Raw genomic sequence first — 243,793 nt, 5'->3', positions numbered from 1 at the left:
TGCCCATCCCTTACAAACGTACCTCTCTATTTAAGCACCAATGAGGGGATTATTCATTCAGCCCCTGAAGTTAAATTTTGTTCATAAAAATAATAATGTTATAATAAAAAATATGAACATGACTGGATTTTTAGTGTGCATGTATCTAGAGTATGCTCATCCAACAATGATAAGTGTTTTCTGTTTGATCCTGAACTTATAATGGACAACTCCTTCTGCTGTCATGTGGATGGCGGAGGCAAAGGTGAAGTACTTCTACAGGATGGTTGGTGACTGTGCGGGAATGGGTATTGTGGGGAACCCCATTCCCCATTCCTTGCAAGGGGTCTAAGGTTGTGTTACGCACTGCCTCCTGCAAGCACTATGCATTTCAAAGTCCACAAACATAGAGAGTCTGCGACTAGGTGTTAGGAAGTACACAGAGTTGCCAATCAGCTCACCTAAATTGAGCTCAAGTGCAAAACCTAATTTGTGCACAAAGACCGAGAAACTGAGCGATAGATGTAAAACACAAGTATGTCATGATTATATTGAAGTTTATATTTAAACAGTTGATACCGAATGAACACATACAAAATTCATTTGTGGGAATAAAATAAAGTAGTTGCAGGCTATCTGAAAGCATGTTCAATATACTTTACACAGAAGAGCATTTGTGTTACTACAAAGGACCCTGAAAGATAATATAAAGGCGAATCAGGTATTGAACCTGTTCACAATTAGGCAATATCATAATAATAATCCTTATGTACTCTTTTTAGTTGAGACTTGCTTTAACCAGACTGCTTACATCCAAGACACATTTTACCAGTGGGATCCTCCAGTTAACTGTAAGGCACAATAGTCTCGACCACAATCAAAGGAAATTAGAGAATGATGACTTTGTGATCATGAGATTCTTCCTACTAAAAGAAGAAAGAACATTGGTTACAGGGCAAGCAGTTATGCCGTGAAGAGCAAGAGGGCTGCGGCCTGATTTCGAGTTGGGCGGAACGGTATTCCTGAGTGCGACACCGCTCCACCTGATCCTGAAAAATCAACCCAGTAAAAATCCCTTCAGTCTGACCTCCTTCTATGGCGGGGGTGGAGGAATGCAATTTTCCCACCATGAAAATTCTTTACTCTCCTTTCCTCATGACCCAGCTCTCTCCACCCTGCCTCACACCAACCACCCTGGCACATATTTACCAGCTGCTCATAGCCAGTTGTAAATGTGTGTTTTCAATTTCTCTGAATATGAAATATCATCGAGAATTGTTCCCATTGAATCTTAGTTTGCTCCGTTATTTCATGTTCCAAGGGGTTTAACTTGTAAATGCATGGTACTGGTGGGTTGTTACCACAAGGTACTAGCCATTAAGATTGCAAAGTGTGCTCCCTACCAGTAGCGTGCAACTCATCATCTGGACCTATCAATAAGTTCGAGTGTAATGCCACAATGATTGTGCAAGACCTTGCATGGAGTAAGGAATTCTGAAATATCATTGGATAACTTCAGTGATTATGAATGTGGAAGAAAAACATGGCAATAATACACAATTTACTAAAGGCACCTTTGATAAAATATTGAAGAATCTTTAAGCTCAAGTGAAAGTGTAGATCATAAACGTGAAAACTCTAAAAAGAGGCCATATTGTACAGAATACTTAAAGTTTCGTAGACATGCAGTTGTTAGTATCTTAATAGAACAGTAATTCAGAATATTGCCCTAGAACGTGATTTTCTTCGTATGGTGTTCTTGGGAAATTGCACCCAACTTACAAGCACCAATGGAAAGCAACAAGCAGAAGGAAAGGGTAATTGGTTTTAATGTTTTACTCCTATGGGGTAACAGAGTTTACTTGTCTCAATCCTCTTCACAGGTGTGTTCTTTACGTCTTGCTGAAAGTTTGTGTCTGTTCTAACTCTGCTCTTTTTCTTGCCTCTATTATGCTCATTTGGTCTTCTCAGAGGTCCCTTTCGACCTACTTTGCTCTTCATCCTATTGCCCTAAGAAGGTGCATGTCTTCCTATGTTGTGTATTTGTGGCGTCACTAGTGCTATTCTTTCAAAAAACTGTTGTTGCTGATCTTATAAATTGCCTTGTGGCCTGTCACTCTTACTTCCTGTATGGATCTGATCTTGGGGGCAGTGGAGAACATGTTCTGTATAAGAGCCCACTTCACCAGCAGCAGATATGACCCTACCTCTTTTGTCCATTGACCTTTGTGTACACACAAATATCTCTAAATGTTTTCTGCTTATCTTCTTGTTAATAGTATAGGGGACAGTTTTCACCTCCTGAGAGATGCCCATGGATCCAAAGTAGGTACAGGAAGGTCAGATCCATGCTAGATTTTCAGAATAGCCACATGAGATAAAGTTACATACAGTGAATCTAAATGGAAACACATTACATAGTAAACACATGTCTTCAAAACCTAAAGGGATATAGTCATACCAAACCTATGCTGAAAACCCCTGTTGTTGATGATGTTTTGCACTGCTTCATATTAGCCATAGATGTGTACAAACTCAGGATCACTGTTTGATTGGTATCCTCATGAAACTCAGTGGACTGTCGAAGCAAGAGAGGGTTTCGGTGACAAAAACTGAATTGTTTATCATTCTTGGAGAAATCCTTGGCTTGGAAAAACAGGCAACTGACTGTTTTCTTCCTCTCAAAGGTATTGTAAAGTTCCTTCACATTGCCAGTAGATACCAGAACCTAGAAAGCGTCAGGTGGAAATAAAGCAAACCTACAAACAGGAATGTTATCAACATCAATGGGAGGGAAAGGATGGAGTCAAGAACAAGCCAGAAATACTAGGAGTAAAAGCACGCAGGGCGAGGGATAGTGCCATAAACCTGGAAGAAAATACCCAGAGAAGACTTAGGGCCTGATTACGATCTCGGTGGATGGGTTACTCTGTCACAACGGTGAGGGATATCCAGACCAACAAAATCTAAATCCAATAGGATATAATGGGATTTAGATTTTGGCGGACGCGATATCCGTCACCGTTGTGATGATGTTACCTGTCCACCGAGACCGTAATGAGGCCTTTAGACAGGTAGTACCTTACCAAGAACCAGGCAGAAATACCATGGTTAGGACATTCAGAGGAATAGAAAGCAAATATATGAGTAAAAAACTGAGCAAGAATCATTTTAATGGAAGGAGTGTGATAGACAGGGTAAGGCATGCATGGAAATCTTTAAGAGGTCACCAACAGAAGATGTAAACAGTAAAGACCCATGCAAGATTACTAGAGAGATGACCAATGTAATTGGAAGTAAGTCTGGAAATCAGATTGACTAGTCCCTGCTATGATGGAGAGTGTTCAGGAGGTTTTATTTTATAATGAAGTGTTTTAATAGGATCAAATGCTCAGACCATGGTCGCTATGAGGGCTGAATGGAATGGCTACCCTTAATGATGTTGACAGACCAAGTGCTGTGCTTATGTACAGTATTCCACACTATTCCAAGACTTTGCCTCTGACAGAGTGTGACAGTATAGCAAGTGGCACTGTATAGTTTTGTCCATTACTGCACCTCTGTGTATTTAAACATCTATCATTCTAAATGTGTGATGGTGTTACAGTATGCATCTTTGGGCTAGGCTGCCATGAGAGCACATAATGCTCTTCTCTTATAGACTTTTGGTGTTCGGCATCTTGTTGTTTCTTCTTAGTTGGGACATTTGGAAGCGGTGTCTTTGTTAGGTCTCTTTGGAGGATTTGAGGTGTGCTTCAGTCCTTTGTTGCCTTGTCTTTAGAGATTTTTGGGAGAGATGTACTGGTTAGTTCTTCTTGTTTGGAAATATAGAGTGTCCTGGAGTCCTTCTTTGCTTCTTGTAAGAAATTTAGTGGGGGCTTTTCTTCAGTCTTGTTGGCGAATTTGGGGAATGTATGAGTGATTTTTTACTTCTCATTGGAGGATTTGTGGAATGCTGGGGTATTCGTCCTTTGTCAGTGAAGTTCATAACAGTTGCTAGAGTTATCTAACCTTTCTCATTGGCAGTGCGCAGAAAGTTTGGATGCGGTGAGCCCTATGTTACCTCTGTGACTATTTTGAATCTAACCAATTTTTCCATTTGTTTGAAGATTATTGGGATCATCTGTAGACTTTTGTTCCTTCTTACAGGACGTTTAGTGTCCTGAACCATGTATGCATTTATTCATTCATTCTCTTTGTGGGATCTAGCATGAGAGGAGACATCTGGTATATCCTCTAGTGACTTTGGAATGTACTGAAGTCATTTTTGTCTTGTTGTCATTCGAGGATATGGATATGGGAGGAATGGAGAATTCTTTAATTTCTCTGTTACTTTACCCTGGATATTTTGGAGTTTGTGATAGTATTTTGATCCTTTACATTGTATATTTTGAGGTATACAGAAGTTCTTTAAGACACCCGTTTCTAGTTTGTGCAGTGTGCTGGAGTCCTTTCCTTTATCCCTCTGGAGAGTCTGGGGTGTGCAGGAGTTCTTTAAACGCCCCTCTATGGAGGTATTGCTGCCTGATTCCTTTGTTTCTTTTCATTTATGTTTTTGATTACGTTGATGTAAGGTGTGCTTTAGTTCTTCTGTTCTCTAGACTGAAAATGTAATGGTGTACTGGAGTCCATCTTTATTTACCTAGAACGTGTTTGAGTGTACTGGAGCTTTTTATTTCCATTATTTTGAAGGGTTAGGCTGTAGCATCACTACTTTGCTGTGAGCTTTTAGGCTTTTATGTAGATGATTGGTTTCGGTCAGTGGTTTTGAGGCATTCTCCAGTTTCTCTCAACACGTCTTTCAGCTGTACAGGGGTCTTCTGTCCCTTCCTCCTGGAGTTATTGGTGTGGGCTGGAATCCAATTGTTCTTTCAGTGAAGCTATTAGGGTGTAATGGACTCATTAATTTCTTCATTTGGGTGACACCCAGAGTCTTTTGATCCTTTTAACAGAGTGGTTTAGGATATGCTGGATTCTTTCCTTATATTTGTGCAGGTTCTTTGGTGTTCTAAAGTCATTTGGTCCTTCTCTTTGGAGGATTGCAGACCTGGAGTCTTTCATTCTTTCTTGCTGGAGTGTGTAGCGTGTGCCAATATACTACAGCTCTTCCCATTGAACTTTTTGAGAGTATAGATTTTCTTCCTTATACGATGTTATACAGAGAGCTGAAGTCCCTTGGTTCCTTTGTCCTTGGACGTTTGATGGTGATTTGTAGTCATGTCTTACCTCTTTTTGTATTTTTAACCAGTGATGAGTCTTTTACTCTATCTCATAAAGTCCTTGGAGTGTGCATGAGTCTATTGTCCTTTTATCTTGTAGGTAGTGGAGTATACTGAAGCCCATCCATCAGTATTTCATTGGAAAGGTCTTGGGATAAGTTGGTGTCAGCTCTGTGTTCTTTTTCTTGAGGTATGAGGTGTTTTTAGCTTTCCTTCCAGCGTCTTTGGAGGCACTGTGTGTGCTATAGTTTCTTGGGCATTCACACTAGTGGCTCTGAAGTGCACTGGAGAGCCTTCTTTCTTGAACTTTTGGGTGTACAAGAGTCATTGCTTACTTCTTTTTGAAGACTGAAGTGTGATGAAGTAATCTGTCCCTTCCTGATTTATCTATTAGTCTCTACTAGAGGCCTAGTGCTTCTTCACTGGAGCTTCTGGGGATGTTCTGGAGACCTTTACTTTACTTTGGGGGGTTCTAGAGTTAGCTAAAGTATTGTGTACTTTTCATTCAGGATGCAATTGGACATGTTCCTTCATTTATGGAGGTTTTGCGGTTTGCTAGAGTCTGGTACGTCTCTTTCTCTTTTTGACCAATATGGGGAATTATTGGATTTGGGACTGGAGTTCTTCTTTTGTTCTTGATGGCAACTTTGTGGTTTCCAGTGTCCTTGGTTCTTCTCTTTGAAGGTTTTGGAGAGTGAAAACTTCCTTCCTGACTACACTTTGGAGCTTTTGGATTTTGCTGAAGTTGTGTAGTCCTTCTCATTAGTGTTGGCATATATTTAAGTCCTTCCTTGATTCTAAGCGGATGCTTTGGATTTTGTGGAAGTTGTGTAGTCCTTCTCATTAGGGTTGGCATATAGTTAAGTCCTTCCTTGATTCTAAGCGGATGCTTGGTGGTGCTAGAGTGCAATAGCCTTTTCTCTAGAAGCTTTAGGTGCCCTATAGTCCTTTGCGCCTTCTTTTTGGTGTTTTAGGGTGTGCTGTAGTCCTTGCCTTCTTCACTTTGCAAGTTGTAAGGTATGTCCATCATTCCTTATTTCTTACGATGTTGGGGTGTGCTGGAATCCTTGTTTTATTCTTACTGAAGTTACTTCTTCATATTGGATGTTTTGAGGAGTGCAGATTCATGCACACCTCTCTTGCTGTTTTAGAGCTTGGCAATGTTTTCCTTTCTCACTTTGGAGTTTTAGGGTTGGCCAAATCTTCAATTGTAGCTTTCAACTGAAAGGAGACATACAGTAAATGCTTTTATTCAACAAAGACTTCCTTCATTCCATCCTGGACTTTTGACACAATAACATCTAAAACATCATACACAATCATCTACTTGGCACCATGGAGCACACACAAGATCACAGAGGTGAACCTCTACTGTATAGTAATTTGTAAAAGTGAGTTGTAGGCAAGCCAATGAAATGAATGAAGCTACAACAGGAAAGCTACAAAAGCTGATCTGACGTATTGGTATAAGAGACCTATTGTAATGTGGAGAGTCACAATTGAAATTTCCATCTATTAAATGCTTCAGAGCTTTGGTTACTGTCTGTTTAATCTTTCAAGCTTGCTTGGATGTGAATAATACCTGTTATAGCATCTACTAATGAAGATGTCTTAGCAACTGTAACTGGCATAAACATATAAGGTGCTCTGAAAAATGAACCCTAAAGAATTATCCTAAAGAATTAAAAAACATCCATGAATTCCTCTCCTCAACCATCTAATGCTACCGTCCTTTGCCTGACTCTAACTAGCATGCTTCATTCCTGGGTCACATTCTGCACCCATCTATCTGGCTCCTGATATAATGTCTGATTCTCCACCTGGTACTGGTTCTCATGCCCCATTCCCTCACATTATCCTGGTTATCAGGCTCCCATTCATTTGCCTTACACTAGTGTCATGCCCCAATTTCAAAACATTCCATATTTCATGCTCAGGATCCAGACTATTAATACATTTGGGGCAGCAGACAGAAGCTGCAGCCATAGATAGGGATGTAGGACTCTGAAAGAAGAACTCCACCACTACAAAACACCAAGTATCAATTCCTCTGCCATATCACTAATCACATGCAGTACTCACTCATGCCCCTGACTAACCCTATTCTGCCTTCCTTCGATTGCCTTTTTCTAGGTCTCATTCCTGCACTCATTTGTCCGATCCCTGTTATCAAGTCTAAATCTTCACTTGAAACTGTATCTCCTGCCCTCGTTCCGCCACCTGATCCTGAATATCAAGCTCTCATTGCTATTGCTCATCCTGGATCTCATGCTCCAATTCCTCAGTCTTATTCTTAATCTTCACCCCTATTTCTCTATATCGTCCCAGATAACATCCTAAGATCACTGTTCTGTCCTGGACGTCTTACTCCCATGTGTCCACTATATCCACGATTGCACTTCCTCAATTAAATGAAACAGCTTTGCATATTCTCCTAAAACCTATTTCTCAATGAGCAGACACCCTTTCCAGATAGTATATCATAAAGAAGCTGAGGATATTGGACAAACAGTGAAGGGTATAAAAATCAATATAATTCATTCCTTTCTCTGCTAGTGTTTGTAATAGCAATGTCTCTGCCTAGGCCTTCGGGCACAGCTCATACCTCACCCCTCTGCAAAATCTTAAGCCCACCAGCACGCCACACAGCATCCTGTCATCATTTACCTCGTTTCTGGTGACACATCCAACAATTCTCCCTGAGGTGGTCACAAAGGCCCTCTGTAGACTGAGCAACTCAAAGAGGTTGTGCGCCTGGGAGAAAACAAGAGAAAGACATGCTTGTGAAGTACACAATACCTGTCAATAAGTAGTGCAATGAGAAGCTGCATGCAGCCATTTTGAAACAATAGCTGCTCTTTCTATCTTGAATGCAATTGGGAATAGAAGCCTCCAAACATGAGAAAACCAGGGACAAACCTACAACTGCTTATAGTGCTTCTCCTCAATCTAGAAATGACGCACCACTCACACCCCTTCTCAAAAAAATGCACCTTCTATCAATGATGCAGGAAAAGGTGAGTGACCCCGTAATTTATTTTCTTCCTGAAGCGGCCAATACAATGTAACTTTGTTATACAAGGCAGCAGAAAGAAAGACTGGGCTAACATTATTCTGCCTGAATTTTGTTGTTTAGGGATGTCACTAAAATATTGTTTCTTCTTCCTTTTACTTTTTTCAGTTTTACGATCTTTGGTCTAAAAATGCAGGGTTTAGAAGCATGTTTTAGGTCGTATTTAATTATTTTATTTTATAAACTGTAGAGAATCAGGAAATATCAGAATCATATTTGATATTTTGGCTACGTTTGATTCTTTAACTGGTAGGTAAAATAGCTGGTTTCGTAAGAATCTTTCCGAATATGTAGCATCACATTTACCCACAGACAGAGAATGGGTAAAACCCTTTGATACATCAGCCCCTTTTCTAGTGAGTCAGTATTGATAGTATGTGAATTGACAAACACCCCAGGCTTTAAACATTCAATGCATGGTGTAGATATTATCTATGTGGTGAACGTTTACAGAGTTTTTGCTTAGTGATGATGCCAAAGGCAAGAAATGTGATGATCTTTGGTTGCATATTGAGAGTGATGTGAAAAAAGGACACTCTACAGTATTCTTAGATTTTTAGTGGAAAACATAATTTAAAAAACTAGAGTCGGAAATCACCCTTGTCTACCAAGCATTCAGTGTAATTGGTGTAGATGTGAAACATCTCCATGAGAGTAAGTTGGGTGACACCTTTAGAGACTTTGTCACAGTAACATGTTCCATGTTGGAATTCTTGCCACTTGCTAACCAAAGAAATGCTGAGGAGCAATTCAGGAAATTTTATTTTACAGTGCATCAGAAATGGCTTACAATTATGCATAGAAATGTCCCTTCACCAACCATGGCATTTGAAGTCAATGAAGCCTCACTGAGGTGCTCGGCACAAGTTCTAGAGCCCTACCGTAAAGGGGGATTTTCTCCAGACTTTGAAAGGTACCACTTTGTTTTTGACTGCTTCAATATCTAAGGGCACATGTGCCCAGTTGAACACATATGTTGCACAACCTGTCCTAAAGAATCGCAATCTTCAGGTGCACCAGTATCGGCAGCTATGTCAATGGCCAGAGTTAGCAAATTGTGTACTGGCTGTTTTGGAGTTGCCGGTCTCAAGTGCCAATGTTGAGAGGGCCTTTTCACATATAAACGTTTACATGGGAAGGAAAGAGTGAGCATGCATGACCAAAGACTCACTAAAGTAGTATTGTATGGTGTACTCTAGTAAGTTTGATTTGTAAAAATATATTTGGACCTCATATACCCTGTACACACACTGTCTATACACATGCACAATCAGTGCAGAAAGCAAGCAATAATAAAAGCAAAACATTCCATAAACACCAGAAAAATACTGTTTCTGTTATTTTTAATGGCACGAAAATGTGTAACCAATGATAACCACAATTTTTTTAAGGTATTGAAAACATTGAAAAAACCCCACCAGAATTTACTAAAAATAGAAACTAAAAATAGGAAAGCCTTTCTGAGGCACTGTCTGCGATGTGCATCGATCACAAACATTTTTGCCTACAGCGATCAAGCTCTCTTCATCATTTCCCTTACCCATTTAAAATTCGGATTTTACACTAATTATATGGAGGCAATTTCCCTTTTATATAACTGCGTTTAGTTTATATCACGTTTTGACCAGTGTTACGTCCTCTGTGCTTACAAGACACTATTCACATATTCATGATGTTCATTTTGAGAGAACCACAAAAAAAAAAACACTTTTAAATGTATCCTTAATATTTATCTAGTTTGGAGCAACGCTTCTATTCTACTACCTGAACAGGGTTTATTTGGGCCACTGTCACATACGTTTCCTAAATATGTCTTTGAAGGATCTCTCACGCTCCTCTGTATTTTAATCCTATCTAGTTTTTGGCACATGGTAATGCTTAAACATGCGCAACTATTCCTGAAACTTCCTTGTTTGAAAACATGGCGTAAGATGTTTTTTAACTCCAAATTTATAAATGAATGTTAAAAAACACAGTTCTGAATGATTATTTTTGAGGGCCATCAAATCTCCACACAACTCTTGTAAAATGGCCTTTTAAGTCCTATTTAGTCTGATCAATATAATTGGCCTTAACAAATCAAACTACTTGAGCCAACCTTACTGAAAAAATCCTTTGGGCAATTTCCTCAAATACCCCTGAAAATTGTTTGCATATACAGAGGTGGATTATATTGCTCCAGTACAATTCAAAATGCACCAGCGTCACAACTAATCCTTAACAAGTACCTTGGGAGAAGAACGCGAATGACCATCCCAACCCCCACCCCCATATCAAATTATCTGTAAATATGGCCCTTTCTTGATAAATGTTACCCATCCAAGAGTCTCCATTTGCATGACATTTAGAAAGGTTCCTCTGTAGAATTATCGTAATACCTTATGTAATTTGATCATTATACTGGCCTTGTGTGCTTTAAAATACACCTTTTTGTCAAACGGGTGATTTGGAGGAATCCACAAGCTGCGACTTTCCCCTTGGAGAGGCATTTAATTAATGGCCAATTTTGACCAACTTTACCGGATCAATGGAGTAAACATGTTACCAACAATTCGGCCCTGGTACTACCCAGACTGCTAAGTTAACCATGATTTGCAGTGATGATACTCTTTTACGGGGCCCTGGAGTATTTCTTCCCACTCTGACAGTGTCCTACTGAAACATCCAGGGACAATATGCATTGACTCTCTGCGCAGGGTACCAATGCTAGACTGTGCAACGGGATCTTCAAGTCTGGAATAAGATGTCACGGTACAGCAGTATGAAGCTTGTGTTGCTCTTGCTACTAATACCAAACCCCATGCATGCACCCCCACGCTATCCTGTACATTGTGTGGGCTCCTACAACACGCTTCCACAGCTACCTGATGCAATGACGTCCAGGGCGACAGCTGCAGAGTGACCGGCTCAATGGTGCAATCATCTCCGAGGTTCCCTTCCAACAGGGTCTACCAGAGACAAAAAGAAAGCGTCAGCAGTGCAGCACTCTACAGACCTAGAATACTGATTGTTATGATATGCAGATTTCAGTGATGAATCTAATGCATTAACAGCAGCGCTCCATCTAACGCATGAATGACAGGTTCAGTGTTGCACCAAATGTGTAAATAACAGGTTCAGCGTTGCACCTAATGCATGAATGACAGGTTCAGCGTTGCACCTAACGCATGAATGACAGGTTCAGCGTTGCACCTAACACATGAATGACAGGTTCAGCATTGCACCTAACGCATGAATGACAGTTTCAGCGTTGCACCTAACGCATGAATGACAGGTTCAGCGCTGCACTGAATGTGTAAATAACAGGTTCAGCGTTGCACCTAACGCATGAATGACAGTTTCAGCGTTGCACCTACGCATGAATGACAGGTTCAGCGTTGCACCTAACGGATGAATGACAGTTTCAGCGTTGCACCTAACGCATGAATGACAGGTTCAGCGCTGCACCGAATATGTAAATAACAGGTTCAGCGTTGCATCTAATTCATGAATAACAGGTTCAGTGCTGTACATAATGAGTGAATGACAGGTTCAGCGTTGCATCTAATGCACAGATGGCAATTTCAGCGTTAAACCTAATGCGTGAATGACTGTTTCCCAGTTGCACCTAATGCATGATTGACAGGTTTAGCGTTGCAACGAAAGCATGAATGACAGGTTCCGCATTGCACCGAAAGCCTGAATGACAGTTTCAGTGTTGCACCAAATGTGTAAATAACAGGTTCAGCGTTGCATCTAATTCATAAATACCAGGTTCAGTGTTGCACATAATGAGTGAATGACGGGTTCATTGTTGCACCTTATGCACAAATGTCAATTTCAGCGTTGCACCTATTGCATGAATGACTGTTTCAGAGTTGCACATAATGCATGATAGACAGGTTTAGCGTTGCAATAAAAACATGGATTAAAGGTTGAATGACAGTTTCAGCGTTTGCCTAACGCATGAATGACAGGTCCAGCATTGCACCTAATGCATGAATGGCAGTTTCAGCGTTGCACCTAATGTGTGAATGACAGGTTCAGCGTTGATCCAAAAGCACGAATGACAGGTTCAGCGCTGCACCAATTAACGAATGACAGGTTCAGCATTGCCCCTAATGCTGGAATGAAATCTGTGTAGCACCAACAATGATCACGTGCTGATGATGCACTGTTATTCAACTCTAAATGAGAGCTGGGGTTGTCTGACTAGTTTTGGAGATCGGCTATTTCAGCTGCATCCTGATTTCGGAAAGGTGCATGTCTAAGGTGAGTGCATCACTGAGAATAACCTGCCCTAGATTCCATTCTTGTCTTCTGACCCAATTCCACTGAAGACAGTATCAGGCCACCTGTTCCTGTGTGAATCCTGAAACCTTGCTGGGTTTTTTCTCTGCATCCTCTGGCCCGCTTGCCATTTGAACACCTGTCTTCTCCTGGGAGCATTACTAAGCATTCTTCCTTCCATGATCTACCTATAAAATGATCTTACCTACCATCTAGAATGAAGGTATCTTTCATGTCCATCAAATGCAAAGAATCTCCCCAGAAAATGGCAAAGGGCTTCATTTGCCCCGCCCCCGACCCCCCACAAGAGATCCTTCTACTGGTACCTGAACCTACCTTAGTTCCATCTTCCGGGAGGTGCCGTTGGGCTTCATGGGTATGCAGGAAGTTGACCAGCTCTGACCTTGTCACTGTCCCCACTAAAATACGTGACTCTGAATGAGAAGAAACAGGGACATCAACGGTGGTGTAAAAAAGAAAAGAGAGGAAATCAAAGATTGTGACAGGAATGTTATGAAAAGTTGGTGATGATGTGACAGTCTTATTCTATGTACTAACCAGTGATTGAAGAATTCCCCACACTTAATCCTAGCAACTTCACTTTGGAAAACCCACCTCCTTTGACAGTATGTTCTATCACAACTTACTGCAAATATTCCCAGAGTCCCTCATTCAGGATGGGTCAAGCATTCACCCCTCTCTAAGAGCCTGGGGCTTCCTTTCAGAAACACTCTTCTCAAGAGTGAATATGGCCTCCCCATTTTCGGTACTGGAGCTGTTTTTCCCTCCTGTTGGGAGCACAGATAGAATCTCTAAGGTGGATCTGTGAATGAGTGGTTTCAGTCCCTAAGCTCTTGTGGGAGTCATTGCTGTTGTCATCTGATCCTCCCAGATGACTCATCCCTGAAAAATGGTCATTGGAGTCACCCCTTCAGTCTTACTGCTCTCCGAGGCAGCTTCAGCTATCTACAGGAAGTCAGTCATTGACACCTATTCTGGGATGTGTAATGAAGTCTTGGGGTGGTGCTACTAACCTAGGTGGCTTTAAACCAGCTTGCACTTAGGCAGACACATTTTTCAAGGCTGTTTTCCGACTTTGAGTATCAAAAGTTTACTTTCACCAATAAATTAGTTTTACTATAAAGTGAAAAAAAACTTTGCATTATTTCTCCCACATCTTTCCAGACTGCGTTGGAGAATTGGCAATGGTCTCTGGCCGCCAAAAGATGATTGTGTCTCATTTCGCACAGGGACATCAGATGAGTAATTCAAAATAATGGTTGATATTTTTGCCATCTTAACTTTCATGAAAAAGGCCAATGAGGACCCAGTGGAGTGTCTTGTAAATAGAATGATAATTGAATGTTGGAAAATAAAGAAAGTTATGCCAGACAGGAGGAATGGCACTGCAATGTTTGACTTTGAGAACATAGTTAGCACCTTGAAATAAATGTGCACACCCATTTCTAAACACAATGTATTTGCTTGTGATGGCATTTTTTGAGGTTGTGATCAGATGGCATGGTGCTGATGCTAAAGTGTTCCAACTGAGGAGCTGGTACTCAGATGTTTGCAGGACCGGTTTCAAGATCCATAAGTATAAGAAATCTGGTTTATCGGGTAGAGATTCCTACGGACTACAGATTACGTGGAATTGGGATTGCAAGACAGATCATGGATGTTAATGCATGAAGGTGGTTTTGCCTGACAATCTATCAATTCAGAGATATCATGAAGATTGCACTGGATAAGTGTGGTTGAGGGTCAAGACAGGAAAGTTTACATTCATTCAGGATTGCAGAGCTTCAGAGGCAGTGGTTATGCTCAATTAAGTGATGCTCATCCACTAATTTGAACACTATGTTCTTGTACAAAAGTGCTCTGGAGCACTGACAGAGTGCAGCCGAGCAGAGAACGCAAATCCATAGGCGAGAACTTTTTCACAGTTTAAGGCCTTTTACCCAAGGGTTGTCTGTGAGTGAAAGATGAACATGAGATGTTATGCCTATAGTTTGTTAAACAGCATAAATCAATCAACAAGATGTTTCTCTCGTTGCTATAAGAGCACAGTGAGTGAGTAATCCACTCATGTGGAATTCATAATCTATGATCATCTTAATCCTTTGACTTCATTTACTTCTTTAAACTTATAAACAAATTCTTCAAGAACGAATAAAGACTATGATGAGACATCTCCTTGAATGATTTGTGCAGTTTAATCAGACATAGTGCCCAGGCTGTGTGCACAAAAAGTGAGAGCAACGTAAATGTTATCCAGTGATGAAATAAGTATGTGCAATGTGAGGGATTCCCTTGGTTTCAATGCCTATGGTCTGCAGAAATAAAGAGTAGGGTGCCTATGGTGGATAAAAATGTATCGCTGGTGCAGAGGGCTTTAGTTTGCATTAAACACAAAAAAAGGCATGCCAGTCGCGAATGGATGGTTATGGTTGTACAAATACAGAAATTAAGTGAAGACGGCAAGGGTCATGAGTTACCTCCTGTTTCATACCAGGTGACTAGATACAGAATGAGATCATGCTTGGGTTGACTAGTCTATGGCTGATGGGCATGACTGGTTGGATTATGAAGGTATGGACTGGGAATGAGAAGCCAAGAGGTTGCGTCATGGATACCCAGAAACAGTGTGTAGCTAAAAAAAGTCATCTGCCAGCACTGTACCATTGGAGCAGAGATGCTGCAGGTCTGTTCCTTCATGGCTTTTTAGGTGGTACTTGTAAGCAAGCACACATTTTAGTTGGTAGCATCGTTAAGGCAGAAAGAGAAAGCCCCAGATCCTGAAAACTTTGAGGGTGAGGACATTCCCCTGTATATAATCCCTAATTCATATCTTGTGGCCTCTGCCCCAAATGCATATCCCTGTGGACACTCCCTGTGCAACATAATAATAGTGAACATGAACCTTTTGCCTTAGTCTTGAACATTTCATAATGTGTGATCTTTTGGGTCAGCATCCCAGTTTCGCCTCATGAGGTTGAATCTACTGTATCCTACCACTGGTTAGATCAATTTACCTTAATTCTGCTAGTGGTGAGACAAGCTTTCCCATATGCTGCCTACAGTGAGATTAGCTCTCTTGTTGTACATACACAGGGAGGTAAACGCACCAGTAACCTGTTTATTAATGCCCCTGTATCCTGCAACAAGAAGGAAGAAATCCTGTACACCCGCAGAAGTTTTAAGGCATGGGCAAAGTGGGCAATTGCCCAGGGCCCCAATCTTCCAAAAGGGCCCTGGGAAAGTGAACTTGTTCTTTTTTTTTACTTCTGTCTATTTCTTTATCTCAACCTTTACTGTTTAATTTACTATTGTTTGGCTTCATTTGACCTAAATCGGCAGAAAGTAAGGAATATCATTCAAAGTTGTTCCAAACAGAGCTAAAGAAACTTCTGGTCCCCTCATCACAGAATTCCCCCAACCTTTCCCTGCACAGCGCCTGATGAAGCCCTGGAACCTCCATGGAGAGGAGTGAAATTGCCTGTGTCCTGCACATAGAGGTATAAACTGACCTGCATCCTCCACCACAGGAAACTCCTGGTCTTCAGATGAGGTGAATATCTTAAGGGCTTCTTCAAATGTTGCATTCTTGACAAGAAAGGTGACATCTTTGCTCATAAACTGCTCCGTGGTGACACTGTAAGAGCTACAGATGAAAATCAAATTCGGTGTCAGGAGAAGGAATATTTTAAAAACACTGATTCTGACCCAGCTCCCTTACACTCTGTCATATTTCACATCCAGACTCACAGCTTCTACGCCCTCACCCACGCACCTCACACATTCACCCACAGTGCCCTGATAAGGGAGAGCAGCCGAAGATGTTTCCCAGGCCCTACACTTTTCAGGGCCCCAGGCTGCAATGCCAAAATGTACTTGTATACCATAAAAGTAGGGCTTGTCTGCTGTCATAGGGACACTATGAGGCAACTAATATCACCACTAGGTGGCGCCAGATGCCCGAGCTTCCACCAAATTGTTCCACTTTACATTGTTTTACTTTGAAATAGGTGGTCATGCTGCTGGAAAATCAGAGAGGGGCCCCACTTGAAATCTGCGACGGCACCCCACAAAAGCTTTTGAAAGGTGCACACCTCAGGGGAGACATGTGTCAGAGTTAGTCACCATACATGTTCCTACTTTGCTTGCGGACATATTTAAATGTGGTACACCTTATCTGGCCTCTGTAAGTGTGAGTTTGTTTGTGTATGTACATGTGTGCCAGTAACTTGATACTCGCTTTAAAGAATGAACGTGCACCTATGCTCATGTGTTCAATATTCAAAGCAGATTAGAATCTAATATCTCTTTGGGAGTTCACATATAGTATTGCTTAGAGAGTTAGAAAAAGCTATTCAGCCAATATAGTGCCGATTAACGTGTATAAATTATGGGGCAGATTTATCAAGAATTCACGCAACACAGCAAGCCACCTCGCTGCGCTGCGCTGAGCTGAGCTGTGCTGTGCTGAGCTGAGCTGTGCTGCGTGGAAGGGCAGGAATGCGCCATATTTTATATTTTGCGGCACATTCCTGCTCCTTTCCTTGCGCTGGCGCACTCTTGGCTCCCTAGCGCAGAATGCAGCACATATAGACAGAGGAAAAAACGAAGAGAAATAATAACATTTCTCCTTGTTATGCATAGCATTTTGAAGCATTTCCAGGTCTACCACTAATGGTAAATCTGGGAATGTGTCAGAATCCAGAGGTGGCTGCATGGGAACACCCACACTCCACCCATGGAACGCCTCCCTCGGGCAGAGTAACGCAACACAGCGTTAACATACTCCCTGTGTTGGGAAATCAATCACTTACCTAAGCGCAGGGTAAGTGGTTTTATTTATGTATTTATTTTATTTGGCCTATTCTGTCATCTATCACTTTTCCTGCCGTCCTGCCTCACCGCCTCACCACATGTACCTGCACCGGCCGCAACTAGTCAGAACGGAAGTAAGTGTGGCACATTATATGACTCTTAACACTTGATAGTTATCCCAGACCTTTCTCTTCAATGTCTTTCCCCACCAACTGTCCCTCGCGGCTTTTAGGATGGGAAGTGGTGTTATGTTACTTCCCCCCCCCTCGTTTATATCATTTGACTGCAGGAAGGAACCTACTACATGGCAATCAAGCAGACAGTCTCAGATCTGGGATCCATTCAATCCAAAGTTAAAAGAGCTATAATGAACCTGCATATATGTATAAATATCCCCCACAGGGCAGAGTTATCCCGCCCCATGTCTTATCCTTTATAGTGCTCCAGCAGAAACTCAGGCTGGATCAACTCACTCTAGAAGAGCGTACTATCCGACAATGCTGGCTGCGTAGCCAGAAACGGGCGGGAATCCCCGTCCCATACGCGCCGGAGATCCCTCTGGGCATGTCTACCGCCATTCCGCATGGCGGGGATTGGTCTGCACTAGCGGGCTGGGAAGAGTGCGGAGTCCACGTGATAGGAGACTTATATAGGGATGGTGCTTTGTTGCCATTCCAAGAGCTGCAGAGTGCCTTTGATTTGCCAAGGGGAGACTTTTTGCTGCATGCCGCTCTAGTATCTGGAATCCAGAAACAGTGGAGGATGGGCCTGATGGAACCCCCCACGTCAATGGGCTGCCAGTATGTCACGATGGCTGCTGGCACCTTCAAGGCTGTCACCTGCTTATACAGGAGATTGGCACTGGAGGGACTACCGCCCCTGGATAGATTAAAGGGGCACTGGGAAGGGGACCTCTGCCTGTCGATACCTGAGACGACCTGGTCGCAGCTAGTGCGGAGGGCCTGGAAGGGCACGCGCAATGCCAGGTTTCAATTGGTTCAATATTTCACGCTCCACAGGGCTTACCTGACGCCGGTCAAAATCCAACAAGTTTTTGGGGGAACTCATTCAACGTGTCCCCGATGTAATGCGGAGGGTGCTGATTTTGGTCATATGTTTTGGTCCTGCGCGGGGCTGGGTACATATTGGACCGATGTCGTGGCATGTCTGAACAGGGTAACAGAGCGGCAGATTGAAGTAGGAATGGGGACTTGCCTTTTAAGAGAGTAAAGTTTTATTTTTGTTACGGTACTCTTACGAGGACCACAAATAAAATATACATTTATACATTCCGTATTAATACATTTTCAATGAGATTTTCAAAAACTTAAAAATTCTGTAACAAACGAATTCATTAGGGGGGCTTTTACATAGTGATAAAAAGTCTTGTGAGCTAGTGATCCTGCAGGACCGGTAGATGGGCATAAGACATGTTGACCTTGCATTTACAATTTCTGCATTAGGGCATATAAAAAATAAGTGTTCCAAATTTTGGTTGCCTCCTTGACAAAGGGTACAAAGGGCAGAGCTGTCAGGCCTCCAAGAGGAAGTGAAGGTTTGTACAGGAAGTGTTCCAAGGCGCAACATCATGATTGCACGCCTTGCGCCATGTTGAAGAGTATACTCTAGGTAAGGCTGACGTTGTTTGTATTCCTGCGAGGCTACATAAAATTTATATGACGATAGACTATTACAATGAAAGTGATCAATCTCGTAGCTCAATTTGGGAGTGAAGTTTTTTAGAAAAAGTTTGAGTTGAGCTGGTGACCACGTAGACAAAATTTCCACATTGACTTTTGCAAGCTGTAGAGCCTCTCGCATATTTTTAATAAAGGTAGTATGAGTAGAGCTACTCTCGAATGTTTCTACTTTTAGCAATCTTCTTAAAGTACCTTCTTTTGAAAGAAGAAGATTATGGGCCCACCTTATGATGCTCGCTATAGCTGTAGCATATGCGCTCGTGATGGTGCATTCCAGTCTCAATGCCTGTACTGGGGTAGATGTTGAAATCTTCAGTAGTTTTTTCAATATTCTTCCTTCTGTTAAATCCATATATGACCATTGATTTAGAGGAATATATTCCGATGCATAGGACAGGACCGGTGTGATTTTAGCTCGATAGACTTGAATCAGTGCAGAGAAATGTCTATGTCCAGTGGCCGAATATAAGCGTGACAAGGCCCCAGCATGCAGATCACTTTTTCTTTTCAGGTGGTTGATTTGATTGATGTTACTCATGTTTTGTGAGAAAATTCTACCCAGATATGTATACTCCTTTACTTGTTCTAGTTTCTCACCTCCCAGCTTCCATTCGTACCGTACCCTTTTCTTCTGCTTTGAAAAGGCAACCACTTTTGTTTTGTTCGTATTTGGAATTAGGTAATTTTTCCTTGAGTACTTATATAAAATATCTAAAAGATTTTGTAATCCGAAAGGTGTTAGGTCAAACATGACTATGTCGTCTGCATACAGCAGGGAATGGATATATTCAGTGGCTATCTTAGGAGGAGTACATATCCCTTGCTGCAGTTGGGAAGGTAGGTCACTTAAATACAGTGAGAATAAAATTGGAGCCAAGAGGCACCCTTGTTTCAGGCCATTTGATGTTCGTATTACCTTCGATAGGCCCTTGTCACTTCCCATTTGGACGCGGCACCAGGTGTCACTGTGTAGATTCACTATCAGGTGTAATAGCTGCTCCGGGATCCCCATTATTCTCAATTTTAACCACAGGGTCGGTCTATCCACTCGATCGAAGGCTGTCGAGTAATCAATGAACGCTGCGTAAATAGTTTGTTTTTTCCCTGTTGCGTACTTATCTAAAATAGTTTGGAAGATTGCTACATTGTCAGTTACAGAATGGTGTGGGCGAAATCCGGACTGAAATTTAGGAATTAGACCTAATGAGAAAGCCCAATTTTTCAGCCTATCCAGGATTTCTGCTGCAAAAATCTTCCCAGCAGCGTCCATGAGGGCAATTTGCCTATAATTTCCCGGTGTGTTTCTTTTTCCTTTTTTGAAGATCGGGATTATGATACTTCCTTTCCAGGAATTTGGCATTTGACCACTGTCAAATACATAGTTAAATAGCGGCGAGAGCACCGTTCCCCACTCTTTATGGTCAATTTGGTAGACCTTGACAGGTATCTGATCAGGGCCAGATGCACCAGTGCTCCTTGCCTTCCTAATATTCATAGAGACTGACACTGCCGACGTTTTATTGATCTTAATATCTTTAGTTTCCACGTTTTCTCCTCCCACTTCTTCATTTTTAATATATTGATTCTGTTTGTATAGCTCGTGTAGGTATATGTCCCAGTTTTCTTCTGATACAGGTGTAGCCTCCAGCTTTTTTTTGGATCCTGTCATTGTTGCGATCAGTGACCAATATTTACGCTGGTTATTATGTTTAACTGCTAGCTGAATTTCAGTCCAATTAAAGTCCTGCTTCAGTTTTTTTCCTTTAGTTTTTTGTCGTCGTATTTGATTCTTTAATCTATTGATTTCCTTTTTGTTTACTGACGAGAATTCCAGATACTGGGCACGTATCAGTCTATTGATTTGTTTTACGACTGGTTGATTCCAGTTTTTATTCTTGTTTTTCCATTTTCTTTTTGCTGGTCTGTGGTATTCTAGCTTACTTTGCAGAGCTTGTTTGAGATTATTCGTTAGATGTTCAAAGTTCTTTACAGGGTCATCTGAATATATGTTGGTCAATATATTGGTTTCAGTAATTAGTTGGCGCAGATATTCCAGATTTTCTGTCCCCCAGTAAATGCGACGCCTAGTTGTGTTTACTTCCGTTTTTTCTGTAAGAAATAATGGCAGGTTATAAAAAGAGGACGGTGCAATCCAGTGGGTTGAAAGGTTTAAAAAAGCGTGATCACTTTCTGCTGTGAATATTATCGAAAGTTGACTCATTTGTTCTTTTCCTTCTGTTCCGCATATAAAGTAATCAATAGTTGAAGGAGATCCATTTCCTTGCCGTGTGTATGTTGCTGGTATATCACCATTGATGTTACCATTTAATATAATCCCATTAATGCCAGAGAGAAAAGCTAGTAGTGCGCGTCCCCTCTTATCCGATTTAGTTCCTTTTGGGAATTCAGGGAGTGATGGTTCCAGAGATTCCTCTTTGAGGAGACGAGCCCATTTCTTTATCTCGCAGTTAGAAATTTTAGCATTCAAGTCCCCCATTATGAGGTATGGCAAGTGAGATTGATCATCAATTATATGGGTGATAATTTCCATTAGGCGGTCAAACAGCAAATCATTATTATTACTGCTGGGAGGTGCGTAAATATTGAAGAGTAATATTTTTTCTAGTTTGGCTGAAGCATGGGTTCTAAGGGATACTTTTAAACATTGTAGATAGTCTGTGTTTGTGTTAATTATTTCCTGTGACCAAGAGTGATCTTCTTTTAATAATATTGCCAGACCACCCTTGGCGTGTCCCCTTCTTGATCTTTTTGCCAATGTTTCGTATACATAGTATCCTCTTTGAGTAAAGGTATTGATTAACCATGTTTCCTGGAGGGCGATGATATCAGGGGAATTTTTTATTGCATGTTTCATTTTTATATCAGTTTTCCCTGCCAGGTTCCAGGACAATAGCGTCAGACCTTTGCTAAACTTCGCGTTGTTGTGAATTTACCATTTTTTTGCTGTTTAAGGTTTCTGATAGCCATGCCCATGATTTTATTGAGTTCTCATTGTTACTAAAGGTGGAATTCCGAGACCAGACTGACCTCTCTCCTTGAATTACTTGTATTTTAAGTAGATCTTTCCTCATAGTACTTGATGCTAGGTCTCCCCGATTAGAACTGTTGTTTTCTTTTCTTCTGTGGGTTTGACCTAATATACCATTATTTGAGTTGTTGGTTTTAAAATCTTCCACCGAGATTACATCATAGCCATTTTTGTGAAGAATTTCCTTCTCTCTGATTATTATTCCAGGCAAAACCGGTGAATAAAAGGATACCTGTACTAGTTTGTTATTTTCTTTTATTGGAAACAGAACTAAGTCAATTTCATTGCTGGTCAGAGATTTCAAGGATGGAATTTCATGTAATAGATTAATGATTTTACCGCGATTAAACGGCTCCTTATCTGAAGGAAATAGCTCTTCAATAGTTATGTGTTTGGATGGATTTATTTCCCATGATTGGAAATTATTGTCATATGATTCTTTTATGACCATGTTATTTTGCGATGTAGGTCTATTTTCTATCGGAGGACAAAATTCATCTGCTTCAGGATTTAAGGGTTTTTCTACTGATGTTTTTTGAATTACTGGAGTGTTCACCAGATTTACAGGATTAAATTTTTGGAATTTGAGCCTATTCCCTTTTTTCCTCTGTATTCTCCTCATAGGTTGTCTCTTCTTCTTCCCCCTTACTTTTTCCCTAGTATTACTTTTTTCAGACTGTTCTCTTTGGTTGAAATCCTGTTCAGCAGTAACTCCTGTTAGCTCAGTTTTATTTTTTCCGATAATCTGATCGCGATTGTTATCGGATACTTTATTCGAAAAAATCGGATAGTGTTTGGTATTGTTCTCAGCTTTGATTTCCAGTTCTTCTTTGAACAGTTTTTTAAGTGAATATGTGATAGGTGATTTTTCTTTGTTTTTTGATCCGTTAGTTTTATTGTTGATTATTAGTACGTCGTTCGTTTGTGTGCTTGCTTCCTGTTGTTTTGGGGCGGCACTTCCATTTTTATGAAATTCATCTGTTTGTTGTGATTCGACTTCTCCAGTTTGTTTTGATGAGACTTTAGTTAGATCTTTTTTCTTTTTTTCTTCAACCAGGAATTTAAGTATTCCTATTTGTACGTCTAAAGTATCATCTGAGTTAGCTAAAATGTGTCCAAGATGTGTTAGTACTGAATCCAGAATTTCTTGCAGTGAGAAGAGTGCTTTTGATATGGGAGAGACAGTATTTCCAGAGTTTAGGTTTATAAAATTTGGGTTTATAAAATTAGGGTCTGATAGATTGGTCAGATTAGAAAAAAGGTTAGGTGATTTTTCTGGCGAACTGGTTTGGGGATGTCTTTGACTTAGCAATATTTCTTTATTTTCTTCTTCAGTCTTTGAGTTCTGATTTGCGGATACGTTGAAAAATAAGTCATTGTCCTGATTTTTTATAGGTGTTATAGTTGTTATTTGAGACACAACCAGACGAGATTTTTGACATTCTTCCGAAGGAGAGTAATTTGCCAAATTACTCTCTATTGTTATTTGACCTTGTTTGTTGGATTTCTGGTCAGAAAAATGTAACGGATCAGGTTCAACCAACTTATTTTGATCATCATTAGAATTTGGGGAAAAAAACTTTTTCTTGGAGAGGGTAGAGAAGTATTCACTTATAGCAGGAGTGCTTGATATTTGTCCTGGTTTTAGTGACTTGTCTACAGAATTTCTTACAGCTGCGTCCGTCCCCATTCGCCTCATGTAGATTGTCCGTGAGCGTAGTTTTTTTAGCGCCCTCATACTTGGGGACAGAAATCTATTTTATAGATGTAATGTATAGTATTAATTATATGCTGTGGCTTGTCTTAATCACACTATCTCAGTTGATCAGTTAAGGAATGAGGGTTTTTTACACGTATGAATCAAAAGTTTAGTTGAAGAGTTTCCTCTTATAGTGAGCGTTAGTGGGGTGGCCCGTCCCGTCCTCGGTCGTCCCCGGACGGCCACAGACGGCCCGCCCTTTTGCCCGGGCTTATCCCCGCGCTTAGTCCCGCGCGCGTCCCGCGTCGCGGGATGCGAGATGTTATCTATATACGTTTCGTTGGGGGCGTGTCCGTGGGCGGTTCGCCTGGGGGAAGAGGAACCAGGTGGTCTCCGCTAAGGATTCTGGTCCTCGCAGTCCCCCAGGCTAGGTGCTCTCGCTGTTTGCACCCTGGCCTCAACCCCTCTGACTCCAGCTGGGAGCGACAGGCAGAGCGTGCCGAGTGCAGCTCACGCTCACACCAGCGAGTCAGGGGGAGGCAGCGCCACGACACAGTGAGGAATCAGCGTCAGCTTCAGACAGCCAGCACAGGCTGCAGACGGTAGAACGAGTTCTCTTACTCAGCTGAAGTAGAAACAGTAGATCAGCAACAGTGTTTAGCTCCTGTGAGTGGCGCCCGCGAAGCGGGTGTCACGAATATTTAACCAGGTCGTTGGGGGCGTGTCCGTGGGCGGTTCGCCTGGGGGAAGAGGAACCAGGTGGTCTCCGCTAAGGATTCTGGTCCTCGCAGTCCCCCAGGCTAGGTGCTCTCGCTGTTTGCACCCTGGCCTCAACCCCTCTGACTCCAGCTGGGAGCGACAGGCAGAGCGTGCCGAGTGCAGCTCACGCTCACACCAGCGAGTCAGGGGGAGGCAGCGCCACGACACAGTGAGGAATCAGCGTCAGCTTCAGACAGCCAGCACAGGCTGCAGACGGTAGAACGAGTTCTCTTGCTCAGCTGAAGTAGAAACAGTAGATCAGCAACAGTGTTTAGCTCCTGTGAGTGGCGCCCGCGAAGCGGGTGTCACGAATATTTAACCAGGTCGTTGGGGGCGTGTCCGTGGGCGGTTCGCCTGGGGGAAGAGGAACCAGGTGGTCTCCGCTAAGGATTCTGGTCCTCGCAGTCCCCCAGGCTAGGTGCTCTCGCTGTTTGCACCCTGGCCTCAACCCCTCTGACTCCAGCTGGGAGCGACAGGCAGAGCGTGCCGAGTGCAGCTCACGCTCACACCAGCGAGTCAGGGGGAGGCAGCGCCACGACACAGTGAGGAATCAGCGTCAGCTTCAGACAGCCAGCACAGGCTGCAGACGGTAGAACGAGTTCTCTTACTCAGCTGAAGTAGAAACAGTAGATCAGCAACAGTGTTTAGCTCCTGTGAGTGGCGCCCGCGAAGCGGGTGTCACGAATATTTAACCAGGTCGTTGGGGGCGTGTCCGTGGGCGGTTCGCCTGGGGGAAGAGGAACCAGGTGGTCTCCGCTAAGGATTCTGGTCCTCGCAGTCCCCCAGGCTAGGTGCTCTCGCTGTTTGCACCCTGGCCTCAACCCCTCTGACTCCAGCTGGGAGCGACAGGCAGAGCGTGCCGAGTGCAGCTCACGCTCACACCAGCGAGTCAGGGGGAGGCAGCACCACGACACAGTGAGGAATCAGCGTCAGCTTCAGACAGCCAGCACAGGCTGCAGACGGTAGAACGAGTTCTCTTACTCAGCTGAAGTAGAAACAGTAGATCAGCAACAGTGTTTAGCTCCTGTGAGTGGCGCCTTTAGCTCCTGTGAGTGGTGCCTTTTACTTTGGTTCCCGCACACGCCCGCCACAAAAATCACAAGTACGTTTTTCGACCTGGGGCTGATTATGGCAAAAAGGGAGCTCACCATGCACTGGAAGTCCAGAGTGGGACCCAGTTTTCTGAGATGGTGAGAGAGCTTCCAACAGTGCGCGAGCAGTGAAGGGACGCTCAGACTACAATTAGCCAGACGCACCCCCAATGACAAGGCGCTAGATGCGGCCAGGGCGTGGGGCGCGTTGGTAGTAGAACTTCAGTCAACAGCAGAGGCAGATGTAGGGGATGGGGGGGGATGCGCCAACGAATCAGGAACTGGCGACTGGGGTGGGGAGCACCGGGGAACACACGGGAGATGGGGCCAACTAGAGCGTAGAACCTCACCGCATGTGATGGTTACTGCACAGTGGGCTGAGGGGAGAGACGACCCTGACACAGAGATATGGAGACCTTTAGTTGGGATCACTGGACCCCTGATTGGATGTAGATGAGTATAGCCTCGGGAAGGAGTTGGGTACCGGAGCACAAGGGGTTTATGCCATTTCATAGGGGGAGTAGAGGAACGCACACTGACAAGGGGGGGCGGGGGCAGAGGGGGAGGTGGGAGGGGGAGTTAGGTAGGACCACGGGATATTGAGTACTGTTGATTTGCATTCTGAAGATAGACCCATTGCAATGATGATCTAACTGCACTGTATGATTATACGATGCCTGAAGAAAAGTTAATAAAAATCTGTTTAAAAAAAAAATGTATAAATATCCTGGCTCAAAAAAATGTCAACTGATAATGCTGGCAAAGCTGAAAATGATGGAATGACTAAATATACTGTATTTTACATCCATGTTAATGCAATTGGAAGAGATGATGACTCAAAGAAAGCCAGTCCTTATAACCAGACAACAATCAAAAGATTGCAAAGAGAGTGACAATGAAAAAATCAATGGTATGCTCTGGGCGGTGCAGAGTAGAGTGGAGTGGTGTAGCATAGATTAGAGTGGCTTTAAGTATAGTGTCTCCCCCTAAGGGCATGTGTGTGCGCAACATATGTGCACAGATTAATTTCAGGGGTGCAACAGGGTGTCCTTTGAACACCCCTGCACCCTTGAAATTGCATTCTCAATTTGCGATTCGCTAATTGCGAATCGCAAATTGAGAATGTCTTCCCATTCATTCCTATGGGCCTCTAGGCCCATCGGAATGAATGGGGAGGTATTCCTTAATTGTGACTCGCAATTAAGGAATATTAAGAAATCACATTTTTTTTAGCGATTTCTTCATGCATAGCATTTTGCTATTCCTTATTAGCGAATCCTTATTTTTCGCTAATAAGGAATCGCAAAATGGATGCTTGATGCATCTGGGGGTAAGTTACTATTAGACTCCTGTATGGTCCTAATTGAAGATATTTTGAAAGCCCAGATATGAATTTCTTCATAGCCCCTTCCACTAATATCCATTGGAATGAAAGGTTCTGTACACAAATGTGCACATTTAAGTGCATACTAACTAGTGTCAGAGAGTCCTTTACTGCGGCTGTGTGTATGAGTAAGTGGACGAGTGTGCTCTGGTTTGCTTCGATTTGTAAGCTGTATCTGGGAGTGTGTTGTGCTGTTGCTGAACTGTGCTTGAATATAAGTAGTTTGCACGCATACATGAATAGTGTGCTGTGACTATGGGATTAGAGTGTGAGTGTCAGTTCTCTGGTTCTGGGTGAATAGCTGGAAAACACGTGCACTGATGACGTTTGTGCAAGCATGTGTAAGGTCAGCTGCTTGGTGACTCACCCTATGTGTCTGCTGCGGATCCGAGGTAGGTAGGGCAGTTTCTTCACGATAATGGTGCCATCATAGAAGGAAGGCTGAAACTTCTGGGATATGGCATTGGCGACCAACACCGCCAAGAGAACGGGCAAGATATGGGCAATTTGTCCTGTTGCCTCGAAAGCCAGAAGTGCCGTTGATAGGGTGTGGGTGACAGCACCGGAAAAAGCAGCCGCTCCTGAAAGAAATAAGAACAAGCATTTACAATGCAACGGTTTCGCCTTTGTAAAAGTTAGAGCTATTGGCATTGTAAATGACAAATTTTGTATTTATGTGTTGGTTTTGAAAACAGATAAATAAATGGCATTTACAATGCCAATAGCTTAATCTCTCAAAAATGCGAGACCTATTGCATTTGCACACACACACAGAGCACAAACACACACACAGAGCCACACACACACACACAGATAGAGCCACACAGACAGAGCCACATACACACACAGAGCCACCCACAGAGTCATTCACATAGACCCACCCACACACACAGAGCCACCTACACAGAGCCACCCTCACACACACATCCACCTACACAGAGCCACCCTCACATGGAACTGCACCAATCGGTCATCATCACTCAGGTGACCTCGCAATTGGATTACTGCAATTCTCTATACCTCATCATTAATGCCTCCTGCCTTAATCAGCTTCAAATAGCCCAGATTGCTGCAGCCCGATTGGCCCTTAACACTTCTCGGTCAGGGATGGGATTTGTTCCCTTCACTGGCTCACCATAATAACAAGGTATAAAGCGCTATAAGAAAGCACGTTGCTGATCTTACTAATATGTGCTGAGAGAGCTCCACGCACAATGTGGAAGAGTTTGCTTCACCCCTCGGGGACCAGGTGTCCGAGTTATTGTCTCGTGTGTGCTCCACACTCAGCTGGGGGAATCTGACACACTCCTGCTGGACACCCTCATACGCGAGTGAGGTCTGACACCACAGAGAGGAGGGCGGGGCACTGACCTGGCGGAAGTGTGGGTGGCACAATGTGCATGGGCATGCTTCGGGTTCAAGGTGCTGCATGCAACACTTTATTTTATTTACATGCATAGATATAGCACAATGTGGCATTCACCGTGTTAGTAAGTAGGGGTGGGACACAGGTCTGACTCTCCCTTATAAATTAACCTCGGGTGTAAATTGACGCTGCATTGACTCCTATGCCCCTCCCTCTGTGACCCCTCTTCACAGCTGACACCTCTTGAAGGTTCTCTGAAGCGCGGATTTCACACACCAGTGAATTCTGATTGCAGGGAGGACGGGGGTGCTTTGGTGATGCCCACAGCTGCAGCCCTGTGGCTGTTTTTTCAGTTTTGTGTAACTCGAACTCGCACCGAAGGTCTTGGAGGTTTTACATGAAGCACCAGTTACATTACACAAGGACACAACAGACCCCCCCCCCCCGCCACCCCCCCCCCAGGCTACCTCGAGGAGCAGAGTGCTTGTGGGGTGGGGGGCCGAGGCAAGAGGACAAAGGTGAAGTGTGAAGGTGAGAGAAGGGGGGGCACCTGTGAGATAGTGGTGCACCGTCACCGGGGAGTGGAGGCGAATGCACGGGTGTGGAGGGGTTTGAAGAAAGTAAGGAGGGAGAGGTCTGAGGGAGAAGCATTTAAGGAAGGAAAAGTTGGGGGTAAGAAAACAAATATGGAAACAAGAGGAATGCGGGGCAAAGGAATTGGGGTGGGGTCAGGCCTAAGCTGATAGATCGTGGAAAGAAGTTTCGGAGGTCAGAAAAAGGCAGGATACGAGAGGAGTAAAATAGCGTAAGAAAGGAGGGAGAAACAGGGGAGACCAGAAGATACACAATAATGTGTGGTGGAGGGACAGGAGACATGCATGGGAGGGTGAAGGAAAGAAGAAAGGGGAGGGGTTACGAAGGAGGCTGGGGTTCGCCTTCCTGTGCCTCTGTGCGGCCGCAGCCCTGACTGGGAGCCCAACAGCGCCTTGAAGACCGAGTTGAGGAGATTGAGGAGTTAATCAAAACCATTAATGACACCCAAACCACAAGTGATGCGAAGATATTGTTGGACAAAATAGAAAAAGAGATCGCATCATTTAAAGATTACTCGCTCAACATTAAAACAACACAATTTGAAAAGGATTCCAAATCCTTTAGACTTGAACAAGTGTACCCATTTCTCAGGGAAGATTTTTACACCTCTGGCGAATCTAGAGGAGCTTTAAATACATTTCAAGGGAGATCCAGAAACAAATTTATTACATTCTCTGACACTACTTCCTCCGACTCTTCTTCTGACTCTAGACAACCTAATTCTAAAACACGAGGTGCAGGTAGGGGATCAACTCCTTTTTTAGCCAGGGGCGGCCAAACGCGGCCGCGCTTCAAGCAACCATGGCAAATGCGCACCCGCAACAAGAACTACAACAATTAGACTCATCTACCATAGTGAATCTCTCTGACAAATTATTGAATAAGAATGAAGAAATGCTTCTTGGCTTGGGCCTGAAATTTGTCCCAACTAAGAGGACTGATTTTACAAAATTAAAACTTGAGGCACTTGATTTTTGTCGCAAATTGAGGCTGAAGGCCCATTTCGCTGGTACTGAAATGACGTCCCCACAGGAAACAACTGGACTAAGGGTCAAATCCAGGTTTACCCCAATGACAAACATTCCTAAACAAATCATTGCTTTTGAACAAGCAGTTCTGTCCTCCCTTACTAAGCTTCAGAAAAAGAGCGGCTTTGTCAAAAATAACCTCGGCAAAGACACCCAAAAGGCAATTACTGACCTCAAATTGGACACATCCATCATTATAAAACAGGCGGACAAGGGGGGTGCGGTGGTCTTATGGCCCCGACCCATGTATCTCACCGAAGGACAACAGCATGTAAACAATAAGGATTGGTACAGACCATCTAAAGAGGATCCTGTCCTTATGATCCAGGGCAAAATAGCACAAATCACCCAAAGAGCCTTAGCTGAAGGCTTCTTAGGACCAAAAGAGCATGAATATCTAAACAAAAAATCACCTAGAACGCCAATTCTCTACTTCTTACCCAAGATCCACAAGAACGATCAGACACCCCCGGGCAGACCCATTGTGTCCGGTTGCGATTCAGTGCTTGAACCGATATCTAAATACATTGATTTTTTCTTAAAACCATGTATAGAACAAGTCAAATCGCACCTGAGAGACACGACTGATTTCATTAACCACATTGAAGGACACTCATTTGATGAGACAACGCAATTGATGGTGACACTAGATGTCGCTTCTCTTTACACACAAATACCTCAGGATGAGGCTTTAGAGGTTATTGAACTATACCTAGAAAAACGCGAAAGACCCCACCGGGTTCCAACCGCATTTATTGTGGAATTGGCTGAATTGACTCTTCGGAGTAACTATTTCAGATTTGAGAGTGATTTTTACATACAAATCAAAGGGACAGCCATGGGCTGTCCTTATGCGCCGGAGCTGGCGGTGCTCTACATGTCCCAATACGAGGAACGCTTCATTTATAAGGACAACCCCTTTTCACATCACATGATTCACTGGTTGAGATACATAGATGATGTCTGGGTCCTGTGGCAGGGGAGCCAGACGAACTTGATCAATTCCACGCATGGTTGAATTCACGACACCAAGACATTAAGTTTACGATGAACTCGAGTTCCAAAGAAATGACTTTCCTGGACGTCCTAGTAGGTACCAGCACATCTGGACTGACGGCCTCTTTGCACAAAAAACCTACCGACAGGAATACAATCCTGCATTACAATAGCTCACACCCACAAAGCCTTAAGGATAATTTACCTTATGGGCAACTGCTGCGCATAAGACGCAACTGTACCAATCTACAGGATTTTGAATCCCACGCAACAAGATTCTGTAATTAGATGGCTGTCAGAGGATACCCCAAGAAATTACTAAAGCATGCCAAGAACAGGGCGAAGTTCACCCCGAGGGAGACACTCCTTCAGGTAAAAGAAAAAAAGCAATTAGATCAATTGGTTTGTGTGACCACCTTCGGGCAACACACGAACCAGTTCAAAAACATCATCCGAAACAATTGGCACTTGCTGGAAACAATGGAGCACCCTTTGCCCAAACCGATCTTTGCAATGAGAAAGAACCCAAATATTGGTCAGCATCTCATCAAAGCAGACACCCATATTCCTCCGCCCAAAAGTGACCTCATATCACAGTGGAACCTCAGACCAATCACTGGGCACCACAAATGTGGTAACTGTGTTTCATGTTCTTCTACAATTGAAGGGGACACCTTCATTAATCATGGCATCAAATGGACACATGATGCATTCACCAACTGTAAAACAAAAAATATCATTTATGCAGTGGTCTGTCCTTGTGACAAGGTCTATATTGGCAAGACAAATCAAGCCATTAATGCACGCATTACACAACACCGATCTCGGATAAAAAAACGAGTAATGACCGCACCCATGGTTGAACACTTTGTAAATAACCAGCACACAGAAAACGATTTCAAATGGACACCACTTGTCTGGCTGGACTCTAAACGCTACCCCAATGTAGAAACTATGCTTTTGCGTAAGGAGGCATACCTCATACTGCGATTCGATAGTGTGAACAAGGGCCTAAACACGCTTAGTGAAATTAATCGAGCTTGACTCCACACTTGGACTCCATTTCCCACAATGCAGTAGCACTCTTAACTCATCCCATTGGCTGTTAGCATACACATGCTTTTATCACCACCAGTACCGGCAGCGCCCTGGACAACTAAAGCCTGTAGGTGCCGGTAGAAGCAAGGATGCAGTCTAGCAGAGCCCTCCGTGGCGTTGTTTGGTAAGCGATAGATCCCTTCTTCACCTGCCATTGAGTGTCAGTTTTTATCTTTCCACTGCGTGATTCAGCGCACAGTTGCTAGCCTCCTCTCCTTCTTATTTTTTAGAACGGACAGCGTTCCATTGTTAACACCGGTCCGATCCCTCCACCCGTGTTCAACTTTTAAAAGTAAGTGTTCCCATCGGAGCGGTGATGCTCTAGTGCCTGTTCTTTTATCGTTTTGGCACAACTTCTTAAAATATCGTCATTTCTGTCCCCAGATCAAATAATTGAAAAATAATCCTGCCACCGCTGCCTTGACTTAATGTTGTAAAGACTCAAGGTAAAATCATTTTTCCTTCATGTTATTTCCTTCAGCGTGCAGTGGGTCACTTTCAAATCAGTGACAGCAGTCATTTTTCTTGTTACAGCCCAGACCCGCCTGACCCAAAGAGCCAAAGCGCTATTCCCAAAATTGAAGCCACACAGGCCACTACCTTCAAGGTATGCCGCACCATAATGCGGTTCATTTTGCACTTGAACACAATGGCGTTTGTTTGCAGTTTACTAAAACAAACTCTTTATTCTTTTTGGAAAACAGTTCCCATGGACTCGTTCCCCGCCCTGATGAAAATCCTGTAAACCACTGGCAGGATTGGAAACGCGTCGGCATTTGACTTTAGGCATTTTGACATTTGAACTCATACATTTGTCTTCACACCAATGGCTTTTGATAGTCACATATTCAAAATGGGCTTACTGTGATTTTTTACACGAACGAATTCACTTCATGAGTTAGGGGTTGTTGTATTTGAAAGATTCACCCTTGCTCTCACATGTTGCTGTATTTATGATTTTCAAACTGTGATCGTTTACCTGTTTCTTGAAAAGTTTCTTTTTGATTCATTAATGTCCATGTATGTACGATTTAGCGCAATGTTTTTGCTTTATAATTGTTCACTGTAGATACTTACACATTGTTCGATTGATCTCCATATGGCTAGAAAGGAAGTCGATGGTTCTCTCTTTGTCTGCTCCTAAAATAAGTGAATTTTGTAACTTATGTATTGATTCAATGACAAAAGTTTTGTCGAGATAAACTAATAAATTTATGGTTTATCTCTAATCATTCAGTGTTTGCATTATTGCATTGTTTGGAGGCATAGGCAAATTTTTGGTTTCCTCTAGTTTAGGCCCTGCCTACCCTCCCTCCCATCGGGCCAAGCCACCACTTTGGGTTATTGAAGACCGAGTGGCATTTCCTTTGCTGCTGGACACGGAGGGGCGGAGGGGCGGAGGCGGGGGGGGGGGTGCTGGAGCCTTAGCGAGGGGGAGGAGCCTCAGCAGGAGCCTCAGCGAGGGGGGCAGGAGCCTCAGCGAGGGGGGCAGAGCCGGTGGTAAGAGGAGCGCAGATGCGCGCTCACAGTTTACTGAGCCCTTATTTACTTTAAAATAGAGCGACACGTATAGCTCCTGGAGGTCTGAGTACACCTCACAAATAAAGATCTGTGAGGTGAATTTTAAATGCAGCCCCACCAACAATCGAACGTTGCAAGACTCCTTAATGTTGATACACAGTTTGGTATGTATTATGTTACTGTAAATAACTACATGTAATTTAAAATCTAACAAATTCAAGTGCAGGGTAGAGTGCCATACTCATACAGAGATTGTCCAAGTAAATAAGTTCTTTTCGGAGGTATGTCTGGAAGTGTCTACCCTTAAATATAGGAAGCAATGGGGGGCTTATCCCATTTATTATTTTGTAGCAGGAGGTTATCGTTCTATGATGGGCTGCGCTGCAGTTATGAGTGTTTTGTAGCGCTCCATGCAAACCAAAGTGTCTGTGGGCGCTTTATCGTTGTGACTCAATGATGCTCCTACTGACATCAGAGGAGTGAAAAGCTTCCTCGATCCTGCAGATTCCCGGGGACTCCAAAGCCCTGTGGTGTCCCAAAGGCCTCGATGACAGTGTCTGGAAATGGGACGAGTGGGCACACTTGCATGGAGCGTTTCGGGCACTGGGGGGAGGGGGAAGGGGGCAGCACGGTCATCAAAGCCATCCCTGCCTCAGACCCGTTAGTTAATAAAACTGGGCATTGCAAAAGGTCCCTGTCGGGTCCTGTATTCATCACATCCTTGACTTTACTGGTCAATAACACGGATCAATTTCTGAACAAGTCATGTGAAAAAGATTAGGGTAATCCAAGGCAGACATTTAGTTTCTGTTTATATTTCACATGTTTTAATTAATCTTGTACCAAAATACCAGTTGGTGGTATGCTATAGAGGTCACATAAGTACCCCACACCCTTATTTTCATAGGCCACGCCCCTTTTAGAGGTACCTTCATCCGGTTTTGCACCCCAGTTAAACTCATGTTAAACAGCGTAGAGCCCCACTGACAAGTGCTGTGCTCGTTTTAGACGTAAAGAGCCCCCGCTGAGCGGTACTGGGGCCGCTCCCTGTTCCGTACAGGATAGTACTGCTGGCCACAAAAAGCGCCGGGCGCAGGACGGCTACACCCACCCCCACCTGCCCCCCCTCTCCTGCTCCCTGAGCAGAGGTCCGGCATGTTCAGCAGCTCTGGGGTCCTCGGAGGCTGCGGGCAGGGACGGGGTCCCCTCGGAGGGCACTGCCCCGCGCCCCAGTGGTGCACCCGGCGGGGGCTGTTGCTGCATGGGTGGTAGATCCATCGTCCCAGCGGCGGCGGAGAGGCTCTCCTGGGAGCGCGCTGGCATGGCTTCGGACACAGCACCGCTGCACAGGTGGTGACTGCGCTGTGCGGGGGGGGAGTGTGAGACGACAGCAACAAAATACGCAAAGACGGAAAACAAACAAGGAGACGACATGAGACGGAGACACGTAGAAAGTGAAAAAAAATTATAACAAAATGCTGCTTACCTGATCTCAAGTAGAAAGTACATCCTGGCAACTTAAATCTAGCAGCCTACTCCTGCAAAGACACTTTCAAAAAGACCAAAACATGCCGGGGAAAAAAAAAACACCCGCCCGCCGCCGCAATGACATTCTAAAAGGGGCGGGATGAGTAAAAATCGCCGGAACGCCCACGAATCTGCTCGGGCAATGGCTGACAGATCTCTCTTCCAATGGCTAGCCTCCATTTATGGAGCTAGCCAATGGAAGAGAGAGGCGGGACAAAGCCCCGTACTGTTCTAACATAAGATTTCACCTGCGCGAACACTGCTGCGCAGTGCTACACCAGGCGAAACCTAAAAACTGAGCTCCTCAGACAGGGCTGTGTGCGTAATATTCAAGACGGGGTGAACCAACCAGATACTAATGATGACGCCTGCACAGAGAGAAAATGATTACCACAGGCCCGGGGGTAAAAAGGACCGAATCATTTAGTGGCAAATAAAGGCCACTGAGCTTAGAGGAAAATAATTACCACTGATCAAAAGGATGAATAAAAATCAATGCCCCTTGTTCAATATAATGACCTCTGTGCTCTGTCAAAAAAAGGCATTTAACCTTAAGGTTAAATTATTACTACTGTATTAAAGAACAAAACAATTACCGCTACATCTAAAGCTAAGAAAATGAGTAGAGTGGCGTAAAGTATAGTAGCATAGAGTGGAATGATGTAGAGGTGAGTAAAGTAGAGTGATAGAGGGGAGTTGCCTATAGTGGAGTGGCATAGAGTGCAGTGGCATGGAGTAGAGTGGAGTGGAGTGGCACAGAGTGGAGTTGAGTTGCACAGAGTGGCGTGGAGTAGAGTAGCGTAAAGTATAGCAGCATAGAGTGGAATGGTGTAGAGGTGAGTAGAGTGATAGAGTACAGTGGCATAGAGCCGAGTCACGTGGAGTGGCGTAAATGCATTTGAAAACGAATGGAGAAACCAGCACAAGAACTGGAAACAGAGGAAGTGTCCTGAAATGCGTACGTATACGGTGATAATTATTATAAAAATAATTTTAAAAAGATGTATGTAAAAAGTGAAGCAGTGAAAGAAAAAGTTCCCGACTTATTAAGATGAATTAATCTGTGCTTTGTTCATACTCCACACAAAGAAAAGGAAGTGAATCCTGTCGCGTGCTGGCCAATTAGGATGCAAAAACAACAGTTGATGGACAGAATGCAGAACAATGTCATACATTCACCTCAGTTCAGATTTCTGGGCCTAAATCCATCGTTTTTTTGCACTCCACGCCACCCCAGTTCAGACATGGCCATATGCAAATCAGTCTTGACCCTGTGCCTCATGGGAACAGTCCAGCCCGAACTGCCAAGCCATGTCTTCCCTGGACCGGAATCAAGCATCCTAGGACCGGTTTCTGGCTATCAGCCGTCATCAGTCAGGATAACTTGACTCCAGTGTTGTGGAGAGCACCAATTAGGAGGCAGCAAAGAAGAGTGACAATGATGCAAATGAATGATAAGCAATTGGGGGTCCCCAAGCCCTTCATAGTAAAAAATACCCCTCGCAGTCGACAGTGCATGCGCTGTCTGCAGGCAAGACCTAAAAATGACACCTGCAGCCAGAAGCACAAATGATGACCACTTAACCTAACTCAGTGCAAGTGAAAAAACTATTATCACCACTTTGCACCTCTGTACCATGGATAACTGCATCCAGAGTTTTACATGATCAGGAGAAAATAATGATCTTGATACCAAGACACGTGATGACCACAGTGAACAAAGGACAAATAGCACCTCACTACAGGCCAAATAAAGACCACTACACTCCTGAGGTGAGGTTAGGGCAAATCATGTTACGCCCACATAGGGAAGCGGGAGGACATTATAGGACTGCTAGTGCACCCTCCCTACATCATAGTCCATCAACAAAAGGTACTGTGGTCATGCCTGAAGAGCTAGTGAGTTCTTTATATCATAGGCTACTGACGCTTGTTTTAAACGTGTTCTTTATTTTCATCGAAAATGATGCTACTCCTCACCCAGACTACATTGCATGCTTCATCACACACCTGTAACCAGTTTCTACGTGGGCTCTCTGTATGAGGTCTTTGTGCTTGCTTTGATGTGTGAGAATCTCAAATCTCTTGCTAATGTTAAGTGGAAGATACTATCAAGCTAGGCTATAGTAACTTAGAAGGGGTCAATAAAGAAACTAAAATTGTGCAGTGGATAGCAAAATTACTAATACTGCCTTCATAACAAAAGATTGAAAAATTGCCTTTGTGCTTTTAAGAACCTTGTTGCTCCAATGTTATTGTCATTGTTGGGACAGAAGAGCCCTCTGCATGGTAATGGACGTGACGTGACCCCTTGCCATGAGAGCCCAGCTGTACTGTGTCTGGATCCCTACTGCTGATTTTTGCTATCACTGGCAAACATGGATCATGCGTGTGCACTATGACATAGGCCTGTTGCACAGATTGTGATCTTTGTTGGACTGGCAGGGGCGCCTTAACTGCTACCCTCAGTGTGGTGATAGTCTGCTGCCTTTACCAATAATTAAGCATCACAAGCGTGGTGGCAGCAGCATACTGTGTAGTGATCAGTAGCAGTGAACCGGTCCTCTTTAACCTGGGTAACTGGAGTGAGGCCTACAGGCTCACTCGCCTTTTTAAAAGTTCCACTGCTGTGTGCTTAACTCACCCTTGGCCTACATCAGTTAGATGTAGAGTGCTGTGCAGTGCACGCATGGTGAGTGTGTGTACTTGGTGTGTGTATACTAGAGGGAATACATTACATGCTGTGCAGTCTGTGTACAATGAAAGCATGTGCTGGATGGATGTGTGCTTGCGGCAAGTACAATACCTGAAGAGTGAAGAGTTATGCAGCGCAAGCATCGTGAATGTATTCTGGCCGGTGACTTCAACTTTCACATGGACGATGCTCTGGACCCAGACGTGATTAAATTATCTGATATCACGATTCCCTTGGGCTTAGCCCCCTTTCTTTTTGAACCAACGCATGACAAAGGCCATACTTTGGATCAGGTCTTTTCTTCCTCCCTCATAGAGGTGACGGCACTTATACCGGTGCTTTGGACCGACCACCGTTTGGTTCATTTTTATATACTGGGCAATAAGAAACCCCTGAGCAGTGCCCCCAGGCAGTTAGGATCAGCGTCAAGGGCATTGCATCGGGTGACTCCAGAATTGCTGTCACAGGCACTGTGTGAACATCCATGCCCTCTCACGGGGGTTTTGGATAGGGACCTAGAGTCCTTGCAGGCTTGGTTTGTGGACAGGTTAAATGATTTGGCCCCTTTGAGGGCCCCCCGTTCATTACCTAAACGGGTTTCTGCTCCGTGGTTCACTGGTGCGCTGCTTGCTACTCGCAGGCAGTGCAAGGTGGCGGAAAGGGCCTGGCGAGCTCAGTACAATCCAGCTGCCAGACTTGAATACAGAACCATGGTCAAAGCCTACCACCGAGATATTCTCCTTGAGAAGAAAAGCTATTTTGCTAGGAGGATTGAGGATGCCTCGAACTCCGGCAAAGAGATCTTCACGATCGTCAGGGAATATATTACCCCGCGGTCGAATGCGGCCCAGACTGTTCCCACACAGAAGTGGGCATTGGATCTTGCATGCTTCTTCACTGCAAAGATTAAGCTGATACAGGATTCCTTTCCATCGCGGCCAGCTGGCGCCCTTCTTTGTTCTGAGGCTGGTCCAGTTCCATCGGTCCCCTCAGGGCAAGTCTTGTCAGACTTTCCGCCTATTTCACCTGCTTCGTCCTTGACACTTTTGGCCAATCTTAAATCTGGATCACCGCTCGATCCTTGCCCGGCCAAATTTTTGGCGAAGATGGCGGTGGTGGTAAATCCGCTGGTCAACCCTCTTCTGAATCTTTCTTTGAGTCAAGGCGAGGTCCCTTTGGCTTGGAAGCAAGCCATGGTCATTCCTCTTATTAAGAAGCCCGGTCTGGTCCCTGAGGTCTTGGCCAACTACAGGCCTATTTCTCTTCTTCCTGCTTTGGCTAAGACCCTGGAGAAGCACGTGCACAACGTGCTTTCTAATTTTTGGGAATTAAACGACCTGCTTCATTCCACTCAATCGGGCTTTCGCCCCAATCTAAGCACGGAGACGGCGCTGCTGGAGGTGTCTGAGGCCATCAAGGAGACACTAGACTCCGGTGGGAGGGCTATGTTGATCATGCTCGCTCTGTCGGCGGCCTTCGACACCGTCCCCCATGAGGGTTTGCTCATCAGACTTCATGAGATCGGTCTGAGGGGGACGGTGCTCAGCTGGTTTACATCTTTCTTGGCTGACCGCTGACAGACGGTCTGGACCCCCTCTGGCTCTGCTGAGATGCCGCCATTGGGAGTCGGAGTACCGCAGGGCTCTGTATTGAGCCCGACTCTTTTTAACATCTTTATGACCCATCTGGCGGCTCTGGCTGAGTCTTTCGGGGCCCAGATCGTATCCTACACGGATGACACCCAGTTGCTCTTTACCTGCCGGAAAGGAAAGGATTTTGATGGAGAGAGTATCCGCGAGTGCCTTGGGGCTGTTTTCAAATGGCTCCAACTGAACAGCCTCAAGTGCAACTCAGATAAATCGGAGGTACTCTTCTTCGGTTGTCAATCCGATCCGGACTGGCAGGTATGGTGGTCTGCTGATATGTCCCCTCCGAAGCAGTCGTCTCAGTTAGCCAAGAATTTGGGGGTTAAAATTGATAATGGTCTCACCTTAAGATCTCAGATCCTAGCCCTCACTGGCACCTGCTTTGGTCTTCTCCGTATGCTTCGGATGTTTTTTCCTTTGCTTTCGGAGGACCACAGGAGGATTATGGTGCAGGCCCTGATCGGTTCAAGACTGGACTACTCAAACATCTTGTATCTGGGCCTGCCCGAATATCTCCTGCAACGGATGCAGGTGGTCCAGAATGCGGCGGCACGCGCCATTTTTGGTCTGCACAGGCGAGTCAATGTTTCTTGTCTGTTGCAGTCGCTTCATTGGCTGCCTATCCGACAGCGGATAGCTTTTAAAGCTCTAACCCTTGCTCATAAGGCCTTCTATTCCACAGGGGCCAAATATCTGCAGAAGAGGCTTGTTCCTTATCGTCCCTCTCGATCTCTGAGATCAGAGTCGAAGTTTCTTGCCATTGTCCCTCGTGTGAGGAGGGCTCGTATGGGAGGCCGCTCTTTCATGCTCCGGGCCCCTCAGCTCTGGAACTCTTTGCCCCTGACGTTACGTAGCACCCCAAATCTGTTGTCCTTTAGGAAGGGCCTGAAAACTTGGCTTTTCTCTTTTTAGATTCTTATGTTCTCCAAACCCTGTCTTTTTACTCTGTTGTGTTTGTCTTTTTAAGATGTCAATAAAGCGCCGGGACACTCTTCTGAGTAGCCGTGCGCTATAAAAGTCACAAAATAACATAACATAACAATGTGCGTGTTTTCAAGCAGCACGCACACCATGGCACAATACAGAAAGAATGCAGTATAGAGCAGTGGGCACAGAGTGATGGCATTTACTGAATGTATGTGCCCCTGGGGTAGCACAATACATGGAGGAGACACAACTGAACCATGTGTGTGCTGAGTATGTATACTGACTGCAAGTGTGCCTGCAAAGGCACAGTGTATGGAGAACCCCAGGCTCATTTTTGGGAAGCCCAGGTCTGCCTGGTGAAAACACGAGGAGAAGAGGAATCTCCCCCAGACAGTTTTGTGCATTGCTGCATTGCTGTGAGCTGAGTGAGACACACTGGAGGAAGGGAGAGAAAGACCCACTGTGCACTTCAAAGGGGTGCTCTTTGATTCAGTGATAGATCACAAGGAGAATTTCTGAATACATCTCAGGAAGGAGATGGGGCTGATTAGGGAATCATAAAGAGTAGAGCTTGGAGCCCCGAATTAAACTTTTGATGCACATACCACTGTGGCTGACATCCAGATGTGAACTCTAGTCACATCAATGGCCTGTGTTGTGGACATATTACTAGGACTGGAGGCCAAGGTTTGATAGTTTTCCTGCTGGATGAGGACACACCACCCAGGGTAACCAAGACCCCCTGCTCTGTAGCCTAGAGCATCAGTGCCTGCCTGCTTATCAAGACCAGTGTGCCCTGTGAGGAAGAAGAGAGCATTGGAGGGAGTGAGATCCAGTAGGGAGCTCAGCCGGGTGGACTCCCGGTGTGAGGTGTGCTGCGACAGCTGCTGTAACGATCAGGTAATAGCCTGTGTGCAGATTCCAGTTGACTACCCCATATGCCAGGAGGGGGCCACCGGGAAGATCGCCATGAGTGGAGTGCCATGCAGAACAAGTAAAACCATGTGGAACTTCTGCCAGGGACCACTTATACCAGGAGTGTCCGCTTTGAAAGCTGTTGCTGGATCAAAACGGCCAAAGCCTTTGCAGAGTCCAGCTGTGGCCCCCTTATGCCAGGAGGGGCCACCGTGGTACAGACTACTTTGAGGTGTTGGCTGGCGCCTTGGCCAGTGGAGTTACAGCAACCGCATATTCTCAGAGAGGCTACTGATAAATAAATTGGTTGCGAGGATCGGCCCGTCGCCGGAGAAATCTGAGCTGTGACCCATGGGTCACCATGAAGTATTGAGGATTGAGGTGGAACTGCCCCCCATGAAACTGAGGAAGGCACTGGTATCTCAGCCGGAAGCACAGGAATCCATTTCCCTCCCCATGCAGGAAGTGCAAGACTTTCCGTGCAGGAGGAGCACCAAAGCACCTCCGATTGCTGCTGGAGCCGACTGCATATGCTCAGGAGAGAGCTGCGTGCAGCTGACTCCCTGCACTGGACCAGAGCAGTGTCTGTGTCCATGATCGGGGCACTCGCTGGGACAGTCCAACAGTAAATCTGTTTAGGGGCCTATTGGGCATCGGGGAAACTCGCTGGTGAGGGTGCTGAGGTACTAAGACACTTTTTACAAAGAGTCAGAGTGGACTCTTGAGTTAAGGCAAACTAGTGAGCATTCCCTGAATGTGGCCACCAGTGAATAGGGAATAACCCCTACCATGTTACAAAGCGCGAATGGGCGATGTATTTGTAAGTGAAATGCTAGAGCACCGACTCTAAATAGAAACGTGTTGTTGTTTATATATTTTATAATATTGCTTTGAATGCATAGAGTTAGAAATAAAATACTTCATTTTGATATAAAAATAAGTATATCATCGGACATTGAATTTATTGACATTGCTGTGTGCTCTTTGAGTTATGAGTCATGTTTACTCATCCAAGAGGAAGGCTTGTACTGTTCAGCCATAGCTACCACTGAGAGCCAGAAGGGGTACTTGGACCGATTGCTCATGATCCATATTAGGTCGGGCCCTGGGACATCATGAGTAAAAGGCCTCTTCTCCCTTGGATGGGTCCAGTAACCCCTGCGTGCCCCTTGGCCCACTGAAAGGGGTTCTGACAATCATCAACCAGACCCTCCAGCTTATCGCGATTTGCAAAAAAATTGCGAAATCGGCCGATCTGTTTAAATGCCGCGATATTTGGGCAAAAGCCCGCGAAATTTGCCGTTTCCGCCTTAAAATCCAGCCCATTTTCAATTCCCCAGTTGTAGGGCGAGCTAAAAGGTGTGAGAGCGCGACCCTTTGTGAAACGCCCTCTGTCATTCATCCGCCATCCTGTGGTGAGGTGATCTGCGGGCGCCCCGTTGACTGACTGTTGCTGAAACGCATTTGATGTGTCGGTGTTGGGGGTAACACCCTCATTCGGGTACTAATCTGTCCACCTCTTCACCAATACAGACGAACAATCACTGGAGTAAACACTTCTGTGTACTCCGCACCGGGCTAAAATGCAGAGCGAGAGACAGCAGGAACCGAGCAAGACAAAGGGCGGCTGCAAACACGACGAAGGACAGGGTAGCCGTTCAAAGAGACGATGCTATCTACCCCACCAGCGAAAAAGGAAACGATAAAATATCCAGCACCATTTATTATTACATCTCAATAAGGGGTGGTGGAGGGATATAAATGATGCAGCAGGTGCAGTGGCGCCGGGACCCCAGGTTGTGGAATGCCCACTGAAGATCAAATATGGCGCCCTTGCTTTTACAACTCACTCGGGGGTTAGCGGCCTATTTTCCTTTGTTTGTATTAGGGCCCATTGCAATCTAATTTCGCCACAGATCGCAGTTTAGTCATACTACAATGCATTACGTCCTTACATTTATTTAGGTTTGTCATGCTGTGCTCGAGCAGAAGCGAATTCCAATGCGAAGAGGAACCGAAATCCATGGCTAGGGGGCTGTCTGTTAATAGTAATCGTTTTCATTCAATGTCTTTTCAGTCATTCCGACATCTATGGGGTGTGTTATTTACAGCATGTAGCTCTGTGATGCTCACCTTCTGTGTTCAGCGGCCATCCACTTTAGGACAAGCATTTACAATGCAATGGTCTCGGCATCATTAAAGGTATGCAACACCCACCCCCATATAAAAGAAATACACTTCTATGACGAATGAATAACTCAAACAGTAAGATATCTGTGTTTGGTGTTGCGAAAAACCCAAAATAAAATGCCGCTAAATGCCGCTAAATTTCCATTTTTGTGCCGCTAAATTTTCATTTTTGTGCCGCTAAATTTGCCAATCCATGCCGCTATATCCTGGGGGGTCTGATCAACAACCTGTTTCTGCACACTTTAGACTCCACATTACTTAAGATTTTCATCAGTCACTTAAGATCTGAGATACATTCCTTATTAGAATTAGAGGTAGAAGAAGGCACATCGAGGGATAGAGTCTGAGACAGCAAAAAACAGAGGTGAGAAAGACAGTGAGCTGGAGATGAAGAAGACAGATGTGGAAGAGAGATGATGGTGAGGTAGAGTGAAGAGTCGAAAGATGAGACATATGTTAAGTAGGAAGATGTGAGGTAGATAGAGAAATACATTAGAAAAAAGAGATTAGTTAGAGGAAGAGGTGAGGCAGAGAGGTACTCTAGTAATATCTGAATCTGTTTTGTATGCACACACCTTAATTATGACAGGACTGTGGACTGTTTCTATCACTTTACTAGGGACCCTAAGAAAGTGGGAGCCCAGGGCATTGGCCACTTCGTCAATTCCTTAAAACGCCTCTGTGTGCTGGATAACAGGGACACCCTAGAGTACCATGCCATCAGCAGAATTTCAGAGAGACTTGTCAACCGCTGCATCAGCATCAACACTGAATATTCAGCAGCTCTATTAACACCCTGTCTCCCCTCAGCCTTTTCAGGTTCTCAAAAGTTTAATGCTGCCCCCAGAGTTGTAGTAACTTACCCGCCAGTGCATACCCTCCAGGGATGATAGGGTTTACTATGCCATCCATCTTAATTCCAGTGGGAAAGATAAATGCCACAACTTCACCGACTAATCGGCCAATGGCAGCACCTGAAAGGAAGAAAGTTCTGAGTGAGCAACATGTGAGGAACTCAGAGATATCTCCATCCACATTGTACAACTATTCCCAATGCACCCTGGGCATTCACAGGCACTCTGGTGGGTGGTGTGCCCTACCTGGGACATGTCATATCATCATGTGAGGATCTTGTGGAGCTTCAATAGCTAGGAGTAAAAGAGACACTAGGAACCAGAAACTCTGGTAAATGCCAGAAGACTTCAATATTAACTGATAGGCCAATGGTCTAAAAGACTCAAGACCGCCTTAAGGAGCAAAATGGATGATGAGTGACCTGGCTCATGCAACATGCATTTACAAGACCTGAAGTACATGCCACAAACCAAACACTCATACATTAATCCCTCAAAGAGCAACAAGGAAAATAAAAAGGTCACAAATAAACATTTTGGCCTTGAACGCCAGGAACAAATGGTAAAATAGGCACTTATATGAGGTCTAGGAGAAACTAGAAACCTGAACAAAATTTACCTGAGTTCCAGGATTAAGCAGGAATGATGATACAATTACAAAGAATGTGAGGAATATTTAAGGGGCCCTCTATCAAGGTTGATAACAATGACCTACATTTACATCACATCTACTACATTGTTAAGGTAAATACAGAGCTACCATTAGTACCATCACATCTACTTACCTAGACCTACCTTGTGATATAGTGGTTCAGGTGAAATAGTGGATTCAATATTATTGGTATGCCATATAACACGTGATATATTTGGGCACATCTTGTAGACACACAAGGGTATGCAAATACTCTACTAATAACAGGTCTATATTGACTCTAGGTTGCTGGTACATCTGGTTTCCAGTCTAGGATTTTATGAATGTATGAGTTTAGGACATCCTAAGACTTGTCTCCATTGTTTTGTTCAATTAAATCTATTGGACTATCACACCTGAAAACATGGATTTGAAAGAGGAAAGTCCAGGATTGGGAAAGTTGTGTGCTTATGACAGGAAGTCACATGTTAGCCTTACCCAATAAGTACACGGCAAAGGTTCAGAAGGTACCAGAAACAAGCACAACCACAGCAGAAACTGACTGCTACCGCAGAAAGCACAGCGATCAACGATTGCCAAACTATGAGTAGTAGCATGGTGCTGCCGTATTGAAGCCAGCAATCCTTTTTCTCTGAGACTTACATAGCACCAATTACCAGTATTTCTGGGCAGATGGGGAAACATGATGTAGAAGTCCTAGATCTTGCATCCTTGCAGGCACAGATATTAAAGGAGATAGATTATACTTAATTACAGGTTTAGGAACTAATTTACAGCATTGAAGAAGAAACAAGATGAGTAACCATGCATGTGAAATTGTGAGTATTCAATAGAGCGTGTGGCAGTGGGAGGCTTACGGAAACAAAGTCGTACTGCAGAAAGACAAGGTGCATTTATTTCTATTTATTGAACAGAAATAACTTGCATAGCTGAATATTCATATATGAGAAGCTTATGTATACCAATCCAAAGCTGTAATACTGTGCCTAGAGTGGTTAAAGGCTTTTATAATTTTACAGCTCGGGGTATGGCACTGTGCTAATCCTATGCTTAAAGACTTTGATTCAAAAATGGCAAAAGGCTTTGTCCCTTTCTATCTCGGTGTGAATGGCACTGTGCTAATCCTATGCCTAAAAACTTTGATAGAAAAGCAGACATTTGTGGTGAGAGTGTCAGAGTCTCACAGGTGTTGTAGGGTTCTCCATACATGAGCTGCTCTCCACCTAAACTTGGGAACTACCCAGAGTTCTCTGCTCTTTTTTGCATAATTTGTGTGGTACTCTATGCCTTAAAGGGTATTGTTTTGACTTATACTGTGTTCTCCCCCTTGTGCCAGACAAAGCCAAACCTCTCTAAAGAGCTACAAGGATAGCAAAACACATGTCAGGGGAGGTTTTTATTCATTCCAGGTTGGCTTGGATGGTTTTTACCAATCCAAAGTTGTAATACTGTGTCTGAGGTGGTGAAAGTCTTTTTTCATTTTTGCCGTAGAAATTGCAAAATACTTTGTCTCTTTCTATCCAGCGTGGATGGCACTGTGCTAATTCTATGCTTAAAAACGTTAATAGAAATGAGACATTTGAGGTGAACAAATTACGAGTGTCGCTGGTGTTGTTGGGTGCTCTATAAAGGAGCTACCCTCCACCGAAACCTGGGAACTACTCAGAGTACTCTGCTCCTTTTTTGCATATATATATATATATATATATATATATATATATATATATATATATATATTCACTGAAAAAACCATAGGTTATAGACCATATATAGTTAGGAATTAGCATTTACAAAACCTTGAAAATTCACTGAAAAAACCATAGGTTATAGACCATATATAGTTAGGAATTAGCATTTAAAAAACCTTATTTTACTCACACAAAACCATTGAAATTCCATATATAGTTAGTTGCACTAACTATATATCGCGCACCCGCAATCCACTGCTGATCATGTCACATATTACATCATTCATGACATGGTCAGTGACATCACTGATGACATCACTGATGACATCTCAAATGACATCACTGATGAGATCACTGATGACATCTCATTTGACATCAATGACCACATCACTGATGATATCATTCATGTGACAATACAATGCCTCTCCTCACATTTTAAAATAACCTCTGTTTCACCCAGTGTTAAATACAGAGTATAATTTTTGAAACCATTGACACACCAATACTAGTTACTACATACGTACTCACTGATTCCTACGTCTACACACACATTCACTCATTCACCCATACAATCATTCATACATACAATCACTCATCTTTACAACACTATCATATGCACTCATACACCTATACAGACACTCACACTCTGCCACTCATCCATGGAGTTACTCACACACCTAGTCAGTCCTGTAAAGAATCAATCACACTTCCATTTTCTTGTCTATACAGTTAAACATAGAGCACCTTACATTTTCAAACATATACTAACACATACTTACTTTCTTATACAATCATTGATACAAGTACACATTGATCTGCACAGAGTCACACACCTCCCAGCCAGCCACACACACACTCAGTCTCCCATACAAATACTTGGACAATCAATCAATAACCCATATAGTTAATCATATAGCTACTGATCAACACATGCAGCAGTTTACAGAACAACAGACATAATGATGCACAAATTAAGACAGTTTAGTCACTAACCCATGCACTCAGTGAGACACATTTAATCACTCACTCATACATTCAGTCATGCACCTACTAAATCCTTCGTCCAGACACTTATACATCTACTCATTCTTCAATATGTAAAACATATTTAAACTTTACAGAAACACACAGTCACTGGATGATGTCATCAGTGATCTCATCAGTGATGTCATTTGAGATGTCATCAGTGATGTCATCAGTGATGTCACTGACCATGTCATGAATGATGTAATAGGTGACATGATCAGCAGTGGATTGCGGGTGCGCGATATATAGTTAGTGCAACTAACTATATATGGAATTTCAATGGTTTTGTGTGAGTAAAATAAGGTTTTTTAAATGCTAATTCCTAACTATATATGGTCTATAACCTATGGTTTTTTCAGTGAATTTTCAAGGTTTTGTAAATGCTAATTCCTAACTATATATGGTCTATAACCTATGGTTTTTTCAGTGAATTTCAATGGTTTTTTAATAGCAAATATCATAAGCTGTCGAATGTCAAGTACGTGGTAAGTGAAAACATTTTCGTGTTTATGCACACTGATCTGCTTTGAATGGTGCCCCCCCCCCTCATTTCTATTAGGAGTACTCTCTCTTTGCACATAGTGAAGGGTAGTTAACGCAGGCCTTTGCCCCCGTTGTAATACGTCGTGCCTGCTTCTCTCTCCATTTGATTGATTGTTATCCAAGTATTTACTGTTTTAGAATTGGTTCTCTTTGGTTCATTCTCTATTTACAAACAAACACAGAGTCGCAATACTCTGTTTAGTCTTCGCAGATAACTGTAGTGTAGTTCCTATCTTCCCAATAGGCTCTGCGCATTGGAATAATACCTACAGCAGTAAAGGCCTAGGCCAGACGTTAACTAGGTCTACTACTGTCGATACTAGACTTAAGTTTTGGGTTTGCCAGCGTAGCTCAGAGTTCGCTAGAAACTTTCTCGAATGTTCAGGAAAGAATTAACTCCCCTGATTAGACAAGAAGGGATTTAGTTTCTGACAACCATAGAACATGACAACTTTGCTCTCCCCCAAGAGTGTATCTCCAGAGTCGTGTGAGCACAAGGCAATTATTTTACTCAGTCAGTACGTGCATTCTTAGTCTCATCAGATTGTAGAGAAAAGGAAGAGACGGGCGTGTTCAATAAAAAGGTGTTATTTATTGATCAGTCTCTTTTCTCGTACAAGAGAAATGGATCGATATTATTGCAATACTTATAGTTAAGTAAAGTGCATACATTAAAAGCAATAGTATAAAATAATACTGTAAAAACATTGATATGGTTTCTGAGCCATATGATGTTTAAAATGATTAAAATATATTTACATACACATATACATTTGACTAAACGTACTCAACTGGTGTTTCTAAATACGCCTACCCCGTGTACCTGACCTAAGTCTAATGCGTGGGCGGGAATAGAAAGTTACAGTTTAAGTTAAGTTTGTTTTTGCCAAGTGAATAACTAAAGAATTCTCTGTGAGGGGTTATTCAGTTCTGTACCTGGAAGTTAGGATGAATGAGGAATGGTATCTCTTTCTCTGCTCTCGATATTCCAGGCTGCCTGCGAGGGCTGCCCGTAAGCGCCGGTGCTGGGTCTCTCGGCAGGAGATAGCAGCGCGTCTCTCAGCGCGTCAGGAAGGCGGGGCTGCTGCCAGCGGGGTCTGCTCTGCTTCTGGGCTTCGGCAAGTATGGCTGCTCCGTCTCGTCACCACGCGTGTGTTTGCATAGGGCAAGATCGGCAATATTTATACCTTAAAGGTGCCGAGATTGACGTAAGGATGGACATAGATACGTCAATAAAGATGTCATACGACTTGCTCGTTAGCACATTCTTTTACTGAAGTTCTCTGTGAAATCAAAACAATGGCCGCACGGATTTTCCAGGTTGTCATAGGTTTGATTTGTTATGAGAACGTCGTATGCCTTATCAGGGGCTGGAGGAATGTCGCTTGTCTAATTAGATCTCAAGCGTTATGACCTAATCAGATAACACGTTCCTGTGCCGTAGTGTGACTGCGTCAGATAACGGTATCTGCATCATGGGGGCTTTTCTTGCCTCATGGGCTGACTGTTAGTTAACTTGATAGTTAGTTTTAACCAGAATAGGGCCAGGTATAGGGGGATCGATTCAGAACCTATAGGAATACATGACACCCACTCCACGCTAACTATGGTCATATTTACTAATCTATGCATAGTATAACATAGTACAACATACTATAGAGTATAGTGTATACCTCACCACCCCAAAATACATAAATGCATTTTGAAATTTTCAAATATACTGAAAAATTGCAGTCATATATATTGTATGCACTTAAGCTATGAATTAAACGCTAAAGTAAACACGCATTTGTAGACATTATTGCTTATTTGGTATATGAGAAATACACATGAAATGGCTCTTAATATGGCTATACAGAAAGAAAGTTCGAGACCATTTCATCACATAATAAAATATTTGTGAACATACCAGCGGGCAACTAAAGTTTATAAAGTATCTAAAAATAGAAATCTTAGTTCTCTAGGAATAGTTTCTTACTTTAAGCAGAAGATAAGTGTCCCGAAAATTTAGTAAAAAATAATTTGGGGCTGCTAAAAAATTGTTGTCCGTGAACTGGTGGGAAAAATTGTTCATGTGACTTTATTTTTAAAGTTGAAGGCCGAATTCAGGGAACGCCGTGTGTGAGCTTGCTCAAAAGTCTCTATTTCTGTTCTGGAGAGAACATCATATCATTAAGGCTTTCGAAAAAACTGTCAACAGCTTCATGGGAAAGTTCCACTAAGTCGGAAATAGGTGTAACCATGCATTCGTGCGCATGATTGCCTCCATTGACATTCTGATTCGCATTGCTGACAGAAGGTCGTACCTGATCGATGCTGCTTTTATCTTGAACTTCACTACTCTTCAATCGTAGTGGTGAAGATTCCACGAATGCCGTCATCAGGATTGGTAGCCTTTGAGGGCAGCACAAAGCGTGAACCTTGGTAGGAACCAACAATGTATCTGCATCCACTGGCGCATCCGATTGTAGCGTCAGACAGGTGTCTAACACGCATTCTTCTCCGCATAGCAGACACCTCAATACAGGTAAAACACATCTTTGCCACATTGGTCGAAATGATAGAAACCAAGTCATGTTCAGGTCTCTAAGCCGGGAGAGTCCCAGGATTTTTGATATCCGGTCCCGGTATCCAATGGCTAGGATTGTTTCTTCCATTGTCGCGAGAGTTTGATCTGTGACATGGGTTGCCATAACGAAAAATAAGGACTAAGAATAGGATTCCTGCAATTAGTCCCAGGATCAGGGGAAGTCCGCCAAAAATCGAATGGACGAAATCTGGAAAAATACCCAGTATGGCTTTGAATGGTGTTAATGCCATCGAAAATACTGTCTTAAATACCTTTGAGACCCCAGTGGTATCAGAAATATTTAAGATTTCGCTCAGGATTTCCGCGAAATGTACGGGGGAATTAGTCGATAATAATGTATGTATCTCTGCAGTCGTCCTTGCGACTTGTAGATCATACGTTTCTTTTGATGACGTGAGCCTTGTAGGCGTCTGAAGAAGCACTGTTTTCATTCTGCTTAAAGTATCTATTCGAATAGAAGTAATTTTCAAACTGGGCCATGCCCTTGCCTCCCTGTCTGGAAAGGAGCTGGGGAACAAAGAACGTCCACAGCACTTGACCTTCGCAGTCGTAGTGACTAGATAAGGAGTCCCGGGCATAAGACTACAACATTTGCGGTCTACAATAAGAATGTAACTCCCATTATAGAGTCTTTGAAAGAATGGTTCTATTTTAGTTGCAGGTGCGCCTTGCTGGTGACATGAAAGGTTGTATGAATTCCCTTCACAGGCTCCATGCAAACTAATTCCGTGACACAGAAGCGTGCCGCTTAGTGACATGGCACAATTGTTGCCACTAAGAAACACTTTCTGTCCGTTATTACTGACACATGCATGTGAATAGGGCAGGTTCCAAGTTGTTTTAAGGTACCCCTTCCCCAATTTCTCGTACATGCCAGCCTGTATATATTTTTGGCAGTATTGAAACCTGAAGGTTGAGATTGGAATATTTATGATTCCGTGGATTATCCATTCACTGACAGGTCGTTCTGACATTGTCATTGGTAATCTTTCTAGTTTTTCAATGCTCAAGATTGTATAATCAGCACCCTTTTGTGCCATACCGATTTGTCTATCAGTAAGGTTAAAGATTTGGAATAGTGACGTTGTGTTGATTAAACGCCAAGGCACATAGCCTGAACGCAGATTTTGTAACGTCCAGCCAAGCTGTACAATAGAACGCAATTGTGACTGACCATGTTGTAATAACAGTAAGTCTTGCGATAATATATCGATTGCTGAAGACACAATGCTGTCCAATGAAAAAATTCTGGAGGACAGAGTCATTAACCCATTGTCCACTACAGAAAGTGATTTTTCCAAATTAATACGGTCAATTTCCCGTATTCTTTCTGCTGTTTCAATTTGATTAACCTTCCAGGCCTCATTGTATGCTGCATATACAGAGGCTGCTATGAAACGCTTTTGACGCTGTTTGCGTGGTCCCATTATGAAATCACGCAAGTCAGCACCATCAGTAAGTAAAGTTAGGTGTTGCTTAATTTCAGGCAGTGTGGAAGTTTGTAGCCACTGAAGGCATAATTTGCCCACACTGTAGGTTGTTATTATCCCTGGGTGATGTCTTTGGGGATATCTAGGGTCTGGCCTGGTCATTTTGAACCCCTGTGTTTTATTCAGGAATCTGTCTTGACAGTTATTTGTATCTGTGGGCCAGATTAACCATTGTTTCCAATCAGGATGTGTTCTGTTTTGGTTTAATATATGGTTTACGTCTATCTCTTCATCCGTATCAGAGCTATTGCTAAACATTGTTGGCTTTGGAATAGACGGTTTATTTAAATCTTTGATTTTGGCTAGGCCAAGACAGGTGGTTTGTTGAACAGTGTCATTTAAAAATATCATTTGTTCTGGGATCATGCAAGCTCTAAACAAAGCTTCTAAACCCTGTACTTGCCATTCTTTTGTACCCCAAACACTTTTCAAATCAACATTTTTGTCCCAATAATCAAATCCAAAAGTATTCATTTCTTCGAAGAATGAATCTGAATATATCAACTTTGTGTTGGTTATCATGGTTTTCATCCCTGTCTTGTTTGACAATTTAAAATAGAATGTTTCAGCATTACTTGTGTTAAAACCTGAAAAATATGAATATTTGTCGTAAACGGTTCTTGAGCTCCCTTTTGGAGGTGTTGCACAATGTTCCCATTGATTATAATTTAAAACATTTCTAGGTTGTGCAGATTTATGTAAAAAATGGTTACCATAGTGGTTATAGCAATACATACTATCATAATTTGTAGAACCTTGCAAATAATCATGTTTTGTAAATTTAGCAGACATTACTAAGTCAGACATCATGTTATTAATGCTTTCGAAGTCCCAATCATCAGCAAATGAGTTTGGTTTTGCAAAGTCACTCAAGGAGATCTTGATTTGGTGTGGATATTTCAGGATCTCGACCGGACCATAAATTTCATAGTCAGTGTTGTCCCAGGCTACCCCACCAGGTATAGGATTGGCTGTGAAGTTGGCTGAAGAAAGTTCTCTTTTCTCGACGTGTGAAGATGTGTGTGGTTTGAGGACCAAGTTGATGTTCTGACTTGCTGTGTCCATTTTAGCATATTTTCCCTCAATGAAGCGTCCCAAAGTTAATACCATGATGAGCCAAAGTATGAGGATAAATGCACCAAAACCCACCCAAAATTCAATCCATGGAGAAATCAGATATGTTTCTTTCAGTTGGTTCAAAAGTTCCTTAGCTTTGTCTTTAAAGGATTTTGATGATGGCTGTGTCTTTGATTCACTGAGGCTTTCAGAGGAATCATCGAAGTTGATGAAGTAGCCGGATGCAGTTCTGTCAATTGTTCCAATTGCTTCAGGATTTTTGTTTCTTGAATTGTCACCTGGTACTTCATTATAGATTGGTGTGTCTCTGCTAAATGTTTTTATTTGGGTTTTCAGAGGTCTGAGTTCTATTGCATTGTTGCATAGTCCTTGTTGTTCTTCTGTAGGCGTTTCGAATGTGATGAGCCTCTTTGTTAGGACCTCTGTACTGGTAGCAAACCTTGGTGTTCTGCTACTTATTGGGAGTCCACTTGGCCTACTGTTTGTTATCGGCCACATGTTGTGGTTTTACCAGGTCGATGGATACAACTCGGTTCTCCTTTTTACCAGCAAGTGGCGGTAGTACAACTGATCTTGTCCCGTTGACAGACAAGACAGGAACTGCTTTTCTGTAAGAAGGCCCAAATTCCTTCTTTACCGCGATCTTCTCCCTGACTAGATCCCCGACTTTTGGAATCCAGACAGGTCTTGCTGGGACAGGTGGTGATTCTTCAGTGGTTGTTGGCTGTTGTTTCAACTGTATGTTGCTCAGGTCTTTTCTTGTTTTGTTTAAGTCCTGCAAAATAGCCAAACGGTCTTTGACATCAAAGCTTTTTTCTTTAACCACTGAAGTCTGACTGTCGAGGTCAGAGATAATCATTCTAGTTCCAAATAATAATTCGTACGGACTGAATCCCTTCAGAGAATTTCTTGGCAAGTTATTTAGACTACGTTGGACACTTATTAGATGTTTGACCCACCCAGCTCCCGAACCTAATATCCTTTCCATTATAGATTGCTTTCTGCCTTGGTTTTTTCTTTACACCATCCCGTACCCTCAGGAAGGAAGTGAGAAGATTCCCGCTGGGCTGTGCTCATTTGGCCATGTTTCCCCCCCGGCCGGAGGGCTTGAGTGAAAACAATGGTCGAACGTAGCATGCTCTTAGCGTATATGCCATTTAGACTCGCAAATCTTTGTATAACAGTCCGGACGTCAGCCGAGTGCTGAGGATCGACATTATAAGTGGAAACTAGCCTGTATATGTTAATCGCAAGCCCTGCTTTTTATTGGGCATATTATCTGCCTTGATACGACGAGGTATTAAACTGTTTCTCTCCCCACTGCGATCTCTGTTGCAGTTTGGGCAGTTTTTTACAAACATGGTGTGATGCAGGCTCATGCCTGGCCACCAGTACCGTGATTGTAATTCTTCCAGAGAATCTTTCAGTTTGAGGTGTCCAAGACCCTCACACATGTGTGCGTCTGCGATTAACAAGCTTCTCCTGTCCATGTTTGGAATCACTCTATCCCCCACTCCAGGGATTCGAGCAAAAGGGACGGAGTTTGCATCGATTATGTATGTATAATTGAGTGGATAGTTGATCGGTAACGCTGAGCAGTCGCCTTTTGATGACGTTTTTACTGCCAGCACTGTTTCACCGTCAATGTTTTTTAATGTACGCTTTTTTCGAACTACGGGAGCCGATTTAGTGGCTGCCGCTGTGGCTGTTTCAGCCAATGAATTCCCTACAACGTGAACGCCATCACGCTGATGACTCAGTGAGTGTGTCACGTGAGTCCTTGGTAGTTCTTTTTGTAAAAGATCTATTTGTTCCCAGAGCAATTTCTGCTTTATTGGTGCATCTGTGTCATCTTTGTAACCGTTCTGAATCCATGTCTGCAAATCCTTGTTATATGATTTGACGCAGTAATATGAATCTGACACTATAAGTGTCGGGAATTCGCGATCCGCATTATCTAGCGCCATTTTCAATGCTATTATTTCAGTTTGTTGTTCTGAATTAGTTTCAACTGAGTTTGTTTTTGTTAATAGAGGTCTTAGTTTACCTCCGCGCCACACTTCTTTTGTAATCTCACATGTGGGGTTGTATGCTTGTTCTCCCCAAACGGAGGGTTGAGCATGTCCGTCTGTATAGATTACACAGGCGTAATGTCGTAGAGGCAGAATGTCGATTGGCAGAGGATACGTCTTTTCATATTTTAGATTTTTTAATTCTTCTAGTTATTTAGAAAATTGTCAACCAGGCTATACTTGATAATTCATATCCTACGTATAAGACCGTTAAATGGGCTATTCTGGATTTTTTTAAGTTGAATTTGTAACCCTCTGCTGCGAACCCAAGTATTATGGTGTTCACTCTTTTCAAGTGAGTATCCAAGTCATCGTCTGTTAAGTAAATGTCATCGACATAAGATAATGCTTCATCATCATATAGCTGTAGTAATTCTGTTACTCTCGCTGAGAATACCCCCGGGCTGTTCTTGTACCCCTGGGCTAACCGACAGAATTGTTTTTGAGTGCCATTTACTGAGAATGCAGTTAAATATCTGCTCTCTGGTGCTATGTTTTGACAAAAGAATCCATTGGAGATGTCCAAGGTTGTTTTGTATTTTTTGCGCACTATGTTATTCATTAGTGCAGTACTGTGTGAGTTTTGCACTGCAAAGGTTTTGCAACATGTGTTAAGGTGTTGGTAATCCAAAGCTAGACTATATGAATTGTCTGGTTTGGAGACCGGAAACAAAGGATTGTTCATTTGTGAGGTGCAAGTTTCAATCACCCCCTGGTATTCTAGCTGATCTAGTATTTCATTTACCTGTTTTTTAGCTTCTTGCTTAATTGGGTACTGCCTTTGTGCAGTAGGTTGTGATTTTAACTGGATTTTGTGAGGAGGAGAATCCTCATCCCATCCTACATGATTTTTATATAAAGCAGGTGCTAAGGCCACTGCCCACTTTCTAGCAAGTTGTGGTATATAAATAAATAATACCGGATCTATTTTTGTCTAGGCATAGCAATAACAGATAGCTCAATAAATAAGAGTCAAGATTCGAGGTAGTAGGAGTTTTTGCAGGTTTATTACAGCATAAAGGACAGAAGCGGGACAACCTGCATAGGAATAGGATGGCAGGGCCCAGCAGCTGCCGGGGCTGGATCTGGGATGAGCGCGCTAACATTTAATAACAATACACGATCATATATACTAAAACAGTTGCATTACAATACATACGATAGGCGGAGCAGTGGGTGTGGTCAATAGCAGTCGCGAAAGATAAGGGTGAAAGTAGGTGTAACAGAGGCGTATACATAGACATGTGATGCAAACGTAACAGAATATGTCATGAATGGGGCGGAAACATGGAGGGGGCTACCTAAGGAGCCGGGACCTCTGACCTAATGGTGCGCGCAAGCTGGCAATGACGTGTTACTAGGAGAAGCTGGGGGCTTCGAACTCTGTGCTAGGAGCAGAGACTGAAGTCTGGAGAGTCAGGGCGACATGTACCTAAGCAGTATCTAGTATCTGATGTTTAGAGAACATGTTGATAGAATCCAAAAGTTATCGGGGTAAAGGCTAACAGACTCTAAGAATGGTGCATGCATTATTCTACATGTAGTGCGTGATGAAGAATATTAAATGAGCATTAATACAGTATTTCTCTTACGTGGAGACGTAAAGGCTAGACAATGACGGAAACTATTGATGCGATTCAGTAGCTTTAGGAATGCAGAGAAGGAGGGCTGAACTGATAACTGGAATCATAACATACTCTTGGCAGACTCAGAGGCAGAGCCAGGCTGAGCCGGGCACTGTGAGGCAGGAAGTAAGTGAAGGGTCGAGGATACAGGTGGGGGCTGTATCGCTCCTCAGCGAGGCTTCAGGAGTCAGGAGCTGAATCTGGTGTCCGGGCCCTTTTGAGGCCTAGAAACGGGGACTTTACAATGGAATAACGTGCACACTGAGAAACGTGGCAACGTAACTTTACATAGGCCTGATATTCGTAGTATTCACGAGAACTGGAAACTGACATACTAGAGGTGGACACAACTGTAATTGCGTCTTTAATCGAACATAGGGAATACATATGCATATTAATCATGCGCACATAACATATGATGGAGGACGCGTAGGGACACAGAACATGGCAAAATTTACTTTTCCACATTCCCTCCTTGTCACTACGTTTCCATCAGGAAACATCAATATTCATGATACCATCTATCATTTCATACAGTATCATTTGCTCGTCTCGAATTTTCTGGGAACGTGTTTTAGAACGGGGCTTGGGACTAGGAATACAAGAGGTAGCACAAATGCCGCAAATCGCAGGGCCACATTGTATACAGAGGCAGCAGCTGAATATGATCGCTACTGCAATACCTAGAAAGGACAAGACTTTCCATCCCCAAGCGGAAATTATATTCCAGAACCAACCGGACCATGTCCAGGTGCCTGGATCTTGGTGTAACAGATGGGCAATTTTATGGAGTCTGGTTATAGCTGAATAAACAGACGGCGCGTTATTTGGAATGAAAATGCAGCAACTAGATCCGATGACTCTACAGGCCCCGCCCCTATCGGCCAATATGACGTCAAGGACGAGACGATTCTGTAAAACGACAAATCTCATAGCAGATTGCTCTTCGGTTAAGTTACCTAGAGCAGAGGCAGTCTCATTGACTACAGCTTCAAGGGTTCTGGTTAACCTACGAATTAGCTTACTATTCTGGATAGGTCCTATAAAGAAGAAGAAACCTCTATTGAAATCTGTATACTGTTCTAGAGCAGTTTCAGTATAGTCGACAATGGGGGACTCCCTTCTATGCCTAATGTGTACTAGATGTGTGTTTCTATGATAATCAGATGGGGCTAGGAAAACAGGGGGCAGTAGGAAGGCAATGTAACAGGTTCCCTCCCAATCGAGGGGCAGACGAACATATGCGGTCTGACCACAAATAAAATAAGAATGACGTGAAGCTTTGAAAATAGATTTCCCACTGTCACTATATTTGACAATAGTAGTACAATCACTATGTCCTACATGTACGGAACCATTATTTCTAACACATAATTCGCCTTTGACTGGTAGTACTGAAATAGCAGGTAAGTCTGGAGTGGAATCAGACTGAACATTCAGGACCATGAAATTCGAAGAATAATTACCTAAGTTGTAAACTTCGTTTTCTAGATCTAACCCTGTTCTGTGGGGAAGACCTTGCTTGTCTGGGAAACATGTACTGTTAAGAAAAGACATATCTGTTGAGGATGACGTTAACGTGGACCATGCTCCACACGAACCATTATGTGAAAATGGATAAGGAAAAAGTGGCAGAACTCCCTTCGGGGTCTGGAAAGGGGGGAGTCGACCACACACCCAACAATTAGTGGCATTGCTGGTCTGGTGTGAATAATGTAACATGCGGATGAAAGAATTGTTACGCATAGCGAGGCGGTAAGAGAGTTCATGAGGAGGCAGATCACTAAACGTGTGCTCTACTGTAGCATTAGAGGACTTATTTACATGAGAAACTGGAAAATACAGATAAAATGCATAACTGGTGCAGGAAATCATAACACTGAGAAATAATATGAAACATAGAAAAACGATACATCGGATTGAGTTTTGACTAACTCTCTCACTATGGGGGTCTATTTTATACATGTCAGAAACCGGTCTAACCGTTTCACCTAGGGGAGGACTTAGACAATCAAACTGGCTGACTTATTTTACTAGACCTTAACTTGAGTTTATACTCCTGTTGCGGAGTTTTCTCTAACAGGGAGGGTGCAGTATCATTGTCTTTTGCGGGACAGTCCTTAAGAATAGTACTTTGGCAGTCTTTTAAATGTTCGGAAATGTTCTTTGAGACTGGTGCCAGTCCATAAAAATTTTTAATATGCGAAAGATGCACCCAGCCTTTGCGTCCCTCCAACTTCACGGCTGTACGGGTGGCCAGGAGGACCTGTCGGGGCTCCTTCCAGCGAGGCTCCAGCGGACTTGAGCGATCGAAATTTCGCACTAGGACCATGGATCCGGGAACGATTTCATGCGGTGCCACCTCGGTATTGTCTGGAAATGCGGCGGCAACCTGTGAACGACAAGAGTTGAGGGCAGACATCAAGGAAGCTAGGTAATCTGTCAGCATATTACTTGAAACATCGGTAATACTTCGGGGTCTAGGAGTACCCCACATGTTAGGGGGGCGGCCGAAAACGACCTCATACGGGGACAGACCTGATCTGGAATGTGCGACCATGCGCATATAGAACAGGGCGACTGGCAGAGCTACTAGCCAGTCCACACCTTTCTCTTGACAAACTTTTGCAATTCGGATTTTCAGGGTCTGATTATGTCTCTCTACGAGACCGGCTGCTTCAGGATGGCGTACACAATGGAACTTCCACTGGTACCCTAACAAAAGGGACACATGCTTCATGAGTTCAGATGAGAATGGCTGGCCGTTATCAGAATACACGACTCTAGGGAGTCCATAACGGGGGAAGAACTCACGAACCAACTGCTTGGCAGTGGTCGCGGCTGTGTAGTCTGGAACTGGATATGCCTCCGTCCACCTGGACAAAGCGCATACAACTACAAGGACATACTTGAAACCTCAACATCGCTCCATCTGAATGTAATCCATCTGGAGGACTTCAAAAGGGTGGTCAGGGGGCTGGAATCCACCTTGTTCCACCGGGACACTTTTACCTGGATTAAACTGACAACATATCATACAGGTACGGACTTTCTGCTTGGCTGCAGCTCGTAAATGCTTGTTGAACCAAATATTCTGGATACTGTCTAACATGGCTTTTTCTCCTAAATGTGCTGGACTATGTGCGGTATTGATAATGACTTGAACCATAGAGTCGGGGAGAAACCATGTGGTTCTACCCTTTGTCAACCATCCTTGATCTGTCTGTACCCCTCCTTGTTCGGACCATTTCTTGATTTCATCGGGAGTAGCATGTAACTGGATATCTATGACATCTTGAGTAGGGTCCTTAACTGTCATACATGTAGTCAGATCTGGAGTGTGCGTCTGTGTCGGATTAACTGAAATGTCTGGAGTCTGAGCTGTAAGCTTGGCTGTGCGATCTGCTAGATCATTACCTTGGGAAATAGTGTCAGTAACTTTCGTATGTGCTTTGCACTTCATGATAGCAATGGATGTCGGTAAGTGTATGGCATCTAACAGAGCTTGAATAAGGAGACCATGCTGAATCTTGGTTCCATGAGAAGTCATGAAACCTCTCTCTTGCCAGAGCACTCCGAAGTCGTGTACAACTCCAAATGCGTAACGTGAATCTGTGTAAACATTAACTTTCAGGTTCTTGGCGTGTATGCAGGCTTGAGTCAGAGCAACTAGCTCTGCTGCTTGAGCAGACAGGGTGTCAATACGGTGTGTCTCTATAACGTCGGTGTCGGTAGTCACTGCATACGCGGCGACTAGTTCTCCTGTACTTGTTCTCATACATGAACCATCCACATAAAGTGTCAGGTCGGGATCTGGTAATGGAATATCTGTCAGATCTTGTCTTGGCTTTGTCATGATGTTAACTACTTCCACACAGTCGTGTGTGGCAGAATTCGAAGTAACTGATGGTAACAATGTAGCAGGTGTAAAAGGCTTACTGTAGTTCGGTGTTGCTAGAACTGGAGCTTGACATAAGGCTTTCTTTAACTCATTGAAACTAAGTGTATGTTCAGATGTCCAAGGGAGGACAGTCGACACGGCTGCCTCCTGTGTCGTTAACTGTATCAGTGGCTTGGCTAGAAATGCATACTGAGGAATCCATTGTCTGCAGTAAGAAGTGAGGCCAATAAAAGCACGTACCTCCTTCTGGGTCTTGGGCTGAGGAAGACTCGCTATTAACTGGATACGGTCTGGTGTCAACTGCCTACCCCTCTTGGACAGTAAGTGTCCTAAGTAGACCACTTGCTGGACACAGAATTGAAGCTTAGAAGGGGACACCTTGTGTCCCATCTCGGCTAGAAAATACAAGACTGTAAGGGAAGCTCGCTCGCAAGCACGTTCAGAACGGGCTGTGATCAGTAGATCATCGACATACTGGAGCAGGGCAGTGTCAGTTGGCATGTGAATGTTATCTAGTTGTCTCTTGAGTGCTTGACTATAAATACTAGGACTTTCTGTGAAACCTTGAGGAGCGCGTGTGAACATATAGCTCCTTCCATTTAAACAAAAACCGAAAAGAAACTGGCTGTCTGGATGAATGGGGACACTGAAAAACGCGTTCTTGAGGTCTATGACTGAAAAAAATGAGGCTTCGGAATCAATGGCTGTCAACAGGGAAGAGATATCTGGGACAACTGGATACTGGGGAATAATACATTTATTAAGCTCTCGGAGATCAATCACTAATCGATATACTGGGGGTGCATTTGGATCAGTACGTTTCATAACTGGAATGATCGGAGAATTACATACATTGGAGTCAGTTTCTACAACTACTCCTTGAGCCATGAGCTCGTCAATAATTTTGGATAAGGCTGCTACAGCCTCTGGTGGCAATCTGTACTGTCTTATTCGTGGCAGGACTACACCTGGCTTGAGAGTCACACGATGGGGTGTGATTTGCATAAAGCCAACATCAGTTGGACCTTGCGCCCATAGATGCTGTGGAACATTAGACAATCGGGGATCAAAATCTCGTAATACATAGTGACCCTTGAAGTCACGTAGGAACAATCGTATTCCCTCTGGGGAACAGCATATAACTGCACCTAACTCTTTCAGTGTTTTAATGCCTAACAGATTTTCTGGACATGACTTAGTAAGTAACAGATCAGTAGTGCGGGACAATGGACCTACTTCTAGAGTAACTGGCTTTGATATTTCATTTACAATAGGTTTTCCTGAAAATCCAAGGGAAACATTTCTTGAGCCTGAGAGCGGAGCCCCTGGAACTTCGGCGTGACTGATAGTGGTCCTACTTGCCCCTGTATCAATCAGAAACTTTCTGTCTTTCCCTAATACTTGACTATGAACATAGGGACCTTCTTGATCTACAGGTATCTCGATGAGAGGCAAGCCTACCTCCCTCTCTAGGCTGTTTCATGAATACGGCTGATACTCTGGATACTCAGACTGTGCATACTGGTACATCTGCTGTGTAACATGCTGTGTTGCAGCGATAGGCTGCGGTGCTGTAACTGTCTGTGGTGCATTCTGTGACTGAGGAGTCTGTGTAACTTGCTCTTGTCTAGGCGGACGTGGTCTTTCTTTAGTCTTACCGGTAGCTATGTTGTGTTTCAGAACTGCACACTCGTTTATAAAATGACCTGGCTGTTTACAATAATTGCAGTTTCCTTTAACGGGAGCTGCAGGATGACTGGCTTGATTTGTACCCCTCTTCTGACTGTCTTGAGGAACAGATTGTGCAACTAGTACTTTCATTTTCGTGTCTTTCATACGTTTCCTTTCATGTTCTTGTTCTTCTCTGATTCTATTCTGGTGATATTGAAGCATCTGTAACATCTGGGACGGGGTATTAGCTTGCCAGGTACTTTCGACATTCAAAACTCGATTCTTAACTTGTGGACTTGAATTCTCGACTAATTTAGTAACAAAAAGATGAGGGTATGACTCGCTACTTGTCTTGAGGCCACTGTTTATGGTAAAACATTTCTCAAATCTGGAATAATAATCACTAGTGTCTTCGTCTTGTTTCTGTTTACAGGCTGAGATTGCATCCCAGTCTTCCTTTTTAGTTGTCAATAACCTAGGCAAAACTTGTATTAATAATTCTGGTAATTCTTTACATTTATCTCCCAGACCGGTACCTGGTACTCGTGCCTTGTCTTCAGCTTCTAGGACTGTCCAATCGATCTTTTTCTCTCCCACCTCCCATTCTTTTTCCTTGAGTTTCTCATATACCCCTGCGGGCAACAGGACTTTTAACATTTTAATGATATCTGGATACGTGTATTCTCCCATACGGAGCATGTCTTTTAATTCTCGGTGGAACCCTGCTGGATCTTTATCATGACAGGGAATTAACTTTTTCATCTCTAAGAGTTCCATCTTTGTGATAGGGGTGTAAACAAACACTCGTTGCATTTCACCACCCTCTGTCTTAACTGGATGTACTTCTCGTAACGGATTCTGTCTGTCTATGTAAAAGGGTTTACTTTCTGGGGGTGAGACATGAACAAAATGCGGGTTCAGAAACGTTCTGTATTTGTGGCGCTGTTCTAGAATGACACTAATTAAATCGGTACCTAAACCTTTCCATTTATACTGGAGTAACTCGTTCAGGACATCGTGTAACGGACCTGGATCAGAATGTTGACCCTCATACAATGTAATGAGGTGCTGGATCATATACATACCCACCAGTCGTTGCTCGGCTGGGGGCAATTTCAGGAACATTTGTGCCACTATTTCGTCTGGAAAAGTGGTAGAATCAGTAATCCATCGGACTGCTGATCGGACTAGTTCTTGTTCATGCATGGTACTTAACTCACTATAACCGATTCGTGATTTCAGAATGTGATCGGTAACTTGAAATACTTGTTCCAGAGAACCTTGTTCTGGTGCTGGATGATGAAAAATTGACTTGTGTTCTAGGCGCAAATGGCGATCTGGAAATCTAGATTTTCCTACATACGCTATTCTGTCGGGATTCTCGTCCTCTACCTCTTCTGTAGAAGAGTCATTTTCTTTCTCGCTTACTTGTGCTTCTTTACGTTGTTCGTGTATCCTTATTATTTCCTTACGGATCTTCTTGTACATACTCTCTATACTACTGATGGTCTTATGCTTACCCTCGGCTATATTATCACTCCACCTTGTCAGGACTTTAATTTCGGCTCGATCTTTGGTCGGATAATCTTGTTCCCTTATTAGACAATTAATCAGAAACTTTAATATCATGAGCTGGACTTCAACTTTTCTTTGGCACATGACGTCACTAATACTTTCTGGATCATTCCCTGTACGGATGAAACGATATATTCTGTCTAGATCCTCTTTCATATCTGGTAGGGTGACTAGATACTCGGTCACCTTTCTCACGCGTAATGAATATAATACCATATTATCCTCGCCTGGGACTGGATCATAGCCACATTCGGTAAGGGCTTTTCTTATTTCTGCAACAGACTGATATCTGGGCGTACGCTGTGACGCTTGTGCATGTAATTCGGCTAACGTTAAACGCTTGTGTGGCGGCGGGGTTTGAGGAGGACCTCCCCCTGCGGCCCCTAAACTAGAGTCGTCTACTGATGCTCTTCGTCCTGGCAGAGTGGGAAATGGAAATGTAGGCTGGACTTGTATGGCGGGCTGGACCGGGGGTACCGTAACAGGTACTCCGGTGTCTGGAGGAGCGGGAAGTGCCTGGTTTACAGGGACTGGCGGAGTAGGATTTGCATATTCTGGGACTGTGTCGTCCAAATAGGAGGAAATGAAAATATCAGCTGCGGTCGGTTTGTGACGTAGCTTGGTCGGAACTAATGGTGGCGGAAAGTTACTGGATGCCTCCGGGGTCGCTTTTGGCAAACCCTCGGCAAGAAGAGGATACATACCCTTAATGAGGGCGTTCCTCTGTCTGTCTGTCTGTTCGGTTTTGACTCGTTCACCTATCTCGATTAATTCCCTTTCTTGGGCTCGTTCCAAGGATTCTCTACTTAGTTCTGACTTTCTGATTTCTTTTTCGGTTCTTTTATGAGATTCTTTGCGCCATAACTCGATGGCATCTTTCTGTGACTGTCTGGCTTTCTTTTTCCATAATGCTTCTTCTACTCGCATGATGCACTCGGCATCCCATGTACCCGATACGGGCCATCTATACTTTTCTTCTAACTGTTTGGTATACTCTACCCATAAATCTAGATACAATATGGCGCTTATGCCATGCTTCTGATACATGAAATGACCTGGACTGTCCCTAGGCGGGACAGGAACTGCTGCTTCTAGCAGACCTTTTCTGGTTTTTAACTGACGCAGTTTTGAAAAGAGTGGCATGACTGAACTATAATCTGGACACAATACAATACACAATAAACACGAGAATCACTTCGCACTCATACCACGACATTAAAATACATGAAGAACATTATGAATAACAGTTCGAACAGAATACTACCTGGAATACGGAAAACAGAATACATGAATTTTCTCGAGAACAGAACTGACTTAGAACAGAAACTAGATGCACTGCTGAAACAGTACGAAACTTACCGGTCTCATACAGAGACACGTCAGGACCCGCATCCACCGAAGTGGACACTTCGTTTGTGGGCCTGTGTACCACCAACCCACGGACCAGAGTCAATTAGATTGACCCTGTCTAGATACTACCCCAGCAACGGTACTCACCGGGCAGCAAGAACGGAAGGCCTCAAACTGGACTGGACTGCTTCGACGCCGGACGGACGAACTTCGGACTTCTGTTACGGGTGGGGCCTCCGGATACCTCGGACCTTGGACTCTCGGCTTGGGCTCTGGTCGGGACTCGCCGCGTTTCCTCCACCGTCTCGTCTGGATGCTGGACCACCTCCTCCGTCTCCTCCGTGGGCCTGAGGGATACTTGAAGCAGAAATATCTGCCGGTGCGCAGAAGAGTTCCGTCACGACTGCAGAGGGTCAGGGGGTCGGCGTGGCTTCACCGACGCGTGGGGAAAGGGCAAGTCCCTGTTCGGGCGCCATTATGTGGTATATAAATAAATAATACCGGATCTATTTTTGTCTAGGCATAGCAATAACAGATAGCTCAATAAATAAGAGTCAAGATTCGAGGTAGTAGGAGTTTTTGCAGGTTTATTACAGCATAAAGGACAGAAGCGGGACAACCTGCATAGGAATAGGATGGCAGGGCCCAGCAGCTGCCGGGGCTGGATCTGGGATGAGCGCGCTAACATTTAATAACAATACACGATCATATATACTAAAACAGTTGCATTACAATACATACGATAGGCGGAGCAGTGGGTGTGGTCAATAGCAGTCGCGAAAGATAAGGGTGAAAGTAGGTGTAACAGAGGCGTATACATAGAAATGTGATGCAAACGTAACAGAATATGTCATGAATGGGGCGGAAACATGGAGGGGGCTACCTAAGGAGCCGGGACCTCTGACCTAATGGTGCGCGCAAGCTGGCAATGACGTGTTACTAGGAGAAGCTGGGGGCTTCGAACTCTGTGCTAGGAGCAGAGACTGAAGTCTGGAGAGTCAGGGCGACATGTACCTAAGCAGTATCTAGTATCTGATGTTTAGAGAACATGTTGATAGAATCCAAAAGTTATCGGGGTAAAGGCTAACAGACTCTAAGAATGGTGCATGCATTATTCTACATGTAGTGCGTGATGAAGAATATTCAATGAGCATTAATACAGTATTTCTCTTACGTGGAGACGTAAAGGCTAGACAATGACGGAAACTATTGATGCGATTCAGTAGCTTTAGGAATGCAGAGAAGGAGGGCTGAACTGATAACTGGAATCATAACATACTCTTGGCAGACTCAGAGGCAGAGCCAGGCTGAGCCGGGCACTGTGAGGCAGGAAGTAAGTGAAGGGTCGAGGATACAGGTGGGGGCTGTATCGCTCCTCAGCGAGGCTTCAGGAGTCAGGAGCTGAATCTGGTGTCCGGGCCCTTTTGAGGCCTAGAAACGAGGACTTTACAATGGAATAACGTGCACACTGAGAAACGTGGCAACGTAACTTTACATAGGCCTGATATTCGTAGTATTCACGAGAACTGGAAACTGACATACTAGAGGTGGACACAACTGTAATTGCGTCTTTAATCGAACATAGGGAATACATATGCATATTAATCATGCGCACATAACATATGATGGAGGACGCGTAGGGACACAGAACATGGCAAAATTTACTTTTCCACAAAGTGTGTATTTTTTATGAATCGGGATTTGATTCGAGAAGGCAGGCATAATTACTTCTTCGCCATGAGGGCACTCCCTGACAAACTCTGGTGGCCAGTCTTTTTCAGCTAGAAGGATGTCATAACCCTTGGAGAGGTTATCCCAAAATAGTCCCCTTATTTTCCTAGTCTTATCTCCCTCTATACGTAATGTTATCTCGTATATCTTGTGGGGTTTGCTAACTCTGGTGTCTGCAGTTTCCACTTGAAGATATTCATTCGTGTCCACTGTCTCCAGATGATTCATAAGGACTTTGCGAGCTATGCACACTTCTGCTGCGCTGTCTAGCATTGTCTGAGCCCACTCTCCGTTTTTCAGTTGTGTCCTCAGTATTCTCGGCATTGTTAACTACCTTGATACTGGCTACCTTCTTTTTTGGAAATTGTAATTTCTTTTTTTGTTGAGCAGGTTCCTTGTCTTTGGACTTGGCGTGCTCTTCTCTTTGTTCTGATCGTCCTCTTCTTTCCGATTTCTGCGAGGAATTCTGAAAAGATTGAGAGGGACGTGTATCAATGTCTTGATATCTATCAGGTTTTTTTAATATTATCCCTATTTCTAAGGTTATATCTTTTCCCAGAGGGGTCACTCTGGGGTGACCTGTGTCTCTGGTTCGGAGATTTCTCCCTTCGCCTAGGAGACCTTCCTCGGGACTGGAATTTCTTTTCTTTTGGATTGGATTGTTTGTTTCCATCCCAGTTCTTTTTTGGTGAATTATTATTAAAAAATATTTTTTCTGGACTTTCAGTCAGTTGCGGTTTTACTGGTATTCCACCTAAACTATCTCTACCTAGTTCTTCATAGGATTTTTCTATGATTCTGGCAATTTCAGCTGGTTGGTCTGCTATGTCTGTCTCTTTTAACCTCTGGCGGATCGCCACGTTTGCTGCTTCACCTTTTATATTGGCTAATAATATAGCCGAGACCTGCTTGAAGTCTTTCAGTAATTTCATACCAAGAGTTAAAGCTGGTTCTGGACCATATTCATCTTGAATTTGTTTTAGCACATCTGGTATTACCGAAATGGATGGAACACCGTGCGTTTTTGTGTAGATTGAAGCAAAGACTGTACCCCAAGTGTCACAGTCCTCTATGTGTGGTGCGATTCCCATTGGGAGACATATAGTCAGAATCCTGTGTTTTTCTAGCGGGGTGGTGTCAGGAAACACCGCCTCTATTTGGGTGATTTTCTGTGCCAACCAGAATGGTATTTGTTCTCGTTTAGCCGGAACTTTACCTAGGCAGGATTGGATGTTCTGTGGCGTGATTTTATTTGTGTTCCCCTGGTGAGGGGTCAGCTGTGGAAGTTTAATCGCTGGCTGAATTGTTGAAGTCCGTATTACATACTGGACTAATTGTCTATGAATTTTTAGTAATTGTTTTAGCTGTATTAACAGCTCTCCTGTAGACATTCCTTCGATGTCTGGGTGTGGTGTGTATCCGGCTAAGACCGGCCACGTTGCTCCTGGTCTACCTAAAGGACCGAGCCTGGTGATGTGATTGTTATGTATTAGGGCGCCATCAAATAAGAGCAAATGCTCTTGGAATTTGAGTGGTACTTCCACCTCCTCGAAAGGAGTGTAAATGTCGGGTGGAACCTCTATTTTGTAATAGTGGAAGTACTTTGTTACAGCATTTGCTGCTGGAAAATGTATCCATGTATAGTATACCTCTGTCTGCCGATATTCGTGTGCCTCAATTACGAATATGACTGTGCCACCTCTAGGTGTCAGTCCATTTTCTATAAGTTTTAAGGTTATAGATTTCCTTTTGGTGACCGGGATGAGTATTATATCCCCGTCCGCATCTAGTGCTGCAGTATCAGCTGCTGCTATTTCAGCTGCTAATCTAACTGCCTCTCTTTCATCCTCATTGTCAGACATTTTACTGTCAATAAGGTTATTTTGTTTGTTTGCAGATCAGGTTTCTTATGGAACAAAGATTAGATGCACAATATTTTGGAACAGTGTATCCTTCAACGTTGACTAAACCAAGACCTTACATAGGAGTTCCCTCCTGCGAGGTTTTGGAGGATATTACCTTTCACCCACTCCAGACGTCTTTGGAGTATTTGGGAAAAGGGGTCTGAGTGAGAAAGCACGACTGAGTTACTCTAAATGTCTTACGTTAGTTTTATCGCCCTTTCCAAACGCGTTGGGCGCCATGTAGTGTAGTTCCTATCTTCCCAATAGGCTCTGCGCATTGGAATAATACCTACAGCAGTAAAGGCCTAGGCCAGACGTTAACTAGGTCTACTACTGTCGATACTAGACTTAAGTTTTGGGTTTGCCAGCGTAGCTCAGAGTTCGCTAGAAACTTTCTCGAATGTTCAGGAAAGAATTAACTCCCCTGATTAGACAAGAAGGGATTTAGTTTCTGACAACCATAGAACATGACAACTTTGCTCTCCCCTAATCAAGAGTGTATCTCCAGAGTCGTGTGAGCACAAGGCAATTATTTTACTCAGTCAGTACGTGCATTCTTAGTCTCATCAGATTGTAGAGAAAAGGAAGAGACGGGCGTGTTCAATAAAAAGGTGTTATTTATTGATCAGTCTCTTTTCTCGTACAAGAGAAATGGATCGATATTATTGCAATACTTATAGTTAAGTAAAGTGCATACATTAAAAGCAATAGTATAAAATAATACTGTAAAAACATTGATATGGTTTCTGAGCCATATGATGTTTAAAATTATTAAAATATATTTACATACACATATACATTTGACTAAACGTACTCAACTGGTGTTTCTAAATACGCCTACCCCGTGTACCTGACCTAAGTCTAATGCGTGGGCGGGAATAGAAAGTTACAGTTTAAGTTAAGTTTGTTTTTGCCAAGTGAATAACTAAAGAATTCTCTGTGAGGGGTTATTCAGTTCTGTACCTGGAAGTTAGGATGAATGAGGAATGGTATCTCTTTCTCTGCTCTCGATATTCCAGGCTGCCTGCGAGGGCTGCCCGAAAGCGCCGGTGCTGGGTCTCTCGGCAGGAGATAGCAGCGCGTCTCTCAGCGCGTCAGGAAGGCGGGGCTGCTGCCAGCGGGGTCTGCTCTGCTTCTGGGCTTCGGCAAGTATGGCTGCTCCGTCTCGTCACCACGCGTGTGTTTGCATAGGGCAAGATCGGCAATATTTATACCTTAAAGGTGCCGAGATTGACGTAAGGATGGACATAGATACGTCAATAAAGATGTCATACGACTTGCTCGTTAGCACATTCTTTTACTGAAGTTCTCTGTGAAATCAAAACAATGGCCGCACGGATTTTCCAGGTTGTCATAGGTTTGATTTGTTATGAGAACGTCGTATGCCTTATCAGGGGCTGGAGGAATGTCGCTTGTCTAATTAGATCTCAAGCGTTATGACCTAATCAGATAACACGTTCCTGTGCCGTAGTGTGACTGCGTCAGATAACGGTATCTGCATCATGGGGGCTTTTCTTGCCTCATGGGCTGACTGTTAGTTAACTTGATAGTTAGTTTTAACCAGAATAGGGCCAGGAATAGGGGGATCGATTCAGAACCTATAGGAATACATGACATAACGAAAAATCGTGTAAAAAAAAAAGAAAAGGAATCGAGCAAAATCAGTAGGCCACTAATGGGATCTCTTTTTGACCTCGCTAAAATAGAAACATTAGGAACAACCCCTCATGACAAATACAAAACTAGTGAGATGAACTGAACTCCACACAATGATGGCTGCAAAACAGCTTGGCTCCGCCACCCACCCCGCCCAAAATAACGATAAAGAGCGGCTGCCATGATTGGTTGCGGAATGGCCACGACGGAGCTACGAAATGGTGCTGCTCTCATGCTAACCCCAGCTTCAGTCTGAATATCCAGAAACACTGTAGACTACCAATTCGATCAGTTCCGGTAGCGCCCCAATGTAACCCGGTAGAGAAGAACTAGCCCTCCCCTCTTTGACTGATGGTTCTTGTTGCCTGTCCCTTCTGTTGTCATTTAACAGAACTATTTAGCCTGCTGAAAGGGGTTGTGTTCCAACCGCTGGTTGGTGGAGACATTTTGACTATATTCTGGACCTGCATTGTCGCGTAATGCGTCATATGACGCGCCGCGTTAGCGCATCCGGAAGTCATCCGGGGCGTGCAGCGCGTAACGTAAGCATAACAAGTCATGTGACTTGTTAATAAAACTTTTCATTGGTTCATTTTACTTTTCTTATTCTAATGATGAAAGGCTTGGTCATATGACCTAAAAATTACGCTTTTTATTACTTCCGAACATTATTTTTTCTTAAATATATGTTATAATGTTCCAGGCTAATGTACTTTCCCGGAAAATTTACAACTGTCCTGCAAGTAAAATATATTCTTTTTTCGAGAAAAAGAGCGTTTCTTCGTTCCATGACGGAGCCGTTGAGCAAAAGAGGGTCGACCTGCTGTCTTAGTCGCCGATACGCCTGAATATGAGATTCTTATCGATCACTTTATGTTGCAGGAGTAGAAAACACAACAGCCCTTGACCATTTATCTTTACTGCGTTCCTTCGAATTATACCTTTTACCCTTCATGTAATTGGTCTGCTTTATTTCACTTGCCTTTTACTGATTCTAAAACAGTGACTATTATTAAAAACTTTACCAATGTATATACTACTACCATGTTTTCTTTTAAAAACCTTTATTGTGAAAATTTCATTATACAAATACGAGCCTATAACCACGTGGGCCGGCCACGGAGCAAACTGTAATCGTATATGATGAGTAGACATTTACACTGTAGAGGAACGTAACGGGCGGGCCATTAGGTTGCAAGAACTAAGGTGTCTAAGAGTTACGGAATCGGTGGACGTACATTTTATAATTAAAATACGACAGGGCCAGTTACAATAAAATTATCTAGATATACATTTGCGGGCAAGTACCATGGGTGACGTTAATTCGAACTTTCAATAGTACAGTAATCAATAACACATCAGAACTTAATATCAATAGGGATGTCGAAATATTCAATCAATTCTCGTCCCCGCCCGCCATGTGCTTCAAAACTGCATACGTATCTCGTGATTTCAAGGTTCTGCAACCAGTACACAACAAGGAGTTACGAGTCCCATTTATTCCGGCGCCATTTTGGGCGAGGACGGGCAGGTCCAGGATATAGTCAAAATGTCTCTACCAACCATCGACTATGATGATGTTCATATGCTGTATTTATTAGAGTAACACTCATCTGTCCACATGAAATTAATTTGCCACAATCTAAACATGTCATTTTAATCTTTCCAAAGTTCTTCTAAATATTTGGGACCGTTTCCCTTGCCTCTGATGCTGTCAGTGCCACTTCTTTGATGAATGTACTAGCAGGTCAGGGGTTCTCCTCCAAATCTCTCTTTTATGCAGCACTATAATTAATTGGTGCCACCTCTCCATATGACGATGCATGGTATAGTTACCATAACTATATTTTTTTTCGGTTCCTCTGGAGAGTTCATCGTGGCAGATGAAGCGTGTAACGTACCGGGCATTTACCTTTTTTTGCATGTACAGGAAAGGAAAAAAAAAATCGAGCGTCCGAGTTCTAAGGTGTCCCAGGGCCATTTTAGTGGACCAGGCCCAAATCCAAAGAACAGGCCGCCATTTTGAGAGTCCTGTTGCAGCCGCCTGTCGCTGTAGCATCAAGAGCAGCCGAAACTCAGCTGAATGGCAACTGAAACGGTAAAGGGGCGCCCCACTACAGCAGACGAGCCTCCACCTAGGAAGGCCCGTTTACTCCGCCTCCCCCCCCCCCTTCGGGCACCCCACGCCGTTATTCGGAGCAGTATTGTAGGATGGCCACACCAGTGCGGCAACTTGCTAGACATCACCTCGGTGGTAACCGAATCTCAACGCCTTGTGGTGTCTTCTATTCAGAAAACATTGTTATGCTGCCTTCGACCTATTCGCCGCAAGTGCGCACACAACTCAACTGCATAGCTTGCTAGACACCACCTCGGTGCCATCCGGATCTTGGAATCTCAGCGCCTTTTGGTGTCTTCTCTTCAGAAAATATTGTTGCGCTGCCTTTGGCCCCATTCGCACATCGGTCCGCTACTGACGCCATCTCACAGGCTAATGGGGCGCCCCACGCCGACTTTCAGCATTGTAGGATGACCACACCAGTACAGCAACTTGCTAGACATCACCTCGGTGCCATCCGGATCTCGGCGCCCCACTGCAGATGAAGTGCCTCTCAACTATGAAACCACCACGGTGACATCCGGATCTTGGCGCGTTGTGCTGCCTTCGGCCTATTCGCACATCGGTCCGCTACTGACGCCATCTCACAGGCTAATGGGGCACCCCACGCCGACTTTCAGCATTGTAGGATGACCACACCAGTACAGCAACTTGCTAGACATCACCTCGGTGCCATCCGGATCTTGGCATCTCAACGCCTAGTGGTATCTTCCATACAGAAAATATTGTTGCGCTGCCTTTGACCCCATTCGCACATCGGTCCGCAACTTAGACATCACCTCGGTGCCATCCGGATCTTGGCATCTCAGCGCCTTGTGGTGTCAGTCAGAAAATATTGTTGCGCTGCCTTTGGCCCCATTCGCACATCGGTCCGCAACTGACACCATCTCAGAGGCCAACAGGGCGCCCCACGCCGACTTTTACCATTGTAGGATGGCCACACCAGTACAGTAACTTGCTAGACATCACCTCGGTGCCATCCGGATCTTGGCATCTCAGCGCCTTGTGGTGTCAGTCAGAAAATATTGTTGCGCTGCCTTTGGCCCCATTCGCACATCAGTCCGCTACTGACACCATCTCACAGGCCAACAGGGCGCCCCACGCCGACTTTTACCATTGTAGGATGGCCACACCAGTGCCACAACTTGCTAGACACCCCCTCGGTGCCATCCGGATCTTGGCATCTCAGCGCCTTGTGGTGTCTTCTATTCCGAAAATATTGTTGCGCTGCCTTTGGCCCCATTCGCACATCGGTCCGCTACTGCCGCCATCTCACAGGCCAACGGGGCGCCCCACGCCGACTTTCAACATTGTAGGATGGCCACACCAGTGCGGCAACTTACTAGACACCACCTCGGTGCCATCCGGATCTTGGTGCGTTGTGCTGCTTTCGGCCTATTCGCACATCGGTCCGCTACTGACGCAAACTCACAGGCCAACGGGGCGCCCCACGCCGACTTTCAGCATTGTAGGATGGCCACACCAGTGCTGCAACTTGCTGGACACCACCTCGGTGCCATCCGGATCTTGGCGCGTTGTATTGCCTTCGGCCTATTCGCACATCGGTCCGCTACTGACGCCGCCTCACGTGCCAACGTATTTTCTCCGCATTTTATACCCTATGCCGCATAACAGGTCATGTGACTTGTTTATAAAACTTTTCATTGGTTCATTTTACTTTTGGTTTCCTAATGATGGAAGGCTTGATCATATGACCTAAAAACAACACTTTTCATTGGATGAAAACTTTTTTTTTTCCCAAACGATGAAAGCCCCACCTTGTTTCTGGATGTTTCAGACTGAAGCTGGCTTCAGCATGAGAGCACCACCATCTCGTAGCTCCGTCGTGGTCATTCCGCGAGCAATCATGGCAACCGCTCCCCACCAGAAGCCTACAGGAGTCGGGGGCCCCCAAAACTTTTGATAAATCCTCAAGGCGGAGGGGACGCTTTCGAGAATGGGGTCCAAGACCTAGCAGACAAGCGTCCGATTTCCAAGGTGTCCCAGGGCCATTTCAGTGGACCAGGCCCAAAAGGAAAGAGCCTGCCGCCATTTTGAGAGTCCTGTGACAGCCGCCTATCGCTGCACCGCAAGAGTGGGCGCAACTCAGCTGAATTGCGGCTTTTGACACAGTGGACCAAAAACGGACGGAATGGCAACTGAAACGGTAAAGGGGCGCCCCACTACAACAGATGACACTCCACCTGGAGAGGCCCGTTCACGCCGCCTCCCCTGGGGCGCCCCACGCCGTTATTCGGAGCAGCATTGTAGGATACCAAAACCAGTGCGGCAACTTACTGGACATCACCTTGGTGCCATCGTTCTGCTGCCTTGGAACTATTCGCACAACAGTTTGCTACTGATGACCCACCCCCCGCGACGCCCCACGCCAGAAATCTGGACGTTGTGCTGCGTTGGGACTATTCGCACAGCCGACCGCTACTTCGTTGTTTTTCCCTAAAAATGTTTATATGTTATTACTGTTTTTGTTTTCTTGTATATATTTATAAGTTATTAAAGTTTTATAATCTTACTACTTTGTTGGAGTGCTATATATTTTTAATGTGACACATAATTGTAAAAACTTTGATGTACAAAGAGTCATCCCTGGAATCTTCCGCTTCAGGCTCGGTCCCCTCCCCAATCACAATACAGGATGGTTTTCAGATAATAGGAACGCGTCTGCTGTGACGGATCTCATCGAGTGTGGGCCTTGATCTACTATAACTCCTTTGAAGAGGGATGATTCTTTACAGCTGGGGCCATAAACTACATCTGCAGGGCTAGCTGATACCCTAGGACCGGCCTGGACAATCGGACCCAGAGGAAAAGGAGTGTCAGAGGGTGCGGTAGTGAATAGGGCGAAAGGGAGGTGTCGGGCGGGCACAGGGTGTGATTCTCAGGGAAGAGCAGCGCAGATGGGGGGTGGTTTATTACCCATGCATAAGACAGAGAGCGGGGGTGACCACTGCCTGGGGGAGATGCTTGCGAGGGTGGGGAGTCATGCTAAGGATCGACAGCATGCACAGAGTGGGTCTGGTCAAGGCATCTAAAATGACTGCCGTGCACGACAAAAGTGTGGCATTTGAAAAAAGGCAAGATGGTGCAGACAATGTTTTTCAACACTTCCTGATTTCCTTCGAATCGAACGTTAACAGACGTTGGGGCATATTACCAAAGTTAAGCGATATTTATCCCTAACGATGCTTAGCAACGATTTTTTTACCGCTAAGCATCGTCAGAAATTATCGCAGATAAACCTTGCTATTATCAAGGTTTATCGCAAATACGATACAAAACGACCGCAATGCATTAATATCGCTGAAAACTCAGCGATATTCATGCATTACCGAGCTAATGCTCTTAGCCATGTTATCCACCTCCCATTGGATAACATGCCTTAGAACTGCTCAGGGCAGGTGCTAGCTTTTGGAGATATTCGCGCTTATAAAGTTGATAATAGGAGATAGCGATGTTAGCGACTGTTTCCAGTCGCTAACATCTTGGCATGCCCACTTTGCATGTCATTAGTGATAAATATCACTCACATGCAAAGTGGGGTCCAAGATGGTCGCTATCTCCTACTAGCCGTCGCTAACTGGTGTTAGCAACAGCTAGGTAATACAGATATAATTTTATCTCCGCGAAGCGGAGCGCTGTTACAGATATATATCTTTTTTTGAACGTTAATTTCTCAAAATCCACTGGAGCACATATATTGAGACCTAGCAAAGGCACATCGGACTACCAGTCCCTACAATTTTGCCAAGTTTCGTGCAAATCCATTCAGCCGTTCGATTATTATTATTTTTTTTTTTTGCCTCGCGGGGCCCTTTTAAAACCTCCACATCAAACCTAAGAGGTCAAGGAGGATCTACTATGCCCCCTTATGGTCATTTGCCCCTTCGCTTTGGCCTCCTCTTGTCTCTCGATCCTACCGAGAGACAAGATGGCAGCCGCTACGGACTGTTTGCAATGTTTACAGACGCCGGAGAACCAATCAGCTTCGCAAACCTCCGTTACGCGAAGCGGAGCGCTGTTACAGATATATATCTTTTTTTGAACGTTAATTTCTCAAAATCCACTGGAGCACATATATTGAGACCTAGCAAAGGCACATCGGGCTACCAGTCCCTAATATTTTACCAAGTTTCGTGCAAATCCATTCAGCCGTTCGATTATTATTATTATTTATTTTTTTTGCCCCGCGGGGCCCTTTTTAAACCTCCACATTAAACCTAGGGGGTCAGCGAGGATCTACTATGCCCCCTTATGGTCATTTGCCCCTTCGCTTTGGCCTCCTCTTGTCTCTCAATCCTACCGAGAGACAAGATGGCGGCCGCTACGGACTGTTTGGAATGTTTACAGACGCCGGAGAACCAATCAGCTTCGCTTCACAAAGCTCCGATGCGCGAAAAGTACGCGAACTGGAGCGCTGCCCGGTCCGCTGTTACAGATATATATCTTTTTTTGAACGTTAATTTCTCAAAATCCACTGAAGCACATATATTGAGACCTACAAAAGGCACATCGGGCTACCAGTCCCTACAATTTTGCCAAGTTTCGTGCAAATCCATTCAGCCGTTCGGGCTAAAAGTGAGGCCAACCGCCCTATGGAAAACTCAATGTTAAAAACACGTTTTGGGACCCCCCTTTTTTCTCGGCCCCCCCTTGACGAACCCCCCCAAATTTTCAAGGGCTGCTCAGAAACAAAATGTGCCATTTTCCTGAAAATTTCAGCCAATTCCGTCCACAAACGCCAAAGTTATTAGACATAGAATTTTCAAAAATCCCATAGAGAAAAAATCCCAACTATATATACCTACTGGCGACCGCCAGTAGGTAATATATATATATATATATAGTGAAAGTCTGTGTTTATTTTAGTTCAAAACAGAGCAGAGCTAACTATAACTTGTGCCCCTGCCATGCACTGCTTATGACCTCACATATTACATAACCCACATATTACATAACTCATCACATGTTCTATGACATCACTCATGACATCTTAAATGATCCCTCCCTGAGCCTTCTCAGACCTTAGACTTCTTGGGCCCTTTGGACCCCAGGACCACTACTTGAAATAAAGAATAGGGGCAGCACAGCCCCCTTCCCAGAGCCTTGTTAGTCCCTGGGGACCCCGGTCCCCCAGGACACTACTACAATGAAGGAGGAGAGGGGCCATGTGGCCCCCTTCCTGGGTCTTGTTAGGCCCTGGTTACCCCATCCCCTAGGCTGTTTTTTCAATTAAAGTCCTTTTACAAGCCTACTATTTAGCAGCAGCCCTGTATAGGGTCATAGAGACTAAAACCAACTATACGTGGAAATTGGGATAGCTATGCAGAGTTGTGGATGGGATATGTATGTAATGTATATGTGAATATGAGTGGTATGTATGGGTTTGTTCTCTACCTGTCCTCTACTTATAATTGTGGAAAATAAGTTTGTATTGGAGATCTTTTGTAAACAATAGAAATATGTATTTTTTATAAACATTGAAAATGAACAGAGATAAATGAATAACTACTTAGTAAAAATAAAAAAAGTCTAAATAAATATGTTGTGATATATTATTTATTTATTGGTTAAATAGCCCATGATTGAAATGTATTTTGAAATTGAAAGTAATATCATATAGGTCATGAAGGAGTATTCTTTGTACTGTTTGCCAATGTTTTTAACAACACAAAAAGAAGTTTATATGGATCAGCTGACCTGACCATAACTACCTAGTGCCACCCGCTACAGCATTATATATATCATATAGCGTTTCACATCCACCTTTGTTATATGAAAGAGTTTAGACACTAGATCAGAGAGCATGGTTGCAAGATTAAAGTAGGGGGGGGGGGCTCTACATGGTTCAGAGGAGGATGGGACGAGTGGGAGCCAGGGAAAAAGTGGAGAGGAAGAAAAGAAGTGAGAACTTGAAGTAAAGGTGCAAAAAAAGCAGGCAAAGACAGATAGACATAGATAAGCAGAGAGACAGGCAAATGGAGACACAGATAATGGGTAAAGAAGAAAGAAAGAAAGAGAGAAAGAACGAAAGAAAGAAAGAAAGGAAGGAAGAAAGAAAGAAAGAAAGGAAAGAAAGAAAGAAAGAAAGAAAGAAAGAAAGAAAGAAAGAAAGAAAGAAAGAAAGAAAGAAAGAAAGAAAGAAAGAAAGAAAGAAAGAAAGAAAGAAAGAATGAAAGGAAGGAAGGAAGGAAGAAAGGTGGGAATTGCAGGCAGGGAAATACAAAGACTGAAGCAGAGTAGCAAATGAAGGCTTTGCCATGCTATAACCTCAGCTAACAGTCATAAAGAAGGTGACAACTAATGCTACATCACATCACAGCAATTAGGGAATTCTTTACACGACTATGAATATCCTCAAGCACAGGCGATTTGTTCACACGTTAGGAGCTGAAAGGTGAATTCTCTGAAATTAGTTATGGATGAGTTTTTTCATCTACTGCCTGGTGAGAACTGAAAAGCTTTATATAGCACTGGTGTAAAATAGAGAGTAGAATGGAAAGAGCTCAAAGGAGCAAAAGGCCATGTCTCCTTTCCATTTTCGGCCTGTCCCCTATACATAGGGTGCAACTGTGAGCCCAAGACAACTACATGTGGCACCATGGCTGACAGGAACCGGGCACTGCTTTCCCTATAACGCTATAGCAATGAGGCTGAGCCAAGTGACAGCTGCCCGACACCATGCAGGCATTGTGAAAAGGGAAGCAGCCAACCACTTTACGCATTTTCATTCGTTTTAATAAGTGCACCAAGCGCAAACAATGAAAATGTGCCCTATTACAATGAATGCGCTGCCCCAGGGCAGCCACCAGCTTTGGCTGCCCTGGGGCAGCGCATTCATGTGAAAAAATGGATTGGCTGCCTGCAGCCGCTCCATGTTTTTACAGTGCAGGCGGCACCCCTTGCAATTTTAAAGGGGATTAGAGATCCCCTTGCAGGTGAGTGCAGTCAGTGCCTGTACCCGCCTGCAAGATGATGTCTGGAGGGTTCATAGGACCCCTTTTGCCCCTCCAGAGGGCTGCTCACAGTATACCACCTAGAAGGTGTCACACTGTGAGTGCTCCCCCTGAGAGCTTATTTGCATCTATGCCCGTCTGTGATATGGCTCAGGTGCAGAGGCAAAGTAAAGTCCTCATTAGCATAGGGCACGCTCCTATGCAAATGAGGGTATGCCATCTGAAGGTAGCGCTGGCGCTTTAAGTGCTCCAGCGCTATCAGTATTACTGAAGGGGACGCACAAGCGGCTGTGCCCCCTTCTGTAATACCAAAGTGCCCCAGGGGGCATGCAGTCCAGGCGCAAACGTGTGCCCTTACTGTAACACGACCCCTGATTGCTGTCCCACCTTCTGCCTCACAAACAAAAGATGAGGGGGAACAAGGTGCAGGATAGCTCACGCTATTTGTAGAGCCAAATCTCTATGAAAAAAAAACAATTACATTCCATTAAAAGCTTAGGCTGAAGGAAAGCGAAGGTTATGTGACTACAATGGTGTGGGAGCTAAGTGAGTACTGTCAAGCTCGAGCTATGTTTACGCCTATTCTGTATTGTTTTTTGATGTTGTGACTTAACACCCGCATCCACCTTAAATCCCATTCAAAAGCACATTTTTTATGAATATATGTAAAAGATTATATGATTGTCTTATAAACCAAACTTGTTAAAGTGGCTGTGAGCCCTATTTTATTCAATGATTTGCCCCTATTCCACCCACTATGTCCCAGCACGCCACCCGCTTTAACTATAGCAGCTGCGTTTCTTTCTTTCTTTATTTTAGCAGGGAGGTCCACTTTAAGTATAGCGGGCGTGCTTATTTATTTTTTGTTTACTAGCACCCATGGAGGCCACGCCCCTTTTTTTAAACATGCCGAATTTAACGAAAGGTGCGTGGCTGCTATTAAAAGAAAAGCGCGGAATGGGTCGCTTTTTTACGAAAAAAAGCATTTGCTTGTCTAACTGACAAACAGGTGCTTTTTTGTCAAAGCCCCCATGCCGCGGTTTCACTTTAATGTTTGCCACGCCCCTTTCTTTAGGCGCGGCTTGTGCACAGAAAGGGGGGCGGCCACCATTATTGTGAAAGCGCAGCATGGGGCACTTTGTCACAAAAAATATTTACATTGCAGTAGGTCCCGTATTTGCGAGAGTTTGAGCTATTGGCCTTGTAAATGCCAATAGCTCAAACTCTTGTAAATGCAAGACCTTTTGCATTGCAAATGTTTCTTTTTTTTACTCTTGGCATGCACTCTTAGGGATTGTATGTGTCTGCAGTCCCTCTTCTTCACCCTGTCCTCCTCCTTCTCCCGCTCCCTGTGGTTTCACCCAAACCTCACACTCTCCAATGTCTTTCCCACCCTCCTCCCTCATGTTGCTTGACCCCCACCAACTCTCCTGCGCTGTTTTTCTACATGTTTCACAGCCACACAGGCTGCTGTGCAACATATGGTTAAAAGTTTTTTTTTAAAAGCACTGTGACACCGTCAATAGGAGGGCTTCTTAAAAAAAAATTAAACCATGTTGCAGAGGGTGGGTGAGATTAAGAAAAGATAAGAGCATACCTGGAAACGGCCGACCGTCTGGCCTGCCGCCCCCTTTCCCCATCCTCTTCCTTGTTCCTGTCTTCAGTCTCAGCAGCAGGGAGCACCCTGGCTGCCAGGCTCCCCTAGGCCAATCACAACGCTGCAGCGTTGTGATTGGTCTGAGCGCCGTGGTCCGGCACTCGGACGGGAACAGGGAGCCTGTGCATGTTCCCCACCAAGCTGTGCATTACAGCCCTAGAGGGCCGACCAAACAGTAATGCGCTCTTATGAAGTGCAACCCACTTCTCCCCTGCTCTGGCCAGCCCTGCCCCGCTCCTCATGAAACATGTGGTGTCAGCGCTCTAGCCGCGCTGATGCATGCGTGTGACGTCACACGCATTGGGGACACGGTGCACGCTGGTGCGCATGCGCGATCGGCGGTTCGCGCCAGATGGAGCGATTCAGAGCACGATCGGAGCTGTTAGCCCGGCGCTCTTCTCTGTGTTATGTTTACAATAAACGAACTACCTGCAAACCCCAATCAGCGTTCTGGTGGTCATTAAGGGGGATCCTTGCAACTCTACAGTGGCGACGAGGAGTGGGATCTGTTCCACACAAAAAAAAAGAAAAATCAGCAGAGTGGAGGAGAATAAGGACCCGAGACACACACAACTATTGCCCACCGACAGGAGGTAGGGTGAGGCACAAACCGCCGCAGGACACGAAGAGAAGAGCGTGGCAGAGGCACAGCAACACAGACACCAGCACAGCAGCACAGCAGGGGCTAGCAAGCGTCCCCCACAAAGGCCCTGGCGGAAAGAGGTGACCACGTGGAAAGGGAGAGAAGGGAATCGAGCCACCACACGTCGCAAGCAGTGAGTACCGGAACACCGGGCAGCCCCAGGAATCAGAGTGAGAACAACGGCGCGCCAGGCAGTCCCAGGAATCAGGACGGTGAGCCAGACGGACGAGCCAGAATGAGTAACCAGGCGTCCTCACTCACGGCACCCATCCCATTCCTACCCAGGCCGGGGGAACCCCAGATGAAGTGGGAGGACTGGAGGGAATACTTCAAGAACTACCTAGAAGCCTTAGAGGACGAATCCAGTGATGAGTTCACCCCCGCAAGAAGAAAACGCATAGTACTTCACAACCTGGGCCCAGAAGGTATAAGAGTGTTCACGAACATTGCGACAACGCCCCGACATGCAGCAGATGCGGACGTTTTCAAACAAGCTCTAGAAGACCTAGATGCCCACTACCACCCAGCAGTGTGTGTCTCAATTGATCGGTACAACTTCCAACAGAGGAAGCAAGGAGAAGGAGAGTCCGTTGATGACACGGTGGCAGCCCTGAGAAGGTTAGCGGTCACGTGCAAGTATGGGGCGAATGAAGAAGATTTTATTAAGGACCAGATAGTAATGCACACAACCAACAGGAACGTGCAGGACAAGCTGTGGGCTCATGGCGAGGCGACGCTGAAGGAAGTAATTGCGATGGTGAAGAAGGCCGAACTTTCGAAGCGTTGTGCTGATGCCGCAAAACGGGAGAGTGCGCAAAGCGTCATGGTCAATAAGGTGGACGACGCGGGGCCGTCGGGAAGACACAAGATGGCGCCCGGAGACAGCAGAGAGACCACAAAATGGGCGGGAAGGCCCAGACAAGCAGAGAAATACTTCACACACGCCAAGTCTGCGTGCTATCGGTGTGGGAGCGCGAACCATGCTGCCCAGGACAAACGCTGCCCGGCGTTTCGCGCGAAGTGCACTTTCTGTGGTCTGGTGGGCCACTACGAGAAGGTGTGTCGGAGGAAGGAGAAACGGTCGGTCGTGAAATACATTGCGCAACCACAACACGAAGAAAGAGCTGACGAAGAATCGGACGAAGACGACAAAGTGCTGTGCATCGAAGAACTGGTGCTGGGTATTGACACCAAACGCTCAGACAAACCGCGAGTGGACATGTTGATAGGGGGAGTCAAAATTAGAATCACAATTGACTCGGGATCCCCGTACACAATAGTGCAGAGGTCAGTATGGGAAGAAGAATTCAAACCCAGACTTGGTCCCAAGCTAGAGCCACCGGACATACGGCCTGTGTCATACACGAAAAACCTGATTCCAATGGTGGGTTACTGGAGCCTGAAGTTCGAGTTCAGAGGGAGGACGGCGACGTGCAAGCTGTATGTGGCAGAGAAAGGTCCATCGGTCCTAGGTTGGAGAGACCAGGGAGACATAGCAATCAAACTAGACCCGGGCGGCAAAGAACAAATTCTTCTCACTGACAATGAAAGCTGGCCAGACCTAGAAGGAGTGAGGAGGAAATTTCCCAAGGTCTTTGGAGGAACGGTTGGGAAACTCGAAAAATTCATGCACAAGATCATCCTCAAGGAAAACTCTCAACCGGTGTCCCACAAAGTCTGAAATGTGCACATAGCTGTGAGGGATGCTGTACAACTAGAACTGCACAGACTTGAGGAACAAGGGACCATAGAGCCCATTGACAGCTCGGAGTGGTTGGCCCCCTTGGTCGTCGCCAGGAAACCCAATGGCAAGGTGCGCCTATGTGTGGACCTGCGCAAACTGAACAAATGCTTGGTGGTAGAGAAGTTCCTGCTTCCAAGAATCGAGGAAATGCTGGCCAAAACTAGAGGTGTGAAGTGGTTCTCAACGGTGGACCTCACGTCCGCATACCATCAGATTGACCTGCACCCATCGAGTAGAAAACTCACATCCTTCATCACACCATACGGATGTTACCAGTTTCGCAGGATGCCCTTTGGGCTAGCGTCCGCCGCAGTGGTGTTCCAAAAACTCATGCACCGTCTGTTCAAAGATATCGACGGCATCCAGTACTTTCAGGATGACATCCTCATAATGGGGAAAGATCGCAAAGACCATGATGACAAACTGAACAAAGTACTTGGCGTGCTGCAGGAGAGAGGACTAACTGCAGAATGGGGAGAAGTGCAGATTTGGGATGACAGCTGTCACCTATCTGGGTCACGAGATAAGCGAACATGGGATTACCCCCAAGAAGGAAAATGTGAGGGCAATCTGTGAAGTCAGAGCCCCAGCCACCAAAGACAAAGTGCGGTCATTTCTCGGAATGGCCGAGTATTATAGCAAATTCGTCCAACACTTTGCAACAAAAACGCACAAGTTGAGACAACTGGTAAGAGACAAAACAACGTTCCAGTGGGACGATGAAGCTCAGAAGGAGTTTGAGGAGCTCAAAAAGAACGTCAGCCAAGCAGTGCCCCTGCAAGGGCACGATCCCGCAGGAAGGTCCATTCTCACCACGGACGCCAGCGAGAAAGGTTTGGGTGCGGTCCTGGCACAGGAGAGAGATGACAACACCGTGGAAACACTCAGCTTTGCGTCCAGAGCATTGTCACACACGGAACAAAAGTTCAACGTGATTGAAAAAGAGATGCTAGCTGTCACCTGGGCCATGGGAAAGTTCTGACAGTTCCTGTGGGGAACTAGGTTCCGCGTTCAGACCAACCATAAATGTAAATGTAAATGTCATGGTACTTATAGAGCGCACTGTCACCAGACGGGCACCTTGCGGTGTCGCCTATGCGGTTTCCTGGCACTGATACTCATACCGCTGTGGAACCCCTCCTGGCTTTCCCTGTGAAGTGTCCACTCCTGGGCACCCCCAGGGTGAAGCCAGGCATCCTTAGCGCTGTTGGGGCCGGTGTGGAGGCTAAGCAAGCTATTGCCCAGAGTTGCAGCGTGGGGCCCGTGATTAGAATAGGCACCGAGGCGAGAATTAACAGGTCCGTGGAAATTGAGCCCGAGACCCCGCCGAGGCGGGAATCGAACCCTGGTCCCTGGCCAGAACTCTGCATCAGGGCCTGCCACTCTAACCATTGAGCCACACTCCTCCACACTGCCATAAGCCTTTGGTCAAAGTGCTTACCTCTTGTGGGCACGACACAGCCACCCCGCGGATCGCAAAGATGACTCTGAAGCTCCTAGAATACACATATGATGTGGAGTACATCCCGGGGACACGTAACAAGGTGGCGGACTACCTGAGCAGGGCCTCAGCCATGGAGGATGCTCCCACGCCAGTAGCGGAGAACGAGGAGATAGTAGCGTGATGGAAGATGTGGAGAAGGCTATCAGCTTGCAGGAATGGGAGCAAGCGTACGAAGAAGACGTGAACCTAGCAGAAGTTAAGAGGAATCTTGTAAAAGGGTGGACGGAGAAAACAAGACTGAAGGAAGTACCCCGGAGACTGTATGAAATAAGGGAAGAATTATCCATGAATGATTCGGGTGTCTTCCTATACCGCAACGACAAGGTGGTGCCACCGGAGAAGCTGATCCCTTCCCTGCTGAACCTGCTAGATGAGGGTCACCTGGGCATAGTGAAGACCAAATCACGGGTGAAACAGATGTACTGGTGGCCAGGAATGGATATCCAGATTGAGAGACATGTTAGAGACTGCAGTCAATGCCAGGAGTCAGACAAAGTGCTCAAACCGTTGAGGCCTGCGCTAGGGAAATTTGAGCAGCCCCGCAATCCATGGGAGGACCTGGCGGTGGACATACTAGGGCCCGTACTGGATGGCCATGTAACAGCTAAATACATATGTGCCATTATCGACAAGTACTCCAAATGGCTTGAAGTGCATGTTCAAGAGGAGATGGACTCAGAGGTGGTGATCGGGTTTCTCACCTCGGTGTTCCTAAGGGAAGGAATTCCTAGGACGATATTAACAGACAACGGTCCGCAATTCACATCCGATAAGTGGCACCGATACACCGAGAGGAACGGCATAAAATCCAAGCACACCTCAGTGTATCACCCAGCGAGCAACGGACAGGTGGAGATGTTTAACCGGGTCCTCATGGGGTCAATCCAAGCGGCCATCATGCAAGGCAAAGACTGGGAAGCAGAGATTCAGAAAATGTTGTGGGCATACAGAATCACCCCTACCGCAACAGGATATAGTCCCTTCCAAGTCCTAAGGGGCAGGGACACCCGTTCACGAAAGACAATGTAGTATGGAGGGAGAAGACAATCACCAGTAAATGGTCACCTGCTGTAGTCCAACACAATTTGGAGAAGGCCCAGAAAGTATACACGGAACATTACAATCAGAGAAAAACGGTGAAAGAGTCGGTTCTGGAGAAAGGAGAGTGGGTGAGAGTCAAGCAGGCGGTACTGAGGAAGAAAGGAGAAAGCAAGTACAGCCCACCCCTACAAGTGGAAGAGGTGTACAGCAGAGCAGCACTTCTCAGTGACTGCAAAGTATGGTCCCAGGATCGCATGGCGAAGGTAAACAAAATTGTGCAATGGCCGGAGGAGAAAAACGGCTGCCCTCCAGTCCAGGAACTAGGAGGTGAAGCAGGAGGAAGTGCATCCTATGATGAAAGCCAGGAGGAGGAAGGTGCGTGCAGAGAAAGTAGAGACCTGAGTGAGCCGAGTGTGAGCGAGTCATCAGCCAAGGAAGAAGTGACACCCCGGAAGAATGAACAATGCCAGGAAAGAGTAAAGGAGAGTAGCCCCGCGGCCAAGGGTGTTCAAGAAGCCTCCACTCCGGTAAGGCGCACGCGCGCGGGAAGAGTGATAGTCAGGCCTGCACACCTCAGAGACTTTGAGTGAATGAACAATTGACTTTGGACTTGAACTTTCCTTTGGTGTAAAAGGAGGAGATATGTGGTGTCAGCGCTCTAGCCGCGCTGATGCATGCGTGTGACGTAACACGCATTGGGGACACGGCGCACGCTGGTGCGCATGCGCGATCGGCGGTTCGCACCAGAGGGAGCGATTCAGAGCGCGATCGGAGCTGTTTGCCCGGCGCTCTTCTCTGTGTTATACTTACAATAAACGAACTACCTGCAAACCCCAATCAGCGTTCTGGTGGTCATTAAGGCGGATCCTTGCAACTCTACAAAACAGAGCCACTGACTGCAATAGGAAAAATAAAATGATAATAATGATGCTTTTTTGTCATTTGATTTTTCCGTTTGAGCAGGGGGCGACTCTCCGCTGCCTTAGTGGAGGAGCCGCCACTGACTAGAATGTAAGGAATATCACTCATGAATGAGCTACTGGCAACTGACATTGGGTAAACTATGATCATTAATCACTCGATATTCTGCCCTCCTTGCTGTTTTTTTCACTTGTAGAACTGTAAACAAACCACACACACAGACTGAATTAAACACTATGCATGCCATTTACATCAAGTGCTTAACATTGTCTTATGTGAAAATAATCCGTGCATAACTTACCTCTTCTCCGTGAAGTTTTCTTATTATCATTAGAATATGTGAAAAAGCCAGCACCTCCTTAAGCCAATCGCATAAATCTATCTCATGAAAATCGCATTTCCCATTTTCTTCTTTTACTCCCTCCTAACCCCCCACTCGTTTTTTTTACATGTAGCACAGCAGCCCACGCTGTGACTTTAAGAAAAATGAAAAAAGTGCTATGACACGGTCAATAACGGCACGTCATGGAGCTTTTTTTTAACTTTAAGCCATGTTGCAACATGTAAAAAACATTGACAAAGATCTTGCATAGGGGAAACCTATTGGTTTTGCCAATGCTAGTTTAGGATGAAGCATTAAATCAGTACTGCTCCATTTCATTTGGCCTCTCACCTACCCCTGGGCTTCCTTGCTGGCACAGATTAGCACAGCAGGTATTGTCACAGGCTGCTGAGGATGACACAGTGAGATTTTCCCCCTTCCCCACTGCTCCCTCCATTTGATGAAAGCAAGAACTCTAGGCTTGTTTGTTTTTAATCTCATATTAATCAATTGTTTATTACTTGGTGAAAGAGAGGTGATATGGCCTAACTTTGGATATGGGATAAAGTTCGAGCACCGATGTAGGCTCATTTTCTTGGGATTCTGGACACATCACTTAAAAACAGACCTTTAACATGTTTTAATAGCTACAATGCTGTGATTAAAAGGCAAAGAAAAAATGACTAGTCACAACCCCATAGCAAACAACAGCGAGGGTTTTCCTCATCAACCTTTTACCCCAGTAAACACAACCAATCATAAAATCTCACAGTGGTGTAGAAACGATATATTGAAGAGTGAGCTAACATGGGCAAAAAGGATAAGAGAAACTATCACTAACACTTGTAGAATTATGAGGATCAAACTGTGCCCCCACTTACTTTCCAAATTGAGGTGGGCAAGAGGGAACTCAGGGCCCTGGTGAGTGAAATTTCTCAAGCCCAGGACCAAGACTATCTATTGGGGAAACAATCCGTACACTTTATGATTAACTTGTGGCAAATTTAACGTTATATTCCATATATGGATAGACTACCCTGTCATCAGTTAAGAAGAGAATTTCTAAGGTTAAGAATTGGTGTTAACCCTTGCTATGCAAGCAACGGGGTAAAAAGAGGAATGATCTATAGCAAGGGGAAATGTGTCTGTACCTTGGGTACAACGCGTGATACGCTACATATTTTATTGGATTGTCAGAAGGTTTGGGATATACGGAAAGAAATGTTATGCCCAATTTTTGAAAAGTGTGGGATTAAAAACAGGGTACAAGCAGTAGATCTTCTAACTGAGATTAGCAATTTAGACACAGCTTACGCTATGGGGATGTTCATTCGTAAATTAAAAGAAACTCTTAAATGTGAATAGAACCGAACAGCTTGTTCAGGTGATATAGAGTACGTTATACGGAATGCTGGAAGGATCAATGAATTTGAAATATGTGAATGTTATGAAACTTTTTATTATGAAATGTGATTTTAGGTGTTGCTTTTGTGGGGATTTTAAATATTTAAGGACTATTTAGCCCAAATAAACTTTGTTTTGAGCTGTTAAACACAACCATGCACATGATTATGTCTCCACCAACACATTTGCACAATGTGATAGGATCTCCAACTTTTAAATGGTCTTATATCAGAAATTAGAAATTTTTGTTTTGCAATAAATGTTCTTGAACCTTCCCTGCCCATTCACTTACTAAATAGACCTTACAGGCCAGAACCACCTGAAAATATGTGATATATCAACACGTCCAGCATCACATAGAAGCAAGCGTGCCACAAAAAAGGGGACAGCATACATTGCTTTGCTAGAACAAAAACCTACTGCCTAGACGACCTCTTTCTTTCCAAAACATACACACCTAACGCTAACGTAAACACATTTGATATTTACAACATTACAGCTACCAATCCGAATAATATCCTAGCGGTGGTCATGGAAGAAAACCTAAACTTCAGGTGATCTTTGAAGCCTTCTACTTCTCTCTCGAATTGCATCGCAGGATGGAGTGCTTTCAATCAGAACCAAAGGTTTTGAGAATGTCACATTTATTCCACGAACATTCATCTTTTGCCTTCAACGATTCCAAGCAAAAACTCAGAATAACATGGTACACCATGCCCCAGTGCCACTTCAAACCTGATTGTGTCTCCTGAAGGATGTTTCTCAAAGATGCTTCAAACCACAGACGGGGTCTGCCCCAAAATAGAACCCTTAAGTTTCAGACAGGTGTTGGCTCTTTTAGAGTCTCTGGTTCCCAGCTTTACGCAATCAATGACACATTTGTTGCAATGGTGACGGCAAAAACATTTGTTCTTAGCTTTCTATACCATATATTTGCATTAATTGGCTATCTAGCACTTTCTTTTAATGCCAACCCATCACTAGTTTCATCAGGCTGAATCTAACTAATATATAACCCCAAATTGCACAGGATGTGAACAATAGGTACTCAAGTTCTGTTCATTCGTATTGTTCCCAGGCTCCCACGAAAGGATTTTTACCCAAATGAAATCTCAATTATGCAACATGGCATATAATCTTGGGTAGTTAGTGTAAAAAGCATAAATTAAAATGCCAGAAATTAAATGAGATTAGACCGATATAAACAAAATGTGTGTGTGTGTGGGGGGGGGGATACTGTGCTGTTTGATAATCTGCCTGAAAGTCTTGGGGCCCAATTCACAAAGGAAAACATAGATGTTTGGTCTAAAGTTAGACACAAGTCACGCGCGCACACACAGGGCCTGATTCACAAAGGTACACTTAGACATTTGGTCTCAAATTAGACCACACGTCTAAATTTACGACTTTGTGAATTCACAAAGGGCATTTACGAGTGCTATCTTTATGTCTGTACTCGGGCGGAGTGAGGACATAATGATAGCACTCGTAAATGCCCTTTGTGAATTCCCAAAGTTGTAAACGTAGACGTTTGCTCTACGTTTAGACCAAAAGTCCAAGTGTACCTTTGTGAATCGGGCGTTAAGAGAACATTTGAGTGACCTGACCATGGTGGCTGTAATGGCCAAGAACATGAGGTACTCACCATAGATGAAAACTGGCATGAAGTAGCCGGCTGGCATGGGCATCGTTGTAGCCAATGTGAACATCCAGAACTGACAGAGAAAGAAAGAAAATTAGCTAAATTATATGACTGTTGCAATTAACCAATGGGAATGGGGAGGTTTAGGAGAGGCAATAAGCAATTGCAGGTCGGAGCCATGACCCAGAGTGGCCTTATTTCAAGTGCATTGCATCCTAAGGTACTAGTAATAACGTGTACGAACTATGCTTGGCACCATAGAACATTAGTAGCTAGGGAATGAGTCACCACATCACCTCAGTACCATGAGCCCCATCCCGACTAGCTATTGTGTCTCACCTGCCCTCCTGACTATACCCAAAGGGACAAGTTAATTCACACCCCAGAACACAACACTCCCGACCCTCTCAGGGATCGCAGTAACAGGACACCCCCTTAAGCTCACACACTCGTACTCATCCACAATAAGATATAACGGAGACACAAAAGCAGTTTGAAATATTTTATTTAAACTATTGTGCTCTAGAATGCAGTATTTATGCCACAATTAGAAAACAAATGGCCAACAAAAATACAGTCAGCATAGTCAGTAAACCATATGTTATGAAAAGCCCTGTGATATCATAAGACAGATAAGCAAAACTCTGAATCAGGCCCCAGGCTTATCAGACTCCATGTCTCTGGGTCACATTATCGCATATATGGGAGCGCGGATCTGGAGACGTGAAACTCACTCAACCCCTAATCTTTTTTGCTTTGTGGGCCTTGCTTGCCATTAACAAAGCCCTCTGTGAGCCCTTTTTTTTATTAGCATTTTCCACACAATCGTCTATGTCCTTCTTTTGAGCACTTTAGTTATTTTGCAAAGTATGCTCATAGGAGCAGTGTTTCACTTGAAATATAAGAAGTAAATAAGGGTGAATGACCAAAGCTCTGAAAAACAATAAGACAGAACAGTCCACAACAAATGGGTATGAGGTTTTCAAGCGAACAGAACTACACTAGGCTTAGAAAGAAGAGTGCGCCCAACTGACACCATGATATTGAACTCCAGAATGAGGTGCCATATACCCAGGTCACCCTAAAAGAAAGCATCAGGGATATAGGATATAGACAGGCATTCACCCCTCAAAGTCAGTATCTACCAATCATGTGCAGTCACTTAATTCTAGTCATTTCCTTAAACATAACCTCTAAAACACATCATCTCTAAATCATGTTTCTTCACTTCCTTACTGTCACTTCCATAAACTCACCCTCTCAGCAACATTTACCAATCACAGAGCCTGGGAACATGCCTATATCTCCCCAATTAAAAAAATTAAATCCCACATCTGACCCTGCCAACCTCTCCGCCTATTGCCGTTCCCCATCAAGATTATGGGAAAATGTATCAATACCTAGAGACCAACCACATATTGGACTCCTCGCAGTCAGGTTTTTTGTGCAGTCCACAGCACAGAAACCACGTTTTTGTCAGTCACTGGTGCTCTCTGGACAAACGAAATTCTGCTGCACTTCTATTATTAGATGAGATCTATCCACAGCTGTTTTTTTGAGAGAGAGTTTTATTTAGCGCGAACTAGCTCAGAAGGTACCTGAGCGCTTTACATGAGCACCAGTTGCATTACAGATGGATACAGTCATGTTTTTAGGTCTCGCCTGACGATGCGCATGCGCATCGAGCAAGCGAGAGTATTGGGACTTATCCACTCTTTATCCACACTGCAAGGAATCGTGGCGATTCCTTGCAGTGCCCGTGACTTTTAAGCTCAATGCGCATGCGCATTGAGCTTAAAAGCGCGTGCACGTCCGTCTTTGTTTACCCGCTCCGCCCCCTCCCCTTCCCGCCGTCTCGCATTTCCCCTGCCGCATCAAAGGCTTTCACGGCCGGCCGGCCATGCTTTCAGTTTCACGACCGGCCGGCCGTGTCAATTACATTCCAAAGCCCGCTCTCCCTGCTCCGCCCCCTGCTCCGGCCGAGACGCATTTCTCCTCCCCCCTCCCCTCTCTTCCTTTTTTTTTTTCGTTATGCTTTCTGGCAACAACACACAGTCGAGTAACGCAGGCAGAGAGAGGGACATCCGGGGCTCTGCTCACCACGGAGGTACGTTCAGCATGTTTAACTCGTGTTGTGATGCAGCCTTGAATTTGGCTGAGGACTTGTAGACAGTCTCCTTGCTCATGGTTTGGCTCTTAAACTGTGAATATCGGGTCTGTCCTCCGGAACAGAATGTTTTCCGGAACCTGTAATATCTTCTTTTCATTGGATCTGACATACGAGCAAGTGTTTGCACAGCTTGAGCAGAAATTGTGGTAGGAAATTAAATCTCCGTAATGCCAAGTCATTTGTAACGTGTCGTGTGCCTCCGACGGCCCCTTCCAAGCACTAACAGTGGATCTAAAAGCATCCTGTGTCTGCTGCATTAGCGCAGTTCACAACATTGGACTCCATGCTTGTCTTTTCTTTGACTCACACTTTTTTTTTTGTTGTCTTGGCCAGTGCATGTCTTAACTCTTTCCACCCAATGCGTTGCCTTTCCTGCGATACGATGCTTCCCCCTCACCCCACCCTTTATCCTTTGTCTCATTAACTTCAAATCATCGTTCGTACCGGCAACCTGAAACCAGTCCCCTTCTGAAGAATCCCCTGCCACCATCTCTCTCTCTCTCTCTCTCTCTCTCTCTCTCTCTCTCTCTCTCTCTCTTTCTCTCTCTCTCCCAAAAAAACCATCCCCCTCTAGAATGCTTCTCGGCACTATATCGTGGATAAGATGACAGATACAGTTTAAAGCTTGGGCAAGTTGGGCAACTGCCCCGTCCCCCCACCATGCAAGCTCATCCGCCCTACCCGCCCTGGGAAAAGTGAACTTACTCTCAATGTCGCCTCTATTTCTGCATCTAAACCTCTCTGCTTTCCTCTGCGTACCTCTGACCCAGGCTCCTTTTACATTTCTTAAGGATATCTTGGCGCCTCACTCAAGGCATATTTCAGCTGTTTTTTCAGCGACCACAGTTTCGGAAACTTTATTTGGAACCATACAGGCTTGAATTCGCACAAAAAGGATAATAAAAGTACAAGTTGCACCGCGCAGGGATCTCAAAAGTATGTCTTGCCCAGGGTCCAAAATTCCTTAAGATGCCACCAGGGAGTTTACAAGACTGACCATTCCAACTCCAAGCTAGAGGCATTTTGTGTAAGGAGCTGCGGCTGGCTGGAGACTGCGGGCTTTGCAAAGAGTTAACAGTGTGTATGTTTGCTGAGGTGGGCGTTCAACTCTCTGGTGTCCACAGATGTGACTCCGGGTCCGTGGGAGTAACTATGTGGTGCTTCCAGCGCAGATGTGTCAGGGTAGAAGCACCGCAGCGCTCTTTCTCGTCCCCAAACCCACCTCTCTTTCTTCCACGCCCCCTCACCCTCCTTTGCTCTTTTCTTTCTTCCTCCCTTTGTGCCTTTTCTCTTTCTCTCTTCTATCTTCACTCATTGTTTGTCATCTCACTCCTTTCACCCAATGCACTCCTTTAGATACTCACCTTCTCACTTCCTCTGTCTTCGCGTCTATAACTCTTTCCCCTCTCCTGTCCAACCGCTCTCCATCCCTCCCCCACTAATACAACAGGTTAAAAGTTCGATTGTTTATGATAAGAAAATAACTCGACTTCCTTGCACACATAAACAGTCACTATAGACTAAGTTCACACTCTCTTAGTTCACAGTCTCTTAATTTGAAATTGAGAGCCTTTGCAGCGCTTTGAAACCTGCTAACTATAAAAGTCGGCACTAGATACAGAAATAAACATGGCGAGGACGGGCAGCATCCCAAGCTGTGGGCGAGCCTGCACCTCGCTTACCTGAGGCTTGCAGCAACCAGGAAGGGGAACTGGCGGCGACGAGGCTGCTCTGACTTCTTAAGAAGTGGGTGGGTCACGTGACCGCACTGAGGCAACACTTTTTGGCTAAAGGGAAGCCGTGGTTGCTTCACTTTGGGGTGTCCTTAGGGTACAGCCCCCCAATGTTGCAACCGAGAGTTATACGCTTTAGTGAGTGTTCATTGGTTTATGAGGGCTTGAAGATGAGGCTGCCGATAGCTCTTGAAATGTGGCCAAAATATTACAAATGCATGAATAATGCTCTTCTCCAAGGATGCTTTTAGGCGCTACAATCTGCTTAGGGTGCGTTGTCATGTAGAGGCCAGGCAGAGGAGGTACTAGGTAAATGAGGTAGATTTCTCAATCACTTTATGATTTGCGACCATCAGACACCCATTCTATTGGCCTAAAATGCTTTTGGGGTGACCATGGAGTATTTATCGAACATATGTGCTTCCTGGACACCCTCAACCCCTCACCCTCACTCACCCTCAACCCCTCACCCTCACTCACCCTCACTCACCCTCAACCCCTCACCCTCACTCACCCTCAACCCCTCACCATCACTCACCCTCAACCCCTCACCCTCACTCACCCTCACTCACACTCACCCACCCTCACCCTCACCCTCACTCACCCTCACCCACCCTCAACACCTCATCCTCACTCACCCTCACCCACAACCCCTCACCCTCACTCACCCTCACCCACCCTCACCCTCACCCTCACTCACCCTCAACCCCTCACCCTCACTCACCCTCAACCCCTCACCCTCACTCACCCTCAACCCCTCACCCTCACTCACCCTCACCAACCCTCACCCTCACTCACCCTCAACCCCTCACCCTCACCCACCCTCACCCTCACCCACCCTCACACCCTCAACCCCTCACCCTCACTCACTCACCCTCACTCACCCTCACTCACCCTCACTCACCCTCACTCACCCTCACTCACCCTCAACCCCTCACCCACCCTCACTCACCCTCAACCCCTCACCCTCACTCACCCTCAACCCCTCACTCACCCTCACCCTCACTCACCCTCACCCTCACTCACCCTCACTCAGCGCAACCACAGCATCTTCACTAAATATATTTAATAAACTTTAAGCTATTGGCAATATAAAATAAAATCCATTTTATTTACGTATTAATTATTAATTGTTTTTTTAAGCCATTGATTTTTTTTATATCAATACATATAAGTCACATATAAGTCCCGTTAATACAAAACATGTTGCTTTACAAATGCTAGAGGTGTCACATTTACAAAAATTATAACTATTGGCTTTGTAAAGAAGAAAGCTATTAATTTAGCTATTTAGAAAAAACAACACATAAATAAAAAACACAAAAATAAATAACACCTAAAGCTCAAACTTTACTACTGCGAGACCTATTGCATTTCCAATGCTTGTTTTGTTAGGCACAGGGAACTTAAGTGATTTGCCCAGAATCACAGGATATTGAGCGTCCCTGTCGAGACTAGAACCCAGTTCCCCAGCTTCGAGGTCGACCGCCCTAGCTGTTAGGCCACATCCTCTCCCCTACTTTTGATACGGTCTAGCACGCAGTTCTGATTGAAGGTCTTTCTGACAGCAGCGCTCCCACATAGGCCTTACCCGACCGAGCTACTTCCTAGAGAATAGATCTCAAGAGGTTTTCATCCCCCCTTGTAAATCTAGGTCTGTCATCAATACATGTGGCGTGCCACAGGGATCCTGAGTCCCACTCTCTTTATTATCTATGTGGATCCTCTGGCAAAGGTTAGCAGGTCTATCGGCCTGGAAAATTTGACATATGCTGATGTCACCCACCTTGTGTTATCGATTGGACAAAACCTGGAGCTATGTTTTGTGACTGCCTGAGTGCTGTGGCATCTTGGATGAAGCAGAACTGTCTTCAACTTAGTAGGGCAAAAACTGAAATCTTAATATTTGGCAGAGCTATTTAGATCGGGTCAGAAGACTGGTGGTGCATGGAATTGGGCACTCTGCTCTGCCCAAACAAAGCTTGACAGAATCTCAGTATTCTGCCGCATGACCAGCTTAACGTGGCAAGTCAAGTTACTGCTATTTATGGTACTAGCTTTTGAATGTTTTGCTTGCTTAGAAAGGTCTTCTCCTGGCTCCCACTAAACTGCAGAAAGACCATTATTCAGGCTATGATAATGCTCTTCTGGTTGTGGCAAATTAATCCCTTATGTCACGCCTGCAAGTTGCCTAGGAAACAGCTACCTGTTTGGTCGGCCATCTTTAACCCCTTGGCTGCGGCGGTAATTCCCCCGCAGCGCTAGGGGGGCCGCGCGGCGCTCACATGCTCGTGACGGCTCCGTCACGAGCCTCGGGTGGGCTGTGCTTGTGATGGAGCGGTTCCGTCACGGCCCCGCCCGCTCAATAGAACGCGCCGCGCAGGCGCGCCGAGCGGGCCGTGGCGGAACCGCTCCGTCACCAGCACAGCCCACCCGAGGCTCGTGACGGAGCGGTTCCATCACGAGCATGGGAGGGGTTAATCAAGTACATTGACAGATCACTTTCTGATATTCCTTCACTGGCCTCCTGCCAGGAAAGGCTATAATTTTAAGCTCCTTTGTCACACCCATAGAGCCTTTTCCAGTGAGGGTCCAGTTTGCTTTCAGACAAGAATCAAGTTTTACCAGCCAGTCAGGAAACTTAGATCATCTGACACTGCACTAGCCCCCTGCTGTCGCAGAATAAGTTGCCCTTTTATATATGCTCCTGTCGCAGTTTTACTGTCTTTAAAAAGTTGTTTAAAAACGTAGCTATTTTAGCAATTTGTCGCCTTTTCGATTTTTCTGCTGCCCACCTTTCCTCTGTTTTAGGTTATAGCACTGGGATACTCCTGTTGGAGCAATAGCATAGCTAGCCCATGTGTTTCCCGCGGGAGTCCCTGCTTTTGCCGCCAGTGCAAGACAGAAATATATAAAAGTGGGAAAGAAGAAGGAATAGAAGGACGGAAAAACAGTAACAAAGGGAGAAAGCAGAGATGAAAAATAACCTTTAAGAGTGCGATAAAGGACAGGGAGTATATGATGGTCAATTAGAGGCATGAGGTGAAATCAAGACAATGCAGCCTTGGTGTTTGTCACCCCGACCTTTAATAGCACCAATCGTGGGCTTCTGAGCAAAACATTGGGCCCCTGTACTTGTTCTTTTACAAATTAAGAGGCTGTCTCACAGGCAAAAAACCAAAGATGGTAAAAGGACATAGCAGACTGGGCAGTACCTTCATCACCAGGAAGAATGCGAGTGTGCCGAAGGCCGTGAAGGTCGGGTCCCACCACTCCAGCCACAGGTTCTTTGGGTCCACCGTGTCATGAGCCTCCAGCGACGCATTCTGGGCGAGAACCGCCCAGGTGCGGTTATCAAGGAGGGAGTTCAGGAGCTCCTTCATGGACAGCTGAATAAGAGACGTGAAAACATGTCTCACTTGGGAGATATCTCATTTCTTTGATGAAAACAACCACACAATTCTCTTGAATCATTGTTTCCACTGAAAAGTCCGGTGCAGCACTGTGTGGAAGCTCATGGTTTTGTCCCTTAACTCCACTCTTCCCTTGCATCACCACAACCAAAATGTGTTTCTCTGAACAGATGACTTTCCTACATGCCCCAAGGGGTTGTATGACACTACAACGCGGGCTATTACCACGCGTGCCATTACAACGCTGTTTTTACAACGCAAGTTGTTACAACGACCTGCGCTGTAAGCGCTAGATAGTGGAATAGTTTAATTTTCTATTCCAACTCCAGCCCACGTTACAGTAGGAAAGGTGTTGGAATAGAATATTAAACTATTCCCTATCCAACAGCGCCCTCCAGCGCAAGTCGTCGTAACGACTTGCGTTGTTAAAGCAGCGTAGTAATGGCAGCTTGTGGTAATGCCCGCGTTGTAAAGGCTGCTCACCCCCCAAGGTACTGTCTTACACATTACACACACGTTAAAGAAGGTCAGTGCACATTAACACCCAGACTACATACCATCCAGCCAAGTCAAGTAACATGTAGGGTATCATACCCCATAGTTATGCTCATCTGTGCTTAAATTGTAGTAAAATAAGTTCCAGGGCCATTCTCACGAAGCCACTGCAACTTGTACCACAGTACCAACCCAACTACTAACCATTACACTCATACAAGTGGAACTAATCATACTATTCCATGCCTGCAACATATAAGAATGTCTTGGGCGGTAGGTCTTAGTAATTGTTTATTTATATTGAATTAATAAACAACTGTTGTGCTCATCTCTACATTAGAGAGACAGCACCACCATGTGACAGACTGTCATAAGTGCTGATGTTGACGATTAAGTGCCGGTGCTGAGCATTGGAAACCACCGGCTCAAATTAGGCTCTGATCCTGGTGCTGGTACAAACAGACTACATAACCATCTAGCAGTCCAGAAGACAAAGGTTTTCAGCTTACTCTAACCCAAGCGACGCCCATAAATGCTTCTAAGCTCACTGGGAAGGGATATTACACTACTAGCGGCCTGTAAGTTGGAGCAATGTACCTCCCACGGTACTTCTCTTATCCTGGGACCTCCAGTCAACCTGTACTAAGAGACCTGAGTGGCCTGCAGGGTATGTATGTTTTTATTCTCAACTTACCTTGTACAGCCCTTCTTCGTAGACTGCTCTAAAGATCAGATTGACTGTGCTGAGCTTTGCTCATTTGGAGAACAGAAGCCAATGAAGCCTGAACAGAGTGGGGGTGATGTTATCTTGCCAAAAAGTGAGGAACTCTTGCAGTTGGTTCAAAATCTTATGGGGTACTTTGACAAAGAATGCACTGTAATAATCCAGCCCCTATCCCCATATGGTCCCAGCTGCAGTTACTCTGTCTAATTATGGTAAAAATGACTGAACATTTGAAATAGAAGAATTTGATGACAGTTGTTTTCTCTGGCCCTCCATACTGAATTCTCCAAGTGTTTTCCCCTCCAAATATGGCCGGGAGATAAAGCAACATCAATAGCACTGCTGCTTCTTCGTCCAATAGCATTTACAACCATTCCAGAATGTCCATCAATGCAGTTTTCATACTGCGATGGGACTTGATCACCATATGAAGGTCTCCTACGAGATCATCAGCCACTCGCATGATGGGTGAGATGCTTTAATAACGACCACTCCAGGATTTTGGTGAGGAAAGGGGTTCCTGTTATTGGTCTAGAGATGGGTGGGTCTGCAGGATTCACGGATGTTGTCATCCAGTAGAGTAATCCAGGTGTGTTTCAAGGACCCCAGGAGTCTAGCTCTCCACATTGCGGTGTTATTTACCTCTACAATTACATGGGAGTGCACATGATTCGCTTACTTTATTCATTTTGATGGACTGGGAGCACCTGCTCCTTCACTTCCGTCCAAACTACTTATAATGCATTTGATGACATTAGGTGTTACCTTTGGCAAAGAAAACACTAGCGATACCAACTCAGCAACATCCTTCTGCTCCAAAGGAGCTGATTCCACTGAGAGTTTGGTCTACCCACTACCACAGACCTTGGTCTACCTACAACTACTTTTACTGATAAAATCTACCCACACATCAGATGGAACTTCTCCACAAAATAGTCCTGACCAACCTGAGATGAGGCCTCCCCATGAGGTGCTCCATTCTCAATATTCCATCTGTCTGCAGTTATCTCCCTATGGATAGCGAATAACATGTATGATGGGTTCCAAACTCCAAGACTCAGGTGCCGAAGCATTGTAAGCCCGATTCTCAAAGCCCCTTGCTACCATAAATTCAATGTACATGATTAAAGAGCATCATCTACAAATGCATGATGATATTCATAAAAGAGTAAGTTGCACTTGTAAATCAAGTACAGATGTGTAATAATATCCTGTTTTGGTGTTCTTACACCCACAAGTCATTTTTTTTATTGAGTGTTTACTTTCCCAGAAAGTTTGGGAACACCCACAAACATATGGGTGTGTAGATTTTCACAAACATGATAACTATGTAAATAGTTAAAGATTTACTGTTGTCATAGGCAGGAGTAAATACCTAGGCATGAAGGGAGCAGGCACTGGGTTCGACATGGAATGGAGCAAAGGCGAGTACTAGAGAGGAAGATGCTATATATGACACATTAAACTGAGAGGTAACAAAGAAAGTAAAATGTGGGAGGGTTGCAGAAGATATGGTGATAGGGAAAATGAGTGCAATAACGGAGAAGGACGCACACTTTGTGGTGTGGCTGGTTGGGATATAGGGAACATTGACCATTGAACCTACCCTTGATGCCATGAATCTTCCCAGGCTGTGCGGGAAGGTGATGGAAGACACCAGCAGGGCAATCAAGGCTGAGTACACCGGCTTACTGGAAAAGTAAAATAACATAGAAAGTCAAAGTAATCAAAGACACCAAAATACAGGGGCCGCAATGAGATGATCATAATTTCACTGCAGGCCGGGAAGAAACGGTACTGTCAGCCATGTCTTATATTTCCGTCCTAATCCACCCTTCTTACTCAACCAGCGGGAAGGTAACGGGCCTTAAACAAATACCCCGCCTTCAGCACCCTTGTTTTATGCAAGGTAGTTTGTGATTGGTGCCCCAAGTATTCTGTTTCAAATTGGACACAAAAAGAAATAATAATTTGTTCATGGGCAGTGACTAAATTGCAAATGTAATTTGAAAGTGTATTTCTAGTTTTTATATAGAGACACACCTTCACTTAGTTTGTTTACAGCAATACCACCTCTGGTTAAGGGATGAATTTAGTAATGTGTCAAGACTGTTGTTAGGTATAAATTAGATTTTATATATCGACGACCAGATAAAAATGGAAGCCTTGCAAAGCAGAAACCAAAGGTATTCCTTTAAACTAAGGAGGATCATTTTGGGTATCAAAATCCAGGGAAACATTACATTAATCAATTCAGGGGGAGGGAGTTAAATTCAATAATCAACCAAAAATCACTTCATCAACCACAAGAGGTGCTTTAGTCAGCAAATCATCTAGTTTGAAAAAAAGTCTGTCGCCCATCGGACAGATGTAAGACGCAAGGCATTTGTCTTACAACATTGAAGTAACCTACACACATATGGTGCCGAGGTAACAGTCTTTTTAAAAAAAGTATCTGTAAGAATGAGCTGCCATAACTGTTTGATATGGACACACTTTACAAACTTTATCAACAACAAAGCAGTACTGCACCCTTTGCCATTGATTGGATCACACAGGGTTGTGAGAAGAACAGCAAATCACTGCCATCCTCTGCCATGAATTGGCCAAAATGTGGTCATACCCACAATAAACCACTTTCCTAGTTGGATGTATAAATAAATCAAGAATGAATGTAATACATAACAAACCATAATCATAAAGTAATAGGAAAATTAAATGAGGCATGACCACATGGATCACCGAGGCTACCAGCAAAAATGTCATAAGTTTGTTAAGCAATACCATTTGTAAATAGATAAACATTTGAGTCCTATGTAGAAATAATGATACCAATATACAACTAATAATACCAATAACTAAGCACTTCCTTCAGTCAATTGACAAATCCTTATGGTATTGATAAGAAATAGAATTTGTTTTAAATAACAATTGTCTCTGGGATCAATCATATGATAACCCCATGACCAGCCAACTACACATAAAGATGCCAAACTCCAAAGCGTTGCTCTGGGTGTGGATTCCCAACACACAATATCTGGAATAAAGCTTACTTTTTAGAATGAACTTCCTCAAAATAGATGCTATAAAGCCATACTCTTCGATCACCCAACAAAATGACAATAGTATTTAGGTTTAACTACTGTCCTCCACAGCCACATACAGTGATATCAACCTCTGCATTATAGAGGATCTTCATAGCTCAGAAATGTCCGCACAAAAAAACACATTAAAGCCTCAACGCCAGCAGCATCCCCCTTGAGTATCTTACTCTGTGGCCATGAGCTTGACAGTGAATCGGTTTCGTCTGACGTATCCAAGAAGCCACCGCTGGCAAGAAAGATAGGCACAACTTATCGTGCCACAAATTACCCTGAAAGACAGAATAAAGATGACAACAGATTAAATCGAATTTCTGCTTTATTCACCTTTGCCAACTTTAAAGGGAAGGCAAAGTCATCTTTCCAAACGAAGAAAAGGACAGGACCCATGATTTGTCAACCATTGAGATAAACAGAACAGCAAATTCTTGGTTTTTGGTGACAAGATTTTCTCTGCATTTCAGGTCTCTGGTGTATGGCAAAAGGTGCATTCTGATTTTCGCTGACATTGTAGTGCCTGAAGTGTATCTCTTGAGAAGTTGGACAGGTCAATAACATCTTTTCAACAAAAAGACAAAAGATATTATATTTATCTGTTAGGGAGTTGAGAAGGACCATGTAATGATGTTTTAAGGTGGTGGAAATACCAGTAGTTAAATTTGGTCAACTTAGTCCTTGCCTGTGTATCGACAAAGTCTGCACTTTGTGTTTTCACAAAGGCATTTTGGGGCATGTCAGGTAGTACTTTCATAGTACTTTTTATACACTTTTACATGCCTTTATGAAAAGTTCCCAAAAGAACTAAAATATGAGTAAAATTGGAGTACGTGTATTCTATTAGTACAAATAGAATGAACTGTGCTCTCTTTGTTCTTTTACTAATGGGGAATTGGACGTTTTGGCACCAATTCACAAAGGCTTTTTAGAGTACAAAAAAAAAGAGTACTACTTCCCATACTCATTAATGCTTTTATGGTCGGTCCCTATGTGTCCAAGAGATCCACAGGGCAAAGGTGTGTGCCCTGTTCACTAGTCTTGGGGTTCCACTGTCCCTTTAAGAGGTGGGGGAACCACTTTGTTTAGAATAGTGGAGCCTCAGCTGGCTCTGCTGTTAAAAATGAATAGCTGTAGCTCCATCTACCATGAGGCCAACTGCATCACAGCATTGAAAGACGTGCCCTAACAATGTTAGGCTTTTCAACAATGATTTTCCCTGCTTGGATCAGCCTAAAGAGTTATGGTGTACCTGGACATGGACTATCAGCAATGGACCTCAAGGCATTGCTGCCTGCCGGTATTGCAGTTTCACCAAATGTACCAGCAGGAGCACTTTTAGCAAAATTAGCCCTGGTAAGCTGGTGGGGATCTCAAAAAAATGTTGTGCAGCTGTCGTCGAGCTGGCAGAGGCACCTATCAAATCATGTCCTAAACAAATCCCTAAAAAAGATTAATGGAAAATGAGATTAATTACTGATATGAGTGACAGATCAAAGGAATTATCCAGGAGGAGAGTTGCCCAGAATATTTTGATATCTCTGCCGTCTGAACTGGGATCAATTACTGTGAAAGTGGCAGTGCTCTTGCCAGCATAGCAGGAGAACTTCTGTGAAAAAAAAATTTGATGCCATCTTGTGTCACGAACTCTGGCAGAGCTGCCCAACATCCCACAGAGAGAGACAGAAGAGAAAGGGGATCCAAAAGGAGAAGCTCTGTATAAGGGAACAAGAGAGTTGCAGCTCAGAAAGGACAGGCACTCAACACACAAGGACAAACGTGCAAGACATATATATAACATTAACAATAAGGGAATGTGGGTTAGAGCACCCAGGAGCTCCACACTGTAAGACTGAAGCTCAGTAGGTTCATCATCCACAATTGCTGTTACAGATACTGACTGCAAATACCCACTGTGAGAAGTTGGCCTGATATATGATGCTCACTAGTTCTAGTGATCACCTTGTATCAGTCCAAACAACCCTTATGGTGATTGGTTGTAAGTCAACCTTATAGACCAGCTATCCTAGTGGTAGCATGGACAAAGCAGTCTTAGGCTAAACTCTTTATGGCATGTGAAGCCAGCTGTTTTACCACAATATAACCCCTTGAATACCAGATGAAAGGACACCACACAGGTTGTTATGAAAATAAACAGTATATTTATTAATAACAAACACCTCTGAACTCTTTATGAGGTCAGAGGGCTAAGCACATGACAATCTCTTAGGAAAAATACGATAAGTTGCACAAAATTACAATGGTGCCCTAGGGGCATGACAAACCATATACTAAGTAAGTGGAATGTGAAAGTCGATAGGAAGAATGGAGCTGTCCAGAGGCTGTAGGATCGTTGGGACCACGCTACACTAACTCTAGGTAAGTAATAGGAGGCCCACGGAACGCGTGTGCAGAGTGTGAACTCACACGCGAGATGCGTAACAACGTCTATGGACAGTACAGTTCAAGTAAAAGGTAAGTACGGACAATCCTGACTAGTTAGGACTAAAACGACTGTGGAACTGGACACTAGCACAGTTAAACTACCCTTGAGCACCGAAATGCTCTCGTTACCTCACCCACGGGCTGCGGGTGCATAGGTGTCAAAGTGTGTCGGGTTCTCGCGTTGAAGTCTATGGAGCCTGGAAGAAAAGATGCTGCAGGCGACCAGGAGGAAGATGTCCGGTGCGATCCAAGGGTGGATCGGTGAAGAAGAGGACCTGAAAGCAGAGGGGACAGTGATCAAAGCCACTAGCCAGTGACTGGAGTGGAACCAGGAAGGAACCAGATGTCGTTGTCGCGATCAGGTGAAGAGTGGACGCTTGTCTCTGTAGCCACGTGGACCAGGAGGTGTCTTTGACAACCAGGATGGAGGCACGAGCTGTCCCACGCAGGCTCTCGCTGTCGGCGGTGTTGGATCCGGAATCTGCATCAACAAGCCTTGGCAAAGGCAACACACGCGGTGAGTTGAAAACGGTGTGTGTAGTGGACCAGGAGGGTCCGGGGGGCTCCTCTTTTGGAAGGGAGCAAGGGCCAGTCTGGAGCAACCAGACCAGCAGTGAATATTGTTAAGTTCGTCGTCTAGGAGGCCACTAGCCAGCCGGCAAGTGACCAGACAACGCGTCAAGCAGCAAACAAGCAGAAGGGCCCCACGCAGATCTCGTGGATGCTGGAGGGCTGGTCTTCGGTGCAGGGGCTGCTCGGGGCTGGGGCTTCTCAGTCCCCAAAGCACTTGGTCGAGTTTACCTCGAGAGTCGTGCTGGAAGCGAAGTGCAGGTTCGTTCAAGATGGCCGGTCCTACGTGTCTCGTCGCACCCACGGATCTCAGCTGTGCTGCAGATGTAGGTTGAGGTCGGATAGGTCTGGGAATCCTGGTCTCGTCGGGCTCTGAAGTCTGGATCCTTGAGGGAAGACAACAAAGTGAAGCTGCTGGACGCTTGATGGTGCCTGCTTGTGCAGGGTGGACACTCCTTGCCCACAAGGGAGATTCTTCAGTCTTCTGTGGAGCAGAACGTCGAAGTCCAGAGTTTCTTCTTGTAGAATTGTTCAGGATAATCTAATTTGGAATGGGACCAGCTCCTACCTTCATTCTCCTAAAGGGGGCTGCACTACTGACTAGGTCCCTTCCCTGGGTGGGACCAGGAAGGGGGGTGGCTACACCCCCTATCCTTTGTCCGGTTTCGCGCCAGAGCTGGGGCAGGGATGCCCCTGCAACTGGTTTGAACCGGTGTATGCACAGGACACCTTGTGTGCCCCGGGCATGTCTCATTCCTTTCAGGCCTGTCCTACCCAATACACAAAATCCTGTCTGGGGTGGTGCTAGCACCTCCCAAGGCAGAAAACCCTTTGTCCAAGCCTCCCTCGCTGGAAGGACTCCCAGCAGCAGGAGGTCAGACTTGTGTCTGTGGTGGTGGCATCCATTTTGTGATGCCAAGGCTCGAGTTAACTTTAACCGGGGTTCACAGTTACATACATGTCGTGTCCCTCTAGAAGGGTGGAATGCTACCCCCGTCGCCAGAATTGGCGAGGGGGTAGTATTCCAATTCGTATGACACCTTACTCGACATGTTTTGATAATGTTATACCAGAGTTAGCATTCAACCGCGAGGTCGATAATGCACTTAAGAGTATATGGTATAGCGTTATCATGGAACAGCTATTAGGAATTGGTTCCGCAAGCTGCAGACAGGCTCAGCTCATGCCAGAGCACCATCTCACATAATTCAAAGCACTCTGCCTTCAGGATTGTTAAGGCCTGCCATAGGAGTGACTGATAGGAGTATATGTGTCCATTTTGGGGTTAGATATAGGTATACTATATCTACAGCAAAGGGTGATTACACCACCTTGCCCCAGCTGTCATGCAGCCAGTTGTGTCAGTTTAGGATGGCCAGCCAGGGGTGGCATAATACATGCTTCAGCCCCTGGTAGGCCCTGGGTACACCTATGCCCTGGGTACCTATAGTGCACTGTACAGGGACTGATAAGGTGGCCCAGTACCAATGGGTAAATGCACCTAAGGTACATGGTTGTCAATTTAGAGAGAGAACAGCTAGGCTGTGGGTCTGATTAGCAGGCCCACAGCCAGGGAAAGTCATAAACCAGTGAAGCAAAAAGCAAAAATCTGGGGTGACCATAGGATTGCAGACCCCACTCTCCTACATAACCCCCCCAAACTTAGGGACATTAAACTAACCTTGACCAGGTGAGTCTTCCTATTCTAAGTGGAAATACCTGGAGAGACCATCTGCATTGCCATGGTCAGTCCCTGGTCTGTGCTCCACTGTAAAGTCCATCCCCTGTAGGGAAATGGACCACCTAAGAAGTTTGGGGTTTTCACCCTTTATCTGAATTTAGCCATAAGAGGGGCTTATGGTCGGTCTGAATCTTGAAGTGAGTTCCAAACAAGTAGGGCCTCAACTTCTTCAGGGCCCAAACCACAGAAAAGGCCTCCCTCTCTTTAGCTGACCAACGTTTATCTCTAGGGGTCAGCCTTCTGCTTATAAAAGCAATGGGCTGGTCATGACCATCAATATTCAGTTGAGATAGAACAGCTCCCACACCCAACTCAGATGCATCTGTTTGGACAATGAAGGTTTTGGAGTAGTCAGGACTCTTGGGAATAGGTGCAGTACACATGGCCTGCTTTAGGTCATCAAATGCCTTTTGACAGCTCGCTGTCCACTGAACTTTCTTTGGCATTTTCTTGCTTGTCAGGTCATTAAGAGGGGTCACAATTGACCCATAATTTCTGACAAATTTCCTGTAGTAACCAGACAGGCCCAAGAAAGCTCTGACCTGTGTCTGGGTGGTTGGAGGAGCCCAGTCCTTTATGGCCTGTATCTTGCTCTCCAAGGGTGGAACCTGGCCTCCACCTACAAGGTGGCCCAGATATACAACCTGACTCTGCCCTATCTGGCACTTAGTAGCCTTGATAGTGAGGCCTGCCTTTTGCAGAGCCTCCAAAACTTTCCTCATGTGGATCAGGTGATCCTCCCAGGTGGAGCTAAAGACAGCAATATCATCTAGATATGCTGCACAAAAGTCATCCAACCCAGTGAGAACTTGGTTCACCAACCTTTGAAAAGTGGCAGGTGCATTTTTCAAACCAAAGGGCATCACCACAAACTGGTAATGACCTCCTGGGGTAGAAAATGCTGTTTTGGCCTTGGCATCCTCAGCTAACCTGATTTGCCAATAACCAGCTGTCAGGTCAAATGTACTCAAGAACTTGTCAGAAGCCAATTTGTCTATGAGTTCATCTGCTCTTGGTATTGGATGGGCATCTGTCTTAGTGACAGCATTGAGACCCCTGTAGTCTACACAAAACCTCATCTCTCTCTTACCATCCTGGGTGTGAGGCTTTGGTACTAGAACTACAGGACTAGCCCAAGGGCTCTCTGAGGGTTCAATGACTCCCAATTCCAACATCTTTTGTACTTCTTTCTTTATGCAGTCCCTGACGTGGTCAGGTTGCCTGTAGATTTTACTCTTTATAGGCAGACTGTCACCCCTGTCCACCTCATGGGTGCACCAGTCTGTCTGACTGGGGGTCAGAGAAAACATTTGTCTGAAGGATTGAAGTACCTGTCTACAATCCTCTTGTTGATGCTCAGAGAGGCTGTCAGAAAAGACTACACCATCTACTGACCCATCATCAAGGTTCTGAGTGAGCAGGTCTGGGAGAGGGTCACTCTCTTCCTCCTGCCCCTCATCTGTGGCATTGAGCAAGCTCATGTCCTCCCTGTCAACAAATGCTTTGAGCCTGTTCACATGAAGTACTCTGTGAGGGCTCCTGGGAGTTCCAAGGTTCACCAGGTAGGTGACCTCTCCCTTTTGCTCAATGATGGTATGGGGTCCAGACCATTTGTCTTGGAGAGCTGCTGGGGCCACTGGCTCCAACACCCACACCTTCTGTCCTGGATGATAAACAGTCAGGACAGCCTTTTGGTCATGCCAAGCTTTTTGAAGTTCTTGGCTGGCCTCAAGGTTTTTGGATGCCTTCTCCATGTACTCTGCCATCCTGGAGCGGAGACCAAGTACATAGTCCACTATGTCAAGTTTAGGCTTTTTGAGAGGTAACTCCCATCCTTCCTTCACAAAACACAGGGGTCCTCTTACAGGATGCCCAAATAGAAGCTCAAAAGGGCTGTAACCAACCCCCTTCTGTGGGACCTCTCTGTAAGCAAACAGAAGGGAGGGTAAAAGGATGTCCCATCTTCGCCTAAGCTTGTCTGGTAACCCTTTTATCATCCCTTTGAGGGTCTTGTTGAATCTCTCCACAAGCCCATTGCACTGTGGGTGATAGGGTGTGGTAAACTTGTAGTTTACACCACATTCCTTCCACATTGCAGTCAAGTATCCTGACATGAAGTTTGTACCTCTGTCAGAGACAACCTCCTTAGGAAACCCCACTCTAGTAAAAACTGCAAGTAGGGCCCTGGCCACAACAGGAGCTGTAGTGGTCCTAAGGGGAATAGCTTCTGGGTACCTGGTGGCATGATCCACTATCACCAGTATAAATCTGTGCCCAGATGCTGTTGGGGGGTCCATTGGTCCAACAATGTCAATCCCCACTCTTTCAAAGGGAACCCCCACCACAGGTAGTGGTATAAGGGGGGCCTTTGTTGTGCCACCTGATTTGCCACTGGCTTGGCAGGTGACACATGAGCGACAAAACTCTTTTGTGTCCTCAGACATATGAGGCCAGTGAAAGTGTGGAACAAGCCTGTCCCAAGTCTTGTTCTGGCCTAAGTGACCTGCAAGGGGAATCTCATGGGCCAAGGTAAGAAGGAAACCTCTAAGAGACAAGGGGATGACCAGCCTCCTGGTAGCACCAGGCTTGGGGTCTCTTGCCTCAGAGTATAGGAGTCCATCATCCCAGTACACCTTGTGGAAACCTATGGCATTCCCTGCAGCCTCAGCAGCAGCCTGCTGTCTGAGGGATTCAAGGGAGGAACAGTCTAACTGGGCCTGCCTCAAGTCTGCCCTGGAAGGTCCCCCTGTCCCAAGAAACTCAACCTGTTCAGGCTCAAGCTCTTCTAGGACAGTTCCTTCTGGGGTCTTGGGGTCAGCCTCCTGAGAGAGCTGATCTTCAACCTGAGGCAGGGGGGAAGGCTCAGCCTTACCCCTACTGCTCTTCCTCTTGGGTAGTGTCTGGTCCATTCTTCCAGGATCCAGCACTTGCTCAGCTGGGCATTTCTTGGCCTGTGACCTGGTCACAGCAAGGACATGTGAGGAGAGACCTAGCATTTCTACATGAGTCCTGTACTCCACATCTGACCACAGTGAGGATTCCAAATCATTGCCCAAAAGACAATCTAGTGGGAGGTCTGAACTAACTACAACCCTTTTGAGGCCAGTTACCCCTCCCCAGGAGAAATTAACAACTGCCATACTGTGATTGGTAGTGACATTGCTAGCATCAGTCACTAGGTATTCTGAACCTAGCATGATCTGGTCAGGGTCCACAAATGTTGGTGTCACCATAGTGACACTGGCACATGTGTCCCTGTAGGCCCGAGCCATCTTTCCATTTATTAAAGGCGTTTGCCTGTATTTGCCCAGAGTACTAGGACTTACAGTAGGGGTCATATCCATGTCCCCAGTACAAACAAGAACTGCCTGAGTAGGTATTCTAACTAAGTCAGAACCCACCTCAGTTCCCAGGGTTAACCCAACTATAGCCTTGGGAGGTACACTACCACTACTAACTGTACTAGGGGGTGCAGGTGTCTTAGGGACAGTAGTGGTAGGAGTTTGGCCTTTCTTGGTGCACTCACTAAACCAGTGAGTCTTACTTTTACAGTATTGGCACCATGGTTTCTTAGGACCATCATTCTTCTTCTTCTGGGAAGTTTAGGACCCACCCTCCTTAGGTTGTTGGGGCCCTGTTGAAGACTTCTGGTCATTTTGCTTATTCTCATTATTACCCTTCTGGTCTGCTTTCTTCTGGCCACCACCCTGGTTCTGGTTCTGCTGCTTGACCCTTGTCCTGACCCATCTGTCTGCCTTCTTTCCCAATTCTTGGGGAGAGGTCACATCTGAGTCAATCAAGTGCTGATGCAACAACTGGTTCTGACAAATATTTAAGATTTGCTCTCTCATAATTAGATTATACAATCCTGTGTAATCAGTAACTTTACTTCCCAGTAACCAGCCCTCCAAAGCCTTAGTGTCACAATCAACAAAGTCAGTCCAATCTTGAGCCTGAGTTTTCTGGGTGTCTATGAACATTAACCTGTACTGTTCAGTTGTTAAGCCAAACCCATCAATCAGTGCAGTTTTCAAGACTTGGTAATCATTAGCATCCTCATCTCTAACAGTGAGGAGCTTGTCTCTTCCTTTACCTTCAAAGGAGAGCCACAATATAGCTGTCCACTGACTCTGGGGTACCTGCTGTACGTTGCAGGCTCTCTCCAAAGCAGTTATCCACTTGTGGATATCATCTCCTGTCTTATAGGAGGGCACTATCTTGCTCAGGTTTCTAGTATCAAAACCCCTTTCTCTATCCCTAGGGATATTGCTGCCACCAGTGGGGACTACCCCACTCAACTGTTGCTCTCTAGCAAAGGCAAGCTTTTCTTTGGCAAGGGCAAGTTCTTCCCTTTGGATCCTCAGATTAGCCTCCTTCATCTTTGCTTCATGCTCTCTCCTCTGAGGGGAAGTCATTCTCCTCTGAGCAGATGCATGAGAGTACACAGATCTATTGGAGTCCCTAGAAGGAGATCTATCTCTCCTAACCCCAAAGTTAGGCCTGCTCAGGGTCAGTACTGGGGGTCCCCCAGATCCTTCCCTATGCATGTCTAAGTTGGCCCTGGTTAGTCTGCTGACTACTACAGGACCTTTGTCTGCCTCATCCCCAGAGGGGTCCTCTTCCTCCTCCTCCTCTTCTACATCTTCTGTTTCAGGGAGGTCTGGATCACCACGAGTACCTTCTAAGGCAGGCATGCTCCTATCTGGATTAGAGAGGTCTGTGTCAGCAGCCCTTCTTGCATCATATGTCTCTAAGAGACCTAACAGAAAAGGAGTGGTAGGGTTAGAACCCTGTTTCAATTTCCTGGAGGTACACAATTGTCTCATCTCCTGGAAACTGAGAGCTGCATATCTGGAAATGACCTGTGGAGCGTCACTAACCACTAGGGGAGTCTCTGAAGTCTCTCCATGGGTAGACATGCTTTCTAGTGAGGTGTAAGTGATGCACCTACCTACACTATGGGTTTTCCTACTGATCCCTTGCTAAGAGTTGTAGTCAGGGTGTGCTAGGCCCTTTCTACTACAACAGCTGGTTCAGTAGAACTCAGAGTATTTCTAAGCTTGTTATATGTACCTATAGTACCTTATGTGATCTTTCAAATAAATGATATTTCAAGATTATACGTGATAAAAACAACAGCAAGCTCAAATCCCAACTGCTGCACACCAATGTGAGAAGTTGGCCTGATATATGATGCTCACTAGTTCTAGTGATCACCTTGTATCAGTCCAAACAACCCTTATGGCGATTGGTTGTAAGTCAACCTTATAGGCCAGTTATCCTAGTGGTAGCATGGACAAAGCAGTCTTAGGCTAAACTCTTTATGGCATGTGAAGCCAGCTGTTTTACCACAATATAACCCCTTGAATACCAGATGAAAGGACACCACACAGGTTGTTATGAAAATAAACAGTATATTTATTAATAACAAACACCTCTGAACTCTTTATGAGGTCAGAGGGCTAAGCACATGACAATCTCTTAGGAAAAATAAGATAAGTTGCACAAAATTACAATGGTGCCCTAGGGGCACGACAAACCATATACTAATTAAGTGGAATGTGAAAGTCGATAGGAAGAATGGAGCTGTCCAGAGGCTGTAGGATCGTTGGGACCACGCTACACTAACTCTAGGTAAGTAATAGTGAACTCACACGCGAGATGCGTAACAACGTCTATGGACAGTACAGTTCAAGTAAAAGGTAAGTAAGGACAATCCTGACTAGTTAGGACTAAAATGACTGTGGAACTGGACACTAGGACAGTTAAACTACCCTTGAGCACCGAAATGCTCTCGTTACCTCACCCACGGGCTGTGGGTGCATAGGTGTCAAAGTGTGTCGGGTTCTCGCGTTGAAGTCTATGGAGCCTGGAAGAAAAGATGCTGCAGGCGACCAGGAGGAAGATGTCCGGTGCGATCCAAGGGTGGATCGGTGAAGAAGAAGACCTGAAAGCAGAGGGGACAGTGTTCAAAGTCAGTAGCCAGTGACTGGAGTGGAACCAGGAAGGAACCAGATGTCGTCGTCGCGATCAGGTGAAGAGTGGACGCTTGTCTCTGCAGCCACATGGAGCAGGAGGTGTCTTCGACGACCAGGATGGAGGCACGAGCTGCCCACGCAGGCTCTCGCTGGTGGCGGTGTTGGATCCGGAATTGGCGTCAACAGGCCTTGGCAAAGGCAACCCACGCGGTGAGTTGAAAACGGCGTCTGGAGTGGACCAGGAGGGTCCGGGGTGCTCCTCTTTTGGAAGGGAGCAAGGGCCAGTCTGGAGCAACCAGACCAGCAGTGACGATTGTAAAGTTCGTTGTCTAGGAGGCCACTAGCCAGCCGGCAAGTGAGCAGACAATGTGTCAAGCAGATAACAAGCAGAAGGGCCCCACGCAGATCTCGTGGATGCTGGAGGGCTGGTCTTCGGTGCAGGGGCTGCTCGGGGCTGGGGCTTCTCAGTCCCCAAAGACCTTGGTCGAGTTTACCTCGGGAGTCGTGCTGGAAGCGAAGTGCAGGTTCATTCAAGATGGCCGGTCCCACGTGTCTCGTCGCACCCACAGATCTCAGCTGTGCTGCAGATGTAGGTTGAGGTCAGAGAGGTCTGGGAATCCTGGTCTCGTCGGGCTCTGAAGTCTGGATCCTTGAGGGAAGACAACAAAGTGAAGCTGCTGGACGCTTGATGGTGCCTGCTTGTGCAGGGTGGACACTCCTTGCCCACAAGGGAGATTCTTCAGTCTTCTGTGGAGCAGAACGTCGAAGTCCAGAGTTTCTTCTTGTAGAATTGTTCAGGATAATCTAATTTGGAATGGGACCAGCTCCTACCTTTATTCTCCTAAAGGGGCTGCACTACTGACTAAGTCCCTCCCCTGGGTGGGACCAGGAAGGGGGGTGGCTACACCCCCTATCCTTTGTCCGGTTTCGCGCCAGAGCTGGGGCAGGGATGCCCCAGCAACTGGTTTGAACCGGTGTATGCACAGGACACCTTGTGTGCCCCGAGCATGTCTCATTCCTTTCAGGCCTGTCCTAGCCAATACACAAAATCCTGTCTGGGGTGGTGCTAGCACCTCCCAAGGCAGGAAACTCTTTGTCCAAGCCTCCCTCGCTGGAAGGACTCCCAGCAGCAGGAGGTCAGACTTGTGTCTGTGGTGGTGGCTTCCATTTTGTGATGCCAAGGCTCGAGTTAACTTTAACCTGGGGTTCACAGTTACATACATGTCGTGTCCCTCTAGAAGGGTGGAATGCTACCCCCGTCGCCAGAATTGGCAAGGGGGTAGTATTCCAATTCGTATGACACCTTACTCGACATGTTTTGATAATGTTATACCAGAGTTAGCATTCAACCGCGTGGTCGATAATGCACTTAAGAGTATATGGTATAGCGTAATCATGGAACAGCTATTAGGACTTGGTTCCGCAAGCTGCAGACGGGCTCAGCTCATGCCAGAGCACCATCTCACATAATTCCAAGCACTCTGCCTTCAGGATTGTTAAGGCCTGCCATAGGAGTGACTGATAGGAGTATATGTGTCCATTTTGGGGTTAGATATAGGTATACTATATCTACAGCAAAGGGTGATTACACCACCTTGCCCCAGCTGTCGTGCAGCCAGTTGTGTCAGTTTTGGATGGCCAGCCTGGGGTGGCATAATACAGGCTTCAGCCCCTGGTAGGCCCTGGGTACACCTATGCCCTGGGTACCTATAGTACACTGTACAGGGACTGATAAGGTGGCCCAGTACCAATGGGTAAATGCACCTAAGGTACATGGTTGTCAATTTAGAGAGAGAACAGCTAGGCTGTGGGTCTGATTAGCAGGCCCACGGCCAGGGAAAGTCGTAAACCAGTAAAGCAAAAAGCAAAAATCTGGGGTAACCATAGGATTGCAGACCCCACTCTCCTACACCCACATATAGGATATGCATGCAAAGGCTATGGAGACGATACCTATGGTGCTGTTCTAAAAGTAACTCAAAGACAATAATTACAGTGGACTAAAAATCACCACCTAGGTTGTCAGCTGTACCAACAGATTGTGACGATCAAACAGAAACACACAAAGCAGTAACATCAAAGGTGTAGAACTAAATACACAGCCACAAATGGACAAGGAGCAAGCAAGGAGGAGTACTTACCAGGAAAGAAAGGACAAGAAAGAGCACACTTGGTAGAAAGCAATAACAAACTACATAAGGTAAATGGAAGCTAAGAAAACAGGAAGGTAGCAAACTAGAAACTGGAAAAAAGGGAAAGAAAGCAGGCACAGGGAAAAAGTATATACAGAAAGAGAGATTTAAAGGGTTCACTAAAAGCACTGGCACAAAATTCAAGGGAGCACAGCAGTCACTGCTAGTTCAGGAACAAACCGATAGGTAGAGAACACTTTTCTCTGCTTTATGTTGTGATTTTGGGCCCCATAGGTTCCGGGGGATACGGAGTTGCTTCCCTCTTTCAGTGCAGTGCGTTTTCCTTTTTATGATTTCTCCCATCTTGGATTTGTAATTCAAGTACATGAGATGAACCAACCATTTATTTCTTGAGTAGTAGTACAAATCAGGGGATTTATATCATCAAGAGATGTTCACAACTTGGAATTTACAGCTCCCGGAAATTGGCAGAGTATCTGATTTCATGGTATGTGTCTATCTAAGCAATAAACACCATATGAGATAAACCTTGTCAAGAGATACACAGGACTCTGGATTCATTTTTCAGAAATATAGAACATGGTATTCATTACTATGAAAGATGAAAAGAAAAACGATTGCATAGTTTTGGGAGAAGAACAGTTTTACACTTCTAGACGATGAAAGTTTGAAGGTGTTTATCTTTCTTCTGATGGCTCTGAATCTGAAAAGATCTATAGAGGTGACAATTCAATTCTATGGGCCTGGTGTTGGATTGAAAATCGCCCACTCCATTTCAGTAACAAAAAAAGAATCAGGTTCATCTTACCCAAGAATTACGTAGAAGAACATCTCTGGGAGATCAAAGGGGAAATCTATCTTGAAGCTGGTTTTGAAGAGTGCAGTGATGGTCTCTAAAAGGAAACCAGAAATAATATATTACATAAGAAATCATTTCGACCCCTGGACTAATTTTCCCTGGATCTTAGTAGGTGTGGGTGCCCACCACAGACAGTCACCTGAACAAATTACTCACTGCTTCCATCTATGTTGCTATGCTATATAATTTTTTTATAATACCCAGGTTAACTCTGTCCTGCTATGTTTATAACTTGCCAGGCAGCTATTGTCAGCACGAAGAATAGAAAAGAAAAATAACTCTCAAGATAAAGTAAGTTTTGCAGATTTGACTGAAAATCCAACAACTCGAGCGAATAAACTAGTATTTGAAAAATTATGATTGCCCAGACCATGCAAACAATTGTAATTTGGCATTCTAGTCACAAGACGTGGCACCTGCCTAAAAATGTGTCCAAGATCCAGATGAGAAGTTGGCTCTTGCTGCATGGCCACTTGCAACTGATGATCAAGTGTAAGGGCTCTTTCTGAAGGTTATGTATGACATGAATGATTACATTTATATCAGAAATGTATATTGGAAATGTATGTCAGAAGGGTAGTCCACCATCTTTGTCAAATTGCTAACAGGTATCACCACTTAACAAGGAGAGTCTGGATAGAATTTAAACAGAGGACTTAGGGCCAGATGTAGGTAAGTTCCATTTACTGATTCATTAATAGCGATTATTACCGAATCGCTATTAAGGAATCAGTAAATGCAATGTAGGTAGGAATTGCTCAAATATTAGCGATTCATTAACATTCCTTAATAAAGAATTGGTAATACCGATTCGTTATTAAGGAATACCTAGTCGTTCATTCCTATGGGCCAGGAGGCCCATAGGAATGACTGGGCAGACATTCACTATTAGCGATCCGGTATTACCGAATCGTTAATAGCAGGAGGTATTTTGAACACCCTGTTGCACCCCTGAAATGTGCATGTGTGGACATGTGGCGCACATACAAGCCCTAAGGGCACGGATCTGTGCCACATGGCACATAAAAAAAGCAAAAAAGTGCTTTTTGTAAGGAAATCGCTATTTACCACCAACTTGGAGTTGGTGGTAAAAAGCGATTCCTTAAGGCTGAGTGGCACTGTTTTTAGTGCTACCTACATTGCATTTAAGGAATCAGTATTACCGATTCCTTAAATGCAAGAGCAATAAGGAATCGCTATTAAGGTATCGGTATTTACTGATTCCTTATTTATCTATTCCTTACCTACATCGCACATGGCTAAATACCGGTCGGTCACGCTGAAATGTACCGAATTTCGGCGTTACCGACCGGTATTTAGCCACCTACATCTGGCCCTAAGTATCCAACACAGTGTGTGTAAAATCCTCACATCACTTAGGGCTTGATGTATAAAATAATTTTGCAGTTTCAAATCCGGCGATTCGAAAAACATTTTAAGAGATGTACAACAACACTTTCCGACTCATAAGACGGATTTTGCGGCCCATTACCAATCACAAATAAGAGGGGGGAGAAAGGGGCACCAATTCACTTCCAATAGGCAGTTGTAATTAATTGTATCAATACTTGTATTAATGGATTGTCACAGCAGGTGAGCTCGCAAACAGTTGATCAGATACAAATGCCAAATTTTCCATGGGGAAGCTGTCATTGTGGGAATCCTTAGGGAGAGGAAGGAGTTGTTGAGGGGACCCGTCCCAGCTTCCTGTGAAGAGTTCTCAAAGGGGATGATATTTTTTCATAGGGACATCTATCCTTTTAATAGGCACAGGCTGCTTTAAAAAAAAAATTCCAGTGTGGGAAAGCTGAATGCAAGGATGGTGGTCTGCCGGTCCTTGCAGGCTACCATACCCGCATTTGCAGCCCATCACAGGGGGTCGCAAGTTGTGACATGCCTAATTAGTATTCATTAGAGAGGTTGTTTTGCAACCAGCTGCAAATGAACAATTTGCGTTTCGAGGTATGTCCCAGAGCAGATTGAATACCTATTTGCAAACCAATTGGTGTACAAACTGTACATCTTGGTTTGCGAACTGGGCTTTCTATATCCAGCCCTTAGTAACACAGCCCAACTGGCCAAGCATGAGTATGGTTGTTGAAAAAATATATTTAGAAATTAACATGTTGGGACAGGAAAGTGGTGATGTAATCTTACTGAAGATCCAGTTTTACTCTAGTGGGCGCATTCTCTAGCACTGACATAAGTGCATAAATCTATAGATGTCTCTGAATGAGGGAAAGAACTGAGGTAGAAGCAGTCATATGTCAGGCAAGCCTTTTGGGAGCATTGGCTTGACACTCATTCTCCCTGCACCTGGAATCACCTTGCGCTGAGCGCAGTTTAGAACCTCAAGCTTTCAAGGTACTGTGCAGGTGGACCATTGAAGATGTCCTGGTGGAAGGATGCTGACTTTGTCCATAACCCATCTATTTTATTCTCTTGATGTATCGGAAATTGCATTTTATTTGCAGGGGTGCATTATATTCACACGTGTAGAGGTCACCCGCATATAATTTTTTGTCGTATTAACGTGACGCATGATGTGCTGAGGCCATTTAAAGTGACCTGGAGAATTAACATAGAAAGTGAATGTAAGCAACCGTAAACATTAGCCTGAAGAACCTGTGTTGTGAATCTGACAATTATCCATGTGCTAAATGTGTTTATTAATTGTGTCGTTTTACATAGGAAAATGCATTATTTGAGGTGCCTTATTATCTTCTGCAAATTCGTAAAAGCTCATATGCTGTTTTATTTTATCTTAGCTGAATCTTGTAGGCCTGAAATACAGTTCCCTGCAAACTCTTGCTTTAGAATTAATAGCTGAATTTCATGTGTGCTGTGGAATTTGTTTTTGCTCACTTTTTGTGTTGAAGGTGAAACTCTTGTTCGTTAGAAAAATGTCTTTGTTTTATTAGTGAGGCAAGGAGAGAAGAAGTTGCAATCGTATAGCTTGAGTCGATAAAGGAAGGTCATTGTGCTTTGCACAGGAGAAGGCCTGGGAACCAAGGACAAATTGTTGAAAGAGAAGAACACCATTGTCCCATGGAAAACTACCTTTAGGACTGTACCCAGAGCAGATGGTGTGACCCGCAATGGATCTTGGGAAAGTTACCTACAATAATGTGATGTTGGGATTAGGGAAAGGGCCCACTTCTTCTTTTGCCTTCGGAGAGAGAGCATCATAGCCCAAGCTCGGTCTCAATAGCTTTATGCTATCTGACCCATCAATGGTGGAGAGGCTTCTTAGGAAGACTTCACATGCTGACACCTTTTTATTCCTGAAGATGCTTGCGTCAGGATGTCATTTTAGTTTTAGTGTAGGGATAGATTAATGCTTTATTCTCATCAACCCTCGATGCAGGGAAACTTGGACTCATGCTTCCTTATCCTCTACATTTTATTTCTTGAATAGTTTTATTTATGTTACATCATCTCAATTGGATACACAGATTTGGCTTCATGACAATTCTGATGTACGTTTACACCCTCGTCTTGAGGTATGTTTATGTTCAGTTATTTTTGGCTTAGTAATAAATCAACTAACCTCACGTAGTTGTCTGTGGTCATGTGTCCAAAAGAATTCTTATTTAATTGATTGGCAATAATAAATAATTTTCTCCCCTCTAAGCTTCTACGCTGCTACAAAAAGCTTTGTGATTCTAGAATAGGTCCTGAACTTAAGGTCCCAGCCCGTTCCCTCTGCACTGTCACACAACATCCTCAAGTAGTGTTTCCTATGCTAGAGTGTCCTCTTAATCCTCTCAACACTCCGAGTCCTACCACAGAGCTGCGGGAAGGTAGGGTGGTTGCATTAAGAAGTGCGTACTTTAAATGCTTTTCAGAAATCACTCCACACAGAAATAAACAAGCATTTGCAATGCAATAGGTCTCGCATTAGGAAAGTTTGAGATATTAGTATTGTAAATGACAATTTTTTTATTTATGTTTTGTTTTTGAAAATAGCGAAATGAATAGCTTTGTCATTTACAATGCCAATAGTTATAACTTTCGCCAATGTGACACCTATAGCATTTGTAATGCAATATGTGTTGTATTTACATGTATTGATATTACAAATAACATTGGCTTTTAATTTTTTCCGTAATTAATACTTAAATAAAAGTTATTGTAATTTATGATGGCAATAGCTTAAAGTTTTGTAAATAACTTTTGTGAAGAGAATGTTCAATGTTTTTTATTGTGATGAAAATCCAAGAACAGAAGCGAAATATTAACATCATTTTGTTACATTTGTAATAAAGCTTGAAACATTGAGAGAACATATTTGAACCAGGTGTTGTTGAATGGTTGCACAGATTGAAGCTGTGGTGGCGCTGAGCGATGTTGTGATGACGAACGAGTGATGTTGTGGCGTTCAGTGATGCTGTGTTAGCGCATAGTGATGTTGTGTTGCCCCTGAGTGATGCTGTGGAGGTGCGGAGTGATGCTGTATGCTATGCTATGTTTTGTTTTGCTATCCTATGTTTTGTTCTGTTATGCTATGCTATGCTTTACTATCTTATGATTTGATTTGTTATGCTATGCTGTTTTTTTATGCTATGCTATGTTTTGTTATGCTATGTTTTTCTATGCTATGCTTTTCTATGCTATGCTTTTCTATGCTATGCTATGTTATGCTATGCTGTTTTGTTATGCTATGCTATGTTTTGTTGTGTTTTATTATGCTATGCAATGTTTTGCTATGCTATGTTTTGTTATGCTATGCTTTGTTATGCTATGCTTTGTTATCCTATTCTAAGCTTTGTTTTGTTATGCCATGCTATGTTGTGTTTTGTTATGCTATGCTATGTTGTGTTTTGTTATGCTATGCTACACGTTTTGTTGTGTTTTGTTATGCTATGCTATGCTATGTTTTGCTATGCTTTGCAATGCTATGTTTTGTTATGTATGCTGCTTTGTTGTGTTTTGTTATTTTTTTTGTATTTTGCTATGTTTTGTTATGCAATGTTTTGTTTTGTTATGCTTTGTTTTAGATTATGTTATGCTATGTTTTGTTATGTTATGCTATGTTTTGTTCTGCTATGTTTTGTTGCGTTTTGTTATACTATGCTATGTTTTGTTATACTATGCTTTGTTATGCTATGTTTTTATTATGCTATGCTATGTTTTGTTGTGTTTTGTTATGCTATGCTATGCTGGTGAAGGTGTGTGAGTGTGTGTGAGGGTGAGTGAGGGTGAGTGAGGGTGAGTGGGTGTGAGGGCAAGGGTATGTGAGGGTGAGAGGGTTGTGAGGGTGAGAGGATGTGAGGGTGAGAGGATGTGAGGGTGAGGGTGAGGGTGGGTGAGGGGGTGTGAGGGTGAGGGGGTGTGAATGTGAGAAGGGTGGGAAAGTGTGTGAGGGTGAGGGGGGTGAGTGTGGGTGAGGGGGTGTGAGGGTGGGAGGGTGAGGGTGTGTGAGAGGGGGCAAGAGGGTGAGAGTGGGTGAGAGGGTGTGTGAGGGTGAGAGGGGGTGAGAGGGGGTGAGAGGGTGTGTGAGGGTGAGGGGGTGTGAGGGTGTGTGAGGGCGTGAGGGTGTGTGAGGGTGAGGGGATGTGAGGGTGAGGGGATGTGAGGGTGAGGGGGTGTGAGGGTGAGGGGGTGTGAGGGTGTGTGAGGGAGTGAGTGTGTGTGAGGGAGTGAGGGTGTGAGGGGGCGTGAGGGGGTGTGAGGGTGTGTGAGGGCGTGAGGGTGTGTGAGGGCGTGAGGGTGTGTGAGGGGGTGTGAGGGCGTGAGGGGGTGTGAGGGTGAGAGGGTGAGGGGGTGTGAGGTTGTGTGAGGGTGAGGGGATGTGAGGGTGAGGGGATGTGAGGGTGAGCGGATGTGAGGGTGAGGGGGTGTGAGGGTGAGGGTGTGTGAGGGGGTGTGGGGGTGAGGGGGTGTGGGGGTGAGGGGGTGAGGGGGTGTGGGAGGGTGAGGGGGTGTTAGGGTGAGGGTGAGGGGGTGTGAGGGTGAGGGTGAGGGGGTGTGAGGGTGAGGGGGTGTGAGGGTGAGGGGGTGTGAGGGTGAGGGGGTGTGCTAGGGCAATGTCAGTAGTATTGGGCATGGAAGTCCAACTAGAGCCCAAATGGTTCCTCCTAATAACAGAAGAAAACGAGGATTGGCCACGACATGTGAAGCAGTGGCTGGTGTTCCTTGCCAGCGCTCGCACTCCGCTCGCAGCCCTGCTCGTCCAACAGCACACCTCCCAAGCAGTCCGTGAGGTCAACAGGCAAGCCAACGATGCGGGACCCGCGAAGCGGGTTCCGCGAGAAGTAGGTGCAATTTACAAGAACACGCAACCCAACGTGCTCAAAGGGTCCTCGGCAGAGAGTTTTTTTTATCATTAAGGTATCAGATGTCAAAAAAATCCTTTTTAATTTTTAGGACTGATTACCTATGAGCATGGAGTTTGGAGGACCTTATGTTTTATTGTAGCTTTTGCACTTGACAATTATCTTTTGTAATTGTATTGACTGACCTCGATTAATAGAACAGTGTTTATCTAGGTGAAGCCGAGATGTTTAGAATAAACTAATGCATTGATAGGAGCACATAGCGGAACCTAAATTAGGTTTTTGTCCTCTTATGTTTTGCTTTGTTTTTCTTTACATCTTTGAGCTCCACTTTTATAGGCTATTTAATCTTAATGTTTTTTGGCCAGCTGTTTGTTGTATTGTAATAGAATCTATCCCTGTTCCAGGCCATTTTCAACATGCTCTTAAATTATTTTAGCTGCAATAAGCCTTTGCTAAGTTAAAATGCACTTCACGATGTATAGTCTTAGACTGCTTGCACTTAATTGTTCGGGAGGCTATGTTGCATATGCATATGGGAGCTCCTTTTGCTCTTGCTTTAATTACAACGTTAACGCATTCTGTAGCATTCCCATCGAGCTGCTGAATATATATATATTTATTATTAAGCCGGTATGTGTTTTTACGTTTTACTGTTATGGCCTTTCGGCCGAATAAAGTTGATTGAACTCCTCGACCGTGCATGGCAATACGGCCCTGGATGTTATTAGTCTTGCTGCCGTGGCCACTACAGGAGCCACACAGAACATGTTGGCGGGAGACAGAAAGGTGGGTGAGAGAGAAAGAGGGAAGAGACAAATGTAGAGAAAACAAAGAAAGGGTGGGGTGGAGGAAGACAGGCGTGCAGAAGAGTAGACACTCAACATTTGTGAGCAACTGCCGTGTAAAAGGAGAAATTTGATCTGGGAAGCATTGAACAAAAGTAATCCTAAGCCACAACATGTTTGAATGCCTCTGACATTCATTGGATGTGGTAAATCTCTTAGCTGTGGCCCTTCGATAGGTCCAAAACTAGCAATTCGGAGGGGACAAACCCTTAAAAGGTGCAGTACATAGACAAAAGATGCATATTTCTAATTCATCAACTGCATAATTCCAGTGTTACTACAGAACAAGGATAATTTAGGACAAGCAAGTCCATTGCCTGGGGTCAAGTCGTAATAGCGATCAGACTGTATACACACCAGCAAGCGGCTTAAATGTATTAATTATACAGCTAATGCTCGTGCGAATTAAGGCTATTTTAAGCCTTGCAGCAGCCCACGCCCTTCCCTTTATATATTATTGCAGAGGTGCAGTAGACGTTTGGAAGCAGGATCTACCTCCACTGTGGCAGATTTACAGGGGCAGACCACTGCAGCAGACTCGGAACAGACTGCAGGGCACGCCTGTGCCCATGGGGCCCAGGAAACGATGACGCCTGTGACAGGACTGGTACTGCCCAGAACACAGCATGCAAAGCACCCTTCATCGGAATCCTCTGGCCGAGGCAGACCCAGGCCCCCGATGCAGCTGAAGTAACTTCTCCCCCATGCTGCCACACACAGAGGTAGGCAGAACCAAAAACACAGCACAGGAAAGAACACAGAGGCTGAGACACTGACACGGGAGCAATAGAAACCCCACCCCCTTGACAAACACAACGATTGCTGCCACTCTACCGTCGAGCGGCTGCGGCTGAACTGGGGTGAGTGAGTGAAGGTGTGGATTCAAGCCATCCACATCAAGATCACTTAAGATGTACGACTGAGAGCGCAGGTTCCAGAAAGCACCAGGATTGCGCGGTCAGATCCATCATGTGCGCCTGCAGTCAGCAGAAGACATCTTAATAGGCTATAATTGCAGCTAATGAGAATGATGTATGCGCTCTGCTTTGACCTTGATACACCTGGGAACCTTGAAACACATCTGACGGCCACACTGGCTAACGCGCTGAAGAGTCACGTGAGAAAACTGCTCATTCTATGTCGACCCGAGGGTGAAATGCGTGACACTGTGGGCCATCCATGAAGGACTGATGCGAGTTCTGTAGGTCAGAAGATTTAAAGGCTCAGCAGCCAGATCTGTCCTTGCAATAAGGAGCGCCAAGACAACTGAGGCTGTGATAAAAAACAAAGGGTAATGTTTGCCGATTGAGAGCTAATGAACGCATCAAGATGCACTTTGAATTTCAGTGTAAGGTCGATTCCGACCTGTAAAAACCAGCTCACCAACCTAGTTACGAATGACTTTTGTCCTCGCTGTATGGAACCAGCCAGCCCCGGGGATCCTCCCTGCTCGGCACCCATGCGCACGCGTAACCCCCTCCCGCCTGGCGGCTTACCGTCCCCGGGTGAAATGGTCTCGATCTCCACTCCCATGACGGCAGCTGGGAAAAGAAAAGGGGGTGTCCTCGCGCGGGCTGGCTCTGGCTGGCACCCCGGGCTGGGACGTGCTCGTGATGCCTTGGCGGGGCTTGCTGGGCTTGCTTGTGTGCTTCCCAGAGAGACAGGAGATTGGGAACGCGCGCGCGCGGCCGGCTCCGATCGCTTTCCTGAGCGTGCGCGCGCCAGTCTCTGTCTCCTGGGAAGCAGACTCCACAACTATAGTATCGCGCATGGCGCGATGCATATGGCTTCGCCATATGCATCGCAGGCGCGAGACCTAAAAATTAGAGTGTATAAATAATAAAACACATTGAATAACAAACATAAATAACAAACTCGTTGCTGGGTTGGTGCATTGTGCAAGGAATGTGCTACATTTAAAACAGGAGCCACTTTGATCCTTTTCACTCGACTGATCTATATATCCTTTGGGAAGAACTAATAAGAGAAAAATATTTATGGGCCAAATATAAATAAGTCAGAAATTTACTTTGGTATGTTTACTCCTATGTTGAGAGTTTATTTTCACATTTTTGGAATTCAGAGAGGTTCCAGGAGAACTACTGAGAAATGTAACTTTATTAGTTGCTCGGGTCCACGGACAAAGTATAACAAGATACAGACAACATGGTGTTGCAGCACACTACTTGTTTGAAATATTTTTGTTTAACCACATGTCTGTTTTACCTCTGTCGCCTTCCCTCATCCACCCCACTTACCCATCAATCTTCCTCCTTCGGGTCCATCAAGAGAGACATCATAGATGTTGAGTATTTATAATGCTCCACAGATTATAAACTTACTGAAGTGCTGTTCAAATAAACAAGAACTAACTTTCCCCAACTGTCCCACTAGGTATTCCATAAACTGCTGAGCCTGAGAGCTGTGGCAACCAGGCAATGTCTACTTCTCCCACTTTAAGGCATCTCTGTGTTGTCCTTAAGCCCAACACATTATAGACCAAGAGATCCCAAGTCAAAGAGGTCTTTGTCTCCTTGGGCGTGCAGCCTCCAAGAAGATTTTTGCCAACTAGTGTACCATCAGCAGCTAAACTGGGGTCTACCTATCTGAACTTTTAGACAAGCTATATAAAGAAACATTCCCTCGCCATTATTTTCCGGATTTTATCCAGTCAGTTTAGAAGTGTAGGAGCCTCCACCCTCTTCCAAACCCTAGCAATGATCAACACTGCTGCCAATCAACTGGTGTCTCAATGCCCTGCTAATGCTGTTTATTTCTTACCACTGACTGGTTCCAAGCCCCAAAACAACCATCACCAGTTCTCCCCAGACAGACTATCCCAAAATTCACCGTTACCTGTTAAGGCTTCTTTCCAAAAGAATAATATTTTGGGATATTCTCTCCAAATAAGTACGGCCGTCCCGTTCTCCTCTCATTGTCTCCAACACCATTCATTCTCTTGGATACATTCTTTGCAGTGCATCTGGAGTCATACATTTGATGACATTTTGCTTTATTTTGAATCAATGAGTCATTCCTCCCAATGTCATCCCATAATCTCACCGACACCTGCCCAACACTTTAGGACCGTTAGAGTCCATGCGAAGCACATGATATGTCTATCCCTTTGCACCAGCAAATTAGAATGCCTGGCCTGGCAACAACCATGGAGTCTGCGACCCTTAGGGCCTAAACCATGTTAACCTCAAACTTGATGTGTCCCTGGACTACTATCAGATATCAGGTAAGTTAGCGGACATCCACCTACGAATTTCCCGGTGCAAGATGTCCAATGTGCCGGGCATCTTGAACAAAGAAATGTGCCTGGAGTGGGGTGGTGAGTTTCACTTGTCAGCCAACAGAACACAGCAATTGCTCTCTGGGGAAAAATGGCAAACATACCTTGTTCGCTGTTAAAGACGGCCAGCAGTCGGAAAACTAATGCACCACAGGTGGCGGCAAAAAAGCCTCTCCAGTAATCTTTCACAGCAAAATGAGAGGACATAACTTCCACACTGAACAGGACACCTACAAGGAAGGAGGAGGAGAGTCTGGTTAGTATGTTATGTTGAGCTCCACCCATTGGCTAATGAATTCCAGTTAAATTTCTGTGCAGAGAAGGCAGGGTATGATGCAACATTCATGCTTTTCTATGGAAAAGACATCAGGAGTAGAGTTTGCATCAATTTACTTGAGCCACCATTTTGTGAAGCTTGTACCACCTTGCTTCTGATTGAAGAGGCTGTAGCAATAGTGTTCAAATGTAGTTATACCTCACCCTGCTCGAGATTCTGGTGAGTTATGACAGTCTGGTTTGGGTGTTGGTATCTCATGCCAATCTTTTTCAGATTTTGAAAACTAATTTCAATCTACTTCATGTTATAGTAGAGCATGCAACCTGCTCAATTTTCTGAAACTTCTAGGAGTTGAGGCCATCCTGCTACAGCCCTGGGAGCTTTAGCCGCCTACCGTGGGGTTTGCAAGCTCAGACCACCATGCTCCTCGTATAGTGGTTTATGCTACCCTGCTCTTGGGAGTATATGCCACACTGCTCTAGCGTATGGGAACTAATGCCACAAATCTTTAGGATCTTAGAGCAAAAGCCATTGTTCTAACATTTCCATGTGCTCCTACTGCCTGTTTTAAAGAACACACACAATCAGGCTTCAGGTCGGTACAGTGCAGTGCTTAATTTGTAAAATATTAAGTGCCGGGGCTCTGACCAGGAGGCCACTGCAGCTTGAACCACCCGTCGCCCTTGTCATCTCTGCCAAAACAACTACTAACCATCTCTCTCGCATGTAAATGCAACACTTCACATTATTCCAGGTACCCAAAGCTAAAGGAATGGCAGGGGAGGCAGGTATTAGCAATTTTAATGTATATTGTATTCCTAAACTCCTGTTGTTCTGCTCATCTCTAAATTAGATGAGCAGCACCACATGTGGTGGACTGTTCTAAGTACGGTGTTGACAATTAGGTGCCAGTGCTGAGCCCGGAAACCAATTAAGTATTGGTGCTTAGCACTGGAAAGCCCCGCGTCAAATTAAGCACTGGTAAAGTGCATGCCACCTTGCTCTTCTGTGATGTCTTCTGTTAATTCTGGAATGCATACCAACAGTTCCTCATTGTAAGAGCTCTCACCAATCTTCTTTGGGTGCTCAGATTTTATGCTGCGTTGTACTAAGTTCTTTGAGGTCATGCTGCTTTGTTATTGGGTTGTGGAAGTTCATGCCTAGCTGCGCCTGAACAGGAGAAATCATGTTGCTCTGGTTCTAGGAGCTCATGCCACCCAGCACCTGGGACCATATGTCACCCCTGATTTGAGGGCTTGCAACCTAGGGTGGATATTGGAGTGGATCTACTCCTATATTTGGAACTCATTAACCGCTTCTGAAAGCTCTTGTCTTCCAGCTAATGATTCTACGATTGCAGGCAAACCTGACTCTGGGGGACGAATCTGTATTTTAATACTATCCTGTTTCAGTTTCTGGGACCTTTGACCAGGATGGCCCTGGATTTAGGAAATTATGTTATCCTACTGCAGGGTCTGATAGTTCCTGCCACCATGTCCTAGTTAATGGGAGCTTCCACCATCATACTCATGATGCTTAACTGTCATAGCATCACATCAAATGCACACGTGCTTGTAGGAACCTAGTACAAAAATATACTTTCCTTCCCAACACAACATTGTTGCCAGTTTCAAAGATCTGAATATAAATGAAGGATACTCCCTCCAGTTCAAAAGTTGTGTTATACCTCAACTTCCCCATGTTCCAATGACCCCATCAGCTTTGAATTACCCTTACCACTAATCGGGGCACCAAAGACAGTGGAGACTCCAACTGCTGCAGCCGCCACAAGCATCTCATATTGTTTACTCTTGTTCTGCAATAAAATGAAAACCTCAATTAGGTGACCAACATCCTACAAGATAGTCAGTAGTAGTAAATCAAAGTGAGATGTACTTCTAAGCATATCTATTTTTCTTGTAAATCTGAGTCTTTCACCAGATCCCACTCGAGTCCTTCCTGAATCTCTCACGTACACTCACCCACTTCCACCTGAGATACCACCTCTGATTGCCCCCAACTGAGGGCCCAAGTCTAAGACACTCACTCTTTCCCAACACGCCACCTGAAGTTGGGGTGCCCTGGCATTAGGTACAGGCCCGACAGAGGCTGAGGAGTAATCCAGTGGTGACAGCTGAGCATTTTTTAAATTTCACCCTTTTTTTGCTGTGGGAACCTGCAAAAGGTGTTTCCCCTGGCAAAGGTTCTTAGGCCAGGTGGGGAAGGAGATTGAGCTGAGATGCAGAGGGCATGTCCACCACACAGACGTAAGCGAAGGCAACGAGGGAAGTACCCTCTCACTTTTCCCGGGACACTCTGTAACCACCCTGTCATGCCAGACCAACATCAAATCACCTTGTGATCATGCATCAATGGTACTGCAAATTCCTGGACCTGCGTGGCTCATCGCAAGTATGGGCTTTGGAGTTCTAATGTTGACAGTGGTGGGCCAGTTAAGCAACTTTTCCTAGTCCATTGAGGGTCCTCCAAAGTAATACCATGGTGGAATGAGGAAGTGAGGCTTGCAAGCGCGAAGAAGAGGCCCCCTATGGTTCGGATAAGGTTCCTTAGGGTAGGGAAAAGTCAATTAATGAACAGATTTAAGGCAACCTAGTGGGACCAAGTATGGCCAAGTTGCCCAGGCACATCTCCTGGAGGGTGCTGGGGGTCCTCACAGGGATGCCTTCAGCATTGTTTGGATCAGTGTCTGAGCTGGCACTGCACCCTGTTTTGGGAGCAGAATATGACATTTGGAATTCATCAGGGGCCTCCGGGTCATAGCAGTTGGCCCGGATTAAGAGATGCTGGGGGAGCCAGTTGGTGGTCTATTACTAATCTGTTTATGATAGGGCATGGAAGGGTTATGCATTAGGAATTTCCTAGTCTGGTTTCTCTGTACACAGCAAAATGTTATCAGTACAGTATATATGGAGACTGATTTTTTTACATTGCAAATGTTTTGTTTATCTTGATATGGTCATGTTATGTGTTGTGAATAAGTCTCTTGTGGTCTTGGGTCGGTTATTTTTTGGTATTTGCTCTTGGGGCTCCTACCCGGCTAGAAAAGCCCCTCATATAACCCTACACTCCAGCTCAGCCAGCTAGTAAAAGAGAGCCATAATAATGGTGCAGCACAGATGTTTTAAGGCATGCGCAGAGTGGGCAATTGCCCAGGGCTCCAACCTTACAAGGGGAACCTGGGGAAAGGGAACTTTCTCTCTTATTGACCTCTGCCCATTCTATTTCTGTCTCTTAAACCTCTCTCTGCCTACATCTACCTCTGACTCAATCTTTCTACCCAGTGTTATCTTGTTTTTTAGTGTTCTGGGCAAGAAATATTTCGGGTGAGTGACCCTGTTAAAGGTAAACATCTAATTTAGTGTTGTTTGGCATCATAGGGCATAAATCATGACATGTGTGATAAATCTCAGATTTTCCATACAGTGGCCCCCAAAATATGTCTTGACTGGGGCCCTGAGAGCCCTTAAAATGACACCGACGTGCAGTGGGCCCTTATGTCACTGCATCTGCACTATTCATTATAGTTACTCCCCTATTGGGACCACCAGGTAAATCATGGTGCCACCCATTTAGAAAACAAGTACAAATGTCACCCACATACTGAGAAAAAGTTCCAAGTACATCTGAGACATTTAGATTTTTTGCAGGAACAACCATCTGCTCTGGTGGTTTGTTTCTGGGAAACAAAACAGCAAACCAAGGGCAGCATGAAATGGCAGGATGGCTGTTTGCGGAAACTGCACCTGTCATGCCGGTAGAAGTGATTTCTGCAATGATTTCCTGACATTTTGCGGGGACCCCCTAAATTGGTCTGAGGAGGTGAGCCCGGCTTCAGCCCAGAACCTGGCAGCCATATCATAGGTGTCGAAATAATGCCATAAGTATGAAACCTGAGACACTGAGAATGCGGTCAACTATGCTATACCTGGGGGAGAGTGGTTGTTTTTTTGCAATGTTATTGAGTGAAGTAAAAGTCAAACTCAAATAAAACGGATTTATAAAAAAATATGCTATATGTGCCCGACACATAATTTGCTTCACCATCACCTTGGGGTACCAAACCTTCTCCTTATTCTGCCTTTATCTAATTCTCTGGGCCAGATACCTTGCATCTAAGGTAGCTCTTCTCACTGGACAGTACAGAATAGTACATTAAAAATGTATTCCAATCAGTACTTCATGCTACCAAATTCCCTCATATAGATTCTTAAACCTAAAGTCGTCAACTCCATCTCAATAACTATTGGGAAACATCCTTTACAAGGCAGTCTTCATCATTCAATGCCTTTATCATGCATCCTTTACCACGCAATGTATTTACTAAGCATTGCCTTTACCATACAAGTCTTTACCAAGCATATGCCTTTACCACGCATGCCTTTACAACGAAATGTAAGAATATATATATATATATATATATATATATATATATATATATATATGTGTGTGTGTGTGTGTATGTAAGGGTGGGTAAGGGCATTGGGAGGTAAGGTTGTTTTAGGGTTTTGGGGTGGGTAAGGGTTTTGGGTGGTAAGGGTATATATTACCTACTGCCAGTCGCCAGTAAGTGGTTATAGTTAGGACATAGTTTCTATAGGAAAAGTGATTTTTGACTTGTGTATATCTTTTACGCCATTTGGCAAATCTTCACAAACTTTTCCAACACCAATATGCCGGTGATTCTAGTTGTGCATGGAAAGTTTCGGGGCGATCCTTGAAGTTATAGCTATCTCAAGTAAGTATAGCTTGTGCCCTAAGGTAACTATAACTCATGTCCTCCCCATGCCCTGTTAATTGCCCCACATATTACAACACTCATGCTATCTTCTATGACAACATTTGCAGTGCAATTATTAATGAGAAAACTGTGCATGGAGGGGGCGCAAGTTATAGTTACCTCCTTAGGGCACAAGTACTCGAGATAACTATAGCTGCTGAATTTCTATGGTTTTGTGTGGTTAAAATCTGAGAGTAACTATAACATCTCTGTAACCTTTGGGTTTTTTTCAGAAATAGTTTTTTTTAGAGTTTAGGGGTGGGTGATGGTATTGGGTGGTAAGGGTGATTTTAGGGTTTAGTGTTGGGTAGGGGTATTGGGTGGTAAGGGTATTTTTAGGGTTTAGGGGATGGTCAGGGTCTTGGGAGGTAAGGGTGTTTTTAGGGTTTATGGGTGGGGAAGGGTATTGCGTGGTAAGGGTGTTTTTAGGGTTTAGGGGTGGGTAAAGTGGAGAAGTGTGGCTCACTGGTTAGAAGCGGCAGGCCCTGAAGCAGAGGTCGGCCCGGGACCAGGGTTCAATTCCCGACGCGGCAGGGTCTCGGGTCAATGTCCGCGGACTCGATAATTCTCGCCTAGGTGCTTACGCTAACCATGGGTCCCACTCTGCAACTCTGGGCAATAGCTTGCTTAATCTCCACAACGGCCCGAGCAGCGCCGGGGATGCCTGGCTTCACCTTGGGGGTGCCCTCTCACAGGGAAAGCCAGGACGGGTTCCCCAGCGGTATACAGCGCCAGGACACCACGTAACGAGGTAACAGTGCGCTTTACAAGTATACATACATTACATTACAAAGGTATTGGGAGGTAAGGGTATTTTAGGGTTTTGGGATGGGTACAGATATTAGGTGGTAAGGGTGTTTTTACAGTTTGGGGTAAGTAGGGATATTGGGTGGTAAGGGCATTTTCAGGTTTTAGGGGTGAGTGTGGGGATCGATAAGGGAATATATATATGTATGTGTGTATATAAATATATATACTCATATGCGAACGCTATATATATATATATATATATATATATATATATATATATATATATATATATATATAGTAAATATATGAGTAAGTATATAGAAATAGGGGTTTTACCTACCGGATATATACTTACCTTTTCGTTGTAAAGGCATGCATGATAATGGCAATGCTTGACAAAGGCATTGCGTGGTAAAAGATGCATGGTAAATGCAATGCGTGGTAAAGGCATGTGTAGTAAAGGCAATGCGTGTTAAAGGCATTGTGTGGTATTTATTTATAAAGTTTTATTTAGCGCGAACAGATGTGTGGTAAAGACAATGCATTTGTTGTATTGTCATACATCCCTAACCCATCAAAAGTCCTTAACTTGGTCCATAAACGTTCTCAATCCAAACACCTGGCGTTGGGATTTTTACTGATCCGCTGTAACAAAGGAAAGGCACTCATGCAGTAACCCACGAAAGCATGGCAATGTCCCAAAACTCTTTACCTCATACTCCCCGGTGACGGAAGACCGCATTCTTCCCAGGTAGACAGCTATCATACTGGAGAGATGAGTGAAGGGACCCTGATATAAAAGAAGAAAAGAAAGAGTAATTTGAGCAACACCGATTGTTCTCTACTCCCTCCATTTCAGTCACATGCTCTGGAGACTCTTCACATAGACGAGGTTCATAGAGACGCCATTCCTTTCCTGCTCACTATACTCCCGCTCATCTTCAACCAGTAGGGCTTCCATTGTTGACCTGGAAGGCTGTGTCCGCATGTCCACATGGTGGCAGCGGGACGTGCACCCTTAATCGTTGTGCATGTGAGGACAGTTAAAAGAGGAAAATAAATAAATTAATTGCTGTATGGTTCTTCGTGCATCAGTGTAGCCCTCATGGTATCACTGTCTCGATGAGACAAAGGTATAATGAGGACCACTGAAGATGGAATATCAGAGAAGAACTAATGCTAGGATCTCAGAAAAACATTGTAGGCATATTTTTGAGGATAGAATAACGTGAGACTCAACACTGGGCAAATTAATGGTGTGCCCAAACTCATGTCTATCTCAGGTCCAGGAGAACTAGATCTACATCAAATTTTCAGTATGTCTACATAAAATAAATTTACATTTCATACAAAGAAGCCAAAAGGAAATCACTTATACAGTAGTTATCCTGAAATCTAGCATGTGCCCCTCCAACACCTAGGTAGGTCACTCCTGATTGAGACATAAATACAGTTTCTGTAACTGTATATTTTTGGGGAAGTTATGTATATAGAGATGAAAGAATTAGACATGAGATGCAAACTTGACACAGAATGATATATTCCAGATTTAATCAGGTCTGAAAAGCCCAGCTTGTGTTTATTAACCTCAAACAAGAAAATCTCTGCCAGCTTTCAACCCACATCCATCAATTAAGGAGGTAAAAAACAACCCGCTCAGCAGCTCTCTGTGTGGAGAACAGGCACCCTGCTGGGAGCCGTGGGTGGTTGGTTGGCACCCTGCATCTAAAGATTGGAATGTACGCTCTAGCACTCTAATGTGTAAAAGGGACTGAAGTTGGAACTGTGTTTTTTTTTAATTAAAAGAATATGTAGTCGGATAAAGAGTGCACGAAATATCAGAATAGATTTCATTCAAGGCGTTGACATAATTGTAAATCTGTAGAAGGAATAAAGAGAAATAAATCACAATGTTTCAGCAGTCCTTTAACTACTGTTTTTTGTATACAATATTTAACTTTTTTCTACTCGTCTGTTAACCAACACAAAGCCGAAAACTAAGGTATTCGAGATTTGTTCTTCCTTTAATTTGATAAACCGTTGTTTTCTTTTTTTGTATTTGTATTTGAGAGGTTACACAATTTTGATACGTTCACTTTTATCCTCCTGTGTGAATGCATAGTGAACTATTCCATGATCTATTTGAATAATTTACCACAACTTGCAAGTAAAAGTTCATAAATCTGACGGTAATCAATGGACCCCTGCTGTCATTGAACCGGAAACGTATCAATTTCCCGCTTTCCCTATTTTTGCTCCTTGTTCTAAATAGCCTTTGTGCTGGGCTTGTTTATGGAAAGTAGCTGGCTGCCAGTGGCTGCTCGTGATGGCGATCACCTATTGTGAAAAAGAGGTGTGGGGTAATAGCTATATTTTGAGTTTATCATCTCAGTTTTAAGTACATTTTCAGTAACGCAAGAGACGAGTATTTTTATGATGTTGGCGTAATTGATTGAACAGTTCTTCCCAACTGTACAATTTTGTATGTCAAAATAAGATGGCTGGAAAAACAGTCATTTATATCATGTATTATTTGCAATTGTGTAAAGCTAACATTAATTGCTGTAGCACATTAGTCACTTACTGAGCACCGCTTTGGAGCGGATCAGGCAAGGTCATCACTTGTAGTTTGTTGCTCTTGGGTTGTGTGAGGGCAGTACAATGTGTGTTCGACGTTTAGTTTAGTAGTGGCTTGTGTAGATGAGCCTGAAGGTAAATTGTGAGATCTGTGTAGTGTCTCATCAGCAAAAATGTTTGAGTATGCTAAAGGACCTTTCTATTTTGTTTTCATGATGGGTGGTGGATTGTTCATTCCTTGGTGGAGGAAACTGCTCTCTATCAATGTATCACAATCCAGGTAGGTACCTATGATGTTATATATACACTTGCCAGGCTTTTATGACTGGTTCTATGGTGTACGGTTTTGTGGTGTGTGGCATTGCTGTTGCTTTGGAAGAGCTTTTCCAAACATCTGCCTTTGGTATTGGGTTGTACGCATGAGGCTGTAAGTGTTCGGTGTAGCGTGCACTCTGTGGATAACTGTTGGTGCACTGCTGTGGGATGATTTCGAGTGGCAAGAGTTGTTGGAAATTCGATGTAATCCAGATGATAACATATCATACATATGTTGGGTACGCGACGTAAGGAGCATCTATGATGTGCTGTATGTGGGGGTGGCCATGGGCAATGGTGATGTTTACATCCTAAAATCTAGCTTTCTGTAAGGCAGGCCCGGTGTAAGAGTAACTCTAAGAAGTGTATCCAAATGGCTAGAAGTCCATCTTGTGAGTAATGGAGCACTATTTGCAGATCAAGGTGCAATGCTACAAAATTACAATCATTATTACCTAGCTAGTGAAAGTAAGGCGATCGGCATGAATAGGACACGATTTACAAATGGTATTTCATGAATGTATGATGTTACAATGCATACATTTACAGCACATGCCTTTACAACGCAGTTTTACATCACAACATCCTTTACAACGCACTCCATTACATTGCATGACACTACATCGCATTTTTAGAAACTACCTTTACAACGCATTCCATTACATCACATTATACCTTTACAACTCATACCGTTACAACGCATACCATTACATTGCATTTAAGGTAAGTATTGGATAGTATAGGGGTAAAAATTACTATTTTAACTCCTGGGGGTGAAACAGTAAGTAAGTGTTGGATAGTGTAGGGGTAAAATGTACTATTGTAACTCCAGGGGGTGCAACAGTAGGGTAAGTTTTGGATAGTGTAGGGATACTATGCGTTGTAATGCCTGTGTTGTAGTGACATGCGATGTAGTCTCATGCGATGTAGTGTCATGCATTGTAATGCCTGCATTGTAGTGACATGCGTTGTAAAGGATGTTGCGATGTAATGGTTGCGTTGTAAAGGTTGTTTCCTGTATTTTATAGGTCCTTGTACTGGTGTTTAGTACAGTGCGCTATAGAGCACGTGCAAAGGAAATGTTAACAATCCTTAAGCACATTTACTGCCATTGGCTGCCCTCTCTTTCGCCTTGATGCTTTCTAGACAGGGAACCCAGGCAGCGGGTTCTATTTGCCAGCTTGTAATCAATGGCTGATCTTTGAAGCAAATAAACTACTGACATTTTGGCACAGCTGTACCAAACATTGTGCCAGTTAGCCTTAAAACGAATCAGCACAGATGAAAGGAGGCATTAATGCCACTGCATTCACAGCCTCCCTGCTGGAAAGCTTAAAGTTTGCGAGCAGGCGTAAGATGCTGGTCAGGTGAGCCGCTTCCTGCTGCACGACTCAGGGATGGGAAGGTGGCTGTTCCTTTAACAAAAGATGTGTGCACGGAGGATTCCAGATGTGAATTGGAAACAGGGAATGCATTTCAAGCTGAGATCATTTAGGATAGGGAAAGTAAGTGAAATATGTTGAGTTAATAAAAATGAAGTCTAGGAAAAGGAAAGCTAAAAGAAAAGGGAAAGTTAATAGTGTACAAGAAAAAGGGAAAGCGAATAGGGAATTACGATCCCATAGAAATTAGCAGAAACACAAACCTAGTCAGCATTTAAATTGAAGTTCAACCAATAGCACCAGACCAATGACTAATATGCACCCCCACACACACGTTCCTTCCCCGCTTGTTCCACTCTTGTGGTATCACACAGATTACTTTGAATAACACGTTTACTACTTCCGTCTTGCTCCTGACTTCCAAAAGAAAGTCAGCAATACTCCTAGCTTACTCCTAGAATCCAGCAGTAAGCCAGGAGTATTTCAAGACTAAAGCACACCCATGTATAGCAAAACCTATTCGAATCTGTCCCTTAGTTTTAGAGAGCTTGTAGGATTCTAGCCATAAACTTTATTCTATTTATAGATTCCCTCCTAGCATTGTCATGGGAACGATTGCACTATCCTGCTAAGGGATGGGTGGAAGGAAGAGGGACATCAGGTCAAAGAAACAGAAGAAGTCCCATGGGTGTATGGAGGAAGTAGTTGTGACACTGTGTGGGCTATAAGGGGGAGGAGCTGAGTAGGAGCATCTTCAATGTCCCATATGAATTGCAGCGTCAATGTTTTTGCATGGGGGTGCTGTGGCGGAAAAACACTGGGCAAATGTACACATCACCTCTCCTTGTTTAAACAATTTTTTTTTACAGGGATAAAGAAATAAGCTTAGAGCCCTGTGTTTATCTGTTCAGACATCCCAAAAGGCCCTCTTTAGCAAGACAGGCATGACTTCCAGACCTGTCTACTAGCAACTGCATAATAAATGTACTTTAAAAGAAAATCCTTGTGTGAAATATGAGACTGCACATTTTCTCTAAGGTTCGAGAGTGGAGCACGAGAACTGGTACCATGCAACCTACCTCCACATTCAAGTAAAAGCATCTTGTTCCACATTCAAATGTACTTATTACCACCTTGAAACCTAACAACCTGGGCTCTAATCCCAACTTTGAAATGTGACAACCATCATGTGGTTGTGGTTGTAGTGCTTAATTCAAAGGCTCACTGTTTTTCTAAGGATCCCGCCATTAGGACTGCTGAATGCTAGATTTAGCTAATACCTGGCTCAACCAACGTGATGATAAAGAAGTCCCCTAATTGAATGCCGGTGCAAAACATTTGCAACCAGATGATGTAGCCTTGCTGCTAGAGCGGTCGACTTCGAATCTGGGGAACCGGGTTTGAGTCTCGGCAACAAAGCTCAACAGCCTGTGATTGTGGGCAAATCACTTAATCTCCCTGTGCCTAACAAAAATTCATGTGTCCATCTGTAACGAAACTGGTGCTCATGTAAAGCGCTCGGATACCTGATATCTTCGGGTCAAGTTTGCGCTATACACAACTCTTGAAAAAAAATGACAACACTGCCACAAATTAAGCACTTATTGCTGAATCTCCCTGTTTACGTTCCAGTTGCGAGTTGCTATCTCCCCCCCATGTCAAAATCTGGTTTAATTAAGTGGTTTTCACCCAGCCCCAATATAGGCAATATTTTCTATGCACAGCATCTTAAGCTTGAGATACTCCTGCTGACATGTCTCATGTGCCAGAAATAGGATGAAGTTTGCTTTCCTCTGATGTGGACCTTTGTGTTCAGTGAGGTGACAAAATTCAGCAGTCTGTCAGGCACCATGAGCTAATGAACAATAAAGTGGGGAAGATCAGGGCACGGTCACTGTAACTATGGGGGCCAATCCACGCAGCAGGGTTGACAACATTATGCATCAAAAACGCAAACTTATGTAGCAAATTTCTCACGCTATCTTGTCATTTTAACATCTATTAATGTCCTGGCAAAGTAGCACCACATAAGTACTAGTTTACCACCTGAATACAGCAATCATCAACTGAAAGGTCACCAGTTAGACTTTGGGGTAACTTACAGAAGCATCCAGCCGTGAGGGGAACGGCAGCAGCAGCTCCTGACTGATCGGCGCCGTGAGCGCAACGGCTACAGTCCCGCCTAGAGGACTACACTACCCAGCTGCAACAGGGGAGGTCGCGGCGTGTGACGCTGCAAACGCGCCAGGAGGCGCCATAAGTTGCGTGTGCACCGAGCGCTCCCTGGGGTCACTTACAGAAGCATCCAGCCGTGAGGGGAACGGCAGCAGCAGCTCCTGACTGATCGGCGCCGTGAGGGCAACGGCTACAGTCCCGCCTAGAGGACTACACTACCCAGCGGCAACAGGGGAGGTCGCGGCGTGTGATGCTGCAAACGCGCCAGGAGGTGCCATAAGTTGCGTGTGCACCGAGCGCTCCCTGGGGTCACTTACAGAAGCATCCAGCCGTGAGGGGAATGGCAGCAGCAGCTCCTGACTGATCGGCGCCGTGAGGGCAACGGCTACAGTCCCGCCTAGAGGACTACACTACCCAGCGGCAACAGGGGAGGTCGCGGCGTGTGACGCTGCAAACGCGCCAGGAGGCGCCATAAGTTGCGTGTCCATCTCACGCCCCACGGGACGCGCGTGGGCAGCGCCGGGCTGAGCCCGGGCAGAGGGCGGGCCGTCTGTGGCCGTCCGAGGCAGGGCAGGGCCACCCCGCTAACATCTACCACTTCAAATGGGTAAGAGGAAGAAAAACTTAACTATGGAGGATGGGGGTAAAAATGCCAAAGTACCAAGACATTCTAACTCTATCATGTCATACCTCTCTTCTGCTGTGGGGGCCCTAACCAAGGAGATTGCCAATGCTGAGCAAGAACTGGGCATTGTCCCGACCTCCCCTCGATCTGTTGCATCATCTCAATCTCTGGAGGTAGTCGTGCCAGGCCCTATTAATATATCCAGTCTCCCCCTGGAACCATTTGTCACTATAGTAAATCCTTCCCCTCTGGGTCAAATGAGTAAAGACACTGTCCCTATCTTATCTGCTACACCTCCAAGTGTGTCCCCCCAGCTGGCTCCTCAACCAAATAAACGTAAAAAAGGGAAAAAAGTCAATACGAAGCCACATACTACTGATATTTCGGTCAGTTTGGAGGATAAACTCGAGGAACTTTTTGTGGCTAGGATTGAACCCCTCTTGGTGGGAATTGCCAAAGACATTGTGGACACTCTAAATACGTGCCTGGAAGGCCTTTTAAAGAAATGTTCCCTCATTGACAGACTTGTAAGCTCTTTACCTGCCAATATCGCTCAATCAAACAAAGGTATACCTGAGGTAGCAGGTGGAGTCTTGACACCAGCAGGCAATTCGATCAATATACTCCCCACAAGTAGCACTATGTATAAAGATGCCAGGCCCCTGGTTTTAATACCAGCTCCCCCTCAACAGATGGCCAACGCTCCCATTCTGGGGGTCCAATCATCGGCTTTACCCCAGAAGATCTCACCCCCCCAGAGGAGGGCCACCCCAAGTTCATACAAACTCAACCTTCCTCCAGAGGCGTCTCCTCTGGTAGCTGTGTTCATTGGGGTGGACCCCCTTATGGAAGGGGAGAGGGAATCAACCAGGGATCTTATGGCCAAAGTGAAAATGTGGTGCTCCGAGAACATTGCTGATATGATAATCCATGCAAGGAGGGTGGGTTGGATTGGCAAACAATCGAAAATCACATACGGTGATTGCGTGGTAATTAATTTTTGTAGGGGCAGTGTAGCTGATAGGCTGTTTTGGGACGGTTCGGCGATCTCCTTTAGGGATCGCCTGAGACCTGTTCCCTTAGGTTTCTTTCATCAACCTCCAGCCTACTCTGTACCTATAATTAATTACCAAGCTAGATGGCAGGGCAGGAGGGCAGTAGTGGAACGCAGAAATGCTAATGTTGGCGTAACGACACAATCAACAATAGTCCCAAATGTCCCTCTGATTATCCGCCCACAGAACCCCCAGGATTCAATAGAGGATGGTGGGCTCATCTTGAGTAACCATTATGCCCCCCTGTCCGGCATGGATAATACAGATTGACTACCAAATGCTGAGTTAACATCGACTGTAGGGGGAAGCAACCCAAATGGAGCAGCAGGATGCAAAATCCTTAGCTGGAACGTCTCAGGTATTAGATCTAAAATGAGCGACACTGATTGGGTGAGCTTTATTAGAGAACATAATGTTATTGCCCTACAGGAAACCTGGGACACTTCATGCCAGTTCTGGTTGGACGGTTTTGTAGGGTTCGCTGTAGCTGCAAGTCCAAGTAATGCAGGCAGAGCTAGGGGGGGCCTTTTGACTCTTTTTTCACTTGACCTTAAAGGGTCGCTGCAACAGATTAAACATGACACCCCGAACTGTCTGATTGTAGAAAGGGTAATTAGTCCTTCTAAGAGCACTCTGTTTATTAATTTCTATAACTCCGGTAACAAGGATTGGGGTGGCAACAATATTGCCGCATTGGATTCGATTTTAAATTCAGTCAGTCATAATACTCATACTAATTATGATTATGTGTTAATGGGTGATTTTAATATCCACCCCTGTGATTATGGTTGTGGCTCAATTGATTATATGGAGACAATGGGACAGGAGGGGCCCCACATTGAGCACACTATAGCAGGTGAAGAACTGGAAGAATTTTTGGCCTATTTTAATTTCTTTGAATTAGGGAATAGGGAGGGGGAGTCTAGAATACCTACCTTCAAGGGGACAACGCCTGGAACAATTATTGATTATATCTTTGTGACTCCGACCATTCTCAATCGAACTATCTCTTATTGTATAGTCCCTTCCCCCGTTAGTGATTATAATCCCGTTCTCTTGGTGGTGGCATGGGGGGATTCTATGGGCCCTAGGCCAGGACAGGTCACCCCTGGACCTGCCCTATGCTCAATTGACCAGGGTAGACGGCTGAAGTGGGCAAATGTGGTCCCTGGTGATTTTTATGCTGATATTGGTCCGCAGATAAATGACCAGATCATGATTTGCCACAATCCATCCTCGCAGGGCCATGATATCATGGATGCTTTTCAAACGATCTGTAGTAAAGTTTCTACTAACCTCATGGTCAAATTGAGGAAGGGAGAGACTAAACACTGCCGATGGTTTGATGCTCTGTGTTCAAAAGCCCACAAATCCCTAAAACTGGCTCTTAAAGCAAACCCTAGGGACAGGGCAGTGGTTGCAATACTAAGAAAAGAATACAAAAGAGCCATTAAGAACAGACAGGATAAGATCAAACAGGAGGCCTGGGAGAATCTAATCTCTATCGATATCTTGCGGGACAGCAGGCAATTTTGGACTGTAATCAGCCAGCCTTACTTCTCTGACTCACTCAACTTAGACACGGACTGTGTCATCCCAGATGACAAGTGGTTAGCACATTTTAGTTCAGTTTATGGAGATAATGGTACCATCACCCAACCACTTAACACGACCTTCCCTGAGGCTACTCCCCTGCACTTCAACAGGGCCGAGGTTGAGAAAGCAATCCACGCCACTACTAGGAATAAAGCCCCTGGTCCAGATGGGGTACCGGGTGACTTTTATATACATTCACCAGAACTATGGGCCGGTATCCTAGCAAATGTATTTACAGCTGCAAATAGTTCCCCCCCCCCCACCACATGGGCGACTTCTACAATAGTCCCCATATTTAAAAAGGGGCAAAGGGACGATCCGGGGTGCTACCGGCCTATACCCCTTCTGGATTCTGCAATAAAGATCCTGGGTAGAGTGCTTTTGGCTAGGCTAAGGGATAGTCTGGAAGGCTGTGGTGGTTTGGCTGATATCCAGTACGGATTCAGAGAGAAGAGAGGCACGATTGAGCAGTGCTCTAATTTGCACCTATTGATCTCAAAGTACACGGTGGCCAAGGAGGGGTCCTTGTACTTAGCGTTCATGGACCTCTCCTCGGCCTTCGATTTGGTCAATAGGTCCAGGCTTTGGGACACTCTCTTGAGGATAGCGATTGATGAGGCCCCGGTCAGGTTCATGGCCTCACTCCATCATGAGCTTTCTGCCGTGGTGAGAATCACAAAAGAAGGCAGATGTACGTCCCGCTTTAACTCAATGCGGGGTGTTAGGCAGGGATGCATACTAGCACCCCTGCTTTTCACAATCTACATCAACGCCCTAGGCAATCATTTAGAGGGGGCTGCGAGAGACGTTCCGCGTGTAGGAGAAGTTAAGATCCCTGCTCTCCTATACGCGGACGACGCAGTACTCATAGCTCGTTCTAGCGTTTGTCTCCAACAGCTTTTGGATGCATTTGGTACCTTCATGGACCATCTTGATTTGAAGGTAATTCAAATAAATCACACACTATGGTCATTGGACCACAAAACAAAAGAGCCATGATAAAAACATTTAGATGCAAAGGAGAAATAGTCTCTAGAGTACCCGTTTTTCCCTACCTTGGTGTGTTCTTTGACAATAAGGGTACCTGGGGACCCCAGGTAAGGGCCAAAAGCCTAGCGGTGATAAGGACATCAACGGCCCTCTTGGGCTTTGCCAAAAGGTTGGGCCACAGACCGATGGAAGCCATCTTAAAGGTGTATAACAGTAAATGCTTCTCTGTGGCACTTTATGGCGCGCCTTTATGGGGTTATGTACGTTTGGAGAACATCCAGAAGGCAGAAAATAGATTCTTACGCTCTCTTTTGTGCCTTCCCCAATCGACACCGACTTTTTCCATTCATGCGGAGGTAGGAATGGACTATGTCCACGATAGGTTAAAACTGGCGCCCCTAATATACTGGCTCAAGACATGGTTAAACACAGAATTAACCCTTAACCATCTGATTATGAAAGATGTTATGTGTCTGGAGCATAGTAGTGCAATCCCATGGCTGGCTTATTTAAAAAAAAACCTTTATGGACCTGGGACGGCCAGATTTATTTACTGACCCTTCTGGCATAACAAACCAAGACGTGGATTCCATAAAAAAACAATTTATGCTAAAGGCAAGAATGAGCCGAGAAGAAACTGAACTGTTAAAGCCAACAGTAAGACGTCATTATCTGTTAGTTAATTCACCTGCGCTTGAACCTTATTTATGTTTCATCACCAATCCATTCCACAGGTTTCTTTTAACTAAATTCAGGTTTAATCTTATTCATTTTTATTTGGGCAGTTTCAATACTTGGACAAAACCAGAGCTAGCACCACCTTGTACATGTGATAATTTTTCTGCACAAGACACAATGCACTTTATTATGTTTTGCGATTTTTTTTCTGAACAGAGAAAAAAACATTTGTTACCTGTTTTAAGGAAAGCTGGCTTCTCTCAGGTGAGACCAGCCATGTTTTACCTACAATCATTGAAAAATATCCGCATTACATTTTGCATGGCAAATTTTTTAGTGGCGGCAGCTAGATCAAGAACACGCAGGAATTTAGTAAATATCCCTGTATAAACAGTTTTTATAGATTTTTTAATTTTGTTTCTACTGTAACACCCTGTCATATGTATTCGATTGTAATGAAATTGTTTAATTGTATTTTACTTGTATATAATATATTTTTTATGCTCTTTGTATGATTTTTAACTAAATCGAATAAAGATAATTTGACTGATTGACTGACTTTGCAAATGGTCTGGCATTGCAAGGAACCACTTTGTGGGATTTTGATTTAGTAAGCTTTGGTCCATGTGAACTACAAAAAAAATTGTGAAATAGGCAAATTATGCATCAGATGATGGATTGTGGGGAAAAATGCAACAACTCCATAACTTTGTGGGAAACGCCACAGCAGCCTCATCACATAATTCGAGTGGCCTACTATACAGTTTCTTTGGAAAAAGCATTTTAAGAAAAATGCATAGGTCCTGGTAGATGAGGGGTGGACTGCTATTGACTCCTCCACGTTGATTAGAGTTGACAATTACATTTCAGTGAGTGAGTCATTAAAAAAAACTAAGAGTACTCCGCATTCTCAAAGTCAACCAGGACAACATCTCTCAACACCATGTCATATAGATCCTTTACATGAGACTCCAAGCCGCCAACCAGCCCTAACCGCTCAAGGCTCCGGAGATTTACAGTCTGGGCTGGTTCTAAGGGGTGCCCTGGTAGGCCAGGCTCATCCAAGGTACCCTGCTGGCCTGCAGAAGGCACTTTGCAGCTGGGCAAACCTTCAACATTTATTCAAAGCTTCCCATCTCCCTGCCTCCGCTCTTCATCATCACTTACAATGACAGCAATGGCGAAGGCGCTTCTATTGGTCTGGCTATTAATGTCAAGTCAGCACAAGTAAAATCTGCAGTTATCACACCCCTCCACCAAATCACAAAAAAACAGCAGGGGGATCCTGCAGCACCACAACTACAACAGACCGCCCATCACAATGTAATTAAGATACAAAAACAATGACATGGCAGAATAAGCAAAGGATTTAACGCTCCTAAGAGAAAAATAAACTTAAAAGTGTTATTGAAACATAAATCGTAGTACTGTTTTGTTTTATGCTTCTTTGTGTTGTGAGGCCAAGCACAACTCACGGAACTATATAAAACCTACATTTAATGTACAACGAAAAAAAGAAATGTTGCATCCTGACATTTGGCCATAAAGAATCTCTCATCAGTCATTACATTTCAGGCAATTTTTGTGCAAGTGTTTCTAGGTGGGCACCTATGCCATCCTGTGCCATTTTCAGGCATCCATCTCTATGTAAGGACACAGGTTTGATTCCCAAACAGAGCACTGCAGCCTTTCATCCTTCTGAGATTGAGAAAAGATTACCACTAACTTCAATATAGTGCTACAATGTGCGGATTTCTTGTTTAGCATGCTCTACATAAAGCACAATGTGTTATATATCTGTTGAATGACAAAACAAAGGTTAATGAAGGTCAATCTGACAAAAGGTGCCACACATACAAAAGTAACTAAAGACATGCGGTAAAGGTCATCCTCATATCTTAAGCAAATAATCTCACCCTTTTCAACAGAAATGCACTGTGTCATATCCAGTAGAGTGAAGTATTGGTGATTATTACATTTTAACATATGTACATTTGTTACCAGATTTGGAGCATCGTTACATAGGAACACGAACAATCAGCATTGTTCACTTGGGTGTAATAGAATTAATAAGACAAAAAACAGACAAAATGGTGTTCATGCAAGTAGCAGCAATTGTGTTTTTTTCAAGGCATGTCCAGTTTGGTTCCCATAGTGATGTGGAGAATTGTCAGGGAGGCGGTAGCAGTTCAGGAGTAAAAGCATTGGGGAGCACAAAAATTAACTGTGGTTAGAGGATGGCTTTGGAGACTTTACTCTCTTACCATGTCACACTATCTAGATAAGTTCAAGGCTATCTCAAAATAGTCTTCAAAAACTTCTTAAATAGGCACTAGTTTGGTAAGTGTCTCATGAGTAGGTTCTGTCCATTCCACAGGATTGGGTCTGTATTACAGGTTTTAATCTCCTGCTTTTGTTGTTTGTGCCATTTTTAACAAATAGTGTAGGACATGATGGGTGTATCTCAGCAAACTGCTGCATCGCTGGTCCAGAATGCCATCAATGGATGCCCCTTGGAGCCAGTGAAGACAATTCGCTGCCAGCTTTATTTAGTTATTTTTTTCCAGTTTGAGGGCAAGCGTTGAAGCCTTTGGAAGTCAAAGCAAACTCAGAATTGAATATTGCGCCCAAGTTTCTAACTTTATGTCTGGCAATGGGAGGAGACCTCAGGGCCATGAGCAATCTACAGTGTCCTTGTCCAGACTTCCAATTTTGCAGGTCTCAGCAGAAGAAGCTCTCTCCCTTTCCAGTAATAAGTGTGACTGTGGCACCATCCAATTTTAGCCTGACTTCCTGGTTTCGCCTGGAAATTTGTTGACGTTCCGATGATAAGGCAATTTAAAATGCTATTTATGTGTCTTTCAAATGATTCCCTGGTCCCAACCAGAACATAAATCTGACTGCAATATCGCTTTTAAGGCTTTGAATGCTGTTGAGGTGGTAAAGTGATGATTGACAGCAGACAAATATGGAAAGGAGAAGCTCACAGGTCAACAGGCAACCCCCTAGAACAAGTGGTCCTTTGATTATTTGAGAAGCAGACCTGTGGCAGTAATCGGTGATATGCTGATTGATACTAAGTTGAGCTTGGGATAAGGCAATCTCCCAAATCTGGGACTCCCTCTGACAATGGTTAAAAACTATACAGCGAATTGTTGCTGTCGGGTCACAGTGACCACCCATCATTACCTCAGCAATCCCTAGCTATCATGCATGTAAACCTTGACTGGGATTACCTAAGTGGGGAAAAGATATGCCTAGATCTATTTTGAAGGAATTGATTTAACTGATTTGCACACATGCTCTTGTAAGCCTTCCCACAAATCTGCAGAGAGGATAATTATTGTAATTTAATTGAGAATTAGAAATCTTTCATAACCTTCTAGTTAGGTGAGTTCTGGTAACCAACAGCTTATAAGAAGCAATAAGAGTTATTTAATTTGGGAGTTCAATCCTGAGAAAAGTTGTCCATTTTGAAAAATTAAATTATGTGCGGAGAACATGGCATGTTGATAGGTGTGTTTTTCTTTGGAATAATGGCACAAGCGTCGCTTTTCAAATGCTCCATAGAAAAGAAAATGACCTGAACAAATTCTTCCTAGGCAGTTCTCAAAAGTGTATGAAAGACAGATAGATGTCCGAGGCACTAGGGCCTCTGTGATTTTTTCGACAGATCGTTATGCAAGACTTTATTGTCAATTGTACGATCAAGAGAAGCATCCCTATCATTACTACATCCTCCTCACACAGTAGCTTCGTAATGGTCTTCAAGATGATAGGTGCTAGAATGCAAATTATAAATGAGGAACAACCAGCTCACTTAAAGATTCATCTTTACTTTTCTTATCAACCACACTGAAATGGTTTATTAGTGTGCTGCCAAAATGGCCGTGAAAGAAAAAAAAATGTGAATTTCCTAGTTTGAGAATTTTGTAGAGTCCCCCCCCCCCCATTTCAATGAGCTGTATTTGCATGCATCATGTTAGCAATGAATCAAAGCTCAGACTGGAGGAACTGAACATGTGTCAGACTCTTCTTGGTTTGTGTTGTGCAGAGATGAATCAACGCCAGAATTTAAGAGAATATTTACACCAAACAAGACTTCCACAAATCTGGACCACTCATGGGCTGCTGGATGCCACACCCTGAACCTGTGCTAAGGCACTGGATCACCTTCCTCAGAGGGGCGGACAACATAACGGCACTGCATGCACCCAACCACACAGCAAGGGGCAAAATGTGGGCCTCGCTGGATAGACACTTGGGTCCAAACAAACCCCCATAGAAGCTGTCGTACTCTGCCCACCGAAGCCAATAATGGGCACTGGAGGCTCACCGCGGAGAAACAACAAACATCATAATGCTCTGCCTCCCCCTCCCCCACACCTACCTTCCTCTACTCCTCCTTTCCTCACTCCTCTCTTTCTTCGTAGTGAGGGTACAACAGTGTTACCTGGAGCAATTTACGCCAACCAGGAATTCGAGCGTTTGTGACTTACTTCAAGCCATACGAGCCACTATGCCTTATGTAACCCCCAAGGCGTCTGTATTCACCCTCACGCACTACTACTGTACTGTATATATATACAAATCTTCAATAAAATACTTTGAAATTAAAAAAAAGGAAATCTAGGCAGTTTGATAAAATAGTTCTAAACAAATGACAATATGAGGGTTTTAAAATATGTAATGTGATGACCCACCACCTCTCAGTTCCTCCTTTTTCATAAGACTGACCGGGTTACCCCTGGTCCCTCCCACCTTCCTCTCACTCGCCGCCTCAACAGCCCCTTACCACTTTGCCGAGAAAGATTGTACTTCCAGCTGCTAGGGTGCAGGTGAGCCCGACGACCTTGGCACCAAAGTTTTTAATGGTCAGGTATTCCTCTAGAATCACTCCACTGAGGATAGTCTTGAGCTCAGGAATGCCAGATCCTGTGAAAACAGAAAAGAATAAATAACTCTAAGCTTCCAGATTCCAGCTTGCAAGAAGGGTAAAATGTAACCAGTTGAAGCACAGTGTTGGGCCATGCACTAGATAGGATGTTTTCAACCACAGGCAAGAGTGTGCATGTTCAGTGGTGAAGCAGGTATCTTGGGAGGCATTTGCACTTCTCAAAGTGAACACACAAACTCTAGGCAGAATCTGCTCATCCAGATTGGTCACACAACTTGTCAGATATTTGAGGCTATCACCAACCTTCTAAACACACTAGTAATTTAAAAATCTCAAAATTAGCCAATAGACTGATGCCGTTCAACTATGATGAGCCGAATATGTGTTCGCTTTTCCCATTTCATCCCAACTGTTTTGTGTCTGTGACTCACCTCCGGAGTGTGGAGTGATGCTTTGTGCAAAGCCGGTGGAAAAGGAGCTCAGTGCAATAGGGTAGACAATCCAGGACAGGTACTTGAGCAGCATGTGTCCTTCTCCGATCTCCTGGTAAAGCCACCTGTGGGCTGCAGTTAAGAGACGGGGCATGAGTTACAAAAAAATCACCACAAACAGAAGATTCTTCACTCACCTCTTGCTCAGGGCTCCCTTATTCTTTGATCCGTAACTCTACAATTCTACTCTTTAGACCATCTGTTTACAACCTCTCTCTCTAACATCTCTCCTCCTTAGTCTCATAAAAGCTATCCCATTCGCAGGTAGCCATTTCCCTTTCCAATTGTGTCTTACCTCCCTTGGTTTCTTTCTTTCTCTGACCTCCCTCGATTTTTATCTTTCCACCAGCTACATTTATTGTAGAATCAATTCAGATACTGGGACTCCCAGGATAGTGTCTATAGACCTGAGAACCTGAAGAGAGCGCTATCAACCCCAGCTGCAACGGTTTAGATCACTTGGTGTGTGCCCTCCTTCCCCCACGTGGGGCCTGTAATGAAGGTGCACTTCTGTAGGTAGGGAGACAGAGCAGAAATGGAGTCATCCCCTCAGTCTGGTCGCCATCACCAATATGGCCACAGTGGTATCGCAGAGCTAACATAAGGAGTCAGTCTGCAGGATTACAGACATCTCCCTCTGTGCATTCCATAGGTAACCTGGCCTTCCTATGTAGTATTCTTGTGCAGGGCCGCTGCTGTTCCATTCTCCTGGGCAAAATGCAATTCATGGCAAAGCACACCTCCTACTCTTAGAAGAGTCTGCGGTAGTAGCTAACCAATATTCCCTCAATGGGAATGACCCATTAAAAGTCCTGTAATCTTTCAGGAGTGGTGTGGCTCACTGGTTAGAGGCGGCAGACCCGGGAGCAGAGGACGGCCCGGGACCAGGGTTCAATCCTCGACGCGGCAGGGTCTTGGACCAGGGTCAACGGACTCGATAATTCTCGCCTCGGTGCGTACTCTAACTAGGGATCACACTCGGCAACTCTGTGCATTAGCTTGCCTCATCTCCACAACGGCCCCCCACATACGCCGGGGATGCCTGGTTTCACCTTGGGACTCCCAGTAGGGACCATCTCACAGGGAAAGCCAGGACGGGTTCCCCAGCGGTCTACAGTGCAGAGATACTCCTTCGGGAGTCGATTCTAGCGCTTTAGAAACCCACAATCAATCCTCACAATTACTGTTACCTGAACTCTCAGTAATTCAAGGGACAGGACAACAAAAGGGATTGCATAATTTTGGGGAATAACATGGGGGATTGGCGTTTCTTCGTCAATTCCTCCATGTTTTCCCATGGCGTTGAAATTTCAACTGCTTTCCTCATCCAAAATCTCCAAGTGGAAAACAAAAACTTATAATTGGGATGGGACCGGTAACCCCTATGTTCAGGTGGATAGCAAAGAGAGGGAGACCTGTACACGCATGCTCAAGTCAGATGGTAATAGTTATGTAAATGTAAATTGATGTAAAGTAGAAGCATGTGATTATTCCATCTGCAAGAAGCAAAATTGTGCTGCTTGTGAAGGAGCAGTAGGATGGTTACTTGCATTTAAAGAAATTTGAGGTAAAACGAGCCCGAATGGCAGAGTTTGTGGTTAACACAGCGAGAACTCTAAGGCTAGACTCTTGCTTAATTTTAAGAAATATGAGGCAGTATGACGTTACAACGCATACTTTTACAATGCATACATTTACAACGCATTTTTTACAACGCAAAACTACCTTTACAACGCATTCCATTACAACGCATACTACCTTTACAACGCATGCCATTACAACGCATAACATTACATTGCATGTATGGTAAGTATTGGATAGTGTAGGGGTAAAAATTAATATTCCAACTCCAGGGGGGTGCAACAGTAGGGTAAGTGTTGGATAGTGTAGGGGTAAAAATGACAATTCTAACTCCAGGGGGGTGCAACAGTAGGGTAAGTGTTGGATAGTGTAGGGGTAAAAATTACTATTCTAACTCCAGGGGGTGCAACAGTAGGGTAAGTGTTGGATAGTGTAAGGGTACTATGCATTGTAGTGTTATGCGTTGTAATGGTATGCGTTGTAATGAAATGCGTTGTAGTGGTATGCGCTGTAGTGTCATGCGTTGTAATGGTTGCGTTGTAATGGCATGCAATGTAATGGATGTTGCATTGTAAAAGTTTCGTTGTAATGGTAGTGTGTTGTAAACGTTGCGTTGTAAAGGTTGTTTCCCGAAATATGATCAAAAAGCAGAGTATCTTCATCAGTTGCATTGGCTCCCACTCACAAGAGGGTTTTATCTAGAACATCCTGTATCTTTAACTGAATTTTTATGGGCATTCGTCTAACTTTCTTGCTTCAGAAATTGACTAAATATGGCCTTAAATGCCCCCTGAGCTACAGCTCGCTGCTGCTGTTTGAAGTCCCTCTTTAAAGTTCAAGAGGTGAGAAAACAGACCTGTTACAGTGCAGGGGGCCTTGGACTGGCCCCTCCTTTTTTTCTTGGAACCCAATCCGATCATTTGAAATTCAGAAATAGCCTAAATCAAGGCATATCTCCAGTGCTTAATTTGTAAAAAGAAAAAAAAGTGCAAGAGCCCAAGGCATTTCTCAGGACACCACTGCAGCTTGCACCATCCACCACCCATGCCAGCACTACGAAATGTCAGTACCACCACAACCAATAATCATCACACTATTGCAAGGCTAACAACGTGGACTATAGCAGGTCGCCCTAAGCTGTTGGAATTTCTTGGATCATATTATTAGTTTTACTCAGACAGCTGTCCAAGTATATTTCGCAGAATACATATATTTTTTGTAAATTATGCATAATCTCACTTGACAGAAATTTCACAATGTCACCTGGGCCTATATGCAACTAGGACCATCACACTTTGCATCTCCCTCTTCAGCGTCATGCCTTACATATTCATGCTCACATGGAAAGGATAGGATATAAGGATAGAACAATTATCCATCTCCATATGAAGAATTTCAGCTGGAAATTTTCTTATGGGATGGAAGGTTTTAGGAGTCCTGGGCGGAGTTCTGCTATGTGGAATTCTGCAAAGTGCTTAAAAAACTAATCCGTACTCCACAGAGTTCCTCTAGCGGTGGAGTGTGGTAATTTGCGCTGCTCGCACTGTTTGTCCTGTGCTGTAAAATCAGCGCAGATGGCACAACATGCAGCACAAGCAGGCGTTGCTTCTTTCTGCCGCTCGAGTAGATGTTCTACTCAAGCACCAGCTTCCTCAACGCGAACGGCACGTTTCTCAATACGAGCGGAAGCAACCTGCTGCAACTGCCCATGTTGTGAAATCTTGCCCGGAGGTGGTCTAGCGTATGATTTTTCTCTCTCGCCAATTTAACATTGGCAAGCCGTGTGAGAGGCCGCTCAGCAGAATTTTCAGAAGTCCACGCAGAGTGGGCAAAACTCAGCAAACTCTGCCAGTGGAGCTATATTCATCGCCCACCCCTAGTTATTAGGTGAAGAACCCTCAAAAACTAAGCACATGCATGATGCCACAGAAAGCCTGTGGTAGCAGAAGCTTGTGGAGCTGAACTGAGTTCTAGTGTGGCTGAGGTGAGGTGCTGCATGGTACATTTATATGGTTATGTTCCTGCCACTTAGCAAACTGCGACTAGGATTTCAAGCTTCTCCTCTCCGGATGAGGTCCAATATGGTCACAATGTGTCTGCGATATATTTTGTTTTGAGGCAGGGTGGAAGTTACCCAGCTATTGTGGTTTGACTACTCTCGTGGTGTGGGATGGACTCATTTGTTTTGGTTGATATAGCAAGACAAGCAAAATATGGATAGAATGAAATTCGGACCAGAGATATTCAAGTGTTTAAGAAGCATTTTTCAATTCTTCTGTTTTTTTTTTTAAAATGTTGAGAATACCTTCTGATCTGTCCATTTTCCTTTTCTTTTAATCCCTGTACACCTCTCCATATCACTTTTATCTTCATCTTCCTACTGAATAGTGATATTTTTCTGTTTTGAGTGTACCATCCATCTCGCTTCCCCTTGCTTTTAGGTCATTTCTCACTCCACTACCCTTTACCCTTTCCATTATTCCTAAATGTTGGATCACTTTCCTTCCTCAATTCCCGTGCCTCATCTACATCCAAAGGTGCCACCCTAAAAACCTTACCTTCTTCCATGTATTCTGATACTAATGTCTTCCGTGCTCTTTCCTACTACTTGTTTAGGCTAATGTTAGAAATGGAAAAATGACGACCACAAATCTAAGCATTAAAGTCCATGCATATTAATTTTTCTGAATTGTTCTAAGTTTTTGTGTGGCTCTGAAATTCTTTTTGACATCCGAACACGGACAGATAAATGGTATGTGAAGATTTTCAAGTTTTTTCACCATTTTGTCTATTCACCAACATGGCTTTTCACCAACACCAACTGTTGATGTATTTGTTGCACCTAATTATGTTTTCTCATAAACAACATACATATTCCTCTTAAAATCCACAGTTTCTCTGTGGCATTCCTTGTTATTTCCTTTCTGGAAATATCTATATAGTTCTTTAGCACCAGATCAATAGAAATAAAATAGACACATTAAAATGAAATGGTCCCCTTTATTAGGGTGGGTGCTGCCATACACATTGATAGAGTGACTGGGCAGCGGTGGCTTAAAGAGGGGGTATTTTAAGCAGTGTCATCTTAAGGATTTTGGGGGCTCTGGGCAAGGAACATGTTGGGGGTCCCTGTTGGAATACCTTTACATTTTATTACATATTTTGTGCTAATTCAAGCTTATGTTTTCAAACAATATTGAATTATACATCAATGATTAAAAAACAAAAGTACACAGAAGTGACAGAAAGTTCACTTTCCCAGGGAAGCCCCTTGGAAGGTGGGTTCACGGCAATTTCCCACTTTGCCCATGCTTTAAGACATCTCTGAATTTTTAAGTTACCGTTCAGTAGCCTGGACACAGTGAAATCCATGGTAAAACTGATGAGCGCCATGATCACTCCCAGTGCGAAAAGAAAGTACCAGTCATCTCCGATGCGAAAGAGCTGACGCTTCACAAACTCCAGGCAGCCTGCAGAGGGGATCAAATGGTTAGCCCAAAACCATGAACTATGAGGGGATAGAGTGGGAAGAAGACTTCAGAAAGGAAGAAAATGGGCCGAGTAGAGGGATGAGATACAAGAGCTGAAAGAAAAAGATCCAATTAGCCAACAGGAGGGACAATAAGTGGTAGCTTGCCCTCAACACATATCACAGAGAGATGAAGAGCAGAGGGAAAGAGGACTTAGATAACATGGAAACAGATCAAAGACACTGAGGCTGAGTCAACATCATGAGAGTCCAAAAGAAGACAGACCCAGGAGTTCTGCAGAGAAGATGAGAGACAAAACAGCTGTGAAGAAAGGGAGAGTGAGAGTTGCCACAGTGTGGACAGCATGAGCTCTGCACCATTGCCTCACTCGCTAATTTAGGGAATGCGCAGAGCTAAGTGAAGAACTTCAGGGAATACTGGCTCAGCACTTTGTCACTCCTACAATAAATGTGTCCAATTATTTGTCCCTGAGACAAGACTGGAACTGAAAAAGGTCTAAGATGCCTTAGTTTTAGTCTTGGGTGAGATGGGAGTTGGGTGAATGAGGAACATTGATTTATGTGTCAATGTTTGACAGTGGATAATTTGTGAAGGTGTTTGCAGGTGGTGAGCACCAGCCCTCATTTTTGGAGACCAGGACTTAATTTTCAGCATCAGACTTTGACCAGAGAAGAGACCGAAAGGAAGAAAAGGAAGAAAGAAGAAGGTGAAAGACAGCAGCACAGTGACAAGGGGAGAAAGCAGAGATGAAAAAGTAACTGGCAAGAGCGAGATAAAGAGACAGGAAGTGTAGGGTCGTAGTAGAAGGTGGAATCAGGGCGAGGCAACTCTAGAATTCAGCAAACCTGCACTCAGTAACACTGGCAGGGGGCTCCGAAGAAAAAAACTTTTGTGTTACAAATTAAACAACAATGCTTGACAAGTCCAGTTTGGGTCATTGTGTAGTGCAGCACAGATATCCTAGCCCAGCCAACGCATGAAAATTAAATGTGCGGTCAGATCATGCTCAGGACGGGCAGGCTGAAGTAATATAGGATATGTGTCCATAACTTCTGGTTTCGGTGATATTAAGAACTCTTTATATATTTTTTTCCAATGTGTTTGATTGAGTTTTTGCCACATTAACTGTAAACAAAATTACAATCCATATCAGACTGCTTTTATGTTAGGCAATCATTAGGAAGGTTACATTCAATCACATGATGGATCATATCTACCAGGATTCCAGCCCATCTCCACCATCCCTGTTGCTGTCCCCACCTGGCAAGTTATACTTTGAAGAGCTTTCCACAGCAACAAACCACGATGCAATTGGTGGGCATCCCTGGACATGACGCTCTATGAAAAATCTTTGGTTCACATTCCTCTATGGGCCTCTTATTTAAGTACTTTTTCAAGCAATCCCTTGTATTATATATTTGTTGTTCTGCCCGCGTGCACCAGTCCATGTTTGCGTCCCACGTCTTCACTGTCAGGGCCCCATCTCTCCTGGACCGTTTTGCAAGGTTTTGTCTAGCCACTATTAGTGCCATATTACAGAAGAGAAGCGAGTATCTATCCAAAGTCCTTTCCCTCAATGTTACTACTGTAACGACATGGGGGTAAGCTCGTGTTACTCACCGAGAGCCTGAGACATTCTATGCTACACCCCTGCCTAGAACGTCAGAACCCTTGGGCATTGCCAAACAGTGGGCAAGAGATTACCCCTCTGATTACAACCTCTCAGGTACTTGTCAGTATCAGTCCTACCCAGAGCATGTAATCTGATCCTGGTATAATAAGCTCAGTAAAATTGTTTCAGTTGGACCAACCAAAATCCGGCCTGGATTGCAACCTCCCCAGTATATCTACACGCTGCTCCGCAGTCAATGTTTTCCAATCTACCCAAGTCCCTTTCCCATCTGTCTCTCAAGGCGGTCGGTAGGGGCAGACTATTAGTAAGTAATGTGGTGTAGAACAGGAATATGGGATGTCTGTTTAATGGGGGCCCCCAAAACTCTATATTCCACTTGATTCTCATGCTTTATATCAGGTGACAGGCCCAGAAAGTCCATTTGAATATCTCTAATTTGTAGGTGCCACAAATATTGATTCAGTGTCTGCTCATACTGTGTCTCTAAGTCCGTAAATGGTCAAATTCCTCTTTCATTTCATATATCTCCTGGTTTGGAGAAACCCAACAAATGACATTTCTTGTTCCCCTCTACCCTGCAAAGAGATGCAAGGGCTGCCATATCCCACAGCGGTGTCTCCCCATTAGTTTGTCTTGCCACAGGGACCTAAAAAGTGATGTTCTGTGGGATATAGAGGAATGTGGGCAAATACATAATTTTATAAAGAGCCGCCCCACCCATTCACGATAGGGGAAGTTGGCAGCAATGACCATTATATCTCATCTGTACTCTTCCAATAGTCTACCCAGATCCCGCTCATGGAACAACATCTGAACTGTGGTCACATATGTCCCCATGTAGATGAACCCTCTTTCATTCCAGTGCATGGGACACCTCCATCCTTCGCTATGCTGCCACTTTGAGAGGGGTTAAGTGATGGATTTCCCCCAGTTAATGTGGATACATGAATAGTTCCCGACAAGTTGAGGATCTCAAGAGTCCTCAAGATGAGCCTTTCTGGATCTGCCAAATAAAGCAGGAAGTCTTCCGCATGAGATATCATAGTCAAGTTTTGAAGTCCCGCTGGAGTCACTATATCAGGGAGTTGCAGTGAGACTTGTTTACCACTAGCTCCAAATCAACTACAAAGAGTAATGAAAACACGAGCATCGCTGTCTTGTCCCACTGCATGGTTTGAATTCCCCTGACATGGTGACATTCACCCTGACCCAGGCCGACAGGATGACTGTGTAGAAGATGCACCCAGACCGGAAAGGAGGGGCCAAAGCCCTTTACTCTAGCAGCACCATCAAGAAGTGCCACTCCAGTGAGTCAAACGCTTTCTCAGTGTGCAACTCTAACAGTACCGCAGGCTCCTTCACACTTCCCTTGAGGATCAGGCAGCTGAATATTCATGTATGGTTGTGCCTAGGTGATCTATAGGGTATAAAGCCTGATTTGTATTTGTATTTGTATTTGTATTAGTATTTGTAAAGCGCTGCACTCATCCCTAGGGATATCAAGGCGCTAATAGCGGGTATCCAGGTTCAGCTGCGGAATAATTAGGACTTAATACTTGGGGAACAGGTGAGTCTTTAGTTTTTTGCGGAACAGTAAGTAGTTGGAAGTGAGCCGAAGGTCCAAGGGTAGCTTGTTCCATTTTTTCGCTGCTAGATAGGAGAACGATCGCCCTCCTCCTCTCGCTTTCCTGATGCGTTTGGTTCTTGCCAGGGCCAGTTGGAGTGACCAAAGCCTCCTAGTGGGGACATAGAACTCGATTTTCTCCTGGAGTATGAAAGGGCCAGTTCAGTACAGGGCCTTATGTGCGTGACTGAGCAATAAACTTTGTTAATACCATTGTTTCTATATTTAGGTGGGAGATCTGTCTATATGATATACAACTTTCTGGTAGTTTTCCTTGCTTGTGAATAAGAATAGTCTCCTGTTGAAGAAACCTTGGTAGTTCACCCGCTGCCCTAACTTGTATAACATGGTTCGGATTGGTCGCACCACCCGATTCCTCACTAGTTTAGGCTAATCAGGTCTTACAAGGCAGGCTATTTGGGTCTGGTAATTTCCCACGCTTAATTTGCGACAGCTTTCACACTATCACCTCCTGTATCTCCCGTTCTAATAATTTCATGGCCTCTCTCCCCAACCTGGGGACTGGAATATCTCTAACTAAATTGATCAGATCCCTCCTATGTTCCCCACTAGTATGTTGTGTGTATAGGTTGCTCAAAAATCCAGTAAACGATTGTGCGATCTCACTAGCCAATTCCACCAGAACACCATGTTCTGTCTACACCTTTTGCACCACTCCCTGTTCCTCCTCTCTCCTTTCAAGCTAGGCCAGAAGTTTCCCCACCTTGCCCCTCACCTCACACAACTTGATCTGGTTTGCCCTGTAGAGTGCTCTCGCCTCCTCCTGATATATGAGATATTTACTGGTTTCTCACAACTGTTTTTACACCTCCCATAAGGCCACCTTGAGTTCACTGACCCTTTGTTCTCTCTAAAATAGACATCTGCAGCCTCAACTCTTCATTTTCCTGTTACGATCTTGGACTAGCAGAGCTGGTGGAGTGAGAGGGAGTGCAAACAAGTAGGAGTGATTGTGAATGAGTGAGATGAGTAAGTGACAGTAAAAACAGAGTGCAAGTGTGTGAGTGAGACTTGATGAGTGAGTGAAAGTGACTGAGTTAGAAATGAGTGCGTGTGAGTTGGTGAATGCAAGTTAATATGAGTGAATATGTGGTGTTATGCTTGCAAGTCTGCCATTGGTCCACAGGCAGCAATTAATAAAAGTGGACCAAGTCTGCCATTGGTTCACAGGCACCAATTAATAAAAATGCTGGCATACTGGAGGCAATTCTTAGCAAAACAGGCACCTGTGACCAAATACTGGCACTTGCATACTAGTGGTAACACTTGTCATATGAAACAACCATGGTAAAATTCTGGTGCTAAAATATTGAGGGTAAGTCTTGACGCAATGGGCACCCATGACAAGATTACTGGTGCTGGCATTCATGTGGAACTTCTTGTTATATGGGGCATAATTGTGACATGGGGAGAAAGCAGAAAAAAAATGCTGCACCTGGCACAATGGAGGTACATTTTGATACATTGGGTCACCAATAAAAAAAGAATTCTGACGCCGCCTTACTGGAAGAATTTCTTGGCAAGAGGAAAACCTGCGGTAAAATGCTGGCACTGGCATTGGAAGTAAGGCTTAGGATCAGGGAGGACATCCGCAGGAAAGGTTAGAGGGCTGCCCTGACCTACTTGAGGTCATTTGTCACATAAGGTTCAGCCATGGAATAAGGATGGCATCAATGGCAAAATGATGGCACTTGCATAGTCTGTGTACTGATGCGCATAAAGGGACACCCATAGGATATGGGAGGCACCCATGACAAAATACTGTCCCTGGAGGCCAATTTGGATATAGTGCCACCCATAGAACATTTTGGAAAAAAGAGAACAACTCACTGAGGCTCGTCAGATTTAATTCGCTGAGCAATTTCTAATTTAATATTTAATCAGTGCCCTCTTTTAGAGCTTATGACATTTTAGCAAATGTAAGTGAAAATTATTTCATCCTCATTTGTATAAAAAATGTTCTCTAGGGGGCTACCCCAACCCCTATAGAAGAAGTCAGGGTTGCTCGTTACACACTCGTAAGTACAGTTCAGGAAACGAATTATGGCCCCTCACTTTCAAAAAACACCTTACAGCACTGGGGGTGGTAAGTGTAGTAAAGGGAGATGTCAGCTGAGATTGGACCAGAAAAAGAATCAGTTTACTAGGAAATCAGACTGGTGATGGCTTTTGTAGGACTCACTCAGGCTTCTCCTAGTTACACCTTCCTCAATCTTACCTCGGACTCTCCGCCTGGTCTTAGGCCAAGGTTGGAGGGTTGCATCTCTCAGCAGCGTCCTCTCCTCCCGATTTATGCTCCGATACCTCTCCAATCTTTGGGGGGGTTCCATCCCAGCACAAGAAAGAGCTCTCCAAACTGAGTTTTCAATTCAGGAACAGAGGTTCCATATGTACAGCTGACTGCTGTGGAAGAAAAGGATACTTTAAGTAGCTTTAGCAAACCGACAAAGCTCTGCCCAGCCATCTAGTTAAACAGCTGCCTTCTAAAAGCAACATTTTCTGCTTGCAGAAAGCATCTATCCCTGGACAACACCTAGGTACCAGCATTCTTTCAAACTGCATTAATACCAACACAATCTTTTGCATAATTATCTGCTTACAAGATGTCATTCGTACACATATCGTGACCATTTTCAATTAAAGTGTCAGCTGGAACCTCCTGTTGTCTTTCCACTTCTCTGTTTTCTGAGCTGGACTGTTTTGTCCTAGTTCCCATCAATCACTCTCAATGTTATCAGGTTATAGAATTTTAGAGATGGAAGAGGCCCCACTGATCCTCATATCCAGCCCTGTGTTATCACCCTCTGCACCAATATACTCATTACTTCATTCAGGTTCTGAAGGAAACCTTGGTGTGATTGCATTAAAGAGATTTCTAATAACGGTCAGTAAGTATTTTGTGACATCTATTCTCAATTTCAGATTAGAAGTTTAAGAGCTGTAGCTTTTGTAGTACTGGTTAATTCCATGATCCTCTTCTATAATGATTTGTTCACTTATTTATTTCATGTTTTTCTAAAGACATTTTACCCTTAAAACAAAATAATCAGCCACTGTATATCTAGCAGGGGTGCAGCTGGTTAGAATGTGACTTAAACCAAATCAGAAGCTGAGAAATTTGGATAGAAAAACGCACTTTCGAGCATATCCCCACTGTCACAAAAACATGTTTTATTAAAATTCTATCAATGCAGCTCCTGCTTCAACCCAAGAACTCTTTCAAATTCATAAAGAGTTAACTGCTTCACAGCCTAATGCTAATGGAATAAATTCCACAACCCAGAAATTTGGAGGTGCAGTCATAGTATTCTGCCATCAAAAAATGAGTGACCTCGACCAAAAATGAATACATTAATAAAGGAGAAAACTGGAGCTCTCAACACAAAATCTGCCAGTACATGATATCAGGAAGCCAGCGGTGTGGATCAATTCACTTCACTGGCCTCATGCTTGGGTGATGTCCATTGGTGGATGTGTGCCATTTACAAAAAATATATATTTCCAACTCCTGTTGTAATTGAATATAAAGGAAGGCATATGTGAGGGTATACATAAAATGACCATCCATTGAAAGATTGCAATATGATGCCTTTTGAATCACCTCAGAGGGTAATTCTTGTGGTTTTTGCTAATAAACTAAGAGGTAAGATGTGCAGTGTGTGTTGACCTGTGCAGAGGGGCGGCTCCTCAGTATTGGCAGAGGAGCATCGCCTCATTGCCCAGAGCCAGCGGATCAAAAGTAAAATGATAATAACACAATGTTATTATAATTTTTTTATTGCTGTCTGAAACGTGCAATAGGTATAGAGCGGGGCTGGGCATGTCAGGGAGGAGAAGTAGTGTGCACTTATAAGTGCGCATGTCCGTTTGGCCAGCCGTCCTAGGCCCGGTCAAACAGACATGCGCACTTATGTTTCTCCAAGCCAGCTACGTTGCACAGCTGAGCTGGAGAAAAGCCACAGGCTCCAAGGCACTGTCTGAGCAGTAAACGAGGCCGTTCACACCAATCCTGGCGCTGCTCTCATGCTATGACAGCAGATTCTGTATTGGGTGTGGAGCCTGTGCTCTGAGGCTCATCCACAACCGGGCCGGACCAGAGAAGCAACGAGGCAGCCACAAGCGTCAGCAGGAGCAGAGCAACAGCAAATTTTACATTATTACCCAACCCCAACCCTTCCCCCCACCTTCCCTACCACCCTAGATAGGCAGTGGTCGCCACTGCCTGTGCAATTTAATCTCATGTATTAGGTAGGGTAGGCCATCAATCATTAAATGTATTGGAGATGCTGGGTGCTATGGAAGGAGATAATATATTCAGTATGTTAGACATTTCCTGAGCATGTCATCAAATACATTGATGATCCATGACCGTTAACATCTTTTTTGCTTCCACAGGCAGCATGTTATTAAAGGAGAATGTTTAAACAACAAGGGGGGGGAGAGAGAGAGATGAAGGTGGATTTGTTCTCCCAGGTAATGTAAATAAACAGTAAGAATCCACCAAAATTGGTGATGTGTTCCCTACTGTGGTGGGGAGCACATAGTGTTTTTAAAATACCCCTCACACACCAAAAGGACCCTTGGTGTCATGCTTCATCATTGGGGTCTTCTCACCCCTCTACGGGATGCGGCGTGCTGCGACCTGCATGTGAGGGTTGGGTGTGAGTATGTGTTGGGGTAGTGTCGAAGGAGAATGCCTTGGACTGGCAACTATAGCAGCGGCGTTTCAGAGAATCATGAAAAACATCTTTAAAGGTATGGGAAGTGCATTACATGCCCAGGACATCGTACTAATAAAAGGAGCAATGGAAGACAAACAGGATGAAGCATTTGGAAAAGTAACACACAGATTGAAAAATCAGGACCGCCAATGATAATGGGGAAATAGCAGCTAAAGGCTTGTGAAGACAAATATCTTGGACAAGTCATAGTTTTGGCTTAATTTCTTCACAAGCTAAGTGTTATCAAAGTTTGGAAAGAAGCCCCTAAACTATGTAACAAAGAGCAGTTAAAGTCTTCTTTGGACTTGGCCGAATGCTGCTCACAACATGTGGGCAGATAAGAAGAAAGTGCTTAATCAATAAGAGAGGAAATGTAGTGAAATGTGCATTTTGTGTGGAGTCCAGAGTGCAGTAGGGCACTTCAAGAAATAAAGAATAGGATCAGCAGTACCTCGGTGTAAGTACACTTTGATGTCAAGAGAAGAACTAACATCACAACTCATGCAAGTGATGTAGGCTAGAGAGAGCAATGCTTACCCAAGAAAAGACTGGTAATACAACGATTGTGGGTTGGGACTGACTTCTTTTGCCCAATAGACAAATTAGGGGAGAGATATAGATACATGATACGATTAGTAGACTATTATTCAAAAGTGTTTCATCCTAAAAAAAGGGTAGGCTATGTTGCTACAGCGATGATAATAGAATTTTTGAATTTGAATTGTAGAATGATTGCAGGAAGAGTTTTTGAAAGTGGGAATTCATAGAGTTATCATGGTACAAAAAGGATCAGTTCCTTTTGAAAGATATGTGTGAAATCTCAGAAAAAAATTAATTAAGCAATAAAAGACAGCTCTATTCAGATCTCAGGCAAATATGTTAGTGGAAATAATAAATATGGGTTTGATTGAGATTATTCAACAGGCAGTGGCTAACGAAACTCGTGGAAGAAGCAGGGACTTACTATAGTGTAAGAAATTGGGTTGCAAGTTGTGCGGGGTGAAACCCTACTCAAGCAGAAACCACAATCCTTAGCAGGCTGAAGTCACAAGCAAACCCCAAATTAACCTGTGCTCAACCCTATGGTAACTTGGCACAGAGCAGGCAGGCTTAACTTAGAGGCAATGTGTAATGCGTTAGTGCAATACTTCAAACAGTAATAGAATTAACACACAACGCAAGAAGGATCTCACACCAAATTTAAAAAGTAGAACTGTAAATATGCAAGTTTAAAGATTTCAGTGAAAATACCACCAAAAAGCACAAAGCACCAACTGTGGATATCTAGTCATGGCAGCCCGGGACAAAGTCACAAGCTTGGCCGACTGTGATAGAGTGCATGCCAGCTACAGAGACCCAGTTAGGCCCAATGAACAAGAGTACCTTAACCACTTGGAAGCTCATCATATTCTGCTGCTGCGCTGGGATTTACAAAAACCCATTATTCATGACGAGCTGGGCTCGTCATGAGCGTGCTGGGAGGCTACTGCATGACGAGCCCAGCTCGTCATGAGCGTCGAAGGGGTTAAATCCTGGTTGTGGAGCTTTGTCAGGTCCCACGTTGGTTCTGGGGAGCTGTGGTGCGAGGTCCTGCCTTATTGTTGAGGAAGCAGTAAACGAGAGGGCTTGCGCTGCAAAGTCCTGCCTCGAGGATGCATAATGCACCAGCTGGTTTCCGAAAAAGCTGCAGGGATTGCAATGCGGAGTCCTATGTCGTCATCGAGGATGCAGTTGACAAGGGGCTTGCAATGTGAGGGCCTGCCTCAGGGATGCATCACATAGCAGCAGTTTCAAAGAGGCTGCAGGCTTCTAGGGCATTGCGAAGTCCGGGTGCTGGTAACGTCCACGCAGCAGAGGTGATGCGTCGGTTCTGCTCAGGGTTGTGCCATGCAGCAGAGGTGATGCATTGGTTCTGCTGGATCCACAGTGGGGTTAGCAGACCACCTTCAGGTCCACTTTCAAGGGTCCAGAACTAAAGTGGCATCACAGTTGCAGAGTCCAGGTGCTGGTTACAAGAGGCTAAGTCTTGGAGTCACTCTAGAACCCCTGGTTACGGGTTGCAGGTCTAGTCCTTCTCACCCAGGCAGCAGTTCAGCAGAGTGGCAGTCCTTACCGCAGCACAGCAGTCTATCTTCCTAGCAGAGTCTTTCACATGTCCAGAAGTGTACTGAAGAGTTGGTGTATGAGGCCCAATATTTATACCTGATGCCTTTTTTAAAGTGGGAGTGGTCTCTAGTGGTTTCCATTGAAGTGCACTGTTTTCCTGCTTCTCCTGCCCTGGCTCTAGACTAACTACAGGGGGTATGCAGTCATGTGTGTGAAGGCAGGACACAGCCTATTCAGGTGTAAGTGGGTCTGTGCCCAGTTCCATTCCCCCATCCTGCCGGTCATGGCCCCTCCAGGCACAACTAAGCCCTCTTTTGTGTGTGGCTATCTGGGAGGAATACAAAAAGATCAACTGCTAACTACACCTAGTGATCAGACCCAGAGACAGACTGCTGGCATTAAATGGTTAAGGCAGGAAAATCACAACTTTATAAAAGTTGCATCGAAGCATAAACCAACTTTCTTCTAGAAATTAACACCTACTAAGAGCCTAGCATTTTCCTTAAAACAGGATCTAGCTGTAGATCTCGAAAGTGGGCATGAAGTACATTGACATATGGTATATAAATCTTGAAATGTACTGCAATGAACACTGTCAATGTTTGATGGGATTGATATTCTGAACACCTATAATCTTTTGTTAAAATTCTGGTGTTTTCAATACAAATATGATAATATATACACCTGCATCTGATATGTATTTCCTTAGCTCATGGTATTGTACCAGGTTAAATAACCTTCAATTAAATAGCGGTGTCATGTTCTGACATCTTGAAAGACTAATAAGTTTATTTGTAACACTGTTTTGAAGGGAATCACTTGTTGGCATCCTTACCTACCTCATTATAGTTACTCAAGCTCACAAAGGAATATTGTGTTGCTCTTTAATGTTGAATAAAGTTCTAAAAGTGGAATTTTCTAAAGTGTAGTATGAAATCCCACTTTACCAAAATAAAGCATTTCTCATTACAATTCCAGACACCAAACATGAACTGTTTATGTGTTCCGATTTGAAAGTTACAGCTTATTAAATGTAATAAGGTAACTCAAATGCTATCCTGTAGGAGAATCAGGCCTTGCAGTAGTGAAAAACAAACTTACGAGTTTTTCATTACGAGAACATGTAAAATGTAAAAGTCCATGTCCTACAACTTGAATACAGTGCATTCCACCACAGGGCTGTGTAGGGCCAACCCTAGGAGTGACTTATACTATTAAAAACGAAGGTGTAGAACTGGCAAGAGGTTTAATGTGCCAAGTCAAAATGGCAGTTTAAACTGCACACACTGGCTGCAGTGGCAGGTCTGATACATGTTTACAGGGACCCTCAAGTGAATGGCACATTTAGTGCAGCAGGTCCAGTAGTAGCATTTAATTTACAGGCCCTGGGTACATGTTATACCACTTTACTAGGGACTATTAGGTAAATTAAATGTGCCAATCGGGGCAGAACTAATGTCACCATGTTTTAAGGACTGAGTGCATGCACTCTATCACTGGTTAGCAGTGGTAACATGCACAAAGTCCTAAGGCCAGCAAAAACAACATCAGAAAAAATATGGAGGAGTAAGGCAAAATGTTTATTTTTCAACAGATATGATGTGGGTATATGGGATGACAGCACGATGAACTACTTTGGTATCTCTCTTTGTTTAGTAAACATAAGAGAGCAGTATCAAAGAAATTGCTTCAGGATTAGGTGAAAAGGGTCCATTGTCGGTCAAGAGAAAAATTGTGAAGGAACAGGTGTTGAAGATTTAAAAAGTATACAAGAAAAATTATTAGCTTAGAGCAAGAATCTGAAATACACAGATTAGTGTGGGAGGCCGGGTATTTCTCAAGAAGAATAGCAATGTAAGACTGTAAAAATGTAAGAAAAAGTAAAAATTTAAGAAAAAGTGAAACTATATATCCTAACCCTCAGATAGAAGTACTGGAGATTTTCCAAAATACAAAGCAGGAGCTTTGGTAGTATATGGAAGTTAGCAAGCGCAATGAACTATAGCTGTCTTTATGGTAAATATTGTATACAAATGTAGTTCCTGCTGTACTAAACACATTTTACAATCTGGAAAAACTATTCAAATCACAAAATGGATTTAGAAATGGTTATCAATTTGGAATGGGCGAGTTTTGAGTGTCTCTTCCAGACACCGAATTGGAATCCCCTGTATCAATGTTTTGCAACTTTATTTCTGGTCACAAATGATTGAATAGTTACCGACCCACAAGGTGCAGTGGTAAATGATTCGTAAAGGGCAAGGTTACCACCAGAGATCCTTCCCATTTGGGATCAGAGGTGCTGCTTCAGAGCGAGTAAGCAATGGTTTGGATGCCGAAATACACAACAGCTTCGGCGCAACAACCACGCACCCAACCGCCGAACCCTCGCCACCCACTGCCACCCTCTGCGCATTGGGCCGCGGTCAGCACCGAAGACACCATCCGCACGATGAACACCATCCACTCCAGATCCCCAACCAACCCTTGCCCCCACCACGTCTTCAACAAGGCCGCCTCCATCATCGTACCCCAACTCCGGGACATCATCAACGCCTCCTTCAACACCGCCACCTTCCCGGAATGCTGGAAGCACGCCGAGCTCAGCGCCCTCCTGAAGAAACCAACAGCAGACCCCACCGACCTCAAGAACTTCCGCCCCATCTCGCTCCTTCCTTTTACTGCCAAAGTCATCGAGAAGACCGTCAACAGACAGCTTGCCGCCTTCCTCAAGACGAACGGATCCCTCGACCACTCGCAATCCGGCTTCCGAGCCAACCACAGCACCGAAACCGCCCTCATCGCAGCCACTGACGACATCAGATCCCTCCTCGACAATGGGGAAACAGCGGCCCTCACCTCCTGGACCTCTCCGCAGCGTTCGACACTGTCTGCCATCACACCCTAGTGCAACGCCTCAGCAACATCGGAATCCGAGAGAAGGCACTGGAGTGGATCACCTCGTTCCTCTCCGGAAGAACCCAGAAAGTCCGCCTCCCCCGTTCAGATCCGAGGCCACCGAAGTCATCTGCAGCGTACCACAGGGATCGTCGCTCAGCCCCACCCTCTTCAATGTCTACATGAGCCCCCTCGCTGCCATCGCTCGCCAACACAACCTCAACATCATCTCCTATGCCGACGACACCCAACTGATCCTCTCCCTCACCAACGACCCAGCCACCGCCAGAACCAGCCTACATGAAGGGATGAAAGACCTCACCGAATGGATGAAGAACAGCCGCCTGAAACTGAACTCAGACAAGACGGAAGTCTTCATCCTGGGATCATTGCCCTCCGACTGGGACGACTCCTGGTGGTCCCCTGCCCTTGGCACCACTCCCAAACCTACGGACCACGCACGTAACCTGGGCTTCATCCTGGACTCCTCCTTCGCGATGACCAGACAAGTCAACGCCGTATCATCATCGTGCTTCAACACCCTGCACATGCTCCATAAGATCTTCAGATGGATCCCCACCGAAACTAGGAAAACGGTCACCCAGGCACTCATCACCAGCCGACTGGACTACGGAAACACCCTCTACGCCGGAACCACAGCCAAACTTCAGAAAAGACTCCAACGCATCCAGAACGCCTCCACACGCATCGTCCTTGACATCCCCCGACACAGCCACATCTCCGGCCACCTGAGAGACCTGCACTGGCTCCCCGTCAGCAAGAGGATCACGTTCAGACTCTTCACCCACGCACACAAGGCTCTCCACGACCTGGGCCCCAAGTACCTCAACAACCGCCTAACCTTCTACACGCCCACCCGATAGCTACGGTCGACCAGCCTCGCCCTCGCCGCCGTTCCACACATCCGCAGAGTCACCGCCGGTGGAAGATCCTTCTCCTACCTGGCAGCCAAGACATGGAACTCTCTCCCCATCCACCTTCGGCTGACCCAGGACCATCTCTCCTTCAGGAGGCAACTCAAGACCTGGCTGCTTGAGCAGTGACGGACCCCTCCCCCCCAGCGCCTTGAGACCCTTCCGGGTGAGTAGCGCGCTATACAAATGTCTTGATTGATTGTTTGATTGATTGATGACCATTGCCACTGTCAGCGAAGTTGTTCAATTAGAAAACTGTATTTTTAAAGCAGCAATGTTTCCTTTCAGGAAATCTGGTTGTTTAAGAATTGTTTTTTCAATTTTGAAATGCAATCGCAGGGAAGGGTGTATATTGCCCCTTGCAGGCCATCATCCCTGTGATTGTATCAAATTTTGGAGGGGTGAGTGTGCAAATTGCAACTTGTCTGATAAATATTAATAAGACCGTTCTTTCTGTAACACCCTATGATTTCTTACTATAAAAGAGATACCAGAAGCAGAAGTTGGGTCGCTATTTACAACCACTTTTTGCGAACTAGTATCTTTGTACATCTGGCCCCTTTGGTATTCTTAGCACTTTGCACGTGTCATTAGGTGACAAGTAAACTTCATTGAGTTATCTTGCGATATCCTAGTTACATGTTCCCTCCCAGTTTCTCTGTCACTGAATGCCTTTTGTGGTATGGTCTCAGTTGATCTCCATTCACCCTCCTGTTCTATGTCTATAGCACATGATTTCTGTGTTGTTCCTCCAACAACAAAAAAAATGTTCTCTTCAAAGTTCTCAACTGCTCCTTTCATCTAAAGGTGCTCAATATAACATTTGGAGAAAATAAATACACATGTTAAAAAAAGTTTTTTTATTTTCTACATTTTCTAGACGTTTTCTAAAAAAATCTATCTAATTAATATAATTAGTTTGGCTCCATGTGCCAAAGCTTTAAGGTACACAGCAAAATCTGTTGACAAAACATTTGAGACCTACGCATCAGTAATTATTTGGAATTATGAACTATGGGGCTTATTTACAAGACTCCTGCGCAGCCGGCGTGTCACTTTTAATATGGGGAAAAAATGACGTACCGGTAGCGCAAGGGGCTTGTAAATAAGCTCGTATTTATAAAGACCCGGTCACACAGCAGTTGCTGTTCTTTGGACAACTGCAAAAAGAACAATTGATGGAAAAATGCAGAACAATGTCATACATTCACCCCAGTATAGAGATCTGGGCCTAAATCCATTTTTGCTCACTGTGCCTTTCCAGTTTGGACCCAGACAGGGTCCCTTGCTCACTGTGCCACTGGATTCAGGCTAGCCTGGCTGATGAAGGGTAATACCCAGAAACCGGTCCCAGGATGCTTGTTTCCGGTCCAGGTTCCCATGAGGCACAGGGTCAAGACTGATTTGCATATGGTTGGGTCTAAACTGGGGTGGCATGGTGAGCAAAAGAACGATGGATTGAACCCAGATTTCTTGACTGGGGGTGAGTGTATGATTTAGTCAGCATTGCGTCCATCATTTGTTTGCGTATCACTTTTCAACCTATGTGGGATGGGTATGCCCAGACGTGGGTCCCTTGCTCACTGTGCCACTGGATTCAAGCTAGCCTGGCTGATGAAGGGAAATACCCAGAAATACCCAGAAACCGGTCCCAAGATGCTTGTTACCGGTCCAGGGAGGACCTGGCTTGGCAGTACGGTCTGGACTGTTCCCATGATGCACAAGGTCAAGACTGTTTTGCATATGGCTGGGTCGAAACTGGGGTGACATGGTGAGCAAAAGAACGATGGATGTAACCCAGATCTCTTGACTGGGAGGGAATGTATGATTTATTCAGCATTCCGTCCATCATTTGTTTGAGTAGTTCTTTGGACAACAGCCGCTTTGCCACCCAGCCTTCATTTCAAGCCCTGACTGATATACAGATCATTTCCATCCTAAACCACTATCACAAAGAGTCAGAAAAAGTCTTGTTCTCATTTACAGGTGTTTGACAGGATTCCTTTTGCAACTCCCTGAAAATGGCTGCAAATGTAGGCACCAGGGCTTGCAGAGAACAGCAGGTCTACATCCCTGCGTTTAAATTTGAAGATATCCCACTTTTTTATTGATTACAGCCCCAAGGAAAGGTTAAATATATGTATCTGTAAACAGTTAGTCAACACTGCTCATGGGTGGATGAGATGTGTACGTTGGAAGATTGCCCAGAAGAGGGTTCAGCTTGAATGATTACTTCAGTGCTTAATTTGAGCCAGTGGTTGCAGGTGGAGGACTCCAGCACTTATTCTTATCCTATGACATAATAGGTCACGGGCCCTGCCGGGTCGGAACTATCACCGGCGGAGCGATCTCATCCCTTTCACACAGCCTTTTATTCAGCCCTGAGGATTCACGGAAACATATTTCCAAAGCGATGAAACACGTGTTGGCTGGTTCTGAAGGAAAAAAATAAAGAACTGAACTGTAGTGATACCGCACAGAAGATTTCTGTTTATTTCTGTTTGCTTTGTCATTTAACTTTATGTGTCTACATAGACACGACTGTAGGAGATTTTGATTTGTGTGCATAGGGTATTCCTGTTTATATTTGCTGGTGTGTCAGTACTTCGCTGACATACTTCAGAGTGGTTAGAAAGGTTTTTTCCACTCAGTTGTACCACCATACTATTGTTACCCAAACACTCTTTGCGTCCACTGTTGGCAGAGCGCCCGGCGCTTCTCTGAAACCTAAAAAACCTTTTGTTTCTAGCACTCCCATTTGACAACGCCCTTAATGTGGATGTTATGGCATTGGCAACTTTAATGACTATTAGGTCTACTGGAGGACACATAGGGGGTACTGCCCAGTCTTGCAAGCTGCAGACTTTGAGCTACTGGTCCATATTTTTGGGGGGACATCCCTCAAGACCGGAATCCCCTGTGTGCAAAATTCTCTTGACCCAATCGAGGACGTTCCAATTAGTGCAAAATGTAGCAGCATAAATAACGTGCACATGCCCATTTTGTGCAACTTTGCACTCTGATTTTCAGTGTTAAATTTGGGATTTCCACAAATGCTATGGGAATCGGATAGAGCATTTTTAGATTTTACTGGTGGACCAGAAGAGCCTTACACAGGTCCACAAAGATCCTCGGGGACTGAGTCGTACAGCGCCAAAGGGCATTTATTTATTTATTTATTGTCATGGGCCACTCTAGGGGGACGGACGCACTTTCACAAGCACTTCGGCAGGCATTAAGGAATTGGTTGTGAATAAGTAAAAAATTTTGAATCTTCATGGAAATTATTATTATTTTTTTTATTTGCTAAATTCACTAGTCGAAATTTTAAATAAAAATTGAAGGCGAGGTAGCATACTTTGCATTAAAAATTCGTTGGTTTGAAAATACATTTATCTCACTAGACATTTTCTGCTCAAAGCAATCTCCAGCAGGCGAAAGTCATGCTTGGGAAATTTTGGGAATCTGAGTACGTAAAACACTTTGGCCGTGCCTAAAGGCACAAATGTTTCTACCCTGCCTGCATTTACTGTTTTTTTTCTTTTTTACATGCTTTCTTGAGTGCAAAGCGCAGCCCAGGGCATCGAAATCCTGCAGAATATGAAATACACACAGCCAATACAAATATACTATTAAAAGAAGTGAACTAACCTTATTGTTAAAAGCAGAGGGCAGCATAAATTTACTATTAAAAGAAGTGAACTAACCTTATTGTTAAAAGCAGAGGGCAGCATAAAACAAAACGAAAACAACTACAAATAGCAAAGTGAGAGGTAAATAGTTGGGGTTTCTGAACTCGTGGAAGGCCAGATTTGATCTTCCAGGTAAGAAAGAATTCGGAAGAGGATTTAAGCAAAAAATATTTGTAGAGGTTCATGCAGAGGGGATCGGGCCTATGGTGAAGCCAGGGCGCTGGACAGCAGTGGCATGCAGAGGGGGGAAGCCAGCACATTAACAGGGACCTCCGAACCAGGGTATGGGTTGGCCCGAACACAATTGGTGTTAAACAAAATGAAGAGACCCCGCCCCCTCCAAAATGTGACCAGAGGCCCAGTGGCGTAGCAAGGTCAGGCGGTACCCCGTGCGGAAAATTTCTTGTCACCCCCGGGTAGACAAAATGGCAAAAATATGTGTTTAAAAACACATATTTTTGTCACCCCCCTCATTGATTTCTTGTCAACTCTGGCTTGACAAAATGGCAAAAATATGTTTTAAAACATCTATTTTTGCCATTTTGTCACCCCCCTCAGTGATGACACCCGGGGTGGCCCGCAACCCACCGCACCCCCCTTCCTACTCCACTGGAGCGGCCCCTGAGGCTCCCTTCCCTTATGTCACAGATATAAATAGGTCACTGGTTAAAGCTCTCCCCGACCCCCCAAACTCCTCCCCCCCCCCACCAAAGGATAAGGGCGGCAGTAGCTCAGCAAGGAGGCCGATGGTCATGATGCAAGCGAGGCAAATACCTCCTTTGACTGCTGTTGGGGTAGGAACCTATAGCAATTATCACGGTTCAATTGGCCCTCGTGGCTCTGTGACCCGGTGCCACTGCACCTACTGTACCAATGGTAGCTACTCCACGGAGGGCTTGCGTGAGCCCTGGCCCTAGCCAGACAGCCAAAGCACGAGCTGAACCACTGAAATATTTAACAAGAAAATCAAGCAGTCAACATGAAAAATATGATTAAGGTTTTTAGAACTCTATTTAAAAAAATGTGTTTCTTAGGCATAGGGTAAGTGTTTCAATGTAGTACAATAGATGTGACCACTGCATTGAGAGGCATTTAAAAACGTTAACGTTTCTAAACATGAAATTAGAAACCTTCAAGAAATCCTGACCAAGAAACATATATTAATTAACAAAGAGAAAATTCAGTTTGGCACATGCACCGTGCATATGCCCAATACCATATGCAAGACAACATTATTCTCTATTAAAAAGAATATAATTGAGGCTGTTGGCTGGCGTACACCATAAACTGAATTAATGCATGGCTCTCTCAGATTTGACGATCTAGAAAATTAGCTGTAATTTATTCAAGCAATTTCCTAGATCACACAATTTGGTGAAGCAGATGAGCTGAGATTTGGCGTGGGTGAGCAACCGACCGTTTTTTTTTTATTAAGCGTAAGGAAGTGTTCACTTCTGGTCTATCTTTGTGCAACTAAATGGTCTTCAAATGTAAACAGGGAATTTCAAATGTTAACCTGGCAGGCAAAGGTAAATTAAGCAGGCTTTGTAGCACCGTAGCGATGGGATCAGAGTTCCCTAGCTGCAACAAAACTTCCCCTAAGGGCCAGTAAGCGGGTTTCAACCGGTGCATAAACCACAACGTGAAAGGCACAGCAGGGGACCTCGCGAGGAATTCTGGCGCCTGAGGCACCGCACACGTGTTGCCTCATTATGCCTCTTTATTTTGTCACTCGGGCAGTTTCTCCGCTGTTTGGACTTGGAGGGTTGCGCGTGACACTTGTAGTGGTTAATTTGTAAAAAAAAAAAAATGCCAGGGCTCCCATCAGGAGGCCACCTCAACTCGCACCACCCATTATCCCAACACAACTACTAACCATCACACTCCTACCAGTGTTATAATTTAGACTGTTCCACCCCCCCTAAAAAAAAAAAAGCTTTAAGAATGGCTTGCTGGCTTGGGCTGCAAGTGTTACCCATTTTAATGCATATTGAATTGATAAACAACTGTTGTTGTGCTCACCTCTAATTAAGACAAACAGCGCCACCATGTGGCAGACTGTCATAAGTGCCAGTGTTGGCAATTAATTGCTGATGCCAAGCACAGGAAACCACTGCTCAAATTAAGCACTGCTCCCCGGCAGAGGATGCTTTATGTAGGTGACCGTTTAAGTCGACTATATGGCAATTTAAACAATACCTAACACAACATAACATAGATGGGACCCTGGAAAGCAATTTCTGAAACAAGACCGCAAAGTTTTCCCAGCATGAATACCGGATGGCTGCCTGACTTGACTGTCGGTCAGAAGTGATGTTTCAGTATGAAGTAATCATGGTTGTTTTTATAAGCACTCAATACAGTTCTAAACTCTGTAAATAACATTAGCTAATACCCAATTTAATGGTACTCAGGTTACTTATCTCAGAAAGGTGAATGGCTTAGTGAGCCTAGCCGACACTCGAACCTGTCACCTACTTATCACAGCAGATGACACCAGGGAGCAGTAACTGAAGCAAGTGAAGCTGGCACTGGTGTCAAGACTGATCTTACAACCTAGGGCAAGCTCCTCTGGCATGAATTAGCTAGAGAAACCTCTTCCGCCAGGCTGTGCAGGCTTGATTCACAAACTAAATTTTGTAGTAAGTAAAGTAGTACTACAGTAGTACTACTTACTACAAAATGCAATTTACAATCCTATGGTGGAAATCTCCACCTCTCCTATCTTCTGTATGAGGATAATCCACACCCATGTAAGTTTATTACTTAGTAGTAAATGTTTGAGGGACCCAGGGAGTGGCTGGGAAATACTCACTCCTAAATGAAAGGTGTTTAAAGAGGGGTTTAGGGATGGCTAAGTAGTGGTTTAGGAATGGAAATACACACACCCACAGAAACCCTTTACTAGTCACAAAGTGCACTTCTAATATTACTACAACAAAAGAGTAATAAATGTACTCCAGTTCAGAACTAAAATAAATCCAGCACCATTCGTGGCCAACCACTTGTACTGCAATACCCTCCCATAGAAAATAATGGAGGCACGGCCTTAAACCGAGCACTTCAGAAAATAATATTAAAACAAATTAATTAATGTTAACTTTTTAAAAGTATGTATAAATAGATTTTAAAGTTACAAATATACATAGAAATAAATATTATTTTATGGTAAAAAGATGTTAATAAACATATATTAATTTAAAAATAAATGCAACTAATGTTTACAACTAAATAAATTAATTTAAATTAATTCTATGGATAAAGTTTTGTAATGGTTAATACTTAAATAAATATAAACATTTTATATCAGGTGGGATTTTAAAATAATTTAAATTTAATATATTTAAATGAATTAAATATTGAATTGAATTGAATTAACACAATACTGCTGAAACTTGTTTTATTCTTGTTCTACATTTAAAAAGCATACTTATAATTTATTCACATTAGTATTTAACATACAAATATTGTTACTATTTTTTTTAGTTTTAACATTTTCCTTTTACTTCACCATAGGGAGTTATACGCCCCTGGGACAGAGAACTCTGCTTTTGTGAGAAAGGGTATTTGTAGTGACTTTCCACTCGTCAGTTTGGCTTCACCCAAAGTTTCATGGTGTGGAGTCATATAAGTCTACACTCTGTAGTAAATTTACACCCAGAAAGGTTCAGTAGCCAAGAGTGAATTTACTACTATGGGGCCGAATACGATCTTGCTAGGAAAGCCCTCTGAACGACTCGGAATCGGAGGGCTTTCCTAGCGAATTGTGCTCTGCGAGTGCGAGCAACCAAGTAAGATGCACCCATATGGCGAAGGACTCGATTCGCTCGTACTCCCTTTGAACTGTATTGGAGCCTGTATACTGAATGCGTACACAGGCTCCCATAGCAAAAGGGGGGTGTGGGGTAAAGCGTACACCCTATGGGGTGCCCACCACACTGTGCATGCATGTGAAGGAGGGACCCATGGGTACCCTCATGGGACCGATTCATCGGGCCTCGGATGAAGGGGGGTCCACTACAGCAAGAAAAAAACAGGAGATACAAGGTCAGAATGTGTGCTGTACTGAATCTTTGAACTGAACAGAGTCATGGAACACCCAGAAATTACATGTAGCTGAAAAACTCCCATCAGACCACCATTATGGCGGAGTATCGTCACGTGGGATACGGATGGTGAATCCAAATCTCACCCAACCCATCAGGTGATGGTGTGAAGATGGATTACAAGGTGACCCTCTAGCCACAAGGTATTTCAATATGGTGGTGATGGTGTGCAATGTGAATGAAAAGTGTAAAATTAAAATTAACTACTGTAACAGAAAATTTGTTTAATAGGCACCGTTACAGTGTTAAGACTAAAATAACGCCACATAGTGTGAAAATATGACTATGTGAAGGCGTAGTGCAGAGTGGTCGACATGTTTCAGCTTGGCGGATAAACTATATCCAGCTTTCTTCAGGACCGTGATCTAATAACAACTGCAAATGTCAGTGAAAAACAATCTTGTTGTGAATAGTGAAGCAAACAAACCAGGAACTTGGGTCCCCAATGTTGTCTGGTGGAAAAATGGGTAGATTATCCTTTCCTGTAGGAAAAATTATACACATAGTATGTGATATCAACCTGTGTTTCCATTAACCCTTCAGTTACAGAAAGAAAAGCACATAAAACACATATTTAAAAAATGAGCAGAAAGTCTCATTCTTTTATCAGAGGCAGCCGTCCTCCTGATTTACATGACGGTACATGACGGTAGTCACAGTGGTATTTCAATTTTATACTCACCCAGCTTTATGTGGGAAGTCGCCTCACCTCACCCGGCACACGCTCGGGAAAAATGAGGCCCTGCTCTGTTAAAAAGATGGAAGAGATAATAGAATATATTCCATCGCAATAATTGTTTAAATTGCGATATATTTATTAAACTTGTACAAAACTTCCAACAGATTTTTTAAGAATAACCAGTTGCTCTCATAGTAGACACTTCCCCATCAGACTGTATGCCTAAACCCATGCTTGTCCAGTAAAGAAGTAAGGCAAATAACCTATTGTTTAGATGTATATAACCCAGGGTTTAGCTGTCAAGCTCTGACAGGAAAGAGAAAGAAGAACCCAATCTGCAAAGAATAGCATCTAGGCAGTAGTAGTTAACAGGATTAGCTACACGAGCTCACCTCTCCGTCGGTACCTCTCGCCTGCTTCCAAGTGGGAGTGGAGGTACCGAACAGAAGGAAAGCGCGCCTTTTTATACCAAAGGTGATTGGTTAATTAATTGCACCTTTTGCTTATGTTGCATCGTGATAGCTGGTCATTACCGATCTTAAAATGCGAAACGCCGTAGCTGCGCCCAATTCCTTACGCTGCGCATGCGCGAGCGTTGTAAACAAGAGACGCTAACTGTGGCGCTCACGCATCCTCACTCCAATTGAACGAACTGTCCTGGAGAAAGGACTTGGTTTTGTTCCAACGAACAGAGGTGATCCATTCCAGATGCGGATAGAACTTGAAAAATTCTTTAGGAAGGTACGCCTTCACTTTTTCTTCAAAGACAAGACTGTCCCTGATACAATCACGGATGATAAATTTGCCAATACGGGCCTTCCCCCTAAATCTACATTTACCCCCCTAGCTCACCAAGTTCCATCACAGGTGACCACCTTCGAAACAGCTGTCACACATGATATCATGGGGTTACATGACGAAGTCCCCCATTGTTTTCATAACCTCTCGAATCGAGAAAAGAATGCCCTCACGAACTTGTCTAAGAATTCGTCCATAATAATAAAACCAGCGGACAAGGGTGGGGCCACGGTTGTACTCGACATGCACCAGTATCGACAAGAATGTCTTAGACAATTGAACAACATCCAAAACTATCGTCGATTGTCTGAAGACCCGACAGCACGGTTACTTACAGTTATCGAGACTTTAGTGGATGAGGGCAGTGCGGAAGGGTGGATAACACCTCAGGAGGCTAGATTCCTGGTAGCAAATCATCCCGTTACACCTGGTTTCTATTGCCTCCCTAAAATCCACAAAGCCACCAGACCACCACTAGGGCGTCCTATCATTTCAGGGATTGGTTCACTCCTAGAGCCTCTCTCCACTTTTGTGGATTTCTTTCTCAGACCGGTAGTAAAAGAGATGCCCACATATCTACAGGACACAGCAGATGTTCTGAGATTGTTACCAGAAGTAGAGTTCAACGTCGATACAGACCTCTTGGTCAGTTTCGACGTTGAGTCACTCTATACCTGTATACCACAGGAAGAAACCTTAGAGACTGTCAGACAATTATTGTCCCTGCGAGACCTTGACAGTATTACCGCTGTGAGTTTTATCCTTGAGTGTGCTAAAATAGCCATGATGGACAACTTCTTCAAATTTGAAGACCAGTTCTTCCTACAGATCTCGGGAACTTCTATGGGGAGCATTTTTGCCCCGAGCCTCGCCAATCTTTATGTCCACCAATTTGAGCAAAAACACGTCCTCAACCATAGCAACCCATTTTTACATCAAGTGTTGCTATGGAAGAGGTACATTGATGACATCCTGGTGGTATGGCGAGGCTCAATATCAGAGATCCAATCATTCCATCAATGGCTTAATACTCAAAATCAATATTTGAAATTCACGCTTGAGTTTAGTAGTGAGAGGCTACCCTTCTTGGATTTGTCTATCTTTCCAGAAGCGGGGAGGCTTCAGTGCGAGCTCTACACTAAACCCATGGCCAGAAATTCCCTCCTCGCATATAGTAGCCACCACCCACACTCACTACGAGCCAATTTACCAGTGGGTCAGTTTCTTCGAGTGAGAAGAAACTGTTCAATCAAGGAACTCTTTGACAAACATGCAACCAAATTGTCTAACCAATTACAGGAAAGACAATACCCCAAACACCTAGTCAAAAGGGCTTGGAAACGTGCCTCGAATAACAATCGGGAGGCACTCCTGGAAAGGAGACCCATGAAACCTGCATTAGAGAGATTGACATTTGTAAGTACATTTAATGTCCACTCCAATCAAATCCAGAAAACAATACGCAAACATTGGAGTATCCTCAACATCACAGACACCAACATACCCCTACCACTGTTCTCTTTCAAAAGAGCACCGAGTTTGCGTGACAGTCTGGTCCATACCAGACCCAGACTCCTAGAGAAAGATAGACCAGCCACACTTTGGGATCTTCCGCCAGTACAGGGCCACTACCCGTGTGGCTCATGTAGTGTCTGTTCACAGACTATAACAACGGACAGAGTTGATCTAGGTACAGGCAAGATATGGCTTCTCAAGAAACACACAAATTGTAACTCTGAAAGAGTCATATATATGGTAACCTGCCCTTGCTCCCTAAGATACATCGGGTACACCACCCGTAAAATCAAATTAAGGATCGGTGAGCATAAGAGCACGATTCGCTGCCAGAAACAATCTACACGCTTGACCGATCATTTCTTGACTCACAAGCACACAGCAGAAGATATGAGATGGGTGGTTTTAGAACAGCCGTTTATTCCACCCCATATCAGTGACATTTCCAGATTCTTATTTATCAAAGAACAAAAGTGGATCTTTTCCCTTAAAAGTGACAGCAGGGGACTCAACGATGATGTAGCTTGGATTTCACTGTAGGTACCCCCTTCTTTTGACCACCCTAAATGTTCATTGAGTTTCTTTGCACACAGGAGAAATTATGGTGCACCTATAGGTCCTTATAACATCTAGTACCCATGTATTGGGCCCAGTCATCAATACATGGAGTGCCGCAACTCTTTGGACTTTGAGCCTGTTTTTTCCTTTCAGAGCTGCATAACTCTCCTTCTTGACAGAGATAGTCCAAGATGACTGTACTTAAACATTTGATTTTACCACTTGTACATGACTTGGCTATATCTGGTGATGGCCACAAACTCCCTTGCAATAGATATGGTTGAGTATTCTTATTACACCGATCGTGCCTCAGCTTACCGCTTTATAATATGTGTTTTGTGCATATTAACTGCTGGGTTGTTGTGAGCACTAACTAGATTTTAATGGATTAGGGGACATCTTATCCCCTCACGAGTTTCTTCTCTTTTTTAAACTCTTCATACCGTTCCTTGGTCAAAAAAGGAAGCCAAATCCTAGCCGCGCACAATGACAGCGGCCCCTGGCGCACTACCACGCATGCGCATGCAACTACTGTTGCTGCGCATGCACCACAGTTAGCGTCTCTTGTTTACAACGCTCGCGCATGCGCAGCGTAAGGAATTGGGCGCAGCTACGGCGTTTCGCATTTTAAGATCGGTAATGACCAGCTATCATGATGCAACATAAGCAAAAGGTGCTATTAATTAACCAATCACCTTCGGTATAAAAAGGCGCGCTTTCCTTCTGTTCGGTACCTCCACTCCCACTTGGAAGCAGGCGAGAGGTACCGACGGAGAGGTGAGCTCGTATAGCTAATCCTGTTAACTACTACTGCCTAGATGCTATTCCTTGCAGATTGGGTTCTTCTTTCTCTTTCCTGTCAGAGCTTGACAGCTAAACCCTGGGTTATATACATCTAAACAATGGGTTCTTTGCCTTACTTCTTTACTGGACAAGCATGGGTTTAGGCATACAGTCTGATGGGGAAGTGTCTACTATGAGAGCAACTGGTTATTCTTAAAAAATCTGTTGGAAGTTTGGTACAAGTTTAATAAATACATCGCAATTTAAACAATTTTTGCGATAGAATATATTCTATTATCTCTTCCATCTTTTTAACAGAGCGGGCCTCATTTTTCCCGAGCGGGTGCCGGGTGAGGTGAGGCGACTTCCCACATAAAGCTGGGTGAGTATAAAATTGAAATACCACTGTGACTACCGTCATGTAAATCAGGAGGACGGCTGCCTCTGATAAAAGAATGAGACTTTCTGCTCATTTTTTAAATATGTGTTTTATGTGCTTTTCTTTCTGTAACTGAAGGGTTAATGGAAACACAGGTTGATATCACATACTATGTGTATAATTTTTCCTACAGGAAAGGATAATCTACCCATTTTTCCACCAGACAACATTGGGGACCCAAGTTCCTGGTAGGACTATTCTGATTTGATATTTGTTTGCTTCACTATTCACAACAAGATTGTTTTTCACTGACATTTGCAGTTGTTATTAGTTCACGGTCCTGAAGAAAGCTGGATATAGTTTATCCGCCAAGCTGAAACATGTCGACCACTCTGCACTACGCCTTCACATAGTCATATTTTCACACTATGTGGCGTTATTTTAGTCTTAACACTGTAACGGTGCCTATTAAACATATTTTCTGTTACAGTAGTTAATTTTAATTTTACACTTTCATTCACATTGCACACCATCAACCACCATATTGAAATACATTGTGGCTAGAGGGTCACCTTGTAATCCATCTTCACACCATCACCTGATGGGTTGGGTGAGATTTGGATTCACCATCCGTATCCCACGTGACGATACTCCGCCATAATGGTGGTCTGATGGGAGTTTTTCAGCCACATGTAATTTCTGGGTGTTCCATGACTCTGTTCAGTTCAAAGATTCAGTACAGCACACATTCTGACCTTGTATCTCCTGTATTTTTCTTGTTATTAGTTGGGTTATGAGATATCTAGGTCGTTAAATCAACCCAGAGACCCCCCACTACCTTTTCTTTCTTCTAGGGTCCACTACAGCCCCACGAATTCCGATTCCCACATCCAAGTCGAAACTGCAGTTTAATCGTGCATCGTACTCGCTCATTCGGAAGCCGGCTCCATTGCATGGCACGATTTGACTGCGAACGAGTCGGACTGATAGAATCGGGTTCAGAAACGATTCAGTCGATGGGGACGAGATCTTCACATCATACTTGGTCGTTCGGAACGGGGGAACGATTTGGTCGGAAACATAGGCTCCGAATCATATTTGCTCATTCCGTAACCCGTCTGGTGGCCTTCCTAGTGAAATCGTACTCAGCCCCAAAGTGTAAGAGTAAATTTACACATGTAAGCTTACTCACATGTAAATTTGCCTGTTTGAATAAACAGGTGAATGAAATAGCCTGTAATGCTTTGCATCTGTTTCCCTGTGTCAAGTAGAGCTCTTACAGTTTCATTCATGCATGCTTGCTGAATGCACCAGGAGTGTTGATAAATGGGACCCGGGGCTGAGCAGATGTCCTACAGCCTTATACAGCTCAAAGGCAGTAGACACTCTGTTTCTAATTTTCTGTTCCCATGTACCCCTGAGACAGGAGGAGCTCTTACAACTCTGGCAGGTTTAGAGGCCATGGAGCATTCATAAACTCTTAGCCAGGCATAAAGCCTGCCGATTGCAATTGCCCTAGTGCATCACACACTTTACTGATGCTATGCACCATATATCTCTGTGCCAAGCAAAGCTCCTACTGCCTGGCAGCTACTCCGGTGACAAAGGGATACTACTAAACTATGCTCCCATGTGACACAGTTAAAGTAAAGTTATAGTTGGGTTATAAGACCTTAATGAATGTGTGCGCGATGAATATTTTTTATTATTTTTAAACTTTGAGGAGACCTTTGATATTCCCCCCCACCCCCACACTTAGACCTATGGGTCACGGTTTGGCCTCTCAGACACTTTTTTTGCAGACATGGGTTCCTTACCCTGTATCTTGAAAATAATTCTCTCACGACCAGACGATCCAAACTCTCAGGTTTGGAACCCACCTTTGAGATTGCAGGCCTGAAATGGACGATGGAGAAAACACTCCCCGACCCAATGTTTTTTTTCTTTTTTTAATTTGGCCTGCAGATTCAATTTTAAGGACAGTTTGCAGACTAATGTTTCAGATATCTCTATCTTTTAACCATTCACAATACACATTTTCTGTCCCTAATTTCTAAAAAATCGCTGTGTGGATATACACCAAACTAAGCAATTGCCCTCCTTTTGGTAAAATAATTGTTTCATGGCAAGTTTGCGTCAAAATATTTTATAATTTTTCTCTGTAGTAGAGAACAAAAAAGCCTGCTGCAGTTAAAGTGGAAAATATAGCTTTTTTAACCCATTTTATTCCTCCCTTCAGACAGGTTTGCATGAAACGTGCCATGCCAAACCGAAAATGGATAGACATATTTTGGGAAAGTTTCATACAGATTTGTCAAATGGCACAAAAGTGATAAGAAAAACAAAAAAGATTTTTGAAAGGAAACTCTGACCTGATCATCACTAAATAACCATGTAATGTATGCCATGTCAGTGAAAATAAATGTGGCCCAATAACACATGTTCTTTGGAGCAACTGGACTAATAAAAGCACATTTGTGCATTTATTAATACAATACAGCGGGCAACGCCCTTTGGGCTGACAGGTTTTCTGCCCCTCTCTCATTGTGTGCTGAAGCTAGGGCTGCAACTGTGTGGGTGCCAGTGCCACGTAAAGCTTGGGCTAAGAACAGCTCTAAAGTGCCAGAATAAACATTTTCTTGTCTCTGAGAGACACCTTTAGTTGATTCTGTTCCTGGAGCGGTCAAGGGCCACAGGTGATATACAGCATCCCAGGCTAAAACCCTCATTAAGGTGGTGCAACTGTGCAATCCAACACGTTTTACCATTCACTATTGGTTCAAGCAGAGACAATGTTTGCCAAACAGCACTGGTATACGAGGGAGCATCTGCACTTGAAAGGCACTGGATGCTTCCAAACAAACAGGGGAGACTTAACCTCCCTGTGTCTTCCCAAAAAATAAATGTTGTTGTGTAACGTAACTGGTGCTCATGTAAAGCGCTCCAATACCTGTCGGTCGAGTTCGCGCTATATAAATCTGCAACAAAAAAAAAAAACAGGGCAGAAATCTCTACCCCCTACAGGTGGCAAGTCACCCCGCACCCTTTCCTGACCGCTTCCAACCAAACTGCGTTTGTACTACCTTAAATCACCAATGACAACTTGCGTTGGTGCCTTAAAAGGTCGCAGTTTATTCAACATCACATGTTTATACAATTTGCAACCTTCATGGTCATGTCAACATTTACTGTCCATGCTACATATTTACATTTACTGGTCTTTATTCTTATTTTGCTCACAGTATAGAACCAGCCTCCTCAATTCTCCAGGAGGGGAGGGACCCCCTGTCTAGGCCTCCGATTCACGGGTCTAGGCTTCAACTTGCTACCGACTTGGAGGGTTTCCGTATGGACCCGCCCGGGCTGCAAGTGCCGTCCCGCTCGCCCTGTACCCTTTCATGGGCCCTCCCTGCTCCAAGGGGTCCCTGCCATGTGGCATCTCAAGGACCTTAATTGAGCACCTACTCTACCTTTCCTGAGGCTAAGTCCTTGCATTTTTATCCCTTGGTACCCCTGCCGTGAGGCATCCCAAGGGTCCTGCGGGAGCATCACATCTACTCATTCTAAGGCGGCACGCCGCCCCTTGGCTCCCTCGGTGCCCCTGCCGTGAGGGATCCCAAGGACACTGTGGGAGCCTTCCATGTACCTTTTAGTAAGTTCTCTCTTTTTACTACCTTCCTTATGTTTGTTCCGCTTCACCTCTACCGTTGCGGCTGAGACATCCACTTTCTTTTGGTGTGAGTGGGTGGGATCCTTCTTTCTTCTTTGCAAGGGGGGGCTGGTTGTGTTTCCCTGATGCTCGCTGGCCTTTTTGTATCCCCCCTCGCCCTACCTGGCTCACCCCCTGATTGGGGGGGGGGCGCACTCGCCCTTGTGGGACCAATCCTGGTCGCCCCCTGCCTAGCCAACATGTAAATGGGGCGGGGGCTTCCCGCCTCCGGACGGCATTTGACCCGGGCCCTCATCGGGTCCTGCTTTACCTTCCCCGCCCGGGTTAAAACTTGCCTGGATTGGTAAGTGCATTTATTAAGTGCTTACTACCCATGTGAGGGTTAATAAGTTCTAGCCCAGACTTTTCGGCCAACAGCATCTTGCTTGGTTCTAAACATCACTAGTACTAACTAAACAAGCACTGCTAAGCAAATAGGTCACACCCATGTGAACTACTGCCTTTGTCAATGTGTTTAGCCCCATTGTCCATCAGTGCAGCTGCTCTACAGCATGGCTAAAAGTTATTTTTTAAAAGCACCATGCCGCAGCCAGAGCTGGCCACATCGAATCACTTTTTTAAAAATTGTTTCAGGAGGACAAGTGACTAGAGGTGGGCAAGCCACTGAAAGCTAGAGCCAAAATCGAGCTTGAAGCCTGGCTCAACTCTGGGTCCTGTTGAAGCCTCGAGCCCACAACGAGCCGAGCTTTCATTTGGCTTCTGCCTGCCTAACCTCTCTCTACCCAGGTGTTGAGGCCTTTGCTGACGATTTTCAATCTGGGGAACCAGGTTCAAGTCTCTGCGTCAGCTAAACATTCTTTTATTCTGGGCAATTTCTTAATCTCCCCATGCCTGTAAGCAAGAAAGTGCCCTTGTGTAATGTCACTGGTGCTCAAATTAAGCACTCCAATTTCGCCTTTGGGTCGAGTTTATGATATGTAAAAAGGAAAGATAGTAATTTCCTGTATGATTTGTGCAAAGTGAAACCAGAAAACCTGGATAAATCGTGGCTTCACCACTTAAAGTGTGTGATCTTAGACAGATATTTTAGTTCACAAAAATTATTTTTTCTTCATTATCGTGGAAGAAAGCAGTTTCAAATATGTGAGCTCAGAATGTCAGTTGTATAAACATTTTGTGTGCTTGAATTAATAGACTATAATGAGGCTCTCTAAAAATGTGGGTCTTTTACATGATTTACATGACAATTGTCTTGCCCCTTAGTGCAATAATCGTTTATGTTTAAAAACTATTACTTTAACTAAGTACTTTTTAGAGCAGTGCTCTAGTATGACATATTAATGTCTAAGCTTCACATGTTAAAAAAATATGCTTTTTAAAATTTTAAAGTGACTTTATCATATTTTATGTGATGTTTGTTGTGTGGTTTACATAGAAAACATTTTCAGGGCTTGGCTCATGCACAGGCTCTGAGATCCAAGCCAAACCTTTGGCTCGGCTCTGGCTCAGCTCTTCCTGCAAATGTATTGACTCGCACATCTCTAAAGTGGCATCTAGGAGAGAAAGAGGGCATGCAAAGTGGAGTGTGTAGATGCCTCCTGCCACGCACACCCACCAACAGTAAAAGAAAGTGCTATGATGTGGCCAGCACTAGACACATCCTAGGGTTTTGTTTAACAATCAACCAAGCTACTTTACAACTGCGCGGCTGTGCAACATGGCTTAAAACATTGACAAAGAACGTCACGTAGGCCGGTGCTATTGGCTTTGACAGTGCTTTTTTTCTGGCACGACATGAGGGTGGGGAGTGGAATCAACTACGCAGGACAACAGGGTGGAAGTAGCAATGCGTGAGGGTGTGGGGATGAAAGTAATGAAGGATGATGGGAGGAAGTGGAAAACAATAATGTGGGCAAACAACAACGCGGTGTGGGAGGGGGCAAGCAACAAAACACAGTGGGAGGTGGCAGGAACAACACTGGATGGGAGGGTGGGAGGTGGCAAGCAATAATGCGGGAGGAGACTATAGGAGTGAGAAGCCACTGTGCGTGCAAGCACAAATGTTGGCTGGGATGGGGCAAAGAACAATGCGATGCAACTGCGAAGCCAAGCAACAATGCGGAGTTGGAGGATGGTACAGGGCAAGCAACAACCTGTCTTAGGAGGGTCAAGCAAGAACTCAAAATGAGAGGGGACACACAAAAACAAAGAGCAGGATGAAAGAGGGGGGAGATGGCCACCAAACATATGCACTATTGCGGAGAGCTGCAACTAAAATAAAAAGTAGCTCTGAAAGTGGGAACTGAGGTTCTTTAATTTTGCCTCCATCTTACATTTGTCATCAATTTGCGTTGCCTTTACACAGGCTGCTCTATTCATGAAGTGTTTCTGCCCTTTGGACTGCAACGTGTAGAAACCCCCCCTCTGTCCTTGCTTTGAAAGCAATCTCAGACACCAGCTGGCCTAACTGCTAAAACAGACATGTTCTGCCATTACTGATTGACCTATAAGTGCTGTAATTGATTGACTTATGGGTTGGGCAGAAACACGACGTAAGGGGGACATTCTGGTTACATGATGTTTTTCTATTGGCTAATATTTTGCAGATCTTGTATGTCCATATTAGGTATTTTGCATGCTTGCAGAAGCTAGGACTGCCCCTTTCTTTTATACTGAGTTTGTAACTCCCCCCTTTTGTACTGCTTTTGGCCACCATAAATGTGGCAGGGTATGCTCAGACGTGAGTCCCTTGCTCACTTTGCCACTGGATTCAAGCAAGCCGGGCTGAAGACAGCTGGAATGCCAGAAACCGGTCCTCTGAAGCTTGTTTCCGGTCCAGGGAAGGCATGGCTTGGCAGTTCGGGCTGGACTGTTCCCATGAGGCACAGGGTCAGACTGATTTGCATATAGCCATGTCTGAACTGGGGTGGCAGAGTGGGCTAAAGAACGGTGATGGATTAAACCCAGATCTTTTGACTGGGTGTGAGTGTTTGATTGATTCAGATGCTCCGTCCATCACCACCCCCTTTTGTACTGCTTTTGGCCACCATAAGTGTGGCAGGGTATGCTCAGACGTGAGTCCCTTGCTCACTTTGCCACTGGATTCAAGCAAGCCGGGCTGAAGACGGCTGGAATGCCAGAAACCGGTCCTCGGAAGCTTGTTTCCGGTCCAGGGAAGGCATGGCTTGGCAGTTCGGGCTGGACTGTTCCCATGAGGCACAGGGTCAGACTGATTTGCATATACCCATGTCTGAACTGGGGTGGCAGAGTGGGCTAAAGAACGGTGATGGATTAAACCCAGATCTTTTGACTGGGTGTGAGTGTTTGATTGATTCAGATGCTCCGTCCATCACCACCCCCTTTTGTACTGAGTTTGTAACCCTAAGCATATAAAAGGCCTCTGTGTTTTGTACTCTTTAGACTGCCTCATTCAGTTGCTAAAGGCTTCTGTGTGACGTAGTCTCACTTAATTAAGTTTAATAAAGATGTCTTTTCATATTTCAGCTTCTGTGCCAAGTTCTTTTGTATTAGTGAGACCCCTGAGAATGAAGATTACAGTTCTTCAGATGGCGTGGCCAACGCGGGCTTCATCAGAGAAGTGACTTTCTGTGGGAGTGATCTTGTCAGAAGACTGAAATCTACTGAGGAGGACAGAACAGGATTCTACTAAGAAGGTACTCTGTGCACAGGGATTCTGGAGATTCTTCGTCTCTGCAGCCCAGTATATTTCTGCTCTTCCTGATTTTGATCCTCCACATGATGTCACTCCTGACTGAGAACCTTTTTGGCGTGAGTATTAAAAAACAAAACAAAGTTACTTCTATCCTCGTAACCCCGATGGTCTTAGATATAACACCAAACGTCCCCAGGGATATGATGGGCCTCCGGTGGCTGAGACCTACCCTCAAACACGGCCCCCTGTCCCAGCCCGCAGTCAGGTGAGATCTACGAACTCAGACGCATACCGATATGCTCACTCTTGGGAAAATAGAACTTATAACTATCCAACATATCCTTTGTTCGAGAATTTAGAACCTGTCTACCATTCACATACAAGGTTGCATCCAACCCATAACTTAAATTACATTCCAACTTCAAACAGATATGAAGTTCTTTATAACTACGACAGTGACTACCTTGATGAGGTAGATTGACTGGTATCCGCTTCATTTCCCACTTCTTCAAGTAACCAAATAAAATTTGCTGTGCCTTCTAATTTAATAAAACCTGCTGTTAATGAAAACACCTACTTCACCTGCAGTGTACATACAGATATTCTTGATACAGAAATTATAATATCTAACTTTGATACAGAAATGATAATATCTAACTCTGAAAGTTTATCTCATCAAGGTGAACCTGCCCCCCTCTCCGCTGATACGGGCCTTTTTAATATTAATAATAATACACACCTAAACCATCCACAAAGCGATAGTAGTTCCCAGACAGATATCGAAAGGCTTGCTGACCTGCATCTGCCCCTATCACCACACATAATAGCTGAGGCGGGGAACTCACTTAACAACTTTAGCACCATCAAAATCTTATCATGGAACATTGCAGGTCTGGCCTCAAAAATCAAAGATCACTCCTGGATAGCCTTTGTTAAAAACTTTACCATACTGTGCTTCCAGGAAACTTGGCTTACCAACAATAATCTTTTCATTGAAGGTTTCCAAAGCTTCTTCGTTCCCGCCCTCTCTTCAACTAGTGGAAGGGCAAAGGGGGGGCTGGCAACATTCATCAGCCTCTCGCTAGTGATACAGATAAAAAACAGATGTCAAGACAATATCAACATACAGGTCTTGGAGTTAATAAAAGGCAAAAATGTACTAACTCTGGTTAACTTCTATAATGCCACATCGCCTTTAGGTGTTTGTAATATCGTCAAACTCCACGAGTACCTTCACGACAATCTGGCAGTTATACCTCGGAACAAAATAATCGTAGGTGATTTCAATGTGCATATCTGTGGTCACCCCACAAAGTCATCCTTGGGTTCCATGGGTTGTGGAAATAGATCAGGCCTTCATTTTGTGCATTGCCCACGTGGCTCAAATATGAATAACCTAATAGATGGCCTAGACCTGAGAAACGCGATGACCCTGAAAGAGGACTCCTTTATCTACAAAACCCCAACCTATAAAGGTTCAGAACAAGGCTCCTTTATCGACCATATATTGCTCTCTGTTGATATGGCATTTACAGCTTCAAATTTTAACATCCATGAAAATATCCATAGTGACCATAATCCGATCTCAGTGGAAATTAAAAGTGGATTGTTTGAACTTAGTAAAAATTGCAAAGACCCAGGTGTTCTAAAATTAATTAATGGCAACCGACGACTAAAGTGGTCTTCAATAAACAGTGAAGCTTTACTTGAAACAGTTAAAACGAGTTGTGCTCAAGAACTTATCATCTGTTCCTCTAACATCACTCCCTCGGATCTTATACTATCTGCCTTCGCTGAATTGACCAAAAGTGTGGGTAAACTGCTCTCTGTACCTATGAAGGGTCGAGACAATCAACAGCCACGATGGTTCGATCATACTTGCACAAGAGCCGGTCGACAACTTAAAATGGCTCTAAAGAACAAACCAAGGGATCATACTTTAATCAAATCACTACGTTCTGATTATAGATCTGCCCTGGTATTACGTAAAAAAGATATTAAGGTGCGCATCTGGGAATCCTTACTCGATCCATCCATCCTGGGCAACAGTTCCAAGTTTTGGAGCATAATAAACAAACCTATGTTTGACGATCCGAATGCTGTTACAATTGGAACTTCCATTCCCGAAAGTGACTGGGTCTCTCACTTTAGTGCAATTTTTAAAAGCGACGACACACAGCAAACGCAAGTCCCAAAATTCCCTGTAGAAGCTCCATTGATATTCACAGACAAAGAAGTGGAAAGGGGGATTCGCTGCCTGACCAGTAACAAGGCCCCGGGTCCGGATGGCCTCCCCCCAGACCTATTTAAATCCAACGTTGACTTCTGGGCTCCAATCCTCACGGCAGTGATCAACGCTGGAGTCGCTACCAAGGCCCCTAAGTCCTGGGGAGCCTCAACTATTGTACCAGTGTTCAAAAAAGGAGATAGAAGTAATGTAGCTTGCTACAGGCCAATTTCACTGATTAACTCTGTCGCCAAGGTTGTTGGTGGGATCATCCTAAATAGGTTATCAACCTGGGCCAAAAACAACAATGTTATGTCGCCAGCACAATATGGCTTCAGACCAGGACATTCCACAATAACACAATGCCTGAACTTATACCTAATTAGTGGCAAATATGCACTGGCCAGAAATGGTACACTCAATATGGCCTTTATGGACCTTTCATCGGCATTCGATTGTGTCGATAGAAATAAACTTTTGGACGTCTTGCTGAAAATGGGGGTTGAAAAAAATCTAATCAACTTCTTGGCCGATCTTCATAGCGATACACAAGCAAATGTGCGATACACTAAAGACCTAAAAGTGACCAAAGACTTCAAAATAAATCGAGGGGTCCAACAGGGCTGTATTTTAGCGCCTTTTCTTTTTAATTTATATATTAATGATTTAGAGGAGCATCTTTTAGGAACGAACACGGATTACCCATATATAGGTAAAAGGGGTGTCCCCGTCCTCCTCTATGCTGACGACGCCGTCCTCATTTCAAGAACTGCACTTGGCCTCCAAACTTTATTGGATTCCTTTTTTCATTTTATGAACTCTCGAGGCCTCTCCATTAACAACGCCAAATCATTCATCATGAAGGTAGGATATGGGCCCAAGAAGACTTACCCTTTATCTGTTAATGGGGAAAAAATACCCTACTCGACATCTTTTTCCTACCTTGGCGTACTGTTCGACAGTAAACTTACATGGGGACCAGCATTAAAGAAAAAGAGAGGAGACTTGATAAGGACTAATGCGGCAATAACTGACTTTGCTCGCAAAATGGGCAACACACCTGTGGTTGCGTTAATTAAATTATACCAAGCCAAGAGCACATCAGTTGCCTGCTATGGGAGTGACCTCTGGGGGTATTTACCAGTGCCCGACCTAATAATCACAGAAAATAACTTTTTAAAACAAATCTTATGTTTACCGAAAAGCACGGCCAACTTTTCTATCCACGAGGAACTGGGCATGTTATACTTAGAGGATAAAATTGCAGTAAACCCCCTCCTGTGCTGGCTAAATAGTTGGCTGAACAATGAAATACCTCTCACTCAGAACATTCTATCTGAAGCTCTCACATGGGATGGGAAATTAAAAATACCCTGGATAAAGTACATTCGTGACTGTCTTCAAAACCTGGGCAGGTTGGACCTCTTCCTAGCACCACAGTCAGTAACAAAGCATGATGTAACATCTGTAAAGACTACTTTTCTAATGAACCGTCAGTTGGCGAGGGAAGAGACTGAACTAAAGAAGGGCAGTGTGTTGAATCATACTTTATGTAAAACATGTATTCAAATAGAACCATATTTATCCTGGGCCATCTCTAGATATGAGCGCTTTTTAATGACTAGATTTCGTTTTGACCTTTTTCATTTGCTGCTAGCTGTGCCCAGTGGAGCCCACAGGGGGCAAGTGCTGCCAGCTTGCGGCTGCGACAATTTGTCTCCGCAAGATCTGGCACACTTTTTATTCATATGCCCATACTATACCGTACCGCGAAAAATGTTTTTAAAACCTCTTCTTAAAAAATTGAATTTCGTGCAAATAAGGCCTGCACTAATTTATCTTAAAATGCTGCACTGTGAAAGCACTTTATATGTAATCAATTTTTTAAAAACAGCCCTGAGATTTAGGAAAAGTATGGAAGGATAACTAGTGTCTTAATGAATCGCACTGCCACATTTGGATGAGTAGTGATAGGGTACATCGCAATTTATTGTCTTATATCTAACTGTTTTTAAATGATGAACCGTTCATATATGTGTTATCTTTCTTTTTTTTATGTACTTTTATGACTGATTTTATCTTCAGTCGAATAAAGAAGTTTTGAATTGAATTGAATTGGTTACATTATGTTTTTCTATTGGCTAATATTTTGCAGATCTTGTATGTCCATATTAGGTATTTTGCATGCTTGCAGAAGCTAGGACTGCCCCTTTCTTTTATGCTGAGTTTGTAACCCCCCCCCTTTTGTACTGCTTTTGGCCACCATAAATGTGGCAGGGTATGCTCAGACGTGAGTCCCTTGCTCACTTTGCCACTGGATTCAAGCAAGCCGGGCTGAAGACGGCTGGAATGCCAGAAACCGGTCCTCGGAAGCTTGTTTCCGGTCCAGGGAAGGCATGGCTTGGCAGTTCGGGCTGGACTGTTCCCATGAGGCACAGGGTCAGACTGATTTGCATATAGCCATGTCTGAACTGGGGTGGCAGAGTGGGCTAAAGAACGGTGATGGATTAAACCCAGATCTTTTGACTGGGTGTGAGTGTTTGATTGATTCAGATGCTCCGTCCATCACCACCCCCTTTTGTACTGCTTTTGGCCACCATAAGTGTGGCAGGGTATGCTCAGACGTGAGTCCCTTGCTCACTTTGCCACTGGATTCAAGCAAGCCGGGCTGAAGACGGCTGGAATGCCAGAAACCGGTCCTCGGAAGCTTGTTTCCGGTCCAGGGAAGGCATGGCTTGGCAGTTCGGGCTGGACTGTTCCCATGAGGCACAGGGTCAGACTGATTTGCATATACCCATGTCTGAACTGGGGTGGCAGAGTGGGCTAAAGAACGGTGATGGATTAAACCCAGATCTTTTGACTGGGTGTGAGTGTTTGATTGATTCAGATGCTCCGTCCATCACCACCCCCTTTTGTACTGAGTTTGTAACCCTAAGCATATAAAAGGCCTCTGTGTTTTGTACTCTTTAGACTGCCTCATTCAGTTGCTAAAGGCTTCTGTGTGACGTAGTCTCACTTAATTAAGTTTAATAAAGATGTCTTTTCATATTTCAGCTTCTGTGCCAAGTTCTTTTGTATTAGTGAGACCCCTGAGAATGAAGATTACAGTTCTTCAGATGGCGCGGCCAACGCGGGCTTCATCAGAGAAGTGACTTTCTGTGGGAGTGATCTTGTCAGAAGACTGAAATCTACTGAGGAGGACAGAACAGGATTCTACTAAGAAGGTACTCTGTGCACAGGGATTCTGGAGATTCTTCGTCTCTGCAGCCCAGTATATTTCTGCTCTTCCTGATTTTGATCCTCCACATGATGTCACTCCTGACTGAGAACCTTTTTGGCGTGAGTATTAAAAAACAAAACAAAGAGACCGTTAGGTCATTTAGAACTTGACAGTTAGAATTTGGATAACCTTTTTGATTGGTAAGAGTAAGGTACTTTAGTAACCCTTGCTGTAGCTTTGGAAGAGTAAGGTAGTTTAGTAACGCTTACTGTAGCTTTGGAACTTTGGAATTTGTGTTGGCCAACTTTGGATTTGTATAGGTTTGTATATGCGAATTGCAATTTGTGTAGACAGGTAATGAGGAGATTTTTCTCTATTTGGTTTAGTTGAACGGTGCACGTACGAAAAGTACATTAAGCACTACTTTGATTATAATATTGTATATTTTGCAATATTTTTGGCATGCCTGTTTCAAAGCTCACATAGAGGAATGTGTTGCTTTATTTGGAAGGTACCATAGTGTGATGTGAAATTAATTAGCCGGCTCTCCTAGAAGGAATACCTAAATAGGTTTAGGTATACATACATATTTCTTCCTTGGTGATTCTGTATCCCCAGGGAATTTAAATATGGACATAATACATACAAGGATCCTTTGTTCTGTGCAATTTTATGAATGAAGATATGCAGAGCGGTTTTTGGTGTTCTGCTAGTCAAAGCTAGTGAATTGAGTGTATTTTCGCTTCTTGGACATACATCAGTCTGTTGGCCTGTTTTTGCAGTCCTTTGGAACACAATTGAGAAGCGTTTCTTGTAAATATGACTTACAACTAGTATTTACAAATGGTTTGGTTTAAGTACAGTCTGTGGGCTGTCCTTTATTTCTGTCCTGAGTATTGATATGTGGGTTTAATGTGTGTTTAAATGTCTATGTGGTTTTCCCATTAGTGCAATTTCTGTAAGTGAATAGCGATGGCGCTGTTCACGAAATGCATGGCTAAAGCGCGCCGTATTGTGTGTCCTGAGTGTTTGACTCCTTTTCTGTTTATGTCTGAAATGAGCTCAAATGTGTGTTTGTGTATCTTTTTTTATGTTTTCAGTCTATTAAGCAAAATGTATAAATGCTTAAAAACTAAAATGTAAATTCACATTCACTAGGAATAAAAAAAGCCTCAAAATCGAAATTGTGTGCTTTGATGAAAAATAAACTTATAGTATTTTTTACTTACATACATTGTGTTAGATATTAACAGGCAAACAGATCAGCTGAAGTAAATTCCTGCTGAACTTAAAATATTATAGAACACGCATTGATATGTTTTAGTTTGAAAAAGACTGCCAGCTGCTCATGTTACAAACACTTAGAGACAAGCTAAATAAACAGGAATATTTATTCAGCCAGGACTTTGCCATCAGTTGCACGGGTGAAATTTTGCATTTCAGAATGTTGTTTTAAAAAGGTTCCAAAACTAAGGTTCATTATTTTGTATTATAGGAAGACATTTCAATTAAGGGTTTCCTCTCTTTAAGCATTTCTGTAAGCATATTCTTGGCTCAGTTGCTAAATAATAATTAACCCATGTAATGAAGAAACATTTAAAAAGAAAGAAACAGTAACAGATGCTGAAACAAGATAGGGCAAGTCCAAGGAAACTAAAAAGTTAACGATGTCTTGAACATTGATTGGCAATCTCAGATAAAGATCAATCAGGGAAATTGGCTTTGCGAGGTCAGTTTCGGGTGAAGAGGTTAGTTTCTTACAGTTTAATCTGGTTAATGTGTACATGACCTGGTGAGGCCAGGCCACTTTGTTCGTCAGGCTATCTTTGCAGGCCTACGTGGCACAGATAAAATAAAAAAAGAAAAAAGAAAATGAAGTCAAATTCGAGGAATTACAGAGCCTTAATATGTGGAATTATCAAAAATGATTGGGTTATAAAAATAAGTGCTACACAATTCGTTTTTTACTATTCATGAAGCTTAATACTTATACTGTGACCTCCTAGCATTATAATTTAATTTAAGTTATGGTATACTGCATAATGAGGACATTAGCATATAGAATTTCACTTGGCGCAGGCGTGAAAAACGAATTTTTCTCAGGATTTGCATGAGATATGTCTAATGTCTCATCTCTGCAATTTGTAAAGAACATTCTGAGGATGATTAATAAGTAATGCAATTGTAGGATCTTTATTTTTAAGTGCCCCAAATATCAAAGTCGAATTTGGGTAAAATTTGGGCATTTTTGCCATTTACAATAGCTTTAAAGTGCTTTAGGCTTCAGTAAATGCATACATTTAGGTATAATACAAATTTGCAGGTTGTTCCCATTTGGGTTTGCTTTTAAATGGCTCAGTGAGCCAATGTGCCTGGTGCAGAGGTTTGAGTTTAATATCAGGATGGAAGGTTTTAACTTTTGCTGGACCTAACTGAGACCTTCATCCATTTAAGGTCGATGAAATTAGTACCATTGCAAACAAGCATTTGTTTAAAAACTGGTATGTGTGTTATTATGTTTTGTGAATTAGTCACAGTAACTGTTTTAATAATCTAAGTATAGAAATAAATTGTAGCCCCTAACAGGAGTAATATATATATCATGTGTTTTTAAATAGGGTTGGTTATTGCAGGTTAGAAAGAGTTGGGAAGGTTTTTTGTCTTTTTCAGCCTTAGAGTGAGGAAGAGATAGAGGACTGAGGAGCCCGCAAGGCAGATTTTGACCTTAAGGCCAGTGAGTTGGGAGTTAGGAGTAAGTGTAAACAGATGGAGAAATCATTGCTTGGAAAAGCAGGGCCTCAAAGGGTGTTGGCGCACGGGACACGCAGAGTGTCTGTGAAAGAGTTTTTGGAAAGTCAAAAAGGTTTAGCATGTTTTCAAAAGATGGTTGTTACAGTTGATATTTTGTGTGTTATGTGCAGTGTCAGCAGTATGTTGAAAAAAAGAGATGTGTTTTTTTATTATGACTTCTTTGAAAAGAAATGTTAGTGCATTTTTTCATGATTTTGCATTTTATCCTTTTATGAATTGTTCCTGCTGGTCCTGTGTGTCAGAAGCGACACAGTAAGTTGTATTTGACAGCCAAATCTCCACTAACTGGTGATTTGCTGTCAAAAGGAGGGTGAGAATTTTAAACCTGACAAATTAAGCAGGCCTGAATATTCTGTTTTGGGCTGCAGGTTCACAGTGCATAAAGTGCATGCAATGGTGTTGTGTGTTACCGCTTATTTACATATGCTATTGTACTTTGTCTATGCTTTTTGTGCTTGATATACAGCACGTATATCTGATGGCTTGGCATATGTGTGTTTTGTTTTTGTTTTTGCGCTGATACTAAATTTCACAGATATGATTTTTCATATCTGTGAACAAGACAGACAACACTTCATCAGTGTATGTCAAATTTGGCTATAATGGTATTTGAAGAAAAATAAAAGAGATATACAGGATCAAAGTGTGTCACTTGCTGTTATTCACGCTACTGCCCCCCCCCTTCCCTTAAGGAACAGGCAGCCCTAAATTTATGTATCCTGATTGGACGCAAGGATAAATTATAGATTTGTGACTCTTGTACATGGTGACCTAATTTCTATATTACATTAGTCAGTTTTGTTCTGCTTCCTAAGTAGCGTATGGCTTTGTACCATAAAGGAAAGAAGGTTTCATTTTTCCCTGAAGAAGGAACTGGAACATTAGCTGAGATTACTGTAGATGGTTTAGCGGCCAGCGGTAGAGCTAACATTTCTGAACTATTTTTGATTTTTGTTCACCCAAGTAATTTCTTGTTCTTCCTATAGATTTTTCTTTTGTTACTTCTCCCCTGACCGATGTCGCATCGTGCCTAGTTATTGGGGATTTTAGCTGTGACCTAGTCCCATTTCTCTTTTCCATATTCCTTTCACCAGTCAGCTTTTATTATTGTAGGTGTATTGTTCAGGTTCACACTTCCAGACTGCAGTAATGTACTAGGAACCCCCATATTATGTATAATTCCCTTTTGTATGACCAGGCTGGTTTTCAAGAATTTTCTTTAGGCCTACTTTGATGTTTCCCAGTCTGACTGTCAGGGTAGTGAATTGATGGACTGGTTAACTGACTCAATACTATAGTAAGATAAGTTTTCCACCTCAATAGGAGACACCTTACGTTTTTTTGAATATGACAAATTCAATGCCTATTCTAATTTGGTTTTTAGTTCCTTTTTTCTGCTGCTTTAATTTTTGGTGTATTAGATGTGTTCCAAATAATGGAAATACCAGGACTCTCTAGTTCTTGTCTTTTGTTTCCACATTTTGATCATTAGCTTTTGTATTGCATAGTCCACCTGATGCACAATTATTAAAGGGAGGTATCTACATGTCCCTGATAATATGTATTATGCGATTTCTCTTTTGAGGTGTTCTAGATAAGGAATTTAGGAACACCTATATGTAATCATTGAGAGAAAAAAATGTGTTTACCCCATTAGATGATGCCACCATATGTGAGGACATCCATTCAGATAGAATTCCCGTGTCGTTATCTACCCTTAGATGGCAAGAGGATAATGAAGGATACCCAATTGAAGAGATTAGAAGTATTGCCTTTGAGAATGACAATGTGTCCTAGACTAGAATTGTCCCATGGCGTATGGCCACTCCCTCGAAGTTTGCAGGCCACCTGCTTGCAGTCCCCTTGTTATACAATGAACTGTTTTTGTACTTAATTGAAGGAAACAACTGTGTCACATTTCCTACGTCACTAGGTTCTGCGGGATTAAGTCATAATAACCTGTGGAACTCACCCACAATCCCATCAGTGACAGCTAACAGATGAAAAGTCCCAGCACCCAGAAAAGTAGCAAGATTGGACAGTGATCGCCAGCGTGCCATCAGTGGTATCTCCAACGTATTGTACTTGCTTCATCAGAAGGCGTTGAACATCAGAGAAGAAGGAGGATCTGGTTTTGCCACAGAACCAGAATTTCAGTGCAAAAGAGCGAAAGAGAAGGATTCTTGTTGTTTTTGAGGCTTCAGTTTTCCACCTGTCATGTGCTGGTAACCTCTGACAGTGTGCAGTCCCTTGAGCCCCTTGGCCTGAGTTTTGGCCACCCCCCCCCCTTTTCTTTGCTCCAACGGAAGTGCAGTGAACTGGAGGATCCAGGATTGGCAAAAGGCACTCCGTTCTGGTGCCCATGAAAGAGCAGCCCGAGCATCCTCTGACACTGAAAAGCGAGTGTTGGAGTCTGAAAGTGTTGCTGAGTATGAAAGCCTGTTGCTCTTTCCTAATTAATAGTACTTGGGTCTGCATGAGATGATCTGCGCCCTTGATCAATGAAGAGCACACTATCTGTAGTGCCTGCCGCAGAGGAGAGATATTGGTGCACTGCTTTGAGACATTGAGACTTTCAAGTGAGCTGTGAGTGTTTGGCAGGAAGGCACTCCAACGGATACTGAGAAGCACCATTTTCCATGAAAGGCCTGAATGAAGAGGCCCATGCGGAAGAAAACAACAGAAACAGATTTTGATGGACAATAGAAGCCTGCCAGAGAGGCTTCGACGGACTCTGGGTATTTCCCGTGTGATTGCATGGAATGGGTACTTGGAGACTGATTCTTATTGTTTTATTGGCATTGTCAATAGTCACGGAAATACATAATGTTTGCAAAATAATTTTAGGATTTGCCTATGTAATGGCAAAAGGAGGGTTTGAGGTTCTTTAATTTTGACTCCATCTTACATTTGTCATCAATTTGCGTTGCCTTTACACAGGCTGCTCTATTCATGAAGTGTTTCTGCCCTTTGGACTGCAACGTGTAGAAAACCCCCCTCTGTCCTTGCTTTGAAAGCAATCTCAGACACCAGCTGGCCTAGCTGCATACAGACATGTTCTGCCATTACTGATTGACCTATAAGTGCTGTAATTGATTGACTTATGGGTTGGGCAGAAACACGACGTAAGGGGGACATTCTGGTTGCATGATGTTTTTCTATTGGCTAATATTTTGCAGATCTTGTATGTCCATATTAGGTATTTTGCATGCTTGCAGAAGCTAGGACTGCCCCTTTCTTTTATGCTGAGTTTGTAACCCTAAGCATATTAAAGGCCTCTGTGTTTTGTACTCTTTAGACTGCCTCATTCAGTTGCTAAAGGCTTCTCTGTGACTTAGTCTCACCTAATTAACTTTAATAAAGATGTCTTTTCATATTTCAGCTTCTGTGCCAAGTTCTTTTGGATTAGTGAGACCCCTGAGAATGAAGATTACAGTTCTTCAGAACTGTGGAAGGACACTGGCAAAGAAGCAGTCCAGGGGAAGGACAAACAAATGAAGAGGAAGCGAAGTTCACAAGCACTAACCAAAGGGAAGCAAGGAAACGAGTGACAATGAAGCTAAGTAATGGGTGGGTTCTAAGCCCCCTATAAGTAAACAAAATGACTCTCAAGCTACAGTGCATGCACTGCCTAAGGTGAGACCTAAAAATAACAACATGCACAATGATCGCTTAATAGGGGTGGGGCTTGTGTGACATCACCATCAACAATTAGTGGGGACTGGACCTCATACAAGCTGGTCCAACAGGTAGCAGCCCCAATTCTCTGTGAAAATTGTTCTTGGCTCTCTGTCCTGTTTGCCTGTCGGAAGGCCAGTAAAAGCATTGATTGGGCCTGTGAGTTTGTGAGGTGGTATTGGCATCAGGATGGTGGCCTTACAATGATGTCATGTCAAGCAGTTACTCTTAACAGTCCATACATATACATCTGTACAGTGCAGCACCTCACTGTGCTCATGTGCCCCATGCTTGCTCTTTTTCTCAATTTGGGTATGGCTGGACATGCTCAGCACATTAGAGACGTGTGGTGCGCAATTTTCTCCTAAGCATAGCCAAGGGATGCCGGGTGCTGGCCTCTTCCACTCCACCACGCAGTAGAAGACCCTTGTGTGCTTCTCCCCCATGGTGTTTGTTGGACGGACATCTAATAGACTGAAGAAGGAGACACTGTGTGTGGGCTGCATCTAGCACTGCACTCACCAAACATTTCGTCTGCAAAAGCATTGTGTTCACTAGACCACTCTGCCCTTGTGAGGTGAAGCTCGTGATCATCCCTAACATCTTTGTGAGTGTCAGTTGGTGGTTGGAAAACCTTGAGCTGAAAGGTGATGAGTGAATGGTCCAGATCCAAGACAGATATACATTTCAAAGGCAAATGTGTACTTCAGGGGCATAACAAAGGCCCCCGAAGACCCCGCAGTGCAGGGGGGCCCAGCTCCAGGGGGCCTCTCAGCAAAGTATGCTGTCCTGAGAGCTCCTGAGTGAGCCAGAAGGGGGGCCCTCCATGTACTTTGCAGGGGGGGTGGAGGGGCAAGTTTCATTATGCCACTGGTGTACTTGTGCAGTAGCTGGCCCTTGTCTCTCACACTGACCCACTTTTGTTGGAGTCCACCCTGCCTTCTACTCCCTGTTGCTAACTCAAAATCAGAGAGTGTAGTCATGTGGTTAAATGCACCTACTTCTGAGATATGGTGCAGGTGTCTCCCCAAGAGGTCTTTCTAAATTCTCTGATTTCTCGCCCCTACTTTTCGCACAATATCTTTTGAAAATGCATGCTGGTTCACCCATGGAGGTGTGTCCACCAGCAATTCTCCATATTGTTGCAAACACCATAGAAGAACCGCTCTGTAAACTCATGAATAATATCATTCTATCCGGAATCGTCCACACAGCAGGAAACAAGCAATCATTAGGCCACTTCTAAAAACACCTAATTTAGATCCAGGGGATTGTAAGAACTATTGTCCCATTTCTTTACTTCCGGCTCCAGCTAAAATCCTGGAGATGCATCTTAACAAGCAGCTTATGGAAATGGCAGAAAGACAATCATGGCTTAATGATTCTCAGTTTGGATTCAGGAAGCATCATGGAACAGAAATGGCTCTAATGACGGCCACTGATTACATCATTTATTTAAAAAAAGTTTTATATAGCGCTGGCTAGACCCGAAGGTATCAGAGCGCTTTACATGAGCATCAGATCATAGTTACAGGTTACATCGTTACAAAGGTTACACAGTTCTTAGAGCATGGCAACATAGTTACTTGTAAGGTCAAGATAAACAATAAGCACAAATATGTAAGGGGAAAAGAAGGCAAGGTGAGAGATTCAGGGGTGGGGGTTGGAGATGGGGAAGTATATAGATAATGAAGGTGGGAAAGAGGAGGGGCGGGTGAGAGACAGAGCATGGGGAGAGGAGGGGAAAGATGACGGGGACACAAACCGGTAGACGAGTCAAGGCAACGTCCAAAGTCCAGTAAGCTGTGATCCCAGGGGAAGTGGTATCCCTTCCCCATCTCTATTGCGAGAGGTTCCCTTTATGCAGTGGACTCTCTCAGAGGGGTCTCTGAGACTCCAAGGCCTACATACTGGATCCTTCCCCAAAAAGGGGAGAGGGAGTGCTTTGGCAAGGGGTGCCATACCATACCTCAAGTGTGAGTGGCTCCCTTGGCGCAGTGGACTCACTCAGCAGGTTCGCTGAGACTCCAGAGCATAAATATTGGATCTTTCCCCAACAAGGGGATAAGGAGTGCTTAGTCAAAGAGCACAAAGGACAGGGGGTAGGCAGAGTAGCAGGCAAGGGGAGAGATTCACAGGAGAGAGGATAGGAGCTAGGGAAGAGACAATAAGGAGAGACGAAAAGAAGTCTGTCTAAAGACCGACTGGGTAGGTGACGACCAAGGAGGGAATCCATGGCCCATCTCCCCTATAGCTAAACTAAGTAGCTCGATCGGGCATCAGACAAAATAGTTCAGTCTCAAAACATTGAGAGAGAAGGGAGGGAGAGACATAAATAGAGGGAGGATGCAGTAGGAGACGACAGGAAGTGCAACAATGTGGTTCAACAATATACTAGAAGAAGATCAACAAGTAAACATTAAATCAAACAATCAGCAATACAATTAGGGGAGGAGGGAAAAGAGAGAGAAAGTAGTGGGGCGTAGGGGAGGAGGGAAAGTGAGGATAAGGGAAGAGAAAACCGTAGAGACGAAAGGAAGTCTGTCTAAAGACCGACTGGGTAGGTGACGACCAAGGAGGGAATACTCGGCCCATCTCCCCTATAGCTAAACCAGGTAGCTCCATCGGGCATCAGACAAAATAGTTCGGTCTCAATACATTGAGAGAGGAGGGAAGGAGAGACATAAATAAAGGGAGGATGCAGGAGGAGACGACAGGAGAGACGGAAGGAAGTGCAACAATGTGGTTCAACAATATACTAGAAAAAGAACAACAAGTAAACATTAAATAAAACAGTCAGCAATAGATTAGGGGAGGAGAGAAAAGAGAGCACTAGCCCTCCTGTCTTCATTCCTAACAGGGAGATTCCAAAGGGTGAAACTATAATCTTTCTACTCAGACTCCTATGTTCTACCCTGTGGAGTTCCGCAGGGATCGTCTCTGAGCCCTACTTTTTTAAATCTGTATGTGGTACCCCTAGCAACTGTGATCCACTCATTTTGGCTGGAGGTGGAGTCATATGCAGCTGACACACAGATCATGGTAACTTACCCAAAAGGTCCTTGTTCAACGTCAGGAAATATTCACGGATACATGACTAAAATGGCAGAATGGATGTCTGCTAACTTTTTGAAACTCAATGGGGAGAAAAGTGAAGTGATGATATTTGAATCAGAGTCATCTAAGTGGAACAATAGCTGCTGGCCTCAATCCTTAGGATGCTGTCCTGCCCTGAGCAAGAAGGCTAAAAACCTTCTGATGGATATTGAACTCAATTTTAATATCCAAATTAACTGTAGCATCTCGAAATGCTCCTGGATCATAAGGTTGTTAAAAAAAGAAAAATCCCCCTAATCCTACGACCAGCTCGAATCCAGGTAGCACTGGCCTAGAGAATGTCCACACTCGACAACTGCAATGCCATATACCTGGCTGCTAATAAGAGTATGCAGTATAAACTCCAGGTGCTACAGAATGCACTGGCAAGACTCGTTCTGGACATTCTGAGGAAACAATCCACCAGGAAGGGACTAGATTCCCTGCACTGGCTTCCAATTGAAAAACGCATAAGTTTACAAATCACTGCATTCTATGTACCCATCAAGATTAAAGACTCTGTTCATTTGGCATTCCCCTAGCAGACACTTGCGTTCTTCGCTCTAAATGCAATTGGTTTTACCAAGAACCTTAAAGAGAAAGTGGGGGGGGACAGAGCATTCTCGGTGACAGCGAGCAAGCTTTGGAACTCCCTCACCCTTGCCCTCAGGTCTATCCCTCTTCTGCTCCCTTTCAGAAAGGCACTTAAGACCTGGCTTTTCTCGGTCTAGCATTTATCTGGATTTTCTTTTCCCTTTTCAGCCTGCTTCTGGTTGGCTGGTCTCCAGCACTTTGATGCCTTAGGGTGATTGTTGTGCTCTACAAATTACAAATCAAATCAAATTAATCAAATCAAAGAGAGTATTTTTAAGTTAAATCTTTGTGTGGAGAAAATATTTCAAACTCTCTATATTTGTTTTCTTTGTATTTGCTTTTCTTCTCGGGCCCACTCTTTCCTTCCTTACACTGAATTTTAACTTCTATTGCATTGCCCATAAGTTGTCACCTGAACCTCACCACTTTCCATCCTTCCCTCTGTCCACGTAGACAATCGCTCCACATGCCACTTCGTCTTCTCCTGCTCCCTGCCCTTCTCCCTTTTCATTTTTGTCCATCTCCTTCGTCCCACCTCTTACATTTCGCCTTTGTCTCATTTTATATTAAATATTGTCTCTTTGTTGCAGCCGGATCTTCCAAGGCTCTTTCTAAATGTTCTCACAGCAAATGTAGACCAAAAGGCTACACCAAAATGACATAAAAGCAATGAGCGTCAAGAAGACGTTCATAACTAACGTACTTAGAGAGGAAGAGGCTGTACTGTTGAGAGAGGATTAAAAAACAAGGAGTATACAAGACCAGAGGTGCAACTGAGGCGCAAAGCACTTTGTGCCCAAACTATTGCAGCTCAAAGTGCCAATCAGAGGGTGAGGCACCTGTTTTGTTAATGAGAGGAAGTCAAAACTGACATTGGTTGTTCCTCTGGTTATAGAGTGAGCACTTAAAAGGCATAAACTACCTCCTGCACGGATGGAAATTAGTTCAGGTGCACACAGTGGCAATGGGACTCTGCCACAAACAGACCTCATCATCTTGTAGAGCTGAGCTCCTTTGCAGATTGATCAGCTTTCCAGCACAGATGCAACCAAGGGGAAACATCCTTTACAATGAAACTTTTTCCACGCAGTACCTTTACAACGCAGGAATTACAACGCAAGTCGTTACAACGACTTGCGCTAGAGGGCGCTGTAGGATAGGGGCTAGTTTAATTTACTATCCAAAACCTTCCCTACTATCCACGGGGACTGGAGTTGGAATAGTAAATTAAACTATTCACTATCCAGCGCCCCCCAACGCAAGTCGTTGTAACGACTTGCGTTGTAAAACCTGCGTTGTAAAGGCATGCGTGGAAAAAGCATGCGTTGTAACGACATACATCCCCAACCAAGTCCCTACACACATAGTGCTAAACACCTATGCAAGTATAGCAGAGGCTCTGCATGCACAGGTAATTTATTTCACTGAGCCGGAAAGACCAAGCTGAGCTCGTATGAGAATGAAGCTGAGCTCCATTGCAAACAGAGCTGAGCCCATGAACAGACACAGATCGAGGTGAGCAAGTTCCCAGGTAGAGTTCTGCTCAATCTGCATTCTTTCCTATGAAAGATGAGGTTCTGTGAGGACTGAGAAACTGGGACCAGATAATATTCTGTGGGAGTGTCACACGCCTCTCACCCAAGTTAGTCGTACACAGTTTGTTTCTAAAAATAAATGAGGAGAAGAAGGTGGGAGAGCAAATTACAGTGAAGGGATTTAGAGACAAGATTGAAGAGAGACAAGGTAGATAGTAGCAGAAGAGAAGCAAGTGTGTGTGAGAATATAAAGATAAAGGGAGGGGAGGGGAAGTAATGAGAGGAGAGTGTGATTGTAAATGTAAATGTAGGTGTACTTATATAGCGCAAACCTGTCACCCAAAGGGCATCCTGGCGCTTGCTTAGGGAACCCGTCCTGGTATTCCCCTGTGAGAAACCCCGGCAGGGTGTCCACAAGGTGAAAGTCAGGCATCCCGCCGCGAGGGGCCGTTGTGGAGATTAAGCAAGCTATTGCCCAGAGTCGCAGAGTGTGAACCCATGAGTCGAGGAGGCACCGGGGGGGGGGAGAATTATCGAGTCCGTGGAATTTTTAGCCCAAGACCCGCCGAGGCGGGGAATTGAACCCTGGTCCAGGACCGATCTCAGCTTCCGGGTCTGCCGCCTCTAACCCCTGAGCCACACTTCTCCAATGAATGAATGATTGAGATGGGAAAGAACACCAATTAGGTGTAAAAGAGGAGATGGCATTATGAGAGATGTGGGAACAAGCAGCACAACATTTCTACTAAGGCTCCCGCTATAGCACATTTCACCCATTTCTTTTGCTCCCTTCCTAACCATAAGTCTGACAGTCACCTTGTCTGTGAGTGATGTTGGTGCTGGCAGTGGACATTGCAGGTACCTATCAATAAGAACATATTTTGGACAGCAGAACATATGTTGTTTTTTTAGCACTTCCTGGGAGTAAAGTTATCGCACACATGACAGTCACTTGCCATCATGACAGTCACTTGCCATCTATGTTTTAAACTTGTGCAAGATTGCCTAGTGACTAGTCCATTTTGAAATTCTGTTTTACATAAAATGTAAACCCCTGACATATTGTAAGAGTTTGTTGTATTGTGTTTTCACCTCCCTGGGCTTGGTTGGAACAGGCAAACCGCAATGTGAGTGATAGTGGAGTAAAACATAACGTCTGCGAGAGGAATTCAAATTCAAGGCTACAATAGGAAGGGTTTCCTGCAGGAGCCTTAGTTAGTGCATGGATTGGTGGCACCGTACCTCAAGGTGCCCACAGTGGACAGACTCTGTGCACTTTCCTATACTGCTAGCTATGCCTTCCACATTCTTGTGAGAGAGCGCAAGACTTCTGTTCAGAGGAAGGAGCATCAGCTCTGCACTGGCTGAGGGTGCAGGTGTTGACTTTGTACAGTGTGAACAGGTATCCAGCTTATTACTCTCTGTGGATACCCCTTGAGCTGTTGGCGACCCCCCCCTCCTCATTTTGTGACAGCCAGGTAAATGCTCTCCATGATTTTCATATCCCAGTTTATTCTTCACACCTTAATGGGGTTCATATACGCCAATTTTCTCAATGTCTGTGGGGTACGTTCCTGACCTCACTGTAAGATTCCCTCCACACACCTTTTCTTGTTCCCTGTTGCATTTGTTCATTATGCAGCTTGTGCTACTTTTGGTAAGAAAGGACACATTTCCAGTAACCCTTCAGTTGTTTCTTGTCTGTGTGTCAGACATGCATGGGACTGGCTTGATCCCAACCATCTTGCAGACATCCGATGCTGGCAGGTCTGGTGGGCACTCTCTGGGCTCCAGCAGTGCTTGGTGTCTGCCCTAGCACTGGCTCCGAGGTTGCCTTGGCCTCCTCTGTGTGTAATGGCAGCTCGCCAACAGTGCGCAAGGTACCAGCCCCCTCCGAAGCCCCCTTCTAGTTGCGCCCCTGTTACAATCCAAAGCTCAAATCCCACTCTATTACTACAGTACAAGGAAACTGATATGAGAAATACATTGCTTAATGCCTCACATATTGCTTGTTACACTCAGCCCTGGTCGGTAGGGGAGTACCTGCCGGGGCGATGACGTGGGGAGGGGGATGGGCAGGGTGGGGGTTAGTAATGTATGGATAATGGAGGTTTGCAGGTAAGTAAACATTTAAATAAATCAAACGAATTTATTTCGTTGCGTGCACTGCATTGCATTTGGGGATGCAGTGCGCGCAAAAAATTCGTTTGATTTATTTAAATGTTTACTTACCTGCAAACCTCCATTATCCATACATTACTAACCCCCACCCTGCCCATCCCCCTCCCCACGTCACTGCCCCGGCAGGTACTCCCCTACCGACCGCGGCTGGTTACACTTACAATAACTTTAAACAGGTAAACAATTCTACTAAAGTCAGGAGGCCTTTTGTGAGTTTATGGTCCTACACAAATTTAAACTATTTCATTCAAGGTTGGCGTTAAATGCCTTTTCTCTCAAACCAATGTGAACAAAACGTTGTGCATAAACCACAACTGCAGTTGTGCAGAGTGTAATCTGCTACTACTTTCCGATAATCATCTTTACTTAAGTCTTCCTCCATACAGTCCCAGTAGCGGTCTGTGCAGGTAAGCGCGGTGAGGCCGGTGGGGGTGAGGGGGGTGAAAGTGACAAACGATGGGATAGGGAATGTAAAATAAATAATTAAATAAAACCACTTACCTTGTGCTCGCCGCATCGCAAGGTAAGTGGCATTATTTATTTCTTTGTTTTACAATCCCTATCCCGTCCTTTATCACTTTCACCTCCCCAACTCTGCCCGCCCCACCTGTTACGGGCAGGGCCGCTATTGTACAGTCCTAAAGAAGTCATGTATTTCTCTGCTTTGTAATCTAGGCGAACTGAAATTTGTTTGGAGTGTTTCACTCTAGCAGTGCCAGAGCTGCCGACTTTGGAGTTCGGGAACCAGGTTTGAGTCCGGTGTCAGGTGAACATCTTGGGCCTCATTTATGAGGTTATGCGTCACTTTTGCGCTTACAGATACGTCAGAAATACTGACGTATCTGTAACTCCTTGCGACATGATGCGTCATACATTAAATATGACGCATCAGGAATGTCGCAAGGAGCGCGCACTGAGAAGTGGCGCATCGCTGTTTTCACGCAGTGATGCGTCATTTCTCATAAATGAGGCCCCTTGTGATTCTGGGCAAATCGCATAATCTCCCCGTGCCTACCAAAAAAAAACGTGTCCTTGTGTAATGTAACTGGTGCTCATTCAAAGCGCTCCAATTACATTCGGGTCGAGTTCGCACTATATAAAACTGCAAAAACAAACAAAAAATTGGTACTTGTATTTAAAATGCTCATGTAGCCCCCAGGCCACGATCGTGTGTGATGCCTAAAAAAAGCCAAGCTAAACAAATTGTTCTATTTTTCATCAGACGGCTGGCACCTGTTTCTGCCTCCTTGCGTGAGCTTTAAACGGTGTTTTACCGTACACTAATCACGGCGCCTTCCTGCTAGTCTAATCCGCGCCGCAGGCGCTTTGTGATCCTCTGTAAACGCAACGAGCGCACGCGACGCGCGTTATAAATATCGCTGTTCGCAAGCTGTCCCGTGGCAGCCAGTGTGACCAGCTCACCCGGTACTGGTCGTCTGACAAAGACTGTCCTGCATTTACAAAAAAACCACAAAACACAAAACTACAAGTACCAACATGCACCGGGGGAGGGGGGCGACCAGGACGGCATGCAACACTCACACCCCCGTATGGGATAACGTAAGAGCTTCGAAATTTCGATTCTGACCCAAATTAGGAGCCAGGTACAGGAGGTCAGTCACTCACCTGTCCTGGGTCTGTCCCTCCCGGGCACCTCCTGGCTCCTGTGTGGCTGAGAAGGCTGCGGATTGTTCACCTGCCGACGAGAACCGGTCCTGGGAGAAGTCACTTCCCTCATCACAGCCCCACCTGCCTCCCTCCTCCCAGGAGTTCATACTCGCAGTTACCGATGTCCTTGACAAGCCGAGCGGAGCGCGGGTGGAGCCGGAGGCACCTGTGTTTGGAATTAAAGAGAGCTGCAGGTGAGAGCATTCCGGCCTCGTCACCTTGGGCTCCTGGCAAGGGCGAGGAAAAGGAAGGAAGGGCCGCAGCCGAGGCCCCAGGACGGGCTGGACTGGCCCAAAGTGGCCCAAGAGCGCGGGGGGGGGGGGGGGGGAGTCAAACTGGAGTCAGGCAGAGCCCCCAAGAGACAGATCAACATGGTACCAGACAACAGCCCCAGAGAGGCTGGACTGGCCCAAAGTGGCCCAGGAGCAGGTGTCAGACCAAAGCCCCCCAAGAGACAGATCCCACTGGCACCAGACAATAGCCGCAGGGAGGCTGGACTGGGCCAAAGTGGCCCGGGAGCGGGGAAAGGGTCTGGCAGGAGTCAGATCAGAGCCCCCCAAGAGACAGGTCACCCTGGCACCAGACAAAAGCCCCAGGGAGGCTGGACTGGCCGAAAGTGGCACCGGAGCGGGCAAAGAGTCAGACAGGAGTCAGCCCAGAGCCCACAAGAGACACAACTCTCTGGTGCCAGACAACAGCCCCAGAGAGGCTGGACTGGCCCAAAGTGGCCCAGGAGCGGGGAAAGGGTCTGGCAGGAGGCTGATCAGAGCCCCCAAGAGACAGATCACCCTGGTACCAGACAACAGCCCCAGAGAGACTGGACTGGCCTAAAGTGGCCCAAGAGAGGGGGGAAGAGTCAGACAGGACACAGGCCAGAGCCCCCCAAGGGACTTAACACCCTGGCTGGTACCAGACAACAGCCCCAGAGAGGCTGGACTGGCCTGACGTGGCACAGGAACAGGGGTAGAGTCAGACAGGAATCAGGCCAGAGCCCCCAAGAAAGACAAATCACCCTGGCACCAGACACCACACCAGAGAGGCTGGACTGGCCTAACGTGGCCCAGGAGAGGGGGGAAGAGTCAGCCAGGAGTCAGGCCAGAGCCCCCCAAGAGACTTAACACCCTGGCTGGTACCAGAATGTAGAACCCCCTCAAGACATAGAACACCACGACACCAGGCCCCAAGACTGGCGACATGGGAACCAGGAGCCCAGTGAAAAGCCAGATTCCCCAAGAGACAGAACACCTTCACACAAGGCAATCGCCTTAGAGTGAGAGTGGCTGCTAGAGCAGGGGCGCAGTCAGTTACAGAAGCTCAGATGAGAGTGAGAAGAGTTAATCCCTTGTCCGGCCAGAACCTCTAATAGGCCAGTAGGGCTCGGTGCAGGGCCGGCCACGTGCCAGGCTAGAACCCCTGCGAGAGAATCAGGTAGAGCAGCAGAAAGTCAGCCAAATGTCAGACAAAACCTTGCGAAAGGCCAGTAAGTCTACTGATCAACTGTCAGTGACCATCACCCAAAACCCCCTGAAAGACCGGTAGACCTGAAGCAAGAGTGAATCCCGTGTCTCACTCCAACCCACTGTAAGCTGCTGGGGCTGGGGCAGAGTCAAGCTAGCGCCTTTGAAATGCCAACAGAGTTGAAGCTGAGTGAGCAACATGCAGGGAAGAGCTTCTAACTGGGTGACAAATGCTAAAACAACAGTTGATGGACAGAATGCAGAACAATGTCATACATTCACCCCAGTACAGAGATCTGGGCCTAAATCCATCGTTTTTTTGCTCACCACACCACCCCAGTTCAGACAAATAAAACAAATTTAGTTGCGTGCACTGCATCACCAAATGCCATGCAGTGCGCGCAACGAAATTCGTTTTATTTATTTATGTGTTTACCTAACTGTTAAGCTCCGTAATCCATACATTACTACCCCACACCCTGCCCCTCCCCACTTCACCACCCGGCAGGTACTCCCACTACTGGCCGCAGCTATTGGGGGGCTCAGTCACTCCTGTTCTCCCCTCCATACCACTTTCCTCTGCAGTCTCTCCCAGTTAGACACTTATACTCTTTTTGTCCCCACAACTTGCTGACATTCTCCACCTGCATATCTTACACATGGAGAAGTGTGGCTCAATGGTTAGAGCGGCAGACCCTGATGCAGAGGTCTGGCCTGGGACCAGGGTTCAATTCCTGCCTCGGCTGGTCTCGGCGGATCTTGGGCTCATAATTCCTCGGGCCTGATTTCTCGCCTCAGTGCCTACTCTAAGCATGGGTTCCACACTGCAACTCTGGGCAATAGCTTGCTTAGTCTCCACAACGGCCCCCTACAGCGCTAGGGATGCCTGGTTGCACCCTGGGGATGCCCAGGAGTGGACATTTCACGGGGAAAAACCAGGAAGGGTTCCCTAGCGGTATTAGTACAGCGCCAGGACACTCCGGAGTATCAGTGCGCTTTACAAATACGCCTACATTTACATCTCCTTCCTCTTCATCACTGTGCTTTCACGCTGGTCTTCTGAGCGTACTTCCTTGCGTTACCTCCCTTTAGCCATGCCTTCTCTCTCTAACACCCACACACCTACTCTCTATCCTCACCTCTGAACACAGTGCTTTCTTTTCCTTTGACACTGTCAATATTCCGAGAACTGTGTATACCCACTTCACACACTTTCACATAAAATGGTAATTACAATTGGCGCATGTGTGACCATTGGCCAGCAGAGAGGCCAAGGATTGGATATCCATAAAAGCTAAACACCTTGATGACCCACTACCAGGGATTGCACAAAACTCACACTGCTTTTAGGTTCAACTCCAGAGCTTCCACTATTGCCCTATCACGAACAACTGCCACAAAGGGATTCACCAAGACATCTAGTGGAGACTCACTTCACAGTATGTGCAGAACTAGATTCATATCTGCACTTGTTAAAAAAAGCAGAAAAATAAGCAAATACTCTTAGGGAATGCCGGATGAAGTAAAACGTGAACTGTAAAAGAGACAGGATAGCTTCCATGGATCGCCCTAAGGTTTCTTGTACACATTGTGTAAAAAGAGACCAGGGCCTTTTCTGTAAAGTTAAGGACATGACAGTTTCAAAGTCAGATTTTAATCACTGCCAGGTCTACGTCATCACAGGGCCTGCCCCACTTAAATCCTTGCTGTGCAGTATATGCCTGGCCAGGTAGCTGGTGATTAAACCAATCTGCCTAGCATCTCTAGCTGGCCACTTCTGGTGTAAATAGTTCATCAGGGGCCAGATGTAGGAGCCCTAATACCGGTCGGAAACGGCCGATTTTGGCCGTTTCCGACCGGTATTAGGGTTTTCAGATGTAGGGCATGCATTTACAGAATCGGTATTTTACCGATTCTGTATTTACCGATTCGGTAAAATTACCGAATCGGTAAATACAGACTCAGTAAAATACCGATTCTGTAAATGCAGATGTAGCTGGCACATGTCAGAGTGCCACAGGGCTTTAAGAATCGGTATTTTACCACCCAATCCAATTGGGTGGTAAAATACCGAATCCAGGTGTGCATGCACATGTGTGCATGCACACCTGTGCCATGTGACACACAGACATGCCCTTAGGGCATGTCTGTGTGCCACATGGCGCACATTCCTATTTTTGGGGTGCCAGAGGGTGTCAAAGTGTCACCCCCTGCACCCTTGCTGGAATCGGTATTTACCGATTCGGTAATTACCGAATCGGTATTTCCCATTGATTCCTATGGGCTTCATAGCCCGCAGGAATCAATAGGAAATACCGATTCGGTATTTACAGAATCGGTAAATACCGAATTTTTACGATTCGGTATTTCCACATCTGGAAATACCTACATCTCCCCTCTTAATATTTACCGATTCATAAATACCAAATCGGTAAAATTCGGTATTTATGAATCGGTAAATATCATTTACCTACATCTAGCCCCTAGTCATCTAGCTCCGTTTTCTCTTAGCATTACAAACCAGGTAACCAGTAGCGGCCGCTACTTAGCACGGGTGGTGAGGCGGGGGGGAGGGAAGGGATGAATGAAAAGAAAAAAAACTTCACTTACCTGAATGCCGCCTCTGCTCCGTCTCCTCCCCGCAACAGGAAGCTCCCAGCCTCCCAAAAGCCCCTGTCCAATCACAACGCTGCCTTAAGCAGCATTGTGATTGGCCTGAGCGCTGTGGTTTGGTTTGGTGCTCAGACAGGGGCTTGGAGGCTTTGCAGGTTCCTCACCAGGCTGCCTAATGCAGCCTGGTGGGGAAGATGCAATGTTCACATGACGGTTCGACCAGCCCTCTTGGGCCGGTCAAACCGCCATGCGCACTTTAGAGTGTGCTTTACACTCGTCCCCTGCCCCCTGCACTTGCCAGAAATGGCCCACCAGCCCGGCCCGCACCCGAGCAAGAAGTAAAACGAAAGGAATCATTTATTATCATTTTTCGTTTTCCTTTTTAGACTGCTCGCTGAGAAGTAGGCAGTCACGGCCCGTGGAGGGAGTTCAGTGGGGCGGTGAGGCCGGACAGGGGAGGGTCAGGATGGGGGGTGGTAAACACCGGAATATGAATGAAAGGAGGTAAGTAAACAATTAAATAAATAAAACTAAATTTGTTGCGTGCGCAGCAATGCATTTTGCGATTCAGCGGGCGCAAAGGAATTCGTTTTATTTATTTAATTGTTTACTTACCTCCGTTCATCCATTTTCCGGTGTTTACTACCCCCCGCCCCGTCCCTCCCCTGCCCCGCTTCACTGCCCTTACGGAACTCCCTCCATGGGCCGCGACTGGAAGTGGAGCGACACTCCTCTGCCTTAGCGGGGAAGCCGCCACTGCGGGTAACACAAAAACATTACTTCTTCCAATACTCTGTCACACTCCCTAGGAAACATTAGTGTTTTACGTCTTGAGACGGTATATACTGTTCAACACCTCCCACGGTTAAATTTCAAAATCACAAACACCACGTATGCAGCAGCAAGACAGATTTCCCCTCAAAGAACAGGAACAGCATGGGTACAGCAGTGCAGCCGCAGTTGAAGCTTCCCTCACACAAAAAATAAGTACGACATAGGCAGCAGCAGAACAGGCTTTGCCGTACAGATCCACGTGGGGACAGCAGTGCAGCAGCAGTACAAGCTTCCCTCCCACAAAGAACAGGTACGACATAGGCAGCAGCAGTACAAGCTTTACCGCTCAGATCCACATGGGGACAGCAGTGCAGCCGCAGTGCAAGCTTCCTTCACACAAAGAACATGTATGAACATAGGCAGCAGCAGCACAAGCTTTGCCACACAGAACCACATGGGGACAGTAATGGAAAAGAAGTGCAAGCAGCTCTCACATAAAGAATGGGTATGACGTATGCAGCTGCAGTGCAGGCTTTGCCACACAGAATCACAATGGAACAGGAACGCAGCAGCAGCGCAAGCTTCCCTCAAACAAAGAATAGGTATGACAAAGCCAGCAGCAGCACAAGCTTTGACACACAGCACCACATGGGGACAGTAATGGAGAAGAAATGCAAGCAACTCTCATATAAAGAACGGGTATGACGTATGCAGCTGCAGTGCAGGCTTTGCCACACAGAATCACAATGGGACAGCAATGCAGCAGCAGCGTAAGCTTCCCTCACATTAAGAATGGGTATGGCATAGGCAGCAGCACACAGAACCACATAGGGACAGCTATGCAGCAGCACTGCAAGCTTCCTTCACTTAAAGAATGCGTATGAACATAGGCAGCAACAGCACAAGCTTTGCCACACAGCACAGAACAACATGGGACAGCAACGCAGTGTAAATTTCCCTCACAAAAAGAAGCAGTACAGCATAGGCAGCAGCAACACACACTTCACAACACAGAGTAGCAATAAAGGTTCTTTTGCAGAAAAATAGGTACAGAATCAGCAGCAGCTCAGTTTTCATTAGCACTACCAGTGTGTGCAGCATGGAGCAGCAAGGTAAAGCAGTTTAAGTTTCCCTCGCATACACAACTGGTACTGGCAGAAATCACCAGTGAAAGCTTCCTGTGCACGGAATTGAAACAGCACAAGAACGACGGGGCGTGGTTTTGGCGCCGCGGCAAGATGGCCGCCTGAGGAGGAGCTCCGCCGCATCGATTCTTTCGGCACCAATTTCCTCCTGCTACTGTCATCACTGGGGGTCTCCTTCGACAGCGTTATGAACCGGAACATCTGAGGCACATGGTGAGGCTGTTTTGAAGTCTCCAGCGTGTTTCCTGCTATTTATTTAATTTGCGGTGTTTTCAGCGCATTACGGCCACCATTTTGATGACTTCCTCAGCGCGCATATTTCACTTCCTTTATGACGGACTTATGGCCTAACGTTTGTCACATCTATTGCACATTGGCTTCATTTGGAACACTTTTCACAGATAATAGGGGAAGCTGTGTTGCTCTACCTCCATGAGTGTTTTCTGCTGTTTACCAGTTCTCACTGTGCTTCAGTCAGCTTATCCATAATAATAACGGCTGAATTCCATGAAGTTAAGTTCTGCTCGGCGACGCCCATGACAACAACACAGACTTCTGCAATGATCTTTCTCCGCCCTGTGAGTACAACTTCCTATTCTAATAAGTGACAAAAGTCTTTACTCATTGCGGCGTGCCTCAGCTGACAAGTTATACCTGATGTAATTTTAGCTGACCAGCGTTTTTCTGCGCAGTTTCAAGATGGGCACATGACGAAGTAATTCATATAATCCAGCATATTATCAATGTGGTTGTGATTCCTATCAACAGTGATGTCCTGCGAACTACCTGAACCATAGGGTGTATTTGTTTCAGTTCTTACAACACGTTGCAACTATAGCGTCTACTTCACCTCTTCTCCTGCGTCATAAACTACCAACTTATACTTCTCCAAGACATCAACTCCGGAGCCGCTTGTATCCTCCGTTTGTGTAACTTTTGACATCACCTTGAAACTCAACTCTGTATCTTCTTAATGACCCTTTTCCCTCCGTTTACTACATCACGAACAACGGAATTTCTCTGGCGTTTTGGTTGTGCTGCATTGGTTGATTCATTTTTGTGATCTCTTGCAGACCAGTTTCTTCATTTCTATCCTTTGCTCCAGGCCCTGTCTATCAGCACACATCTATTACACTCCACGTCTATGGGAAATCTGCGTAAACCCAAATTTGTCTTTGTACCTTCCAACTCTGCTCGAACATCACAGCCTACAATCCCAAGCTCTCCTATTACAGAGACTCAAATGGCTGGCGTACCATCTAATCTTCTCCTCTACTGACTCTACATCTACCAAGTCTTCTCCTCCCACTACGTCCACCAAGCGCTTGAAACACGATCCTCCATCCCCTGATAAATCGTCCTCTACTATCTCTATGGAGTTAATTTTGGAGGAAATTCGCGCTTTACGTCCCTTCGTAAAGGAGACTAGTAGTGACATGCAAATTTTGAAGGAGCAATGGTGTTCTATGGACTCCAGACTCACCTCAGTAGAACAACAAGTTACCAAAATTCAAACCAATTCCCAACGTATCTCTGCTTTGGAGAAGTCTGTCCAATCACTCCTGCAGCACACGGAAGATTTGGAAAACAGGAACAGGAGAAATAATCTTCGTATTTACGGATTGCCTGAATCACTGGAGAGTGACAACCCCGTGACTTTTTTCACTTCCTTTCTTCCGAAATTGCTGGATATGCCTCCTACTACTTCTCTTAGCATACAGAGAGCTCACAGACTTGCTTCCAGATCATCTACTTCATCAAAACCACGTGGACTGATTCTTCTTTTCTTGACATTTACTGACCTCCTTTTGGTCTTTTCTGCAGCAAGAACCAAACGTCAACTTACCTGGAATGGCCAGAGAGTGTTTATATCTCAAGATGTCTCCAATGTTACTGCAAATCGATGAAAAGAGTTCCTGAATCTTCGTGCTCCTTTCAGATCTCTTGGCATCAGATATGGCTTGTTTCATCCTTGCACTTTCAAGGTTACCCACAAGAATCCTACTTGGACTTTTTGGGATCCTAATGAGCTTAAGAACTTTATTCATATTCAGTCTAACAGCAGCATGGATACCTCTACACCTCCTACTGGCTGATCTGAGTTGATGTTTGCATCTGTATTGCTTCTTTTCTCGTCTCGCAGTTATCCTGTTGATGTTTTTCCTCAGATTTTCTTATAAGAAAGTTTTACTTATTCCGGTATATTTGTTTACTTGTTGTCTCTATTGTATTGCTTTTCCCTAATGACATTTTTGTCTTTTCTCCTATTCATCTTCAGATGTCTCAGCGCAAGTTCGTCTTCCTTGCCCCCATACATTGTAAGGCCCCTATTCCTTGGCTTCCTATTGGTGTTCCGGTGCGGTTGGACCCCTGTTCTTCGGGAGGTTCGTCTTTTTGAGTGCCACCATCACCCCATTTCTCCTTTTGTTTTTCCCCTTCAGGTATGTTTTCTTCAGTCATCCTTTGGATATGTACTGTCTCTTCTTTTCTTTTATCTTTTTTTCCTTGCTCTTTCCTCTTCCCTTGCTTTCCTTCAATCATTTCTTTTTCTTGATGTTGTTTGCATTTCTCTTTTCTTCTTTATGTTGTGTACACACTTTTCTGCAAATTTTTATGTTATTATATTTTTCTTGTTTGTAAATTTAGAGTTATTTCATGGAATGTAAACGGTTTTGTATACCCCATTAAACGGCAGAGAGTACTTTCTCATTTATCCTCCTATACCCCTGATATTGTTCTTTTACAGGAAACTCACCTTAATGATCTTGAATCCCTTAAGTTAAAAAGGAATTGGGTGGGTACTGTCCTATTCTCCCCATCGCCCAATAATCGTAATGGAGTTGCTATTTTAATTCATAAAAAATTGAAATGTAAAGTATTATTAGAGGAAAAAGACTCGGAAGGAAGATGGATTTTGGTTAAGTTATTGATTAATTCTGTGTCTCTAACTGTTTTTAATATTTATGGTCCTACTCAACCTGACTGTTTGTTTTGGCCTTTAATTACAAGCAAATGTGTGCAGCACAAGGATGATTTCTTTCTTCTAGGAGGACACTGTAATCAGATTATAGATCCATTCCTTGACCGCAAATCCTCTGTCCGTTTCATCCCCCACACACCCCACAAACCATTCTTAAACACAATACTTCAAATGCATCTTTTCGATTCTTGGAGACTCACACATCCAGACACTTTGGATTGATTATTCCTTTTTCACACACCCTCATGCATCTTCCTCTGGAATAGATTATATTTTTCTTTCTCAGTCTCTCACCCAAAATCTTCTATCTTCCTCTATTGAACCTACTGTTATTTCGGACCATGTTCCCATTATAACTGATATATATTTATTTATTTATTTTTTGTCCTCATTTGCCTTGACCCTCTTATAGGAAACACCAACCACCTTGCGTGTCTTAATTGGACGAGCACAGAGATCTAATTTATAACTGTTATTGACCTTCTTCCTCCTCCGCCAAAACCCTCTTGCTGGCTTTTTAACTCTGCACTTCTTCTTGATCCTCTTTTCTCCTCTTCATTTCGAACTTTTACTAATGATTTCTTCCAGACTAACGCTACTCCCAGTATTATTCTTTGGGACTCCTTCAAGGCTACAGCAAGAGGATTTATTATTGATTTTGTCTCTAGGAAAAAGAAGCAATTTCTTCAAAAGAGTAAGTCTTCTCTCGCATATATTAAAAGATTAGAACATCAATTTTATACGTCTTCCGATAGTTGTATGTCCCCAGAACTCACCCTTGCAAAGATCTTTCTCAACAAAAGTCCCACAGTTATTGCCTCTTCAATTCTTCTTCTCAGTAGTGCTCGTTATTATGGAGGTTGTAACAAATCTGGTAAACTTTAGCTAATTACCTTAAATCTCATAAAGAATGCACTTCTATTGAATCCATCTTTTCCTCTGATAATATTCTTCTACATACCGAAGAACATATTCTTGAACAATTCCAACTTTTCTATCAACAACTTTACACTCCGGAGTCCCCTCCTACTTCGTCTATGATCCAATCTTACTTTGAAAAGTTACCTAAACCCTCTTCATCTGACCTTAATTTTTCAACTCTTGACCTTGACTTTTCCCTACATGAACTCTCTACAGCTTTATCTTCTCTCACTAAGGGTAAAACTCCTGGTCCTGATGGCCTTCCGGTAGAGTTTTATTTACATTTTTCTGATCTCTTATTCCCTAAGCTTTTATCATTTTTTCAATCCTTTTCTTCCTCTGGTTCAGCTGCGGGTACCTTTCAAGATGCCACTATCTGCCTTATTCCGAAAGACGGTTGTGATCCCAAATTCTGTAAAAACTATCATCCCATTTCGCTAGTCAATGTTGATTACAAACTCTTTGCTAAACTACTTGCTTTGTGTTTAGACTCCTTCATGCCCCGTCTTATTGGAAAAAAACAATGCGGCTTTATCAAAGGGAGGCTCACCTCTGATAATTCTCATCTTTTTCTAAATGTTTTAAATAAAGTCCCCTCTCTTTCCACACCTTTGGCTGCTATTTCTGTTGACGCTGAAAAAGCTTTTGACAGAGTTGATTGGTCTTTTTTATTTGCTTCACTCAAATGGCATGGCTTCGGTTCTAAATGTATTTCTCTTATTTCTTTATTATATTCTTCACCTAAAGCCTCTGTTCTAGTGAATGGCCAACTCTCGTCTTCTTTTACTCTTCACAGAGGAGTCCGCCAAGGTTGCCCTTTGTCCCCCCTTCTTTTTGTTTTGGCTCTTGAACCTTTTCTATCCTCCATTCGACAAAACACTTCCATTTCTGGTTTTCCTTATGGTGACCACCAATTAAAACTTTCTGCTTATGCCGATGACATTCTCTTATTTATTTCAAACCCAGAATCATCTATTTCTCCTTTTTTATCTGAATTTGAGGCTTTCTCCCTTGTTTCCGGTTATAAGATCAACTCCGATGAAACAGAAATTCTCCCTCTAACTAAGTTTTGGCTCCCTCATTTCTTCTCTTCCACTGGTTTTGCCTGGAACAGCACTAAGATTAAATATCTGGGTATGTGGTTCTCCAACTCTTTTCCCTCTGCCGTTAAATTAAATATGTCCGCTGTTCTTTCGCAAATTGACCACTTATTTTCCTCTTGGAATCCCCTTTTTCTTTCTTGGTGGGGCCGATTGGACTCTATCAAGATGATGATCGCTCCTATTCTTATTTATACTCTTTCTATGTTGCCTATATATATTCCTGCCATATACTTTAAACGTATTGACTCCTCCATATCAAAATTTCACTGTAAAAATAAAAAGGCTAGAATTTCTCTTCTTTCTCCTCTAAATCCCCCTTTGACTTGCTCCCTTTATTTAAACATACTTCCTTTCTTCTTAAACCTTTATTCTCTTCGTCGCTTATCTCACGTGAGTCCTTTCTCCATCTACCCATCTGGTATAATTCACTTATTCTTGTAAACAATAGACCTATTTGTTGGACCTCCTGGAGACTTAAGGGTATCATATGGATTCATCAACTTTTTGATGGGGTGTTGCTTTGCTCCTTTCCTCATTTTCAACTTCAATTTTGTTGTCCTAGTTCCTTTCTACAGAAATATACTCTTCTTATGGAGGTTATTCTTGATCGTTATTACTCCCTTCCTTCTTCACCTTCCCCTATTACCCCTTCCCATCTCCTAGTACTCCTATCTACTCTTCCCAAAGCATCTCTTATTTATAAATTATTTTCTTCTCCTAACCCAGACCGTCTTATGTCCAAATTGGAACTTTCCTGGGAATCAGATCTTGGTTGTACTTGGCTTATTTCCCTTTGGGGTAAGCTCTGGTCCAAAACCTTGAAGACTTCCCGATCTGCTTCTCTTACTCAATCTCTCTTTTTTCTATACCACAGACTCTACCTCTCTCCCCTTTCCCTTTCTCATTTCACATCTTCCTCTTATTCTAACTGTTGGACTTGTCACTCACCTCAGGCTGACCTTTTACATATGTTCTTCTTCTGTCCTTCGGTTTCTAATTTTTCGAAGCAAGTTTGGTCTTGCATCTCCTGTGTTTTCTCACTTACTGTCCCTTACTCAATCCCTCTTCTTTTTCTTGGTAGTCTCTCGGATTTTTGAACTTTTCCTTCACACTCCCGGGGTCTCTTTGATCTCATGCTTGCACTCGCTTTTCAACATATATCTTCTAATTGGAAATCCCTTACAAATGTTTCCATACAACATTGGTGGAATTCTTTGTGTCACTTTCATAGACTAGATGTTTCCTTTGCTTCCTCCTGTAAACCATCTCGTAATGTTGACCTCTATTGGTTACCTTTTACCACATACCTAGATCATTCAGCTCAAAAGAAACCGACCTCTACTGTTAGAACTGGCTATTTCTGGTAGGCTAAGGCTGATGCCAAAGCCAGGCAGAAACCACCATTCTAGTCAGGGCAAGGGAATCACACGCCAATATAACCCCTGCTCACCCCCTTGGTAGCTTGGCACGAGCAGTAAGGCTAAACTCGGAGGCAATGTGTAAAGCATTTGCGCCAGCACACAACAGCAACAACATCCTAGGCACACCACAAAAGGAACTCCACACAAGGTTATATAAAAATAACTTCTGTATTGTCAAAATCACATCAGATAGAAGTCACACATGTACATTGTGCCAACTGGCACGGGCAATATTCACAAGAGATTATGTACAAGACAGGGCCACATGGGCCACTGTCAGAATCAACACTTTTAGAAATAGAAATACTGTCAGAAATTAGAATAAAAGGATATAAAATCACTGTAGCACAAATTAGCAAGTATAGCACACAACCAGTAACTACTGGTAACAGGTAAGTACCACCTACGCAACCCTAACCACCTTAGGAGAATGTCACGCAGGGAACCAGGACCTCACTAGGTCCACCTGTACTGGAAACACCAACCACCTAAGAATACAATACATTTAGGGGCATCAGCAAGAACACATGATGCATCAAACATTCAGAGGTGTAGGGAAGGAAAAACACATGATGCATCAACCAACACATTCAGAGGTGTAAAATCAAGGAAGACACATGATGCATAAAAACATTCAGAGGTGCCAGAACATAACTCAATAGCGCAAAAACACATAATGCCTAAAAACATTCAGAGGTGCAACAAAACCACATCACATTGCGCAAAACTCACATAAGCCACTACCTGTGGCAGTCCCTAGGCCAACTGGCCTTGTTGGGGCTAGGGCGCCCTGTAGTCCAAAAGTCAGGGGCCTAAACGGTGCAGCTGCCCACAAATTGCTGGGCAGCTGGGAATCAAAAACTGCGACAGGGTCCTCACTGACCCTAGAACAGAACTGCGCCCAATCGTTGGAGCCACACAGGCTCTGACACAACACTACGCAGAACGTTGGAGCCACACAGGCTCTGACACTATGTGTCCCCAGGGCCCTCTAGTAAAGGACAATGGCCCCCTAAATCACGCTGGAGCCTCAGGGGCTCTGAAACAAAATATGCCCTCAGGGAGCCTCACGGGGCTCTAGACTACGTTGGGGTGACCCGCTGCCAACTGGGGCCGCCCTAATTGCACCGCCCTCACTGTGCCACACGGGGCTCAACTGGATGCTTCCACGAGCCTCTCTGGGCTCGCAAACAAATTGCCCCAACAAGCCTCTCTGGACTCGCAAAACAAAGGTGCAGCTGGAGCCTCTCGGGGCTCTGCACGAAGGGCGCCTTGAGCCTTCCGTGGCTCGGGAAACAGATGCGGCACTGTAAGCTGGAGTCCCCCCTCCCGGGGACTCCCAAAGATAAAGGTGCTCTTTGAGCCTCTCGGGGCTCTCAACCGCATCGCGGAAGAGCGGCCCGCTGCCACGGGGCCGCTCGAACACTGCCTTGATCAGGGCGAGCCTCCCGCGGCCCGCCAATCACACCGCGGCATTTACTGAGGGGGCTCGTCGGGAAAATAAGCGGCAAGGTCCGCGGCTACACGAAAGGCAGGGTGGGCACCTGCCTGGATCATAAAAGCGCTCCCAAGCGCTATAACAGCAGAATAAGCGCTCCCAGGCGCTAGGGGCAAGAGCAAAGCGCTCCTCCAGCGCCAGAAGCCAAATAAAGTTCCAGTAAAGTCCTGGGGGATAGGAAGAAGGTCCAAAGGATCCCAGGGCAGAGCAAAGTCCCCCAATCAGCCCAGGCAAGGCAGAGGGGTCCCCCAGAAGTCCTCCAGGCATCCAGGGGCTGGGCAGCGCCTGCCCCTGGTAGATTCAAGTCAGAAACAAGAACATTTTGGAAGGGGACACAGCCCCTTTTTATACAGAGAAATCCTTTGTCTAGCAGGGTGCAGGCAGTGTGAGAACCAGCTAGAACTGGTTATAGGGAATTCCTTTCACTGACCATGCTAGGGACATCAGATGCACCCCAGGGGGTGGAGCCAACATTGTGTGGGGAAAACCCAGCCTCACTCAGGACCCTCAAACCAGATGGTCAATCCACAAGCAGGCCCAGGCTCACTCCTCCCCTCACATCAGCATGCTAAACACTCCTTTCACCACCGGGGCAGACCCTCCCAGACTCTTGGAGCCAGGCTCACTAGCCAGCCTCAGCCAATCACACGCCAGACACAAATTACACAAATATGCCAACTTCTAAAAGTGGCACTTCTACACTAGACACAATCATGCCGCATACATCATTACGCAGCATTCAATCTCACAAGTTCTCACATACCAAACTCGACCCTGCACTCCCCACACATCAGGAACTACCATGGGCATACATATTCCCCATGCATTCCTATGGGAGGGCAGGTCACTCACCACACATACACAGAGAGCTCAAGCACTTTACACTGTACCACAGTGAAAAAGCGTGCAAAGGCCTAAAATCACCAACACCAGGTCACAGAAACAGGCTAGGAAAAAGCAAAAAGTTTAGGGGTGAACCTGCCAAAAAGAGCCAGGTCGAACATCTACCAATTCCGACAATTTTAAACCCCCTTAAATGATGTTCTCTCTCCTTCTTGTATATTCAATATTGTTTTACAGTTTTTCTTTATTATGATGTCATAATATCTTATACAGTTTTTTGTTATTACTTGTACTATGTTTTCCTTTGCTGTTTCCCTCTATAGCATTGTTTTGTTACAATACATTCCCCCTTCCCCCTCCCTCTCCCCCCTGTATTTCCCCTTCAAAATACCATAAAATGTTTTTAGTTCCCTAGCTTGACATTAGCAATTTTGTGATTCTCATTTTACTTGTATGATTTATATTCTCCTTGCTGATGTCGATTGTTATCATTACTATTCTAAATAAAGCTTTTCAAACATAAAAAAAGAAACAGCACAAGAACAGTACAATTAACCTCACACAGTGCAAGCTTCTCTCACAGATAGAGCGGGTACTGCATTGAAGCAAAAGTGCATGCTTCCATCACAGAGGACAGGTACAAAATGGCTGCAGCAGTGAATGCACACATAAACACACACTCACAGAACAGTCATAGAATATGTAGTTTCCACACAAGAGAGACACACAACTGGTACAGTACAGAGCAGCCACTGTACAAGCTGGATTATTTCACAGAAAGAGATTACACTATTCTTTTCCCTTTCTCACCTGCATTAGTTAACAAGATTACTGCAATTGTTTCAAAATTATTTTGTGTTAGCAGGGCAGCTCATAAATCCGTTTACCCTGCACCAGACCACATAAAGAGATTACTCTGAATAGTGTGCCGTGCATTACTTCACAAGAACAGATCATTTGGATTAATTTATCATACCTTATGTGAACGGAAGGAAGGGGGTTATGTTAATTACTTTACTGTGTATTAAATTCCAGAATGACTCAGTTTCATTTACCCTATAATATATTAAAGGAGGTTACTCTAATTACAATACTCTGTAGTTAATTACAGACGGGTTGAGGTTCCATCTTTATCCTTTGCAACAATATAGAATATTACTTTGACTGCTTTTTAACATTAAAATACTGAAGGTGATAACTCTCATTATTTAATACTTCAATAGATTAGAAAAGATTCAGTTTACCCAACCTTACATTAGATCACAGAAGTAGGCTAATATGATAACTTTATTGAGAACGTAATCCATTTAGTTAAATTACTGTGCACAGTTTACAGAAGACACTTCTGATTATTTTACCTGTACTAGATTACATAAGGATATTTTGATTACTTAACCACACATTAGATTACTTGAGATTATTCTGATTACTTTATCTTTTTTTAGAATAAAGGTGATTACTCTGATTTGTGTATACTGTCTTGTGTTCGGAAAGTGATTCCTCTGAGTACAAAGTAACATGTTGCTCTGATTACTTTATATGTTACTTTGATTACTGTACACTTCACTAGTTCACACAAAATTACCATGATTAGTTCATCATTTTAGATAACAGAAAATGATTGCTATTGTGTCCTGTATTGGAGTAGAAACGCCAATTGCTATGATGATATCATCATGTATTCAGGCGCAACCAGCACAGGTAAGTGCGGTCGGGCGGGCGTGGGCGGGCGGTGTGGTGGGGGGTAAGACAACAGATGGCGGGATAGGTAAAATGAAATAAAAACAAGCATTTGCAATGCAATAGGTCTCGAAATAGGTAAGTTTGAGCTATTGGTCTTGTAAAAGAGCAAAATTTTTGTTATTTTGGGATTGGAAATTAGTTAAAGTAATAATTTTCTCATTTACAATGTTAATAGTTCTACCAATTTCAAGTGTGACACCTATAACCTGTGTTCCGCTGAGTGATGTTGTGGTGTTGGTGAGTGTTGCTGTGGTGGTGTAGAGTGATGCTGTGGTGGTGCTGAGTGGTGCTGTGGTGGTGTAGAGTGATGTTGTGTTGGCGACGAGTGATGCTGTGGCGCTCAGTGATGCTGTGGTAGCGCATAGTGATGTTGTGGTGCCCCTGAGTGATGCTGTGGTGGTGCTGAGTGATGCTGTGGTGATGCGATAGATAGATAGAGTGAGTGTGATAGATAGATAGAGGTTGGGCGATAGATAGAGTGAGGGGGATAGATAGATAGAGTGAGGGTGATAGAGATATAGACAGATAGAAGGGTGAGCGATAGATACACAGATAGATAAAGTGTATTTATGTTGCATTGAGTAGAGTGTAATTATGAGGTGTGTAATTATATGGCAATGAGTGGTATTATTTTGAGTGTATTTAGGTTGCATTGAAAAGACTAATTATGTGGCATGTAATAGTCTGGCACTGATTTTTAAAAAGGGCAGTGTATATTGTATTCAGTAGAGTGTAATTTTGTTGCGTGTAATTATGTGACAATGAGTGGAATTTGAAGTGTATGTTGCATTGTTTGCAGTGTAAATATGTAGCGTGTAATGATGTTGTACTGAGTGGTAATATGGAGAGTGTGTGTTGCATTCAGTATAGTATAATTATGTGGTGTGTAATTATATGGCACTGAGTGGTATTTAGAGTGTCTGATGCATTGAGTACAGTGGAATTATGTTGCATATAATTATGTGGCACTGAGTGGTAATATGGGGAGTTTATATTGTATTCTTTAGAGTGTAATTGTGTGGTGTGTAATTATGTGGTATTGAGTGGTATTGTTTGTAGTGTATGTTGCATGGAGTGCAGTGTAATTATGTAGCATATAAATATGTGGCACTGAGTGGTATTGCGTGGAGTGTGTGTTGCATCAAGTAGAGTTTAATTATGGGGTGTGTAATTATGTGGCACTGAGTTGTATTTGGAGTGTATGTTGCATATAAGTATGTGGCACAGAGTTGTATTTGGAGTGTATGTTGCATTGAGCGCATTGGAATTATGTGGCGTGTAATTATGTGGCACTGAGTGGTATTTGGAGTGTATGTTGCATTGAGTGCTGTGTAAATATGTGGCATTGAGTGGTATTTGGAGTGTATGTTGCATAGAGTGTAGTGTAACTATGTGGCGTTTATTTATGTGGCACTGAGCGGTATTTGTAATGTATATTGCATTGTTCGGAGTGTAATTATGTGGCACTGAGTGGTATTTGGATTGTATGTGGCATTGAGTGCATTGTAATTATGTGATGTGTAATTTTTTGGCACTGAGTGGTAATTGTAGTGTATGTTGCATTGAGTGTATTGTAATTATGTGGTGTTTTATTATGTGGCACAGAGTTGTATTTGGATTGTATGTTGTATTGAGTGCTGTGTAATTATGTGGCACTGAGTGGTATTTGGAGTGTATGTTGCATTGACTGCAGTGTAATTCTGTGGTGTTTAATTATGTGGCACTGAGCGGTATTTCTAATGTATGTTGCATTGATTGCATTTTAATTATGTGGCACTGAGTGTTATTTGGAGTGTATGTGGCATTGAGTGCAGTGTAATTATTTTGCGTGTAAATATGTGGCACTGAGGTGTATTTTGAGTGTATGTAGCATTGAGTGCTGTGTAATTATGTGGCACTGAGTTGTATTTTGAGTGTATGTTGCATAGAGTGCATTGTAATTATGTGTTGTTTAATTATGTGGCACTGAGTGTTATTGTGTGGAGTGTGTGTTGCATTCAGTAGAGTGCAATTATGTGTTTTTTAATTATGTGGTGGTGCTGAGTGATAATGTGGTGGTGCTGAGTGATAATGTGGTGGTGCTGAGTGCTAATGTGGTGGTGCAGAGTGATTATGTGGTGGTGCTGAGTGCTGCTGTGGTGGTGCAGAGTGATGCTGTGGTGATGCTGAGTGATGCTGTTGTTGTGCTGAGTGATGATGTTGTTGCACTGAGTGATGCTGTTGTTGCGCTGTAGTGATGCTGTATTTTTGTTGAGTGGTATTGTGGTGGTTTTGAGTTGTGTTGTGGTGTTTGAGATTTATGCTTTGATGGTGTTGTATGAGTGTATTGTAGTGTTGCTATTGTTAGTGTGTTATGTGTATATGTGTAGAATTGAAGGTGTGTAAGTGTTTTATTGTAGTATGTAATAAATGTAATGTCTATGTAACTTTGTATGTGTATGTGTGTGTGTGTTGTAATATTTAGTGTGTGGTGTGTGTTTAATTGGTTGTTTGTGTGCCGTGATAGAGAGTTTTTTTTTTTTTTAATGGCGGACGCAATGTGTCTTCTTGACGCTGCTTACGTTAAGTAGGTCAGCGGTCTAGTTATTTTTTTTTTCCCCGTTCCGTGTTCAATTTTTGATTGACGTTTGTTTCCAGCCAATCGTAGCGCTCCGTTTTTGACGTAGCGTTGCGATTGGCGTGCGTCACCGGGGAATTCCCCAGAAGATCGAGAATCGTGGGGCGCGGAAGGCGTGTTGTTGTTCCTGTCCTGTTGCTGCGTCGTTTGACAGGTAAGAGTGTATTTTTATGTGTTTTTTTAAGTTAATTGAATGTACTATTGATAGTGTGAATAAATTTACTAATGTTTATTACTGAATGTCGATAATTTTTTTAGTTTTTCGTTCGCGACTGTCTTAGTAATAGCGTATTTACTTAATTTGAAAGTAATTGAATGGTTTGAAATGTGATATATTTATGTATATGTTGCTGAGAACTGTAATTTTAAAAATGTATTGGTTTTATTGGACGAATTCTGTACAAAAAATGTATTTTCCCTTCGAAGGGGTATGTACTTTGAGTTTATTCATGTATTAATTGGATGTGCTATGTTTTAATGAATATTTTCTTAGTGTATTACATTATTGTATATATTGCATTGTATGTAATCTATATTGTGTTAATTTTTTTTGATTGCGCGTATTTAATTAATTATTTATTGTGGTGTTATTACCTGAAAATGTTCAATTTTTATTCGATGCACATAGTTTATATGAAGGTGCGTAAATGTATATTTTTGTGAAAGTCATTTTTTTTTTTTTCGTTGTAAATGAAATATGCGAATAATGTTAATCAACACATTTTAAAACTGCAAATGTGGATGTTCCTTTGAGTTAGCAGTGCCGTTTTATCTGAATGTTCACTTTATTCCCATTTATCCTGCGACGTTCTTTTTTAAAAAAAAAAATCATTTTATTATGTGAGTGATAATTCAATGTGATATAAATGAACGTATTATTGGTTAGTGTGGTGATTTGGTTATAGTGTAGTTTCCATATCTTTTAATGAGTAAAAGATCATTTGTTATTTTCTTTTTTATGGAATGTTATTTGTGACATTCACAAATGTGGTTTGTGTTTGTGGTTTGGTACATAGCAGGACTTTGAGCTACACTTGTGTAGGTTAGAGGTGTAAGATGGTCATTTCTTAAAAGGATGTATGTTGGATTAAACATAAAATGGAGGCAGACTGGGACACACTATGAATTTATAATGGTGTTTGTGATTATAATATTTGGAAATAGCATTGAGAATCAACAAAGTGTTTCAAATATTTGTGAGGGAGATGGTCTGTGCGTTTTATTTCATTTTTCAACTTTCAAAAATGTTTATTTGTGTGGCCCACCTTTAGCAGGTTTTTTGTTTTCTTATTAGGTAATTGTTAAAGTTTAACTTACATGTGTCCCCTTGACGCAATGTACGTTATGTTTTTTTGCGTTCAATATTTTTTTTCCCTTTGAGTCCTGTGTTGTATTTCTTATTGAAGTTTTTTCCAGCCAATCGCAGCGCTACGTTTTTGACGTCGCGTTGCAATTGGCGTGCGTCACCGGGGAATCTTCCAGAAGATCGAGAATCGTAGGGGAAGGAAGGCGTGTTGTGTTTCCTGTGTTGTAGCTGCGTCTTTTGACAGGTAAGTGTACATTTGTATGTTTTTTTTAATGTTTGGGAATGTAGTATTGATAGTGTGTCCAAATAAATTAATGTTTCTGACATTATGTATGTCATATGTATGTATCTAATATTTGTCAGTTATTTACATTTGGTGAAATGTATTTATCGCGCGTATGTAAAAAGTGTCTAATGGTATGATAAAATGTAATTTTTTTATTCGATGCAGTGTTTATATGAACATGTCGAACTGTTTATGGAATCATTGTAATGTTTATTTTCGTGTGAACTGAAATATGCGAATAGTGTTGTTTGTTTAGCAAAAATGTGAAATTGTGCGGAGTATTTACGAAATGTAATATTAATGAAGTTATCAGTTTATATTTTTTATTTTTTGATAGTGTACTTTTCATGTCCTATGTCACTAAAATATTATTTTGTGAAGTAACATATTTGATGCTGTGTGAGTGTGAGTGTTTATCCTGTGGTAAGTATTATTTGTCAATACATATTTTTCTTTTGATGTTTATCAACTGTCATAATTTTCAAATGTAACGTATTTCAAAATGGCGGACGCTATGTATTCCCTTTACGTCCGTTACGTAAGAGAATGGAGCGTTCTAGTTTTCTATTTGTTTTTATGTAAATTTAATTGTGACGTAATTTCTAGCCAATCGCATTGCTACTTTTTTGTGACGTAGCGTTGCGTTTGACGTGCGTCAACGTGGAACTTTCTAGATTGGTGCGAATGTTATTCCGGGAAAGGCGTGTTCTTCTTCCGTTCTTGTTCCTGCGTCGTTTGACCGGTAAGCTTAAAATAAATGTATTTACTACATGAATATGAATGTATTTTTTATTGTGTATCTATTGTTATTAAATGTATCATATTTTGAGATGTATTATTGAGTGTCTGGTATTTTTCCTTGTTAATTCATTACCATATCTACTTTTGATATAATATTTTAGTTATTGACATATAGTGAAATTTATTTATTGCGCGTATGTAAAAATTTGATATTGGTATGATAAAATGTAAATATTTTATTGGATGCAGTGTTTATATGAACATGTCAAACTTTTTATTGAATGTTTTTTATGTTTATTTTCGTTTGAATTGAAATATGCGAATAGTGTTGTTTGTTTAGCTAAAATGTAAAATTGTGCTGAGTATTTCCGAAATGTGAGTAATGAACTTTTAAATCAATATTTTCGTCATTTTTTGTTAGTGTACTTTTCATGTATTTATTGAGTAAAATATTATTTTGTGAAATAACATATTTGATGCTGTGTGAGTGTGAGTGTTTATCCTGTGGTAAGTATTATTTTGCAATTCATATGTGTTAATGTTTATAGACTGTAATTAAAGTCTAATTTTACGTATTTCAAAATGGCGGAGGCTATGTTTTCCCTTTACGTCCGTTACGTAATAGAATGTAGCGTTCTAGTTTTCTATTTGTTTTTATGTAAATTTAAGTGTGACGTAATTTCTAGCCAATCGCATTGCTACTTTTTGGTGACGTAGCGTTGCGTTTGACGTGCGTCAACGTGTAACTTTCCAAATTGGTGTGAATGTTATTCCGTGAAAGGCGTGTTCATCTTCCGTTCTTGTTCCAGCGTCGTTTCACAGGTAAGCTTAAAAAAAATGTATTTAGAACATGAATATGAATGTATTATTTATTGTGTATCTATTGTTATTAAATAGATCAATTTATTAGATGTATTATTGCGTTTTTGATATTCTTCCTTCTTTATTCGTTACGATATCTACTTTTTATATAATATTTTACAGTTATTTACATATTGTGTCATGTATTTATTGCGCGTCTGTAAATATTGGATTATGGTAATGGTATAATGATCAACTGTAATTAATTTATTGGATGCAGTGTTTATATGAACATGTCGAACTGTAAATGTCAGCTATCGATATGTTTTCTGTAATTCTTGCTGTAATGCCAAATGATAGCTGTGATATCCTGTATTTTGCTTGTATTTGAATACGTTAAATTTATATAATAATTTTTAATTTACAGGTTTTGACTGTACCGTTCCTGTATGACTCTGTCAAAGTGACGTTTCGATTGTTTATGTGAAATGTGAACGGTAAGGACGAAAAATATTCTTTGGAATTAATTAAGGAATGTTTGTGTTTCCGAAGTACTTCTGTGTCTCTTTATTTTTTTTTGGGTACTGATTGTGATCTTTCGTCACTTCAAAGTGCTATTTTCGGCAACACACATCAATTTTGTTTATTAACGTTTATGTTCTCTTTGTGTGTTGTTTGTCTGATTTCTACACTTCACTGAATGAGCTGCTCCGATCGACAGGTAATTGCTTAATTTGATATTTTATTGAAAGTGTGACTGTGACTGTTCACTTAAAAATGTATACATTTTTTTTTTAATTGAATGTAAATAATTTGAAAATAATTTCGTTGACAGTTGGTTTGTGTCCGGCTCGTTTCTTCTTAGTGCCGTTTTTCATGCGATCACTGGCTCGCATTTAGGTTGTCTCTTCGGCATGCCTTGACTCATGTTTGCGCGTGTCGTTATGGTATGCGGGTCCTGTGGTGTTGTTTCGTCTGAGTTCGTACCTAGTAAAATATTTATTTCGCATCTTGTTTCTTCTTTGGATCGTTGTGGGCCCGTATCTTGCTTGTGTCGCTGCTATGCATTGCCGTGTTTATTGTTATTTAATTTTCTTGTAAAGATTATTATGTATGCACTGTCTATGTTATATTTGTGTGGTGTTTCTCTGATCTCTACACTTCACTGACTGAGCATCTCCGATCGACAGGTAATTGCCATTAATTTTTTATTTAAAAAGTGCCTTTGTTTATTTAAACTTAAAAATATAATCATGTTCTTTAGTGTGCATTGAATGTAAATAAGAAATTTGCAATTATTTCTTTCGCAATTGTGCTTGTGTCCGGCTCTTTTCTTCTTAGTGCCGCGTGCCGTTTTTCATGCGATCACTGGCTCTTATTTAGGTTGTCTCTTCGGCATGCCTTGACTCATGTTTGCGCGTGTCATTATGGTATTTGGGTCCTGTAGTGTTGTTTCGCCTGAGTTCGCACCTAGTAAAAATTTTATTTAGCACCTGGATCTTCTTTGGATCGTTGTTGGGCCGTATCTGGCTTGTGTCGCCGCTATGCATTGCCGTGTTTATTGTGATGTTTTATTTTTATTGTAAACATTATTATGCATGCACTGTCTATGTAATATTTGTGTGGTGTTTCTCTGATCTCTACACTTCACTGACTGAGCAGCTCCGATCGACAGGTAATTGCCATTAAATTTTATTTAACAAGTGCCTTTGTTTATTTACAATTAAAAATATAATCATGTTCTTTAGTGTGCATTGAATGTAAATAAGAATTTTGCAATTATTTCTTTCGCAATTGTGCTTGTGTCCGGCTCTTTTCTTCTTAGTGCCGTTTTTCATGCGATCACGTGTCGTTATGGTATGCGGGTCCTGTAGTGTTGTTTCGCCTGAGTTCGCACCTAGTAAAATTTTTATTTAGCACCTGGATCTTCTTTGGATCGTTGTTGGGCCGTATCTGGCTTGTGTCGTGGTATCCATTGGCTTAGTATGTATGCACTGCCTCAGTTCTTTTTTTGTCACGTTTGTCTTATTATTAGAATTCACTGACTGAGCTGCTACGATCGAGCTTTTAATGCAAATTGTTCTAATGTAATGAAAGCGTTCTTTTGTGATTTTTTGTATGTACGTTGTATACAGGACCTTTTGTGTGATAATGTAATTATCGACTAGGGCTCACAGTTTGCTTGTGTCCATGTCGCCATGCATTGACTCATTTATTTTGCTTGTGTCGTCCTGGGATGCATGTCATGTAGTGTAGTATCGGCGTATTGGGAGTATGCCTTGTGAAAGAGTGCATTTATAGCTGTTGTTGTGTGTGCCTGATGAAAGCGTACATGTTCTGTTTGTGTGACGTTTGTCTGCTGAGTAATGCTGTCGTGGTGATGACAGGTGCTGTGGCGGTGATGAGTGTTGCTGTGTCGTTGTAGAGTGATATTGTGTGGTTGTGTGGAGTGATGATGGTGTGTTGCCGAGTAATGTGAAAGAGTGCACTTAGGGCCGGTGGTGTGTATGCCTGTTGAAAGAGTGCAGTAATGGCTGCTGGTGTGTGTGTATGCCTAGTGAAAGCGTGCAATGATAATTATAGATACATAATTACAGATGTTTTATGTGTGCTGTTGGTGTGTGTGCCTGGTGAAAGCGTACATGTTCTGTTTGTGTGACGTTTGTCTGCTGAGTAATGCTGTCGTGGTGATGACAGGTGCTGTGGCGGTGATGAGTGTTGCTGTGTCGTTGTAGAGTGATATTGTGTGGTTGTGTGGAGTGATGATGGTGTGTTGCCGAGTAATGTGAAAGAGTGCACTTACAGCCGATGGTGTGTATGCCTGTTGAAAGCGTGCAGTAATGGCTGTTGGTGTGTGTGTATGCCTAGTGAAAGCGTGCAATAATGGCTGTTGGTGTGTGTGCCTGGTGAAAGCGTACATGTTGTGTTTGTGTGACATTTGTCTGATGAGTAATGCTGTTGTGCTGCTGAGTGGTGCTGGTGTGGTGATAGTGCTGCTGTGTCGTTGTAGAGTGATATTGTGTTGTTGCTGAATGATGCTGTTGTGGTGGTGTGGAGTGATGCTGTTGTGTTGCCGAGTGATGTTCGTGTGGTGCTGAGTAATGCTGTTGTGGTGATGAGTGGTGCAGTGCTGGTGATGAGTGTTGCTGTGTTGGTGTTCATTGATTACCACCACAGCATAACTCAGCAGCACAATAGTAGCACTTCTCACAACAACTGCATGACTGAGCCCCACCAATGCAACATGCAGCGACACAACATTATCACTCAGCACCTCCACAGTACCATTGAACAACTACACAGCATCACTCTGCACCACCACAGCAGTATGTAGCACAACAACAGTTTCATTTCTGCACCTTACTGCAGTACTCATCAGCCAAAACGCATGCTTTTATACCTGTAATTGTGTGTGTGTTATGTGGTGAAAGTGTGCACTTACGACCGGTGGTGTGTATGCATGTTGAAATGGTGCAGTAATGGCTGTTGGTGTGTGTGCTTCGTGAAAGCATAGCTGCAACTGCTAATGTAATGTATCTTGTAGTGGTACATTTAATTCATTTTTTTTAAAAATATACCCCCCCCCCCAACGAAAATGACCATGCAAGTGGCTATATTCAAGTTAGTATATTTATTTTTTTTAAACACAAAAGAATATTTATTTATTGAACTTTGTACACATTTTTTATCTTCTTATTGTTCAGTTTAAAATTAAATCTTCAGACTTTTCTTTCACAATTTTCGTAATTTTGCCATTACAAAATATAACTTCACATATTTGAGGCAAATAGTGAATTAGGGCTTCACCAATGTCATCCACCTCTTCATCCAACATAAACCACTGTATAAGTGTTTTATTTTCTACGTCCATTGATTGGTAAATATCGGTGTTGGTTATTTTAGTTGTTATAGTGCTCCAATCTCCGTTTGTGCTTTCCACTCCATATATTTCAACATCAATAGTTTCTTGTGGTGGCGTTGTTACCTGTTGTAGTAAAGAAATACATAGTTAAATTTTTTTCAACGGAAATGTTACAGTGTGTGTTAGAGAGAGTTTAGTAGAGAGAGAGTGTTGTAGAGAGAGAGTGTTGTAGAGAGAGAGTGTTGTAGAGAGAGAGTGTTGTAGAGAGAGAGTGTTGTAGAGAGAGTGTTGTAGAGAGAGAGTGTTGTAGAGAGAGAGTGTTGTAGAGAGTGGCTGTTGTAGAGAGAGGCTGTTGTAGAGAGATAATGTGTGGGAGAGAGTTAGTGTCTTGAATAGTTAAACTGTGTATAGTTGAAAGAGAGAGTGTTGTAGAGAGAGAGTGTCTTCTAGAGAGAAACAGTGTTCTACAGAGAGGGTGTTGTAGAGAGAGGCTGTTGTAGAGAGAGGCTGTTGTAGAGAGAGGCTGTTGTAGAGAGAGGCTGTTGTAGAGAGAGGCTGTTGTAGAGAGTGGCTGTTGTAGAGAGAGGCTGTTGTAGAGAGATAATGTGTGGGAGAGAGTTAGTGTCTTGAATAGTTAAACTGTGTATACTTGAAAGAGAGAGTGTGTGTGTGTGTGGAAGTGATAGAGTAAGGGGTGCCTGAGAGAGGGTGTGTTCCTTACTTTCAATTTGCTGTGCCTTGTCGTGTTCAATATTTTCTGTCCATTAAATTCATGTACTGTGACATGAGTCAACATCACATATTCTCCAATGTTTATTGAGAATAGAGTAGCTTCTCTCCATAATGTGACTTTGATGTCATCAGTGGAGTCTTTTAAGGTAATACTTTTAATGTCAGTATTTTGTCCATTGATGAGCACCTGTTTACTTTCCTCTTCCTAAAACAAAATATTATTGTTTAAAATTCAAAAGCAGAGAAGTCAGACTTAATAATTGTCCAAGCATTGAAGACATAGTTATTAAGGCCTATTGCTATTTTCAAATTAACGGACTTGTTCCCAACAATGTTAAAAAAATAAGAACTTTGATGTCTGAGTACAGCGCTCCTCTTTGATAACCTAACAAATTAAAATTTCTAATAGCAGAGTATATATAGCACACCTATTTCCACGCATTGTTAAATTTTAATATTTGGATGCTGTACAGATCATTTATAATTGATAGAAAGCCTCTGAAACATAACAGCATATCTAATGTGTTACAGAGACTATACACAGAACAGCAACCACTCAAAAAAAAAAGATCTAAGCACTAAATAGTGTACACACATACACACACACAGAGACAAGCACACTGACAAAGCAAACATAAATCTCGGCAATGTCACTGACAATACCACACACACTAACTGACAACAGAAGCAGCGAGACACGCAGCACAAAAGACCTCTACTTACTTCTGAAACGGTCCCACACACTGTCATAAGAGTTCTCACAGATGCACGCTTTATTTCTTTAATTGGCGAAGCGGATGGTGCAGGAGGCTGCAAAATGTTTTCAGCGTCTTGAATTAGGGATTGAGTTAGAGACATTGCCGGAAATTTTGTAACTTTGCTTTGCTTTGTTATCAGAATTGTTTTGTTTTTAATGATAAAATTGCGTATTAGTAGCCCACAGTTGTACTGTGTCTGCTGATATAAACTTTCTTGGTAACACGTTGCTTTTATTGTACCAGTTTTATCTGCTAGAGCCAGATGAAATAGAACTTTATTTTCTTGTTTTGCGTTCTTGTAATTAGTTTTACTTGAGCACTTGATCACATTAACTCTGATGGGTTTTTCATAAGGTTTGCTGTCATTGGAGGCAATGTTATTGATTTCTTCAATAGTCATCATCTGAAATAGAAATAAATGTTATAAACAGTGTTAAATAGAAATCCATAGTGCTTTATGATCACTGTAATAGCATTCTAAAGTTCCAGAATTTTGAAGTATGTAATTGGTATATATATGATCTAAGATAGATTGGTAGTCTGTTGTGTAAGAGTCTATAAGTTGTATACATTGCAATTTTGTCTCAAAGAATCCAATTAGTTTTTGAGTTTGTGAATTGCTTTGAGAGACATCCACATTGAAATCTCCCATAATGATGAATTTGTGTTCTGGATAAAAATTAGTGATAATGGTAATAAATTCCAAAAGATCAGTAATATTTTTCTGTGGTGGTTTGTAGACTATAATAATAAGGTAATCTGTCGAATTAATCTGTAATGTAAAATGTAAAATGTCTATCCCTTGGTGTGTTTCATAAATAGGTAATATACAAAGATCTTTCTTGTAGTACAGTATCATCCCATGGATAGTGTTGTATGTATGAAATTTATCAAATATAATATGATTATATTGTTCTACCATAAAATCATTGACAGTTGACTTCCTTGTCGTGTTGATTTCAGTTAAGCAAATAATGTCTGCTTGCATTATGTTACTATTGGCTATCATTGATGTGAAATGCTTCTGAAGTGATCGTATATTGTGTGTTATAATATTGAAATGTGCTGTGTATGTCTCTAATTGTGGTATAGTTATTTCAAGTAGCATTTCGGTCCTTAATCTTTCCATTTCCTCATGAACTTTTGGGTGTATTATAATTTTACTTTCATCAAAATTTCGAACATATATGTTCTGTATACATTTAGCTCTGCTTATGGCAACATAATGTAAATGATGAATTTTGGATTTATTGAAGTGTATATAAAGTGGTTCTATAGTGTCCCCTTGTGTGCGATGTATAGTTCATGCTGATGCTTGTCGTAAAGGAAATTGTTTGCGTATGACAGTGATACATTTCTTGGTGTATTGGAAATGTCTAGCTATAGCATGTATTGGTGTCCATGACTTTTCTATTTGGCCATGATATAAATGCTTATATTCTTGCCTTGCTTTTTGACCCACAGTAATATTGTCAAATGATACCCAAACTATAAAAGGTGTGTTGTTAATAATGTCAACAAATTGTACTATACCAGTTGCGCCATTAGTTAAACCATCATTTACATCCACATTGCAAGTTAAATCATAACGGAGCTGTAAAGCAATGTGTAATGTATGTGCAAGTCCCATAGTTTTCGTTGGATCCTTAGGCAATTGGTTAAGTATAGTTTTTTTAACATTTTCTGATACATCAGAACTCACAGTATCGTTAGCTACAGTAATATACACTGGATATTCCTTGCTATGTTTATCCAAAACAAGTCTGTTAATTTAATTTACCTCAACATTAGTAGACATAATATATGGTATTGTTTCTAATAGACTCTCATCAGGTTGCATTTCTCTTTGCTTAATTAGTAGAATATCTTCTTTAGTATGCTTTCCTTCTCTTAATCTGTTTAGTAGTTCTGCAAATTGGAGATCTTCTTTTTGACGCATAATCTTAGTCAATTCAAATAGTTTAAAATGTTCTTTCCATAAGTTCATACTTAAAGGACCATACAAATTATTAGAGTCCTGAAAAATGTATCTGTCACAAACAGGTTTCAATTGGTAAAAGTCACCAATAGCTATAATAGAAATTCCTCCAAACGGTTCATTTGAACATTTTATTTCTTGTAGTCTGTTATGTATAAAATTGAACATATTTTGACCCACCATAGAAATTTCATCTATAATGAGAACTTTAACATGCAGCATTTTCATTTGCAGAGAAGTTCTATTTTCATGAGTTAGTGGTTTATAATTTAAACTTTGTGAGACAGGTATTTTAAAAGTACTATGCAATGTTTGTCCATGAATAATATGTGCTGCTTTGCCTGTTGGAGCAGTAAGTAGGACATGTATATTATCTGGATTTTCACCTGCCTTTGTATTATAGTAGCGTAGTAATGTTTGATGTAGTGCAGTTATTAGAAAGCTTTTACCAACACCAGCCCCTCCAGTGCAAAAAGTATAGCATGGAGTACTTGTAGTTTTTAACAAATACAAGTGATGGTAAACAAAATGTAGTCGTTGACTAGTTAAGTTGTGCATTATATTTAGGTATTTATCATCAGGTAGAATGGAGTTAGTTAAGCTTTGTTCTTCAGTTATTGTTCTAATTCCTAAATCTAATGACACGTCATATATATGATAAATTTCTTTATTGTTCCCTTCATCACATACATTGGCTGTTTGTATTAATAGAGGTGATAGAGGAGGGGATATAATATTTTCATTACACTCTTCATTGGTAATGTTCCTAACATCCCCGTGATTATGGTTATATATTTTAACTTGTGAATCAACAACATTTCTAACTTGTAGATATCTTTGGTAGTAAGTCTCATTGTTTAGGATAATTTTATGTTCTTCTCTCCATGGATAGTGCAACATTAATAGTTCTCTATAATATTCTTCAGGCTCCTTGTCTTTGTTAAATCTGCAATAGCGTATAATTTTCCTTCGTCTCCGCTTCCTTAAACAATACTTGCTATTTATATTCTGCATTCCTACATCCTCTTCAGTACATTCTATTTCAATTTCTTCCTCATCTGAGCTGAAAAAGTTCGTTTCAGCAAGTAAATCTTCAGAATCATTTATTTCTCTGGTATACTTTTTTGGATGGCAGAGTTAAAGTTTGAAGCATAATCAGCTAAAGTACACATTTCTAATTTTGTGGGCCTCTTGCAGTACTTCGCAATAATATGTTCACATTGAATATCAGTTGAATTTTCTGGCAACAAATTAATACTTGCCATATCGCGCATTAAATAAGTTCTTTTTTCTGGACGGCTAGTATTAATAAAAACAAATCCCCGCAAACTTTTGCGTAATGGGATCTGGAGAATGAGATATGCTGCTTCTTGAGCACTTATTTCTGTGCAGTTGAGAAATTTGTTTGCTATGTGTTTAAGTTGGTCTTTGACATTACTATTGTTTTTCACTTCTTTAGCAGCTTGTGCAATAAGTTTGCTAATTCCTCTTTGCGATTTGCTGATATATGAAATAATATAGACCGCACAAGCATAAGCATCTAGTATAAACTGCAAGTCTATGTTTGCTCGCCAAGCTTTCAAAATTGTACTATTGTAGTTATTAATAAAGCATTCATCTGGTGTTCTTTTCAAAAATATGGTAGTCCTTTCTAAACTAGTTTGTATAGAAGTTATATATTCTTCATTATCCATCTTAATAACACCTAAAAAATCATCAAAAGAAAGTGTGCAAAAAGTTGCAGTATTCATTGCTTCATGGATACGTTTAATATTATCTTTCCATTGCCTATCTGTACCTTCAAGTGTCAATGGCTCTAATATGAGAGTATTTGACATAGGATATTTGGGGTATTGATATTTACATGTTCTTTTATCTTTTCTACGGCAATTTTTAGTGTGGCCATGCCTTTGTAAATTTATTAAAGGCTGTAAAATAGTGTCATCTGACTTATTACATTGAATATATTGCTCAATAAAAGCATTGACATTCTCCAATGGTGACACACCATAGACGGGTGCATTTTTAATCCAAAGTAATGCATGGATATGTGGAGAACCTCTCTGTTGGAATTCGACTCTGTAAAAGTAGTCAACTATTTCACCAATTGGATTTGTCCCGTTCATCAAAACACAATTAAACAATTGCCTGCCTTGATAGTCAAACTGTCTAGCACATGTAATAGGATCTTCTTGTATTAATCGACATTTAGTTTCCCAAGACATGTTATTGAATTCCTCTTCTGTGCATTCATTTAAGTTTTTAACTCTCAATAATATATTGATTAAATGGTGCCATTTTGTTTCTGCAGCAGATAAAGTTAAAAAAAATGTTGGGATTCCAAGTTGTCTTATCATCGCAAATAGATCTCGTTTACAACTTTCCCAATATGGAGGTGAACTCCGTATAGTTTTCAAAACTTTATAACCTTCATTAAACTGGAACAAATTTTCTAGATTATATTTAATGTCTTTAGCAGTAATATTTTTACATCTGTATATTTTTTCCGTATAGAAATATTAATTTTTCCTTGAATTTGCTTAATATGTAATTTTTTAAGTTTAAAGTAAACATTAGACATATTTTTTGCTACTCTTCTATCATGACTTCTTAATTCCCATTGACAAATTGTACTATAATGTACCGGTATATGTCTTTCTTTATTGGTTGGCCTTCGTTCACCACAAAAAATGGTAGGAAAAGCCAAAAAATCAGAATCTCTATCTTCATATAAACCTCTTGGTGTATTATATTCAGCTGGAGCTAAACTTAATACATTGACACTATTACTGGTAATTGTTTCATTATTTAACATAGTATCTAAATTGCCTGCTTCCATGTTGTCAGATGTATCTGAAGAATAGCTTGTCTCAGAATTATCAGTTACATTGTACATTTCTGGAGGTATATACTCCCATTCGGGGTTAATAGTCACACCATATTCATTAAACATGACACTATTCGTTGCTAGCCATGTAGCTGCCTTTTTAACGGTGTTTGGTCGAATATTTTCATAATGCGTGTGCGATTTATACATTAATTTTCTTTTTAATTTGACTGGGATGGTCATTGCATCATTCATTTGCCTTGGTAAAATGGTAACAGTTGTCATTACATCTGCAGGTACATTAACTACAGCACCTGATAATGATTTTTGAAATCCACGTGGTAAACTACGAATTTGTAAAAAAGGTATCCGAGGAGAAACTAATCTTTCTTCTAAATCGTATAATTCTAATTCAATTGGTACTTTTGGAAATGCCATGCCATTTAGAACGGAACATGGTGGTATTTTATCTTTTTTGATGTAAGCATAGCAAGTCATACAAATTAAATTTGTTTTCTTGCTACTAATGTCACACCTTTTAAACATTTCATTTTCACAAATGGTGCGAGTATTTTTAATTGTTTGTTTATGCCACAACTGGTTGCAAATAGTACAAACATACTCTTGCCCATGCAAGATTTCACGATGGAGTTTATTAATAATTAAATGGATTTGTTTATTTGCTTTCCGTTTTTGTACCAGCGTTAATTTTACAGTTGGTCTGTTTGTTTCAACGCCTTTATTTGCAATGGCTCCTAGTGCAACATTTGTATTTTTCATTTTTTTCACACTAGGTTCTGAAGTGCTAAAGTTATCTACGTTTATTTGTAAGTTTATATTTGGCCCCATATTAGAAGTACTTGTTCCTGGCAAATGACTTTCCTTACTAGTATAGCTATTAGTCCCCTTACTTTGCGTCTGTAAAGTGTCTGAAGAAACAAAAGTATCTTTATTTCCTTTGCGTTTTAGTACAATAGGCAAAATTACAGTTGATTTTTCCCCTACAACACCTTCGTTGCCAACATTGTCAAGAGTTCCTAGTGCAGCAGTAGTATTTCTCTTTTTTTGCACACTATGTTCGGAAAGGCTAAAGTTGGCTGAGTGTATTTGAGACTGTTTATTTGTCCCAAAAATGGAAATACTTGTCTCTGCCAAAAGATTTTTCTTACTAGTATTGCTATTAGTCCCCTTACTTTGAAGAGCTAAAGCGTACGAAGTAACAGAACTCGCTTCTGAAATAGAATTGACAGTTCCTTGAGTAGTATGTACAAAGATTTTAGTAACTGGAGTTAAATGACTATTTTTCATGTGCACTGTAAGTGCTCTTTGGAATGTTTTTTTTAAGATTATTTTTATATCTATTGGTGTTAATTCAAATGGTATGCAACTCTGAGAGGCATTTGCTAATTTTTTTGCAAGATTTACAACATATTCCAAAAGTCCTTCAAAAGAATTTATTTCTAACGTTATACATGTTCCATTTGAATGAGGCATGCCTTCATTGTCCCTGCTATGTGAATCGAAAACATAGTATTTTTGCATATGTCTAAATATTGAAATAACATATACACTCATACAAAGTAGTACCCCACAGTACTTTGAAACACCTAAATGTAATGCCGTGCTAATATCTGGATAGTTGTGATCAAAAGATTTTAGGACATTACCATAGTAAGGGTTGCGGAGCGTAAGTGAATAAACCATATTATTGTGCTCTATATATTTAGGCAAATCATCTGGATGCATAAGTGTTTCTTTGTTAATAGAATGCATTTGTAGATATAAAGCATCTCCAAGGTCCATTATATAATTTAGATCGGTGGACTTCCATGTATTTACTGGTTTGGATACATGGTGCAAAATAGCAAAGGTACTATTTGGTAAGCATTGCTTGCCTTTTGATTTACAATTAAATATTGTATTACCTTGATGGTAACTGGCTTTTAAGCATCTATGCATTGTTTTAGTCTCCCTATACTTTATTACTCTAAAGTATATTAACTTAAGTAAGCCAAATAAATAATTCTTACTTTTATTTAGAAACAATAATATTAGTTACCTTGCTTTGTGGTCGATTGAACCTCACTAGATTGATCTGAAATGAGAGTAACATTAATTGTTAGAATATGCTTTAAATTAAGGAACACTTTAAATCCTAAAACAAAACAGGGAAT

At 43.7% G+C, this 243,793-nt stretch overlaps 1 protein-coding gene across 1 annotated transcript; it reads right to left on the bottom strand.

Moving 5' to 3' along the window:
* Positions 1 to 525: 525 nt before the first annotated feature.
* Positions 526 to 160,072, bottom strand: LOC144754579 (chloride channel protein ClC-Kb-like). Its single transcript, XM_078642543.1, has 19 exons — positions 159,909 to 160,072; positions 154,263 to 154,391; positions 149,281 to 149,412; positions 148,748 to 148,887; positions 133,272 to 133,349; positions 128,749 to 128,827; positions 126,839 to 126,964; positions 116,260 to 116,344; positions 102,741 to 102,842; positions 101,076 to 101,160; positions 98,053 to 98,226; positions 90,938 to 91,007; positions 44,422 to 44,532; positions 27,423 to 27,636; positions 16,071 to 16,204; positions 12,877 to 12,974; positions 11,136 to 11,219; positions 7,866 to 7,952; positions 526 to 6,419 (listed from the first exon to the last, which is right to left on the bottom strand). The coding sequence occupies exons 1-19, from the start codon at positions 160,018 to 160,020 to the stop codon at positions 6,372 to 6,374; spliced, it is 2,088 nt and encodes a 695-aa protein (XP_078498669.1). The 5' UTR covers positions 160,021 to 160,072; the 3' UTR covers positions 526 to 6,371.
* Between the last annotated feature and the right edge of the window lie 83,721 nt (positions 160,073 to 243,793).

The sequence above is a fragment of the Lissotriton helveticus genome, chromosome 5_1 (genome assembly GCF_964261635.1).
Source record: "Lissotriton helveticus chromosome 5_1, aLisHel1.1, whole genome shotgun sequence".
NCBI lineage: Eukaryota > Metazoa > Chordata > Amphibia > Caudata > Salamandridae > Lissotriton > Lissotriton helveticus.
Note: the sequence above shows the minus strand (reverse complement) of the source record. Positions and strands in the feature narration are given on the sequence as shown.

Bases quoted from the DNA above. Each gene is read 5' to 3' on its own strand.
- LOC144754579 (XM_078642543.1), bottom strand. From the start codon at position 160,020: ATGGAACCCCCCCAAAGATTGGAGAGGTATCGGAGCATAAATCGGGAG. The intron at 154,392-159,908 runs GTAAGATTGAGG...TCCCCTCTGCAG, and splicing joins GACCAGGCGGAGAGTCCGAG to GCTGCCTGGAGTTTGTGAAG. The intron at 116,345-126,838 runs GTATGTTTGCCA...GTTTCCTTTTAG, and splicing joins CGTCTTTAACAGCGAACAAG to AGACCATCACTGCACTCTTC.